We start from the raw sequence: 233,652 nt of genomic DNA, 5'->3' as shown, positions 1-233,652 counted from the left end.
ACCAAACAAATATTCACTAACATCAGTTAGCAGGCTAGGTAGCTAATTAGCTGCTCAGCTGCTGAAAAAAAACTTATTAATCACACTGCAAGCAAATAGGAATATGAATTAACATAAATGGGCTTGGTTTGAAGTTTATGGTAGTTGTACTATATGTTAATAAGATGTGTCCAAGTCCATTGTCAGTTGTTAAAATAATAGAAAAACATGATGACTCATGAATTGTGTTTTGCTAAAAATGTTGATGAGCAATCAGTTCTATGGGACAGTTTTTTTAGAGACCTCAGTAATTACCTGGAAAAATATTTATTCTTCACCACTGCTTTACTCATTTCCACATAAAAATCTTCTTGTACTTTGAATTTTTCCACAGGTATACATTTTGTGTTAGAGTGAACGTAAGAAACATTTTTTGTTTGTTTTGTTTTGTTTTGTTTTTTTAAAGCGATTAAAGAGTCTTCATTTATCTGAAGTCAGATGTCTGTCAGATCCCAGTTTCAACTCTGTCTGACTGAAGTCATTTCAGGCTACTGCTGCCCTCTGCTGACAGGCTACACTATACACACACGTAGCTGGATTCAAACACAAAGTATCTCATTATCTCCACTGTGGTCTCAGTATCACACAGTGAAGATGAACATGAGGAGGATGGTGCAGGTACAGTATTTCTTTCTCTACAAACTGTTCTGTGCCCCGCTGAGTCTTGGATAACATCTAATACAGACACCTTCTGGAGGAAAAAGACAGCACCAAGGAATACAATGTGTTCTCATGTTGCTCTGCAGCTATTCTAGACCTATTTCTAAACTTCACCTCCCACACACATCGTCATGGCGACGTCTACACCCTCTCCTTATGTCTGTATGTTATATTTTCTCTGACCCAGCATCCCTCATCTGTCCACCAGTTTTACCTCAGTGATTTTGATAGAGATGATATGAAACGTATATGAAAAGATATGTTTGATGAGTGTTCGTTTAGGTTTCATGTACATCAAGTTAGCTAACAGGACATCAAGACAATGAGGATGAGCTCAAAACAAAATCTTACAAAAGAAGAAGAAATGTTAAAAAATATGAGTTATCGTTAAAACCATATTCATACTTAATAAAATACCTATTGTGTTCTGTGATGCATATGCTATGGTATTCTCATTGCACTTATTTCAATGTAATTTGATCGTGTGGTACATTTTCTCTTTGTTTTTTCTTCTTGAAAAGGACAGCAGGTCGCTATCTTTACCATGTCTCCAGATGATGAGGAACTCTTGAGGTGATCAAATGTCAGAAGTCAGATGTGTATGTATCCCATCTTTCCTTATCTTGTGCTATTGTTGCACATAAATGCTTTCATGTCTTCCCATTCCCCAAAACAGAAATAATTTAATGAAACTTTGGCCACAAAAAATGATGTCAGACTGCGTCTGAATAACTTTTAATCCCAGCTACAGTCTCCAAAAGCTGTATATCGCCATCATTTACACAGATAATTAAAATGGCTTCCTTAAATCCTCACTGAGAACAAGGTAAACTTCTTGCAAGTATCTAATTGAGGGGAAAAATAGCAGAAACACAGAGAATGATGGAGCAAAATCTATGTTTATTTAGCTTTGGGACTGTGAGAAGACATCTCAGGTTTCAGAAGAAGGCCCCATAAAGGATCTTCATCACTTTTACTTGATATTTGACATCATAAGCCCCTTTCAGATATGCACCCTTTTGTGTGTGCCTTTTCTATAGTAATGTGACACATCATCATTGAGCCTTCAGTACTTTACCATGACACATGCCACAATAACATCTACATTGCAGCACATTATCATACAACTCACAGTCCTACTAATATGAGCATTGAAAGCTGCTTCCAGCACTTTTGTCAAAGAAAAGTTAAGACTTGTTGAGGCTGTAGTTAGTAATGTGTTAATTGGACTGCATTATATGGAACGATGTTTCTGATTATACAAAACCAAGTACAGCCTTAAAAATGGCCGTAGCCTTAAATCAACAACAACCTCTCTGACACAATACCTGAACATCACAATCTTGACAAAGTTTTACTCTGTTGCATTGAATTACATCAGACTGTACAGGTGTCATACTAAACTGAAAAATCAGTGTTTCTACTCTTACCTTCCCCCTTCTTCCCCAGTCTCTCTCACACTGCTCTAGTCCCCATAAAGACGGGGATGTGCTAGCGTGGGACTTTAGTAGCTTATTCCATAAATTAGATCAAATGAGGATTAGGATTAACCGCAATCATGGTCAGATTAACCCACTAGGGGGCGCTTAATTTACTATGTACCCACCTGAAAATGAATACATAAATACATTCATAAACCACATTTTATAGCACTCCATGTGAGAAATAGCTCAAAATGTTGCAAAATTTGGACCCTTGTTATTAGGAGGACGGGGCCACAACATATCCATAACAGATCATAAGCTGAGCTGTTCAATAAGATCCTTAGATGTATCATTACTGATGATTAGAGCAGAAATGCTCTAATCAGCCTGGTAACAGAACATGACAAGGATGTATGAACAACACACAGCATGTGCAAAAATCAGCTCCTGCCTAGATGTAACCAACCAACCACAAGAGGGCAACAGAAACTAAAGAATACAAATGTGAAGCCAGTCTGCCTAGGAGGATATAATGCTACAACAAAACATGACAAGTGAAAAACTTTAACTTTAAATGTGGGCTACAGTGTTATCTAGAAAAAGAAAGAAACACTGTATGAATTCAGCAGATGGCAGAACTTTTGTTAAACTACAATAACTGGTGTTTGGGTTGAAGTGGGCACCAAAACAATTCTTTCATTCTTATTGTTTTGGCATGAATACACGCAAATAACATTCTTGAAATACTTTTGAACTGCATCTTTATCATAAAGGTCTGATTATTGAGACCCAGAGTTTGGAGCCAGAGGGGCTTTACCCTGTTAAAGAAAAAATAATTTACTTCTTCAAAAAAAAAAAAACTTAATTTGATAGAGTAAAAAAATCCTTTCCTTGCCAAGCATTTAAATTATGATAGTATGAATAAAAGATTTACAGCAGCTTTGATTGATAAGAAGAGACCTTAGGCCGGACTGTCATAGCACCAACATAGGAGCGAAGTCCGCGTGCTAAACTGTTTACTGCTGAGTGTAAATGAGGTAAAAAAGTGATGTCTCTGCAGGTGTATGACAGCTCCTAATAATCCTCCCTATCCACAGACCAGTGCGTTGCTTTACTATCGGTGGGCGGAGTCTGGAGGGAGTGGGCCTGCCCGGCGCTTTTAATACAGATGCGCCCCTCCGTGCGCCCTGCGTTCAGCGACGAGCGTACACGGCAGAGCGGGGAGAGACGGACCAGACTGCACCATGACTGCACCCAGCAACACCTACGATGTTATAGTGGTCGGCGGAGGCATATCGGGTAGGTACAACATGAAAAAAGTTAATAATGCTCACTAGGATGTGAGGTTAGATGGAGACAAACGATGTATATGAATTGACTGTTTCCAAACCTTCGCGCACCGCCTGTAGCGGACTGATGCGCTTTGTTTAAGGTGAATAGACAACTGTTGCACAGAAGGCGCATGGATATTGTTGCCAAGAAGTGGTACAACCCTTGCTTAGGGCTGATCCTCTCATCTGATAATTATATGACGCTCATTTTGCATAATGTGGGTTTTTCTTTCTCACGGTGTTACATCCAGTTTCTCTGCTTTCACGTCTCTTCCGTGAGGCTCCCTCCTCTCCCTGTCCACCGCTGTATCACCGCAGCACTGCCTGTTAAGTAACAGCTAATCAGCCAGAGCATACTTTGTATTACATAAGAGGAAGAGGAGGAGGGGGTCTCATACATTATTATAGGTTGCATCTGTGAGGTTGATGTGTGACTTCACTTGTTTCATTTGAAATATCCTCGTCGTAAAAGCTGCCTACTTGGTTTTCATTTTGTCTGTGAGCCAATTAGAGGCGAGGAATGATGCTGAGGATGAGTCCACCTGCCTGCATGTGAGCTACATCTGCTTCAGTATCATTTTCAGCTCACAGTATATAAAGAGCTGATGTTCATTCCCACTTCCTCCAGCACTTGGTGTAATTTTGCATTGTTGCATGTTACAGGCAGATTACTAGGATTGCTGCATTTCCCCTCAGTAATAATGGTACTGTATTGGAGGAAAGAGAAAGTCCTTGCTGAAGAGGTTAACTGGTGGTTCTGCAGCTTTCTTTGAAAGCAGTCTTATTAGGTAACACTTTATTTCCTGTAACGAAAGGAGGATGTAGTTCCTGGAGTGGGAACAGGCTATTCCTGAAGAGGATGTTTTGGGTTTTTTTCAGGCGTTTTTTTGGTGGTCATTGTTTCTCTTTCTGTGAGCCTGCATTGCAGACTGTCTTTGTACTGCCAATAATGCAAAACTCTGCTGTCATCTCGTGACATTAGCAGAAAAGAACATTTCCTGTAATTTCTTGTCGACAAAAACAATTCTCTTAATAATAAGTGATTGGAAATGTAGATTGAAATATGGCTGTGTTGGATCACAGAGTTGCAGAGTGGTGTCACAAGACTAATCTCAATCACTATGTCTCTTTGTGTTTCTGTGGATACACACATAGTGTTTCCTCAGACCGCTATGACACTTTTTGCAGATTTGCAGTCGCGGCTTTTATGTGCAAAGTGCAGCGAGAGGATTTAAACGCCTGTCAAGTTCTTGTGCTGACTGACGTTGTTTTGTTCCTCCTGCCTGACCGCTGTGTCCTCTCTCTGCTAGACTGACAGTTCAATCAACTGCCTTCCTGCACGTCCGTCTGTCTATCAGACAGTGAAGAATTTAGGTCAGTGTCAGTTCAAATACCAGTCAAACAGGCAAAACAAGTGCTACAGAAAAAGTTAATTTAATAACACTGGCAGACAGCCCCCCCTGTCTTTCTCCCACTCTGCCTCTTTTCCCTTCTGTCACATTAGGGTCTTGTAATTACACCATTTGTTTATACCCCTGCCCTTTACTGGCATGCAATGAGGTCCACACATAACAATCACTGTCCAATCAAAGGACAGATGAAACGAGGGGGGAGAGGGAGTGCTATTTCCTCTTGTCGCTCTCCCTGCGTCTGTGTCACCCTCTCCCCTGAGATGTGTGTTTCTCCTCTCCCCTGCAAATGCAATTGTCATTTTCCTGCCTGCCACCCACCCACCAGCAGGAGCTGCGGCCCTCGAGGGGCAGCCAGCACTTTCTGAGACAACATTAATCACTTGTGACAGCCTGTTATCAAACCAGCAGCAGAGAGGATGCTGAGGGAGAAGGGGAGTGAAGGAAGGGGAGAGCGACGGGAGAGATAGTGGAACGAAAAGCAGAAATAATAGGGAAGTGAAGGAAGGACCTACTTCCTCTTGTTTTGTCTCAGCAGCTGTGGGAAATAAAATGCACCAAACTGAGAAACAAACACAGAAGGAAGGAGTCAGAAAGATTAAAATCTCTGATAATTTTGGAGGGGAGAAGGAGGAAATGAACAGTTGCAAGGGGAGTAAATAGGGAACTTGAGGTGGCTGTGAAAATGGAAAGAGGATGGAAGCATGGCATGAGGAGCGCAACAGTAAGCGGTCGAGGGGGGTTGTTTCTCCCTAGTCGAGTCAAAATTGCCGTCAAGTCCAGTGCAGTTATCTTCAATAAAGCGTGCAAGAGATGGTTTAAAGGACTTGGCTGCACTTGGTGTGCAGCAGGCCTATAAACTGTGCTGGATTCCTCTTCTCCACAGACCTGTACCCAGAGAAGTCAGTAGTAAAGTTAAATGACTATAAAACTACAGCATGCTCAATAGAAAATACATGTCCGTTCTCTTTCCATGTCTGCTTTGGCAAATTAATGTTAGGGTTTAGCAGAGAGAGCAGCACCACATTTTGGATCAAATGTAATAGACAGTAGTTTGCCTTAAAATGCATTGTGTAGTGTTGCATGCTTTGACATGCAGCAGATGGGATGTGCTGATATGGACAGTGAATTTTATGAAAACGCTGTTCTTCTGTTCTGTTTGAGTTCATCTGTGGGAACCAGGAGAGGGATTTCAACCCATGATGCTTATCAAGAAAGCACTGGTGGGCTCACATAGAAATTAATAGTTACTTTGACATGCATCATGCACTGCTGGGGTGTGCCACCCTTGGGTTTTGTTTATTCAGTAAAAATTCACTCTGATGACAGAGCTTTGTATGTTGAATGTGAAAACAGGTTTGACTTTAGCCACTCTGGAGTGCAGCATGTTGAGGTACTTTTGGGAGTTTTTTTCTTGTGTTTGTTGGATGTGTTGTTTAGTTTAGCTATATTTATAACAGCACGCAGTTCTTGTGGGCACGTTCTGGCACTTACTGTCATTTTTTGGTTTATTTCTGAAAGCCCCCCCTTCACTAAAATATGTGTCTTTTTTCTTGTTCCTACAGTTGGATGTTTGTGCAGAATGATTTATGTGCAGAGTTTGTTTTCACATTCAGTACTGAAAGTGGAAAGTTTCTCTGTGTTCGCCTTAAATCTGAGTTTAAGGCATGTACTTAGGAGCATGATTTGAGACATCACAACTAGTGAGTGAATGTTACACTATGGTCATCTGAGTAAATGACTTACAATAAAATGTACGCGTGTGTTTGTGTGCACACACTTGTGTGTGTCCATGTCTTAGTGCCAGTGTACCTAGTGTACTCTATTGTTCTTGTTAAAAGGTTCTGGTATTTAGAGATCTGGATAAAAGTCAAAGACAACAGTCTTCCTGATGGACACTACTGTGGTGCCAGCACACACACACACACATGCACACACAGAGACTATAATGTGTGTGAGAGCTGAGCCAGAAAGCCACATAAAAGATGACCCTTTTTGAACTGTGTCACACCTTCACTCCTCAGATCATGTGCAGTATGACCTTTCTTCTTCACTGGTGCCGAAGGTACTTTACCACCTAACCCTCCTCTTTTTAAGTCACGAATCACTGTATCACCTCAAATGTCCCTATATTGCAACACTTTTGGTAAAAAGACACAGGAGGTTTTCTGTGAATCACAGCAAAACCTCCTGTGTCTCATTTGTGTTGATGTCAACAGCAACGCAACAGCTGTGAGGGCAGCACCAAAGCTTTGTGTCCATCCTGTAGGTCCTGTGGGCTGCAACTGCTTCAGCCCTGAATGGTTTTAGATGAGCCCCACATATTTCTGGTTCTCAAAACTGGTTTATTTAATGTAACAGAGTGGAAATAATGTGGCGTTAACAAGACGCATACAGGCTATGGCGGTAAAGTTACTGTTTACAGTGAGCAGAGCAGTTTCCAGTGTTTCATGCTTTCCTCCACATTTCAGCACAGATTGGTCCATAATGAAAACTGCAGAGAGCACAAATGCCTCAAATTGCGTGGCTTTAATTAGCAGACGTGCACGCACACAGAGCTCTCCACAATCACAAACCAACGTCCATGTATTTTTCTTCTTTTACTTCTCTTGTATTTAGCATCTATAACATAATCTACTGAAATGTCTTCAGAATAGGCTGCAGCTATTAATGTGACTCAGACAGGTCTGAAACACGTCAGATTAATGTCTGAATTTTGCATTAATCAATCAGTAGTACAATCAGTACTGATGTTCTGTTTGTTTCCCACAGCTGGCTATGAGTCAGATTCTTTCCTTTGACTTTATTAAACACCTGCAGCATCACACAGCAGCTGAAACAATAGATGTCTTTAAACTGAGAGAGTGATGTGTGCACTTACGTACGAGGCCCAGCAGCGGTAACTTTACTGACACCGGATCGGTCAGGATCTGACAGTAATTAACGTTTTGTGTTGTGCTACCCATCTACACCATTGACTGTATATAAAGATGTCAGCTGTAACAGATTCCAGGTTTATATGGTGGAATTGTTTGTATTAAAGCGGCCGTTTGGATGAATCCTGAGCTCTATCAGAGCTGTCAGGACATTTTTATTTTAACTAGCTAAAAGTCCAAGATAAGCTTAAAACTCCACTACACACCTGGTTCCCCCCAATGTCTGACTGCAGATTTCACCCTTGCTGAAAACAGTTTCGTGTAAAACAGTACAAGGGGCTGTGTTGGTTTGGGCGTGTTGTTTAAAGTGCCTATGAGACAATTAAATACGATCCAGCAAGTCCAGTTGGACTAACAGGTTGTTGCGTTTAAAGGCTGATCAGAAAAACACTGCACAGCGGTTTGTAATACTCACAACTCTGGAAAGTTATCACACTGCAACTCTGTTTACTAGTGCGCACATGTGGAATGCATCTGTGTCCGCAGATCCCCAAAAAGTATGAATGGAAGCGTGTGTGCGTCCGCAGTCCACGTGCAAGTCCACAGCTGTCCGTGGACGCGGAACATGGAAAGTATGAAAAGGCCTTAACACACGGGCACACACACATACACACACACACAAACACTTTTTGGCCCCTGCACTTTTTGAAATGAATCGAGCGCCCCTGTCTTTCATCTTCTTTGAAAGTCACAAAAGTTGCAGGGTGTTGGTGCTTTAGTCTCATGAAGTCTCAAGTAGTAACAATTACTAAGCGCCCTGTGCTCAATCCCGTCTTTCAAGGACCCTCAGATGCACCTGTTGAGTCTGCACAATATACTACTGGTCTTCCACCCAGTTAAGTTGAAACCACATCATATCTAAAGGCTCCTAAAGCAACATGAACCTTTACCTTCTCTGGCAGGTCTAATTACCATCATCATAGCTGCAATCCTAGAACACCACTTTCTCCGTCCAGCTGTGCAAACAAGAGAACGTATTTTCTGAGCTGCCAGACATAATCATTAGATGGACAACTCATGTGTGTTTCCATATGTCATTTTCTGCGTGCCTGCGCCTCTGTGTTTGCCTTGTGTGTGGTAGGTAGAGCCATGAGAAATGCGCGGGTGTAATCTCAGCTGTGTTCAGTTTGTCATTGATGACAATGATTGTGCTTTTTGCACATGTAGCCAATGGATATTTGCACAACTGGTTAAGTCCTCATTTTAATCTGTGATAGTTAAAGCAAGGGATTTGAGGCAGGTGTTCTGTGGGAAATGTTCCCACTTTCCTTCTATGTTCAGTGTTTGTCTGGCTTAATTATTTTACAGCTGTTGTCAGAGTGATAGCTGTGTTCAGTGTTTGCCTGAAGGCTGGTTGCAACATCAAAATGATCCTTTACACTTAACATGCGTCTTGAGTGACCACTTGTGATTGGATCTATATGCAAATGTACATCATTTCTGTTTGCAAAGACCAAATGCGTTGTTGTTTTTAACTGTCAGGAGGCAGCAACTTCCTGTGCCTAGTCTGCCAGAAATTAAAAGAAGAAGAAGAAGAAGAAGAAGAAGAAGAAGAGGTTTGCAAAGACTTTGGCGCGTGGGCAAAACTAAACTCTTCGGCCCAAATGGAAATCAGACAGTGTGTTTCGTGTGTACTCCATCCACGAGAATCCATTTTGCTTGTTGTTGTGGCATCTTCCTGTTGTTTTGCACTTTAATATGACACCGTTGGCTCACGAATTAGTACGTACTTCCACTTACACAGAGGACATCAGTTGAGTAGGCGGTCCTTCAGTGTGGCCCAGGACACATTCACGCACGTACACACCGCTAAAAGAATGTGGCCATATGTGGCCCAGACCACCTTCGAATGTGGTCTGAGTTAATCAGATATCAATGCGTCCTCAATGCATCTTGGGTGCCCCATTTTAATACAGTTGGCTTTATAGTCAGAGAGACTTCTGGTCTCAGCCGATCAGGTGTATCGATTGGTGGCTGTTCAATCAGTGCAGCCCTAATAATTACACATCACGTTCTTGTTCCATGACAACGGACATTTGTTTCTCATATTACTCTCCTGTCTGCGCTCTCTCACATCTGTCTGTCTGAATTTCAAACCATCATGTAATTGTCTGTCAATATTGCTCCTCAGTTTGTTGCCCGTAAACAGCCAATCAGTGTCTCAGCGCTGAGAACATGAGACGGAGGAAATGTGATTGCTGCGTGTCTTGTAAATGTCTCCCCCTCTGGATCAATATGGAGCCTTTTAGGGCCCTGATTCAAGTGGCTCACTTGTCACTCAGCTGGTATTGGATTTTTTTGTTTGTGTTCCTGCGGAAAGAACACTTTACTGAGGCGCAGACAGAAACACACATCCCAGTAGGTTTTCAAAGAAAATAAAATGTCAAAATTTGACAGTGTTTAGCAGCTTGGCATCATCCTTCGAGAAAACAGAACAGCAGTTGTCAAACAGTTGGTTGAGAAAATTCTTTGTTTTTGTTAAACATTTTCCTGTCGTGGGAAGGATAATGTGACTCCTTCCCAGGAGAAATCATGTTTCATGTTTTTCATTCACATTTTCAGCGCTCAGAAGGCAGTGAACATAGTGGAAAAAAGACTGTTGATGATACTTGCATACACAAAACACATCCACAAATCCAGGCCTTTACTTCAGATCCACAATGTGATAAGCAGCCTACTCTGACTGATGATTACTGACTTAACAGTAAATGTATATTTTTTCATGCCTCCACGCCAGCGCCAGCTGTAGCTGGAGGTTATTATGTTTATGTTCATCCCATTCTCATGAACGCCTGGTGGGAATTTCATTACATTTCACACAAACATCCAATTGGACTTAAGGATGAACTGATTAGAATTTGGTGGTCAAAGGTCAAAGTTCAAGGTCACTGTGACCTCACAAAACAGGTTTTTGGCCATAACTCAAGAATTCATACACTAATTATGACAGTTTCAAACAAATGTCTAATAGGATAAAATGATGAAGTGATGACATTTTATATCCAAAAGGTCAAAGGTCAGCTTCACTGTGACATCATAATGTTCTGTAAAAACACTTTATTCAACACCATTATTCAACGCCATAACTCAGGAACAGAAGGGGAGATTGTGACCATATTTCACATTTATACTGAATTGGTGACACTAATCTTGAGTGAACACCTTGAAACTGTGGTGATTGTTTTATTAAATTCCTTCAAAGTTTTCACTCCAAATATTATATGAGTCTGGACAGACATGGATGTAAACTGCAACCTGACTGGTTGGTGGAGACATACAACCACAAGGCGGTATTTCTAGTTGACTAATTATCTAACAGCAGCCTGCCTTATTTCCTAATTTATCATCATTGTCATCATCATCATTTAATTTAAACTCTGGGCCCCTTAAATCACAATTTATTTGTGTTTTGGATACATTTTTACAGGTTTTGTAGATAGACCGCTTGAACATACACTTAAGCTCTTTGTGATAACCTCATCACAACATTGGCGGTCCAGACAGAAGGTCAGACTTGACAAACTGCAACTCTTTTGCTCCTAGATGATGTTTGATAGTAAACAAGTGTATGCTGCGTGGTGCTTGTAAAGATGGAACAGCAACATTATTGTTTTTGTCATTTTTGTTCCATCAAAGTAGAGAGAATTCAAGGAGGAACTACATTTCTGGGCCGTTTCCCAAAAGCTAAGCTAATCTTAAAGCTAAGATGATATTAGTCCTGTTGTAAGTCTATAGGCTAAGATCATCTTAGCCTTAAGATGCTTTTGGGAAACAAGTGTATTTAAGACCGGTGGGTCTGAAAGCTCCCGAAAACATGGCTTCAAATCTTAAGTTGTTCTCAATAATATTAAATATTCACGACTAAATCACAGTTAAAGTTTTGAAAAAACATCCTAAGGGATTATGTTTGAAATCTTGCCAGTCAAAAGCTCAACTAACCTGCTTCATCAGGACTGTAGCTGGCAACTTAAGCAAACAACCCCAAAATCCCCCAAAAAGTAATCAGCATAAAATCTAGTTTTGGTTTAAATCCTGTAATCTGTGTAGGAGCAGACTGACTGTTCCACTTTGGTCTCTTTGTTGTTTCAACTAAAATTACTGATTCCTTGCATGTTACTTTAAACTTAATAAGCCTTTTTCACAGCAGAAATTTTGAGTTTGAGTTGCAGAAGGAAACGCACAGGTGTTACTAATAACATTAACGACGGCTCTGTTCTATTCAAGTGTCCCAGTGAGCCATTACAGTGTGACAGTGAGCCAGCATTCACAATAGCAGGACCCTGAAACTGAAGCAGATAAATGGGATTCAGCCATCATTGACTTTGTTATTTACACCTGTGCTTTTCCTCCTTTTACAAAATGTCATAAATGAAAAGGCCTACATGAAAGGTTTAAGGTTTATCTTATGTCCACATCATCCATGGAGAACATACTCTGCAGGTGTCAGAATATGTAACTGAAGAAAAGACATAACGATATTTAGAGTCTGAGCTGAAGGTGGATGTCAGTTCTCATCTGCCATAGAGGAAGCCTGTAATGTGATTTAGGCTCATACGACTGGGAAACACTGAGGGACAAAGGATAGCAAGAACAATTGGAAGTGAAAAAACAAATGACAGCTGGTAAGCAAGAGGTGGAAGGAGGCGAGAGGTAGACAGGGAGGAGCAGCAGAGAGAGAAAGAAACAGAGGACCAGAGGACTTTTAAGGACAGCAATGTTGCAAATTTGAATTTCAGTTACATCCGGCTTACACAATTGGTACAATAGGATTCATATCAGTCCTAGATGGTGCATCTTTATCAGCCTTGATTATTTTAGTCATGAGATGTCGAGTATAAAAATCAGTAAAGAGGAAACACTTCAAAAATTACAAATGTTCTGATTAACATGTTTACAACCAGGCTGCAGCTGTAAACACTGATGACAACCATATTTCAACCATCCATCCCTGAGCATCGCTTATTCTCTGCAGGGTTGCAGGTGGTTTGTGCCTAGCCCACATCCCAGCATGCACTGGGCAAGAGGTGCTGTACATCTTGGGGCCAGATGCATGACACTCATGAGATTCACGACTAAAACTGTGTTCATGCACAAAGCCAGAAATATGCATGGTTCCGTTTTAGAAATCTCAGTCATTGTGGAATATTTCCACTCCCACAATTAGCCATAAATGTATGAAGACACACCCTTAACCAGCCATCTTCACATCAGTACGCCGCCTGCTCCGCTAGTCTTTAGACCGTCATTTAAACAAACAGGAAAGAAGACGTGACGTTTCACCGATTGTGTTGCACTGATGAGGTTCCCCAACAGCAGAACAGCTGTCATTACACGCAACCATTACGCACGGCTGTGCACCTATTTATAGCATCCATATCATTAATTCATCACATGGACCTGTAAACCATCGTCAGCAGTTACTGTACATCTCATCATCAAATGTAATCGATGATTATTAGTTTGTAGTGATTATATGGAAACAGACATTACAGGATGTGTCACAATTAAGGATAAAATAAAACGTTATTCAAAATATTAACAGAGAAATAAAATGATGCCTCATATGTAAATTAAAAGAATGATAAAACTGAAGCAACAAAAGCAATTAATCAAGTTTATAAATAGGTCTTTGATTTCATAAAAAACACACAATCACTGCAGTTGGTTATCAGCCTAAACAAACAGTGTTTTATTATATTTATACTCTGTCTTTCACCTTATTTTTCCATCTCCACCTTATCCTTATCTTACCCCGCGGCTGGCTCTGGAAAAATATTCCCACCACGCATGCATAGTTTATGTCCATACACTTTGTTTATACATCTGGCCCCTGGACAGATCACCGGTCTATCACAGCGTTAACACATCATCCACACATGTAGACAAGCAGACGCTGTCACACATACAGTTCAGTGAAGCAAACACACACATCACTCTGAATCTACTTTATTTTGCCAAGTATCTGGATTTGTATGTATACAGTAAGCATTCATCATGTCCATACTTGTGAAGAATTCCACCTCTGACTGAACTTTTGCTCTCCAGGAGTGCTGGAAGAACTGTGTCTTACTGTTATGCATTGCACTGGATAAAACACTTCACACATGTGCAAAAGAAACTTTGTCGCTTTTTATTACTTTTAATACTTTAAACAAAAGAGTTTTGTAAAATAATCACATGATATGATCACATTGTGTGCTCAAATGATTAGCCAATGAATCACTTAGTCAAACAATAGAAAATTAATTGCAACAATTATGATAATTGAGCATAAATATAAAACAATTGCTGATTGAAGCCTCTCAGAGGTGGAGATTAGCTTTTATTTTAATACATTAAGTTTTTGGACCAAACAAGCTGTCTGAGGACGTAACTTTAGGAAAGTGTGATCAGAGTATTTCAGGTCTTTCTGACTTTCTATAGACTAAACAATTGATTCATTTAAAAAAAAAATCAATATGAATAATTAATTAATATTGAAAATAACTGTACTCTCATCATCTCAATCATGTGATGCTGACAATCAGCTTTCTTCTGCCCTCAGTGTTCACTTCTCTTGTATATCAGTATCGGCAGTTTGACACACTGTACTGATGTCACTTTTGACTCCACTGTTGATCTATAGAGGAGGAGGACAGCTATGAGCTTCCTCCAATACATATTCCAAAGTATAAATAATTTTACAGTTATCAATGCAATTATTTGCATGGATATTGTTGGCGTGTATGTGTGTGTTTGGTGGAGCATGTATTTGAGTGTCTGGGCGACAGCAGAGAGAACAAAGCAAGTGAATAAGTGAGATTAAACTTTATTTTACTGATTGTTTCATGCAATTACGTTCTAAAGCAGAAATAAATAACCATCAAACATTCAGCAGATTGTCTGCTACACAAAGGCGCGTTTGAGCTCTTTGTCCTTTCCGCCTCTGCATGTCTACTCTTCATCCCATCATTACATTCAGCCTAAACATCAAGAGTCACGCAACAACAAATATGACAGAAACAGGATGACTCTGTTGTCTCCTCAGGTGCCACTGTCGTTTTTTAACGTATTGCTGGTCTAATTTGTCTTCACAGTTCTACAGGAATGCTCAAAGTTTTGTCCTGGTTTCATTTTTTTGAACCTTTTGGTCTAAAAGAGCTTTATGATTGTATTCATGTATGCATGTGTGTGTCTGAGGGGGATGGGGTCAGTGGGTGAGAACCATAGTCAACGATGGCAGAGACTCAGTCCAGGAACAGTGAGAGATTTCTAACACACACACACACACACACACACACACACACACACACACACACAGTATACAAATGCTGTTTGTTCCTGCCAAGTGGTTCCATCTTAACAATTACTGTTGTCAAGGAAACCGTGTCTGTCTGTGTCTTTTCAGCACAGAGTGCAGAGGATGAAAAGGTGTGTGTGTGTGTGTGTTTATGTGTTTGACCAGCAGGTCAAACACATAAATCACATCGTTTTTTTAAACTTACAAAATACACAGTTTACTTTTTTCCTTTCAAACGTCTGAGAGAAACCAGACAATTAGGTCAACCAGAGCCTCCAGGTGCTGTGGTGGAGGGGAACAGTGGTTGGGAGCCAGGAGACAGGAAAAGAAAAACGGATAAGAAGTAATAATAATAATAAGATAATTAATAATAATTTTTACTTGCCAAAAGGTTTGTCAAATGAATGCAGTACAAATTATTAACACACATGGAAATGAAAAATAGATGGAATGATATCAACAGACTCACAAAAGGTGCATTATTAGCAGCTCAGTGAACTTTGTGTTTAATGAGCAGTCAGCCACAACTCTATCCGCTCTTTGCTTGGGGCCATTAAATTGTCAGATTCTGTGTTCATTTAGTATCGCTGCACTTCTCTTTACTCCTTTTCTTTCTGCCTCTCTGCACTTTTTTCCATTTAGCAACCACATCTTCTATGTAATATATCTGCACCTTCTTTTTACAGGCTGAGAATCTTCATGCAAAATGTCTCGTGTACACCGCGTGAACCTGAGTAAATTCAGTTGAATGTAACATACAATCAACCTCACTTATCATATCTCCCCCCTTCTCTTGTGTGATCCCTCCTTAAATGCATACGCACAAAGGAGGGAGACGCACTGCTGAATGCACACCAGCTGCGCCTCAGATGACAGGAAAACTGCACTTCAAGGCCGTTGCGTCTGTTTGATAAATATCAAGCATGTCTTTAGGTGCAGAAAGCTGCTGAAATGAGGCGTTAACAGCATAGCAAATCTGGCTCAGAGGAGAGGACGAGATAGAAGAGGAGGAGAAATCTGTGTTATCTCTCTTTGATTCTCCACGGTTTCCACCAAAGACTACCTGACCTTTTTCCTCTGTTTGTAATCCCACAAATGGCACGGTTTTCATGGCTGGGGGGCAGACGCACCTGGAAAATTCTGCTGTGAATGGTTCTGAGTGGTATGCAGTTTCTCATTCAGCTCCCTCAGAGTGTTGCAGCAAAAGAAACGACCATAGCGAGCAAGACTGCAGATGTTTGCTCAGAGCTTAAATCTTAAAATAACATAAAAACGGATGAAGACATACAGCTGTAGTAAAAAACGGCAAACAGGATAGATTTGTTTTTGTTGTTGGGATCTTGCTTCTGCACATTTTCACATTTCCACAGCTAGAATCGCTTGAATCGATGCACATAATCTCACACTTTCCCTTATTTCTTTCTTTCTTTGGTCTTTTCGGCTCCCTGCTGCATGAGCTGAATTTTAATCTGCCTCTCAGCTGAAGTTCAGTTGAGGAACAGTTGTAGCATGTTGATTTTTCCAGCCTCACAGTCCATTCCTCTTCTTTATTTCATGATGGGGGAATGGAGGTGAACAATGGGGGAATGCTAACTCTGAATCCTTTGAAGTGATGCTTGCTTTGTATTGATCTATCAGTCATATTTATCCAAAGGCTTTCTTATTAAACAAAAACGGGGAAAAAATTATGCGCCAATTAAACCAAACAAGCTTTCCGATCAAAGCAATATCCCAACAGGAGGCTATTTTTGCAGTGATGGCTGTAGGCATAAACAAGAGATGCAGACAGATGCTCTTTGTTTTCGAAGACAGAGACTGACCTTTTGAGCTGAGCGCAGGTAATAGCATCAATTTAACGGGGAAGATTTGTGAGCCTGGTCTGGTCAGGACTAATGCTTCCTGCAAAGCCTGGCAGGGTGGGTGTGTTTGTATAGCGAGGGGAGGCTAAAGTTGGGTAATACAGGACAAACTATGTTTAAACTAATATAAACCTCGCTAGCCTCAACAGGGCTCAGCGGGATTTGGAAGGAGAGAGTTAGGGAGTTAAGATAGGAAGGTAAGAAGGGAATTTGGGGTGAAGGCCAAGAAAACATTTGCACAGATGTGGGTGTCTGCTGAGCTGTTTCATGTTGCGCTGCCTATTACAAGCCACTGCTTTTATTAATCTGGGTTTAGGAGCAGGCTTAATACACCACATTGCCAAAAGTATATGGACTTTTCTGCACTTTTGATTTGGGTTTGGCTCCTTATTTCCAATTAAGGAACGTTGTCCAATTTTGTAGCAATAGTATGTGGAAAGGCTTTTCCTGTTTCAACATGACAATACCCCGTTGCATAAAACCAGGTCCATAAAGAAATGCTTTTCCCAGTTTGGTGTGACTACAACCTCATCCAACACCTCTGGAATGAACAGCATTGCAAAATTGGAGGAGTGCCCCTGGTTTCAGAAGTAGAAGTCAGGAGTATTTTGTCTGCAGACAGTTTTAGGTTACTCACAGGTTAGTCACTTCTCTGGCTTGTGTAGACAAGTGAGTGGTTGAATCATCAGGACAAAAGATAAGAACTGTGTTAAAAAAAGATCTTCTTTGTTAAAAAGTCAAAAGTACAAGCCTGTGTACATGAAAACATAACATCAAAACTACGATTTTGAAGATTTTCTTTGGTACAAAACATCCAATCACCAAGTTTAGGATTCAGTTAAAGGCGACACAAATGGCAGGCGGTAACTAAAGATTATGATGTTGAGACAACTGATTTACAATCTCTACAGCTGCAACGATTAGTCACAACAGAAAATTAATTGGCAATATTTTAATGATTTGTTTTTCAAATTTTTAAGAAAAAATGACAAACATTTCCTGATTGCAGCTTCTCAGTTGTGAGGATTTGAAGTTTTTCTTTGTCACACATCATAGTAAACTGAATTTCTTTGGATTTTGGACCGTTGATTGGACAAAACAAGACATTTGAAGACATCATCATGAACTTTAAGAAATTAATAAATAAGTCATTTTTCACTATTTTCTGACATTTGCGGGCAAAACGGTCAATCAATTAATCGAGAAAGTAATCAGCTGATTAATTAATAATGAAAAATAATCATTAGTTGTAGCCCTAGAATCCAGATTCTGGGTCCGTTGACACTGTGTTTTGTTCACAACTGCAACAAGGAAGTGTTTTGAATTAGCTACAAGTCTCTGATTTGCACCTCTGACTGGCTTCTCCTCCATAGCAACACTAGCAGAGGCTCATAGCTATATTATGTAGTACAAGAAAGTGACAGACAGAAAACTATTTCTCAGGAACAAATGGTTTAAACATGATTAAAACATAAACCTTTAGGATCGTAACATTATCTGGGAGAGTTGCATGTTCCTGTGTTGAACAAGACTGAAGATTGTGTTAAAAGAAATGTTTGAAATGGGAATTCAGAGTATGTGAAAGTTTGAATGTTACACTGACATTGTCCAGTGCCGTTCCTCTGTCTTATTGAGTTAAAGCTATGACAGGGACTGCCTGAGGTTAGCATGTGAAAAGCTGTGTCTCTGTTTCTGTTGGTCAGTCAGTCAGTAAGTCAGTATATATTAAAGTCGTGCCTTACTCCTTGCTTTGCCCTCTCGTTCTCACATGATCAGAAGGTCAGCTGATTTGTGATTTGTTGTGAATGTTTCTCACTCCCTCATGTTCTTGTAAAGATTTCCTCTTCCCCCTATTCTCCCATCTTTCCCACAATTCTCTCAGCCTCCAGCTAATGTTCAGGTCATTCAAAAGCCAAATATTAGTCAGTTAATCCTTCATTTAATCCTCTTTCAAGGGAGACCTGTGTGCAAGAAAAAGGTTTACGGAATAAAAACATAGATAAACTCAAACACAGTTATATACACAATAGACTGACGAAAGCACAGTGCACTGTAATAACCAGAGTCAATAAGCATTAAGGTGAAATAAGAGGCGTGCACATACTGTACTGCTCATTTAAAGACAGGTGTGACTGTGAGTTAATCTATCATAATGTTGGACAGATCTCGTCCACTCCTGTCTGCCTTTACAGGAAAAAAGAAAGGAGTAGGGCCTCACCCACAGTCACACATATTGTAAATTTCAAACATGCACCATTAGATAACATTATGCAACAATCATGTAGCTGCAATAACACAAGGGTCACCTTGCCAATGTACAGTGCAGGAAGTGTATTTTATGTGCCCTTGAATCACCTCTATTGTTTCTCTGTCCGTCTGCAGGGTTGAGTGCAGCAAAGCTGTTGAAAGCCAGCGGACTGAGCCCTGTAGTCCTGGAGGCCAGAGATCGAGTTGGTGGTCGTACCTTCACTGTGCGGGTAAGACCGGGAGAGTCAACTATTGTAGACACTGCTGTTAAAGGAGAATATAAGACTACTCTGACTATAAGCTGAACTACCCTCCCCTTTCAAACACCTGCTTTTGGAAAGAGACTTGAGAGGCTTAATTTAAGAGACTTAACATACTCTCACACTCTCCTGTGGTCAGAATTATTTTCTCTGGCAGTTAATCTACTGTAGCTCTTTGAGCTCCTCATCATGACAAACTGTGACACCAGTAATTCTTGGCTGCTCGATATTTCAGCAGTAAAGACGTGAGGAGACACATCATCAGGAATTTATTTCCTCTGTGGCAGCAAAAAAGTGTTACAAGAGCCACCAAAAACACCTGCAGGTTAAACAGCTTTAGGGCTGACTAACTCTTAAAGACACACTAGAAACTAGAGCTCCAACAATTAGTCGATTAATCGTTCAACAGAAATTATTTGGCAACTATTTTTATAATCAAATAAACATATTAAGCAAAAATGCTAAATATTTACTGGTTCATTTACAGCTTGTCAAATTTGATTATTTTGTGCTTTTCTTTGTCATACATGATAACAAATATAATGTCTTTTGGTTTTGGACTGTTGGTCGGACAAAACAAGACATATGAAGACATAGTATTTGACTCTGGGAAATTATTAAGCACATTTTTCACTTTATTGTCATTTTCTAGACAAAACAATTCAGTGATTAATCAAGATAAGAATCAGCAGGTTAAGCAATAATGAAAATAATCATCAGCTGCAGCCCTACTATAAACAGGCTTGAAGAAACTTTCTAGCCAACAAACAACCCATAATGCAACACTTTCTGTAGGACCTGGTGTCAAGTCCCTGCATAAACTGTAATACAACTCCCACTTTTTCAATTTCCACAGAAAAACATCATCATACATTCAGGCCAATATTATTTTGTGTACAACTGTATTGTGCTATGATTAAGACTTTTCAGCTTTACCTGTAATGGGAATGTTCTTCCTTTTCATATTTTGTTGTGTGTGTGTTTTTTTCTCTCTTCAGAATAAGGAGACAAAGTGGGTTGATCTGGGCGGGGCTTACATTGGTCCGACTCAGAACCGCATCCTCCGATTGGCCAAAGAGTACGAAATAAAGACCTACAAAGTCAACGAGCAGGAGAACCTGGTGCATTATGTCAATGTGAGTGTCCCAGCATCTGTGTTTTCAACATACTTTTCATGTATTTATTGCAAGTAGCATTACCTAAAATAAGATTGACATGACAACATAGATTTCTAAATTTAAAATGAAAGTTTACCACAATATAACTGATGACTTTTTTAGAAATATCTTTGATGAGGCACCACATATTCATTGACTGTGGATTTGGCTTAAGTTGTACACAATCTCCCACCATCTTAACCTCCATGATAATGCAACTTCCTTGTTAGCAAAGACACATTATTGGTGAAAGTAAAGTTTACCAAACTGCGAGCATAGAAGGTTTTCTTCTGACACATGAATGATTTTAATGTCTACTGTATGTTTGCATCACTCCCAAGTGATTCCTGCAAAGCTGAATTCTAGCTGTAGCCACAACAGTTCAGACTCCTGGACTCAACCTAAGTAGGGAATTTGTCTCTTAAATCAATCTCATCTGCTAAGAGTAATGGGTTAATAAAACTCTGTACCATACTCTTTCTGATCAGCATTAGCCTCTCAGACTCTTTCCGGAGGTGCTCAGAGAAAACCAAGGTATTATTCAAAAGATAATCAAACGCTGTGTCCTTCCCGTGATTTCCTACATGTCTGCTGAGCAGCCAGCCACCCCTCTCCTCTTCAGCATTAGTGACTGGAGATGCTAATCTTTGCCTGAGGGATTTCTGTAATGCAGTTTCTCTTTTCTCTGAGTGGTTGAAAGGACAGCAAAAGCAAACAAAGAAGGAAGGAAGAAAGAGACACAGAGGCCATCTTTCTTGGTTCTTGTTATTCTTTCCTCCATATCTCATTAGTGCGGGCACACCGCTGTCCTTAACACAGTGTTCCTCCACCTGATTTGATTTGCCATTGCTGCCATGTACCCTGGTCAAACTACCCCCTCTGTAAATCACTGAACTGCCTATCAGCTGGTAGCTTCCTCTGTCTGCGTGTGTGTGTGTGTGTGTGTGTGTGTGTGTGTGTGTGTGTAGTAGTAGTAGATGGAGAGAGCTTATCTCGCTGTGTTCAAGTCAATCAATCATGACTTCAGAGACGAGACTTTGAGCTTCTAGCCAGTGAGTGAACTCAAACGCACACTTTTACACTACATTATACATAGAAAGCTGTTTCTAATGTCCGCCGCCCACACCCCATTTGCCCTCATGAAAGGGCCGGAATATTTGGAATATAATTAATATGATATAATATAATGAAATCCAATACAACTACACACAAAGTCTGTCTGACAGTGTCAGCAAAGACTGAACATTAGAATTTATTGCAGGACTAAATCATTGGTTGCATGCAGACACAAAGTATACAACTGCAGACATGAAACTTAAAATCATATGAGCATATGAGGCCAGTTTACAATAGAGGCCACTCAGGGCTTATCACAGGTATAAATACTGACCAGTGAGGCTTTACTCCCATAGAGGGGATTTCCACTGTAGGAGCAGAGTTATTGATTGTGCACCTACTATGTTTACTGAACTTCCCTGAAGTTTGCTGCACGTACAGTCAATATGCAGAATCATTAATGTTATCACAATCTGTACAGCTGCCATTGCATGCAAGTCAAACAGTGAGCATGCTCAAATTAAGCCCTTCCCTTATAATTGACAATGGCCCTGGATGTGCACCTAACATGATTGAATGAATGAATGAATGAATGAATGATTGAATGCTTTTATTTAAGTTTATTTCACATTGACTTACTGTACAAAATACTTCATACAAAAAAAACACATGGTACTGTATCCATATGTGTCTAAACATATCAGACATAAATTGATCATACAGTACAGGGGTAACAAAATATACACCTGCGTAGACTATGCAGGTTTATATCAAACAATAAATGAAACAATGTAAACACAATTACTGTAATTTAAGCATCATACAGCCTGATCAACATTGATCTAGTTTAAGAGGTTATCAACAGGTGAACTCTGACACTAAACAATGAAAACCTGTTTTCAACTCTTTGTGTCAAGTATAAACCCAGCTTAACTTGATCATGATAGAGTGATTAGTAGGATATAAAATGTATTTCATTCTCAACCTCATTCAAGTCACAAAGGTGAAGCTTTCTGCCCTCCTCGAGGACTGAATGGATTCAGCCACAGCCAAAAGCAGGATACCAGATCTTCACTGAGCACAAACAGACCTCTGTGCTCTGGTCAGGTTGAGGGTGACATATTGCTCGCAATGATAAATGTGCTTAATAACACAGTTTGCGCTCAATTTTGTGACATGTTTCTATACGGATGACAAACCGGTTTCTGCTTGGTTTCATAGTCTTCAGTGTAATGTCATCCCACCATTGTGTCCTTATCACTGATGTACTATTGACATGACCTACTTCAGCAGGGTTGTGAAATTTCACCAGCATGATATTTGGCACAGAGAACAGCTAGAAAATAAATCTGTGTTTAGTCTTGACTGGACAGCCCTGCTGCTGTGAAGCAGTGTGTCTCCGTAGCTACTATCTCTGTAAGATCCACTCAAAGACGCAGACTCACACTCGCACGCCACTCGTAGCTTCCTGGCTGGTTTCCATGGCAGTGTGCTTCATCAAAAGCTGCTCACTCCTATCAGTGTCAGACAGTGTATTTTACTGTGTATTTGTGCATTCATGCATTTGTGCATACATATGTGTGGAGGGGAGCTCTCAGCTGACTCTGCAAAAAGAACAGTTGCAAAAACTGAATCCCTACTTAGAGACAACAGCAGTTTTCATTTAAAGGTTACAGCTGGTGTTATTCTATATTTTTCTTATTGTCAACAAATCCAAATAAAAAGACCAAAACCAGCAATGAGTTGATCCTACATACAAGTGTTGTCTATTCAAAACACATTAATGAGCTGGACCGTTAGGTGACATGTTCCTTAATAACAATGAACATGGACACTGTAGTTTATTTAGCATCAGTTCCGCATAGATCCTTCTTGAGCTAAATCCACACTAGTGCTCCAAATGTGTGTTGATTCGCAGCTGAAAATAGTCCCTAGTAAACATCCTGCTTCTACTTACTCCTGTTTGAGTAACATTTGTTTCCAGATGTTTTAGGATATTTCTTAGCCTATGTATATGTGACCCCTTTTTAAATATTTATGTCTTTGGAGGGAACAAATGGGCTTGAAGCTCAGTGCCACCAACAGGATGGTGAAATAAGAAAGTATTGAGAGATGGTCAGTTTTGATCCTTATATAGAATTTGTTGATACTAAGAAAAATATCAAATAAAGTCAGTTTTATCAGGGAAATCTCAGCAGCATTGCCTTTGTTTTTAATTTAATGCCATCCCAAAATGACAAATGAAATATATAATGATAATGTGTGTTACAAGACAAGATAAAAAAAACAGCATTAGAGACATGAAGATAGTAGTGCAGAGGGACAGATAATGGAGAACATGGCAAGGCCGTACCTCACCTTTCAACCATACCATTCAAGCCTGTGTCAGCATGTCATTGAATGCCCTTTGACCCTTACCTCTACAGGGATCATTCAAACAAAATATATACAATAAAGCTTACAGTGTGACCCTCCAGATAAAAAATCAGAAATCAAAGTAGTTTAAGCAAACCAATATTTTAAAGGGGGCTTCAGCAAAATATGATGACACCACACAATCTGTAACATGACTTCAACAGTCATTTTTGTGCCTTTTTCCTTTGTTATGTTGGTCATTTGCATGATTGCGACCCATTTGGGGTCGACTCTTTTAGTTCAGTAAAGTTTTGAGATCTTTAGCGATCTTCAGCGTGCAGATACTGTCCATTTTCTCTTTCATTAAATCTTCCATCCTGCACCGGACCTGAATTTAAGACAAGATGAGAAGTGTTATTAACAGTATCACCTTTAATTAAAACCTTTGACTCCTGCATCTGTTCCACAAGGTTTTGTTTTGGTTTTTTGCCGACTATTAGCAACACATAACAAACTATTATCAATACTTCACTGCATGGAATTTCGAACGCGTATATTACTGTTGTGAGTATCACTACACTGTGTTTTGATTGTAAGTAGCTTTGGATTAGCCAAGAAGCTATTCAGACAAATAAGCTCTTAACAGTCACAGCTTGTTAAAGTTTCCTGATCACAGCACAGGTTTGAAATTAACAACAGAGGAACGCAATTGCATTCATCTAACTTTTTATGACAGTGCTTACATTACTTCACATGATAGTAGCTTGAGTAAAAGCAAACCAGCATGTGTGCCAAGATGTTGTGTAATTAGGGCTAGCTTTCAAGCAAGCCGCGTAGCTAATCAGCTTTTCTATGGAAGATTGTAATCCAAAAGGCCAGTGCTGGTTTCCCTTATCAGCAAACTACTGCCTAACAGGCAGCTGCAGCTCTCAGCACTGGATTTATTAATGAGGTATCACTATCAGAGATGGGGAAACAGACTTTTTATTAAATATTGTCTCTGGTTATCTGAGATTGAGAAAGAGCGTGAGATTGTCCCATTGCTCCTCCAGCAGCGTGGATGTTGTGCATATCATATCTGCACGTTTACAGCACCATGAAAGTAATGGCTGATGATTGTGCAAGCACAACTACCACAACTATGGTAGTTTTCAACATGTACAATGAATTAATTTTCCCTGATAAGGAAAGATGCTTGTAGTGGTGTTGTGAAATTAAGTTCCTTATCTTTTGTCATATTGCCTGCTTAGGTGCACCTAAGGTCACACTTTCTGTAGTTACTTTTGGGTGGTATTTTAAAAGTAAAGAAACAAAGCTCAGCTTTTCATATCCAATCAGAATGATAAACATGTTCAGTGTTTCCCCTATAATAGTACAGGCCATCGAGAACCCCCGCCAGGCCAAAAAATAATTTTTTAAATGTCAAAAATACCGCCAAATATCCATTCATTCACAAATCAATAGCGTTTGGGAGCCGCTGAGCAGCGCTGTCTCGAAACGTAAGTTAATGTCTGTGCCGTTGCCTGGGAAACTGCAGGTAGCATAACTCCTTTTAAGGAATAGGGCAGAGTGTAAGGAGTGGTTAGGCGAGAGAGCGAGCCTCAAAGGTGACGTGACTGTGAGCAGAGCAGAGGAAAGGTTAGCAGTAATTTGTCAGTCTGATGGTAAATGTACAGTACAGACTACAGTGTGTCAGTTAATAAATGCTGCAGCTTGTCAAAACCATGAAGAGTCATGTCTCTTGTTTCCCCAACTGCTGGAAAAGTGAAGGGGTTAGCTCCAAAGTTAGCAACAATGGGTTAGCCTAACCTGAAGACGCTAAACAGTGACATAGAAAACAGAGAAATGTGTAGCTGCCTGCTGATTTTTTTGACCAATTGGGGAAAATACAACAAGCTGTGAACACATACATACACACACGATTTATTATCACCTTATTAAATTGATGATGATTGTTAACAAATAGCTGCCTATTTACACATGATTTACAACACTACCAACTCTTGAGGAAAACACCTGGTTCATTTGCTGCTAAACACCCCCCTTTGTTCACCAGCTAGTCACTAACTTTGTCTGTCTGTAGTTTGCTGCTGGGCAGGTCACGTAGGTTGATGTGAAAGTGAAACTGAACCAAAACAGTGAAGTTGTGGGCCGTTAAACCAAAACAATGAGCTGAAAGTTGCAGAATTGCAGTATTGATGAGAGAAGCTTTTAAGGTTGCTAATATAAATATAATAAGGCAGTAAAGGTAGAAAATATAGACAATAGGTATAATAGTTTTTACAGCTCAAATAAGAGCTTATGATTTGAGTGAGTATATAAAGTAAGGATACGAGTGTTAATCCACTTCAGCTTGTTTCACTCTGCAGCACAGTGACCTGTGTCTTCATGTACTGAAGGCTGAGTCGCTGCTCACTGATGTGGAAACAGATGCTGCCTTGCATCCTCTTCTCTCCCTATCCCCCTCCCCTCCTCTGCACTGCTCCTTCTGTATTCACTTCACCAGCGTCACCATGGTGACAGACCTGTTGTTCCACGGCAACGGACTGTTCTGAGCATGGCAGCGGTTACTGTACGTTGTGAGACACTTCATTGTCTCTCTGTCCGTTTCCATCTATGAGCTGAGTTTTGTGTTACAGTGCAGCAGATATCAGACAATAAGACATAAAGGAAAGTGACTCTGCTCTGCCAAGACAGCTTAACAGATATGAGTTGTTGTTTAGAGATAATGCTGATCCAAATGTTTTTATGATCACTGAATGAACCAAGCATTGAATAGTGATGTAAGAAAATACTTTATGGGAGTCAATGTCCACTGACATATATTAGGATAAATCAATAGTAAAACTTCTCATCCTTCTAACACACATTTTATCTCACAAGAGTATCTCAGGTTATGATAGAGCACCTTTTTTATTGTTATATTGTTAACATGTTGGGTTATATGATGCTTTCCTGTCTAACCTTTCACCACTTTTCTGATTAACATATCAAAGTTGGCTGCTGAACTACTTTTAGACTTCTCAAACAAATAAAAGCAGCATAGTGATGACAGCAAATCTCTGTATCATGTTATTTTAATCTAATAAAAGTGACCGCGTAAGGTGGTTGACTTGGTCCATTTGGATTTTGTCATTTTTTTGATGTGTAATATCAAGTTCAGCAAGATGTTGAATTATTGGAAACTGGTTTTTGCACTTTAACCTCTAAAATGCTTTATTTTCCACTTAAAAATCTCCTTTTCCTTTCATTTCCACTTGGGTAAAACTTTATTAAAGTCCCAGGCTGTATGACAGAATCACATTTATGTCCTATATCTTTTAGGTCTAACATTTAAATGAAACTAAACACAACTAAACAACTGCTAGCACCACGTGAAATATTCAAACAATTATAAAAAAAACATCAGGGAATGTTCCAGTTGTTTTGACATATTTGGTTTCTTTTTAAATGCTATAATTTAAAATAAAGCTGTGTGTGCGTTTGTATAGATGGACTCACAGTTTAATCTGGCAAAGTTTAAGAGGTTAATCTATTATATTGACCAGTTTAACAAGCAAAAAAGTGGTGCAAGTGAGACTGAGTAGCTCAAGTGAAAAAGCCATCGCCAGCCGGCATGTTATAATTAAATATAATGTTATAATAATAACGGCTATGACTTGAATCTGAGGTAGGAAAGTTTCTCATTCCACAGTTCAGAATCATATCATCAGTAATTTAGCTTGTAGTGAAATAAGTGCAAATGTCACAGTAACATCAAACCTTCACCTCACCTTAATCTTTACAGACAGTAACATCTCTATTTAAACTTTCTTAGCAATGTGCATTTTGAGAAACTTAACCAGCTGCCTTTAGAGTGATGTGGTCATATAGTTATGCCTGAAAACACATACAAACACATATTTTTCACGCACACAGATAAACCAAAGGGAATTAAAACACTTATTCAACTGATAAACTTACAAACTACAACTTTCACTGCTCTATCTTCTCCATCTTCTGTTCTCTCTGCTACAGCCACTCAATTGATACATGAGGGGAAAAATGGTGAAGGTCACATGATCTAAATCTGCTATTACTTGCATAGTCTCTTGAACAAGTGGCAAGGGAAAAAAGGAAACTATTCAGTATTGAAACCAGGCATTTATACACAAGTTAGCATGTTTGTAAGGCCAGATGACATTTGGGGAAACTCTAAGTGAGCAAATGCAAAAGTTTTATATACAGCAGTTTTGTGTCTCCAATAAAATGACAGCAAATTACATGACAAGCCAAAATGAAATACTGTATATAATAAGAGGCAACTATTGGCTCAAAAACTGGTGCAACCTGAGCAAATACAACTTTATGAGAGTGAGCCCAGACAGCCTGTACTGCAGACTGTAGAATAATGATCCTCCAAACAGTAGCATCTCTATATGTAGCCAATCTTCGTTGCTTTCAGGGGAAGTTGATGTTTGACAGAGTTTGAAACAAATTTACTTGTCAAGCTAAATGTCAATAACGTTACACCAGAGAGATTATGCACAGTAACATCAACACACATGGGAATAGACAGATATTATTCCCCCACACAGCTAAGAGGTGATTGCCAGTAAGCAACAAAGTTATTTGTTGGAAAAGCCAAACACTCGTGTGACATGAGCTTAATGTATAATCTTGATGTCATTTTCAGAGAATTGACTTAAGCAACCTTGATCCCTCTGGGACCCTTCGTCCGCTTTCTCTACGTATGTGTAACTCAGTTGTGTGGTTGAGAAATTGAGCAATAGTACAGGATTCAAACAATACATGGATTTTGCACGCTCTTATCACACATGATGACTATGAATCTTTTAATCTGTTGTAAAATATTGCATAACTGGAAATATACCAAGCTGTTGCAGTACTTTTTACACAACCATTGATTACTGTTCAGTCATTGTGACTAAGCGTTTTAGAGGACAACTAGAGGTTGACTGATTTTTTAATTTACAAAGTATTCACTGGTTTTGAATATTGCTGCAGTTTGCTTATATATTTTGTCCCCAGCAGAGTGGGAGCAGCAGCTCTAAAGACACAGTTCAAAAACAGTTCACTAAACACTCAAAATTCAGAGTTCAGAACAGTCTGAATATCATGGGGTGGGGGGTTCGAATAAGGGGGAGGGTTATGAAATTAATTTTCCTTTTTTAAATCCTAGATTCATATTTTATCTAATTCCTCCCATGTGAGATTTATTGTATTTTTTAAAAATAATTAAATAGTTAAGCTATGCCAAAAACATGGATCATGGTGCACTATGACCACAACACTCCTGTCTCTGTAGCAGAGATTCTCCCCAACAAAATCAGATTGTGGGACCAATGTGTCAGGTGTAAGAAACAGAATTTACTGAGGTTAGTAATGTGTGTTTGGATATTTAACGGTGCACTCTCTGGCACAGCAGTCACATCTGGCGACACACATGCGACTCAGACATATTGTAACTGGTTTGATTAAGATGGACAGTCAGACATCTGATCTCAAACATATCCGGTTATAATATGACTTTTGATGTGATTCATATTCATTTGTATTATTCGGAACTTGTGGTGCAGTGTGGCCACAATCAGCAGCCACAGAGCTGCTGCCTGTGGTCCTTTCATTTGGTGGCTGTAAAACATGTTAATTGAGCAGTTATTAAAAAAAAAAATCATACTGTGTTGTATTATAGATATACTACTTTGACATATTTGGGGTAGTGTATTGCATTTGTGTTCTTAATCAAGGCAAAAGTCACACAAAAACATTAATAATGCTGGAGAAAGTCTTGCTTTTTATTAAATTAAATATAACATTCAGGAACTCTGGGATACATCGCAGACGTGAGAAAAAGAAAAACATTTGACCAATTAAAATGTCACATGTGTTTCATACTTTACCAACTGTTTGTAATCAGGGAGGATCTTTTTTTTTTAGTTACATCTGCCAAGAGCTAATTAAAGGCCTCAACAGGAGTTAGTGCTTTATATTCATGTGAGAAGGCAAACTTGTAAGTCATTTAAACAAGGCCATGTGTACACTGCAATTATGTAGTCAGCTAATGATCATGAGAAGGATTTTTCAATGATGATGATGATAATAATAATGATGATGATGTTGTGTGTCCAATAGGGAAAGTCTTACCCGTTCAAAGGCTCCTTCCCCCCCATGTGGAACCCCATCGTCTTGTTGGACTTCAACAACCTCTGGAGGACAATGGACGAGATGGGCAAGGAGGTAAAGCAAGACCATTGTTGTCTCTGTTCACACACACACTGAATGTGAGTTTCCTGCTTATTCCTCCTTCTGTACTTCAGATCCCCAGAGAGGCTCCCTGGAGAGCTCCCCATGCTGAGGAGTGGGACAAGATGACCATGCAACAGCTCTTTGAGAAGATCTGCTGGACCAGGTAGCACATAGCAAGAGACAGTTCCCTTTTATTTATGTCCATCTGAACCAGAGTGAGACCAACTGTGCATGTTCTTCTTCTATATCTCTAAATTTTGCCCAATTATTTGATGTATGCAGTCAGTTGCAGCTCTAACATGGAAATATATCGTCTTCAATACTGAAAGTTTAATACTTTGTGCTTGTATTGGACCAAATAAAGAAAAAAGATACATACAAAATCAAATATACATACAAAGTCTTAATTATTACAGTACTGTTTGCATGATTACTGTTTCAGCCTCTATGATCACATCAGGAAGTGGATCATACATCTTAATTAATCCACTTTCTTTAAAAATAGTCAACTTCAATAAATAAATAAATCATAATTTCTTATTTAGTTAGACCAGCCATCCATCTTGTGAGACATCCAGTAATTGAGTGTAAATTATACTAATATTATGTTTACCTACAAATGCACACAAACATGAAATTCCTGAATTATCCCTTTAACACAGAGCACCATCATTGTCAATGAAGAGTTGCTCCAAACTGGCTGAATGAATAAAAGCTTATAAGTCAAATACTTGTGTAGGATCTCATAAATATATTTACACTCATAGATGTTTTCTGTTTTTAAATATTGAGTTGTAACTGTTCCCTCAATCCTTCTATCTGTCTCCAAGTACTGTCCGCCGCTTTGCCACACTGTTTGTCAACGTGAACGTGACCTCTGAACCCCATGAGGTGTCCGCTCTCTGGTTCCTCTGGTATGTTAAACAGTGTGGGGGAACCATGAGGATCTTCTCCACCACTAACGGAGGACAGGTAGGTCTTCACAACTGTGTGCATGTCAGCTTTCTTCTCTGTTCATGTGGCCATTTAGAGAGGCTAAGTCTAGTCTGGTTCTGGTTGTCTGTACTAGAGATTAATGGGAGGTATAGCTTTTTAAAAAACTAAATAACAAATAAATCATTCTTATCTTCATCTTATCTTAATCAATAATCACTGAGCTTGGTACCCCAGTATCACGTTTAAGCTTTCCAGAAAATCTCAGCAAAAAGCTCACAGAGGGACAGAGGCCAGTGCACAAGTGGTCAGCCAAGAATTTGTGTGGGACTTGAGCTCACTGTAACCCACAGAGATGCATTCAGTCATGCAAAACAAGAGGTTGAGCATCAGTGAGAGATCCCACAGCCTCTTAAAGGAGCCCTAATACGTTTACCTTCATTTCCCACAGATCTTCCCAGCATAATTACTCGCCTGACAAAAGCTGTTTTCTTGCAGGGAGCACATTCTGCTAACGTACTTTCTAAAGCCGAGTGGCCCTGTTGCCATAGCCACCAAGAAATGGGACTTGTGTTTAGGTAAACACATGATTCTGTGGCCAGCTCTGTTGTCGTTTCCCCTTTGCCAGACCTCCCCATTTCAAATAAGCACGCTTGTTTATTGGTAAATGCATGGGTAATGCACATGCAGCCATGTTTGGTGTTCTCCAATTTCAGTGCAACTTTCCACTGAATCTGAAAAAATAAAGTCGTCTTTAATCAAAAGAGACAAATGCAGGTTCACCTTGTTTCACTGCCAGTACCAATTTTGGTTTAGCCCATAATTTCCAGAGACTGGCAGGCAAATACATTCAAATGCCACAGTGGAATGCACACAATGTGTTTCTGATCAGGGAGAACAGACAGGAGTTGACACTAACCATATGGAAAAGGTCACTGTCTATTTAATTTTCTGTATCAGAGCTTTGGGAGCACATAATCTCTCTCCACCCCCACAGTCCTCTCCATCCAGCAGTTGCTGGCCTGAGCTTTGCAAGCACATTTTCCCTCAAGGTTCAAGATGTAGAAATCGTAGTGAAGGAAAGAGGGGGGATTGGGGATAACAGGTATATAACACCAGGATAAATGAACAGATTTTGTCAGCTTGCTCCTAAATCTAGGTTTTATTATCCTGGCAGAGTCTTACTCTAAGAACAATCAGATTTATCCAGCATAAATCACAGCTGCCTTACAAGTAGAGCATATAAAATCTAGACTAGACCCCTCCAGTCCTGCTGCTGCGTTGGCACTCTATGGTTCAGCCAAAGCTCACATTGGATTTGCGACCCCTGCTCTCTCCATCCACCTCTGCAGGAGAGGAAGTTCGTAGGTGGCTCCAGTCAGATCAGTGAGTGCATGGCCAAAGAGCTGGGCGACCGCGTGAAACTGCAGTCCCCAGTCTACAGGATCGACCAGAGCGGAGACATGGTGGAGGTGGAGACGGTGGACAAACAGATCTATATGGTAAACACGTCAAAGCCATATTAGGAGTCTTACTACAGCCAATGCATGTTATTGGTATGTTGTATTAATAGTAAAAATAAAGCATTATCTTTACACTGCATAATGTGACATAATGCAATCTGGATACAGTAAGACGTGGTTGTAGATGATAAGAAATACTGTAGATGTTGAAGAATATATTTCAGCACAGAAGCTGGTAATATTGTTCTATGCTGCCATCTACTGGTTGCTTTTCAGCCATGTGATCCTGCTCACACTGTCCTCTGTCTCTCACTGCTGTGTGTATCTTTGTTTTAGGCCAAGTACGTGATCGTGGCTACCCCTCCTAGCCTGAATCTGAAGATGCACTTTAACCCTGAGCTGCCCCCGCTGAGGAACCAGCTGATCAACCGCGTCCCCATGGGCTCTGTCATCAAGTGCATGGTCTACTACAAAGAGAACTTCTGGAGGAAAAAGGGTATGCAGGAAGTGGAAAGAGAGAGAGAAAGGGATTGCTTTCTTTTATAAGATTTTAATTGCTTCTTTTTGTTGTTGTTTGTTGTGTGTGTGTGTCTCCAGGTTACTGTGGCAGCATGGTGATCGAGGAGGAAGGGGCTCCCATTGGTTTGACGCTGGATGACACAAAGCCTGATGGGACTGTACCTGCCATTATGGGGTGAATACTGAGCTGCAGCCAGTTCTCTGAAAATTACAAAGATAATATCATATCATACTGTATATAATTTAGATAAAATACACTACGTGGCCAAACATTACGCCCAAATGCTGCTATAACAGCAAACAGGCAAACATGCACACTTTTACAAATATTGTATTATATATTATTATTATTATTATTATTACAAATATAAGAATAAAATGTCACATTTTCTAAACTTTAATCTGAAACTGGAAATAACAGTAATAACAATAATTTTATTTCAACTGTGTTACATTCTGAGGGGGCTGCAGCCTTTAATATTTCTCTTACACTTTCACTTCTTTCCTCCAGATTCATCCTCGCCCGCAAATGCAGAAAGCTATCAGAGCTGACCAAAGAAGAGAGGTAGATGCACAGTAGAGACAATAGATTGATACACTCTCTCTCACCAGCTGCAACATACAGTCGATTTAATCCAAACGGTTGTCCCATTGTGTTTAGGTTGAGGAAGATCTGTGAGGTCTACTCCAGAGTGCTGGGCTCAGAGGAGGCTCTGCATGTGAGTATGGGTACAACAGACAGTATTACAAACATTTGTCACACAGCTACTGCTGCTGTAATTGCATTCCTTGCTAACTGAAACATTTATTTGTTCGCTTGTCTCTGCCAGCCGGTGCACTATGAGGAGAAGAACTGGTGTGAAGAGCAGTACTCTGGGGGCTGCTACACAGCATATTTCCCCCCAGGAATCCTTACCCAGTATGGCAAGTAAGTCACACACACATACTGTAAATACACACACAATCCTGATCATGTTCAGTGGCCAGTCATATATATAAATTCAAGAATTACAAAAAAATGTCACCAACAACAGCAGCAGTTTAGATAATTAGATAATACAATTTATAGCAAAGAAATTCACTTATGGTTTGTAGCTTTTATAGTTTCAGCTGATCATCATAACAGTTGTTCAGGTTGGAGAAACTGCTCTGTAAATTAAAGATTCATTTACACAGAACAGTATAATGCAGTAATAAAATGCTGATTCTTAGTGGCTGTTTTCATGCAGTAGCTGTGGTTAAACAGGGGTAAACGTCTATAATACTAGAGACTGACTGACTGGTTATTTTTATGTTAAAACCCGCTAACTTCTCATGCTCCCTCTCTTCTCTCCAGGGTGCTGAGGGAGCCAGTAGGCAAGTTGTACTTTGCGGGCACAGAGACGGCCACAGAATGGAGTGGCTACATGGAAGGAGCGGTGCAGGCTGGAGAGAGGGCGGCCAGAGAGGTCAGAGCACATACAACCTCAACACACTGCTCTTTCAGACACCAGAGGATCCACTGATACTTTAAATAAAAAAGAGTCGAGTTACTCCAAAAAAAGAACAGAGGCATATCTGCTGGTTCAAGCTTTACTTTAAAATTAACATCAGGAACAGGTAATGGTATTTTATTAGCTGGTATCAATTAAGCTTGTGACATCATCAGCCTAACTGGTGTATCTGAGCAATGAGCTGGCACACCTGCTTTCACCTGCTTTAAAGATGGAGGCTTTAAAGTAAAACTGGAAGCTTGAAACTGAAAATATGCCTCTGCCCTTTCTGTTTTTTTCAATAAATGTAAAATATGTTATATTATATGTTAATATATGAGTATTATATATTATATGAGCATCATGGTAAGGCAGGTACGAACGTTGTTTTATAGTCACATGTTCCACATTCGTCAAATCATTCATTCCAACATCCTACTGTTTCTTATTCGTGTAGGCAGACCATATGATGTTACCATATAACGACTTTTAAAAGTAACTTGTTACATTATAACCTTACTGCCATTAAAAATTAACCTACTGAGAAAAGTAACTCATCAGAGTACTTTTGCATTACCAAAAATGAAAACCCCTTTGCGATTCCTTGCATAATAATGCAGCTGAGCTACACACACACACTGGTGCATAAAGAGAAAAGAAACAGTGCAAATGTGTCGGGGATTTTTTTTGTGTGTGTTTTTTGTGACAACAAAAGAAACAGGGAAATAGGGTAAGCGTGTTGGGGATGGGTGGGCGGAGCTTCCCAGCATGCGCTGAGACAATGTGTTTATGGGCATAAATCATCACAGATGTTACTTGGTACATGGTCATTAGTGTTACTGTTCTTCACATTGTTTCTAAAATGTTTCTAGTAATTAACAGTTTGCTGTTGTGAAAGACAGTATTTTGTATCATGAGTGAAGTTCTGTGTGGTTAGTACCTTCCCTCCAGTATGGTTGCAAAAGGTGTTATTTTATTCCCAACTGCGTTCTGTAAAGACCTGCCCTACTCTACCTCTGATTGACTCTGGCCCTGATATTTTAGCATAACCCTAACCACCTCACTCCTCATGCCTACACCTGACCAACCTAACCAACAAAGGCAACGAATACTAGCCAATCAGAGGCAGAGTAGAGCAGTGTTGATGGTACGGCTGTCATGTCATGTGATCATCTCTCTGCTTGAGTTTTTGCCACAGCGAACCCCCAGCCTGCTACAATATTTTAACAGTAACAGATTGCTTATTTTAAAATGTAACTAAATAACTGATTACTTGCATTGTTATGTTACAGCAAAAAAGTAATCTGAGTACTCTAACACATTACCCCCAACACTGCTCCTTCCAGCCCCCTTCAGTATTAGCATTTGGTGTTTGTGTTCATCAGTGTTGGGTTTGTGAGCTCACGAGCAGTCTGCAGATCTGTCTTAGTGATCACACCTCCAAAGTGAAATCCTTTTGAAATAAAAGATTTAAATCTTGATGTGAGTGTCCTGACTGAACAAACAATGTGTTCTGTTGCAGATCATGTGTGCGATGGGTAAAATCCAACCGAATCAGATCTATCAGAATGAGCCTGAGTCTCTGGTAAGGGAAATCTTTCTGAATATTTATGTACTTGAATGCAACACAAAAGTCAAATAAATGTAACTTCTCTCCCCTTTCTGTGCCTCCGACAGGAAGTCCCAGCACTCCCCTTTGTCACCAGCTTCTGGGAGAGAAATGTGCCTTCAGTGGGTGGTCTCCTGAAACTGATGGGAGTCTCCACCTTCCTGTGTGTTGCCACCGCAGCCGGCCTGGTGGCCTGCAAGAAGGGCCTCCTGCACCGGTGTTAAACTGCCCACACCGTCATATCTCTCCTCTGCGTCTTAAGTGGGCACATCTCAATAGAGACTGTACTTGTGTACTTCTAGTGCACTACTTTATGGCCTAAACTACAAAGTAGTGAACTATATAGAGTATAGTATACTGTTTGAGACTCACCCTGCTATAAGAAAGACTGTTCAGCTCAAACTAAACACTAATGCACCATCACCCAGTGCACTGCTCGTGAAAGAGAGAGAGAAATAAATGCAGTAATGGCCTAATTAGAAGTTGAGAGAGGTTGGTTTGATAGGAATGAAGAAGACCTAACTACAGTTTAAATACTGAAGTTTTAACAGATTAAGTTTCAGATTGTAAAAATTAAAGAAAAAGATCAGAATCAATTCTTAAAAGGATATATATATATATATCAACATTATATACTGTATATGACCATTAACATTCCATTCATTGCCAATGAAATTCACAACTTTGATTACATGAGTTTCTTAACCCTCCTGTTGTATTCGTTTCATGTTAATTAATTCTGTGTTCCCGGTCCAAAATGACCGCCGCTTTAAAGCTGATTATAAATCTACAATCCATTAGATCTTTTTATCAACTGAAGGTTTTTTTTTGAACATTACAAGTTTTGAACTTCTATTTGCTATTTAAAGGCCTTATTGACCTGAGCTCATACAACTTGCTTTTTAGTTAAAAAAAAAAAAGCATGTATGGATTACTTTGACTTAGAAGGCAAGAAGGGGAGTGTCTGTGTGTGTGTGTGTGTGTGTGTGTGTGTGTGTGTGTGTGTGTGTGTGTGTGTGTGTGTGTGTGTGTGTGTGTGCTCAAACACGCATGCAGGTCTGTGAGCAGGTCCATCTGATGAATGGGCATTTGCCTGAACTCAGTTTTATACACCAGTTGTAGTCTCACCCATTCATTTCTAATGACAAGTCATTTTTGAGCGGGAACACCACTATATAAAAAAGTTAAATGAAACACCCAAAATTTAATGAAAATTATCAAACATTATTTTGTGTGTTTAGATGCCCTGTGTCATGACACCTTATGACAATCAGATTAAATTAATTACATTTTTCAGAGAGAAAACTTGTAAATCGGTCCAATTCGACCAGAACACAACAGGAGGGTTAAGTCATCATGCTTACTGTGTATGTATGAGCTTTGTTTGTATGTATGCGCACATACTTTGGTGAGCATGCATTTGTATGTGAGTGAGTGAGTGAGTGTGTGTGTGTATCCACTGTGTCTAATTACCTCTGCTGATTTTAGGTGCTGATTTATTCTGGGCAAGCAGCTGTAGCTGTTTGATGAGATCCAGTAATATCAGAAGAGAATAGTTGTGCCATTGCCCATTACAAAATTACAGAGGAGGGTGAAGGGTAAGTCTGGTGATATCTCATATTTTCTTATTGTCAACAAATCCCATGAAAAGGCTAAAAGCAATGAACTGATTCCACAACAAGTGTTGCCTGTGTAACCAAAGCCTGAAATAACTTCATTTGTGCCATAGAGCTCCTTTGTGTCACACATTGGTGAGCCACACTGGACGACATGTTCCCTCATTGTGATGAAAATGGACACTGTAGTTATTCTAAGTCAATCCCACTAAGTGATACAAGAAAATATGTATTAATCTGCAATGTAAACACTCTTGTTTTAAGACAGACTTGAAAAATTGTGAACTTGTCCTTTAAAGCAAGGTGAAATTGGTTTTTGGAATCTGTGCTTATTCGCCCCCAGCAGCCGATCCAACTGTACAGACATTAACTGTAACTAGCTAGCCAGCTAGCGAAGCACACACAAGTGTGTTTATACGACAGCCCAGACTCTTAGTGATCTCAGAACTCACCAGGAGATCCAGCTTTTTGTCTTTTCCAGGATTTTCTCATTTTCTTTCTTGTCTTGTTACATTAATGACGTATATATTTGTGACCCATTTTTAAAGATCTTCATTAGGAGAGAACAGGGTAGGGAAGTTGGAAATTATTGACAAACACACTAATTCATCGTTAGTTTTCATGGGATTTGTTGACAATAAGAAAAAATCATATAAAGAATGAGAATGATATGGCCAGCCTTATCCTTTAAGTAAAAACCTGTATTTAGGGGTAATGTTGTGCTACTAAGCTGCTCTGTATGGTTGTCATGGTAAATGTAATGAAAGCATTCGAATGTATTTTCTTCAGATGAGATAACACATAATATTTGTTGCTGTTTTATTATAATCAGAATTTTGACATCTATATTTTTTACTTTTTGTGATTCATGATTTAGATTAACACAAGGTTTAGTATTGTACTTAACCAAAAAAACATATATACAAACTTTTTTTTTTTTTTTTAAAGCCCAAAACTTGTCATCAACCACATTTGTAAACCTGTGTGAAGTGGAAAGATGTGACCAGCCTACAGTTCCTCTGTGAAGGCATCCAACAATCTATTGACTTACCAAGTAAAAGTTTTATTGTGTTATTTACTTAAAGAGAATCTAATGAGTTTCAATCACAGAAGATGTAGCTTATGTTTTAAATGAAATGTCTTATTGCTTTTTTAAATTGTTTTTCTTTGAGAAAAGAAAATTGCCTCTTTTTGAGATAAACTTTAAGAAACAGATGAATAAATGAAGGATTATACCCAGAAAGGCTCCTGACATTTGGAGAAACAAAATTCATTCTTCACGTGAAAAAACACAGCTGACTACTTGCAGTAAATGTTAATTGTTGACCGTGTTGCAAGCACTTCTACACCAATCTATAATGGTTTGTACTTTGATGTTAGCAATCATTTGTCAGGGGAAAAGTCGTGTTTTTTGCAAAACAATTAAAATAGGATTTCGGGTGGATCTCTTCAGGTGGATGTGAAGAAAACCAATCAATACATGACTTTCTTCTGTTAGTGCATCTGTTTTTCGAGGGCACTGCACTGTGTGTGCGGCTCTGTGTGCCCTCTGCCAGTCATGCTGTTCCTGTCCCAAAGACGGGTGTGTGTTGTAAGTGTAGTATCTGTCGTGCCTTAATGGAAGTCGTAGTGTTTTTGTCATTTCTCTCAAGTGCCTGTGTGACTCTGACACTCTTTGCCCTTGCTCCCCTCCCCCTCCCCTCCCCTCCCCTCCCCTCCCGCCTGCACTGGAGGTGAGAGGTCAGATGGACCAAGTCGTTGGTTTAAGGCATCTTTAGTAACTATCAGTATACAGGGACCAGCTTAACAACACCTTGTCCCTCCTAGTGTGTCCAAAACCTTTCATTTTTAAACCTTCCCTGTATTACCTGAGTTATGTCCTCACTGTAAACTCAGGTAAAGCCGGGTGTGTAAACACAGTGTCAACTGTGAATAATAGAGCTCAGACTGTTGGGTTGATCAAACTACTTATCTCCAGTGAAGCCAAGTTTGTGTGTGTTTTGTATTGTGATTGCAGTGCTTCACTGTGTCTCCCATTGTGGCGGCCTCATGTACCCCCCTCTAGCTGCTTAACTTCACCCTCTCTCCACTGACCTTTGACCTTCCAAACCTCACCCCCAAGACCTACACGCTCATCCCAGCACATGCACTGGTTTTGCACTCTCCCCAAACATGGGGGGTTCTGTATTCAACAGAGAAGGATTGGACAATGGTGTCGCTCACATTTTAACCCGTTTCTAAAAGTGTGCTTGTTTGCGGTTATCCGACTTCAGTAAACGAGAGAAGCACACTCTGTCCGTCCTTCCTAACTACAAGCACCAAACCATCAGCAGACATAATATATGGTTGTTCACTATCTGATCCTCACTGATTGTTTTCTGGAGACCTGAGACTGTTCCATCCCTCTTGTCCTTCTGTGCATATGAGCCTCCTTGACTATTCCTGTGACCCATTCTTTGATGTCTTTAATTCCTCAAACAAAGCTGGTGATATTTAAAAGAAAAAATGTGAAATAAATCTTTTACTCGTCTTAAACCGTTGTTGTGTATCATTTTGTATATTTCTGGGGTGGGGGCATAGCTACATATGTCCACTTAAAGGACTATGAGTCTACAGCCACACTATCATTGTAAAGTTCATTATAAAGAAAACCAAACTGTTACATTTTGTTTTTGATTGAGCAGTTGTGTTGAAGTAAATGTAATAACTGGTCAGGTGTCAAAATAGACTCATATAAGCAGGGTTTATCATGTTAGCAGGAAAGTGTGAATGTGTGCAGCAGTATAACATTGTTTATTTGTGAGAGTACATTGGAAGCAGAAAGGTCAACATGTTAAGTCACTTGTGAGATTTTATGACATCATATGTTGTGTTGGGTGAGCAAAGAAGTGAACAAGATCAAGTATGAACATGTCTACAGCCATGCTAGCTGCTCTGTGAGCCTGTACTAAGGCACCACAGTGCTTTCAGCCAAATGCTCATCAGTATCAGTATGTTTAGGTGTTATGTTCACCATGTTAGCATGCTAACATTTGCTAATTCACATTAAACACAAGGTACAGTTGAAGATGATGGGAATGTCAGTTGTTTTGTGAGTATCTTGGTCATAAACCAAAGTATTGGACAATTGAAATTATTGACCTAGATTAAGTCAGAGGATACAGACATAAATGTCTAAATTTAATGGTGATCCATCCAATAGCTGTCAAGATATTACTCAATATGACAAATGTGAACCTGCTAGTAGCACTTGAAGAAACGTCAAGGGATCACCAAAGTCAGTAGGACTCGTCCTTTGAGTACTATGTATGTCTGTATAGGCTTCTGTGGCACTCCAGTAGTTGTTGAGATATTTCGGTCTGGACCATACCACCTTGCTGGCATGTCTATGCAGATGTATCGCAGTGCAGGGAACAAAAAGCAGCCAATAATAAAAAAAGAGCTTTTTCAAGACAGATGGGTGATTCCTATTAAATTCACATTTAATGTAATTTTCAAAGCAAATGAGGCCCTTTACAGAATCATGTTGTGGGGGCTCTCCTCCCTCATGGGAACAAAAAGCAAGTCCCCTTAATGTAAATCATTAATTTTAGAGTGAAGGCCTAGTTTAGTTAAGGTTACTTTAGGGTTATGTTAAGGTTAGGGTTAGGCATGTGATGCTCATGGTCAAGATTAGGATAAGTCTCCAGGAAATGAATATAAGTCAATGTAATGTCCTCTGAAGTGATGGAAACACGACTATGTGTGTGTGTGTGTGTGTGTGTGTGTGTGTGTGTGTGTGTGTGTGTGCATTAACCAAAAGCCATCAAGATATCTGGCAAAAAAAGCCCAAGGGAGGTTCAGATGAGGAGTGCTGCTGGCCACACAACAGCATGAGTAAGTCACACACACAGTCCATTTCTTTTGAGAAAAGACTAAAGCCAGACCAGCAGGAGGTCAAGAGAAAGAGCGTGCCACTTTGAAGCTTATCAATACCACTTCCACTTGTCGGAAATGCCAAACTCCAAATATGTAACATTTCCAATCTACTCAGATAGTCTCTCTGAGACAAAACACAATGCTTATCTATTTCAGACAAGTCTAGTCTTCTCTATGTGCATGTGTGAGTGTGTGTGTGTGTGTGTGTGTGTGTGTGTGTGTGTGTGTGTGTGTGTGTGTGTGTGTGTGTGTTTGTGTGCGTGCATGTGGCTTCATGCCAGATGCCATCCTCTTTCATCTCTTCTGTATTTAATCTCCCCTTTGAGCTTGTCACCACAGGGTCATTCACATAAATTCAAGTATTGTATCAATCAATATAAATTATGATTGGACGCCAACATCAGGATGTCAGTATTGAGATAATATGCTCATACTGTATTGTGTGTGTGTGTGTGTGTGTGTGGCCAACAACAGTCAAACGATGAAATGTGGTCTGAGGTTTCTACTTGAAGTTATGAGCACGGCCACTGGAGGGCAGATGACTACCAGCAAATCAAACTCACTACATTTTTCTCTGCATATAACTAAATATAAATGTCAACCAGACACACGCTACTGTTGTTTTGTTGTTATAATTGCTGTTAGAATTGTTTATATTGGAGGGGCCTGTGAAGGTTTTGCTGTCACATTAATCCTGACCAGGGGTTAGTCATGTTGTCTCTGGGCTGATTTTGCTGGTTGACATATGGCACTTATGTTGCTCTCATCACTCCTGTCTGTGCTGTGATAGCCAGCGGCTTGTACAATCCCAGATTGACACACCAGGCTTAGTCACCGCAACCGCTTTCTAATACCGCACTACAAGTCTCTGACAGCATATGCTTACCAGTCTGCATAAAGGTTGTGTAACTGCAGCACAAGAGCAGCTGCATGGGCAGTGGCCGCACGGCTGGTGCTGGGGTTGCTGTTTTTCTTCATTTTATAGAGGTGTCAATACATCTGCATGTAACTACATGAGAACAAGCACACACACACACGCACACACACACACACACACACACACACACACACACACACACATAGTCGTGTTTCCATCACTTCAGAGGACATTACATTGACTTGCATTCATTTCCTGGAGACTTATCCTAATCTTAACCATGACCATCACATGCCTAACCCTAACCTTAACATAACTCTAAACTAACCTTAACTTTAAACTAGGCCTTCACTCTAAAATTAATGATTTACATTAAGGGGACTTGCTTTTTGTTCCCATGAGGGAGGCGAGTCCCCACAACATGATTCTGTAAACAGATTTATGTCCCCACAACATGAGGAATACCTGGACTACACACACACACACACACACACACACACACACACACACACACACAACCTTTAGACACACTGTCCTCTCTTTATTAGACTGCAGCCCTGCTCCTGGCCCCAGTGCAGCTTGCTGTGATATGAAATCTGACACTGTCAATTTGCTTCCCAATCCGTCAGACTGTGGATTGGATTCAGATGGCAGTGTTGTGGGGCCCGGGGACTCAGAGCTGTGGCCTAGGCAACCACTTACCACCATCCACCCACAATCATACCCCCACAAGTTCCCTCAACAGTGAAATCGTCTGCAATCTCCCGTTAAATGTGCCCATTGCCAGACTCAGTGGTAGAATATTTTCTCAGGTGTCAGGGGTGCTCAAAGTCTCTCCCCTGGTGCTGAGGTGAATTGCAGCAGTGAAATTCAACAAAAATAACAGTTTCAGATGGAAAGTGGTTTCTTTCTTTGATTCTGGCACTGCCATTGCACTGCCATTATTTATGGTTAGGCATTCCGATTAGGCTACCTCTGTCATCTTTTGCCTTCAATATCTTTGTGTATTTTGAAGTGCAAACGGTTTACAAAATACTTAGAGTCTTTGCTTTGCTGTGTGCCCTTTGGCTAAAAATGTCAAGGCTTTAAGAATAAGTTAATTGCACAAAGTAGGGTGAGGGTTTAGGGTTTGCACATCAGAATACACTAAGATATTAAGGGAAAAAAACTCCAGGGAGAATGTGTATTTTCTGAGCCTGTGGAGCAGTGGGCTTTTGTTTTCTGTATAACGGGCCATCAGACTAACAGACTTTCAGTCCAATGGGAAGTTTTTCAAACTATTTGGGTTTCAGAATAATGGGCCATCAGACCAATGGCATGGCACCCTTCTAAATTAGATGGCCACACGCTGCAATCTACTAATGTTACAGCAGCAAAATCACAAGGTAAGGTCACATTAACGTTACTCTCTTCATTGAAAATGAATGATTTCCACCAGATTGTTGTGTATGCAATTCAGTTAGTGTGATTTGAGCTTGATATAGTCAGACATAGTCAGTGCATCCAAGACTGATACATGGGTGGCTGGGCAGTCGATAGTCATAATCTTGTCATATAAAATCGATAAACAATCAGATATGTCTAAAATTAGTTCGCTATCTGTCATTGATGGATGGCCTAAAAAAAAAATTGATATACGTTAACGTTACTGTAACCACAGAGAGAGAGAGAGAGGGTTGATAATTACAAGTTGATAATGAAATTAATAATATGAGTAATAAGAAGTAGTTTCATCTGCAATTCATGTAGGGCTATAAGACATTTTCTGACATCTGTAAATATGCTTACCTCTTATATTTGAAGAATACCAGATGAACGAAAGCATCACAAATGAACCACAACCGCCTTCAATCTCACAGTTCATGGACACACATGTAGGGCAGTACAGTACATGAGTCATCCACAGCAGAAAGCTATCACCGATGTAATACCGTCCGACTTGGTTATTGATTGTAACTTGCCCCTGTGTATTGTGGAAAACAAGAGTTTTTGGCACTTTCTGACAGTAGTTGACAGTAACTACAGCCCAGTGTGTCACAGAAAATTGACATCCAAAACAGAGAACCTCGCTGCAGAGAGACGTTCAAAATTGCAAACTCAGGTGAGCAACACAGATTATGTTCCAGTCACTGTGGACATTCGGTCTGACTGAAAGATGAAGGGGTTCCTTGGTGTCACTACATAGAGAAAGACGCAGAGAGGATACAGCTTAAGTCCAGTATCTTTGCCAACCGCTTCAAAGGCCCACACACAGCCGAAAGAATCTGTGAGCAATTTGAGGCCATATGTGATGAGCACAACATTAATATAAATTTGACAATATTACAAGTGACAATGCCACCAACATGCAGAAAGCATTCATGGCCTGCTTCTCCATTGAACAAGAGGATGAAGTATATGATGAGGATCATCTGATGACCCAGAGTCTCTGGCATGACCTAACCCTGGAAGATCAGAAAACAGTGGATGCTCCTATGGCAAAAAAACAGAGCTTGCAGTGTTTTGTGCACATTCTCCAGCTGGTGGTGGGAGACTGAAAGAAACAAAAGTGACAATTCTTTCTCTTTCAAAGTTATCAAAACTCAGCTCACTGCTGCACACGAGCACAATGTTCAAAGATGTGTTTGATGCTGAATTTGGGGAACAAACAAGCATCCCTGCTGCTGTCAACAAATGACAGAACTCGACACTGAGGCAAGTGAAGGCAGTTCTCCAATGTGATCATCAGCTCTGTCATGTTCTAGCGAAGTCTGGGCACAAGGAGCTGTTGTTCACAGCACAGGAGAGGAATCTGTTGAAGAAGTTAGTGGACATCCTGAAGCTGTTTGGAGAAGCAACAGATTCGACACAGGGGGTAAAGATAGTCACAATCAGTGCTGCTGTTCCATCCGTCCTGTCCCTGAATCACCACCTTGAGAAGCTGAAGCCTCAAGTCCATTTCCTGAGCAGCCTGGTCAGAAGTCTCCAGGCATACCTGAACAAAATATTTCTTGGAATCTACATCAATATGAAAATGGCCAGGACACAAGATGGAATCACTGCCACCTTTTCAGATCCAGTCTTCCTCAAAGCAGCTGCCATGGATCCAGTATTTTCTCTGATATGGATGGAGCACCATGTGCTGGTCAATTGTGAGGTCAAGGCGGAGGTGGCACAATGAGTGAAAGGTAAATATTATTGAGTTTAATGTAACTTCTTTCCTCATAATTTCTAATCTAATTGACTGAAACAATAATACTTTTTCAGTTTAACAAACTGTGTCACTAATACTAATGGTAATAAGGGCTCTTTTGCTTCTGCTATTTATTTTTTACATGTTTTGCCAGAACTGATCCTGCAAGGTGCTGCAGAGACTGAGCAACATGTGCCTCTTGTTAATGAGGAAGAGCAAGAGGACTTTGGACAAGGGGAAGGGCTGTTTGCCGCATACCATAAGAGGCAGAAGAAGGATGTTGGGACCACTCCAGTACTACAGCTAAGTCACTACCTTGACATATCCGAAGGACAGAATGCCCTCTTGTTCTGGGCAGTGAACATGAAGGCTCTTCCTTCACTGTTCTGAGTGGCCATTAGGGTCTTGGCAGTGCCTGCCTCCAGTGCTCCGGTGGAGCGAGTTTTCAGCTATGGTGGCATCATACTGCGGCCCCATCGTGCACAAATGACCGACTGACTTCTGGCTAATTTGCTCTTTTGCAAATGCAATGCATCATAGGGCCCTGAGATAACGGAAAAAGCACAATCCTGTGGGTAAATGAAACTGTTTATGTATTTCTTATCTTTATGCAACTGTTTTGTTTCTCCCTCTCTCTCTCTCACACACACACACACACACAGACACACACAGATTATTCCTCCATAAAGTAGGTGAGTAACTCTATCCTATGCATTGTTTTCTTTCACATTTATCTTTTAATTTCATTTCAACATAAAACTTAAACCATGCAACAACATATGATATCACTTTAAAGGAAGAATAGTCTTACAGAAAATGTCTTACAAATCTGGGAGGAGAAAGTTATAGAAATTGTTCCAATATGAGATAGTTAAATACAACATGACAGGATAGAAACATACAAAACTCATTCTGTTGTGGTAATGGTTAATAGTGCTATATGCTATGAAAGTGCAATGTCAGCACTACTTTTTTATGATTAAGCTCAGTCACACTTTTTTAACAAATAAATACAAATTTTAAAAAGCATTCATTATTTGTGTAAATTAAATATAATATTATTATGTTGTTAAAATGGCATTACATTTGGTGAAGAGCACATTATGACTTGTTTAGGACTTGAAACTCAAAGTTTAGGACTTGGGGCTTGATTTGGGACTAGTCAGCCTTGACTTGGGACTTGACTTGAAATTTATTGGTGACTTGCAAAACAATGACTTGGTTCCACCCCTGATTTGTAATGTATGTTTTATTTAAATGTGCATCAAAGCTGCTGATAGATCATACACAAATGATCTCTACAACCTTACAACAATCAAACATGAAAACCACTTTTTAACCCATAAGAACCCGGACCCATTTCTCCTTAAAGGAAAATTATGGGGAATATAAAACAGACCAAATGGACCACAAGGAACACATGAGGCGTCACAGGTGGATTTTCAATAAAAACGTTTTATTTCAATGGTCCAAGTAAACTAAATGACAACAAAATGAACTACAAAATGTAAATGAGAGAGAAAACTAGGTGTTAGAGTGCAGGAGGATTACTGATATTTAAATTAGCTGCAGGTGTGGCCATCAAAGGCATCCTTACAGAAGGTTTATAAATTGTAACAAGCTGCTGTTTTAATGGATAGTAAATGGTTTACTAATCCTTTATAGGGCCTTTCTAATTTGTAAAAAACATTGTCATAACCATGTCAGTAATTAGTGATTGACACCACTCTAATATTTGTACGCTAAATATGACGCAACAGCCAGCAGACAGTGTAACTTAGCATAAAGACAGCCTTGGTCTGCAGGTAACAAAATCTTTGACACATTTTAGACAAAATCAGGTTAGCAATTTCCTGCTGTTTCCAGTCTTTATTTATCGTATTTATTATATTTATCACACAAATATTAGATCTCATCTTCTAAGCCTTGGAAAGAAAGAGAATACGCATATCCAGTCCTTGTATTCTGTCATTGTAAATGTTAATAATCTGTTAATAATCCAGATCCAATCTAGAAGCAGTCAAATGGTCAGTCAGAAGGATATTTCACAAATTGGCTTCCCAGAAGTTGTTATTAATGGCTTATAATTGATCTATAAAGCTTTAGTAAACTATCATTGACCATTAATTACAATTTATAAACCCTTTATCAATGGTGTCTTATTAGACAGTGGTGCCAAACTTTTTTATTCCCATAATGATAGGCCAGTATTTCAGTCACTGTAATTGTCTTAAAAGTACTGCGAGACCCTGCCATCATAGGCAGTATATTACAGGCAACAGTGCCATCATCGCTCCTCATCCCACCTGACTTTAACAGCAGGTCCTATATGAATCAGTGGGCCAGGATGAGAGCAATCCCAGCCTGCACTGAGCCTGAGGTGTTCAGTGCATCCCCATCTCACAGTGTTATAGGCTTTCTAACTTATTGCTCTGGGATAGAGGGACCTCTGTAAGATTTACTGCTAGATCCTCAATTGATTACAGCATCTTCTCTTGTTAGACATTTCACTTTGGTCGGAGGAGGAAAAATATGCTCTCCAGTTGTCCACCTTCATGATTTATGGAACATGTTTGCAGAGACTGCATGATGCACAGACGTAAACAAAGGAAAGCAACACAATGTTCCTGCGAGGTCTGAGATCTCAGAATCTTTCCGCTCGTCACGGAACAGCAGTCAAAAAAAGATGAATATAAATTCTGATGTAAAAGTTAAAAAAAGTTTGAGAAAATAATATTGTGTTCTGAATGTCTAGTATATTACTTATTTTTAGTCTGGTGTATCACAAAGATCCCGGTGCTGGAGCTGGACCATTAGCCTCAGAATGGCTTCTTGGTGACACTGACAGAGCACTGAGGAGGTTTTCATCTGATAGAGAGCCATCAAAGCCTAGTAATGATAAACATCGCTCACTCTGTCAAAGCACACAGACAAAAGAAAGAGAAGAAAAGTTAGAGAGAGCTAAGATCCTTGAAGGGGAGAGGATAAAGGAGGTTACAGTGCAGAAACATCAAGAGGGACTGAAGAGAAAGGTGAGAGGAAAATGTGGACAGAAGGGGCGAAATGAGGTAATTTGCTCAGATATCCTGATAACAAATAGACTCCTCTATCTATCCTGATCCTTGGGTTTTACTTCAAGAGAGTTGAGTGGCCTGTTGGAGGTTCTGACTCAAACCACCGCATGGGGGGCTTGACATCCTCCGGCAGGACATCCATAAAACCAGGATCTGCCTCTCTGAGCAGGAATGACAGAGCCACACAGAGAAGACGGGCTTTCTCTGATGGTGGATGAGAGAGTAATCAAATCAAATTACACAAGGCTGAGAGTTTTAATTCAAGTCTGGCAGTATGTCGCTCTCTCTAGCCCTGCAGACCTCTCCATCACAGCTCTAAAGTGATAAATAACTGGGGTAAATAGTAAATCCACCCTAGGCTGCAGTGGGAAGGAGGAGAGGAGGGAGGGGAGTCGAGGGAGGCTTTCTGAGTCTTAATCCCTCGAGTGAAATGACTGCAGTACAAGTCAAGCCCTGGAACCCAAAATAGTCTTTTTCTCTCTCTGTAAAATAAAGGCCATATTCTCCTGCATCCTGCCCATGTAGGTAAATGGCCCATTACAGCAAAAGCAGAGAAATAAACGCACAAGTGCAGTACTTTAGGGAATCAGCTGCCACTGTCATATTCCCTGTTGGTTAAAATGTGTTCCATTTAAATGCGTAATTCCTTAGAGGGTGGAAATAGCTAATCACAACTCATTCTAAATTAGTCTCCACAAATGGTGACCTGGCTTAATCATATTGGAAAGCTAACTGTGTGGAGTGTTATTTGATTATTCCGCATCACTGCAGACCCAGTATGAGAGCTCGCTTCTGGAGGCAAGTTTGATGTTATGTGCATGTGCTTCAAAGTGCAAAGATGCGAGTCAGTCACCTGCTCACCTGTAGAGCCAATACAGTATGTTTCACAGAAAGATCAGTTTAAGTCAAAAATCCTGAAGGAGGATTTGCTGTTACTAAATTGATATTACACAATAGCCAGAAATTGTTGTTTTGTTGAAGTTTCTAGTTTGAGGATTTAGACTGCACAAGATGTGGTGGGCCAAGCTCTGAAAATGCTGTATCCTCCATTTCCATTAGGCAACTTAATTATGTTTTTGGTCTTACCATAACTGGTAAATGCCCATGTCTAAGTCTCCAAGCCCATGCTGAGCATGTTTTCTCAGACTTTACAAAGATCCTCCAGGGTTTTCACAGTTTGCACAGGCAGAGAGGTCCTCTCCTTGACAAAAAGTGTAGAATTAGTGGAGTACCCCTTTAAAACACAGCTGTTTTGGGGATTTTACATATCTTTAAACAGGCTAAAAAATATAATTTAAGATATAATAGGTAGCTATAATAGATTATATACTTTGTTAAGAATGATTTTTGCAAAATGAGCATATGAATGTGTGTGGGTTTTTGCATGTGTGGGCTCAATGACCTTTGCTCACTAAAACCCATTAATCTCAATCAGAGCGCTGCCATCTCTACATAAACCCTGACCAGCCACCATGTTCTCTTCCCTGTTCTGCTTTACACATGTTTACTTAACTCCCCTTCATCATCTGACTCCTCTTCTCCATCCCGCCCCGCCCTTTTTAGTCACAAAAGAACAACTCAGCAGCGCTGCCTGTGCCAAACTGTCTCTTGTGTATGTGCGTCTGAGGCGTGAATGCAGCTGTGTGTGTGTGTGTGTGTGTGCGATTGCCATCCATTAGCATTTAACTTGATTCAGCAGTGAAATGATTCTGTGAGATTATGTGCTCTCATTTTCTCTGCACCATATGCAGAGGCATTGTTTATCATGATTTGATGCTTCCCTGGAGTGCTTTCAGGGCGCTGCCATCACTTGCCATCAAAATTACTAATAAACTAAATGGGACAATGGACTATTTTTGCCACACAATCTGACTGACAATCTAACTGAGATATATAGTAGCAGGTTACTTAGAGTGATTGGAAGGTATTAGTCAGCAGATTAAAAAAACAGGGAGATATGGTCTTACCGAAAAGTCCACAGAGTATAGCACTCTATTTTTGGGCACACTTGATGATAAAACATGATGAGAAATCTCAGTTTGAGTGTTACAGGCTCAGGATCATATATCTTGACTTTTCTCATCATCAAAATGGATTAAATTAAATCAGAGCCACCGAGGCAAGTGAGTGAAGAATCAAAAATGAAGAGAGAGTTTGCCTCACATGCACCACATCTCAGCTCTGGACCAACTTAAAATTGATATTTATTCAAACATTTCACATATGTTTCTATTAGGAGAAAAAGCAACAGGTTGTCATGAATATTTTTGCATCATTCTTTCTGATGTCAATCTGTTTGTCAGTAACTCCCTGAAATGCGGTACAGCAAATGGAAAACGTAGCAAAGCTTGTTAACCTGCCACATTTGCTCTATTTAGCTTTGACGAATTGTGATTCAAATAATGCAAACATTTTCAAATCTATGATTATGTGGGAAACAAACTAAAGACTTGCAGGAAGCCAAACTCCCATTAAATTAGACCAAATGAAGATTTATGCAAGAGATCAGGTTTTGAAAACCACTTTGAAGGATCTCTGCAAATATTAAGAACTCACCAATTTTCAATAATCAATTCCTAATGGAATGCAGCATTTTTTAGAGATAAAAACTTATAAAACAATATCACCAAAACTCACAATCAACATGGTCTTTAAGAAAACATTGTAATAACAGTTCGTTCAACTAATAGAGGTCAGCCAGCACAGCTCAGCGACTCTGGATGGTAATGTGACCCTGGCCTTGCTGCATCCATCAAGAGTCTCACAGACTGTAGGCCTTTTTCATGCAGGATATTTTGTGTTTTTCCAACAATTAAAGGTCGAAATGTCAGCTGTGAAAAAGGCGTTAGTGTCCATCCTTCTAATTACCTGTACCTGCCTTCCTGAACCGTTTCTGAGCCTTTACAAAGGTCATTTAGAGAACCCAAATGATGTGATGATCACAAAACATTATTGTTTAGTGAAACTGAATTTCATTAACAAATATTCTAAAGTTTGTTCTAAAAGCACAGATTTAATCCAAGGTGGACTTCAGATTAAGGAAGAAAGTGATCACATTGTAAAAATTACAATGATTTGTTCAAAAAATCTGAGGTAGACCTTAAAGAAAATGTATTTATGTAGATAGTTTGTTAGATTAGGTAAGAAGGCGACCATATAAGTAAAGAAAATTATGTGAATATATACGCAAAATATCCAGATAATGAGTGACAAGTTTGATTTGATGTGGAGAAACAGCGAGCACCGGTGGTTTTTCCTTCCTTCCTTCTGAATATGACTTATTTCATAATATACACAGTGAAGCACCAGCAGAGGAGCACACACACACACATAAAGACCCCCTGGAGGTCTGTCCTACCCCCCCCCCGAGGCTGGTAGTTTCATTATAAACCCAATTGAAATTTTAAATTCAAAACCTATGAGGAGAGGGTGAATGCATTATTACTGAATGCATTATTACACTGTTAATTGAATTCAAGTGGTGGAAAGCAGTTGAGTGAATATATGAAATTCTCTCTTCCTATCTAGTTTACAGCTCGTCTCAGCCACTGATAAGAGGCATCTATTTATATACAAACAGAGGCGAAGAAGCACTGATGATGAATTCGCTGTTCACTGAGTTATGCTTTGGGAAACCGTTACAAGAATCGAAAATATATTGAACAAGCCATCTGATCTCCCACTGGCATTTTTCCAAAAAATGTATATAAAAAGTCAGAGGGCAACATGATAACACAGAACATCTGAGCGCTTATATTGCCTTTAGTTCATTCAAAGCACACACAGTGGCAAAGAGAAGCCACTGCAGCCTTCATCTGAGCGTGTTGTCTCCCTCCATTTGGCCCCTTTAAGCATCTGAAGAAGGGACAAACAATTGAGCGGCAGACTACATTAAAGGCCTTCAGATATCACTAAGGCAGAGGAGACAGCCTCAGGAATAGTTATCCCTCTCTTCCCTATTCACGGATGGCAGCTTCACTTTCCCTCTCCCATCTCCCAGGCATGACCCCATTCACACGCTCCACTGGCTACTTGCATTGTGGGCAGCATGGCGGCTGAAAGCTGGGCTGGGGAGTCTGGTGAGAGGCTGACCTCACCTCTATCTGTGACGCACAGGTGGGGAAGCAAGAACGCAGTCTTAGGAAAGAGAGGGGAGGTTACCGCCGGAGACACAGAGGCAAAAAGAGAGGAAGAAAGACACACACAGAGACACTCAGAGGGTGTTTTTGGAAGATGCTCAGTGTTTTGACTGACTTCACAGCAGGCATTTTTACATGTGAGAGGAGGAAAATCACAGGTGTAAATGATAAAATGAGTGATGGCTGAATTCCGTTTAGCTGCTTCAGTTTCAGGGTCCTGATATTGTGCATGCTGGCTCACTGTCACACTGTCATGGCTCACTGGAACACTTCAATACTAATGTGATTAGTAACACCTCTGTTTCTCCTACTATGACTTTGTCTGTTATGAAAAAGGGTTTATTTGATATTTTAGTCATTGCTAAAAAATTGTATAAGAAGTCCAAAGCCAACAATGCCCATTTGTCCCTCCTGAAGACTTAAATCTTTAAAAACAAGTCACAAATATATAGTATCATTGTTTTTAAAAAAAGGCCTGATCATTTTCTAAAGGAAAATAAGTGTTCATACTGGATGCTGAGGAGCCAATTTTTGCAAACAAAGTCAAGAGAAAGACACAAGAGGGCAAAAGTAGATGCAATTCACTTGTGTCACAACTAAACACATCTATGTGAGTTTAAACTGTTTAAGCTTGAGTATAGGATTCATGCATATTCTGAAGCTGTATGAGTCCACTATATAACAGTACAAAGAAAAGTTTTGGCATCCATCAGTCTGAGCTGCCACATAAATACACACATTGCTAGCTAGTTACAGCTGACATCTGTTTAGTTACATTGGCTGTTGGGGTCAGACCACTTCTCACTTCAGGAACCAGGAATAGTCATAACCCCAGTTGCCAAACCAGTTCAGCAGTTGCACAGATGCTGAAAAAACTGAAGAGAATGAAGGGAAGGATGAAAAATTAAGATTTTTTTTTCAGTGGTGCAGTAATGGGGTCACTTGCATAACGTAAGTGTTTAAGAATTATTAACACATGTGGCATGAAAGTATAATTAAATCCAAAATGTGCATGAAGAAATGGCACTTATCATGATGAAAGTGTTGGTGATAAAAGGGGTGACGGTTCCCTTTCAGAGAGGAAACTTTGATCTTACACCCAGTCTGACATGATATAAAGTCACATGCATTACACCCACACAGCAACATGAAAAAAACAATACTCCTCTTAGAAGTCTTTAAATTCTTAATCCTATATTTTCTTTTAGGTTTGTCGTTTTTCCTCTTCAAAAGGAGATCAAAACAGGCGTGAGGTTGAGGTTCATTTTATCGTTTTGTTCTCAGTTTCCTTAAATGAAGCGAGGTACTTCATAATGACGCTTTAATCAATTACCTTTAGAAAATTCATGAAATTTGCATGCATTTTTGTCACTTTATCTTAAATGTTTCATACAAGAATGAAATCAAGGGGGGACTTGTATTGCACAGACCTTTCTAATGCTGATTCCTTATGTTTGAGACTACCATTAATTATCTGATAAAACGTGACCAGCTACCATTTTATACAAATATTAACCGGCCAAACATTCTGGATATTTGATTTTCATTACAGCAGTGTCTTTGATAAAATGAATAAAACAGTTTATGAGCATAACATAACATCGTGTTTATACATACTATAATCATAACTCAGGTTTTATCATGTGATACAAACACACGTCTCCACCAGAGAGCCACACTTTACAACAAAACATCAAAATCCTTCATCAACCAGTGTAATTGTAGCCAAAACATGAGTATTTGGATGCTTTTAAGACAACCCTAACTGTCTAAAATTATTTTAAGTAATGATATTTCCATATATTTGTGTTAGAAAGATCTGATACGTGCAAATGTACAGTACAGTAGTAATAAGGAACAGTCAGACTGTCTTAACCAGGCTGACTAATATGGGAAATGTCACCAAAGCTGCTTGTCTCTACAATGGAAAGTTCAGAAAGTATTTTTCAGGGTGGCTTCATCAGAAGAATTAAGGAAGAACTCAAGCTTCACACTCATTGTGACTGTGGAAAACTCACAATGACACTAGTAGTCTCGAACCATTATTTACAAGTGAAACTTCTGACACAATTGCAGAAAGAGAAGTGAATGTCTGAAATGTTAAAAATAACTCTGTTGGTGTGAACTGCCTCTAGTGCAAAGAAGAGGGGTTGGATGGTGACATAATCATCATTTTGTCCAAACAGGTTATTGTCTGGTGCTCCTGCTTTGACCTTACCATTGTTCTTTATTCTGGCAGAGAAGTATATCAACATGCAAAATCATCTACAGATATCTTGAGTTTAGTTGAAGAAGACCAGCTACAGATTTTGCCCTTGAGTTGTTCAATTGAAAGTCTTTATAGATGATAATTCTGTAGTCTCTGGAGGGCTTTCCTCTCACAACTTGCCTCTGAGCAATTAAATCTTAATTCTCTCTTAGTAACATACTTGGGGGGTGCATGGTGGGTGCAGGTAAAAGATTCAGGTTTAAATTTGATTCATAGTATTGGTTCATCTGGCATTGCCATCCAACAAACACAGTTAACCAGTTGGAAACCAGTGAGAATATATATATATATTTTTTTTTTTAATTTGCACAGTAAAAACAAAGCAGCATAAACACAACAACAAAAGAGAAGAAACAAATTGTGCAGGTGAGATTTAGAAAACCCCTTGAGGCTTATGATAGTAATCTCACCTTATTACACATTATGAGCAAATACAAAAGTCATGTGATTCACAAAAATAAACAAACAAGCAGCACAAACCAAAGCAAAGACATAAAACAGATAAAACATTGTAATGAGGGTGTGTGTGTGTTTTGGTGTAATGAGTGAGTGTGTGTGTGTGTGTGTGTGTGTGTGTGTGTGTGTGTGTGTGTGTGTGTGTGTGTGTGTGTGTGTGTGTACGTGAGTGTGTGCACACGCTTACTGAAGCACAATTGTGTTAAGTCAACTCCTTATGACAGAGAGAGAGAGAGAGAGAGAGAGAAAGAGAACGGCCAATTATCAGTTGAGATATGATCAGTTCGAATGGTTAAGTTTGGTTCATCAGACAGGTCCTGAGCTTATATTTGAAATTCTTGAGAGAAGTAGACTGAAATGCAATTTGAATATTACAGATAATATACTGGACAGAGCCCAGTACTGAATATTGGCAGGTGTAAACATTTGGCATGTCTCATATTATAGTTGTGTACATCACCATTAGGTTGGAAAAATGCTCTTCATCTTCATCCTTGTTGCTGCACCAGTGTCTTCTACTGGTTAATCGCAGCGCCTGTGTGAAAAGGCAGATGTTTATTGAGTTAAATATTTTGTGTGGATTTGTTTTGATTCTGGGTTGATTTGTGGTTTGTCTTATGTATCCCTTTGCATTTATGTTTGTGTTTGATCTGCATGTGCTCATAGTTAATTACAGATTGTCTACACCGGTGTGCACTATGATTAAACCTTGATGAACCAATCCCTGCAGAGCCTGGGAGGCAGCGGGCCTATGAGGCAGCTGTCATCGCTCACACAGCACAAAGTTTTTTAGTTTTATGTGCTACGTTGCTGCTCTTACCCCAACCGCTATCTGCAGCCATCTTCTGTTTCATCTGCATCAACATCTGCCTCCATCCTCTATTGCCTGCAGCTTCAGCCACCAACTAGCTTCGGTAAAAAGGAAAACTTTAAACTGTGCCTTGATGTGATTTTTGATGGAGCCGAACAAAAAATTATTTCAGGTTCTTATATCCAATGGATTTATTTTCCTCAGCCTGGCCAACTATGGTACATTGTACATGCTCATTTTGTAATTTTGGTTACAATGAGGTCCTAAAAGATTTTGCAGAGGTTGCATCCACCATAATGTCTTCTCCCTGTGTTGGCTGAACAGTGGAAACTATGGCTGTATTAAGAGAGCTGGACACGGCACCACCATAAACTGTAAAAAATATGGACGTAGCCACCATGACGTCACCCATTGGTTTCTGAAGAGCGGTTTTGAAGCTCAAAGTGGGCAGCTCTGTCCGTTGCCATCTTGGCAGTGCCTGACTCCACCTAACTCCCAGTTAATCCAAAATGGGCAAAGAGGTGGAGCTGAGGTGGGCCGAATGAAGCCTGGTTGCCGAAACATGCCACCCAGTGGCTAGCAACCTGTCACTCAGAGCAGCCACATTCTTAATTATGCATAACTTTACAGCTTAATAAAATTTAAACAGGTGAGTTATAAGAAAATTCACAAACCGTATAGTTGTCATGAAAGGGGAAACTAGCTATAGGGACCAAAAACGTTTTTTGTACCAGGCTGTTTATTTCTGCTGTAAAGTCGGGCATTTTAACATGGGGGTCTATGGGGATTGACTCGCTTTTGGAGCCAGCCTCAAGTGGCCATTCGAGGAACTGCAGTTTTTGGCACTTATGAGTTGGCTTCATTCTTCAGCCCCGGAGGTTGCTGCTTGGGTGCCACCAGCCAGCCTTGCAGCAAATATGCTCCAGTGGCCAACTATGGTACTACAACAAAAATCCCCTGCAGCCCTTAGACCACCATTAAAGGAGACGTCTCTAAAACTTTTGACAGGACTCCCAAATGGCAAACAAGGTCAGTTATTACTCTTTGTTATTAATCTTATAATAAATAACTTTGTTATAGCATTTTAAACCATGTTTTATATTTGTAAAACATTCCCCAAACCCTAGAAAAGATATTCTTATGTGTGACATCAGAAGCAAACCGAGGAGCAAGAGAACAGTTTTTGACTTATTCACCTGGCAAGCTATTAATATTCAAATGAATGGGGGCCATCTCAGAGTCTGGTATCCAGTTCTTTTATTACATCCATGGAGGAAAAACATTTCAGTATGATACAGTTCACGTCAGCATCACCACAGAAATGAGTCATATTCTTTTTCCATACTAAAATAGTGTTGTTACGTTCAGGTGAGAAGACTCAGCAAGTCAAACACTGTCGACGGAAATATAGAATTCTAAATTTGTGCATCTCTACTTTTAAATGTTCAAAGAAAGAAATGACGAAACTGAACACATTGTTAGTTGACAGAACCCTGTTGACAGATTTGTTAAAACCTTTAAAGTTGAATTCTGAAAGTTTCAGACTGAAGAATAAAAATGATTGAAATGTTGTGTTTGTTTTTTCCAGCATTTCTAGCATTAGCCTATATTTCCTATAGCAGCACCTGGCTCTGTTTATATGTGTGCATTTACTATATGTTGACGAATATTATCAGCAGCTGCTGTTGTGCTTTTAAAAGGTCTTTATTGAATTTCAGAACAAATAGCAATTACATATAAAATACATAAAGTGTAATCAGTGCCAAAGTGCAAAACATCCATAAAGTGCATAGAGCCCAGTGATCTTGTATAAAGTGCTGTTGGGTTAGGATGTATCCCTGTCAATTACAGTCTGTTGTATTATCATAGCACATCTTGTTTTCCATAGTTTTAAATAATATCTATAATTGTCTGTATCAGTTCTGTATGTTTGGATGGCAGTTTATCTTCCACAATACAATACATGACAGATTTATAACATAAATCAAAATGTACACCAAGTGCTTTCAGTTTATCCCAGACTTCCTGAGCTCTGTAACAATCCATTAGAAGATGCTGCTGTGTCTTGTCATCATTGCATTGCATCATTGCAGCTGCTGTTGCCTCTGGTCACCTGCTCTGTCTCCATGTCTCCCTCCACTAAACCTCCCACCACCGTCTCTACCTTCCCCATCTCTTTCTCACTCTACTCCATCTCCCCTGTTCCCCTCTTTCTCCACCTTTCCTCTATCTCTATCTCCTTTCATTTTGCTCCTCCGTCTGCCTCCCTTATGATTTCCCTCTGTGCCATCTCAGACCTGACATTTGGTTTCACGCTGCCAGCAGCAGGACAGATAGACAGTCAGATAGAGGGAGCAACATGGAGAGCAGTGGGAAGAGGAAGAAGAGAGAAAGAGTGGTGAAATTAAAGAGGCCTGGTGGAGAAGAGAGGTGATAAGGAAGGTGAAAGGTGTTAATGAAGAGACAACAAAGGATGAATGGATTGAGATAAAGAGATGAGGATGAGGTTGCAAAAGCCAGACCAAGAGCGCCTGAAGAGGAAAGAGACAGAAAGTGAGAGGGAGGGAGGGAGAGGGGGGGGCGTAGTTTCCATAGTAACCTGTAGTTGTGTGAGTCTGGGATGAGGTAGGAGGGGAGAGAAAGGTGGAGGGAGAGGCAGAGATAGAGAGTTGTGTCGTGGTTTAATTGCTGCTCTCCAGCATAATCTCCCGTAGGGCCAGTGAATCCTTAACAGCTTCCTCTGTCCGTGAGGAGGGCAAGACTCTCCCCAAAATGGTCTTCATGTGTGTGAGCTGCAGTCTGTGGAGATTGTGTATAAAGCCTATAAGCTTCTAAGCTGACAGTGGTATTTTATCGCTGGACTGATAACAGATCATGTACAGAGGAAGAAAAAGATGAATGCCAATGCACTGGATGTGTTAAGTTCTGTCATAGTCTGGTTCTATGTTCCTTCCTCCAGCTGCACTTCCACTTCTCCAGGTCCTTTTGTTGCCATTCTCCACCAGTCCACCAGATGCCCTCAGACTTTTCTCCCTGTTGAAGACTGGACTGAGTCGGAGAAGGACAGAGAAGAGAGATGACAGATTATATTAAAGGACCACTTGAGAAAGTGTTACTTGTGCACTTATTTAAGTTATATTCATGTATATTATGAGACAGTTTGATGCATGATGGTCAATTATGAGGAGGATTGTGCACTCAGTATTGAGACAAATATAATTTCGTACTTGACCTGCAAGTTAGAGACAAAAAAATAAATTTGCCCTCTGTGTTCACAGTAGCAGGCTGTAACCATCATCTGTCTCATTGGGTGCATCTCAAGTCTCTTAAATTGCATCCACGTTTCCTTCACTTGCCTCTTTTCCTTGCGTCTTAGTCCCTCTCACTGTGGATGCATGGAGAGACACAAGGAAACCAAGCAAGGAGAGAGGAAACAAGGAAATTTGTTTTTAGAGACATGAGACTTGCTTTCCTCTGAAGTGTCACGTGAAGCGACGTCCGTTTCTGATGACAGCAACAGCTGATCATAGCTGGATCAGCTGTCAGTCGCCTTTAACAGCTGTAGAAACTTCTGACAGAGTTTGTGTCTGCACACATGTGCACTTTGCTGACACTAATAAAGGTTCACAGTTATCACTGCCAGAGCAGCTGTTTCCTCTCTGCAGCCTGTTACATGTTTAACAAACACCTAAATAACAACCTGCATTCTGTATTTATACTGTGTCCTGTGTCCTGCTCAGAGGCACAGGAACCATTTCTACTCGCAGAATGCGTTTATACTATTTATTGATTATTTGCATCTGTATTTTTGATAATCCTGACAGTGAATTCATCATTCAATAACCCAGAATATGATCAGGTTAAATATGTATTTGGCTAAATGTTTCAGGGAAAATGGAAATTATGTAACTCATATCAAACCCGACGCACAGGAATTTTCAGCCTCACATGTGACCGAATGGAAATGACAATAAATGATGTAAAATATAAATGTGTTTAATTGTTATTATGGATAAAAAGAATCAGGAAGAGTCTGTCTGTCAGCAAGGAACAGTTTAATGGAGGAAACAGCTCATGAAAAGAAAAATCTTTCTAATAAATGAAGAAAGTTGTTTATGGTTCTTTTGTTGATCAGACCGACAATTAACAGATTTTTAACTATATGATGAATCAGAAACCTAATAAAATATAAAACTTAGGAGTGATACACTGAAATTTAATCTGTAATCTGTCTCAAGTGCGGTATGAAACTGCAGTGATGATGTGATGTATCAGATCAGTCAGGTCAGCTGCAGCATCCAATTAATAATTGATATCCAATAAGGGGGTGTGTCGGCCGGTAAAAGACTTTGTGAGGGCTGCTCTCGTGTTTCCTCGCTCCTCAGAGATCCCTCCTCGCTTCTCACTCCTCGTTCCTCAGAGCAGAAATAAGAGACTTGGGACGCTTGTCAAAATGGCGCACCAGAAACAACTTCCGGTTCAAGCGAGGAGCGAGGAAAGATAAAATAAGAAACTTGAGATGTACCCATCGTGTTTTCTGGGTTTTCTGTTTGCTCTGTTTTCCCTTCTGTGCTCCTGTGCTGCTTTTCTCTCCACACCTGCCCTGCATCGGCCTCGTTAACCCTGCCCTGCTCCCAGTGTTTTCATCAGCTCCTTTCCTGTTCTCCTGTTTCATCACCTCATTCCCCTCACCTGATATTCTCCACCCATCTCTCCACCTGCACCTCCTCCGCTCCAACAGGGAGGGAACTGTTGGCAAAAACCTCTGAACCCTCTCTCCACAGTTATTCCTCCACCTCCTTCAGCACAATCATAGGCCATTGTGTCCCACAATGATGTACCTTTAACCAAATATACCTTCTGGTTTGCTATTGTGAGTACAAACATGTACATACTGATGAGATGTTTTTCTCTGCTCTGCACTCAGCTACACAATGAGGAATAATAAAAGACTGATGTATTTTTTGGCACTTTTTTTCTTCCTGCCTCTACATGCATTGAGCATCCATTTGTAGTGGCTAGAAGTTAATGGTGTGGGGCCTCTGGATTTTGCCCGGAAGGCATGTTAGCAGGGATTCAGAATGAAAAGAGCCCTGTGTTACACTGTGTACTACACAGTGTTGTTTCAGGTACTGGTGAGACAGTAAAATATGAACCAGTTGCAGTTTGCCTGAGTCCTGGGTCAAACAGCAGACCTTTATTGAGTTGAATATTTTGTCTGTATTTGTTTTGTTTTAATTCTGGGTGGATTGATGGTTTGTCTTATGAATTCCTTTTCATGTATTTTTGTGTTTCATCTTCCAGTGCCCACAGTTAATTACAGATTGTCTACACCCATGTACTTGAAAACCTGTAAACCTTGAAGAACCAATCCCTGCAGGGGAGGCAGCTGGTCTACTGGGTGGCTGGGGAGGCAGAGCTGTTACCCCTGACACAGCACAACTACCTGTTAGCAGTGGCAAGATGGCAGAGATGGTGGTGTAAGACTAAAACAGGAGGGAAACAACCGAGCTGGTCCTGTTTGATTAACAGATCAATACGTTTAAAGGGGTCATATTATGCACATTTTCAGGTCTATATTTATATTCTGGAGCTCTACTGGAATATCTTTGCTTGATTTACAGTATAAAAAAAATTTAAAAAAAAAAAAGAACTTCATAATTTCTCCAATTAATTTGTAATAAAATTATAATAAAAAAAGAAAAACTCCTAATGAATCTTATATTGACCCTTTACACAGCCTCTCAGTTCAGCCTTTGTCTGAAACTGTTGTTTTAGCTCCTGTCTCTTAAAAGCCCAGTGAGGCCCATGTGTGTCATGGCTGATTTCCAGCCACTCAGAAGGCTACATAGCAAACTATGAAACAAACTATTGTAGTATGATTTCACCTCTATTTCTCATTCTTTACTTGAAATGTGAACTTCTCAAATACATCCGTATATGTTCACGCTGGAATCCAATCTGAAATATGAGAGTGGATAAGGCGAACAACACATGGAAACCTTAGCAACAACCTTAGCAACCAAGGCTATGGGATGGACGGCCAGTTATGGACATGCGTGATAATCTGATGTCAGCAAGGTAGGAAAAGCTGCCACAAACGAAGCATCAGAGCAGGTTGACTTGCTGGAAGCATTTCTGCATATGTTTATCTTAGGTTTTTGAATTTTGACCATGTCATGAATAAAAGAAAGTCACAAAAAGCATAATATGCCCCTTTAAAGGCACCAAAACACTGAACAACAGTTTGTAATACCAACTCACAGGTCTCTTGAGTAACAAGCCCTCCAAATAGGACCAATAGGAGCATAATAAGCCACTTTCCAAAACCGTTACAAATCACTGTTACAAAATTATGATGTTTTATGGTGTGACAACACTGTGTTAAGGTAGGGTAGGAGGGTTAGGGACATCATCTGAAGTGCATCAATTCCCTGGGTCATACTCTGGCAGCTAGATGGCGTCACTCAGATGTAACTATAGGTCATTTTTGGCAGCTAAATTTACAACTTATAGTGTCATTTTTCTTAGGAGGGCAGGCTCCTCCTGTCACGGCAGCCATTGTTTTATGTGGCAACACATTCTGTTGTCACATAAACAAAAAAAGGTGTTCGTCACAGTGTCAGGCCTCTCAAGTCTCTATAACATGTCTTTAACGAGCCACCGGGACTTAAAATAGAGGAACAATGTGTGAAAACAAATCAGTGACATCGTTGGTTCATTCGTGAAAGCAGTTGTGAGTTAGCCCCAGTGAGCTAGCTTCAAATATGCTGCAATCACCGCATTTTGGCAGTGGTTTTGGGTGTTTGCATTCATGCTTTGAATGAGTATGACCCCAGTATGCACGACTGTGTGTGCATGCATGTGTGTGGTTTTTAATAGCCTTATTCCCCTCAGAGGGGGGTAGAGAGGCAGTTGCCCAGGCGGTTGATGAGATAAAGCACTCAGAGATGGTTTTACTGCAGCACACACCAACAACACCCAAATCCAATCCTTACTTACTGCCTTCCTCCCCTTTGAAGCCCCAGCACAATCCGTTAGAATATTCCAGTGTGGGGAATCTCCTTAGCTGCTCTGTTTTCACTGGTGACCTGAATCCCGTTTGTTTATATTCTCACACTGTGATTGACCAGTATGCAAAATGACAACCATTTTTGTGTGTGTTTGTGTGTATACAAAGTGTGTTGTGTGGGATTTCTTTGTAGACAGGCTGTATGTATCCTGAGGGTGAGCATCACACACACATACACACACACACACACACACACATATCAACTTAACATTTTAATTGTAGGATTTATACTACAAACTACAAAAGATTGGGGTTCTACTTTAGGAGCAGCAGATGGTTTCAATATAGGGAGGTTATGTAAATGAACAGCACACACCGACAGCAGCAGAGATACCATGCACAGCGACTGGCCTAACCACTGGAGATCAGTTTAGGTTCAGTGTCTTGCTTAGGGAAACTTCAGTATGTGGACAAAAGGAGCCAGGAATCAAACTACAAACCCAATATGAGACAATCCATGCTTCCTCCTGGACCACACATGTGATTAAAACAGTTCAACACAGGCCCAAGGTTTTATTTGTGTCTTCCTGTCCATCATTATTGACCGTTAGCTCGACAGCAATGCACAGACTGCACTCTGTCTTTTTCCTCCTTCCCAGTGGGTATTGCATATCTACCTGCAACAAATGACATTCACAGCATCTGCAGATAATTTAACACAGTCAAGAGGGAAAGAAGGACATTTATTAATAAATTATGTTTGAAAATAACCAAACCCTACCCTACCCCACAGTTTATACACAACAAATTCAACCCAATACCTGACCTGTCAGGTTTGGGTCAGGGAGCAGAAGTCTAGATTAACTGCTAGTCCACTTGTCAACCAGTTTGTCTCCTTATGTGTCCATAAAATTAAAGAGGCCTCCTTTTGCTTGTTGTGGAAAACAGACCATCCCTGAGAAGTTTTTAAAAAATGACCTGAGGCTATATTTTTGTGACCATCAGCTCACCAGGTTCAAGCAACACTTTGGCTACACTCTTTCCCTCTTCCTACTGGGCATTGCATATCATCAAGAGAAAGACAGAAATTTCCCAATAAATTATATTTGAAAACCAAACCTGACTCCAGCTCAGAGCATGTCATGACTTCTACAGTGCCATTCCTTAATATTAGTTTCGTCTTTCGCCTGTCCCCTATTTGCCTAACCTGCAGGAGTGGTCCTCACCTCTTCCCAGTCACCTGATTCTCACCTGCCTCTCATTCCCCTAATCAGCACTCTCTCTATATATATGTATATATATGTACTGGCCACTTTGCCTCAGTTCACTTTTGTGCCTCCCGTCATCCTTTTCTCTGCCTGTTTCTCTGCCATTTTATCTCGCTTGCCTTGCCCTCTTTTTTTACCTCCAAACTTTGCACTTTGGACACAATAAACTTTTGTTTTCCCTGACCTGCCCACCTCTGAGTCATGCTCTCGAGTCTTTAACAATGCTCACACATAACAAGACCGCCCACACCCGACCCAGAACACAAGACTGTCCTCCCAGGAAAAATAAGAGCATCGGTATTTTCAGCAAAACCTCCAAAATGACATAAGTTTATAATCAAGTGACAAAGGCTGTAGACAACAAAATGTTGGACAGTACGAACATTGTATGGGTGGAGAGGGGGGCTGAATCTTATATTTCATTTCATGCAAAGGCAAGAACGTCCCCGGAATTATTAATATTTTCCCCTTGACTTTGAAATTTAGTACTGCATCAAAGTGTTCTCACAGACCTTGTACTATTAGAGCTTGAAGAGTTACATATTTGACTTATAGGTGTAGTAAGGGTGAGAGGTATAATGGTAGAAAAGGGGGAGAGAGAGGGGTTAGGAGGGGAGAATCTCTGAGAAGAGATGAGAGAAAAGGAGGGGGATGAAGGAGAGGAATAGTGGTTGGATGGATGATGGGAGGAGGAAAGTCTGTTTTAGGAAGTGGGGGAATAGGGGTGGAAGGCTGGAGGAGGAGAGAAAGGAGGTTATTCCTTTCTTCTATATTCTCACACTTCTTCTTTCTCTCACTTTCTTCTTTCTTCTTTTTAAAGCACGGCTGAGTTGGCTTTCATGCTTGTTGACATGGACAGTTGCTACTGCAGGTGAAGGAATGAAACAGGAACAGACGCCAGCTCTGGGCCTGTCTGAGGGCCTGGACTCTAAATAACAACACCAACAGTGAATTAGCAGCCTCATGTTCACCTACCATAACTATTAACTATTAATTACCTTCTGTAAAAGTCCACTGCTCATCCTGTGTAGGAGAGAGGGAGACAGCTGTGTGCTCAACGCCTTGTCAAGGTAACAAACTGATTTTGGTTTCAGGCACAAGGTGAGATGTATAATCAAAGCTTCAAGTGTCTTGGTAACAGTGTGGAATTAACAGATAATGAAGCGTGTGTGTGTGTGTGTGTGTGTGTGTGTGTGTGTGTGTGTGTGTGTGTTTTTTTTCAGGTCACCAATGGACGGAGGAAAACAAGCATGTATCACAGGTTCCAAACTGTTGCCAGAACAACAAAAGTCAACATGTTTCATTCATATTCTCTCATTAGAGAATAAGTGTGATGCTAAACTTCAATTATAGCTTATATTATAGGCTAACTTTATACTTGATGTTATGATGCAGAATAACAAGAAGTTGGAAGCAGCTGTAGGTGAAAATGCAGGTGAAAAATGATGAGCTCTGTTAAGGGATAATGTTAAATCACTAATAACTACATCAACCCTACTCCATTTTGTTTCTCAGTTGGTCCTACAGTCTGATTTTGATGGGAAAAGTAAAGCCCTGCTACAGAAAGGATTGCTTCCCTCTGCATATGACCAAACGCCTGGTGCACACATAAGCATAGCCTGACTATTTGATCTTTTTTTTTTTAATTACAATAAATCTCACATGGGGAGAATGAAATAAAATGTAAATCTGGGAAGAGAAAAAGTTAAAAGATTTGTGAATGAAAGGAATTTTGATAGCGTGGGAAAGCAGAAGTGACGAAGCAGTAAGTAAGAAAATTGCAGCCATTTCGAATAGAAAGAAAAGTGACAGGGATAAGAACATACTTATCGAACTTTCCCTTCATTACATCTGTCAAGCTATTGTCTCCTTGTCTGTCTATTAAGCCTACCTGCTTGTCTACCCAGGTCTCCTTTTACTTGATGTGGAAAAACTAACCATAGTTTAAAAAAAAAAATGTTTTAGGAAGGGCGCTGAGAAGACAGAGGAATTCATATGGAGAGTGTGATGGGAAGCGGTGAGAATAAAGGAAAAGAGAGGGTGGAGAGCTGCAGGAGACACATCCTTGTGGCCTGAGGCTGAGATCATGGGGGATGAAAGTGATAAGCTCATCTAAAGCAGCCTCGTCTGAAGTGTGCGCTATATGAGGAGTGTACTACTAAGGCTGTTGAGCTCAAAGTTCCCACTGGGTTAAATGTGACATCTCCACATGGTGGTGCTGGGTTTATGGAGAAGTCAGCACTAATGAGGATCCTCTTCAGCATATATCATGATGCACTGTACCATAGACATGTTCTTAAATCATGAAATCACTTTGTTTGGATCCATAGCAACCGTACCGCAGCATTATACCCACCAACTATAAAAGAGAGATTAACCTGTCACATGCACACTACACACAGGATAATAGTATATATCTCCACCCGTGGTATCTGCAGGGGGGCTGTCCTCTACAACACCACAAACTGTGAAAACATATGAGTTAATCCTGAGGTAGAGCACACAGAGCTGTAGCAAAACAGGAAGAAGCACAAAGAAGCTCCAGCAAGTCTCAAACAAATTATACTTATGTATACATTTCAGAAAGATGACAATTATAATAAAATATCAGTTGCTTTACTGACTGGTTTCAATGTTGCTTTTTGGTGATAAAATGATTGATGCAACTGTTGTAACTCCTGTTTGTCACTTATATCACATCAAGAGTAACATGGATGTGAATAGGGAGGGACAATATTCAGTACGATACCAGGGGCAGACTGGCAACAAAAAAGCACCCTGGGAATTTCCTGTCAAGCGGCCCCAGTTTGATACACCAGATTCGAACTGACACCATATGTTTGTATCAAACCTCTCCCTCTCTGACTCTGCAACTGAATTTTCCAGATGACCAGTAATTAGTTGTATTCAATCAGTAAAACCACATAAGCGTAAAAACATATCTTTGCTTCAGTTACTTTTAAACTCTATTCTCTCAGCAGCACTAGCTGGTCGTCACCATAGACTGTAGAAATATGCACGTAGCCACAGTGACGTCACCCATTGGTTTCTGAAGAGCAGTTATGAAACTCAAAGTGGGCAGCTCTGCCGCCGCCATCTTGGCATTACCTGACTCAGCCTAACTCCTGGCTAATCCAAAATAGGCAAAGAGGTGGATGAAGCCTGGCTACTGAAACAAGCTGCTGTTTTTGGCACTTCCGCATTGGCTTCATTTTTCAGCCACAGAGGTTGCTGCTTGGTCGTCACACATGCCTGTCTCCATAGAGGTCCCTGCAAAGAATTCCTTAAACCTTTACCTGTCTGATTCACGTTCATCTGTTTGTTAAAAATGCATAAAACAGACATCATTTGGACTGTCTGACATGAGCATCAAATATTGTTGTATTCATGATGTCCAACCTTGACATAGACAAATACATTTGTGGTGTATTATGCAACATACTTGCCATTAATCTTGTAATGCAACAGTAAATAACTTGAATGAAGTAGTCCAACTTGATCATATGAATGATCTATTGTGCTCTAATTTACTTCACAGTTACAACGTAACATTCATTAATGGATGCATCTCTAACTGGATCTGTGCTGGTTCCTGCTCCCTCCTCCTCCATCCTTTCCCTTTCTTGTTTAGAGCCATGTTCACATGTTTGTTTAGATTGTAGAGTGAGTATTTAACAAATCATTTTTATTGCTGGGCTGGCTATCAAATATTATATGTTTTATAGGCTGTAATGTGAAAAAGAAATGATGAGTCAACTAGAAGAAAATTATCAAATTTAATTTACATGCTTATTTTACCCATTTACAGTCAAAGTTGATGACTTTCTTAAACACTTTAGTGTAAGCAATTAAGTGTAAACTCTAAATGTTTGCATACTGAGTCTGACTAGTTAAACTTTTGAAATGGTCAAACCTGCAGCGGGACTCTAGCAACGAAACCCCAAAGTTAACAAAGACATTTTGATCTGTAGTTAGTTCATTTAGCTAGTTCACAGCACAGAGCATGTAAGCATGACAAAGCATCTGCTCCCAGTTCACTCCTCTTTGATGTCTATGCCTCTTCACCACTGTCCTCATCATCACCTGCAGACTGCTTAAATAAATCCATTATTTTATTACACTTTGCAGCATGAGCCAGCAAAACCTTTTTCTTTTTTTCTTTTTTTTTTTTTTGGCACACTTTCTCTGCACGGCCAGCCACAGGTTTTCTCTTTCTATCAATGTTTCAGCAACGAGTGCGAGATACTTTCAGTTTCAGTTGTGATGGCAGCTGCTACCTGCTATTATAGATTGCACCAGCCATGACGCTACAGCTAAGATGACCTATTGAATATCTGTATATAGTATATAGGCTATATAATGCCGGGGTTGAGAAAAAAGACCAACTCTGGCCAGTCCGTGCCTGCACAATACTCATTGTTTGCCCAGTTTGTTTTAACAGGATTGTCTCAAAAAACATATCCCATCAGTATACCTTGAAAGATGCTATAATCCCATTAGAAAAAATCTACACATAGGGCCTTTAAATAGATGTTTGACCAAAGACGAATATATTAAAATGTGGCTTTGTTGGAAGTCTTCACTTTTTCTAAGTTCAATTTCAGATTTGGTCAACTTAATTTGTTAAAATCTCAAACAACAGCTACCAAAATGTTATTATTTATGAAAATCTTTCCTCTTAATTCTGTACCTTACCCCTATACCCTACCCCTACCATACTGCTATCTCGCTACCACACATTTGGAAATGTCAAATAATCCTCATTTTTAAAGCTGTAGTTGAAATGCCATTATATAATGTGTTCATTGTTTGTGTTTATTTTAACACTATATGCATGTATGTGGGAGAAGATGGAGAAGAAATTATTGCAGTCACATTCACACACTAACCTTACTTTAACCTGCCCATGCAGCTCTCATTCACTTTCTTTATTCCTGCATCTGCACGGTGCTGTAAGTCTCTCTAAGACTTATTAGTGGAGTTAGCTGTGGACGTCTGACAGCAGTCTCTATTGGTGATTACCGCACCAGCAGTCGGTTCACTTAGTACGTTAACATACAGCACACACACACAGAACTCCCCAGAGCGTCACGGGTCAGTAGTTTCAGTTTCTTTAAAGGGGAAAAATCCACTGATACTCTTCAGCTGTTATTTTCAAACATGATGTCTGCTTTTTAAGACTAAATTTAAATAAAATGTTAGCACATTTTTGGTGTACCTACTTATATTCTACAGCCTTGTCACAACTCACAGATAAGCTGTGAGGGAAATAGTAAGAAAAATGTTGAGTTTTGCTGTTTATTCATAGTTCAACATCTTTTGTGGCTACATTGCTTTCTGTTCCAGCGTTACAAAATAGGGAGCATAGAAACAAACCTTGTGTCATTGTGTCATCATGTGGCTGTCACACTGAAAACTCTCTGTAACGCTACGCCTAGAGACTCAGCTGACTGGGATTTTAAACTCAGGTCAAGTCAGTTTGATTTATATCACCAAAATCACAAATTTGTCTCTAAAATTTGCCTTTACAACATACAACACCCTTAATGCTTAGAACATTGATTTAGATCAAGAAAAACAGATGCAATAAGTGTCATATACAGAAGAGCAGTAATAAAAAGATTTTTTTAAATGACATAAAAATCAGATAAAATTGAGACAGAATGACAATTAATAAGTTAAATAATATATACTATCAATTAGATTTCATTGTAAAAGAGTATAAGGCAAAATATGAAAGAATGTGGATTAGAGAAGAAATGTTGATAGTACCTGAATCACAAAATCTCTGCTGGACAGAGGACTGACTACACATACATACAAGAAGCAAAACCCAAGGACAGCCTTCACTCAGAGGGAGAAGAGACAAGAGATGTGAAGAGCAAATGAAGCAGTTAATAACTAGTGAAATTCATGTCATCGATTAAAAAGTGTTAACATTTTTGTTATTGTTGTTATTTTTGTTGATTTACTTTTTAACACTCAAGGCTCGGATCTGATCACAATACAAAGAGTAGATTTCAGTACAACAGTTTATACACAATAACCACAGCCTACACTTATACTAAAGGAGGAAGAATTTACATTCACCGCTTCCACAATCCTGCAAAGCAAATGAAAAACACACAAAAGGCTTCTGCAACCACAGCTCTTGTATTGTGAGAGAAATTGTCTGCATTTAAAGTTCATTTCACATAATAGATGGTTATCACAATATTACATTTTCTTGTCAGTCTGATTATGAGGCAGTTGCATCACTTAGGTACCCATGGTGCTTTGCTGCCAAGTGTAGCGCATTACTTTGCCCGTCTTAAAAATAATTTATTAATGAGAAAAACAAACAGATGTGTAAAAGCCAACAAAGAGAAATGGATATGTTCACATCCACAGGCAGGCTTGCACACACACACACACACACACACACACACACACACACACACATACACATACACACACACACACACACACACACACACATCATTAGTTTGCATCTGATGACTGTGAACCCAGAGGCACATTACCATTTCACAAGCTGAGACCCTAAGATGTAACAAGGACACATCTCAGGCTGCCGTCCTCCTCGCCTCCGCAAACTTTTATCCACGTTCTGTTCTCTGTCACCTGCTGCATGAAAAACACTTGCATTGTCTCTTTTTTTCTTTTTTTGAACACGGCTTATCTGTCAGTCCACAGTAGTGTGTAATCTTCACTCAGTTTTCTGTCTCCCTCTTGTTCCCCACATATTCTCCACTCTATTTCTCTAACTCTGTATGTATGTATGTATGTATGTATGTATGTATGTTTCGAACATGTGACAAATAAAAAAACAAAAACAAAACAAGAATAACAAATAAAATGAACAGTAAACATATACGGCAAACTCTCAATAAACAAATTCTCATAAACATAAATAAACAACATAAATAAATATTACATGTCTGAAAAGGAGTAGTAAGAAGTGTACATTTATATGATACCATCCCTTCTCCATAACTCGAACAATCAACTCAATATTCATCATATATACAACTCACAGACAACTACCCCAATGCTGTTATACACAACCAAAATATCCAGCCAGTGTCAATCAGATGTAACTTAGACAAATTACCTCAATATTCATCCTGCCAACCCTCCATTTGTCTTTCAATGATCGCTGCCATTAACTTTTCTGCATGAATCATTACACATTTGTGTGGCTATAAATAACAGCATTAAACCACTAATGTAAATCAACATTAATTCAGACTTCATGCATTACCATTAGGCCAAATTAAATGTGTGTGTACTTGTGAGCTGAGTTCTTTTGATTTTTCAAACTGGAAAAATTTACATCTTAAACTCGTTATCACAAATGGTGCAATATATTAGTAGCTGTTTTCTACAATTATCACTGCCAGGATGTAGCAGAAACTACGTAAATGGTAAAACTACAATCATTGTTAAATCTGAAATAAATTTAAATTGTTAATTGTTTCTATTCACAAGTAGTCAACATCAATATGTTCTTGTATTTGATTGTGTTATCTGTGTTTGCATTTCATTATGTTGCATATGTGTTCTTCAGTTGTTGAATGTTTTTCTTCATTTATCCGTGTTTTATTTCTTTGCAGCAGTTTTTCTAAACGCTGTTCAGTTCAATGTGTTTTTTAAAGTCCACTTCCCCTCAGAAAAGTGTTTTTCTTCTTGTTCCTGCAGTTGGATGTTTGAGCTTCACTGTGCAGAATGATGTATGTGCAGAGTTTGACACTAGAAGGCTGTTCTCACATTCATCTGCTGAAAGTGGAAAGTTTCTCTATGATCATTGAAAATCTAAGTTAAAGCGGTCTACAAGCATGATTTGTGACATCACAAATAGTTTGGAGCCAATCCTGGTCTAATATTCAACTTACACAAGTGTGATGTGGAAACTTGAAGCCTCCAGTGCACAAACACTGAGAATGGACTTTACAGTGATGTAGGAGACATCTTGTGTGAAAACTTTAGAAATCAACGTTATTTGCATATTCATTGATTCTGGAATTTTTAATGAGGGAGAAGGAGGAGATGCCAAGATAATTTAACTTTTTTTTGTGGAAAAACCATATCAGACACAAAGTCAAAGCTTAGTATTTTATATACATCTTAAAACACATCTGGTGGTGATCTTTAAGTTGTAGTGTGTTATGGAATTTTCCATCTTTAGGGGTTACAAATTGGGTTACATTGGGTCAAGCCTGGGGCCTTGAGGTCACACTGTAATTCTTAAGCAGAAAGGAGACATTTTCTCCTCTCCTTGAGACTCCAGAACCCTCTGTGTTTGTTTTGGGGAAGCAGAAGCCTCTCTGATAAAGGGTAAATCAGCATTGCCATGGTTACCAAGGTCGGAGGGGGCTTTCCTAGACAACACAGATAGGTGAATGCTTGGATTCTATTGACGCAATCAGACATTCAAACCAGAAGGTGCTGACTGTCACCTGAAGTTCCATGCAACGTGACCTGAACTAACACGGGTAAAATGCAGTTCCTTGTTTAGAAACTAGTGAACCAATTAGACTAATTTTTCATGTTGTAGGCTGATCTGTTAAGGTTAAAGACTTAGAGTCAGACCCTCAGAGGGCAGAACGGAAAGAGACAGCATCTTGGCCAGAACACCTTGATGTGCACAGTTTCACTTCTCCACTTGATCAAGTGCTTCAATAAACATTTTCAGCTTTAAGACATCAAAGGCTCGTGTCCGCTTTTTTCCACTGAGGTGCTGACCACCGCTCAAAATATCCATAACACAGTGCATTAGAGTTAGGTCTCAGGGACATTTTAATTTTACTTGTAAAATGCAAAATGCACTCAGTAAGTACAATGAGGTGAAATTAAAAAAAGAAAAGAAGAAGAAGGTGGGCTCAGTCTAAACTTGGTGAGTCTAACCAATATAGGCAGATGAACGCCATAACTTCACATAAATTAAAGAGAAGGATAAAAATTCAAAACCTGAAATTTGACTGATGTAATGTTGAAGGTCAAAAATAAGATTGGTTTCAAATCCCAGAAAGAGGGCATACATTGGATATTAGTAGGTCAAGTTAAATAATTGGGTGTATTTTTGCAGCTCTACCACTGGGTTGTTCAAGGTTTATTACCTCAAGGTCACCACAAGGTGCACTTCAACTGTAGGGAGCTTTTCTGTCAGTATGCTGGCAACACCTTGTAGTAATTAGTATCTCACGTGTCAGGGGCAATTTTTAGACTGCCTTAGGCTACATCTTCACTAATACGTTTTCGTTTAGCGTCTTCACTACTCTGGTGTTTTCAAATCCCTAAAAAGGAGACTTTTGAAAATGCTGCTGACCCGGTTTTAATTTGAAAACTCCAGGATTGTATTTTAGTCTGGACAGGCGGAAACTTTTGAAAACAATGATGCAGACACCCACATTCGCTTCCTGATTGGGTTTTATCAGTCACTAAGTGTCCTTCCTTGATTCGTCACGCCTCTATCATTTACCATAAACAAACAACATCAGCGTTGACTACCAGTGGTTAATTCAACATGGATAATGAATTACAGGCATTTCTGACTTTGTTGTCTCCTGCTAGCAGCTGTTGTGCAGTTAAATTCTGCATTTTATAATGTTACTACTGCCTACAGTAAAGATTTAGTCATCATAATCCACCACATTTTGACTAAGCCGTTTTAAGTCGCAGATAAATGAGATGCTGTTCAGACACAAGTGTAATAAAGTGCTCAGTGAGTGTATAATCAATACAAAAGTGACAACTCAAATAGTCAGAAACCTGGTATACCTGAACCAGTTAAAATATGTTTATATAAAAAATTTAAAATATACGAAATTCAATAATAAGTAAATAAAATATAATCAAACTAATAAAAGTGATAACACATAATGACAGTGTTATGTAAAGATCAACATTTTGAAAGTGTGAAAATGTGACTTTAAAGAACAAACTAATGGCTAATGAGGAAAATAACACAGTTGAAGAAGGACAGTTACATTGACTTATCACCGCTTGATCATTAAGGCAGACTGTACTTAATTTAAATGGACACAGTATTGTCATACATACTCATATTGACACACTTAGTCAAGAAAAAGCTTTTGAATAGTCCAAGTCTGTCTCATGTCCAGAGAAGACTATTTTAATTCACAAATCATAATTCTTCCATAAACCCTGTGGAAGGTTCTCAGCAAACTAAACATGCAGCAATACATTTGGTCGTCAAAATGCCTGGAAATGCTTTAAAAAAACATTCAATGAATGTATTTGGAGAAAGTATATATCGTATATTACAACTCATCACGGAAAGCAAAGCAGTTCTGCCAGACTTACTGTTATAATGCAATGCACAATTGATTAATTAAGTCAATTAATGTATGCTGCCTGTAATAAACCCTTTTCTTCCTGGAAATGCTATCATTATTTAATATGACACTTATTTGATAAATCATGAAAAGCAATGTGGCTCTTCTTGTTTCTAGACATGTAATTCAGTCACATACAGCTCTCTGTTTTCTTTATTTGATATCGATGTTTTTATTTATATCTTGTTTTTATAAATGGGACTTTTAACAATAAAGGTATTTTTAATAAACACCACTAACAACATCACCATAGAGCTGATAAGCTGTGCTGTTTGAGTTACCATGGTGATGAAACCCACTTACCAGAAAGCCATCGTCCTGAGACACAAAAGCCAAAGTTAAAGTGCATTTTGCCTTACCGACGGCTGACATGAAAATTGGCACCAAAATCATATTAAGTAGGCCACATCTGCAGATACTTACATCTACCAGACTTCTGTCAAAAACTACAACACTGTTGGACCATTATGGTGCTTTGTGACAACTAATGTCATAACACCAGAAATATTTAGCTCTTTTATACACCAACTTTCATGTCACATGACTGGAAAAAGAGGGCTGTCTTCATATTTTGTGTGTTCATTTAAAGTGTAGGAGTATGAATCTTTTAAATTTGACCTTTAAAAAGCTAAATTAATCTGCAACCTATCATTATGAAAGATTACATTTATTAATCATACATCTATTTTATGTACTTTCTCATGGTAAATTGTATTAATACTCTAATACACTAATAGTCAACTATTCTATTACCAGTAATAACAGTTACTATGACAAGTACGTCTGGACCCTGAATTATTATTCGTCTGCTTTCCACAGACGCGACTCTTCATGGACGAACAGACACAGTGAATAATTGTGTTTTCCCCTCATTCCTCTCTGCATCAATCCATTAAAAATGTGTCCATTACATTCCTTCGGCGTGTCGTTCACCTCACCTGTCTGGGGACAGAGAACTGCAGGGCAGATGAAATTGGGCAAACACCAAAAGAGCTATATTTCAAGGTAGCATATTCATTTTTAGGGAGCTGCACACCACAGCGACACTCGAAACACTCACATCGCTAAAGTGGCTTTTTACCACTTAAAGTACATTGCCAAGGTCACACCATTACTCTTATGGGAAAACTTGAAAAAAAAACACCTCCTCACCTAAACTAAGCTGCGTGCATATATCACCCCCACACTGAGATCTCTGCACTGGTTTCATGTAAGCTAATTGATTACAAAGGTGCTTCTTATCGTTTTCAGATCACTTCACGGCCTCGCTCAGATCTTTATTAGTCCTCATTGTAATTGACCTACATTACTATTAATTGTATTCATTTTTAAATCTCCTTCATTTGTCTCTCTTTTTTAAATCCTTTCCATTATGATTTTAATGTTCCAATTTCTTGCTTCTGTCTTTTTGTAGGGTTTTTTCATATTTGTGCAGGCACATTGCATTGCATCTTTTTGTTGTATATAAAACACACAGCAATCAAAACTATTTTTAATCTCAGTAATGAAGTTTTAAGAGCAATGCGAGCGTGCACAGCAGATCGAGTGCAATCAAATATAGATGCACAAACATGCATGCATGCACACGTACATGCTCAGATGCACAACACGTACAAAAAAACTAAATAGGTTGCTTCTCTTTTACTCAGGTTACTGTGATGTGTCAGAGCTCAGCAGGCAGGACTTGTGAGCATGTGGATTCCCAGTTTACGCCTCTTCCACTGGGCTTTAGTTTAGCTCACTGTCACCCCCATGAAGAAATGAGGAGCTTTGGGGAACATGTCAGCCAAAACTACTCTAAAGACACCCACTGTTTGGGAGTAGAATATATATTTATGGCAGAAAGCAGAAGATACATGCTGTAAGTACAGCCATTAAATACACACTTGTGCTGCTGTGTGACAATATTATCAGACATGTATGAAAGAAAATGTTTTACTTATGGACAACCAACACTACTAACATTATACTCTGTGTGATTGTATCCAAAGAGGCAGCTCTTCTAAACTGAGGCACACCATTTACCATTCATCTCATACCTCCTCCTCTCCCTGTCTCCTCCTTTCACCCCCTCTCTCCTCCTCCTCCTCTTCCTCCTCACTGCTCACCGTGTCTCTGATAAGCACTCTGCAGACACCACCTCTGCTGCAGTCAGCGAGACAGATGAGCTTCCTCTTTCTCTTACTCGCACACAAATATAAACACACACACACACCTTGGCTCTCATTCATTGTGTCAGCCCCACCAGTAACCAAATTATTCATCCATCCTGTGGGCTGTGAAGTCCATTGATCCAGCCCATGTTAACCAGCATTGATTTCTGCTTTGTTAATAACATTAGAAGAGCCACTAGTCAGCATGAAGACAGGTCTCTTCTTTGCTTGGTCCAGGCAGGCTTATAATGATCACTTTCTGTGTTTTTGTCTTCCCCCGGGGACAAGACAGAACACAATTAGTCTCAACTACAGAGACAAAAATTGACTTGTAGATGACCATTGACAGGATTTGAGGTCAGTGCAAGAATAACACTTGTTGACATTTGTCTGAGCACAAAACACTTGTTGACATTTGTTTGAGCACAAAAAAGAAACCCGAGTGGCTTTATCCTCATTAAGGATGTGCATGTTTTGATAAGAGAGGAAAACAAACACAATCGACACCAGATCCTCCAAACTGCAGACAGAGATTTTAAAAATCACACAGTGAGCACAGAGAATTATAAGTGTTCATATGGCTGAGTATAAACAAAAAAAGGAATAAAGGGAAAGCATGAAAAATGAGGAATGGCGCACTTGTTTTTGTGAGTGTTACTTGTGGGGACTGATGTATCAGATGGAGAGACTGAAGGGCAAAGTATTACAGGAAAGACACAAACAGTTCCTAAATGGATTCCTGCAGCAAAAGGATGATGCATTCCACACGCAATACTTTTCCTAAAGCCTCCTAGTGGGGAAGTTCAGTTTACTCTGCTCATGAAAAATTGCAATGGTACTTCAGATTCAGCCAGGGGCAAGACTCGCAGTTTTTCTCAGTTGCTTTGGCTCCGTTCTCAAATGACAGTTGAAGTCATTAAAACAATATGTGAAATTCTTCACAACACTTTGTTATTTGTGCACAACAGAGAGAGCTTTTTTATTTTTAGTTACCATTTGCAAATGTTTTAGCACATTTAGGTAAACGATTATGTACAATTGTCTACAATTTGAACAATTATTGGTTGTATATGTTTTGATCAAAATAGATTATGTTTCTTCTCAGCTTAATAGTTTTACTCTGAAAAATATGTTAGAATTCTTTCACTGTGGAAGTCATCACATGCAGAATAGTCCATGTAATTGTCAAAATCTGCTGAGCCCATGTTTCATGAATTGCACTGATATGGAGTGGTTGTAAAGTCTGCTGAACTAATAAATTTGTTGTCAGGTGAAACTCGTATTTCACTAACAAATGGGGAGTTTCTCACATCTTAGATCAGTCAATGGCACGTGCTGTCCAGTTAACTTACAGCTGTAAGGTGTCATAAGTGTAAGACAAATTTATGGAGCTTGAGGGTGACAGAGTTACTACAATTTGTGAACAATGGATGGGGGCAACAGAGGTGTAAAGTGGAGGTGTAAAGTATACAATCATCAACCACAAAATCAAATGTCTTTGCTTGCTGCAATAGATGCTGCTTGTGATGACATAACAGCAGAAGTATGCAGAGGATGGCTGCAGCATACAAGATGATTCTTCCCCCTTTGCATTGCAAGAGAGAGCATCAGGTGTGAGGTCGATGAGAATCTGTGGCCAAACAAACAGGAGACTTTGATTCCCAGCACTGTAATTTTATTTTGTTACTATACTGCTGCATATAGTAGGCCTATGTTTTGTTTCGATTTTCAGTTTTTTCTTGTGTTTATTGTATTGTGCTGTGTAGTGTGACCACTGCAGGAAAATAAAATGGTTTTTCCTCTCATTACATGCAAATCTAAGTGCTCTTTTGCTTTACAAAGTGGAATGTGAAATCTTGTTCTCGTGAAATCGGTGTCTGAAGAGTATCCACTTTCATATACAATAGCAGTCAGTTAGCTTTAGAAAAATAACAGTCTGGTACAACAGGCATTCAGTGTCAGTGAAAACATGTAGGACCAGACTGGAAATTAGGAGATGAAGTGGTCTGGTCTCACTGATCACCTTGGTTTTACATAATGTCAAAGGAATGTGTCATTTTGGTGGCAATGACTTATTTTTTGGCACAATAACTTAATTTTGAAACATTTATTAAATGTTTTGGGTGAGTTACAGCCTTTTGCAGGCTAACTATAGTGTTTTGCTGAGCCATTTTGGGAAATGTATCTTCAGTGCTGAGAACTTTAAAAATGTTTTGAGAAATGTGCCAAAGCAATTGAGAAAACTGTAATACTCCAAAACCAAAAACCAGCAGAGGATATTATGATCTGCCTCTGTGAAGTTTACCAATGTGCTTCTTGAGGCTGGATAGAGTGAAGCACAGAAATTTTACTTAAAGTTGCACTAATCAATCTTTATGTCAACAATAGATGGGATGACTATATGCAATGTGAAAGGGGTCATCATAGTGACAAACCCACAGAGAATTATCATTAAGCTCTGCAGTTCGCCGCAGCTCTATGGAGCATTTTAGCATCTTTCAGCTCATCGTTTTGGTTTTACAGTCCACAAATTTACTGTTTTGGTTCAATCTCACTTTTCTCATGAGAACATCTGATACATAAAATAAAAGAACAGAAAAGAAGAGAAAAACAGATACCACAAGCTGAAAACAACATCAAGAAAAAATATTGATAATAAAAAAATGTAGAAAATAATAATACTGTGTACTTTCAATGATTTAAAAATGTACATACAGACTTTGTGACTTTCCACCTTTGCACAGAGTACACACTCCTCTTAATTCAACTCCATGCAACCAAGATAAATGTCTTAAAGGACAAAGCTGGTGACTCCCGTATTTTTATTACTGTCAACGAATGTCATGTGCAGAGCCAAACCAATATTGAATTAATCCTACTTACAAGTATTTATACTAAAGTGGTACAAAGTCAAGAGGTTGAGATATGTACCACAACAAGCCAGTGAAGCTCTGTAAACAGAGCTGCATTCCCGTAAATGTGCAGTGGCCTCTACCTTACATGGAACTACTCTTTGGAGACAGAAGACTTTATTGCTGCTATTAGTCTAGAGCCGTTTCTAAACAAACATACCCAAACTCTTTGTGGCGAAGGAACACGTAACCCAGTGCGGCAGTGTGGCTCACTGAACTGTTTTGGACAACAGAGCACAGAGAAATAAGATATATCAGGCTTTGGATACATACACAATAGAGAAGATCAATTCATTGTTGGTTTGGCTCTGCACAAGAGATTTGTCGACAATAAGAAAAATATAGAAAATCGCCAGCCATTTCCTTTAGGACTGACAAAGGAGAGGAGAGAAAGGAACACAGTGAGAGAAAACTGGATGTCAGCTCAGTTGAATGTGATCGTGTCAGCCTTCAGCAGACGCTCTAGGGTAGCTGATGAGGAACGCCGAACACTTATACACAGTCTGTGATCATCTTTCTCCAACATCAAAGGAACTACATCATCACACGCTGGAACACACACTGTATTCTTCATACTTACCATCACTCATACTCTCGTCACTTTATTGAATCGATGCTGTTAGAAGTCAACTACTGTGATATTTTCACCCAAATTACTTGTAATATACTTTCCACAAATCCTGTTGCATTGTTACACAAAAACAGAAATGTCAGTATCTCTTGTTTGTGCAACAATGGAGTAAGATAATGTTTATGTAATTTTTCAAGAGACCACAGGTGGATGTGTAATGACTGTCTCTACCTGTTGGGGGTCTCTCCTTTTACTTTACTTTTTGAAATGTCACAGGCACTTTTATTATGCATCATAATCATAACCATCCCAGTGACATTACCAGCTCCCTGAAGCATAAGTTTATAGTTTTCCTCTCTGACCAGAATGGATTTTATTGCAGGAAACTACAGTAATGTATCCAACAATAGCACATTGCTGATTGCTAACACTAATTGAGGCTGCCGTTTGTGATGCCAAAAAACACCCCTAAAACTTAATGTTAAAGGGGCACTTCACCAATTTTACACATAAGGTTCTTATTCATCATGAGGAGTGCTGATCAGACGGGGATTGCGGTTCCCTCGAAGATACTCGTACAGGTCTACGGTGTACGCAGAGGAGCGTATTATAGATAACTATAGGTCGCAGCATGCACGTCACCGAATGACCCCTGCGCATGTTCGGTTACGTGTAGCCCACAGAAGAATGTTCCAGCCTTCAGCCTATGAAAACAGTTGTATAATTTCCTCTGTGGCTCTGGAGGAGCTTTAGAGCATGAGAAAATATTTTGACTTGGACTTGTGACTTTTTAAGCTTGAGCTTGTGACGTTTTTTAACAAAAACCTGAACTGGGGGCATGGAGTTTGAAAGACGTGGACATTTACCAAGTAGGAAAAACGCATTTAGTTGCATTATGGGGAATGTAGGATCCAGCACTTTTGGAGCATACCCATACTAGAGACTAATAATCAGGATATCTCATCCTCAGCTGCATCAAGTCTGGCCGCACATTGAACCTCATGTCTGTATTTTGTTGCTGCATAATTTAAAGTTAATCAAAGTCTGTGTGTGTGTGTGTGTGTGTGTGTGTGTGTGTGTGTGTGTGTGTGTGTACAATACTACTACAGTCCCTATTCAAAACACAAGCAATCTAGTACATCAGTTCTGGTTGAGATTTCTGAGTAGGGATAAGGGCCTAAGAGCATAAACACAAACACACACACACACACCACTCTGGCCCACCGGCTGATCTAGAATGGTGTGTTGGTTAGAGATAAGATTTTCTCTGATGTCCTGATTTCTCTTATTCCTAATCCAAATGGCCTCCTGCTCATCACCTCACAAAATCCAGACCTGCACACTCAGCCTCACATGATCAGCGAGGACCAAATGGCCCAAATAAAGATTTTTGTGCTACACAAGCAGCCATGTATCAAGGGAGAAAAGGAATACCTACAGTAGCTGCTGTGGGGCTTATTTAATGACACAGAATCCTTTTTGTTGAAAAACCATAAATAAAAGAACAAGCTCATCATCTTGGGTTTACTAACTCTGCTTAATTATTCACCCGGCATTAATTAGGCAATCAGCTGGCAATGTATTGAGCCCACCAAAGCCCATAAAATATGAACAAGACAGCACTTGCCTGTATGTTGTGCCTACATGTCTACACTAGCTCCGTGTTGAGCTGTATTTTGGGGGAATGTAGCACAGTTTGTGAAAGACAAGCACCAGTTTCAAAGAAAAGAGGCAATCCTCCACAGTCTTGAGAAACCCCTAAACAGGCTGACAGTGCAACCTGTTATTTCACCTTTGTGCTACATCATAATTCTGCAAGTACAAAAAAATAGTGAATGCGCTCAGATTCTAAGCTGTTTTATACTGGTGTTTCACCAGTTTGTACTGTAATGGAAATGTAATGGTGAAAATAGTACAAGGTGTGTCGGCTGTTGCTGCAGGCTACCACCTGCTTCTGTCTGTAAAATTGGTATTTGTGTCTTCACAATGAGGTGTGAAACATTTACACTATAATAATGTAATTTAACCCAGCATGACTGTGACTGTTAGCAGTATTTTCTAAGCTGTCTGTAGTGGTATCACAGCTGCTTGATTTCATTTTGAAAACGTATCCAATGTTATTTTCACATACAACATCTACATCCAGCACCAGTAGAATTCCTTACTTGACTGCCAGTTCAGCAGTTTCATTTGTTTTAGGCCCCTGACACACCGAGCCATCACTTGACTGTTTGGAGCCATTGGACTGTTGTTGAATGTCTGCAACCAACCATTGTCTGTAGTTTATCCAGTGTGTCCAGCAATGTTGGCACTAGTTCTTCCCATTGAGAGAGAGCTGGCTGCTCAGCTCAGGTAATCAGTGATTACACCCATTTAGTGCATTTTTTTTTTATCTCCCCTTCATTTCTTTTCTTTGTCCACAAGTGGAAGACACTAAGCTGAAAATACCAGCGCGACTCAAAGCAGAATTTTACAGTATCAGTTGAAAACTTGGTCGTATTTTCAGCTCTCATTTTGAGCATGTTAAAAAGACAGACTCACAATAGTGTGAAAATGGTTGTTTGTCTGCCAGAAAGGTTTTTTTAGTTTACAAATGCAGACTATTGACTATTTACCGTCTCTCACACAGGTAGAGAACATATGTTCATGTCAGGAGTCAGTCCGACAGCTTTTGTGGATTTTTGTGGTGTGTTCGACTGCAACGTTTAACAGAGGATGTGAGGTGACATAAGGTGATGCAAGATGATTCAAAGAGTTTCATCGGTCTTTGTTGGCGTCAGTCCTATGAAGTCACCTTGATGTGTAATGGTGCCAAAACCACATGACCATATAACATGAAATTATGGATCCCATGGGATCCATGAAATTATGGGCAGACGTACTGTGATCAGCCAGCGAAACTACACAGTTGGGTTTAGACATAAGATGAAAAATGGTTATATTTAGATATAAGCTTTGAGACTCATAGAAGTTTAAGTAAATTGAAATTAATTTTAGGTTAAAATGAGGAATGTTTGGTTTACTCTGCTTTCTATACTGGTTAAAACTGACTCACTGTCTCAGGTCTTCTGAAAGGAGACAAGCAGCCAGTGAAAGAAAGGAACTGCAACCCAAAGCAGACAAACAACTGTCAACCTTACAGTTGACACGGGAGGTGAAGGCAGCACGTACAAAAGAGAATGCAAACTCATACAACACATTGATTCATGATAGCTTCGCTGCTTGCATCTTATTGTTCACAGATTTTTCCTCCCGCGCAATTTTAGTTTGTTCCTCATCCTTGCTTCTTTGTTTATTTTTTTAGATTCTTGTCCCTAAATTTACTTCAAAGAGACAAATCTGTGTCCACGTCATTAAAAAAGGATGTCAGTAGCAGGGGCAACACGAGGACGAGTTTACATTATACAATCATCTACTGGGTTTTTAAATGCTGATATACTTTAGAGTCAGTTATGTTGAAATCTAATGAAATAAAGGGAAATCTTATGAACAGTATTTAGATCATCATACAGGAAGATAAGATTTACTGAAATGATCACTGAAAAGTTAAATGAATAAATATAATATGTTTTTGTGTGTTGAGACAGACATGTTTTTTTTTAAAGCTGCATAAAGTCAAGACTGAGATACCTGCAGTAGATTCAAGACAGGGAATATATTCACACCTAGAATCACTGTCTCTGGATCACAGTGAGCAAGGCAGGAACCTCAGAGCAGAGTTATTTTGGACTCTGATCTTAAGTTTGAAAGTCACATCAGTAACTTCATCGGGGCAGCTTTTCATTACTTGAAAATCCTATGAGAAGTTAGAGGATTCATATCTCAAGATGACACTGAGATGCTGGTTTATACGTTTATCTCAACCAGGTCAGATTTCTCCAATGCTCTCTTTGCTGAATTACCCAAACAAGGCAGAGGAAGGCTCCAGCTCATTCAGAATGCAGCAGCCAGAGTTTCTTTAGTCCTGTTGTCTGGAACAAATTGCCTGATGACCTGGGATCTGTCACAACTGCATCCACATTCAAAAGTAAACTGAAAACTTTTCTGAGGAATATTATTAGTTATTATGTGTGGTCTGTCAATGTCTTTTGGATAGGGTGACCATATTTTCAAACCCCCAAACCAGGACCCTTAAGTGTATCACACATTCATGCACACGCACGCGTATGTGCACACTATAGGCGTTTTCATCAAGATTGGGGACAATTGCATCAGTGCTTAGCACATCTACTGAGTGCACTTTTCAACACCACAGACAACGTGTCAGCAGATGAGATATTATGTTTTGACTCCCAAAATCCACCAAGGTGTTTGTCAGTGTGCACAAGCACAGGCTGCCGGCTAAATGGCCAACTGTGACACATTCTCTGCCAGCAAAACAAGGTACAAATCTCTTTGTGACCTATAAATAACTTTATAGCCTCTACATAAAAATAACTTTAACTTATCTTTACAATGCTATGCCACGAGTTGATTACAAGTTTACAAAACAAGTTTACAATTTCTACAATGCAAAATGTAAAAATGTAAAAAATGTTAAAATTTCAAAACATTAGTTGCACAGTTGCACCTTGTTAATGACATAAACTGAGGAAGAGCCTTTAAAGAAAGTTACCTTTAAGAAGATTGCCGGGTAGTTTACGCTTTGCAGTCTTTCCTCTTAGTTAGAGTTTCTTTTCTGGAGCTCTCAGCTCTCAGGGAAACCAACGCTTATGTTTGGCCATCTAAATATGATCTTTTATGTCGGCATTTCCACCGCAGTGTGTGCAGAGTGCAGCTTTTTCATTGCCAGGTACTTTGCGAAGGAAGGAGTAAGCCTCCCTGAGCTCTTTAGAAAAGACTGACTCTCTCCTCGGCGTGATAGCTAACCGTTAGCATACTGACAGGTTCTGTCAGAAAGAGTTGCAAGTGTCATAGGCTAGCAACAGCCTTGACAACAACACAGTGATTGACATGATTGACACTCAGCTTGAAATTGGGACAATCCCAGACAAACTGGAACGTCTGGTCGCCATACTTTTGGAGAGTGGTCAGTGTTGTTTGTTGTACTCTCATGTCACTTGTTGCTGTATATGTGCGTTAATGTAAAGCATGAGTTTAATATAAAACTATATAAAACTAGCCTCTGGGGATATGCTGGGGGAAAATTTGTACCTCCATATATCTCCAATTCTGGCTGCAGCCCTGCACTTAAGCTATTGAACGGAATACATCATAAAAATCTATATTAATAATACCTGAGCGCTCAAAGAAATTACTTCTTAACTTAAACTTTCCTTTGAATGAAAGCGGTGTCATTTGTAAATATTTTTGGACATTCTTCATTCATACCCACTTCTATGCACTGACAGAGTCCTGAGGAAACTACCGTTTTGGAAAAGCCTTTATGGCGCCGCTTCTCCGCCATATTGGCTCAAAAACTGTAGGCCTCAATGGAGACCTCTGGGAAACGGCTTGGCGCCAAAATGGAGGACAGCGCAGCAGTTTCATAACCGCCTCATGTAGGCGGAGCTTGGTTTTCTGGAAGCGCCGTGGAGCTGAACCAACGTCCGGGCGACAGTGATTGGAAAAAAGACACAGACCAACGGCTGGGAAGTGTCGCCAAGCTGAGGAGAAAGAGCAGAAAGAGACGGAGAGTGCAGCTCCTGAATTATACACTGAGGACTTGAACCAGCCCGTCAGTTACACGACAGGAGGACCGTGTGTGTGTGGTGCATCCCTGAAGAGAGTAACCCGGAGCTGTCCGGGATGTGAAGAGCACCGTAACCCACCTGGATCGGTGCTGTTACACCGTCCACCGGGTCTGTTCGGGCACTTCATCCTCTGTGAGCTCAACAACATTTAAAACCAGTGTAGCCAACGGGAGCAGCTACACCGGCGGAATAGTTTAGCTACTGTAATGTTTGTTTGACAACCACGTAACGTTACGGGTTGCCTGTTTGAGATACCGGGAAGCTGTGGGAAAGGCGGGGCCGAACCAGTGGACTCTCAAACTGGATTATTGAGCTCTCCCTGTGCCGATTCACCCACAGCGACGCAGCGGTTTTTTATTTTTTGGGGGGGGGAGCGGGGGGGTCGACGAAGGAGGCAACAACTGGGATTTTGAAACCTTTCTTTGTAACTCTTTTCCCGGCTACCCCGCTGCTGTTGCACACGAGGGGTGTTTGTCAGTTATTTCTGTCAAACGGTCACCTGGTCGTGGCCTTCTTCTCCCCCATTTAGGAGCATAATCAGGCTTTGGGACGCATATTTTGGGGATATTTTTCCCCCAGCCGGGGTCGGACTATGGCGGACGACGACATTCTCTTTGAAGATGTGTACGAGCTCTGCGAGGTCATTGGCAAGTAAGTGTTGCATTGCTGGTTTATTTCTCTGTTTTAACGGTTGACGTTAGTCACCGGGGCTTTCCAATTAGCTCCTCATAATGTCCTGAAGGTATGGCACGCACCCACATAAAAACGCGCACGCACGCACGAAAAAGCGTGGTAATATTTTTGTGCAGGAGCTTAATAGTGTGTCCATTATTATTGAACTTATATTCATGGTGTCTTAAATATTGCTTTGTACCACTGTATTATTTTAAATAGACTTAGTTTAGGTGTGATGTTTGTATATTGGGTAAGTCTATCCCACAATAATTTAACACAGGGGTATTGTTGCTCTTTTTTATGACTGATGAGTGCATATATACATATAGACACAAAAAACGCCATGGGCGTGATAACAGTTGTTGCATTCCTAGTTTTATTGCTTTCTTCAAACATGCAGATAAGATCCGTTTTCACTGTGGTGGTATTCTTCATCCTCTGGCATGGTATGTATGTTATGGCTGGCCCCAGACATACAGTACTTGACAAGATGCCGTGTGCTTTGACCAAGTGGCAGTTGGTAACTTGCTGCAGAGATTAAAGGGCAGGGCACAGACCATCATGAGTCATGCACACTGCACATCTGGTCATCGTTAGTGACTGAAGGTCCCATCCAGGCCACTTGGAATATTATTGACTGCGAGGGTAAGATGATAGCAGCAGGATGTATTTTCATTGAGAAGTTCCACAATTTCAACCAGGCTGTGTTCAGTAATCGCCATCCCTGTGGAATAAGACCCTACATTAACCCTATAATGCATTTTTTAGAAGGAATAATCCAAATGCAACATAAAGCTATCAAGCATACATTACATTCTACAGGAATAAAACACAGAATACTGTTTTGAGCCACAAGACCACTGTAAAGTCCCTTCAGGGAAACAGTTTTTGTCACAGAACAAAATATGACGGGTGAATTACACTGGGATCCCCCCCTTCCTGCTGCTGGGATGACTAATAACCAAAACCAGTTAAAAATTAGCAGAAGGATCTGTCCCTTCAGCCCCGGTGTTTATTTCTGATGACCCATGCTCTCCAGACATTAGCATTCATACTCTTTGCATTTAGCTTAGTTCTGCCATATGTCTGCAGTACCTGCACCACACCTGAGGCTTTTCAATTTGAGTGCTTCATAAAGGAACTGAGGAGTGAAAGAAGAGAAGTGGTAAATGTTGAGGCAGACAGACACTTTGATTTGATATTTAGATGAGACAGTTGAGTGGAGGAAAATCTGTTTGGGGAAAACTGTCTCTGCTTTGACCAACGCATGAATAAGTGACTGTGTCATCCAAACTGCTGGTCTTGAATGAAGCACTTCGTTGGGCACACAAACAGAAGGTCCATGTGAATCAGGAGCTTTGGCAGGTCTGGCAGACATAGTCAGTCAGTCATAGCAAGCTGACTGGTTATGGGGCTTCTGCATTGTCACAGAGATGGTTGACTATTTGACGGGGTGATAAGACCTGCACCTACAGTACATGTTTAGGCAAGCCTGAAAACGGTGTACACTCTTTTTTTTATCCCACACACACACAGGCTTTTTTTTTCTCTCACTCAAACACACACATACATGGACTCCAAGAAAACCTCCTCTTCTATCAGCCTCGTGTCTACATCTAAAATGTAAAAATGATTTTTGAACATGTGCTCAGCCAAGGTTCTGATGGGGCAGGAGGAACACTTTGAAGCCAAATGGTCTGAGTCAGCCGCACACAAACACAAGTCTGAGTTTCCTGAATCACAGCCTTACTCATTGTGCTCGACAGATTGTCTCTGATTTACAGTTTGCAGAAGGAGAGAGCGGCCTTTTATCAGCCGACCCACAGATTCTTTTTAAGACTGCGCTGAAACACCAATTGTGGTTTTTGATCCTGAAAGAGACTGGATTAAGCAGAGGGAAACCTAACCATATAACAACACCGCTGTCAGGGAAGGCATTACTTTAAAAGCCATACGCCCTGGATCTTGCCTGGCGTGAGTTTGCGTTGGCGTGTTCTGCAGGGATAGACCCATGTAGTCGCAGATACAAGCATACTATATATAGGTCATCCTGAACTGTGCTTGGAAAGCAGTGTTGTGATCACTGCTCTGTGTGTGTGTGTGTGTGTGTGTGTGTGTGTGTGTGTGCGTCCCCTGGGCTTTGTGAGTTGAATTTATGTAGGTGTGGGGGCCCCATGGAAAACACAATCCATCCTATAGTTGTGTGCATATTAATGCAACATTTTGACTATGCATGAACAGGATTTTAGCTCCGCACTCGTGTCACCCACACGTGCGTGAGTGTGTGTAGGTTGTGTACATCTGTCTCATTGCTGTCAGATTGATCCCGTTCGTTGTGCTTCTGCGTCCTGAGGCACAAAACAAAGGATCGGGTGAGGTTGAGAGATGGTAAATAGAGACGTTAAGACCGAGAGGACAAGAATGAGGTAAGGAAATCTGGGATGGAGGATGAGGGAGAGAGAGAGTTTGCGAAGAAGATGGGATGAGTGAGGGAGCAAGAGAGGTCAGGGGCACAGTAGAAGCAAGCAGTCCATTAGTTTGACTCACACATTAAGAGACATCCTGTGCCTTCAGGCCACGCTCTTTTCTAGTCCATCCTCGGAAAAAAGTTGTGCGTGCGTCCCCGTGTTTCTCACAGTAGGGGACGTTACACGGCACTATGCATAACAAAAGATGTGGTTCGCCTTTGTTTTTCCATAATCCTTGCAGCCTAAAAGTATTGCAGTTAATACTTGGTGACAACAGCGGATGCTAATTTCAGAGATCTGCATTCAAAAAATGCACAGGATCCTGGATTAAACCTTTTGTTTTTGGTCCAGGTTAAGCGTATGACGTCATGGTTTGAATATTGCGGTGCAGTCTACATTATGTTAACAATATTGATACTTCAGTCACAGGCCATTGAGAAGTTATGCGGCAAACCATATTGTCTGTCTCCATGTACTGTCAGCTCCTCCGTTAATGGAGCCAAAAGTGGGAGTTAATATTACCCAGCTGAATAGATCAATGGCCTCTCTGTCCTGAATATTTGGACTCACTGTGGATTTAACAATGGATATTGTCCTAACATACATTGCTGTAGAGCTGATCTGTTCCACTGTGAATAAAATGAATTACCCTCCATTTGCATACCTCGTGGCCGAGGAGGAGACTCGGGGGTGCTGTACAAAGCCTGAATGTCATTATAACTCAAGGCCCAAGGAGGTGTGTGTTGATGTGTGTGTGTGTGTGTGTGTGTGTATTGCTTGTGTTATTTTGTGCAATTGTGTGGTCTAGTGTCCCTTTCCGAGAGGTGACAGGGACTGTTAGCCCGAAGCGCAGTTCCTTCTCATGTGCATGTGTCCCATTCACCTCTTGGAGTGAACTGACATCATTCTGTAATCCACAGGGAATGAAATACCAACTAGTTCACTGTTCCTCTGCTGACTGTTTCAGCTTGGTGTGGAAGAAATAATGGTAATGAGGGAAGTTCGTAAGTGTCTTCCTCTTCCTCCTTCTTTTTCTAGAGTGCTTTCCTTTGCCAAGGTCCAACATCCCTGATTAAATAATTTTGTATTTTAAAAGCTTGTGTATTTATGTGTATGTTTAGCCACTTGGACACGTCTGTCCTTGATGAAATGTGTAATATACTGACCTAAATTAGTACGTGACAACAGGAGCTATGTCTCTAACAGCTGGCCCCAGGGCTTGGTTTGCTAATGGTGATAACGGAGACTAGCTTTTGCTAGCTAATGCTCAGCATGAATAGCAGTCAGCCACACTATACATTGATGAATTGGCCAGAGGTATTCTGATAATAACCTAGCTAGGCCACAGCACCAGCAGGCCCATGGGCTGTAGGTTAGTAGGTTAAACGCTGTTGTTGTTTACATTGTGAAGACCTAAGTGTGTTTTAAAGGGCAGTCCTGCCCAGCACTGAACCTATCTGTGTTCATTGCAGAGACTCTTTTCATTGAAAAAAATACTCTGGGGGTCAATTTGAATAAAAGCATTTGCCAAGTGGTAGTATTTCCTGTATTGTTGTCATTTTTAAGTGGCTGCTAAGATGTCTGCCTGGCAGGGATGGCCGGACTGGAGACCCCTACTATTCTTTCTCTAACAATTCCCTCTGGCTCCATCATCATAAATCAGTTTTAATGGGGAGTCTACTAGGGGTGGGTGATATAGTCCAAAAATAATATATCAATATCAGGGTATTTCTGACATAATGATATTCTTGACGATATGACAGAATACTGAAAATTATTTTATTATTAATGTCAAGAACATACAATTGCAACAAAATAAGTGTTATAGTTTTATAAGTGTCAGCATAAATATAACAATTTTCCTTCAAATATTCAGTAAAAACTTAAATTATCTCTCAGTTCTTTAGTTTGTAATCAGTGTAGTTAGTCTGCTCGGTTTAGACCTCAATCATCATACCTGGTGCTTCTGCTTGAGATTGTGAAATAAGTTTGTTGTATTGCTCTCTTTTGTTGTTACAGTCTTCTTGCACTTCTTACATATTGCTGTGGTTTGTTGTACATCTGATCTTTTATAACCAAACCACTTCCACACTAATGAAGTTGCTCCCCTTTTTGTAACTAACTCCTCCACCGTGGAGCTGGTAGCAGTGTAACTTTTGCTTTCAGCCAGTTGCTGTGCTAACGGTACAACGACATTACGTCAACAAGTCGGAACATTGCCATTACCATGATGTGCATTTTTTAAAAATCATATCAAAAATGATACCGTTATAATTGTGAATAGTAAGACATGGCACAACCCTAGAGTCTACAGTAGTTAGTGAATAATATCCAATTAAGAAATTAAAGCTCTTTAAGTCATAATCTGCCAACATTGTGATAGTGCTTGTGACTGAATGGGGTCCCAGGTCTTCTGGGAATACACACGTGTTATTGCCTCCAGGGCCTGCGCTCTGTGTGTGTGTGTGTGTGTGTGTGTGTGTGTGTGTGTGTGTGTGTGTGTGTGCGCACACAAGCAGCTTGTATCTTATGATCTTAGACACTCTGTTGGGGTTTGGAGGAGAAAATCTGCTGAAAGGCTGGTTCCGGCACGCACAATTACACATAGATGATATAGTAGAGAGATCTCACACTCAACCATTTAAAATATTTATCCATTCTCATCAAGCTGAAGAAAACACCCCCAGTAGACCATAGCAGCTCTCTATGTGCAGTGATAAGTGAGAAAGCTACATTTGGTGTGTTGTTGAGCCCTACAGATGTACAAGCTCCGTTCCAGTCGTACAATAGCTACCTGCTGAAGCACACTCTCAGTTCTTAAGATTTAAAGTTGTTGTAGCTGTTGAGCTGTCTTTTTTTTTGTTGTCATACAAAATCCCCTCTGAAGTAGCACTCATCATCATTTTGATTCTAAAGCATCTGGGACCATATTCATAAAAATTGAGAAAATACTCTCAGAGAGCTCCTGACTTAGTCTAAAAATTTGCTAGCTTAGGACTGATTTAGGAAAATTCTCAGAGCAACTCTGAGCAAGAAACAGAAACCTTTACCTTAGTGACGAGGTGTGGTTGACCCCGTTGCCACATATGACTCACTCTATAGAAAAAAAGAAAGAGCAATACACTGTTAGCGATGAGGGGCATAAAATGGACAGTAAAACTGATAAAGCCTACTCATAGAACTTTATTAGTCTCTATTAAGAGATGGTGTAATTATAAATACTATTTTATGTAATGAACATCTCTGTTGAACAAATTGTGAGCTATACTTTAAAAGTAGCCTATGAAATGTTTGAAAACAAACGCCTACTTGTGCAGTACCCTGTTCACATGCTGATAGTTGTTATATTTATTGTCTTACGTCTATTTACCATGCTGGTCATTTTAGTACTTTTAGTCTATGTAAGTAGCAGTGTTAAGCATGTCAATTTTTTTTTTTTTTTTTTACAGCTGCCAGCAAATTCCAAATTTTTCCAGTTGCTAGATATGTTAGTGTTGTGACCACTTTCATTTCTGGTGTTACAGTGTTATTGTGTTGGGTGGGAGATGTGAGCGCATCTCTACTGAGATGGACCACAAACATTATCCCTGCATGATCTAATCTGTAGTGTCTCCTTAACTCACTGTCATTCAACTTTTGGAGAATATTTCTCCTTCCTCTTTGTCTTTCCACCAGTTTCTCCTCTGCTTAAGAAACTCGTAAGCTTCTTAAACTCTTAGTCTAGTCTTAACTGTAAAGGGAAATTCTTAGAAAACGTCATAATTCAAAGAATTTTCGTAGAATTTCGTCACTTGGAGCAACTCTTTTTACCAGGAAGCTTATGAATACGGCCCTTGGTGTGTTTAGCTAACTTGAACAAGCCTGTTGTTTTCATGAACACTGCCAGTCCCAGTTGTTCTCTTGGTTCAGCTGTGTTTTTTCTACCTTCTAAGGATGTTGTGTATGCAAACCAGCATTGCAGGGAGAGCAGCATGAACAGAGCTATTATCCAGGGACCTCTTTTTGCTTTCTTCATTTCCACTTCATGTTCACACAGAGGGAAGAAAAAGCATGTGATACCTGACCTTTTTACTAACAGAGTAATCTATCACATTCTCCAGATTATGAGAGGGCACGACCTGTTAGATGCACTCTTTCACTTTTGATTGTGTTTCAGTTATCTATGCAGTAGCAACTTCATCAAGGACACTGACCTACAGAGTCCTCATCTCGGATAACTTCATCGTGAAATCATCCCTCTGGCATGACCAGGATTCGGTGTGAAAGTTTCTTCCAGTTCTGGACTGTTTGAAAGCATTACAAGTGACATAAGTCTTGTGATAGCATGCGAGGTCTGGAAACAGTCTTCATCAGGAAACTCAACAGTCTGCAGTTGCTTATTTTGCTTGGCTGCAAAAGCTTGAGAGTTCTTAGATAATTTCTTTAGAAAAGAGAAAGAGACTGTGTGGATTTATAATCTCAGAGGCTTGTATCCAGTACGCATCAATTTGGATTTTATCTTTAGAGAGATTTATAAAATGATTTCATTAAATAAAGTGCAGTTATTAAATAGGTTCTAAATAGTTAGTTGGTTAAAGTAATTTTCTTTTTTGTGACAATAATCTGTTTCGTGTAACGTGTCTGATCTTCTTGAGACCCAGCTGTCTGATGTGTGTGTATATATAGGTGCTGCTCTTACACATTATGTAAAAGACCCCGATGAAGGCCCCATGCCAAAACACATTGGTTGAAAAAAAGTACAGTCTCTTCCAGAAAGTCAGTAAGTGTTGCTGAAATATCTTTCAGGAAGCTTGATTGAGCTGGTTCTGTTATTATGCCACTGGATAATGTTTAATGTATCAAAGTCTCATAATGAACTGTTGAGTGGGCTAGGATGCACACAACGGTTACTTTCATTTTTAAATCATCTGCATATTAGTTTCTCAATTAATGGATTATGTCATTTAGTCTATAAAATGTCAGGAAATAGAAAACACCCATCGCAGCCTATCATAGTCCAACAGTGCAAAACCCAACACTTCATTTGCAATTTACTATCATATACTACTAAGAAAACCAACAAATATTGTGATTTATGAAGTGTTCCTAATATTTTGCCCCCTATAAATATTAGGAACACTTTTCAATATAATGCACTCCAGTTCACCACGACCCACTGTGATGCCAAAAATAAACATAAAGTAGAATCATCACCTTTCTGACAATGTCAACAAAAACTGAGAATGTCTAAGCTTCATAAAAGTAGAGCAGAGATGATGGGTTGCATTAGATTGCACAGGTGTTCCTAATTAACTGCTCGGTGAGCACTAAATGTTGATTAAATATGTATAAATATGACATTGAAATAACATAGCAGGAGACTGATTCATCTCAAACACTGAAGGCTTTGCATCAAACCTGTTCAGTTGATTCGTTTAAATTATTGATATGAATATGAATGACAGTTTAACTGGGAGAATGTGACTTCTGAAATTGACGTGACCTGATTTGAAATGAGATTTATCTCTCTGTCGCAGCGGTGGGAACAACAAAGACACTCGGTCCACTCGTGATTTTAGAGTAGTGTTACAGAGCGGAGTATCTTCCCTCACAAACGATCTTTGGTCGAGTCAAGTCACTGGCTTGCAAAGAGCACTCAAAACGAGACCAGCCGTTTTCTTTTGGCCTGACATCAAGTTACTCATGAAATTGAGGTTAATTAATGACAGCTGATATGACCTGCCTTCTGTGACGTGCTGGATAAAAATGAGAGGCTGCTCCCTGAATACTTTGTACACTGGTCTTTGCCAATATGGAAGAGAGAGGAGAGAGAAAAGATTTGTTGGCGTCGAAGTTTAGCAAATCCCTTTATTTGCCAATTTGGTGTCAGAATTCAGCGTCACTCTCACTGGTGCTCCCGAAAGAATTTTCACAATCACACAAGCTATTTTCATTCATATATACAGTAAAATGCTCGCACTGTAGGATTTCATAAAGGAGAGCAGCACTGCAACACAAGCAGGTTGAGAGGGATTGGATGATGATTGGGGTTATGTTAGCCAATACGTTCCATTAAAATATACCAGGATTGTCTGCATCTTTACTAAATGATGAACTGTTTCAGCTCTTCAGTCGGTGGTTTAAAAAAGGAGAGGAGCTGGAGCCTGTTAGGCCACTGGTGAGGGCCTTAGGTTTTCAGCCAGCTCTCTTTTCCCCATACCTGCTCTGAGCTGGAAGCAGCCCCTGATGAAGAGCATTGAAGCATGGCAGGCAGACTCACACGGCTTATTCACCAGTTACATGTGCACTGTTTTGTATCTGTGAGCACATGTGTGTCTAAAGCTCATTTTAAACAGAGATACTGCTGTAAAAAAGACCCCTCTTTGCTTTTTTTTACACTGAACCTTTCTTTAGATAGCATCCCGGCGTTGAAAGCAGAGGCGTGACGTGTAACACAACAGCGTCGGCCTCCAGTGTGATGTATAACATACAGGTCGGGCAGCGACATTGCTTTCTAAACTATAAAGGCGGGTGAACTAAGTGTTGAGGTGCTTTTGCTAGTTGTGCACATTTATACCACTCAAATGCAAGCAAAGTTGCTCTGCATCGTATACAACATGATTGAGCTCTGTGACTACCTCTGCTGCTGGCTTAATGGCGGAACAACATTGCCCCCCCCATTCCATGTTTGTATGTTTTCTACTGAACAGTGAGGCGGAATAACAGTGCAACATTCCCACCTTGAACAGGCCGTATAAAAGGGGCTTATGTCAAGATCAAAGTTTGTGATCACAGCAGGTTTCTGTTAGCTAACAAGATGATACTGCACTTTTATTAATGCATTAGTAATGAATTGTCTCCCAGTTGACCCCGTGGCTGTCTGAACACTCTCCCACAGAGAGATGTCACACTGTATGTGTGTATAATTAGTTTTAACAGTAGGTTCATAACACACTGAAGCACATTTAGAGGTGATGAAGATCTCAGTGAAATCATCCACATAATACACTCAAAACACAACACAGAAGTTTATATGCTTCTTGCCTCTGCTTTTATGGATAAATATGACATAACTGCTGAGCAGAATCACCATACTTCTTTTTAGGGACTTGTGGTTTTTGGCGTGTCCCGACCGAGTCAGGAATTACGCTGCCAAAAGTCACTGATGCAGGGAATGACATTTTATGCTATTTTTTACTCTCTCTTCCTTTCTCTTGTTTCCAGTTTATTTTCTTTGTCTTACTGTCCTTCAATTGGGGCCTTTTCAGTCTTAACCAATTTCCATGCTGCATGCCAAAGCACACACTGTCACCTGGGTTACAACTGGGGCCTCCTGGAAAAACAACACCCACCATGCAACACACAGGGAGAAGACGTCTCCCTTTCAAACCCTTCAAATTGCATCTCGGGAGTTTTATAGCAATGGAACATCATTCATATTGTCAACCCACGCAGAGAGTCAGACGTTCCTTACTGGCGCTCTTTCACTTGTTCCCTGCTTGTATGCAACAACCAAACGAGAGATGAATGTGTATCAGAGAAACTATTGAGCTTAATTTTGAGCATGTGCTCCCAATGATAGTCAATCCTGTTTGTACAGTGGAAGGAGGAAAGAAAAAGATAGGAAGACAGAAGGTTAGAGTTACAAGCTAAAGTAAGAACCCTCCTGTGCTAAAGATGGTTAGCAGATGTAGAGAGGCTTTGCGATGATTTCATCTGTTTTCATTGCACTAAAACCTTCATTGTGCTCTGATGCATACATTGTATAAAAACTAACCCTGTTTCAGAGTATAGCTAAAGGCCTGATTCATATTCAAGTTGGGTCAAGTTGGACTTGCGCATTATCACACTAAGGTAAAAGCCAGCGCATGCTAAAGAGGGTTATATGTTGTAGGACAGTACGATAAGGTCTGTTTGTTTGTTGGAACATAACCAGTATCAGGAGATCCTGGAGTGTGTGCTGGTTTATGAGGTGTAATGAGAGGTAATCAGGTGCTAGTCCACACAATGCTCTGCACTGTATATGAGAGTGGGTACCTTAGGGTCGCCGTTGGCAATGTATGAGTATGTGGAGGGGGCTCAGGATCACTATGATGTGTTTAAATACAAAGTTTCTGGTTAGGATTATCACAAAACTATTCTGATCAAGGTTCAGGCATTTGATGAATGAGTGAGGTAGGCAATAGTATAGAAAATTGCGATAGTGAGTCATGTCAAAAACAAATTATGTATATATAGTGTGCTTAAGTTTCAGTATTAGAGAAGAGAGATGATTCTGGCCATGTTGGTGGTGATGATTGGGTTAATGTTTGATTTAAATGACAACATAGATGAGTTGAATATAACATTTTTTTAACTGTGGAAGTACGTTTTAAGGTAAAGTTTTAGCATGAACTTTTATGTTTCGCTTGTCCAACAATAAAATAGTTTCACAGCATTCAGCCAACTAATTAACAAGACATCCAGTTTTTAAAGTCAGATGGACAAGCTTAAAAATTCAGAAGGCCAAAAGGAATCACCAGACGATTTAGCACATACAAGTAGAATATTAAAATTGTACACCATCTGTAGATGTAAACACCAAGTGGTGTTGTGGAGAAAAAGAACTGGATCTAGAATTGGTCCTTTAGGTTCACCAGACAAGTTGCTCATATGCACAAAATGCACACTGAGTCCTGCAAGATGAATAAAAGTGTATTGGTTTCCTCCCTCAAGGCCTCTTTCTCACAGCAGCAGTCCTATTGTCAACGGCAGCAGGCATGACGGCCTGCTGGTATATAGCTGGTATATAGCTGTAATAGATTATATTTTTATCACTCTATTCAGATTGTTTTCTAAAGCTGTTTGTATGGAGCTCCATCTCAGAGCACACAGAGCTCTTATTATCCATGTGAATAAAAGATCTTTTATAGCGCTGCAACGATTAATTGGTTAGTTGAATGACAGCAACGTTTTTGATAATCAAATAATCGTTTTTTGGGGGTTTTTTTTGCAAAAATGGCAAAAAATCACTGGTTCCAGCTTTCTAAATGTGAATGTTATCTGGTTTTCATACTCCTCTATGATAAACTGATTATCTTTGGGTTTTAGACTATGGTTAGAAAAAACAAGACATTTTATAGAGTAATGATGGGCTCTGGGAACTTGGGATAGACATTTTTCACAATTTACTGACACTTTATGAACCACACAAATAATCAATTAATCAAAAATAATCTGTAGATTGGTTCATAATGAAAATAGTCGTTAGCTGCAGCCCTAATCATACATAATAGGTGCTTTCTGTCTCTTGCAGCCTTCTGCCTTCCACACTCCCTCTGATGGCTGTGTGCAAAACACCTTTTTATTTAATTGACCTCTATTTAACGAGGCAGAGCAATTAAGAACTAATTTATATTTACAAAGTAAGTGTGGAAAGACAGCTGGAGGTACAGCACACACTCTCTTACGGTAAAGTGCTGTGTGTCTGGTCTGTCTTAGTCTTAGTGATCCTGATTTGTGCTTTCTGTTGCACACCACATTCTCTTGTGCTGATAATAAAGCACAGTGACATAGTTGACCTAATAATGGAAAGATCATCTCAATGTTAGTGTAGTCTCTCTCCATTTTCTACTCTGTTTTTAGAATGAATGGCCTTAAACTTTGCATGCTACCACGGATCTTCTGCAACTGTGGGATTCATAGATTCAGGCCCGTGATCTACTACATTTGCAAGAAATTACTTTGGATAAGGGCAATTGCCAGAAGACCGAATTCTTGAATTGTAAATAAAGGGTTAATATTGAGCTGCACTTCACAGTAGAGATGCCCTTTGGTGATCTGTTGGGTTGGGATTAGGGCTGATCCAGATCTCATTGGAAAAATAGAGCCAGATCAATTTTTGATCCTGTGTTTTTGTCCTGTGTTAATGTAGGCTTCCTTCAGACTAAATATGCACTCTGCATATGTAATATGTTCGAAAGAACACATCTAAACACACAAACCAAATATTGAATCAGGCTTGAAATCAGCAGATACTTCCTATTAATGGATGCAGAGACTCTTAAAAACAATCGGTATGTCAACACTAAAAAGGCATTTGTAAAGCTCATCGACTGGAGCTCTATAAATATTACGGGACTATCTGATGTGTACCTCAGGTTCTGTAGTGTGCTAGTCTGCCTGTTATTTACTAACCTATAAAAACTTCCAGGCTCTAACAAGGTATCAGTCCATTAAAACGTATTGGCTGTTACCACTACTGCTACTACTTCTCTTTGTTATTGCTACCACAGGTGTGTGTGTGTGTGTGTGTGTGTGTGTGTGTGTGTGTGTGTGTGTGTGTGTGTGTGTGTGTGTGTGTGTGTGTGTGTGTGTGTGTGTGTGTGTGTGTGTGTGTGTGTGTGTGTGTGTGTGTGTGTGTGTGTGTGGTGGTTAAACGTTGATGTTTTAGCATGTAAAAATGTATCTTTATTTTGTTGATTTCCTTCTCTTCATTTGGCTGACTGACTGTTCTTCTCTCAGTACAGTTTTATCCAGTTGTGGCTAAAGTCTTCATCCAGCTGTTCCAACTTCTGACCGTAATACACAACAATAAATGTTGTTTGCAATGTGTCTCATCGAGACCTGAATGCTTTTTGAATTAACACACAACATGGCTATAGGCTATGTTCATGATGTATGTGCAACGTGCCCACGTGCCTGTACTCTTATGCTCCATGGCCGTGTGTGTGCATTCAGATGAGTCTGATGTATTATGATGGTGGCCCCCAGTGAAAACTAGAATAGATGCATTTCATTTATTTCACTCAGTGTCTCATTATTGTTTTTGTGTTAAACATGATTTTTGTGAATTGTAATAATGGTGTAATCCTCAGTAGGAGGATGTGTTTATTTCATGTAGGAATGATAAACACTGATCACATTCTAGTCAGCCTGCCTCCTAAACAATAGTTCATATTGATTAGAAAAACGCCTGTGTGTGTGTGCTGCATAAGTTGATTTGTGAGAAATGCTCAGACTTACATACACACACACACACACACACACACAGTCATGCCCATTTTCCCATTCAACCATCCGATTGTGAGAGCAATTGCTTGTCCTTCTGTCCTTGAGCTTGATTTGTGATCATCATCTCATGGTGATTCACGTCTGTGCATGTGCAAAGCTATACTGATATATAGCAGGTCAAATACTCACACAAAACAAGCACTCATGCAGTTTGACAGACCAGGACGTCAACCTGCACCCATTCAGCTGTTTATTACTGTACAGTCTGTGGCTGCCCTGTAGCTTACAACTGGGCTTAAATAATTTATGGTGGCTGCAGTGGAGATACAGCGTGTGGTACAGAGCTAGGGTTGTGTAGGTGGGTTGGTGCATGCACATATACGGAAAGGCCAGGATCAGTAATTTTAATGAGAGTGTGCGTTCGTGTGTTCCCGTTTGACTGACATCACAAAGCTGTTTGCTGTATGTCGGGAAGATGCTTAGCAATCTGCCGCTGGATACGGCACCACCCGCAGAAAATGTGAAAAGAAAAGTGATTGGAACAAATACAAAGCAGGAGAAATAAATGGATTCGAAAGAGATGAAGGCAAAGTAAGAGAGTGTGGAGATTAGGTTGGAAGCACTAGTATTTGGAGGAGCACTGATGCGGAGGGCCTTAACGGGCCGCAGCCACATTTAGCAGGGGTATTATGGCTGTGTTGACATATTGTCTGACAGATGGGTGACACATGCTCTGTGTCCCAGCCCCATTGTAAGTGCAACTGGGGCTTGGTGACAGAGGCACAGAGCAAGACGCGTTGTGGTGAGCTGGGTGGAAAACCACATTGTCTTACTTCAAGCTGTCAAAATCTCACAGAACAATACACAATTACCACTTCAATTCCCAACTCTCCTACTCCTCACCAGTGTCTTTGCTCTGCCTCAACTCTCGCCTAAAATATCAATCTTATTTATGACTGTACTATGTGTAATGTAAAAAAAAAAAAGCATTACTTTGTTAACTACAACTGTAAAATGTCCCGCTCTGTACATATCTTGATCCCAAATATTAAAGAACAAAATTTAGGGAGCCTTATCATTTTTGTATTTTTATTTTTGTAAAGGAAAAATAGTATTGTCCAACATATCAGTATTGGATTTTTAAAACTCAAATATTGATAGCAGTATTAGTCAGTATCAGTCAGAAACTCAGGTTGAAACTCAATAGTACCTAATAATAAGTGTCATGTTGGTATCAGAATGGAAAAAAAAAAAAATCAAATAACAACAAGCACATAGTTTGAGAAGTGGTTGATAAGTCTCAGCAACTCTTTGTTCCTTTAAGAATGCAACAATGTTTAATGGATGATGAGAAAATGGTACTCTCCTCTCAAGACAAGACATGTGGTATTTCTGTGCGTGTACTGACCCACACATACACACAAACTATCCACACAATGTGGGCTTTCTGACTCTTTTGTGTTACTCTCCCACTCACGTCCTTGTACAAAGTCTCTGCTCGCATTTGTTATCTTTTTCAATCTGTTAGTCGCTTAAATGGAGCTGTCCTTACTCATCGCTTCTACGAAAATGTTGAAGGCGATGTTTGTTCTTGTAAAGGAGTTGTATGAAGTCTCTGTAGCAGTAGCAACAGGAGAGAATGAATGGAAGAGCGGTGCCACTGTCACTTTTTGGCCTTTTCTGCCCTGCCATCTGGAGCACTACGGGGAGCTGATGGCCTTCGACTGCATATGTTCTATGATGGTGTGTCTGTGTGTGTGTGAATGTGGTGAGGAAATATGCTTGAAAATATCCCACTTCTAAATCTGTCAACTGAAGACACACACACACACACAGGCAGGAGCATGACTCCGTGTCAAAAACACCCAGCTATCATGGTCATTTCACCTTCTCACACACTGGTGTGCAGTTTATGAAGTGCAAGAAGTCCCTGTTGTTAAATCACTGCTTGTTTGCTCATTTTGTGTAGTATGGATGTGTTTGTGCTTACATAGCGAATAGTCTGCTAGAGATATGATGGAATGTGTGACTGGCTGGTTGTACACACACACACACACACACACACACACACACACACACTCTCACACTCTCTCTCACACACACACACACACTCCCTGTCAAATATTTACCCTCTTCTCTTCCAGTGTGTATGGATACACCTCCCTAGCTGTTTGCTGCTGGTGCTGGATGAGAGGGGGTGATGAGCGGATGAGTTGAGATCAGGTGCACTCTGAAAGAATGAGTCATTGATGGAAGGAGGAGGAGGAGGAGCAGCAGGAGGGCTAGTAAGGCGTGATCATGCAAGCTTGTGCTCTGTTGGACTCTGTGGGCTAGGATGGCAGAAGTGTTTTTTGCTTTTGGATCACCTGCTAGGTGGTGTGGGTAAACACTAGTGGTGTAAACAAATATGAATAATCAGACATACACAAATAATGCATTTCAAACAGATAAGAAAAATATCAGAATTTTTGCAGCAATATTTGCACCATGCCCCCCTCCCAGTCCCCTTACTTCCTTGTCAGCTAACTGACATAATTTACCACAAACATAACACTCCTCAGAGTTACAGGATCTACTCATAGACTGTATAAAAATAATGGACGTAGCCACGGAGAGGTCACCCATTGATTTGTGGACTCGTGTTTGAAGCCTCGAGTGTGTCATTTCGACTGTCGCCATCTTGGATTTTTGGAGCCAGAAGTGATGAGAAGTTACCATATTTGGACGAGAGGGTGGAGCTGACCATACCGCTAGCTGCTAGCTTGGTTAACATGGTGCATTTACAGTCTATGGTTAACTGTGATAATGCTAATTTTTGCTAGCGAAAAATAGGCTTAAAACCACTAAAACAAAATGTACTTACTGAAAAAAGTTAACATCCAACTCCTTAGAGGGTCTTTTTTGATCGTACAACCAAACGCTGAACAAGACTTTTTAGGTGACCAAAATGTGACAATTAACTTTCATGAATCTGGGGTTACGCCATGTTTACGTTTTCTAACCTACGTTGTTGCAGCGGTAGTGACAATCACAATGTAGCCATGCCCTAAAGCATACCCTGCTTTATCATCAAATTAAAATTAAACGGAACCATAATTTACAAAATGAACATCATGCTTAAAACTAGCGATTGAGACCATAAACATATCAGGAAAATGTTTACTGAGGTAATAAATCAAGTGAGAAGTAGGGTCATTTTCTCAGACTTCTATACAATTGGACTTCTTTTTGGAGCCAGTGGAGTCGCCCCCTGCTGACCATTAGAGAGAATACAGGTTTAAGTTACTTCCGCATTGGCTTCACTTTTCAGACCTGGAACTACCTGCTTGGATCTACTACAGTATATCCACAAAGGACAGACGTCTGTAAATCTGTTTAGAAATCACATAAAGAGGCTCTCCTTGTAACTAAAGGTCTTGGCTCATAATCATCAGATACAGTTGTTTTCTTCATTATGAAAGTAATCCAGGTGGTTGTTGTCTGTACAGTGCAAACAAGAACTGCTAGTAGATGGGCAGCATGCCTTTTCATAAATCAGATGTGCCAGAATGTAAACGAATTGGCTTTAGGTACAAAAAGCAAGGAGATGTAGATAGTTGGATATTCATCATGGTTCATCCTCAGCAACTTTTCTTTAGCTGTGAATGTGCAGTGGAGGATAAAGCTTGACTGATGTCCCACGGGCATAATTTTGACCTCATGATCAGATATTGAAGCCTGGCACTGTGCACGACTCAACAGTAAAGGAAAACTGACAAGCATAAATTAGGGACCATCTCCAAAGTGTATGCAAATGGGCCAACAGAGCTTTTCAGATTAGCAATAGCTTCCTCTTTTTTGAACGAATTGTGATTAGATGGCTCAAAAGCATTCAATGTATGATTGATTGGTTTTCAGTTTGATTCAGGAGATTTTTTTTCATTTCAGTTAAAATATTTTTAAAGTCATGATTCAGTTAACCAACATTGTGTAGCCATTAAATAAACCTGCAATAGGCTAATGCATGTAAAGTTATCCATATCCTTCTACATTTCTAGTATAGTTTTTTTACTGACAATTTCAACAAGATAACTTCTAATAATGGTTCTGCTGACAATAACAGTAGTAGTACTAGTAACAGAAACAGTACAATCACATACAGTACACACAGACACACAACTTGGATGGTCCAGTCTTTTGAAGTGTGTGGTTTTCTGGCCCATTTGTATCTTGGGTCAAATGTCTTTATAGTAACAGTAACCTTAGCCTTTGATATGGTGACCCATAGAAAATAACTGAGCCTGCATTCCAGGATAATATGATGTCTTTAAATACAGTACAGAGTACAAAGCAATAAAATCAACTTCTTTCTTCTAGCAGGTGGTTGCAGCTGAATCTGTGCTATTTATAACCAGTGCAATGAATGAAGGGTTACACACCTGTGTGGTGAACTGCCTGCTTTTGTTGCTCACTCACAGCCTGAACAACAAACAAACGCAAAAGTGTTTTTATCCATATTTTGGAGAAGCAGACACCTTTCAAGTCTGCGGGGGGTGAGTATTTGAAACTAAAATATATTCTGGATGGAGTATCACTTAAAGTAGGCAGAGCAGCCATGATATGTTTCACTCTGCTGGAAGGAGAAAATGTGTGTCACAGCATGTCAGTATGTGTGTCTTGTTTTAGGGACAATGCTAATATTTGGGCTGAGGCTCGGTGAGTAGAGAGGAGTGTTGAAATGTGCTGGAGTCAGTGGTGTTCTCCAGCATTTACACGCTGCTATTAACTACACACACACACACGCACTCTCACACACACACACACACACACGCACACACACACGCAGCAATAACAGCACTGCTCAGCAGCTTTCCCAGGCCTTTTATGAAAGCTCTGAGCTCGTCTCTGCCAAAGCATCTGACCAAGCCAAGCTCCCAGCTCATTGTTCAGTTACGTACATGCCGCACACGCACACACACACACACACTACACGTATCCCCCTGCATGTGGGATTATTCTGTAAAGCAATCTAGTGTAGCCCTGCTCTCAGTTGGGGTCAGGTAAGCATTACAGTGACTGGTTTATGAACTGCAGGTTATTTAAACAATTTCCCTCTTTACGATTCTTCTGTTTGGTAAACAAACAACACATTCCTGAGCCCACTATCACACACACACCATGCTCACACAAACCACATATGGTGGTCCAGTAACGCAATGTCTCATTGAGCTCTCAGTGACGCCTTGCTGCCATATGTGTGTGTTTATTAAAGCACTCGAGGAGGAGGAAGTGTGTGTTTGTGTAGTCTGATATTTGCTGCTCAGGCTTGTCCCCAGCCATACCCACTCTGCAATAGCGTTTAAACATGATGAGCCAACATAATTGTATCTAAATAGCATCCAGCTATATTCTCATTTCTGGATAAATCTCTTGACGCCTCAGGCCTAAAAAACTTATGGAGAGGCCCACGCTCTTGTGTAGACTGTGACCTTTGAGGCTATGTCTAATTATGCACATTTAAATACTGTTCAGAAACACATTCTCACATCTTCACATTTACACATTCATGCACAGTCACACTGTGTTACATTACTTAACACAAATGATATATAAACCTGCTGGGGCATAAAATAATTACTAGCATTCACACGGCTTGTCTCTCTATTTCTCTCAGTTCGTCTCTCCCTCTTTCTCAGTATGATAATGATCATAATGATGCGATGAGGATGTACACGCTGAAATGAAAGTGAAAGTCCTTTACACTAGTGGTAAACACAGCATGGGCCGGGCAGCCAGAGATCAAAAGTGGGTATAATCGTTAACTTGTGTGGTAACTCAGTGGCTACACAAATAACAGAGGCGGCTGGGATGTCGAGGAGTTAAACATGCCTGCAACAGACTTTTCCATGTAAATATAACATTCTCAAGAGGATCAAAACCATTACTCATGACAAAAACCAAAACCATGACGCCGGAATCGTCTTTGATAGGACTGTGACAGTGTAAATAATATGACAAGATTAGATCTGATTTATTTATGGATCTACAAAAACACACCAAAATCAAAAACTTTAAGACCTAAAAATGTGCAAATAACCTACTGTACTGTTCAGACTTTTAATATTGATACCACGTTTGAAGCCAGTAGTAGTAGTATTTTGACCAAGTGACAGCCTTCATTTCACCCAGCAGTGTTCAAGCTGATGACCTGCAACACGAGGCATCACTGCCATGCGCCGGTCTGATTGGCTGTCAGATGCCATCGGGCAGTTTCCTGTCAAAGATTCTCGAGTGTACGATTGGCCTGTGGCAGAGGAGCCGACACCTATCTGTCATCATCGCCTTTGCACTAACACATTGAGGATAACGCTAGACCCGTGCATGTGTGACTTCTTCAAGCGTAGGTGCTTCTGTATGTCAGTGGCTGCAGAATAATATTAACACTGTCACAGTGCTGGCTTGATTCCCACTGGCACCACCCAATGTAAAAATTTACATACTTTATGTGTTAATTTGAATTGTTTTAGATACAATCTGCCCCCAAATTACGTGTTGATTAGATGTTTCTTTCATCACTTATTTAAATGGTCATCTATATTATAGTGTCCTTTTTTTCAGGCTAAGTGTAGTTGATTACTAGAGAAGACGTCTTGACTGAGCTCAGTGTGATACAGCAGGATAGGATGTACGATTTGGATCAGTAGTAGCTGTCACAACTGTGTGCCAATTAAACTTTTAGTCAGTTAATGGAGTTAAATGGAAGTTAATTAGTTCTCATTAACATTAAAAAGCATTGTCCTTTTAGATTCTGAAACCGCAATATGCTGTCTACATCTGAAAACATTGTTTATGTCGCTCTTCTTCTTTGTCCTATTTTTGTCAGCTAATAACGCAACTGCATCACAGGCTTCATATCCAAGAAGGGTTAGATACAGCCCAGTAGGTCTCAGCTACTTAAACCTCAGTTCTGTCCCTTTCCTCTATCACCACCTATACTTTATATCAGTCTAGACAATCTCACGCCGTGATCAGATCGAACTAAGTCCTGCGTGCAAAAGCGCAGCCCTCCTCATTAATTTGTAGCGGATGTGCCAACAGAGAGGGCTCTGGCAAAAAAGTTAAACCCGGCTCAAAATTAATCAAATACAGCCAATCAAATACGTGCAAGCATACATTCCTGCAAGTATTACAAACTTCTGCACAGTGTTTTGTTGTGTGATAAACATTGAAACTCATGGATCCCTTTCTCAAACTGGACTGAGTGCCAGCTTAGAGCTGACTCACACACACTTACTGTCAATTTTGAGAAGCTGAGAAGTAACTAAACAATTAATCGATTATCAGAATTGTTGCATATTAATTTCCTGTTGTCTGACTAACCGATTAATTGACTAATAGTTTCAGCTTTAGCGGAATTTGCTATTTAGTTGTTGTCATTTATATGATTTTCTGTTCCTGCTATCAGACTGAATGAGCATGAAATAGCTCATAAACACTCCCTGTTAATCAAGGTTGGACATTGAACAAATTACTGTTTTCGTCTGACGATCCATTCTGAATAGCATTTTGTGAAAAGAGATAGACGTGTTTTTTAGATTGAATGTGAAAAAGAGCGGATAGAGCAGAGGCTAATGCAAAAACAACATTCCTTACAGAGGACTGAAAGAAGAGAATTTGCTTTGTATTTAAATCCCTCTCAGACTCTTCACATGGTTGTTGGGTGCGTTTGCTGACTGAGCAGTGCATGTGTAAGATGCAGCGCTGCCCTGTCCCACTGACTCAGTGTTCACACCACAGGATGTCAGCGACTCTCTTTCACTCAGTAGCAATGTAGCTAAAGAAAAGACAGTAAGTGCTAGTGTTTGTGTGCATGTGTCCATGTGTAATCATGTGTGTGTAAGTTGGTGTCGCCCTGTTTATCCAGGGTGTATGTGATCTCTTAGTTTGTATCAGCGTGTGCAAGGGGGTGTGAGTGACCCCTCGGTGTGTGTGTGTGTGTGTGTGTGTGTGTGTGTGTGTGTGTGTGTGTGTGTGTGTGTGTGCATATGTGGGCTAATCTTAGCTTTAGCGCTGGCTTCAGCCAACGATGAGGATTAAGAGAAATAAGCACATGACGAGTGCTACTGGACAGAGCTCAGTAGTAACAACAGACTACACAGCAAAGTGGTAGACCCCTGTAAGATATGTCATAAGATGTGAAAAACTAATTTAAGACATGCATAGGCAATGCATGAATATGAATGATTTGAATGTAAATGTAGAAAACATATTGCATAATACCTTGTGTTTTATAACATGTAGTTCCATGAAAGCTCCCCTGTAAGATGCTAGACAGCTCTTTGGTTGTTTTAAGACGTCATTTAGGTTGTTTCTAGGATTCAGTCTTTAGTCATTTAGTCATGATTTTTTGATATATGTTGTGTTATTTTTAATGTTGTTTGTTTGTATCTCATTGTTATTGCTGTGTATCTTTGCCAAAAAAAAGAGATATTTATATATCTATGAGATAAGCAGGTAAATAATGGTTAAGTAAATGTCAAAAAAAGAGGGGGAAAGAGTTTCAGAAATGCCCAGGAAGTCTGATATTAAAATAGGTCTGTAATTGTCATAGTTACTATTATTATACGTTTAGGCTTCTAGGCAGTATAGCAGATGGTATACAATAACAGCAGTGTAATTTTCACCATCCCTACTGTCATTAAATTGTTTTCTGAAAAGCAGAGCACTCAGTGAGCCTCACCGCTGACACACACCGCCATGTGTGATTAATGACAGAACGAAAACAAAAGGGCTATCCGCACAAATAAACGGCAGCTTCAAGCTGGAGAGATCTGTGTTAACATATGACTATACGTTCACACTGGCAATGAAAACAAGAGACAAAGCCACTGATAATCATTTGTTTCAAATGAGCGCTGAGAGACGAGGAGCGACATTTAGGAGACAAAGAAAAAAAGACAGATGGCAGGTTCGCGCTCAAAGCCAACAAACAATATGTGAAGCTTTTTCCAGAAGTACAATAAACTAGCAGACCATCCAAGGTACAGAGGATTGCATCTATGCAAAAAGATTGTCACTTCACTTCACAATATATCAATAAATAAAGATTTGGCCTCAAGCTTAAAGGAAAAGGTTAAATTTGAAAATCTAAATAATTGAATTCATGAATCAATCAAATGTTCTTTGTATAGCACCGCTCATACAGGTTAAATTCAAAGTGCTTTACAGGTGACTGACATGCTGATAATAAGACAGTACAAATATAAACAGTAGGACAATTTGAGACTATAGCGGAAAAAAAAAGAAATGATACCAATGTTCAGAGGTTCCATCTTCTCAGATGTGAATATAGCTGGTTTTTGTGTGTGAAAACAATGTGAAGAAGTCACCTTGAGCTCTTTTATAGACAAATCAATCGATGAATCTTGAAAATAAATGGCAAACTAATCGGTAATGACAGTTTTGAAAAATGTTATCTTCATGTTAGTCAACAGAACATGGCATTCAGTCGGGCTATAAACTGCAATTCTTCAACTTCCTACAGTAGAGTAGATTGCTTGAGAAGGCTTTCTGCTGCGCATTGAGCATGTCATCTTGTCATTACTACCTTGCCCTTTGACCCCGCCATAGCTTAGTGGGCTCAAGGCCGTACTGGAGCTTTCAGACACCCACAGATGCTGAAGTGAGAGTGGACGAGGTAAAGGTCAGAGCTTTGTCTTCACTCAAAGGTCCTGCTGAGATGGTCAGAGGCTCAAGAACTGGAGTCAGTTTATAGCGCGAAGTGACTTGTTCATGCATATGGGGGCTGTAACCGCAGTGCATCAGAGATGGCCTTTACAAGCATACAGGAACTTATTGTGGGGCAGAGAAAGGCTTTGATCAGAGCCTTCTGCTGAGTATTGAGTTCCTCTCATCTGACACACTCGTACCGACATACACACACGCAGTTTCTCTCAGGCTGTGCTCCCAGACAATTGACTATGTAGCATAGATTTTAGTGTATTCTGTGTGGAGTGCTGATTGGGGCTTGGGCCCCAGAGAAGCATCACTGGCATGTAGATCAATGCGGACTTGCACAAGAAATCCGATACACTGCTCTGCTGTGTGGCTTTGCCTTTGACTGCGAGAAGGAGATCAGCACTGTCAGTGAACACACTGAATCCTCCTGTAAGGTTAGGTTGTGTGGTGATCCTAATATATATATATATATATATATATATATATATATATATATATATGTATATATTTTTTTTACACAAACACATAACATGAACATTTTTGATACAGATAATTTACATTTAGTTCTTGTAGAGTTCTAAGCAAAAAATTTACCGAGCAGGACATTATGCAGTTGAAAAATAAACTTTTTATTCTCAAAAACAGCAACTACAACAATTCACATCCCTGGAATAATAATAGTAATAATAATAACAATAATAATAATAATAATAATAATAATAATCATTATTATTATTATTATATATGGGGGCTGCACTGCGGTTACAGCCCCCATATGCATGAACAAGTCACTTGTTATTATTATTATTATTATTATTATTATTATTATTATAATTATAATAATAATAATAATAATAATAATTATCATTATTATTATAATTATTATAATAATAATTATCATTATTATTACAATTATAATTATAATAATAATTATTATTATAATAATTATAATAATAATAATAATAATAATAATAATAATAATAATAATTATTATTATTATTATTATTATTATTATTATTATTATTATTATTATTATTATTATTATTATTATTATTATTATTATTGTTGTTGTTGTTTGTTGATTATAATTGGCCAAGAGTTTTCCTTTATGGACAAAATTACACTACAGGTATTGGGATGAATTGATTTTTCATCGTTACAATAGCCTGCCACTAATTTTCATGTGTTCATTTATCCAGTTTATTCATTACTAGTGGTCTTTTATTTCTGTCTGTACAATGAAAGCTACAGGAGAGCTTTTTCCAACCAGTCAACAGATTGATTTAAAAAACGCAGTTTAAAAAATGCCATCTTTAATGATGCAATAAACTGATTGAGTGACTGAGAGTAAACACTGCTGCAGAAGCAAGACAAACAACAAGAGGGAGGGGGGCATGGAGAGAGTCTAAATTAGCTTTCACTTTTCTCAATATGCACACTTTTATTTCCAGTGTTTTTCTTGCAGGCCGATCTACTGGTTTACTGGTTCTGCTGTATGGAAATGTGAGTCATGGATATATTTACCATTAGGTCGGGTAGGCTTAAGAATGTAGGATTATAACACTACAAATTAACCACTCATTAGCTATCGTCACCCTACTGCTGTGACATTAACCACATCCATGAGTATGTTACCCACATGCTACAGCTAAATGATGCTCTGCCACTAGAATTATTGTTCTGTACGTTGGTGTAAGTTGATTATCGGTAATGCAGTAACAAAAATTTAAAAGAGCAAAGAGAAGCAGATCAGAAAACAAGGAGACTTTGTACTAAAATATGAGCAAATATACTTATCAAACAGAGGGAATTAGAAATAAAGGCGTCTCTCTGATATAAGCCTGCTTCCAATAAAGGCCTTGTGCCCTCTGCAGTTGAAGTAAATAAAGGCCCCGGCCACTATTTGAGGAAATACAGTTAGTGTTAGAAAGTGATGTGACTATCACTCACAAACAATCTTTTCTCTTCTTTTCTTTTGTAAAAACAAAAATGTTTCTGATGAAGCGTTAATTTTAGCTTTGCGTTGCTTGTCCAGTAGGTTTTCGAGTGTGTTGTCATCACCTCATTCTGGTGTGCCAAGCTGTGATGGCCTCATTATGCCCCCTGAAGTGGGAGGGTGGAAAGCACCCACTCGCAGGTCACGGTTGACGAGAACCACAGACGCAGAGGGGGTTTTCCACCCAATGGCCACAAGGGGCAACAATGCGCCCTTTTCTCATGTGAAAACAAACGTCAATGAGCGACACAATGTATAGGTCGGACTGTTGTTGTGTGTAAGGATACAGATTCACCAGAGAGCTGATGGTGTAAGAATAGCACAAGTGAGCAAGAAAGAACAGTGTAAAAGGAGGAAGGTAGTGACCAGGAGAAGACGGCAAGCGCAGCCTGTCAGTATGTCTTTCTTTACATTGGAGCTATTTATTCATACGGACAAGACACAAGGAGTTGACCCTTGTGGCCCTTGACAAGGAAACAGGTGACTGGAGAAGAGAGGTGGGAGGCAAGCATTAGCAGATAAAAAACAATATGTTTAACCTTCATACCATTTTATTTACATCTCCACAAGGTTAACTTACTTTAGCTCCACCAATCCACAAAATATATTCTCTAATCTACTTTAATTTACTTTCACTCTCTATCCCTCTCTCTCTCTGTCACTGATTATTTCTCCTTCTCAGTGTTTCTTTCTCTGTCCGTCTTGGAGGCCACTACACTTCCTCTCTTTGGTAGAAGAAGAGAACCGAGTAGCAGCTCAGTTTCCTTTTGAAGTCATTGTGAGAACTTGGCAGAACCTGGCAGACTTGCTCTTTGGCATCCCTGCTGAGTCCTGGAGAACTGGCAGAAAGCTGGTCCCAGGAAACGCTGATGCTGTTCTTAGTATAATGAAAATAGGGATGACTCAAACCGGTACTGAAAATGTAGCCAAAGCTTTAATTTTCATCATATACTGAAGCTACTTTCATCATATACTGAAGCTACTGTATCACTGACTAGCACAGTGGGAATGTTTCCATGAACAAAATGCTTTTATTATTATTTTTTTTTATTTCTTATTTTGGTTACGGTTTTACTGCAGCATTTATGTGGTTCAGAGAAATGTGAACATGCTGGAAAATGGGGTCATCATAGTTTTGTTGGATAGTCAGGTCCGGTTACTCAGAGAAGGATGTGGTTTAATGAGATCCAGTCTGCAGCCAACTTGATCAGATGTTGAATGTTTAACCGTTTTGCCAGATGTTTTTGTGGTTTGTTGTTTGCACATACCAACAATTCTCTATGTAACACTCATAAGACTTATCGTTGGCCGATTTGAGCTGATCACAGTCGTCACATGTTGGTATGGTCGTATATTTTGGCTGATGAGTAAGAAGAACTTGACAAAGATATGTGTGGCGTGGTCATAAATGACGGGACCAGACACAGAGCAAAATTCTCTTCGCGGGTCTGTTTATTCCCCGACTGCACTCAATGAAGAACAGCACTGATTCCTTCATTTTGAAGGTTTAAGATAACAGCAGTGGTAACAAAACAAGTTATTTCTCTTGTTTTGTACTCAGTTCACATCAATGAAACCAATAAGGAAGCAGGAATGTCTCCTATAAACAACCTTTCCTGAAACACCTTCCTTAGTGAAAGCTTGATATTGACTTTTAGCTCTAACTGTCTACTATAGTGCTAATAAACAACAGAGCAGATAAGCTACCCAAGGTATCACAGTACATTAATGATTACAGTAGACAGACTCTAGCTCAATGTCTCTTACAGAAAACTCAATCTAATGACTAGACATCTATAGACAACAGTAGTGGCTTGTTTTTCTAAATAAAAAATAGAAATACAACACAAATAAATACATGTGTTCAGGCACACAACTTGTATAGTGACCTTACTGTAAATTACATTAGTTCACGGGTAAATATATATATATTCATGAGCAAAATATATTTTTACAAACACTCTTACATGAGCTCAAAATAAATTTTCAGAAGAAGATCACTTACTCACTCCATCATGAAATTAGGCAGAAGCATACAAAATGGTCTCAAAGTGACAGCATTACTTCAACACAAAGAAACAGCAAATAGCCCCAAAACACTCTCTACTCATTGTTCACCTGGCTACATATGGTTGAAGTCATTTAGAGAATGTTGGGTTTATGTAATCTGTCCATTTAAGAGCACTGACAAGTTTATTTTTCAACAGTAAAATGTCCTGATCAGTGCATATTGACCTTTTCTAACCAAACTGAAGGAATCCTTTATATTATCTGATATTTTTTGAATTATTATTATTTTTATTGTTGATATTGGCCTCAAAAGCCCAGGTTCAGTCAGCCAAACAAATGGTCTTTAAAAGTTAGCAAGCAAGTTAGCTGTAAGTGGCTCTTAAAACCTATATTGCAGTTTGCAACATAACCGATCAGAAAATCTAAATCTGTTCAACTTACAGTAACAAAAGTTACTGTAAACATCAGCAAATGTCACTTGTAAAGCTGAAACCAAAGATGTTTAGTCTTGTCTAGTCTTGATAAATTATTTCAAAGGGTAATAGATCAAAGTTATTCTCTTTATCATGTGTTTGACAGTCTTGTGCGTTACCTTTATTTATAAGAGCAAAACCTTTTTAAAAAAAAAAAAAAAAAAAAGCCAGTATTGGATGATAAAATGTAATTTGTCTTTATGACTATTTTTTGAATTTGACTACAATATCCAAGCCCTCACTGTGAACACTGTGTTGCCATGATACTGCAGAACAAATATGAATCTGTTTTTTCCTGAACAGTAACAATACACATCAGCTTAACAATGGTGACTTGTTTGTTTGGTTTGAGAACATGTTCGCTGTGAGAATGATGTATCCATCTAGTAAGAGTCACAGTAGATGCGTCACAGCTTGTGCACATACGTGTGCATGCATTTGTCTTTGTGAGCATGTGTGTGTTCTGTATATGCATAGCTTTTTATGCCCCCAAGGCCACTCTCACCCTGTAGAGATCTAGCAAAGGCCTTGCATTAGCACAGCCCATCAGAGAAATAAAGGAGAGAGAGAGGGAGATGTAGAGAGACACTGGGATGAAGATAGACTGAACGTTGTTGGGAGATATAAACTGGAAAAGAGGGATTAACATATAACAGGGGGGACGACGGCTAATTAAGATAGATTAAAGGAAATCTTTTGTAGTGCATGTATCCATGTGCAGAGCAATAAAAAATGCCACCTCGTGACAGTATCTTCCTCTGCTCCTCTGTCTCTGTCTTTTGCTTACATGCAAGCAGGCCAAATCACATCAATGTCATACAGTAATGTGACATCTGTTAGCAATGCTGCTTTTTGCCTCTCCCCGAGAGAGCACTCTCTGTGCAACAGTTCTTCACAATACAGAATGACAAGACCCATTTTCCCCAATTTAATGTGTCTGTACAGGCCCACAACACGTCTCTGTCCACCTCTGTCCAGTCTTTGCCCTCTGTTTCTCAGTTTTCAGTATTCTTGTCTCTTAGGGCTGTCATCAAAAGCGCAAGTATGACATTGTGCAGAGCATGGCCATCATTTCCAATAAAGAGAGGGCGCTGCACTGTCTTGGGCAGCTGAACATTGACCTCTAATCTGCAGGCCTCCACAGCACACATTCAAGCGGAAGTTATGACGGTGACAATTTTACTGCGGAGAAGAATAGATTAGATTGATTGTTTTTGGAAGAAAATCTTAATCACAGCAGAGAATATCTATCAGGTTATAAAGTAAATATTGTGATTGTTTACATTCTGATGTAGTGTGTAGCATCCTAGACAACTAATTTGTTGGATTATGTTCTGCTTTTTATTCTAAGCTCTTCTTTGTACAAACTATTCTGTCTTGTTTGTTTGGTGTGAAACTGGCACATGATGAAGCTCATCTAGCTGTTAAAATTTCTGGATTTGTATTCACTGTAGGTCCGATTACTGTTGGAAGCATAAAACAACATTCATCAAAAAGATTTTTTTTTTTCACATCTGAAGCTGTATCATGGATAATATTGCAGTCAGGGAGAGGACGTGAGTCTGCTGTCATTCAGCTGTAAACAATTTAATTAAATATTTAATTAAATATATATAGACTATATTTTGACATGAGATATATTCACATATTTCCACTTTCCCTACAACAGATACTAGCCTAAATTATTCCTACAGATTATGAGACATTCTCATCATAATGTGGATTATTAAATAATCAACAGACATAATGTCAATAAATGTAGAGGCAAATAATTGATGAAAAAAAGTCCAGATGTTTGTCAAACAGTTTAAATTAGGAGAAACACGTCGAGGCTGATATTTCACATTCTCTTTTGTCATTTTGAAGGACATCACTACATCAGTGCTCTGGCAGTGCTAACTGTGTGCCCTTATTATTATTTAAACAGTACTTCACATTATCTTTGCAAGTGACAAACTCCAAGACTTCAAAAGACACTGAAGAGCTGTTAACACCTGCAGACTGACAGCTGATCCTGCTGTGCCGCCATCTCCAGAAACTGACATCACTTCAGATGACGCCTGAGAGGAAAGGACGTCTCATTTCATTAAAACCGTGGGTTTTTTTTTTTCGATTCCGCTTCCATCACATCTTTTCCTTAAATCTCTACCTCACATCTTACATGGGAGGGACTAAAATGCAAAGATAAGACACAAGTGAGGGACACAATGAGACATTTAAGAAGAAACGAGAAGCTCTCCTCTCCTCTCAACAAACAAAAAACGGGAATAATCAAATCAGTATAAATCAAGAGTAGTTCAAAACATTGAGAAGGATACTGTTAGGTTTAGAGCCAGAGTAATGCGTCTTACGTAAGGGAAATAAATGTTATGACAGATAGTTCTGCATATGTGTGCATGTTTAACAAACATTGTGTTAACATGTGTGGATCCGAAGTATGTAGGCGTATTTTCGCCACCATCCATTCTCACTCGTTCTCATTACATCCTTTCATGTCTCCTTGTTTTTTCTTCTGGGCAGCGCAGAGAATTAGAAGTTCAGAACAGCGGCCATTGCTTAGAACAGTGATTACTGACCAGTGAAATGATCCTCATGGCCCAATGAATCACACACACACACACATACACACACACACACATAGAAATCTCTGGCAGAGCAACGGAGGTTTGGGAGCAGCGTTATGTAAGGAGGCTTACAACTGAAGTGTGTGTGAAATTTGAGGAGACAGGGAGGAAACTTCCTACCCCCAACTCATGTGAACCTTAAAAGACAGGACTGCGAGGCATTTTGAAGAGCGTGTTTAATGTGGGAGGAGGATTAATGATACATGCATGCTCATTTACATGTCTCCGCATTCACATAAACATTCTGATGCGTGTAGGTGCGTTTTCACATGCCAGATCTCAGCTCAGTGGGCTCATTAACTTTTATAGACTGCAGCCTGAGCTAGGAGGAAATGACCAGGCCAATATGCTGACCACTGTGCGGATTCACTTCGCAGAGGACACAAAGTACACACACACACACACACACACACACACACACACACACACACACACACACACACGCCTTTTTTTTCTCTTGCACTCTCTCCTGTCTGTCTCGGTCCAGGACATGATTAATTGCTCCGAGAAACAAGATTGGACTCTTCATCAGCGAAAAGACAAATTCATGGTTCTTTTGTTGGTAGGAATCCAGCAGCTTTTCTGTTACACTTACCTCACCCTTTCATCATTTAAATGCACTGCAGTGTTAATCAAAAGTTCGATTGATTTCATCGATTTCTCCGTGCCCAAAGCCCTGCAGTGTGAGCTATGCTTTGGAGCCGCGTTTGGTACAGGAAGGAAGCCAGGGATTTAGTGTCAAAGTTTCCACTCCTTATTTCTGAGGATCATGACGGTTTGTGGTCAGCTGAGTGCATCTGAGCGGTGGAGGCTGATGGCTGCGGTCGGATTCCCAGTAGGGAACCTACTGGCTTGGGGAGGTCTGTCTTAGTGTAATAACCCTTCAGAGAGGCATATTTGCACTGACCACTTTTCTGTGGCTGTTTGAATAGAGACCGATCTGACACAGGATGCGGTGTTCAGTACTGTCCTAAATCTGAACCTAGAATATCAGCTTCTCCTGCTTTACCGATGACCTCATGCAGCAGTGACCACACAACTCATTTAGAAACCAGTGTTTTCGCCCTGTATCATGGAAAGTACAGATGGCTAGTTTTTTTTGGAAGTGAATCATTGTGATTTGAACTGTGATGACGGCTTTATAGCCCTCTTGAGCTGTTTATTATTGGCATAATTTATTATTTCCCTCCTCTTCGCTTTTGATGCAAAACTAGTCTGCACTGGGAATCAAGCCTGAGAGCTCCCAAATTAGACCAAATGAAAAACGCAAAGCAGATAATCAGGCCTTCTGTTTGTAATTTCACAGCACTTTATTAATGAGAAAATCCTACATTGCATCAGCACAGTTGATTAAATAAATAATGGGATCATTTTAATTCTGTGCTCTTAAAAACTGTTATGTATAACAATTTTAAACCCCATCATATTACTTAGAATTCTGATTAGTTTTAATTAGTGTGATTACCATAAACAAATGACAACATGGGAGAGACAACAGTTACTGGTGCCGCGTTTATCTCATGCCTGTGGTTTTGTTTGGGCTGGTCTTATTAAGCTTAAGGGCATGTTTCCCATAAATTCCTCTGCTTCCTGTAATTAAGATGTGTCTTCATCTGGATTTTCCGTTTCGCTCTGTTAAAGAGGGCAAATATTTCCGAAATTATATTATCATCAGTTTTTCACTCCTTCTACAGTCTGCTGTACAAAAAGTATCTGAAAGCTTTAGCTCTGTTTGCACTAGAAGAACAGTGAGCACATCCATTTTCTATCCATTTATAATTTACACATGTCTGTATGTACTTTGATAGAGTTATTCGTTACTGTAATTGTAATAAATTTGGGTTTAGGACTGTTGGTCACACAAAACAAGCAATCTGAAGACCCCAGTTTAGGCTCTGGATCATTGTGATAGGCATCTTCCACAATTTTATCAGCTTTACAAAAAACTGATTGAAGGTGACTGTATGCTTTTTGAGATTTTCCATTATTTTTATACTGTTATGATGTCTACATTAAACATGGTCAAAGTTCCAAAACTGTGTAAAGGGTCAGTATTAGATATATATAGGAAGTTGTACTGTAAATCATGCAAAGATATTCCAGTAGAGTCCCCTTTCATTTAAACGAAATCAACAGATCAATTGATATTGACAGTACAATTAATTAATTAATGATGCTACACATACAATAGAACACTTCTTTTGTGAAACGGTAAAACAAAAACGCTGCCAAACTGTTTCCGTAGTTACTGGCAATTTCTCTGTGATTTTGTTAAGCAACCGTTTATTTTCTTTATCGCTGACTCTTCACCCCTGATCTGTCACCTTTATCGCCTTAGCTCGATGCTGTGTTTCCATTGGCTGATTGGCAGACTTGGGCAGCTCTCCGATTCTTTGTCTGCGATTGAGCTAAATCCTGCTTCGGAGGTTACATCATGTTATGCTGTCCTGTAAATACCGGTTCCAGTATCCTCTCTCGAAGCTGTAATCCATCACATTGCTAGAAGGCAAGCCAAGACACCTGAGGGCAGGAACCTCACTGTCAGATTGTGTTTGTGTATTTCTAAGGGACTTTATGCGAGAAATAGTTGTGATTCTATAGATTAATTGCGGTTTTGATACTACAAGACATCTTTATACATCATGAGAGAGAGGAGTTTGTTTAGTGTTGCTGGCAGTTTCGGCTTCTACTGCACTACACATGCACATCCATATGCTTGTGGGCCTTTGGAGGCTTCTGTGGATGCTAGATCATAGTGGGCTGCAGGCTGCTACCATGAACATGTTGTCTTCTCGTGGGGAGAATGCCCTTAAATGCTTTCTTAATGGGCCAACTCTGATCCAGCAATGGCCCTGCAGCTTATGAATGATTTAGCAGTGGGATGATGGCATGGACCTAATGGTCCATCCGCCCCATTAATGTTGCAGCAGATTACAGATACACACATGCACAGTAGGATCATGACATCAGGCAGCATTTGGGACTTTCATTATCTGGGGCCAACTAGTGTAATAATTTCAGAGATCATCTGTAATTTGTATCTCATGTAAAACTGCAGTTAAGAAATAATAAGAAAACAGAGATCCCTGATTATAACAATCCTGTACAATTTGAGTTCTCAGTAATTGTCTGCACAATTTGTCTTTATCATGTCTCATTCATACCTAGCTCTCACATGGTATAGCAAAGGATTGTTGTTATTATGATGTCTGTAAGGGTTGCAGTTTCTGAAAGTGCTACAAAGATCTAGATGGAAAGTTCAATTTGGCTTTGTGACTCTTAATGAACTTCAATGGACAAAAGTCTTGTTGCTTGAATTTGAGGAATCTCTCATTAATTACTTTCAGTATACTGTAAAGAGAAGGTATTTCTCACTTAACTGATTGGATACTTTCTCAAAGTTAGGCAACAAATCAGCCAGTTAATCTGGAGAGTGCTTCCTCTCTGTCTGCAGACAGTCCCGAAACAGCATCTGGCAGCAAATCTCACACTTGGCTCACGACCCAAAACACTCAGGGGATTGGACAGGAGGATTTTCTTTCCTCTGGCTTTTCTTGCTTCACTCCATGTTTTTTTTTCTCCCTCCTGTGTCCTGTCCATCTCCTCTTACTTGGCCTCGTCTCACTTTTCTGCCCTGCTGTTAATTCTCTTGCTCCCCTGACGCGTGTTTTCCTGAGGCTTCATTAAGACCTGTTAGTGTTCATTTAAACAGAAAATATGTTTCCCCTCTAACTTCCGTGCACAAAGGAGCGCAAAAGCTTTTGATATTTATGCAGCTTCATCAGTGGTTGCCGTAAGCTGTACCTGGCCTTGCTATCCACATAACAAGGCTAAGCCTCAAATTAGATGGAAATGGATAATACACTGTTGGCACCGGGGATTCAAAAGATACATACATGCAGAGTTAAATGATGAAATTTCACATTGTACCTAATCACGACAAACGCAAACCACGCACACTTTCTCCGCTTTGAGCAGCTGACTGAAGCTAGATGGGAGAGAATGGAAACTGGTATCAAGTACGGCCTCTCCTCTCTGTCTTCCACATACACACACACACACACACACACACACACAAAGCGGACAGCAGAGCAAAGAGGCCGCGGTGGAGACGGTGAACACGGTGAAATGAAAGAATTGACGACTTCTACACTCATTACTGTAAGTGCAGTAAAACCTTCGCAAGTAAAAAGCCAATAAGTACTGTATCAAACCACCACTATCAACACGCATAAACACGTAGAAAAGCGATATTTTCAACTGCTTTGGCCATAGTCTCCCATCCACCGCCGGAGTGTTTGAAACAACCACAGCACGCTGGTTAGGCTAATAGCGATTGTTATGGACAAGCTAAAAAAAAAAGCTGTCTGTAGCTGCTGTAAATGTTTAGTTTAGTTTGCCATTTATATTAAAACTCAAAATCTTGTAAACTTAGCTACTGGCTGAGACGGCAGCCCTCCCTCCCTCTGCCAGCGGTACCTGCAGGCAATGAATCACATCAACAGCAGAGGGAGGAGGGCGGGAGAAGACTGATAGTGACTGATGTCTGTGTTTGTTCATTCTTTCTAAACTTCACTCAGTATTTTGATGTCAGGGATTTTACATGGATATAAGAATAAATATATAGGGATTATATATACACACACAGTAATGTCAACAATCACGTATACAAGTATTAATTTAAAAATGTACAGAAAGGTATGGATATAAGGCGTAGAGTAAAAAGTAGTCGTATTATTAGCAGCATATTCTGTATGATGAATAGACTTGAGAAATATCAGAAACACAAACAGCATAGTCTCTGCGATATATAAAAATGCACATGGTTTCAGTACATGATTATATTTGCTTGCGAACAGGTCTGCTGGGGACCACATGCTCAGATCACTTTAGATTATACAGATTCATTCAGATAATTCAGGCTTAATGAATCTGGGTTAATTTATCCAGACTTCACAATATTCCTGACATTCGTCTTTGTCATCCTGTCAGTTAGCTTCAGAGTTTGGGGCCAGAGCTCAGGGAAAGGTGACGAGGTCCAGGGCCATCTATCCATAGCTTTGTGGGAAAAGGCAGGAAACTCAGAGCCGGACTCGGAGCTGTCACTCTTTATGCCTTCCCTCCTCATCAACTGACAACTGTAAATGTCCCGGACACATCCACACACTCTCCTTACCAGAAACACAACGGGAATGGGTTTTCTTTTCTCACATGGATTCAGTCATTGGTTTTCCTTCATCGGCCATCAATCAGAGCTGAAGTACACTCATGCAGTAAACATGTTGAAGAGGAAGCCAGTGTTTATTCACTATTCCGACATTTAACAGTTTAGATGAGTAAACAGCTGAAAAAGTAATCATGAGATTAATCGATAATGAAAATAATTATTATCTGCAGACCTAGATATACAGCTTCTTATCCAAGTTGATGTGTACATTCCCTTGAGGGAGGCCCCAGTGCTTCACCACTCACCTGAGACCAACTGGTAGAACAAAGGGGTCTAAGGGGAGGTTGAAAGGAAGGGTAAGGAGGAATCTGTGATCGGAGACCGCGGTGGGACTTCCTGTCACAACTAATCATTCTCAACCACCTCCCCCTTGTCCTCCCTCGTCCCCTCTCCGTCTCTGTGGTCCTCCCTTCCAGTCCTCCTCCTATCTGGCCTCCCTTTTTCCTCTTCTCTGGGTCAGGGAGCATGAAATATGTGCACGTTTGACTGTGTGTTTATCTGCAAGCATGCGCTCTCAGTTAGAACATAGTTGTTTTTGACAGGGCACCCAGTATGTGGTCCTGTTTCTTCCTAATTGTGTGCATTTGTTGCTGGCTTGGCACCATTCCACAGGCCAGCACAGCCACAACCCCAGTGGGCGGCAGACGGGGCCAGACCAGACCCGATTAGGACGCGCTGGGGGAAAAAAAGTCTTGGTTCAGAATCACAAGTCAATATTGTGGTGCAGCATGGGGCTTAGCTGGGGTGGTTAGAGGGCTGCGTACGTGGGTGGCGGGGTGGAGTTTGAATCTCAGTCAACACAACATGTGGACGAAACGAGCACTGACTTTTTCCTCTTACATCAGATGTCTTTTCTGTGTTGGTGTCTGTCTCATTTTCTGTTTCTCTGGCTTATTGTTACTCAAGTTATTTGCAGTGACATTGATGCTTAAAACCTCCATTGTGTGTATGTGGATGTAAAGGGGCACGATGAGAAGATGAGGGGAAAAAAATCTTATAACTGTTCTGTGCTCAGTAGATTATGTCTTGACTCACCATTGCCTCTGCAAAGCAGCTCTATTTGGGAAAAACAACTGGAATGAACCACCATCTTATAAACACCTCAGGACAGGAGGATAAAAACTGTGAGCACGTACATATAAGAGCAGCAGAGCAGTTACACTGCAAGCTCCTATATTCTGCGTGTCTGTGTGATGACTCAGACAGAATTCTAATATATGTTTTCATCCTCTCCCCCTTTCCTTCATTTATCTGCCATTCTCTGTGATCCCATATTAACACATCAGAGCCGAAAGGTTTCATAAACTGCTCCATCTTAATCCACTGGAGGACATGGGCTCTTTTGGAAAATGTACAATGTACAACGTCCTTACTAGTACCAAAAAAGAAGGAGAATCTCATCAAGTCGAGGTCAGTGGCAAGGGAATAATGACGATGAACTCATTTTATTGGCAGCCAGTGATAATGATGACATCATTGGTGTAGAGGGGGCTCTAATTAGGGCTGTACAGTGTGACATATATGTCTCACATGCTATGAAAACCCAGTACCACAGTAGCATCGGTGCGATACAGTTTTGCATGTGTGAGACAAAGCTGCTTATTTGTGTGCTAGTTTGTGTGTGAGGTGAATCGATGGCACATCACTATTCTACTTGGTAGTTGTGGTCTAGCGTGCGGAAAAATCATGTCCCCAGCTGCGCAGAGTCCATACATCCATTACCAATTCCCACAATTCCTAGGGAACAATCCCATAATTCCTATGCAGTTGCCTCTACGCTGTTTCCTCAGCGAGTTGAGCTAGCTAGATGACAAAAGAAAATGAAGCGGTATTTTCAAGTACTCAACCAAAACCCCAAACAAGCCCGTGAGGAAGAAAAGAAAGAACAAACAAAAGAAAAAACATTGCCAAATAAAATTAAAGGGAAACTTCGGGTTTTTCAACCTGGAGTCTATTTTCCCATCTTTTTGTGTCTAAGTGACTAATGGGGACAACAATTTTTGAAACTGGTCCAGTATTGAGTGAGAGCGCTTCAGCTGGCAGCCGCTAAACACGCTGCAATGTAATCCAGTGGGGCAACAGCGTTCAGATTGTCATTATAAGTGTCTGACAACAGTATGGAAAGGACCACACAGAGAAATAAAACTTTTATCTTTGCCTTTCGCTTGATCCCATCTGTTTGTTATTGTGTCTCACCAAGTCTCGCTCAAGGAGAAGTCTTGTTCTGAAATCTCGCGAGAGTTGAGTTGTTGTCGAAATCAGCTAAATATTCAGCCATGACTTTGAAAATCTTTTAGATAAACTAAGCTATGCTTTCTGTACTCCAACACAACAAACACTCCTCTCTTCAACTCTGTCATGAATGAATATTTAGCTCATTTCTACAACAGCTCAACTCTCGCGAGGGGGATGGACAAAGAGGCTAAAGAGAGAAGAAAGAGACTATATTGCTGTTCAGAGAAATTATTTTGTCTTACAGTAATTTGTTCCCATTTATTCATCTTTTTGTTAACCAAGTTAATCTTCCATTTCTTTTCCTTCAGCAGAAATCAGGAGTCTTTTGTTCGATTCAAATCTCCCTACTAAGTCATTGTCACTGATCTCATTGTTGACGTCCTTAGTATGTGCCTTAAAAGGAAACCAAACTGCGATTACGATAAATTTGCAGATATTGCACTGCTGTGTAACATTTACATAACACCAGCAACCTGATTAATATGCCCCCTAGCCTCTATGAAATCCATCTGTTGCTCATGAGCGGACCAAAAATGGCTAAAAATGGCTGAAATATTAAAGCAGTCTTTGATCATATTGCCCGGACTGAAGTATGTGGCTTGGCCCCTTGTCTCAAATACAATTGATCTGTCTAAGCCTGGTAGCCTACTCTTGCTCCCACTGCATGAGTACATCAAAGTACATCTTACACCCTGACTTGCTTCTCTGCGAAGGGGGTTTTAGGGAAAGCCTGTCAACTCTGCTGCAATGCCTTCTGTGCGTGCGTGCGTGTGTGTGTGTGCGCGCGTGTGTGTGTGTATTTGCGTACCGTCAGTGAGCATTGCAGGTGCTGGCATGTCCAGGCTTCTGCCTAATCCCCATGGGAGCGTAAATAAGCTGCCTAGTTCTGCCTCCTTACATAACCACTCTGCCAGAGAGAGGAGGGAGAGATGACGGCATGGATACAGAGACATGAGGAGGTAGAATAAGCAATTGATGAATATGTAAGAAAAAAGGAAGCTGCAGGAGAATATAGGAATGAGAGAGGTAGATGTAAACATTCAAAGGAAGGTGCGGATATATAGGTGCTATTTTTCGATATATATCGTTTTCTTTTCCTGTTCGGTGTTGCTGATGAAAACATTTAATTTCCTGTCTTTCACAAACTGCCACACTCCTCTAAGCTAGCTACACTTTCCACTAACTAGTGTCTGGTACTGAAGTTTTTCCTTTCCTCTTGCTTACACTCACTCCCACACTCTCCGAATTGTTCTTTTTCCCATTTTCTGCTTGTCTCGTGTCTCTCGTGAAGCCCCTCGGCGGATGCTGGGAAATGTCAGACATTTAATTGAATTTGTGGCACTGCTGGATCCACTTAAAGTGATCATTGCCAGCATACAGCACTACACACTTATACAAACACATCTAAAGGACTGCACTTGTTGAGATATTGGTAGTTGCTCTCACATCCCCACAGAAGGAGCCCCTGCTATGATCTGAAACTGTTTTTGGAGCGTGTGTGTGTGTGTGTGTGTGTGCATGTGTGTGTGTGTGTCAGAGAACGTGAAGCTGGGTTGTGATTTTCCCCAACTATTCATTAGGTTTCTTGTCTCACTCAGCTGCTCTTGCCTAACAGAAGTCTGCATCACATCCAATGTAGGATATCACCAGTGTGTGTCTTTATTTTGTGCAAGAACATGGAGACAAAGTGTAATAGAGTCAGAAAAACTATGTATTTTTCTTGGTGTCTTGTTATATTCTCCAACCTGAACCTTTGTGCTGCAGTACTGAACTTTAACTGTGTCTGTTGCTTTCCTCTTGTCAGTCATCAACTCAAGAAGTAAGACAGATCAGATAATATGCTGAAAGGAATATGGAAATATTCCTATAAAGAGGCCTTATCAAGGTCAGCATGACATAAAACACTTCAGTTACCTCAACTAAAAAATGTATGTTTATGCAGAGTAGAGTCAACTTTTTTAAGTGTGCTGCATTCCAACTTGCGCCACAAAAATCCAGATGATCTGTTAATACTCACAAAGTCCAGTTCTAATAAACACACACACACGCACGCACATGCTTTTCCAAGCCAAGGGAGTGGTTAAAAAAAGACTTCTGTTGTAATGGTCATGTCATGACCACTTCGAAATGGTGAAATACATATAATGCAGAACTCAGCCACAGCGGCCTGTGGTCAGCAATACAAAGTCTGGTTTTTAGTCTGCGAGGTACTTTTAGATCACGATAATCCAACCTTTCACATACAGTACATGCTTTAGACAAGTGAGGGAGAACATCCAGGACAGCCTTGTCCGTAGCAATGCATGATGAATCATTACTATTCTCATTATTGCTCAGTTGGTCTCCATTAAACACAAGATCATTTTTGTTGTGTCCACCTTCAGGTTATGTCTCTCTCTCTCTCTCTCTCTCTCTCTCTCTCTCTCTCTCTCTCTCTCTCTCTCTCTCTCTCTCTCTCTCTCTCTCTCTCTCTCTCTCTCTCTCTCTCTCTCTCTCTCTCTCTCTCTCTCTCTCTCTCTCTCTCTCTCTCTCTCTCTCTCTCTCTCTCTCTCTATCTCTGTCTTTCTCTTTCTGTATATTTGTATTCCCTAATTTGCTGTTTCTCCGCTCTTTTTGTGTTTCTATCTTCCTTACTTGGGGGCAGGTAGAGCCTCGTATTTTTTATCTCTGCACCGTCTCTGCTTTGTTCACTTCATAAACTGCTGACTCATGAATTCTCAGTGCACGCGACTACAGCCTGTGTTCTCTGTATCTATGTCTCTAACGTACCGAGCTGTGTTTGTGTCAGATGTACACCATTTTTGCTCCTTTTTTTTTTTTTTCCGTAACGTTACCAAAGCTAATTTTATCTCAGACTCAAACAGCAGTACAGCAGCAGAGTGAAGGATGATTGAAGCTTTACTGTCAGCAGCTGAATCAATGTGTGTGTACGTGAGTGAGAAACACTCACTCACGTACACACACAGGAGGGAGAAGCAGAGAAAAAAAGAGCATAGCTTTGTCAGTCAAAGATGTCTAAAACCTTTAAATTCAATGGTGTTCAACAATCCCCCCCTGAGTAAGGGTTGACATAGGGAGGATTTTCCGAGGCTTAAGGATGGCAGTATCAGTTGGTCGGTTGGTCAATCTCCACTGTTATCCAGAGCAGCAGCAGGATATCTTGACACCTGCTGGCCAGATTGCCATAAAATGTGGTGTGGATATTTATGGTCCTCTCCTCAGAAGATTACTATTGATTTTAAACCTCTGAACATTTGTTCCATCACAATCTCTAAGTCAAATGTTTCTCTTTCATTCATGAAAAGGTCTTTCAAAAACTAAGTGCCAACTTTGCATTGGATATTCCTGAACTGTAATACCATTGTTGACCCACTGGCACCACCAGACAAATATCTTCTTATACAACGAAATGATCGTTGAAGTTTACAGGCCGCATTCACAACTCCCAGAAGAGAGGATGAAACTTTCACATTTTGAGTTTTGATGAATAAAATTAGCCGAGCTCATTCATGCACCCATTTGATTTCAATGTCTCCATGACCTTTCACCTAGAACCACGCACAGGAAATAAGTTTGCATTTGGCTTCAAAAGTAGTAAAATCTGTAAATAAAATAAAGAGTAACAGTAAAACATCATCGTTATTTTACACTGTCACTGACAGATGTTATGTTGCATTTTCACATCTATCAAACACAAAGAATTGCATGGTCACATTTTCTGCAAAACGTGGTGTACGTGCTACAGACACTTTTTTTGTTCCATTGTTGGACAATTCTGAAGCACTTTAAATGTAGAAATTTTACGCTCAGAATTCAAACAGTGGAATAAATTGGCAGAAAGTAAATCTAGTCTACTGGGTAGAAGGGGTGTAATAGTACACAAAATTCATGGTTCGTTATGTAGCTGGGTTTTTAATGTCATGGTTCAGTATGAATTCGGTACAGCAGAAAAAATGAAAGGTAGAAAATAACATTTTGGTCTTCAGTTTTGAAAAATGCAACATCCAACAATGGCTCATTGACTAAAACTATTAATGAAACAGTTTAGTTGTGCTGCATTGGAAAAGGAAAATAACCTTTCTGTTCCTTGCAAGGACAACTGCTGACAGGTGTTTTTTATTTGAACCAAGTGGTGCCAAAATATTCCAGGTGGAACTTGCACTCTAGAATTATTGTTCCGTAAAGTCGACTATTAAACTATTTTTACAGTAATTGTTTGGGTCACGGTGAATACCGAACCGAGGAAAGTCTCATACGGAACTGAACGTCCTGTACCGACTGGTTCAGAATGAATACACGTATCGTTAGATCCCTACTAGGTAGCGAATAGGGAGGGATTTCGGACACAGCATCTGTTTGTCTCATTTTATTATTCCCGTGTGTCTTCCTCTGCACCTCCCTCTCACTTATCTCTCTCTGACTCCTCTCTCTCCTCAGGCTCCCCAGGAGGTGTAAACATGTTAATGACATTCATTTAGTGTCGATTCTCTTTAATGTTTCCTCCGGGCTGAAGTTTCATTATGCCTTCTGATAGCATTCAGTCTGTTACAGTCCTGAGCTTTTCACTTCCTATTCATTTGCATCATATCAGTCTGATTGTGTTCTGCTTTCACTGGTGAGAGTAAAGGTGTGATTATTTCTACATTATCTTATGTTTTCTCGATTTTATCTTTGTACAGTCCACAGAACACATTAATGTTTGCTTGCTTTGAAGATAGCATTGTTAAAGTGTTTTGTATTGTTTATGCTGTTAGAGAATTGAACAGATCACTCAACTGCAACATGAACTGACACTAGAAGTAGCAGTCTAATCTAATAACTGAAAAAACGGGACTGTGATCTCCATCAGACACTGTTGACTCAGTCGAGTAGACTCGCTTGGTGTAAAGCTGCTTAGTGAAATTTCGTCTTTCGTGTTACCTGACTGACTGACTGACATACGTGTGTACAAGTAGGTCTGTCCAGGTTTGCCCATCAGGGGTATTCTGTGTGTGAGTGATGCTACAAACTTGTGTGTGTCGTAAAACCGGTGACATTTAGGGAATGAGACGCAGGGTGATTGATGCACAATGGAGTTGGGAAAGGAGTGCAGCCTGCAAATCACCTTTTACTACAGCAATACACACACAAAGATGCAGATAGATGGCACGCAATACTGGGCACCCTATCTTTTTGATGCTGTTGTAAATTCCCAGTGGTTACCCTGACATGAAATACAGCGAACGCTCCTCTCTCTGCCAAGCCGTTTTCCACATTCCTTCACACGTTCAGTTATAGTATCAACAAATGAAGGTCCCAGGTTACCGCAACCCCTCCTACCTGTGAGGTCAGCTGAAGTGCAGAGAGTAAAGGTCAGGAGTTGTAGAATAGTCATTAAGTGCTTATTGCCATGAACTGGGAGACTAAAGGTCACGCATGTTTACCTTTCACACTGCTCAACTCTCTTGGCTTACGCACTTATCTGGTTAACACACATTTTTACAGACTTCAACTCAGTGCTGCTGCGGCTGCATTCCACACGATCTACACGCAGATATTCACATCAAATTAACCCCGATACGTCGTGCACGTGTCATAAAACTATGTACTATCACTACCACTGCTGGGAACAATGGAAGAAATGAGGAAAGGATTAGTGAATGAGGAGAGATGGATCAGGAACGGGACAAAAAACACCTTATTACTGTTACCAAAGTTGACAGCAGTTAGTGGAGAAGTGGCTACATCACAATGAATTAATTATAGAGCAGTGCTTATTCATGACTGCCCCATTTAAGGCTCCATAGGCTTGTCAGGTTTTGTTTTACATTAAATATGAAATTTATCTATCATGGCTTGTGCATTCATGTCACGATTTCATCTTCTTAAGATCAACCCATGTTTCTCAAATAATCAAAAGCCTGGTAACCATATGATCTCCCATGTGTAATGATGAGCATTTAATGTTTTAACACAGTAATCCACACTATAACTGTACTGTATTTGTAGTAGAGTTAACTGTCTTATCTTCAAGATCTCACATGAATGGTTTTTGCAGGCCAGTCTGTTGAAAGGTTAAAACAGTCTTGATAGAAGAGATCACAACAATGATTAACACTTTCATTTGATAAATGCACGGCACACAAGAAATTATAAAAGATAATCAACATGTTGTGACCTTGAGAACTCCATTTTGTGTAATTACTAGACGATAATTGGGCAATAAATTATAATCCCAAGAAAAAAGGGTTCTAAATCAAAATCTTGATATAATGAGATAAACAAATTTTTAAGTAACCTTGGTCAACACGGACTCCATAATTCACCCACAAGTAGTATTTCTGGTTACTTTCATTCATCAAGGCACTACAGTACCGTGCATGTACACTTGTTCACTGTGGGGATATTCTATAAAATACTGAAATCTGTGTGCTGAAGGAATAGAGGAGGCGTGTTTGCACATATGGAACTCACCCTGCTTCTATTCTGTCTTTCACTGTCACTTTTTTCTCTTCCTATCCATGTTTCTCCTCTTCTTTCTGTCTCCCCTCCACCTCTTTCCTTTCTCTCACCCTCTTCCTGTTATTTTAGCAAGGGTGGCTAAAGTGCAGGAATCATCAGAACAGCCCATGTGCAGCTGACTTCTATTCAGAGCTGTAATGGCTGACGCTGTGTGCAGCTGAGCTCCATTCAAAGCCATAAATGCTCCTCCATGTACAGTTGATTTCTGCCAAGACGCCCAGTTCCGCCACTTGAGCCGTCTGCGGTTCAAAGCAGTTTTTTTTTCCCCCCTCATCATGCTCTCCCTCCGTCTGCCTTTCTTTACCTCCTCTTTACTGACACATTTCTAAAGTTAGTCTTTCCTACTTCGCAGTGTTGTGAGACTGATGTGTATGTGGGAGATTGTGCCCCTTTTTATTAATGCTTGCCCCAACTGCTGTGTATAAGCAGCTCATCTCATCCAGAGCATCTTCATACATACACACACATATACCCCTAATATTATATACATATATAATGGTACACCAAATTCATGGTTCAGTATGTACCTCAGTTTTGGGGTCACGGTTCAGTATGATTTTGGTACAGCAGGGGAAAAAAAAGAAAGGTAGAAAATAACATTTTGGTCTTTCATTTTGAAAAAATGCAAACATCCAACAATGGCTCATTGGCCAAAACTATTACTGAAACAGTTTAGTGGAAAAAGGAAAACAACCTTTCTGTTTCTTGCAAGGAGTCAGGACACCTGCTGACAGCTGTTTATGCTGATTTATGGTCTAACTATATATAAAGTAGTTGAAACTAGCTCCACTTCCAGCAGCTACGACAGTAACATGCTGCTCTAACGCTGATGCTTCAGTATTAATAATCTAATGATGTCATATATAATAAATCATCAGGCAGAGGGACCAAAACACTACTTTTACTTTCATACTTTTTAACTACATTTTTCTTTCTCAGAACTGCTTCTTATGACATGCTGTCTGACCATGTCAGAAATCAAATGTTTTTATCGTTGTTCTGAGCGGCTTCACTCAAAGCCAACCATCACAGAGAGGGGAGGGGGACGGGGAGACACGGTATCATTTCACTATGGAGATAAGGAAGCATATTGTCGGCATTTTTTCTATAAATAAAGAAAAAAACAGCAACGTGTACCGGTCAGTGCAACTTGTTGACAATTTGTCTCTTTTTATTAGGGGCTGTTCGTCAAATGAACGATATTTTTTAGCTTAGTTTTGGTAAAAACCAGCTCACAGAGGGATGGGTACAACAGGGGGAAGCCATATTTGTATGTATCCTATTTTACAGCACATAATCACGTTCTCTGCGGTATGTTGCTTCATGCTGTTGAGCGTAAGGTGGATGGATAAGTGAATGCACTGATGGATGTGCCAGGTTAATGTGGAATTTACCGTCTGACTGAGTGTGAGTAACTTGGCTAATTGCACTCAAAAGCAGCCTAAAATGCCTGTCATGTGATGATGAAGCAGGGAAACCAAGGAATGTTTGTGCTGACTAAACTGGTGACCCAGTAGCCTTTGTGTCTGTGTGTGAGAGAGCAAGAGAGGGCTGCATGCATGTGTACACCATAGAAAAACTGTACTCAGCAACATTGCTCAGTGTTTATTTCAGTCTAGGTTTGATCTATGTTTAAACTGCCTGTGTGTGCCCAAGTGTGTGTGTGTGTGTGTGTGTGTGTGTGTGTGTGTGTGTGTGTGTGTCTCCTCATTGGGCACGGTGCCGTCCTACCTCACCCTTCTGACGCTAAGCAGCTTTAGCTTGATCACCATCTGTTCAACCAGTCTGTGTTTGTGCGCAAAGACTGCTTCACACTCCTCACCCACTCACACACACACATACACACTCGCACACACACACACACGCTAGAGCATCACTGCGTGTGTTCAAACCCCAGCCAGGCAGTATCTGCTGCAGCCAGGGGTGGTGTTTTTGTTTTTGTGAAATGGGTGCTTTCTCATTACTGCTGAGGTTGTGCTGAGTGTAATTTGCTGTGGGATGGGTAATTCACAGAAGGCTGCAGGTAGTGTCTGTGTCTGTGGTGTGTGGGTTGTTGTGTCTCTCTCTCCGCTAGTTAAAAGATGACACGCTGGTGAACCTAGCTAACTGCTGTGTTTCCCAGTTCACCCACAGGACAGGGACAGAGTGTGAAAGAGATGAAAAGCCCCAGAAACACAGGGAGGTTAGAGAGCAAAACTCTCTCACTGGAACATAATTGTTTTTATTCAGTGTAGTTCACATGCCTGGTGAAACTGTGACCATGATCTTTGAATCTCTATGTGTTCTTGATATATGTCTGGATAGCAGCGTTGAAACCAAGGTAACAGACAGCAGGCCTGAACCTTTTGTCTTGTAAACCTGTCTGTAACAATGAGATCAAAAACTGTCAAGTACCAAAAGCTTGCATTGAATGTCTGCTCAGATCCGTAACATTCATTATTCATCATTCTTGTTTTATTATTCTTTGGTTGTTCCTGATTTAAATCATTTTTTTCTTTGGCAAAGTTCTTTGGTGTTAACAGAACATTTAACATTTGACTTTCGGTTCTTCTGTTAAATGGAAAAAAAAGGTTTTTACCACAGTAGTGTGTGAAACTACGCACAGCCCATAATATCTCAAAACAGCAAATATTAAATTTCTGACCTTGTATTGCCCTTTCTCTGTCTTATTTTCTACCATACTTGGAAATTTTCACCCTGGTAGCCCTGGTAGATTGGGAGTGTAGAGTTGCATAACTCCAGCAGTTCAGACACCAAATGAACTTTTCCTGAATTCTTCACTACTATGAAATTGGTGCATTCATAACTTTTTCCTCCTTTCATTATCATTCATTCATTTTTGCTTGTATTGTGGAGGTCATTGTATTTTGTGATCAAACTTCAATTTAGTTGATGTTTGGCTGTGAAACCTGGTGAAAAATCAGTGTAGTGCACGTCTTGTTTATGGCTAGACACTCTGTAATTGGACATTATGGCCTTGCTTTGTGTACTGTCAAACATTTGCATTTGGCGTGAAATCTCAGTAAAGTATTGATTGAAATAAATACTGTTTCAGTATTATTAGAATCAGGTATCAATATAGTACAGTATAGTGTCAGGTGTTAAAATATTTCAAATGTTACTCCACCCTGTGCCTGTGCTGTGTTAAGGACACACACACACACACACACACACACACACACACACACACACACACACACACACACACACACACACACCGCTATGATTATCTATTGTCTTAATAATCCATATTATTAAAGTTTATTCTCCATGTCCACACATGACTTCATGACAGCTAAGCAGGGAGCTAAAGTGTGCTTCCCTACCTGTAAATCAGTCATATTACTGTATGTGCCTGCTGACCTGTACAGGGTGTTTCCCTGCCTTTCACCCAGTGCTTGCTGGGAAAGGTTACAGGAATAAGCAGGTACTGAAAAGAGACAGATGAGATTATGTGCCTACCTCTGCCAAAGTGTCTGTCTGCATCTCTACTCTTACACAAGATCCATTGCTTCGTTTATCTGTATCTTCTCATCTTCCCAACACTAATTCACTCCCTCATACACATTATTCCACAGTGTGTACAGGTCAGTTCAAGCTCATAACCTCAGAGTTGTGAGTGCGGTTGTAGCTAGGAGCTTTATTTAGGTGGTATCTTCTTGCACTGTAACCCTGACCTGCTGGCTTGTTAATTCCAACCCGCAGCCCTTTAGTGGTAGACCTCTGTTTATCCCATCCACTGATGGGATGATACACTGCCTCCACAGGAGGGATGATTCAGTGTGTGAACCTCAGCAATAAGAACAGAAGTGCAGCTCTGACTTCTCCGTGTGCTATACACAGTGATATGCAGGAAACAAGCATAACCCCCGTTCAGCCTCAAACAAACATGTAGTATACATGTTTGTTTTTTATGCTTCTCGGGTTGGGGGTTGGGGATAACTTTGATGCACCAAGTAGTAAGAGGAGGAGTTGTAGTAAGTGCAGCAGAGAGTGGTAATAGTATTTTGACTTTATTTACTTTCAGCCATCAATGTGCAAAGATTCTAAATTATTATGTATCGGCCAAAATTCACAAACTTTGTTTTTGTTTTATGAAAAGTTGGGGCTCATAACAATATGATACAACCTCCAGTTTACTGCTTTGAACACCATAGTGATTATTTATGTGATTTTTCATACATTTGCTATATTTGTTATGTATCAATATTGGAGAATAGCAATATAATAATAATAATACATTGCTTAGGCCCAGCTTCATCCTTTCTTCTCACTTAAGATAGTTAACAGAACTTTAATAAAATGTTTAATGTCTTTTTTTCTTTCTTTTGTCTTGTGCAGGGGTCCCTTCAGTGTGGTGAGGAGATGCATCAACAGAGAGACGGGGCAGCAATTTGCTGTCAAAATCGTGGATGTGGCCCAGTTCACCTCCAGCCCTGGACTCAGCACAGAGGGTAAGAGATTACAATTCCTCACAATGTCTCCGCTGTCTCCAGTTGCTCATAAATATGACTAAAGATAATTACTGTTTTATTCATCCTACTGTGCAACGGTGGGGTCAGATGCTTGTCCTTGTTTATGTGAGTGTGAAGTCTTCTTGTTTTAAAGTTCCTTTCCACTCAAAAGGAAGGCAACTAGAAGGCTGTTTTCACATGAATCAGCTGAAGATGGAAAGTTTCTCTGTGCTCATTGAAAATCCAAAATCAAAACTGGTCCAATATTCAACTTACACAAGTGTAATGTGGAGACTTGAAGCCTCCAGTGCACAAACACTGAGAATGGACTGAACAGTGAAGAATCTGGAATTTTTTAATGAGGGAGAAGGAGGCAATGTGATCTGAAGGATTTTAACATAGTAATTATACTTTTTTGTTGAAAAACCATATCAGACACACATTATTGTTTGTCTTAATACCTGTCTGAAGGGGATCTTTAAACAAGTCCACTGTGCACACTTGCCCTTTTATACACTCTCCTACTGGGAGATTCCCAGTTCAGTCAGTCTTCTGCTGTTGTCTTTGGGCTGTTACGCTGAAGCTGTTGCTGAGGGCACCTTTAGAGTAATTGTTAAGGAAGGAAGTAGACTATAAAAGTATGCTTGAGATTTGTGCTGCACACAAATATCCTTTTTCTTTCTCACTTGGAATAAAATCAACTTTTGTGGTGAAAGATCCACCAAACGTACATGTCTTACACTGTTCAACACTTCACTAAAGTTGAGAAGCCACCTAAAATTATTACCAAAAAAATATTCTTCTGTAAATTGATTAAAAACGTATAAGATAAAGATGGAGATCAGTTTTTTTCACCCACCTTTAAACCACAGTGAAATGTAAAAATAGCAAGAACATATGTCTTTTAAAATAGGGCAGCATGGTCATCTCAGAGGAGACAGAGTGAGCCCAGTTACTCTGATTGTTTTTTTTGCATGTAAAAGTTTTATTGCCTCCTACTTTTCTCCGTCACTTATTTGGCGACTCAACATAATTTAACACATGGTTTAGTCATTCTCATTGCCCTCGGTCCTTTTCTTCAGTCTGCAGAATCTTTCAGCGAGTGTGGGAGCGGAGAATCTCGATTTAATGTTCCTTCCTTAGAAACCTTCTCTCATCTCTCCTCTCATAAAAAAGTAGAGATGAAAAGTTGGCTGGAAGGATCACAGCAAACTCCCAAATGAAAATTTTTCATTGTAGCTTGTCTAACACTGTAGTGGTACCATTTCTCTTCATTGCCAGTGTTTATGTTTCACGTGTGCACTAGTCTGTAAGTGTGTGTGTGCATGTACGTGCACATACTGTACGGTACATGGTCATCACGTTCTCCAGTCATTTATATCCAATCACATTCACTTCTCTGGAGCACTCAGGAATCCATCAAGCCATAGGCTCCCTCCAGACGCCAGCTGACTGTTCTCATTGTTGATTTGGGGTTTTTTTTTTCTCCCTCTCTCCTATTTTTTGTTGCCTGTAGAAAGCAGAGCAGTTTCACTTGAGTGGGCAGCTGTAACACAGCACCACAGTAATCAAGCAGGCGCGCACACACACACACACACACACACACACACACACACATGCAAACACACTGTGCAGAGCTCAGACCAAGGGAAGTGGGTCAAATGGTTCGTGTCTTGGCAATGGATTGGCCAGCAGGGGCCTGACACAAAGGCACACACACACACACACACACACCAGTCTGTTTCTCTGCAGCCTGTCCGGAGGTCTGTCTGACGAATAGGTCATCCCTCTGAGGGGATGAGAGAGAAAAGCTAGGCAGAGAATGAGCAAAATTCATCATGTGCCATCGCCTACTCACTTCCCTCCGCCTCTTCCATTCTCCAATCTCCCTGATTCCTTCACTCTCTCCTTTTCTCCTCTGTCTTTCTCCGTATGGCTCTGCTTTTCATTCCCTTTTTTCTGCCTTCTCTCAGCCGTGTCTTCTTACCTTCCTCATCTTTCACTCCTGTCCCCCCCCCTGCACCAGTGTTTGTGTGGTTTGTGACTGTTCCCAGTAGTTTATTCTAACATCTTATCCCAACTGTCTGCAAAAGCTCTGTCAGGTCTCGCACATACAGTAGCACTCACACTCTCACAGTCTCACAGTTGCACAGCTCTCTGTGATGACGCTGTGGTAGCAGGGCCTCCTTCCACTGCAGGCTTTGACTCCCAGCAGGAGGAACAGGGATCACTGTAGAGATCGCATCTGTTGAAAACCTCCTCCCTCCCTCTCTCTCTCTCTCTCTCTCCACGTCTGTATCTCCCTCTCTTTGCTCTTTTTATCTCTCTCATTTGCCATTTCTTTCATTTTTTTCCCCCTTTTCTGCACTAATATTTTTGTAAAGATCCACCACAAGCAAACATGAACAGAATGTGGATTTCAGGGAAATGATTTCTTATTCTTTATTAAAGAAAGATTATAAATGTCAAAAATATGCAGATTTAGGTATGATTACAATTGATGGACTTTATTTGAACACCATTTTTGTGTTTTTCTCAGAAAACTGCTTTTACTTTTAAGCATTTACAGCAGTATACACACATTTCATAAATGGTTTATAGCACACTATAATGTAGTTGTTAGCAGATATACAGTAAGTGCTCATTAATGTATTTGTTAACAACTATACAGTAACTCCTCCTGTGGGCATCCATAAGTGGAGGCTGGTATATAAACAGATAATGGATGACAATATAGTAAAACACAGTTGTAATAATATAAAATATGTCTTCATAGAAGTTATATGTATTTGTTAACTACATAATTACATTAGTGTGTTATTACTCATGTTTATATACTGCGTATAAATGCTTAATAGGGGGACTTAAAAGTAAAGTGATTACAATATTTTGAAAGCATGGAAGGGGAGGAGAAAAATAACTCCATATGTGTATGGATTAGCATATAAATACACTATTTATGTATAAAGTGGGTCAGATGCATATGTAGATTTAGTTTTGTTTGGGTTGTGTTTGTTTAAATTAGTATATTATGTTTGTGCTTGCGGGGCTGTGTGTGTTTGTTTGTTCAGTTTCTATTGTTGGATATCTCCTGGGACATTATGTGTAGGCTATTCATGTGTGCATGAGGTCAGTGCGTTGTGCTGCTGGTGGGTTTACAAGCCATAACGTTTGGTTTGTTGTTGATAAATGTGTTTGAATAATCACTTTAGGGATGAGTCATGTAAATGGACAGACAGATAAAACCATTTGTTTATGTATTGATTCATTCATTCATGATAGTGCTCACAGCTGTGGAAGTGACTCCCTTTAAAACACGATGGTATAAATAAACATGGATCCATAGATAACTCTAGATACCTTACTCTCCAAGCTGTTGATTTACTGAACAAAAACATCCCAAAATAATGAGCATATGCTACAAAAATAAACTGCACACTCTTTTAAATTGATGAGTGCATATAATATATGTTAATTAGTACAAGTCAAGTGAATGTTTCAATTTTTTTCCCTTTAATTTAACATCTCTACATATTCTATGATTTTGTCTAAACCCATCATGAAAAAAGGTTTCTGTGCAAACCAAAATAACAGACTGCAACACCAGTGCACGCCTGCTGCTGGAGGGTTTAAGTGTTTCCGCCACAGTCATTAAATCCATTATATGTATAGATTTAGATATTTAGTGACACTTTTTGTCAGAAAGTCGTTGAATGAAATAATTCAAATTATTCCAACACAGAACAAGCACAATAAAGGAGTAAAGAACAATGTATCAGGACATAACGAGAACTGACGTCACATGTCATGGACAATGAACTTTTACAAACTGGGGAAAAAAACCCTACAAAGTGCTTCTTATATTCATTATACAAGAATTTCTGCCTGCAGGTCACAATATGGTAAAAAATGTATGAAATTTTATGCGTTGTCGGTCTCCATCAGCATAATTGTTAAAAATGTTAAATTAAATAGATGGTGTTTGGTACACAGAGATACTATCTTTTAAGTTGAGTTTGTTATTTTCACTTATTTGTTTATATTATCTAGAGTCAAAATAAGGAGAAGCAAAGGAAAAATTACTATTTTATTTTTTGATTTTAACTATAGGTTATTTTCTTCCATGAAATAGATTTAAAAAAGCCCCATCACAACATCCCAGAGGCTAATGCAGTGTCATCAAATTCATTGTTTGGTCACACCAACAGTCAAAAACTCAAAGATATTCAATTCACAATAATATAAAACAAAGAAAAACAGCAATTCCTACCATTGGAGTAACTGGAAAGAATTGGAAAGTGTTTTTGCTTCAAAAATTACAGAGCAACTTAACTCTAAATCACCTTTTTGAGTCAGTAAATTATATGTAGTTCAATAATTACACCATCAGTCGAACTGGTCCTAATCTTAAGTGTTCATCACAACAGATGTTCATCTTTTCTTTTTTCTAGTGAAAATACAATAATTCTGTCCTCAAGACCCCCAAAAAATCAGCAAAAACACCTGACGTTCCCTGGTAAACCACACGTCCCACCACCACCAGGCATGTTCAAACTAAAACACAGTGTTAAGTTTCTCTTTTAAGTTATTAATAATTTAATCAAAATAGTTGCCGATTTATTTTCTGTCGATTGACCAGAAGATTCATCGACTGAACGTTTCAGCTCTACTAAAGAGAAAGTACACTGACTTTGAGATGGGTGTACATAGCAGCAGAAGTATGATGGGAAAAGGTTTGACTGACCATACTGGTTGATGAGAGATTCATATTGTCACTTTTAGTCAGACTATCATCTGTACGTGCATGCACACAGACTAAAAAAGCCCTCCCTGCAGCAGTTTTTCCTTAGCTCAATAAAACCGGTGCGGTGATTTGCTTCTCATGTGATGAAGTATCTTTTGTAATCTCCAGCAGCAGTTATGGTGACGGACATAAGCAGCCAGCTCACCAGATGACATTAAATGTGGAAGGCTGCAATGCCCTTAAGGTAGCCACTTATCCCAGCTTTAGCAGCATTAGCATCATGTTAGAGCGAGCCTACGCCTTGTGCTTGTCCTCCGAGGATTAGCTTAATGTTAGCACTGAGGCTCGCAGCGGCACAAGTGGCTCGTGGCTTCAACTTAGAGCTTAATTGAATGTCACTGCATACATAGCAGAACAATGCAGTTTCATTATAGTTCACGGGCGTGTGTGTGTGTGTGCTGCCCTATCACATCCTTGCAGAAACATCCACATATAGTCCCATCTTTTCCCCACTCAGCATTCTCGTCCATAAATCACTTCCAGCGGCAGCGGCAGCAGCAGCCAGGGGGAATACCTCATTGGGATATTAAGCTGCCATATATATTGAGCATGTTTATTTTGGCACAGTATGGCTATTTCAGTTGAAGAGAGGGATATTAAAAGTTAATACATCTACATAATTTTCAGCAAATGAGTGTTTGCAGAAGTAGACAGGTTATGTATATAAATTCATATTTCACCAGTTGCCTTCAACCTTCCAAACCTCCCCTCCCAGAACAACAGCTGCCAGGAAGACGAGGAGCGAGGAAGCACTCGGTGGAAAGTATTAATGAATGGATCAAAGGATTGAGAGGTTGGATGGTAGGATGAAAGATACATTGGATAGGCCATGTTGACATGTTCAGACTGCAGGCAAATGCTTTTTATTTATCAAATCCAGTCTTTAAAGTCACAGTGAAACAAAAGATAGAGCGTCTTTATCTGGTGAGTCGAATATGTGTGCAGTGTACAATTACAGGAGGGATTTAAAGCAAATCCCCCAGATTTGATTGGACCGTTAAAAGGTAGGTGTGGCTTAGTGAATACAGTGCGATACGGAGCTGTTGAGGACGGTCGGCTTCCACACACACACCTCCCTCACCTGTTGTTAGATCAGGAGGGAGGAATGAATAAATCAGACCTCAGCCAGGAGAAAATGAAAAGGTTTTTGCCCACCAACAGTCGAACACACACCTCGCTCTATCATACTGCTCTGCTGCCTACTACTCTTGACACGTATTTGGCATATTACAAGAAATAAAAATTCACCATATTTCAGTTTGTTAAATAGGAAGGTGTACATATGTATATATGTTGGCTAGTGGTACCTTTTTTCAAAATGCAAAACACTGTTGAAGATGGATGTATAAGATATATAACAGTTTCACAGTCTGCAGCCCCTGCATTTGTCTGTCCACAAGTTACAGCTTCTACCTTATGTGTCGCTTCACAACTGAAGTAAAGGATTTGTTTTCATGTGTTCTTTTGGGCTAATCAGACTAAAATGCTAATAAAGTAATTCAGGCTGCCAGTCTGAATATAGAGAGCCATTCTGGAGGGAGGAAGGGAGGCTTGAAGTGAATAAATGGCAGACAAGTGAGAAGGAGAAATAGCATATGGTTGTAAGTGGTGGAAATAGTGATGATGAGGGGGGAAAGGATGCGTAAAGGAAGAGTAGACATCCAGACAAAATGTATATATGTGCACGCATGTGTGGATGCGGTTTTAATGAAATTGTCATAGGTTGTTAAAGCTTCACTACAACACTTTTCAACACCATGAGGGTGTAGGTTTAAAGGATTTTCATCATCATCATTAGTCAATCAATATAATCCATAAAATGCTTCTAAATGTGTGTAATTTGTTGCCCCTAAAATGTTCACATTTTCTTTTATTTCATATCTTTTGAACAAGTAATCGGAAAAAAAAGTGTGTGTGTTTGTGCTGGAGACAGCACACACTCGTATTTTAAAGTTTGTTTAAATTCCTTTCCAAGTTTAAATGTTTGTAAAGCATTTTGACACAGTTTCCTGTATGAATTGTGCTATATAAATACGTCTGCTTTGCCTAAAATGTCTGCAAACTGTGCTGAATTCCCATCACCATTTCCCAAATCCCAAGTTGACGTCTTCAAATGGATCATTTTCTCCAAACATCAGTCTGAAGATTCAGTTTATAATTATATAAACCTGAGACATGCAGCAGATTCTCACATTTCAGAGGCAGGAAACAGCAAATGTTTGGCATTATGACTTGAAAATGTACCTAAATGTTGACTCAATTTCCAGTATTTTTTGTCAATCAGCTTTCATTTAAAGGCTTTGTGATCCAGTGGTATGCTCCAGTTTTCACCAAATCGTCCAACCCTTCCAACCATCCATCCCGTTTTACATGACAGACAATTTTCCATTTGCATCAGAGAGACGGTGTCAGAATATTGATTGTCTAAGCTCTTTCTTTCTTGTCACTGTGCACATCAGTCTTGTCAACACTCTGGTTCCTTCAAATGATATCTTCTGTTTTATCTTATAAAAACAGAAATTGAAATGTACAGTTGCTTCCTGCCATTTGTTTCATGCAGGGTGCTGTATGTTTTTCCCTAATGTGGTTAGCTATGTCTGTCATCTCTCCCCAGCGATTCTTCCAAACAACCAGCCCGCATTGTTCTTTCAGCTTCAGTAACCCCCTGCATTAACCCTCTCCTTCATTAGCAACCAATTAAAGTGGTAGATGCTTATTTCCAGGCAGCAGTAAGAGGATCTAAAATAATGGGATAGATGCAAACAAACATCATTTGAACCAAAGGAGAGTGGAGACTTGTTGCCAATTTGCATAGAAGACACAGGATGAGTCATCATCAATCACAGTTTGTCAGGAGTCTGACCCTTACCTTTTTCCATTTTCTCCTTTGCTAACAGCGGGGGCTAAACTACACAGAGTCCTAAGGTAGGCAGGATCATCTGAAATGACGAAGTATAAAGCTGAGAAAGCTGCAGCAACACGGTTTCTTTCAACATCATGTCACTGATGCCTGAGAGAATGTTTGCTAAATAAGGAAGGAAGGTGCTCGCCAGTTTTATGACATGATGAGTGAAATGACAGTAAAAAGGCAAAGTCTGACAGGGTCACGGATCATAGACTTTATAAAAAAGCAGAGGAGCACAAAAGACTTAATAGTAGAGAAGAAACGGTTAGTAGACTAGGTGATCAAGAAGAAAGGTGATCAAAAGTCAGTTTTCAGGCAAAAAAGCTAAATATTCCCATTTTTCAGTTGTGAGGATTTTTTAAAAAACCTTTTATTGAAAATTGTATGTGGACAAATATTTGCAATAAAAGGAAACAATAAAAATACTAAAAAATTTATATTTAAAAATATATATCCTAACAAAAACTCAATACAAAAAATAAGTAAATAGATATAATGCTTTCTTTTTTCTTATGTGATAGTAAACAGAATATTTGGAGGTTTTGGAGTGTTGGTCATAACTCCTCACTCTATTTTAAAGAGAGTCTCTGGTGTTCAGTGTAAATGTTGATAATTGACTAAGTTACCCCTGGGTGCTTTGGTTTCCTCCCTCAGTCCAAAGAACTGCATGCTCATCCTGCTGCTACGTGTACTCATCCTCCTTTCTCTCCGTCTCTCTCTTTCTCTCTCTCTCTGTGTTTTCAGATCTGAAGAGGGAGGCCAGTATCTGCCATATGCTGAAGCACCCCCACATCGTGGAGCTGCTGGAGACGTACAGTTCAGATGGGATGCTCTACATGGTTTTCGAGTTGTAAGTCTCATGCAGTGTCTGAAATTAACTTTTTGACTCACCTGCCAAGGGGACTGTTAGATGAAATAATCCACTGGCCAAACATATTTTTTACCGGCCAAAATAATAAATTGTCTTTTTGTGTCACATATACATTTGTTTCAGTACATTTTATTGAGATAATGAGGTAGTATGTTGAATATAAACTTAAAGAAGAGGCCCTAGCAAAATGTCCATAAAATAACCCAATAAACACACATTATCAAAGCATGTTGGTACAGTCCAATATTTCATATTTATCAATGTTATACACAATGTTGTACAAAGAGATTTTGTTTTTGGTATTTTAAAAAAAAAAGATTTCATAATGCCAAATTGAGCAACATCTGCCGATCCAGATGTTCATTTTGCCTTTCTGTATAGTTACAAAAAACTCAATCTGCAAGACAGTTTTGTAAATCTTACAGGTAAAGTAAACCAACAAAAACAAACATCTGCAGGGATTAAACTTCTCCGTCACTACGATGGATTTCTGTCATTTGGGTTGAGAGAGAGACAGAGAGAGAGATGTAACTTCTCATTCATTCTCTGTCTCGTTTGTGGACTTCACAAACGTGACCTCAAGTGACAGATCGAACATCAGAATTCCACATGATAGTATAACAACAGTAAGATTTGTATTACTGTTGTTGAAGACGTGTGTAAAAATGACATATGTAGACACACGTGTTTCTACACTGTATAGAAACAAACATGAGTCATTTCATCTGAGCCATCATGCCAGATATTTTATTACGTGACTATTTTAATACAAATATTTACCCGCCAGTGTAGCCTTCCAAGATTTACTGGCCAAATGGAAAATCTACACAAATGTGGCGCTTGGTTGGCGGGTGTTCATTTCAGACCCTGGTCTTATGGCGTAAGGTTTCCACTCAACACCAGAGAGCATGCAGCACAGGCCGTCGTATCTGCAGGAGAGTGTGAAGATGGGTTGGTGCTGGAAAAAGGGACATACAGTAGGGCGCGAGAAAACAGGGAGACAGAGAAAAGGATGACAGCGTGAGGAGGGAGGGTGCGGCAATAGCAGGACAGAGAAAGCAAACCCTGCGGTGGTTTTATATAATCAGTGCTGATAGGAGAAAGCTTGTTAGCTGAGGATGGGGGTGGAGTAAGAAAAAAGGAACGGAGAGACGGTGTGCAGAGGGTGAGTGCAGCACTATATACTGTATTATGAAGGGAAAGAGATGAGATTAAGATTTCACACTTGCTGCTACCTCAAGCTTTTCTCAAAGCTGCGCCTTCTCCGGGCTCCTCCCAGCCTGCTCTGTATCTTCATCTTTCCCCCTCACCCAGAACTAATTCCTTTATCATTTAATTCTGTTATCGCTGAACAGGCAAGTGCTGGGGTTTTGCACATAGGGGTGAAAACTTTCAAGGAAATGCAAGTGAGCTCCATTTTAAAAGATTTTCAAGGTTTTTGGTGTTCATTTATGCATACACGTCTTGTTTATAATGCACAAGCATACACAGACACACACACTAAGGCACGCATGGGACTGCAGGTAGATCTGAGACCGTCTATGAGCGGTGCGGCCCTTTGAGAGCAGAGCAGATAACTGAGTAAACATGAAAGATAAATGCAGACAGCTTCATATATCTGCCTTTCCCCCCAGGTATCCCTCCTGGCTAATCAAACTGGCTAAAATGTGACGGTAGTTGTGTGGAGGAAATATGGATGTGCTGCAGCCATCTCCTACATAACAGCCTTGTTAAATTGGTGCAGAGGCTTAGTGACAATAAAGAAAAGTTTCAGTAATTGGGGGAAGAATGGGAACAGAGCAATTATGAGAGACAGAATCAGTTGTAGCTGAAAGACTAGGTCACAATAGAGTGCAAGTCTGTGTGAGTATGTAAGGGTGTGATTGTCATTCTGTATACTAGTATGTGTGTGTCTACGCAAGAAAAGAGCCAGCTAAACAGTACCGAGGCAGTGTGCAAGGGTCTGATGTCCATATCTTAAAAGTCCATCCCAAGCATTTTATTGATTTAGAGGTGCAACGTTTTTCTGTGCATTAAGATGCGCTTTCACCTCTGGCTAACAGCTGGTTTTAACTGGGCTGAGAAGCTGTCATTGTTAAAGCCATATTTGTACTGTAAATTACTCCAGATGGATTTTATAAGTGCAAAAGCATTAAATCTGGCCATTAAAGCAACACTCCCCCCTGCTGAAGACTCGGTTAATGTGGTGGAGCTGCATGATTGTGTACAAATATTCTCGTCTTTCTGAAAGTCTTCCATGTGTCTTATCTTACAAGAATGTGTTTGCAAATTGAAAATTGAAGTTGGTTTGACACATACACTTCTTGGATTTATAAAAAGATTGACTTGTTTTATTCAGTAATTTATAAAATTATAGAGATTAATTCAAGAAGAGGAGTATGCAAATATATTGCTGTACTTTGTGCCACTATTTTCCTTCCATAAATTAAAGACAAATCATTAAAGGAGCCACATGATCTGACAGTGCAAAAGATTTAATTTGGTATCTGATGACACATGGATGTTGGTTCTCCACCTAACCATTTGTTTAGTGTGGATTTAAAATGGATGAAGTTTATATTTGCTTAGAGTATTTGCAGATTACACAAATCATTCTCTCCTGGTGCTGTATTCAAATATAGTGGTAACAACATAAGCTCCCTCTAGTGGAGTGTCTGTGGAAATACACTGACATCCTTTAAAACAAACCTGACATGGGCCTTTCCATCTGTGTATCTTGCTGATCGGACAAAGATTTCCAGGTAATTATTTTCTGGAAACATCAAAATCCCGCTCTGATGTCTGTTTGAAGGTACACACAAACATTACAAACCCCCTGAACTTATTTAATTTACTGAACCTGAAGTTATTCTTAATGCTTTTTGAGTTATTCTTAAAGAATAACTTAAGGAAGGAAGTTGACAGAAACATTTAGAGCATCATATCAGCTGCATTCTCGCGATAAAGCTGTTTCTACCTCGACCCACCGAGACCAGACATAATTACAGCTTCTCCTCTACTGACCTACGTCTCCCATTTCACCCTCACAACCAATCACACAGAAGCACAGTGTTGAAGTTTTAATAAGAGTGACCTTTCCTTCGTACCCAGATTTCTGCCCTGACCTTTATGCCACACTGATCCTCTGTCTGTGTCTCTCCCTCTCCTTCAACCTCTGTCTGTGTCTTTATTAGTATGGATGGAGCGGACCTCTGCTTTGAGATTGTGAAGAGGGCAGATGCTGGCTTTGTCTACAGCGAAGCAGTGGCCAGGTGAGCTCCTTTTGATTTTTCTTCCTTAAGAGGATCTGTCATGCTGCTTAGTTTTTTTTTTGTGCTTGATATTGATTCTTGCAACCATTTCTTAAATGAAAACAAACACTTGGTGCACAGTGTATAGCACCCGTATTATTTATTGTTGCTTGATGCTTATTTATGATGATACAACTGTACAATGTCTTTTCCTCAGTCACTACATGAGACAGATCCTCGAGGCGCTACGCTATTGCCACGACAACAATGTCATCCATCGAGACGTCAAGGTATTTGTGACTTTTAGCTTCTTGCTTCACGCAAAACAGAGGACAGCGAATATCATCGCATTCTGGTGCTGCAAGTGCAATCTGTAACACTTCCAGTCAAGAAAAGTAGAAACACCAACAGTTGAGAATTGCAGATATAGTCCTGTCAATGTCCACCAAATACAGAAAAGGAACCTAACACCTCCTGACAATTTACATTAGCATCACAAGCAGGCAGTTGTGTTACAAGTGTTGTTTTTTAAATTTTATGCATTTCAAACCTGCAAAAGTTTTGGAGAATATTTTTTATTACAACACTGGGAATAGAGCAGAGAGAGCCATCATGTTTCCTTTGTTCTGCAGACTTTGAAGAGAAAAGGAGGTCGTAACCACATTTATCTTCTGAATATTCACAAGAGTTTTTGAACTTATCAGTTAACACATGGACTCCTCAAAGCAAGTTTTGGGGGGTTTTACAGCCACCTGCTGGATTGTATTTTCATTTGAGTGTTCAATATGTACTGAAGGTTAGTGTGACATAATACTGATTCATTTGTATGCCATTATTATTATTGTTAGAATTTCTAGCTAGTGGCTGGTGCGAGTGTAAAAAGTAAAACCTCAAAAAGGGGTTAGGGTGCAACACTAACTGCCTGCTGTGGTGCAAATGTTGAATTTGTAGCAGCTGTTACTTTCTTTGTTTGGAGGTCATATCATCGTCATGTCTACATCTGCAGGTCTAAACTGCTGCTACTGTTACTGCTACTTTCCTTTTCTAGAGGTGCCACGAGTTGGCATGTGTAAAACTGGCCTGACAGTGACTGCAAAGAATCTGGAGCCTGCCAGACATGAATAAGAGAGCACAATTCCAACTACAGGTGTTTTGCATATGAAAATGCTCTCTGCCAGAATATCCTCCTAGAATAGATTGCAGCATGCCTCAGTCTTATGTTTGACACGTTTCCTAAAAAATCAGTCACCTTTCAACTGAGCTGTTTAGATCACTCTTTCATTTCTCTGTCCTTCTGAGCTCTGCATAGGATCCAAAACTATTCAGTTCCCAGTAGCGTTTGCAGTTCAACCTGCCGTGACATCACACTGGTTGAAATACTCTTCATGTGTCGATGTTAGAGGAAAAACGTGAGAGATGGTTTGGCCTCCATCATCTTAACACATAATGGTGCTGATCAGTTACAAATCAGCAGACGAGCCTCTCAGGTGTGACCCTGGTCTCAGTTAAGCTCGCTGGTGAATATAAAACACTTTCAAATCAGGTTTCATTCATACAAAGTAAGGCAAATAATTGCTTTAATTGTTTTGAATTGAACTATGGCTGCAGCCTGCTCTGTGGTAGATGGTGGAAAAAGTGTACTGACAGCAAGCATATCGTTTGCACAATGTGAAATTCAGGTGTCAAATACAGGATTTGCACTTATTTCCACTGTAGAATTAACATGCAATGCTTTTTACCACTTTACTGTTTTTCCCTATTAATGGAGTTTGTCTATAGATATTTAATTATGTGTGCATATGTGGGAAGAGGTCAATGCATTGTCGATTGCACATGAAGGTTTGCAGGTAGCTTTTGTATCAGCCAGCTTTAACCAAATCTTATAATAAGCAGAGCCAGCCGGATTTCAGGAAAAAACCAACACCTCAAATAAGGCTTTGCATTCAAAATGGTGCATCTTTCACCTCCTCTGTCACTCTCCGCACTCACAAACAAGCAGTGCAAAACACACTTCGTCCAACAGCTCCACCAGTTGTGAGTTTAATGGTTTTTATGTGATATTCGCAGAGCTCAGGTGCAGTACTGCCTTTTATATGTATTTTATTGCCTTTTCTGTGAGACTAACGCATATTATATGGCCACAGTCATCTCCCAGCTTGTGGATTACTATCAGTCTTTTCAGCATTGTTCTGAGGTATTAGTCATTGCAGCATATACAGTCCTATCTCTCTGTCTTAAGCCAGCTGCTCTCCCATACAGGATCTCTACTGAATTACTGGCTTAGGCTTAGGTTCATTGTCTCACTGTGTGATACCCAGCCTGTAAGTTCAAAGGGTCATGAGGTGATACAGCTGGCAGTTTACAGATTTAGCGTGTGTGTGTGCATGTGTGTTTCAGTCTAACAGTGATGTTAGGTGTCATATCTACACGCACTGACTAGAGTTTTTCTCCCCGCATGCCTTCCTGCCACAAAGTCACAGCAACAGTCTCGATATGTCAACCAATTCTTTCCCGCATGGGCAGTATGTTCAATTGAGTACACTTGCTGTCAGCGTGTTGATTAATAATGTGACATACTATGCAGGGAGTGGCATTGGATGGCCTGTTATACCTTTATTAGAGGGACAGTGGAGAGATGACAGGAATCGAGGGGGGGGAGTGATGGAGGGGTGACATGCAACAAAGTTCTGCAGACGGGTTTGAACCCCAGACGTTGCGGTTATATGGCTTGACAAGCAGAGTAGCAGGGAATTCTTGTAAATGTTAAATGTGGTTTCCGCTCTCAGGTTGCACGTGAATCTGAATCATCAGTCAAAGACTAAGTTTCAGTATTGTGTGTGTGTGTGTGTGTGTGTGTGTGTGTGTATCTGCATCATTGTGCTAATGTGTGGCCAACAGAGAACACTTCTCACACTGGAGACACCCTCAAAATGAAAAAACACACTTCCTTGTTTTTGTTTAGATTGTTTTTGTTTTTCCCCCAACAACTTACCAGACTTACAGAGATGTACATTAGAACGCATTTCAGCTAGACGTACAGTACCACTCAAAAGTTTGGACACATTTCTCATTCAAGTGAATGGGAAGGTGTGTCTAAACTTTCGACTGGTACTGTACACTGATATATCCTCCCCTTCTTGACGTCTCAGCAAGAAGGGGAGGATTAACTGGAACTCAGAATGAAGCTGTAAACCTTCAGTTAACCATTTCATTCATTCACTTTTTCTAGCAAAAATGCCAAACATGATCTGGTTGCAGCTTCTCATGACTGAAGATTTTCTAATTTTCTTTGTCTTATGTGACAGTAAACTGAATATTGTTCGTTTTAGACTGCAGTGTTTCCCCTATAGTCATTCAGCAGCGGTGCACCAAATTCTGAGCGCCGCTATTAAAATTTCACTTTCATTATTAATATCAATGGGCTACTAATGATTTTCACTCGCACATTGTACGAGCACAATAACACCCTGCATTAATGTGGAATTGTTTGAGTCATCCTCTCTCTCTTCATTCTTCAAAGGACATCTACGTGAAAGGTACTGTTATAAGAGTAGCATAGCTCCATTAAGGAATAGGGTAGTCCGTAATGTGTGCGTATGTGTAGTGAATGTGTAAATGAGCGTGTGTAGATGAGCAAGTGCAGAGAGTGAGTGGCAGAAAAATGACACTGAATGTGAGCGGAGCAGAGGAGAAGGTTAGCAGTAAGTTGTCAGTCAGGCAGTAAATGTACAGTACAGATTATAAATACTGCAGTACAGATTATAAATACTGCAGCTCCTCAAGACCAAGAAAATACTCGTCTACTGAAGGGGGTTGGCCCCAAAGTTATCAACAACATCTTATCCTAACCTGACCAGGCTCACTTAAGGTGGACTGACCTTTAAGGTGGACCAGCAATTCTCATTTTAGTGTCAATCTAACAGAGAACGGAGAAATGTGTGGCTGATGAGTGTCTTGCGTTTTTGATAAGCCTCACCCTGGGCTTTTGGAAATTGTGAAAGGCATTTTCACTATGTTATGCCATTTATAGACCAGATGAATAATTTATTAATTGAGAAAATATTCGGCAGACTAATCTGTAATGAAAATGATAGTTTGTTGCAGCCCCAAACAAAGCTGTATTTATCACACCAACCTCTCTGAAGTGTCATCACAGATATTGATGAAATAACCAAACTAAAGGATTATACATACAGTACCAGTCAAAAGTTTGGACACACCCTCCCATTCACTTGTTTGAGAAAGTGTGTCCAAATGTTTGGTACTGTATGTGATGAATAGAACCGGGATATTTGTGAAAGGTGCCTGTTTGATCACTGAGGTACAAATGCAGCTTTGACATTGGCCCAGGGTGGTGTTCACTTCTATTATCACCATTTAACAGTGACTCTGTGAGCTCCTGTCTCAGGCTTATCAGATGTACTGCCCTGGATTTATGCCCTTTACAGGGGACACACACAAAACACTACTTACACATACACATGCAGTGCATTAACAACAAAGCTTGTCCTTGTTGAATATGGATCAGCTTGAGTGTGCCGCATCTTTCCATGCATGAAAGTCACTGAATTCATTTAAATCCCGATGTCCATAAATCACCCTGATGTCTCAGTATTTATCTTCCTCCACACGTCACCACAGACCTCCACCGGAGACAGCAGCTCCGGTTTGTTTGTGTGTCTATTTCTGTGGATCGGTGTGTTTGCCTTTGGCCCTCTCATTGCTACAGACAGTGTGCATGCAGCCGCCCTGCAAACTAATAGAGTTGGTTTATCTGGCTCAGTTTTGAATACACAAGTCTGAGAGCTGAAAGCCAGCGCCAATGCACAGTCTGAAGATGAACTTTCTTTTCTGGGAATGTTTGTGCTATGGCATACTTTTCTGAAGTTGAAGTGAGGCTGAAGGTTTGATCTGCAAAGCACAGATCCTGACGTTGCGCTGAGCAATCAGAGGAATCCATAAACACGGCAAAACTTTTGATGCAAACATAAATGAATAGAAAGTCATGCTGGTGTAGACTATACCTTACAACGATAGTAGGCTATTGCTTTTATCCCCAGGTACGCTAAGGTGAGGGGATCTCCTGTCAGATGCTCCGAACAGAAGAAACAGCTTTCCATCTGTGAATTTTATAGCTTGCCTTCCCAGAATAAAACCTAGTGTTTCTGCAGGAAACAAGATTGAAAGTTTGCACAAACTTCAGCATTCATGCCTTCATGATTTAGCTTGTTGTGTTAAACTTGACATCTTTTTACACCGTGGTTAAATTTGTGTGTGAGCTTCTGTGTTGCAGTGTTGGTTTTAGAAGCTGGTGTTGGTCAGTGGACAATAAAGATAATCATAGCTCTTCTGTTTACAGACTCACAGTTGCTTCTAAGCGCATATCTTTCTGAGAAGTGACATCAATGCAACTTGGTTGTTTTCATGTTTTATTCTTATTTTTAGTCTTTTTAGATTATTAGAATAGCAAATAACTACTTCCTTTAGCTTACTGTGTGTGTGCATACAGCATGTAGTCCTAGGCTTTTGTTCTTTCTGAACCCTGATCATCATCTAAGGGAGTAGAGCTTGAGTTTGAGCCGCTGCACCGTATTTGATTTTCTGCGTGTATGTCTCAGTCCCTCTTCCTTGACTTTATCTGACCTGGCTGCCTAACAAATGCCACATTCTACATATGAATAGGTACAAGTGAGATAAATGGAAAGGAGACTCTTTTCCCTGCTGAATACTTGAATGCCAGTTGTTTTTACCAGGTGAAATGGCCCCAAGTTCACTCGAACCTCCTTGTGATACACAATCAGCAGCATTGTTAGTGCTGTTTGTGTGGCGGTGGGTGACTGTATGGCAGAGTTAAAGGGCCAGTGTACTCTGTCAGAACCGCTCCATGGTCAAACATGTTGTATGAAATATCTCTGATCAAGCATAAACCGATCTTTAATGTTTTTTTAAATGGCATCCAATGGGCCTTGAGGTGTCAACCATTAGATTCTGACATTTAGATATCATATTCACACACACACACAAATGCACACAGACACACAAATATGGATGTTACACACTCATGCACAAATATCTGCATACACTACATCTATACACATACTGTTTACTCTTTTAGTTGTCTAGGTTTGATGGCAAAATTACACCTTTGTGTACCACAGCGCTTGTCAAATACATGTCCATTTTGTTACGTCTTGGCAGCTGTGTTTGTTTCCTGTGAGTCTGATCTATCCAGAGTTGTCTAACTGTTCAGGATCTGCCTTCAAGAGCTAAAGAGAGAGACACAGCTTCTTCTGTCTCTGTTTTAATATCGTCTGTGTGTCATCGTCTGAGATTGCCAACACCCACTCCAGTTATTACACATATGTATGTGATTTCTGTGCTGTGTATATGTTGTGTCTCCAGTGTTTTCCCTAGGTTGACTGCTTTGGGGCTGGGGGGGGGGGGGGGGGGGTGTCATATGTGAGGGGCTTATGAAAAACTCAAGACAGAGACTTATCAGCCAGACATTTCTCCGTTCTCTGTTAAAGAGCGGCTGAGATTGACACTAAAATGAGAATTGCTGGTCCACCTTAAGTGAGCCCGGTCAAGTTAAGCTAACGCGTTGTTGCTAACGTCGGGGCTAACCCCCTTCTATCGGTGAGTATTTTCTTTCTCTTGAGGAGCTGCAGCGTTTATGAACTGACACACAGCCTGTACTGTACATTTACTGCCACATTGACAACTTACTGCTAAACTTTTCAACTGCTCCGCTCGCATTCACGTCATGTTTCTGCCGCTCGCCCTCGGCGCCCGCGCAACTACACACGCACATTTATACACACACACACGCGCGCGCGCGCGCGCGCACGTACTGCCTTATTCCTTAACGGAGCTACGCTACTCTTGTACCTTTCACGTAGATGTCCTTTGAAGAACGAAGAGAGGGGGGATGTTGTGCTCTGTCTCCATAGGAGACAGAGCACAACACATCATAATACAAGTAGGTCATCATTTAACCTAAATGTCAGATTAACATCGCATTGTGAGTAGATAGAGATGCACATATTTTACTGTCAAGGAAACACTTATTTATTTACACAGCACCAGGCAGAAGTCTGACGCAATAAACCTGCAGCCTGCAAGCTGAACATGTGTATAAATTGTAGAATGACCAAGGAAATTATACTCTATGTTAATCCTCTCATTGCAAACCCAGTTTCAAAATCATTTTCACCAAACTCATTTCAAGATAATTTACCTTTTACTTGGGTTTGTCTCTGAGAAATGTTTCTGTACAGTGACAGTGGGTTAAATCCAGGACTGTAGTGTGTGTGTGTCTGTATGTGTGTGAAAACTGACATTTGGATATTTGACTTGCCAGTGACAAAATGCTTGCTGCACATGTAGGCTTACTGAGTGTCAAGATCACAGTTTTCCCATTGTTCCTGCTGATTCCTCTCATCTTATTGCCTGTATCCATGTCATGTGTGAACCAGCTAACATATAATACAATCTGTATGTCTGTTTAAAAAAAAAACTTAACAGTCTGTTGCTTCTATTGTAGTTTGAAGTGTTTACTAAGGGGAGGATGTGTAGTATCACTGTATGGTCATAAACAGGAAAAGCATCAGCAAAAGTCCCATCAAAAGGGGAACAAATCACCATGGTAACAATTATTAAGTTGTGACTGATTTATATCATGTAAGTTACAGTGTCATTCCCACACTACGTTCAAACTAAGCAACATTTTAACCTCTTAACATCCAGCGGGTCGCCACCGACCTGCTTAAGCCAGTTGTAAGCGGCTTAGCATCATGCAGTAATGAGTAAAAGCAACTGGCACAATTTGGCCTCTTGGAGATGTTTTAATGAGGTTCAGGGACACCAGTGACACCACAAACTAAAAACTCCATAAGGTTAGGACTAGAAGTCTGGAATTTTATACAGGTGTGGTTGACAAGATGTAGAAGGTATGTGGTGATTTGCATAGTTCTGGCATAAAGCACGTCCTAGTTATTGTTATTCAAATATGACTCATTATAGAAGAGGACCAAAAACACTTTTTCACATATTTGAACTGATGTAATTTTGGTTGTGTTTTGGCCACATGCTAAACAAATGTCAACATTTCCAGAAACTAGGAGACGTTACTTTTCAAATGAAGCCTAATAAACACATTTTGGCCTTACGGTTCTACTGTTATAAGCTTTTCCATGTGGGTATGCCAAATGGGCGAAAATTTTAAAAAAAGGGTCGATGTTAAAAGGCTACACTTACACTGAGCTTAACAGGCTGCCGCTTATGAAAGTGTGAGAAACGAGGCGTAGTATGGATGATAATCAGTATGTACAGGGCAGCCCTGGTTAGGTTTGGTCAATAGAGCTTATTTTCTATTACATTTTAGTCTTAACAGTTTCATAAAAGATGTCCCTCTGCGCTTTTGTGTGCAAGTCTTGAGGAACAAGTGGGCGTTACAAAAACCACCAAAGGACAAACAATGTCATTTTATTGATGGACTGATAACTTTTAAACAGCCTTGCATCTCCTGAGAGTGCTGGTAGCGATGATCTTTTGTGTCTGAGAAGATTTTGCCTGAACAATCAAACACAATAATCAGTCACCGTGGACAACCACTGAAACTAATGCTATCTCTGGGGAGACTCTTGCCTATCTCACACAAACAAATGAATGCAAGAATGCACACAGACACTCTCTCGTATATACATGCCCCAAACACACAGAGGTTTAAGTAACACTCTTTGATACGGGCTGTATCATCTGTAATGAAGCTGAACAATTGGGAAAATTATGTGAATAACAGTAGCAATAATTCAGTAAGAAATTGGTCACAGCAAATGAGCGAAAAATGCCTTCAATTAAGCTACCACAGGTTACATTTATTGAGGTAAGCAAGTGTGACTTAGTTAATTTTCTTGTTGCCCAAATTAAACCTGCCCCTCCTGACGATGCACATTTTATACAATGTTTTTACTTTTTAAGGCAGCAATTTCCACAGAGGTGCATGTCCCTCCCAACCCCCCTTACTTATCTATATTCACTTGAGTGAATTTAGAAGTTCCCCTCATCAAGTTCCCCTCATCAAGTTCCCCTCGCTTTTAACATCATATCAAAGACCTTGTAAGTAATAGTATATCACAGGCAGTTCAGCACATTATTTCTCCTCTCCTCTTTCTTCCATCCCCCCTACTCAGTGTGAATTCTTTTTTCCTGGCACTATTTCTTTAGGTGTGCTGTGTATTTTCCCCCCGGTCTGTGTCTATGTGTGTCTGTCTGCTTCAGTCTGAAAAGCCCAGGCCCCTTAGGAGACACACATCTGCAGGGGCCACACTTCGCAGAACATTGTCTTCTTGAAAACTCTCCCAATACGGTCTCACACACCTTGTGCACAAACACCAGTGTGTACTTCTTGCTTAATAATTTATACCCAATTACTGAACAAGGTTTATGACACATGGATATCAAATATGTATAGCCTGAGATTGCACATGAGGTTTGCTCTACAAACATTTCCGTGTACACTTGAAAAATGACATTATGTCACGTTGAAAGTCTTTCAAGATACTTTTATTTTTGACATGGTGAAAGAGAGAAGAGTAATGCGCAACAGAAGTCCCCAATCATCAAACAACAGGAAAATACAGTGCTGGCTACAAAACACTGTCGTGGCTTGAATTCGCAGTAGCTACATTTCCATCTCCCAACTGTCCAACCTTCTGACTGACACTTCCTGTAACTGACCAGCATTGTTGTTTACTTTGAGCTTTGTTCCTCTTACACCTTAAAAGACTGAGGGTTTTATGGCGAAAGGTCTTGTCTAACAGGAAGTACATCACGGGGTCAGTTGAACCTCTCAGTGCAGCCAGAAGTAACAGGCAGTTCTTCAACTAGACGAAGAGGAGAAGAAAACAATCTTCATCATCATTATATATATTTTTTTATGATTAACTAGTCTGGATACGATGGCGCACTATTGAAAAAATGTAGCAACATTTTAACTCGTACTTGTCTACTTTGGTATATGCTTGACTTAAGAAGGTGAAATGTTGTCACCTCGATGAGGATGGAGAGTGGATGACAGTGGTTGCCGATCTCGGGGCCGGGTGAATGCTTCGGCTGATCATGGGCCAGAGAAATGAAGATGGGTCTGAAGATGTGGTATGGCAGCAGGCACACTGAAAGAACAACCTGGATAGAGTTGTAAAAAAACACTTTAAGTCCTGGTTATCATTATGGAAACCAAAGTGAAATATAGATGATGTTAGTTTTAATATTAATATTATATTCTATGTTTTATTATTAATTCTGTTTGCTAATGCAATAAACTAACTTCAGATTTGACAAAACAATGTTGTTATAGAATATAACTCATAGCCACCTGGATGACCACAATGTTTCGGAACACCCTACCCAGCAGGCTCTGGGAGGTGGTGACGTTTGTGCTGCAGCGTGAGCGTCTGATATGCCTCAGCAATGCCATGTAGGACAGCAGCACCAGTAGGTAACATAAAAAGAACACGGTTATGGCAGCCACATGGAAAGCTGCAGACCGACTGCCCCCCATTTCCATCGCAGGGCTGTAACACACCTCCACAAGTCCTCCTGGCTCAGTTTTTCCACTGCCTTGCATAGCTTCTTTCACTGAGTAGTAAATTGATACTGGCACAGTCCAGCCTACTGCCAGCACCCACACTGTGATACACACCCTGCTGGCAAAGGAGGCCCTTGTGAGACGGGTGAAGAAACCGTGTGGCAGCAGCCTTGTACAGGCGCTCGGCCTGGAAGCGTGGGTGTGCTGGATGAGAGCTGCAAAGCGGCTAAGGGCCACCCATGTTAGAATCATGAGGCTTATGTAGATGTTAATGTAGAGCACTGGGGTGATGCCGTGTAGGACTAGCTGACACAGGGCGCCATGCATTGTCCAGGCAGAGCCCCTGGCATAGTAGGCTGCAAGGAAGGGCGCGGTGAGGGACAGCAGCAGGTTGGAGATACTCAGGTGGGACAGATAAATGTGAGTGGGGGATGTGATGGAGATGCACCGCAGGAACACCCACAAAGACAGTGCATTGCCTGGGAGAGCGGTGAGGAAGAGGAGTGCATAAACAAAGGGAAGGAAGAAGAGTGAAGCAGAGGTGGTGCAGAGGACGAGAACAGAGGAGGGGAGAGAAGACGGTACAGAAGACCAGAAAGAAGCATTATGTGGTGAAGATGTGTGAGATGTATGCTCCATTTGATCTGTAAGAGAACAAAAGCGGGAGGGAATGGGAGAAGTGAAAAGTTAGAGAAGACCAAATCAGCCATCCTACAAGATGGTTGAAATTATCAGGCACCTTCCTTCCAACAACTGAAAAGTTCTTGCTTGATTGTTGTCATTGTGTTGTCATTTCCTTTGTGGGTTACAAGAGTTATTTTTGGTGGATTACTTGTTTTGTGTGTGTGTGGGTTTGAGTTATGATCTAATCGTTTATAAGTGTAATAGATGGTAGATGTACAGCATAAGCTTTTTATTTTCAAAATTCCTCAAAATGTATTAATCAAAATTCATTCTTGTTTTACACCGCACATAAACATAATGAGAATGAGAAGAAAGTGTTAGTGTTTTACCTCAGTTTGAGTTTTTACACATTTTTACTAATTTTTTATTTTATTTTCAAAATATTAATTTAAATAAAATAAAAGCTCTGGTAGCAGAATTGACTCAATCCCAGACTCCTCCTAATCATATGTCCGTCTCCTTGAGCAAGACACCCGACCCCACATTTCTCCCCATTCTGATTACATGGTGATAATAAATATAACTCTCTTTAGACTTTTAACGTTTTAACTCCTAGTTTTCATTTAAGTCAGTATTAAAGATTAGACACAATAAAAGGTGCTTATTTCAGTGATATTATATGTAAAAAATGAATAGATAGATTTGCTTTATACATACCACTGGCAGGAGCTCTGACAAGATCATCCAAAAACCACACAGGAATCAAAAACAGCTACACTTGAGATTAAATATTCACAAGTGAAGGTAACAGCAGGTTCAGTATGAAGTTTTTCTGTGACTTCCTCCTGCTTTGTAAGAACAAGAGATATATAGCAGAGCTGACCTCTATGGGTGTGTTCTGACATATTCTATATGTGTTCAGCTTCCTCATCATGCATGTGCTGCATTCAAGGTTAGATATGGATTTTTTTGTAAATCTAATGCATATTGAGTAATGTATTCAAATGTTATGCAGGGCTTCTTCCAAACTTAACTGACTCTTCTTATTCTTAATTTCCTCACATATAGCATTTAGAGTTTCCATTTTTCTCTTTCTAATTTAAGACTGTGTTCTCCGTTTCAGTTTCTCTTTGCTTCACAACCAAAGTCCTTGTCTTCCCCTGAGGTCTTGTCTACACAGAAATGATATCTAGATCTACAGTTGTGCCCAAAAGTTTACGTACCCAGGCAGAATCTGTAAGATGTGTACCGTTCACAAGTGTCTACAGTTGTGACCATAAAGTTCAACTGTGGTCTCATCACTCCAAATAACTTTATTCCAGAAGTTTTGAGGCTTGTCTAGGTGCTGTTTGGCATATTGTAAGCAGGCTGTTTTGTGGCATTGGAACAGTAACGGCTTTATTCTGGCAACTTGACCGTGCAGCCCTTTTTTGTTCAAGTACTTCCTTATTGTGCATCTTGAAACAGCCACATGCAACTTTCAGCTGAGGCGTGTTGGTTTTTCTTTGCAACCTGAACAATTTTCCTGGCAGCTGTGGCTGAAAATCTTTGTTGGTCTACCTGACCGTGGCTTGGTATCAGCAGAACCCTTAATTTTCCACTTCTTTATCAGAGCTTGAACACTACTGATTGGCATTTTCAAATCTTTGGATATCTTTTTATATCCTTTTCCTGATTTATAAAGTTCAGCTCCCATTTCTTGCAGGTCCTTTGACAGTTCTTTTGCTTTCCTCATGGCTCAGTATCTAGTAAAGTCAGAGCAGCCCTGGATGAAATGTGCAGGGGTCTCTCAAGAGCTGAGAAACACATTGACTATTTATACACAGACACTAATTACAATCAAACAAGTCACAGGTGTGGAAACTTACCCTTCATAGCCATTTAAACCTGTGTGTGTCAACTTGTGTGTATATTATCAAATCAAACATTCAAGGGTATGTAAACTTTTGATCAGGGCCATTTTGGTGATTTCAGTCATCATTATGATTTAAAAAGGGCACACACAATTATGTAAAAATAAATGGCTTCACTTGACCTCTATCCCTAAATAAAACAAACGTTTTCAGCATGATCAGTCATACTTTCCAAAAAATGGCCAATATTTCACAAATTCTACCAGGGTATGTAAACTCAGACCTGCCAACCTGTACGCATTTTGCATAGCAGGTACACATTTTGACATCAAAGTACGCTGGTACGATTTGTCACTCTAAACCACGCAAAAACTGGTGATGCCTGTAAGTTCAATTCATAAATCTGTGGTTCAATTGTGCACGTGCAGTACTCAAGTCCCAACAGCAAGAGGCAGCAGCTTGTAGCCTGCTGATAAGCAATAAAAGAAGAAGAGTTCGACCAATCATAGCACTGGATTCATTCCTCCAGCCTCCAGCGAGGATATGGTCCATACATCCATGATATGGTCACACTTGACAAGTACGTAATGACATTACAAGAGACTGCAAATCGAAAGCAACATGTCACTGATTGTAACCGTCCAACTTCTGGAAAATATTTAACATTAATAATGTTAGTCTAACGTTACATAATTTGCAAGCTAGCTTGCTTGTTCACCAGGCATTTAAGGTGGTAAAGTAAAGTTAGGATATATTGTCCGTATGTCGCAGATTGTAAAACATGACTTTTTCATAGTGTGTATTCCTAATTATTGTTGCAGCCAAATCCGTAACCATAATGAGAGGAGCAGTGGCATGATGGAGAAAATGTGAGTTAATGTGCCAGAAATAATGTTAACTTTACCTAGAAAGTTACCAGTAAAAGGCAGAATGGGCCTGTGGCCTGCTAGGTGTGTGTGATTTTTTTTTTTTTCAAGGAAACAACCCCTCACTGCAAATTAAGTACAATATTTAAGGAGGGATGTGATTGCTTCTACAGTTTGAACAGCCATGTTCATATTCAGCCTGTATTGTCATTAGGTCATCATTACCATTAAGTAATAGCCTTCCTATAATGAGAACTGTTGTATTAACCAGTTCTAAAATATTTATTTAATTGTAGACACAAAACAGTCTGTTTAGGCTGGTTTGAGTTTTACAGCTACATTGTCATCATCTTTTCAGATTAGCTGAAAATCATGTTTTCAAAAATCAAATTGGCTTAAATTTTGATTATTGTGGAGGTGTAAACAATATAAACTATATAAATGCAGCAGTAGTGGTAGGATAGTTTGTAGGCTGAGTGAAATTGTGTTCTTTGGTCATCTGTGTTTAGGCAGGTGAAAAACAAATGGACAGACAGGCATAAATGACCAACCAACAGTAGTGGCATCTGCACATATTTTTGTAAACAATCTGTTGTTGGTATCAAGAATTTTCATATCAGTGCATCCCTCACATTTTTGTTAGTTTGCTGCATGTGTGTGCATGATGTACACATGTTATGTGTATGTTTGCAAATTATGTACAATAACTCATTGTTCAAACAGCAGTGATTTGCATCTGATGCATCTAGGTCATGGAAGTGGTACTCAAAAAATTCATCTGGTAAACCTATGAGCACAACTGTTTTTATCTAGACGGAGTGCCTTAGTTTTTCTCCATGGTTGTCTGCGCCACTTGCGGACAAATATTCAGCAAGACTTCCTGGATTTTTTTTGTGTGTGTGTGTGTGTGTGTGTGTTTTCACCTGCCCTACTAAAGAGCATCTGTCGCATGAGCTATCAGAACCATGCAGCGCTTCCTCCTCCTGTTGTGATATGTGATATCTAGATCAGTTGGATATTCTTAACACTGTGTTTATTCTGCCTTGAGGTGGTGCTGCTGTTCTAGTTATAGTTGAGCAAAGAGTTGAGTGTGTTGTCAAAGGCTTACATTTCTCTGTTCTTATACTATGGAATCTGTATTCATTGACACACAACTATTTAAATTCTAAATTAAAAAACAAAACAAACTATGACTCAGCACTCTGTTATATGCTGAATACAATTCAATGTGCTTGAAAACAAGTAAATGACATCAAAATGTTAAGTCCAGAGACACAGAACTTAATAGGAAAGAAAAAAAAAAAAACTTAACACACCAAAAAAAGCTCTGACATTTGCATGGAGCAGCATTTTATCAGTAAAGCCTCATGCTTTCATCTCTGTGAAAGGTCCTCTGTAAGCTTGTGATCACCATCACAATTTGTAATGAAAGAACAAGCTTTAATGTAGTCTGCAAAGTTGTCATTTTCTCTCCTTTAGTTTTGACTGAATGGCTCACATTGTGTTTGTTTAATGAGTTATGGCGCGTTTATTGTCTGTAGGTTTTCACATCGGCCCATTGTTTTTTTTTTTTTATATTTCAGCAGTACTTTACCACAGATTTAAATAATATAGCTAAAATTAAGTTTAAAAAAAGACCTGATTAATACAGTGAGAACTCTTGCTTGACCATACAAAACATCCCTGGTCAAGTTCAGGATTTCTTGCCCTGAAATGATGATTTGATCAATCAATTATTGATTAATCAATCAAATAGTCAACATTTTGTATTAATAGTTAAAGTCATGCAAAAACACTAAACTTTCTTTGGCTCCAGTTTCTCCAATGTGATAATTTGCAGCTTTTCTCTATTTTACATCAACATCATGTTGGTTGGACAAAACAAGCTATGTGAAGACATCACCTTGAGCTCTGGATAACTGAAGTGAACATTTTTAGCCAAGCTAGCGGCCTGGCTCTAATGTTGGTCTGTCTGTCTGTCCGTTGGTCCAACACTTTGGTCCAGACTCAAATATCTCCACAAAAATTGGATGGATTTCATTGACATTTGGTACAGACAGACAGTGTTCCCTTCAGATGAAATTTAATCACTTTAAGTCCTAAAATGTTTATCTATTGCTCAGGTCAAAATTTCAATATGTGCAGTACTTTGGTTTATGACCAAATACCTGCAAAACTAATGGACATTCCCACCAGCATCAGCTGTAGTTTGTGTTTAGTGCTAATTACAAAATGCTAGCATGCTAACATCATCAACATTGTACCTGCTAAACATTTCATTGTAAGCGTTAATTGATTCATCAAAACAAAGTTTAATTTATAATGAAAATAATTGTTATAGTTTTTTATTTGTGTACAAAATCTCAGCATCAGTTTCTCTGTCCATACAGAGTGTTATACATGTTGTGTTGTTGCTCAATATGGTAAAACAGAATATATCCATTTGCGACATCATAAACTCACCATCATAGCACTTTATTGTTCACAAATGTTGGCTTGTCCATGGATACATTAATATCAGCACAATACTGTATTATTAAGTTGTGTACTTGAAAGGACGTCACACTTTTCCCCATTCATCTGAGACTGATCCATTGGGTCAGAAATGCTGTATCGTGCTATTCCAGAGTCTACCACAGGTTTCTGTTTGTATCTTGTCCAGTTGCTGAGATCTCGAGCAGACTTGGATCATGCTTTTTACATCACTGCGTGACCACTGGTGCCCTCATGGCAACAGCCTACATTAGGGCTGGGCAATTAATCGAATTTAGTTTTGATTACATATTTATGATTTTGGCTTCCAATGATTATGAAAACAAGATAATGAGATAAAACGATTATTGTGCCCCATTCCATTTTGCAATGATGATCTTGTTTTGTCTGTGTTATAAATTCAGTGCACCCCTTTCCTTTACAGTGGTGCGCTTTCACCCCTCTAAAAGCCCAAACTCACTCTCACTGGGAATCCACATATAAAGTGAGACATGAGCATTTTAACTGTTTAATCCACATCGACTCCGACCTGCATTCAGCGTCTCTGTAAGATGCACGTCACTCATACTCACTGTCTCGGACTTCGTATGGATTATACATCTAATAAAATGGAAGCATATCTGTTCTGTGAGTTAATGAGTAATCGTCATCTCAGTATTGACCAAAATAATCATGATTGTGATTTTTGCCATAATAGAGCAGCCCTAGCCTACATCCAATCCTACCATTGTTACCACTTGTACCATAAGCTGCAGGTTGCCCCTAATCTCACCACATAGCTACAAAGAGTGGGTTGTACTGTATCTCAAAATGGGGGTAATGGTAAGCAGTTGACAATTAATATGACAAGTTTTAACAAAATGACACAATTAGTATACAAGTTTAGCTAATATGATAAAACATTGTTTACTGGCCTAGACTGGATAATCAAACTTTGATGATGCTGCTCCAAAAAGTTTGTTTACTGCTGGTTGGCTGCTCGTGGCGGGAAGTTGAACAATTTCAGCCATTGGGGTGGCATTGGCAAATAGTCAGAAGATAGGCAGCGGTGGCAGCCATGATGTTAACACTGAAGATGTCAACTGCTAGCTATTGCTGCAGCCCAGTTAGACAGTTAGGATTCATTAACTGTCTTCTCTTTCGAATTGCTGACGTTTGTCAGCCCTTTGTCAATCCTCCCAGTCCTACCTTCCATCTCAGCAGTGGAGCTGCTCCCGCTGACTCCAGCAACATCTCGCAAGCAAAACAGATTGCTTACCAAGCGCACCACCTCCTTCCTCACCGAAGAGGACAACAAAAAGTACATGACAGGATCCAGGCAGCTGTTTAGGGCGGAAAACAGCAGAACCACCTCGTTGGCTTTGTCAGCCACACCCCTCCAGAAACACGAAGTGTCTGTTATCTGTGTTGTTATATAGAATACCCTGACCATGTGATAGGGGACAAAACAGACAGTGAAGAGAAAGAGGATGAAGAAGGATTTCCTGGCCGTTCGAGTGTAGCGCGAAGCATTGGGCAGGTCTGGTTGCTCTTGTGATGTTCTCAGAAGCTTGAGGGCGATCTTCCCATAGGACACTACCAGAGAGATGAATACAAGCCAAAAGACAACCAGCAAAAAGATGTTGATGTATGCTTTCCACTTTGCCTCATGGAGTTCCTTGTAGTGGAAACACCTGTAAACACCAAACAAGTAATATCAACTCATGCTGCTAATATCACACATGTTGGGATTTTTGACCAAAATGTAAAGACTCTATAAATAGATAAGAAAGTTTGATATTTTGTCACCAACCTTTCCGTCTGTGAGTGATTCTTTGACATCAGTAATACCAAAGTCAAAGCAAAGGCCACAATCCAGATGACTATGCAGATGGCATTGCTCCGCCTTGTAGACCGCAGTCTGTGCTGCATCCCTGCTACACGATGGATCTTCAGGTAGCGATCCACGCTGATCAGCCCTAGCAGCGTGATACTAATATACATGTTCATGTAGAAGAGGTTGCCCACTACTTTACAAATGGTGGGACCCAGGGTCCAAATGTTACCTTGGCTGTGATAGAGTATCCTGAATGGCAGACATACCACCAACAGCAGGTCTGCAAAAGCTACGTTGATGAGGAACACCCGCACAGAGTTCTTTTTTGAGTGAACAGAGAAGAAAACCCACAGAGCCACCAGGTTTCCAACTAGTCCCAGGATGAAGATTATAGAGTAGAGCACCGCCAACGGGATTTGCAATGCGCCATAATCCACACAAGTTTGTTGTGGGGCTGGGGTCATGGTCATCCTGCTAGTCTTCGCGGTGACAAGAAAAGGGGAGATGGAAGGCAAAGTCTGGAAGGCAGTTGTGGCCGAGGTGTTTTCTGTCATGGTGGTGATCCTCGGCCCTGCCAAAGAGAAGAAAAAATAATATCTCAAAAGGTGAAATATGTTGACTTAACTCTAATGTGGTTTGGAAGTTTTTTGATCCTCTCTGGAAAGTTTTGGACTCTCCTTAGTGCAGGTCTGTGGGATGGCAGGGCTCCAACTATATGGCTAAACCCTAATCGGCATTAATCCTTCCCTCAGTAATCACATATAACACCAGCTGACCACCATACCACCAGGCATTGGAAAGCCCCAGAAGGAGCAACAGTGATAACTCTTTGCAAGTTAACAGATCTTAATTTTCTCCTCAGTATGAGTCATCTGATAGAGATGTTAGCGAAAAACCCACATTTTGCCGTACTTTTTACAATGCACCAAACAGTTAAACAGCCAAAGGTACACATTCAGTCAGATGGTGTCAAAAGATCAGTAACTGAAATAGGAGTAAAAGTCACAGGAACTTGCTTTGCTCACAGCACACAACCCTTATCTGCACTCAATGTAACAAACTAAAGGATGTTAATATTTCAAAGAGGAACTTGTGAAAGTACTCACCTAGTCATTAAAGTTCATAAAAAATCCTTTCCGGTCTGCTTTCTTTGCATATATGCCAGTGTGGCAGAAAAGTATAAACCCCCACAAACGTACACGCACTCAGTGGTGAGGAGTAGTGGCTCACGTGTGGTTTCTGCACTCCTTTTCTATTCCACTCAGACTCAGTTACTCCAGCATATTTCCTTGAGTTGAATCTGTAGGTAAGAACATACTGCTTTCTTGAATAAACACATATAGTTCAAGATCAGTTCCTTAAGTTATTTTGGATCCAACTCTCCACTGCCGCCCATCTTTCAGTGACTAAATATTAGAAGTTCAAATGAAAACAAATGCTGCATAGAGTCTGCTTCTTTCTTTTGTTCCCTTTCTGTCCATTATCTCTGCAGTTATGAGAAGCTTGCCCTCCCCAGCTGTGCTGTACACACAGAGAAACGCTGAAGTGCAGAATGTGGGGATGTTGTACAGAGAAAACGTCAAGCTGTGGTCAACCCCTTTTTCCTTCCAACCACTATGCAGAAGTTAGGCTGAGATAGAGAGAAAGACGGGGCTGGGCTCAGTGCACTACTTCTGAGTACACACATGAGGGCAAGCGTGGGATCACATATCATGCTCAACTTGTATATACAATATGCTTTCCACTATGGGTTCTAATTATAATATAGAGGTATCTGCTGAGTGTAGCCAACTGTGAATGAAAAAAGGCTCCCAAAATACCACTGTATGCCCTCACAATAATTAAAGCAATGCCTTCATAGTAAAGCAAAGTCAGGTTTAAATTGCCACCCAAGAGACATTAGCTGCTGTCAACCTCTATAGCCAAATCTGTAGGCGCAGGTCAGAGGAATCATATACCTGCTCTTGAATGTTAATCATGCCATCACATTATGACAGCTTGGGTCAGAGCAGAGGTATTATTAACAGTCAGTGCTGTGTGTGCCATATACAGAATATGATTTAAACATGGAGTTAATTATGCAGCCTAGAAAATACATCTTCTCTTAAGTGAAGGTCTCAAAACTGAGTATTATTTTGTGAAACCCAAAAAATAATACTCAGTCATGGCCATTTATACTCTTTTCATTCAACATATGAGTGAAAAAAATAAGACAGATGACGCTTGTGTCATATTATTGAAAGTTCATTCTTGACCTTGGAAAAAGCAGTTTTAGGTCAATTTGGACAAGAAGTCGTTGAAGTGCTCAGAAAAATGTGATAACATCACGACAGCTGGCTGTTGAAGATCATGTGATACAATCAGAATCTCCAGAACAGCTACTGAGGGGACTTGAGATGTTATATATAAATTCATGTACATGCATACAGCTGCATATGCAACCATGCATGTACTCATGATGAGGCATGAGAAACTGCACGTAACTGCAAATACTGTCTATGAAATGAGTTTCGAGGGAGTCCAAAGCAGTGAAGAGGATGTGAGATGCTATGTGATCTGAAACTTTAAGCAAAGCAGAGCAGTCATGGTTCAGTTATTTGATCCAGAAAGTAAATATTGATCCATCCTTCAAGATAATGTGACACTGCAACTTTTTAGCACCTTCTCCTCTCATCAGCGTGTCTGACATGATTTAATTTGCAAGTTGATTCATTTCTCCTGAAGCAGTTTCTGTATTTCTGAGTGTGTCAAGCTGGAGACATCTCGGGTAGAAACACAACATAAAGAAATTGTATGAACTTACTTAATTGTGACTAAAAAAAACATTCTATTGAAAATACTGAAGCAAAACCTGCAATGTATATCACTCGCTCCTCCCCTGTGATCTTCCTACGCTGGTGGTTAATTGTGTGCGGCTGTGGTGGGTGATGGTTTGGGTGTGTCTTGCAATTTCTCTTTTTTTTATTTATAGGAGGGTGTCACTCTTTAATTAGCAGAATGCCACCATCAAATCATGAGTCTCTCTTCTCTCTTCTCTCTCTCTCAGCCTCACTGTGTGCTGCTGGCGTCCAAAGAGAACTCGGCTCCAGTGAAGTTAGGGGGGTTTGGAGTAGCCATCCAGCTCGGAGAGTCAGGACTGGTGGCAGGAGGTACAGTAAACACCACCGTAACCACTCCCATCCCAGACACATGAACTGGAACTGAAATTTGAATTCTCCTTACTGTTTTTCTAAGTGAATATAACTATAATAATACTGCAGCCATTGTGCACTTTTTTTCAATTATTTAAAAGAGAATAATTTCTGGGGGAAAAGTGTCTAAGCTTCACTGCTGTAGGTGGGCTGTTACCATGGCAATGCTTGACTGACACATGAAGGCTGAAGTTGCCAGGAAAGCACAGTCAACTTTTGTGGTGCACTACTGGCTGAGAACAATATACTGTATATCCTACAAATGTTGAAACTTTCATTCCTGTTTTTCAGCTAGCCCACATACCGTTAGCTTTTTTTAGTGATTTAAGCTGTTCCTTTACCACATTCAACATTTGGGAGGATCTAAAGTGTGGTTCAGTTTGTATTTCACTTGGAAAGTGGAAGCCAGCTATCCTAGCTTGCCAACTTTAGCACTGATTTCCACCAGGCTTAACTTTTCATGCATGTTTTTTCCTGCACACTCACTATTGTGTTTGTCACACATTACACAAAGGAGAGGGTCTAGATAGAGTTGTCTGTCTCTCTTTAATGGGTCCAGTTGTGGTGATGACAAATGACCAAACTGTCAAAATTCACAGCAGCAGGGAGTCCTGTAAGCACAGCCCTGCATATGTTACCCTGTGATTTAAATCACAACACGGAGCAACATAGAGGCTGTTGAGGTATAACTATTTTAGTGCATGCCAACGCAGATATCTAATTACAGTACTAACATCAGCAGCCAGTGCCAAAACTTCACTCTCACTAGAGAATTTCCTCTTTTTGGAAATTAAGATTTTGACCAAACGAGTACATAAGTCAATCAACAGGATATATATAGAGAGAGATTTCTTAGCAAAAATGTATTTTAGTGTCAGTTTGACTTTAATGTCAGGATTATAAATAACAACTGAGAACTCCAAACTGACTCAAAATTCAAAAACAGGAATACCTTTCATCAAGAAAGTAGGAAACAAGCCCACAGAGAAGGTGTGTTTCCTCTTTCCATAAACCATATATTCTTAATAGGAAACAATTAGCCAATCAATCATTAAGTGCATTTTATCTGCAGGGGAGAACTGTACAGTAAGTGGAAATAGAAAGGCACAAGAGTATTGTTGCGTGTCTCAAATGGGGAAGTAAAATCTGAGAACAGTTCCGTTTTCTAGTTTAGAGAGCATAAAAAAAGAAATTAAGGAAGAATGTAGAAGTCCCATTAAGAACAATTACATGTGTGGTTTTGCATGTGTTTGCAAACTTTCATGTCCACATGCACGTGTCTCAGCTGTGATCCATCTTAATTTTAATTATACACTTTCATTAACTAACTTCATAAGTGATGCACTCACACCACTCTTTCTTTCTAACCTTAGGTCGGGTAGGAACTCCCCACTTCATGGCCCCCGAAGTGGTGAAGAGAGAGCCGTACGGTAAGCCTGTGGACGTGTGGGGCTGTGGAGTCATCCTCTTCATCCTCCTCTCAGGATGTCTGCCTTTCTACGGCACCAAAGAGCGTCTGTTTGAAGCCATCTGCAAGGGCAAATACAAGGTCAGGAGCATATTGAAAGCACCTTCTTCACTCTTCAGAGTGCAGAAAAAGTTTCAAATGTGTGGTTTCATACACCCATCAAAGACAAGACTACCAAACCCAAATGACACACATTGTTTTCATGTTATTTTTGTACAGCTCAGTTTCTAATTTGAATTAGACTCTTGTTAAGCTGAACAGCAGACACAAAGACTGAAGTGATGATGTAATTTAGAGGCAAATGCTAGAGCTCCCCCACAAACATGAATTACTGCAAGCGCTTGCGGTTGTTTTCTGTGATATGAGCACGTTTTATGACAAAACGAAAGGTTATTTGGGGGCAAGTCTCAAACGAGAGGTCTTCAAGCCTACGCATTCAGTGAATAATTCACAATGAATAGCCCACCTCCAAAGTGTTTGTACAACCTGATGGCACCGTGTTTTACTGTGTTTTAGATAATAACTTGTCTACCATCTCTTACTTTAATTAGAGCAGTTTAGATTCTGTTTCACAGTGCATCATATAATCAGAGAAAAAAAGACACTTCAGAACTTGCCTGAGAATCATCAGTATCAAGTGATAGTTGTCAGTATACCCGCAGGTACATTGTAAACATGAACTGCTAATAGTTGAATAGCCAGGCATATCTCTAATGACACAAATATAGGCTAAAAACGGTACCAGCACCTACCTGTAGCTGACATTACAACAGCCCTTTTGATGAACATTTATGGGGTCTTGCTTTCCTGATGATTTTATCATATTGATTCCTAAGTAGGCTTTTATGTTGGTGTTAGCATGTTTCCATATCAGATGAGCAAACACTTTCTTATTTTTTGATGAAAAACAGTAGGTAATTGCATCTGTAATTATTACTAGAGTGGAATGGGGTTAGACTGGATTAAAGTCACTGCAGGTAATGTGGAAATCACCCTTTTTCCCCTAGAGAAATAAATCTGCTTCGAATGGGGTTTCAGAGTACAATATTATTGTTATTACCAATAAGAACAAATAGGCAAGATGGCAAAAACTACAGAAATTTGACCCAAGTTGTAGTAAACTGTTTAATGCACATACTCTCCTGTTCCTCTGCAGAAACTTGGTGCATTCTTGTAAAGTCTGTGTATTTTTAACTTATTTTTGTGTGTGTGTGTGTGTGTGTGCGCGTGTGTGTGTGTGCGCGTGTGTGTGTGTGCGCGTGTGTAGATGAATCCGCGTCAGTGGAGTCAAATTTCAGAGAGTGCTAAGGATCTGGTGAGACGCATGCTGATGCTGGACCCTGCTGAGAGGATCACCGTGTACGAGGCACTTAACCACCCTTGGCTCAAGGTACAGCAGAGCAGTCAGAAACACTTTAATGTCACGGTCATGTTGTTCAGTCTTTTTTATTTTCTCTGCCAGATCTGATTTCACAAGCCAGTATGACAATTTCATGACTATTGGGAGGTCTCACAAGCTAAAAAGACTCTGGGTTTTTATTATGAGCGCCTCAAGACACCATCACCAAAGAGTTGTCAAAATACTAACTGATTTGAGCTGCATTACCACACAACTGAAACAAAATGGAAAAAGACTACGCACTTGCTGTTTACTATGTGGGATTACTGACTGTTTACAGCACAGCAAAAATACACTCAAATCCCTAAAAATGTATTTCCTGCTTTGGACAGTGGTAAGATCTGCATCCAAAGTTTTGATTTATGTGAAGCTTAAAGGCTGTTTGAGACAAGACTAGAATAGTAAAACCATGTAGCCAAGAGCCATCATGTAATGATCAGTTGCTTTGTTGGAACAACTCTTCACACAGGAAAACCAACAGTGAGTGCCAGCACAGTGATGTTACTGCTCGTCATGGGTTGTCAGCAGGAGCTTTTATTGTGTATTCTTCTATGGACAGTGATGGAGGGATGCCAAAAAAATAACTTAACAATTCAGCTGTGAGACTGACAATTCAATTCATCTGAGGGGCTGTCTAACACATCATTCAAAGCATCGACTTTTAGAGGGCATCCCTGGTTAGAATCCCATATATTAGTCGTTTGCTAATCTTACAACTACTAGTTTGTCTCCATTGTGATTGTAGGAAAAGTAGGTTTAGAAGGGGATTTCTTGCTTCTGATTATATACCACAAATATTTGAGTGTGGCGCCACAGAACGTACATTACACACACTTACAGAATCACACACACCCTTGCACCCATGCACAATACATTCTTAACTCTTGTTCATATTTTCTTCTTAATATATTTATATGTATGTCCCATCAACTGCTGTGCTTTGTTTGCATCTGCAAATGTTTTTTATCTGTTTTTGGCCATGCTTTTTGCAACATCACCATGTCGCAAACCTGCCGCAGCAGCTTCTTGATACACTGACAACACCACAGGTTTTTTGTTTTTTGTTTGTACTGGTCAAATGAAATCTTAACACCAGTGTTGGTTTGTATAAATTATTGTTCTAATAAAAAAACTTTGTAAACCTTTGTAAAACTATGTATTAATGTCATGTTTTAGATATAACTCTCAGGTTTAGTGCATTAATCTTGTTGTATTGAGCTGGAATAGAGCGTAAATAAACACACAGGAGGCGTTGGCCTGGACTGGTTTCATGCTTGTAACAACCGGAAGCCAATTTCCCAATACATATCAGCTTAAAAACCACAGTCACAGGATGTATCAGAAAACACCTAGTGGTTTAAAAAAAAAAACCCCAAAAAACTGTGTTAGTGTTCCAGTATTACATCACAATGAAGTTTAATTTCCTTGTTATTAAGAGTGTTTTCTTGTTTGGTTTTCCAAGGAGAGAGACCGCTATGCCTACAAAATCCACCTGCCAGAGACTGTTGAACAGCTGAGAAAATTCAACGCCAGGAGAAAGCTCAAGGTTTGCATCTATATGCATACTGACATGCATGCATCTTCTCAGTTTTACAACATATAAGGCTCGCAAGATACACCATCATTATGTGCCTGATGATGAGATAAATGTGGTTGTGGTGCTGCGGTTGTGTTTCAGGGGGCTGTGCTGGCTGCAGTGTCCAGTCACAAGTTTAACTCCTTCTATGGAGACCCCCCTGAGGAACTCCATGACTTCTCTGATGACCCCACCTCCTCAGGTACACACAAGGACACACACTCACAGGATCACATTTGTTACTATGTCATCTTCAACGGACTTCCTTCCGCAAATTTACTTATTCTAGGTTGATCTCCGGTTGTGTTTTGAAGTTCTGCTTTCTATGTAAGGCCCTGTACTTTCTGTTATTACCTAAATGCAACAATATTCTAGCGGTTCATAAGTTTACGAAGTCCAGAAACAGGATGCACAAACTGCACACAAACCTGCTGACGGTTTGAGCACATTTACTATAAAAATAAGGAAATACAGCCCTATGTTTGCCTCTCAAATTTTATATTTTATCTCATTATGCAGGTTAATAGATGCTGTAAAGGCAGAACCTCAAAGATTTAAGATGTACTTATCCCTTTGTGTGGACGTTTTGCATGCAAAGAGAGTGCTAACACCAGTACACTGAACTGAAAGCACTACCAGCACATTTCTGTTTCCATCAGTCCAGCAATGTGTGTACTATTAAGAACTATCCACTCGTGATATACTTGCTTTTAACTGCTTTTAACATTGATGTTAACAACTGTGTTCATTTGCAAAGTGTCAATCTGTTTACTTGTTTGTCTTTTTCTATTAATGCTTCCCACCTGCTAGGACTACTAGCAGCAGAACGTAGGTATCTGTTGGTCATTTGTGTGTTGTGGTGAAAGTTACTTTACTCTTAACAGTCTGTAGCTGTTAAGTCAGTTTGCAACATCCAAACATTGTCTCTGCTTTTTGTAGTTTGACTTATTGCTCAAATCAATTAAAGGAAGTACAAACAGGTTAAATAATTCCAAACATGTTTTAAGTGCATGCTCATCGCAAAGACATCCAGTGAACCTTGAGGTGACTGATGGTCGATTGTGTTTGTGTGTGTGTGTGTTGCAGGGGCGGTGTCTCAGGTGTTGGACAGTTTAGAAGAGATCCATGCTTTGACAGACTGCAGTGAAAAGGATCTAGATTTCCTCCACAGTGTTTTCCAGGACCAACATCTACACACACTACTCGATGTAAGTGTCACACACAAACACCAACACAAGTAAGCACACCAGAAAATATATTCCTTTTTACGAATCATTAGTAGTACTGGCTTGTTAGAATCAGCAGAGACCGCAAAAAGGAAAAAAACAACCAAATAAACACCCTTTGCACAGACTACACAGAGACTACTTCCTCAAAATGCTTTTCACTCTTCCGTTTGGTATTTTTGTGACCAATGCATGTGGTACAGCAGCTGGAGGATGAAGCAGTGAGGCAAGGTGTTGTGGTTTAAGCTGGGCCTTTGCAAGCACAAATGTGTGAACAGATGTACTTCTTATCTGTATCTGTGTGTCACCGATTTGACTGCAGTCTTTCTGCGCACATTGAACTGCTGTGTCACAACTCTTTTTTATCTTATCTTATTTCGCTGGTTTATATGTGACATTCTGGGAACATGTTGGATAATCACATAAATATGGTGTTGTCGTTGCATGTAAACATAACCGGATCTAACTAAATGTAGTCTTATTAATCCCTCAGATCAGACTCTGATTGGTCCACATCAGGTCACCATAAAATAAACATGTTGATTAGAAACCACAGAGGATCATCAAAGATAAAACACAACCAAAATATTGCTTCATCTCTTCTTCCTGAGCTCAAATAGCACACAAGGAGCACTAATATTCACATTAAAACCATGTAGTTTTTAGTCTATTTCATTGATTGTGTGAGGGTTTTTTTTCCAGTCTACTTATAGAACTTTGTAATGTCAATCCAATGTGCATATAAATCATAATTTATATTAATTACTTTTGTGTGATCATTCTTTCTATTTACATTGGAGGTATTGTTTATTTGCCTATGTTAATGTTCTTTTTAATTCATGCTTTGTTGATGCTATAAACTAAATCAGTGATTATCTTTCTGCTATTTAATGATGGTGATTGAGATATCAGTGGTACAGACATATGGGATGAATTAATGATACGGGCATTATGAATAACGAGCTGTGTGTAATGGTAGCAGGAGGCTGCTCTGGCGTTGGAGAGAAGCTTGCAGATGTCACACAATTGGTGAAATTGTATTTTTCTTCTTTGTCATTCTTTTTAGTGACTAGTGGAGATATCAGAAGTTCTCATATGCAAACAGATGATTAAGGGAGTTTCCACAAGCATTTATGGCTAACTGTTGGAGTGGAAATCAGGCTTGGGCACAGGCACCTATTTTTGTGTAAAAAAAAATATAAAAAATCATACGTACACACAGCTTTATGTTCTTGTGTATGTGCGTAGACAGAGTTTTAAACAACTTTCACTTTTACAGAAGTCTCAACTGAAATCTTATTAAGAGGAACATAGTAACATTTCTGTATCACTTTCAAAACTGCGCAAGTCTGAAGTGAAAACATAAAGGCCACAGCAGAGAGAAATGCGCCCCTTGTTCCATCTTCTATAATTAGTGTGATTATTGATTATCTCCATCTTCATCTCTTATGCACAAAAAAATTAAACCACTATGAAACGATGTGAAAGAGACACTTTTAAGTCATTGAGGAGATTCTTCTCATATCATATAGGTCTGGTAAACTAGACGTCTTGTTTCACTTCCCCCATTGTCCTGTTCATAGCTGACTCTGTAATTTCAACTCATGATCTTGCAAACGCAAGTTCATCTCACTGTTGATAAGCTGCTGCAAGACAGAGGCTTGAATCACTGTTCTCTACTTCAATGAAAAGGCCAATCGTTTTGTCAACAATCTATTTTTCTTTCTAAGAAGCAAATTGGCTGTAGGAGGCTGGAATTAAAACGTTTGAGGGAGCCACTTTTTCATGGGTAGAGCTAGTGAGGGAAAGGGATTACTAAAAAAAAAGATGAGAAGGAAGTTTGCGTGTGTGTGTGTGTGTGTGTGTGTGTGTGTTGTGTTAAAAGGCTGTCCCTATTGCTGGAGGCCAAATAGGATGAAGTAGGTTGCAGGAGTTTAGAGGATCTGCCAAGTGTTTGTGTGCAGCAGTGTCAGTGCGAGCCTGGGGCTGCAGATATCTCCCTTTCAGCCTCAGTTTCACACCCCTGCCCTGCTTTGCTCTGCTCTTAGAGGAGGGGGAGGCAGAAAAGGACAGAGGAGAGTAGCTCAGCCTCAGACCGTGAAGAAACAATGGCTTCTATTGTGAAGCCTTAGTGCCATTCATAACAAGCACAGCCTCCATCAATATCTGTGCAAGTGAAAATCACTTCCACTCCACTGAAATACACAGAGGCCGGAGGAAACCAGAAATCCAGTAGACACTGAAAGGATGGAGCTGTCTGGCTAAGATAATTTGCGTAACGTTTGCACTCTGTTGGCTGCGTTTCTCTGACAAACCACTTACCTTCTCATGGGTGAGTGTGTTTTCTTCCTGTTTTCCCTTCTGATGTGTTTGCAGGAAGAGTGTTTCATCAAGAGATGCCTCAAGCTAATTTGAAGTCAGCCAGGGAACCCCCCCGCATGTGTTCTTGGCATTTGACAAGTATAATGAGGTGTTTGAGTCAACTGAATTTTTTTTTCTTATATGCTAGTTTCTGAAGCTCCTTTGACTTCGTAGTCATTGGAGGCAGGGTAATACGTTGGCCTCAAGGAAATGATGTCTGTGTTTACTTGTCACTAATATAAATTAAGATGTCATGCTGTTTTCTCTGTCTTCTCCACAAAGGCATGATGTCATCATGCATGTGCCTGCAAATTTTAAACGTTGTAATCTGTGTTTGTCCACACGACACAGTGCGTTGTTCTAACCCGCTTCTCAGCACGAGGTATGTATTTCCTAACAGCAAACATTTTCATTTTTTTGAAGTCTGCTCAGTTGTGGGCTGCAGAATCTTTGTAAATGTGAAATTCCAGGTAATTTTCAAATAAAACCCCTCAGAGGTCAGTTCAAGTTTGTTCAGCACTCAGTAAAGAGAAAAAAGATGTCGACAACTCTCCACTTGTAAGCACAAGGACAAGAGTGCAGCAAGTATGTATGCTCAGTGGCTGCAGACAGCATGTGGGACAGCATGACCCAGGCCTCAAGCTTTGTTGTTTATTTTGGTATTCTTATAAGGATTTCCTGAGGAGTGTGTTGTAAGTAAATAATGTGAATATGGCAATCATGCATGCTTAACACCATGGTTGGCAACGTGTTTAGAGGTGAGAAAATAGGTGTCATTTTTTTTTCATTCTTGAGTGCAAAACCACAAACACTTTAAAAGACTTTCTGTCTGCATTTGTACAATGTATTACATCTCACCTCTCTATATGATGCTGTTTCCTTTGAGTGTGGCTTTTTGGAGCAGCTATAAACACTTTTATCTTCAGTTGTGGTCGATCAGCACATCATAGAACATAGTTTCTTTGAAACAAACTTAAGTGAGGAAAATGATCTTTGCTATTACATATAACACTCCAATTCACAAAATGAATGATGATCATAAAGTATTTTTGAGATTAATGTTGCTGTTGTTGTGTGTGCTGTTTGTGATGATGTCCATCATCACATGTCTGGTGCTGCTGCTGCTGTTGTTGCTGCAGTGAGAGGGAAAACAGAAGAGTGTTGGGTCTCATGGTTGCATTGAACTGTCTGGTACAAAAGCACTGTTTGTCTGTGACCCTCTGTGTCTGTCTCTTCGTGTGTTATGCAAGGTCCCCTGCGTTTGTACTGTACAGCAGGTTGAATTAAAAGTATACCAGACAACTTGCTCATCAAACATCACATGGTTGTTTTTAAAAAAATATGACAATAGTTGTTTTAGATAACCGCGTTCATCTGTCTTTTGTTTAAAAAAGCCACCCTCTGCTTTGAATTCAGCATACAGCTGGTGCCTTTGTTTAGACTGTGTTTCACAGCCATTTTGTCTACAAACATACAATCTCTTAAATACACACATTGGTCTCTGACTAGGCCCATACAAGCCGGTCTTGTCAGTGCACTTTATTAGTCAGCTGGGCTTTTTATAAACAGAGGTCTTGTGTCTGTTGTCCTTCAGTCAGAGAGATGAGAAAACGGTTCCTTTTTTGTTAACATTTAGATGTTGAGAAAAAAAGAAGTAAACAGAAAACGTGGTATTTACAGTGTAGAGCTAAACTAAACCAAATAGAGATCTGGAGCAGAGGACAAGTGGGGATAAATAAGCCTACTTGTTCTGTAGTGTTTTTTTTAACCAATTTTGGTTACAAATAAAAGCAGTTAAAGAAAACTAGCTGCTGATTAAAACAAACTGTTTAACAAGTATTTACACTGCAAAAGATATAGCACCATATTTTCAAATGATTGACTCATACCAGTTTTTTAATAATGAAAAGAAACACTAGTAACTTTGCAGATTTAGTTTTTGGGTGAAAAGAACCATAGAATAAATTATTCACTTATCTGCTAAATGTACCTTTGTATTGATAGCCTTGCTTGGTTATTCACTGGGACCAGTTTGATTCAAGGGTGTGAGAAAGTGTGATTTTATCATTTTTTGGCTTCATACAGCTACAAAGCTCTGCTCCCTTTTTTTTAAAAGAGTAAATTTTGTAACTTTGTGTTTCTTCAGCATCGTCTTTCATGACATTTCATCACATCTTCATGACATTAGAGTCATAACGTACCTCCAGTTTTGGACTTTTTTACTTTTGGTAAAGATCTTTTCCGGCAGCTTATGTAAAAGCTGTCATAGAAAAAGTTTTTAAAAAGTTAATTTGTCAAAGTAAAGTATCAAAAAAGTATCTTGGTATCCATTTTCAAACTCAGACAAAAAACAATCAAAAGCAAATGTGACCAGCTTCATCTCATCTGACATAATTCTTGATCTCGGCTCTTTAATATATGTTGTCTGTGTTGTTCTGCTCATAGTTTCACTGACTGATTAACTGATTGACTGATTTGTATCTGTTGTTGCAGCTCTACGATAAGATCAACACCAAGTCATCCCCACAGATCAGAAATCCCCCCAGTGATGCTGTGCAGAGAGCCAAAGAGGTGAATGCACACACACACACACACACACACACACAAGCTAACACACCACATTTCCTACACACTCTTTATGCACTCATACAGCAAAAAGACATACAGCCGCATTAACGTAAGCACATATCCACTCAATGTCTGTCCCGTTTGTCTTCATGTGTGATCTGTGTGACGATAATCAATTTAATATGTCGTAAAGATGACAGGCTCAGTAGCTGCTGCCTCTTCTCTTGAACACTTTAACCTCACAGTTCTGTCGGTGCTTCGGCTTTATTAATCCTTCTGACCTCTTGCTCACTAAAGCTCTAACTCAACACTGCTGTGGATCATTCTGCTCTCCTGCTCTGTTCGTTTAAAGAAGCGTCTCTCACAACCACGCACAACCAGAGGTCCTCGAAGTGTCTGTAGGGCGGCCTCAGCAAAATGAGAAATACTTTACCATAGTTCATATTTATGAGAAAATGTTGAGAAAATGATCGTAATAATCAAAATGTTCATCAAAAGTAAGGGCAGGCAGTGGAGTCTTTGGCCTAATATTTGTATCTCAGGGATATTCCTGAGCTGAAGAAACAAGAAAACCTCATTTATTTGTTTCAAAGGTTTATAAAGTCAGTTTACAAGGCAAGTTTTACAAGCCTCGGGACTGTGAGTACAATTTAATAAGCAAGTTTCCTGTTTTAAAGTTGATGGGAGTCACTGATTAAATAATTTATTTTTTTTCACTTTCTGTACTGACTTTAGATACGAAAGCTGAAGAGTGCTAAGTTTTTACGTGTTTGGCTTCAAAGGGGCTGATAGTTTGGCCACACTGAAGCTACCCAAGGTGTAAGGTTGATTTATAGTTCAGTGTCAGTTTTCACACATTGACAGCACTATAACAGCACTTAATTTTTTGTCATTCACTGTGTGATATAGAGCGACAATGTCAAGGTCGGCCTTGTCTCATTATTGAATAGGAGACTACTCCTGTGTGTCCGTTCTTTCACTCAGTGTCAAGTATAGAGAGTGGTGATCACAGCGAGCAGTGGAGATGGCTTTGATAGATGTGTCTTACTGAAAAGAAGAAGACTACTAATTAAGTCTTTCTGCAACTTGTTTCATGTTGTCCTCACTACCAACAATCTCCACCGGCATCAGAAACTTGTAGGAGAAAACAAAAGCTGACCAATCACAGCACCTCCGGTCTCCAAGTGGCATCTCTATAGCTGCTGTAGCGTACAGCATTCATACAGCGGCTACATGCATGGTGTTCATTACTACACATAATCCCTTAATGCACAATTGTAAATCCACTATTGCTGTTATTTTGTTCAGAACGTTAGTCTTACATCCATCCATCCATCTTCCATATCTGCTTGTTTTTATGGGGATGACGTGGAGCTCTTAGTGGAAGGTGGTGAAACATCCCGGACAGTTTTCCAGTCTGTGGAAAGACTGACACTCAAACAGATAAACACATTCAAAGGAGTGAAACTTGAGCATGTGGAAAAAGCACACACCAACACGGACAGAACATGTCCATGAACCCCACAAAGGAACAGTCCAGACCTAATTGCTTTGAGTCAACAGACTAACCACTAAGACACTGTGCTGGCAACGTTGGTTTAACAGCTGCAATGAAATTAAACTGACTAAAAAAACAAAGAGACTGGATTATTTAATTATGTATTTTCAGTTATTGCGTCTTCTGTGGGCTTGTTTTAAACTTCAGTGACCTCTTGAGGTTTATTTGTTCTTTATCCAACTCCCTGTGACTCAGGCCCATTGTCAGAGCAGCTGTACTAGAGCCCAGTGGCCTGTTTACAGAGAGCTGTTTTAATAAAGATCTCTGGCTTCTGAGCTTGACCTTCCTCATTAGAAATGCTGTGGGGTGTAGCAGACACACACACACACACACACACACACACCCCAACAGTGTGTTTGTGGGCTATTAGTATGGCTTCATTTTCTTACAGAGAGTTGCATTATGGTCTCCAGGGTTTCACCCTGGTTATGCTGAATTCACATCGACACTGTTGGACTGGGTTTATGTGTTTGCCTCTCAGTGTACTCAAACACTCAAGCAGGCTGCAGACTGGAATTGGTGCTTAACAAGGAGTGTGAAAGAAGAGGGAGTGCGTGAGGGAAAAACATGGATCAGTGGTGTGCATTGTGAGTGTATTTGCGTTCGCTTGTGCATGCCGGCGAGTATACAAAATGTTGCTGTGTTTACGTTGTGTGCTTTGTTGAGTGAGCAATTAAAAAGTCTGAACAGCGAGGGAGTGGGTGAGGGCTGGCGTCTTAAATCCCAGCACTGTTAAGACAGGGAAAGCCATTTAGGGGAGCCGAGCTCTGTTTTATGTGGCTTCAGTTGATGTCAAAGAGATCTGGTTAATTAACACTGTTCTGGTACACTATGTCCTAGAAGTTGGAGTCTGCTTATAGAGCAAAAGTGTGGTTCACATTTTCCTACTTAAATCAGTCTAGATGGATCAAGAGTTGTGGATGGAGCCACAACAGTTGCAACACTGTCTGTGTGGGTGTGATGAGTGAAACAGCATTTTAGTCCTATAGTGGAAGACTTTCATCTCTTCCGCGTCGTTTATTAAATTTATTGCTGTCTCTATGGAGAACCAAACCTCACAGACACTTCAGTATTAGAAGCACACCAAACTCTGCTTTTAGCCAGACTGGGGCCTTACTGTATTTTTCAAGCATCTCAGAGTACAAAGTTTGTCCTGAGCGGCCCAAAATTCTTGGAGTGATGCATATTTGGTGCTGTTTTCAAACGCGAGAGTAGAAACAGTCTGTCAGCTTTCCTCACTTAAGAAACTAATTATAGTTTCCAGCGTGTAGGAGAGCTCAGGGTTGTCCTCACTTGTCAGAGAGTTCCCACAAAGAGTTCCCAGCAGATGGCAAACACTTGGAAAAATGTGCTCACACTCTGAGAGATGAGGGAAAATAGAGAGTAAAACATTTTATGTAAGTATCAAGAAGCTTCTTCAAAGTTATTGATTGGATTGACAGATTTTTACTCCATATACTGTTTCACTAAAACAAGGAGTGAATTTATTGTTTGTTTGGATCCCCATTTGTTGTAACGTTGGCAGAAGCTACTTCCTAGTTCTTTAACTGGCAAAAAGGAAGCACAGCAGCAAAGTTCAGGATTTCTTATAACTGTGATTGCTTTCATTGTACTTTCATGCTCCAATTCCTGTTCAATAATTTCCATCATGTGATTTAAGTGTTTGATGCAAATAGATAATTTCCATGTATCTGGGTCAGTACAGCTCATATAAAATAATTTCTCCAAGTATAGACGAGGACCCGTTACAATTACAATTAATAATACAGTATCTGTATATATATTTGGTTATAGATCTATGATCCATAATATTGTGTCTAAATGGCCCAGATGCACCATTCAAATAACTTGGACCATGATATTAGAAGAACAGCAACACAGAATTAATGATTGTAGCCAAAGCATGCTCACATTTAATCCATAGTCCTAATTTATAAGAAATTTAAAATGAAGGTGAACTCAGGAAGCAGCGTAATTACAGAGGAACCAAACAGAAGTCATCATTTGACTATAGCTGCTCAGAGTGCAGGAGGCTTCAGCTCTTAAGTATACAGTAAATATTTTGAGTCCTCCAATAAAAAAAAAAGAAAGTGATCTTGAAAAGTTCACTCTTCCACTTTCGCCGATCACCTGACTGTGTTGTATACTGCTGTGCAGCTCTGATTCTTATTTTTAGTCCCGGTCAACTTTTAGCACGAGTGATTCTGAGATATTTGACAAATATCGGACTAGGACTGCTTCAGTACAGTTTCACCTCAAATGAACTCATTTAATCTTGGTTGTGTCTTTAGGGGTTACCCCCCTCCTCCTCCTCCTCCTCCTCCTCTTCCTCATCAGCTTTACCTCTGTCTCCACTGATTCACTCCGGCTGACACTGAAATGCTTTGAACCAATCAAACTGCAGCTTCCAGTGGATTCTGACCCAACAGAGCAGTGATAAGGGGCTTCAAACTTCAACAAAACTTTCCTCTGACTGCACTAATACACTTTTTTCACCTCTACACTGTTATATCTTATCAGTTGAATGAGTTCTGTTAGTGTTGTGTTAGAACTAATCTTTCTTACGAGTGAAGCTACCTGCTTTGGCTATAGATACTAATCTCACCTCCCCCCCTAATTCACAGCCCATTTCCAATTGGCTGGCATTGATTAAAGGCAGGGGTAGAGTTTTGCTCTCCCCTCACCTCTGTCATCACTGACTCTCTCTAATAAAGACAGTCAACAGCCTGTGTAACCCGTCTTCCTGTGTCTTCCTCCACTTAAGAGTTCCTCCCAAGATGAAGCAAGTGGCGCTTTGAAACATCTGGAATATGTAAGCCCCAAGACCTCATCACACTACTGCCATGTTCACAAGACTAATGACAGCGTAAGCCAGAATTAGCTGGCATGGCTTTTAACCCGTTTTATTGGAGTTGGCTTGGACTGAGGGGGAGTAAAAAATAAAGATAACACCCATGAAGGTCACTGATGTGTAGCAGCTTCCTTTTCCTGTTTGATCAAACATTGTGTTTACTGGTGTGAATCAAAGAAGAGTGTGTGTGTGTGTGTGTGTGTGTGTGTGTGTGTCAGCTGCAGACGTATTGTAACATGGTTTTGATTTGCTCTTGAGTATTTCAAGTAAATGGGATTATTACAGTTTAGAGATAATGAATACCTGGATGTACACAGAGGAAAAACACACCACACACCCCTCTGATTGACCAGCATACTCGAGGAAGAGAGTCCATGATAACCTTACAATGCAGGTTTCAGGCCTGTATTCACACACACACACACACACCCCTCCCTTCATGGAGACCTCACCTCTACAATGCCACATTCACCAGTCAGGCGCAACATAACTGGAGCTGACATCAAACTAAGTCACGCCAAAAGAGAGGAGGAGGAGGAGGGGCAAAGCCTTGACCAGATTCCTTGACTGGTTGACTGGTGTCCAAAGTTGGTCTCAGGTTGGCAGTGATGATGATGTGGGAGGCGGTGTCAGGGAAACTTTGAGAGGGTCTGTGAGGTTGTTGGGTTACTCTTCATAAGCTGTCCGAGGTGCAGCAGGTAGGGTGCTGTGGCGTGAATGTGTCAGTGAGACGTTTTGGATTCGGGCACAAAGAAGGCAGACTGTGGCTTAAACCAAACTCTTGCCTTTTCTCTCTCTGCGTCAGGTACTGGAAGAGATCTCCTGCTACCCAGAGAACCACGAAGCTAAAGAACTCAGACGGATACTGACCCAGCCGCATTTCATGGTGAGTCAAAAAACACACATACATTCACACACAACTAGGGCGCTCATATCCGTCATACCGCTCAGACGAGGCCCCTTAACAAACATTCAGGACTGCTGACGACGCTGCTAGATGTAGCACAGCTGAATCTCCGTATCTTCATTCAACAGACACCGCCTGAGCAATTTTAATAGGAAGTGTTGTGCATACCTCTACTTTGAATACCATACTTGTACAGGCTTCTGACTGTCTTTTAGATGCTCTAACTGCCTCTGCCTTCACCCAGCGTGACATTAGAAAGAGCTAAAAAGAGAGACATAGGTATGTGACAGAGACAGCGTTATTTTCTACATCATGTTTTGTTTTGAAGCTTGATATTTGAATGTACATTTTGAATTTAAGTGCCTCTGAACACACTTGAAACATCATTTAAACTGGGTCTAAGGATCTGAGCAGCAGGAGTTCATCTATTTAGGGGAAAGTCATTCAACTGTCAGCAGCCTCCCGTGCTAATCCTATCACATTAATGCATCTGATTTCCGACTCTGATCAATGGCCTGCTCAATATCAGATAGACAGACCAACAGAGAAGGGGAGGGAGGGAGTGTGATGCAGGGGAGAGGAGACACAAAAAGGAAGAGGACTAAAATAATGATAAGCAGTGCAAAGATGGAAGGAGAGGGTGCAGATTGTGATGCGAGGAAGGAGGGGAGGTGTGGATGGAGGTCAGTAAGGCGTGTCTGATGCGATGTGCTGTGTCGGGTCAGAGGCCGGGATCCTTCATAGCGCTAGAGGAGCGTAAACTGACGGAGGGAGGGAGAAGAGAGAGGCACCTTCATGTTTCACATTCCAACGGGTTCAAGCGAGAGCGAAGTTTAGACAAAACCAGTTGAGCCATTTGAGGATTTTGTGTTCTGTTTATAAATGTGTGCATTAGGGAACAGATGACCTCAGAGAAATAGAAATCATAGTATATACTTGAGGATTTTCTTCAGTCCCTACTTCTTTAAGGAATGACTTTAGGATTAGAAATAGTGCTTGAGTTTTCAACAATAAGTCTGGAAATATTACATTTTTTTAATACAGTCAACAAATCCTATGAAAAGACCAAAACCAACAATGCATAAGTCCGTCCCCCTACACTTTCTGACTTCCCTACTCTGTCTGTGACACTCAGCCCCAAGCCCACTGGTTCATACTGAAGATGTGGGTGTATATACATATATATATACAGTTTCATTCTTTAAAAAAGAAAGGTTATGCAATTTATTTTTAAGCAAACATTCAAACAGGAGTAATAATATGCTGTAGTGAGTATTTAAAGCAACAGTGTATCTGGGATTGGCTCAAAATGAACTACAATGCCCGTGTTCATTGTAATGAAGGAACACGTCATGGTTCATTTATCTGGTTTTTGGTAGTTTTTGGACAACAGTAGAGGAGGAATAAGCTACCGTACATAAGGTTTTGGCTATGCCAGAAACTTAGTAGGATCAATTAGTTGCTGGTTTTGTTTTTTTAATGGATTTTGTTGACAATAAGAAAAATCACCAACCTCATCCTTAAAGATAATGGTTGACATTAGGATAATGTAAACCTAATAGTCATCCAAAGTATTGTGGGATTGTCCCTGGGTTTAACTTTTGCTCCACCGTTAAAGGAAAACTATGGTTTATTACAACTAGTGGTGTAGCGGAACGTAGTTGATCCGTACTGATCGCCCCCCATGGTTTGGCACACATGTGACTCAGGGATTACTGGCAAAATTTAATGTCTCATTGGAGACAAAGTAAACAAATTGCTGTAGCCACAAGTTATGGACAGTCAGCGTGTCGCTTACAGGGATTTTGAGAACCAAACCAGCATCTAATGTGTCTGAAGTGACATCTGCAGGTGTGTTTACATGCTGTTCAACTATCTACCTGCTAACTGACGTTAACGGTGCACTTTTCCTCGGTGAATGTTTGTTTGGTGGCTCGTTCAAAAAGCTCAGCTGCAGGACGAGACATGTGTTCATGTTTGTAAGTTATCATCAAGTTTTGATGATGGACACAGGCTATTGTTTCATTCACTACCATGTTTAAAGGAAGAGAGTATCATGCCTCATATTGCAATTTAATTTAACAACAGAGTGTTGAATATTTTACAGATTTTTTTTAAACATTGGACATGTTGAATGTTGTTTTCATTTAAGACCAAAAGTTCTTTGCTGTAAGTATTTTACAGAATAAATGGAAAGCAAAGTTATATCTTGTCTCTTTTTGGCTGATCCAAAAAAAATGATCCGATGCATGACTCATCCGTGACTGACCAGTACGAACTGAACCTATGATTTATGATAACATTTTATTTGCTGAGCTCTTGGAACAAACAAGCGATCATACAGGTTGTAGAAGATAGTTTAAGAAATGACTTTAGTGATTATGACACTGTTGTCATAGTCAAAAGAACTGATGGAGCTTCAAAATAGAAACACAAGTTGTAATAAACTAGTTTTCCTTTAAGGGAAACTGAAATTCTACCTGCAGGTGATGGCACTGTATGTCCTCTGTTTCTTTTTTTTGTCTGAAGTACTGCTGCACTGTAAAATACCTTCACCTTGGAAACTATTGAGCTGCTCTGGAGTGACCTTTTCTTTTGTCCAACTATATTATTGCCTTTCATTTGAATGTGTCTCATGTACCAGGCCAGAAGGCTCAGGCATCTGCTGGTTTTCTCTGAAATTCATTGCAGTGTTAAATGCTGCTCTGAAAAGCTTTTCTTTATTCTTTTCAGAGTATTCAACAGGGGCATCAGTTAAAATCTCTACCCTGCCCCTTTCTTAACTCCGTGTTTATTATCTCTTGCGCTCTTTCTCACTTATCTGCTCTTGTGCTGCTTTGCTGTTTCGCTTTTTCACTCTTACTCAAGCACACCCACATTGCATGGAAGGATTAGTTAACCCCTTAACCTTGTCCTCATTAGGGTACAGTCTCTCTCTCACACATACACACACACACACACAAACTCACACAACCTTAACTTCCTCTGTGTCTTAGAACATGAAATTTCTTTTGTGTGATGTAGTGTGACACAGGAGTTAGAGACACTGCCATTGCCTTCATGTTTCTGCCTCTCTGATTTGCTCTCCTTCCGTGTGTGTGTGTGTGTGTGTGTGTGTGTGTGTGTGTGTGTGTGTGTGTGTGTGAGACACTGAGGGAAGACAGTGACATGTTTCCCCTTTGTTAAGGTTTGATTGCAGTCTTTTTAAGTTCAGACTGGTTTGTTAAAGTGCCACTCAAGGGCTTCTGTGGCTGTCAGAGGAGTAGAGTCGAACACTCTGTGGGTGTGAGGCACCAGCGGGCTCTGCAGCAACATAAGACATGCTGCTTTAACTCAAACAGACAAAGGGGCTTCAGACTAAAGGCTCCTGTGGAAAAGGGGGAATACCTTTAACTATGGCAGAGTAGAGGTTCAGACAAAGTCCATTCTAGCAGGAATGGTTCTTAGTCGATGAGCCCATTGAGCAAGAACTGGCTGAACATCTCCTGTGGCAGACCATACTTCCTCTTCTTCTTCAGTTGCTAGAAGAAAGTACATCCTCTGCTGGACCTTTTTGAGGATGGAGTTGATGTTGGTCCCCTACTTCAGGTCTTGAGAAATGATAGTTCCCAGAAACTTGAAGATCTCCACAGTTGACACAGGGCTGTTGGATCTTGTGAGTAGGAACACTGCTGAGGGGTGTCTCCTAAAGTCCACTGTCATCTCCACAGTCTTGAGCGTGTTCAGCTCCAAGTTATTCTGACTGCCTCAGAGCACCAGCCATTCAATCTCCTGCCGATATGCTGACTCGTTGCCATCTTGGATGAGTTGATGACTGCAGTGTCGTCTGTGAACTTCAGGAGTTTAACAGCTGGATCCTTGGAGGTGCAGTCGTCAGTGTAGAGGGAGAAGAGCAGTGGGGAGAGGACACATCCCTGGAGAGCACCAGTGCTGACTGTCCGATTACCAGAAGTGACTTCCCCCGGCATCACCTGCTGTTTCCTGCCTGTCAGGAAGCTGGTGATCCGCTGATAGACGGCAGGGGGTACAGTGAGCTGCGAGAGTTTACAAGAGAGGATTTCTGGAGTGATGGTGTTGAACACCGAATTGAAGTCCGCAAACATGAAAACTGTAGGGGGTCCAGCAGATGTCCTGTGACGTTCTTCAGGTGGGCCAACACCAGTTGTTCAAAGGACTTCATGATAACAGACGTTGTCATGGCAACAGGCCTGTAGTCATGCAGTGCTGTGATGGAGGATTTCTTGGGGATCAGGAGGATGATGGAGTGTTTGAAGCAGGAGGGGACTTCACACAGCTCCAGGGATCTGTTGAAGGTCTGCATGAAGATTAGAGCCAGTTGGTCAGCACAGGCTTTAAGACAGGAGGGGGAGACATTGTCTGGACCCGGTGCTTTCCTGGTTTTCTGTCTCTGGAAGAGACAGCTCACATCCTCTACACATGTCTTGAGTATCGGGGGGTTGCCTGAGGTGTGATGATTTGCCTCAGCAGGAGGGGATGTTCTTCTGTAGTTTGTGATGTCTTGCAGGCCTTTGCAAGGTCGTTGGCTGAATAAGGTAATGAGTGTTCTTGCAGTGTCCTAGCATTTTGTCATTAAGTTACATAAATAAGGATATTAACAGTATTTTCTGAATGAGAGGTCAGTCCTACCTCCTCTCTCAAACTGGCTGGACTTTGGAGACCCTTGCCATTTCACATTCAATTAGTTTATACTGTGCGTAAAACAAACAAGGCAAATGAAGATGACTCTACGTTCTTCCTTGAGATGAATGACGAGGAAAACTGCACCTTAACCTGTCGTAACTGCACCTTAACATAACATCTGCCCAGTAATTTTTAATATCATTTTAATCAGAGCCCCACCAATAAATCGACTGTGCCGATATATATTGGGTGATAATAGTTCATAGACAGATAGCGGGACAAAAAAACACATTTTGCCAGCACAGTTGGAGGATGCAGGTTCTGATGACCCCAAATAAAAAAAGGAAAGGCTGTCAGTGTCTCTGGCTTGACTTTATTCTGTCAATTCTGGTCATACCCAACCATAACTGCACTGTCTTGCATTTCTGTGCCACTCGACCCTGAACTGTAGCCAGCGTGCCTCATCATTCCAGACACCACTGTAGTCACGCACATTGTTCTGTATTTGTTTCCAGTCTAACTCTGTGTTTGCATGTGTGACCACAGGCCTTGTTGCAGGCCCACGACGTGGTGGCCCACGAAGTTTACAGCGACGAGGCTCTGAGGGTGACACCTCCACCCACCTCGCCCTACCTGAACGGGGACTCCCCTGAGAGCACCAACGGAGATATGGACCTGGAGAACGTCACCAGAGTCCGCCTGGTCCAGTTCCAGAAGAACACAGACGAGCCCATGGTACACAGTTTCACACGTTTACTGTACGGCTTTGTTAAGACCTGTTGTGTTTGTTTCATCCACTGACTCCAGATTTGCCTGTGTTCATGGATGTAGGGTATCACGCTGAAGATGAATGACTCAAACCACTGCATCGTGGCAAGGATAATGCACGGGGGAATGATACATAGACAAGGTACACTTTTTCTCTCTCACAACTGACATTTACTGCACACTCTACATCTTGATAAAGGGCACTGTATAAGTTTTGACCAGAGAACAACATCCTGTAATATAGTCAAATTTGCCACAGCAGAAGAAGAGAAGTTTAGTGGCATTTATTAAAACACAGCCTCAGTTTGACTATTTCCTGTATACTGATGCACCACTTGTGCCTGGTCGGTTCAATAATTTATTTAATTTAAATAATAGGTTATAGTTTGCAGTAAAGTATTATATTATTATTCATGTAAATCTACAGGAAGCAGAAATAGAACAGAGTTTTTTCAGTTCCTCTTCAAGTCTTCTGAAAGGACGGTCAGGATACACAAAAGAAACACCAACTTTTCTTAAAGAGGAGACAAACACGTTGATAAGCCTTTGTATATGCATCCATTTTTCCAGACATTTCAGCAGCTGAATTGTCTCTGCTGTTGTGGTTGAAACACTTGGTCTCTATTGTGACTATAGCATAATTAATCTCCAGTTGTGCTTATTGGAAAGCCACCACAATTACAAAGACTCCCTGTACTGTTCTTTCAACAGGGAAAAGAACAACAAAGGCTAATGAAATATACTGTGGCTCTGTAACGAGGAGGAAAGTTGGATTACACATTTCTCTTCTCATTTCTCCCTACTTATTCTCTGCTTCCCTATCAGGAACGTTGCATGTAGGAGATGAGATTAGAGAGATCAACGGCATCAGTGTGGCCAACCAGACTGTTGAGCAGCTGCAGAAGATGCTGGTGAGTGTGTGTGTGTGTGTGTGTTTGTGTGTGTTTGCTTATGACTGTAAGCACATACTTAAGTGTATCTCTACATTACTCTTTATCTGCAAAATGTCACAAGCTGAAGTGAAGATAAGATAATATTTGCTTGTTTCTCCACAGAGGGAGATGCGAGGCAGCATCACCTTTAAAATAGTGCCAAGTTATCGGACACAGGGCTCCTCGTGTGAGGTAACACCGCCTCCTCTTCCTCTTCCTCTTCCTCTTTACTGCGAATCATGAGCCCTTGATCTGGTTACTAACCGCTCGCCTGGTCACTGAGCGTGTGTATGCGTGTAACCTAATTATATTGTGTGTGTGTGTGTGTGTGGGGTGTACTGTGTGTGTTCTGCGTATGTGTGTGTGTGTGTGTGTGTGTGTGTTTTGCTGTGTTTTGCTGGGGCTGGGTCAGATATTCAGCACACCAATTTCACAACCAAGATACCGGAACTCCTCCTCTCCCCCCTCTGGTCCAGGAATGAGCAACACCTCTCTGTGTGATCCCACCCACCTGTAGACACACTCACACACTACAGGTGTGGACAAAATAACAGAAACACCTTAAAATTCAATGGCTCTGCTGTCAGTACCAAAGCTCATAATGTCTGGCTTTTGTTGAGATTGGTGCATCAGTTATAATATCAACAATGCTAATGTATATATAAAGAGAAAGTCTTACAAATCCTAAACTACAGCCTCAGAAACACTCATCAATATTAATATTGTATATTTGAATAATATTTATATTAATACTGGATAAAATGAATCTGACTATGCAGCTTTCCTGAGCTTCATGGAGCTTTAGGGGGCATTCAGACTGACATCAGCTCTGCATGAAAAAACGCAGCCCTCCTGTTCATTTGAACGAGATCAGTACGTTGACACAGTGGGGGCGCCACCACTGAGGGCTCAGCTAAATAACGCGGCGGTCATCCAGCAAAAAACTTGAACCTTCAACCTTTTTTAGTGTGTCTTTCAGCTCAATATTTTGGTTTTACGACCAGCAGCATGACTCTGTTTGTTCACTTTCACTGGTCTCATCAACATTTTTTCAGTGGGAAAGCTTTGATAAATCCACTGTCACCACCTGCTCAGCACCAAACAGCAGACAGACAATGTTAATGATTAGCTGGTGAACAAAACTAAGCTAAAGCTGGCAAATAAATAGACAGATATTTCTTTCAGGAGTTGCTGGAGACATAAACACAATCATTATTGAACATTTGTCAGGTGGCTAGAGACTCAACTCCAAGTGAGTGCTAATATTGCTCCGTTTCTGCTGAAAGTTTACATAAGCAACCGTTTTCATTCAATATGTTATAAGGTGAATTGTCAATTTTGTGTTTACTGCCCAACCAGGCAAAACAAATCAATCATTACTGCTTTAAATCAGCACCTAATTCACTCTTGACAAAAAAACAAACACTATGAGCTTCACCAAATGAATATGCACTGCAGAGCTATTGTTTTGTACAGCGGTTCTGTTATGTTGTCTACCCCTTATATAAACAGCTGCTGATATACCCTCACTTACACACAGAGACTTAAAGATACAAACATATCACAGAAACTCACTGATGCCTTCTGCCCCTAAACACGTGGATAAAAATGGACGACCAAAAGACTTGAAATGAATGTGATCATGAGCTGGCACACACATTTAATGACTGACAGGAGGACCAGCTGTCCTTATTCACATACTGCATGCAGTTTGAAAAGGAAAATGGCAAAACTGAGAAAAGGCCTGTAGGAGAACAAAGATGAGTATGTGTGTAATCAGTGAGTGATCAATAATTGATCACACAAACATCCACTGATGAAGAGGAGATAGGATAATTTTATGAATGGTAATGTTCAGTTTCCTTCCTCTTTCTTCATTAAAAGAAGGAAGAGGGAACATGTGTGTAAATAGCGTGCAATTACAGAGTAAGAGCTCTGTTGTGTCCCTCAGCTTCTAAAATAATCCAATAGCTAATAGTTAATTTAATAGAACTTTCTCAAAATAAGGTCCATTTAGTGGCTTTTCTGGAGCTTTTAATCGTATCACATGATTGAAAGCTTCAAGATTATTTCCAAGGTCAAGAATGAACTTTGAACTGCAATATTTAATTTGATTAAAGAAAGACTTTTTAAATGATCATGTAATGTCTTTGATCACTATTTGTAATGGGCCACACAGTACGTGCACAACAATTGTCTTATGATCAGTTATACTATATGTATTTACCCACTGTTGGCTGCTCAGTGGATTATTGATTGATATTCATTGATTTATTGTAAATATAGAGGTCATTGTCTTCCTCCTGATGGTAGGCGGCTCTGTCGATCTTTGTGGTTTCATGATGTTTTGTAATTAAGGTAGACCAACCGTGCTATGTGCCCATGTGGAGTTTCTCTTGTATTATAACTCATATAGGAACCCATGCAGAGTTTTGCAGGGGAAAGCATGTTCCAAAAACATGATATGTAATGTACTATAAGTACCACCGCATACAAGGACTAAAAAGCAGAAATTAGGACACAAAGACAGTGGCAGCAGACCAAAACAAACTGGAAGACGTTATAAAGCTGTAGTGCCTGTAAATCAAAAGCTTTATTGTCTGTTGTCATGGCTGAAAAGCCTGATCCAGTGATGTAAAAGGTTTTTTGAGTCAGTATGAAGTTAAAAGTGCACTGATGTAATCAAATGCCTGACCATGTAAAGGCTTATATATAATTAGATGGATTCGAACAGACACTGGGAACCAGTGCAAACATGCTAACATTAGGACAACGTGGTTATTGTGGTTGTCTTTATTTAGGCTAAAACTCTGTGAATGACAGCTAACTGCTGTTGCAACACAAGAGAGCATTTTTGACATAATGCACACAAACCACAGCCAAGCTTTGAGTTTTGCATTTTTTTCATGGTACAGAGAAATGCCAACCAACTGTAACTCTATTATTCACAAACTTAAGTTCTTCATCAAATGAATTTTGAATGATCATTTTATACACAGTCATTTCACTTGAAGTATTATTTTGCTAAGATGCTCAATAATTACTCAATATTACTTTTATACTTATAATTTAAATAGTGCCTGTATAACCTATGTAGAAATTTCATATTTCAGTTTTCTACGTTTTCACTTGATTTTCACTTTCACAGATAAAAATCTTTATCAGATCATTATATTCACAATCACATTATTCCACAAACACATTTAGCACATATTGTTTTCTAATTTCATCTCTTTTGGTCATCCAGCACACAGAAGCTGCTCTGTGAGCACAAACATCTTTATTCCAGGCTTTGAGCTGTGAAAGTCTCTGTTAGCGATGCTCGAGACGAGTGTTAGTCTACCGCCCCCCTGTGGTGATGTCAGGACGTGCAGGCTAGAGGGCTGATGATGATGTTGTCTCTCATGTCTTGATGACGCATTTCATTACGTCAGCACTGTGGTGGGTCTCTATTGTGTTTTACAAATTTACCCTCTCCATCACCTACGGTCACTGCCCAGAAATGTGAATGTGTGTGTGTGTGTATATGTGTTTCCTTGCACCCACCTGGCCACCTGAGCTCATGAATGTTTGTGTGAGATTTGTGTATGTGTGTCTGTGTGTGTGGTGGCTGTGCGCTGCTGACTTGTGTGTCTTATTTCAGAAAGAGTCCCCCAACACCTCCAGGCAGTCCCCTGCCAATGGCCACTCCAGCATTAACAGTTCTATCTTGGTAAGGACCCCTTCCCCCAGAAAAACCCCTCCGCCCTCCCCACAGACAGACCCACAACCATTTCTCTCTCCTCTCTCCCCTTCGGTGCGTCTCATTTATCACGCTGATTTGTCATGGTATATTTACATGTTCGTGTCACTTGAACCGTTTGTCCGTTCAGATGTCCATTTATCATGGGTTGTGTTTATTTCTGTTTAATTTTGAGTCGTGTATTGTGGTAGAAGTAGAAACAGCAGTAGGCGGGTTGTACTGCAGATCTCCCGCGTCGATCCCGTGTCATTCTCCCTGTTCATCTGTTTGAGCCAAAGGCCCCCGTGTCCGATATCTCAGTTAACAAATTGGTGTGCCTCATAAAACCTGCTGCGTGCTGTGCCTCGTTGCTGACACAACACACTAGGCCTCCTGTGGTCACAATGGTGCAGGGGACACACTCTGTGCTCCGTTTCGCACACACTAAACCTGATCGGGTTCTGCAGTTCTCTGCCGAGGCTCCAGACAGACACTGTGGTCGTGCTGATGCTGCAGCTGCTTTGCTTGCTCTGTGCTTGCTTGGTTGCTCCACAGCCAGATCTGCTTTAACAGATGAGAATTACTCTGTTCTCCTATCCTCTCTTGTCTTTTTGCATTTCTCATGTTCTTAACAAGATGTATCAATTCTTTATTTGTTTGTTTTGTTTTAGCCTAACTATTGTATCTCACTGAACCATGTCTCTCTGTCATCAATGGCTTACTTCCACAGGACCTGCCATCCACCATTCAGCCCAAAGGTCGACAGGTGAATAAAAGCACTCACTCTCTCACTCGTAATCACTAGCTCCTTACACGACGCTTTGCATCCTTCCCCTGATTGAGAAGTGTATGTGTCTCGATTTTCTAACACTCCCTTCTTTTTCACTTCACAAAGCCCATTCTCTAATTCAAAGTGGAGGTCAGTCCCTCGGTATAATTTAGATTCATTTACAAGACCTCACTGCTCACTGGTCCCCAAGCTGTCACTCATGATGTGAATGGCTGAGGTCTGACCTCATTTAGTAAAGAAATTTTTGGATTTTGGGCCCACTCCAAAATACATTACATTCTGTAATTTACACCAAAACAGGCTGCAGCTGTCCAGCTTTTAGCACAGTTCAGCTGGATTCAAACTAAGCGTTGTTTTGGGAAATTACTTTTTATTGATTTGGAGAACATAATGCTTCCCTTCAAAGTCCAAGAGGAAAAGATCCAGAATGTCAATAATGCAAAAAACACATCTGTCTGTCTGTGTAAATCCAATTGGAGGAAGGAAAAGGTAAAGGAAACTAGAGATCCTGACATCTTCATGACTCTCCTTCTCCTCTGCTCTCCCTAACAACCACACCTGCTCCTCACAGACAAAAACAATATTTCAAAACAGACATTACAAGTCACTGCAGTGGTGGACATCTGCAGAGTGGATGATGACATCCAGCACCTACACACAGATTACACTCCTGCAGTTAATAATTTGTTTGTAGAAGTCTCCACAAGTCCTAAATTGTGGATCCAATCCGAAACTGACCCGTGGAAAACCCAAAGAGCCTACCAGTAAATTAATCTTCCAAAAGGGACCCAAGCACAGTCAGAGGCCAAAATAAATCCATATAAATAATAATCAGAACCAAACCAAAATAGAGAACAATGAGAGCAGCATGATGCTCCAACAGTAGACAATCAGCTGCTGTTGAAAACAGTTGCAATTCATGTTATTTTTTCTTCACAGTTCACACCCTCTGTCTCGCCTACAATAATTATGGTGGGTACAGCTGCAACTGCAAATTATTTTCACAGACAGGAAGATTAATCGATTGCTTGGTCTATAAAATATCAGAAAATCACAAGTTGCCTCACAAGTTCCCAGATCCAAATAACATACTTTCAGATTTCTTCTTTTGTCCAAAACCCAAACATATTTAATTTACATTTGTATAAAACTGAGTAAATCCCCCTCACATTTGAGACTTTAACAATGACTGACTATGCCCCAGTACCAGACATATATTGACAACCGTTGCCCAAGAACTGCAGCAATAGAACAACACCTTACTTGGTCCGGGTCGAGTCATGGTTACTAGAAGTTTAGAGGACTTGTGAAGACCTCTACCTGGTTGTTCTCCCAGTAATGTTAAACTAACACTCTGTAGATTTAATCAATATAAGTGACCACTATTGTGTCATCAGCCTGTCAGTGTAGCGCATAACTACCCTCACTTAAAGTGTATGTATGGTACTAATGGCACAGGCATTGTTAAACACTGCAGAGCCTACAGATCACCCCTAACCACTGATCCTCACTCAGATATGCATTCATGGCTGCTGCAGTACCATTTGGGGGTGAGAACAGGAGTTAAGGGCAACCTCACCAATGTTCACCAATAGTCATCTCATCCTATCACACTCTTGAAGGATTTATTTCTATCTTCATGTGTGTGCACCTTCCAAACACCACTGATTTCCTTGGAGACAACCTGACATGGCACACCCGAAATCATTATTTCACACCCTTTTTAATGTTTTGAAAAGAGCTGCCAGCAGAGGACAAGTAGCATCTAAGGATCTTGTGATTGTAGCAACAACAGATCCAACCAGCAGAGGGCAGTAGAGTCCACAACACACTGTTGTGCATCAAAAGCTTGGCAGCCTCTCTGTCGCAGAGCCTGATCTCAGTGCCATTGAATGATCTCATAGTTTACTATGCCAGGAAGTAAATATTTAAAAAGTGTAAGCACACTTCCTGTCTGTCTAGAAGAGTCTATAACACCTCAGCCTTGTCCTGTCTCATCCCTATCACCCTCCCGCCCCCAACCTTTCTCCCCTCCACCAACCTTGGTAAGCATACTGCTGTTAAGACATTGCATAGCCATTTTTGCTGCATGATGTGTGTGATGCTTTCAAATCCTAGATTGTATCCAGACCTCCAATCAAGGACATAATGTCTGTTAAGGTAAGATACAGCCTCTCCCACCCCCCAAAAAAGAGCTAAAAGCACAGTAATTACATCTGCACGTCTATCTACCGGCTCACTTTCACATAGTGTTAGATAGGAAAACAGCAACAAACGTCTGTGTGGTCAAAAACGGTGTAAAGCAGGATAATTACTGTTGTTTTCAACTAATGGACACATAAACAATGCCTGTGCCATAATTACCAGTGTGTTGAGAGGCTCATTAATAGCCCAGCAGTGTCTGGGTTCATCTCACTGGAGAAAGTTCTTCCGTGGAAACCAGTTTCCAACCTGGCAACCATAACACCACCGTGCCCTCACCCCCCTGAGAGCCCACTGTTCATTACTTCAGTAAAGCTGTCACGATATGTACATCGCCTGGCCTCTCTTCTCTTCCTGCCTGCCACATTTCTCTTCTTTGTACTTCTCTCTTTATTCCAGTCACTGTTTCAAACATGCCACAGCCTTTTTTCGGAAAATCCCACCACATCCACCCCAACCCATCCATCAGCTAGCTCACCCAGCTCACCCCCTGGGACCTCTCTGCTTTTCCCCACAGATCTACGTGAGGGCTCAGTTTGAATACGACCCCTCCAAAGACGAGCTTATTCCCTGCAAGGAGGCTGGCATTCGCTTCCGTGTGGGCGACATCATCCAGATCATCTCCAAGGATGACCACAACTGGTGGCAGGGCAAGCTGGAGAACACAAAAAATGGCACAGCAGGCCTCATCCCGTCACCAGAGCTGCAGGAGTGGTGAGAAAAAGGAGAAGCACACTTGCAGGAAGACACATTTATCACACATAAAACTCCCAACAAATTGCAGAAGTTACAGAGACACAGATTCCCCACAACTACAACAGCCCAATACTTGAGCCAAATCAACCACTAAACTCAATATCGGTGTGTGTTTGTTTGTGTGTGTGTGTGTGGCAGGCGTGTGGCGTGTATAGCCATGGAGAAGACCAAGCAGGAGCAACAGGCCAGCTGTACCTGGTTTGGCAAGAAGAAAAAGCAGTACAAAGACAAGTATTTGGCAAAGCACAATGCAGGTACACCATGCACCGACACACACTTTCATAACCAAATGCATGTGCACACGAACAACATGCTGCAGATGTCTGAACGTTGGTCAATCCCATCACGCCCCCCTACATGCATGCACTTTTCATTCACACGAGTCTGAGCATGTGGGCTTGTACATGTCTGCGTGTCTGTGCGTCCATCTGTTTGTGTAGGTGGAACTTGTACGTAACAGGATCTTGTAGCGTTCATCTCCAGTAGCAGAACCACAGCCAGGAACGACAGGAAAAGCTGCCAGTGTGGCAGAAATCTTATATGAGCGCAGGGGGCAATTCAGGGCAATGTGGGCAGCTCACTGGTACAGACACCAGTCTACCATAGTTTTAAATAACATGTTTGTGTGTTGCAAAGTATCTCAACAGCCCAGGGGTAGCATAAACAGAAGATATGTTTAGTGGTGTGTGGACATACAGTAGATGCAGCACACTGCTCAAATATCACTGCCATGTGTCTGGCTGTGTAACTAGGTTGGGTTGTTGTGGGGTAAAACTCATCACGTGTATCGGCCACCAGAGCTGTGACTGTTGAGTTAACACAGGAGGCAGAGGGAGAGGAGATTGGTGTGTGTGTGTGTGTGTGTGTGTGTGTGTGTGTGTGTGTGTGTGTGTGTGTGTGTTAGTGTGTGTGTGTGTGTGTCTTTAGTGTTGGGATAGAGGGAGGTGGTAGGAAGGGTTTTTGTATGCTGTTAGGTTTGACGCCAAATAGATTTTTTTTATTGTAAGAACAGTAAGCTGCGGCTTCAACCTTTTTGATCTGTAGAATATTTTATGTTGTATTGTTTTCTACTCTGCTGTTTTGTTGCCTTTTCTCTGGTTGGCCTAATTATTTGTGTAAGTACTTGTCGACATATATCAATTTCAAGAACAGTAGGCGTGAGACAAGCCATAAAAGAGAAATGTAAGGGTTGGGAATCACTGAAATAAGGTTTTAGGGTCATCAAGTTTAGAGCAAAGACAAGTGCAAAGGGTGAAGGGTGCGGATAAAACATACAGACAGACTTTGAGGTGTCAGATATCTGTAGCTCATGTACACGTAGTTTTACAGCTTCAGTACAAAATGTGCACCATTGTGTATCACCACACTGTGTCTGTATCAGGAGTCTATAGTCTATATGTTACATGTCCCTCCAAATTAGCACTGTGAACAGCAGCAGAGGTGATTACGGTCACATTGCAGTAATGTGCATAGCTGTAGTTTATAAACAGCAACACGCTAAGACTTCATTCTTTTTAGTGGGTCTTTTACACAGAAGTCACATCTGTACATGCAGGTGTTCTCACAGCATTATGAGATGAAAAGGATGAGAGACATTTCATAATACTGTGAGACATTCTGCCCTGATGATGTGACAGAGAGGACACTGAATACTGAACATTATGTCTGTCCATGTGCATGTGTTTACATGTGTACAGTATGTTTGGGGGTGTGTGCATCCAAATCTCAGGTTGTCTATCCAGCTGTGTACCCTGACACCCCAGCTGACACATCTGTTAATGTCCAGTTAAACTATTAGTCTTAATTCAACAGCATGCAACACAGAACATGATAGTCATGTCTTTATAGGAGCATGAATGCATGTGATACAGACAGAGTCATCTGGTATTTTAACAGAAATGGTAAATACCATGTCTTCACCATGATGTCACTCATCACTCACATGTAATGTTATTAGATTCATAATCTCAAGAGTTTATCCTATTTCCTCACTCAGTGTCCATTAGTACCGAGGGTTGAATGTGGTGTATTGAGATCCTGATTATTTTCCAGGGATTCTTATGAAAATGTTCTTCCTTTTTCTGGAAAAAAATACCTGCGTGAATCCAGGATTTTTAGCATGTGTGGTTGGGTGTTCATGTACTGAAGACTATTTATGCTTATTAATGCTAACACATGTTGTAGCTAAATACAAAAACCCAATCTTAAATAGATGATATAACTGGATCAAATCTGCAATGGTTTCTTCCCATTTCCTTTCCTGCTAAAATGGCAGCTTACAGTCCAGCTGTGTCGCAAAAATATTTATATTAAGTGGGACTGAAATGGAAAAATCTGTAAATAAAAACTTCAACAAATCAAAGAGCGGAGTGGCATTCAACAGGTGGAGCATGGTCGACATTGTTTTTTCTGCCTCAACGATACTAAGAGGAGTTGTTCTACTGAAACATAGTACTAAATTTAAAAATAGTCAAACTTCACTTCCAACAAAAGACCTTGGTTTTCCCAGGATGTTATAGTAAAACCTTCAACCCTCGTACTAACTGATCACAGTCTGTCTCTGGCTCTGTGGTGCTGCTGGTGACAGCGCATGTTACCACCATCACCAGCAGCTCCGCAGCGTGCACACAGTGACGTACCACCAGCTGGTGTGAACAGCAACAACAACAGTATACAGTGTGTTTCCATCTCCATTGTCGGCACTGTGCAGTGCAGCACATCTGCCCAGCTGTTGTATCTTGCTGTTTGTGTGTAACGTTTTGTAATTCTGCTGTTGTAACCGAACCATGTTATGACCCCTCCTGTTCATCTCTCTCGCTTTCTCCTACTGAACGGCCTCTCTGCATGTAAGTAACAACAGTGACAGCGCTCAGCTCCTCTTCTGTCTTTTACTCTCTCTCTCTCTCACTCACTCTCTCCTCGCTATTTATTTTATCAATCCCTGTAGATTAAATCAGCTGTCACTGCCAGTGTTTCAGTTTTGTTTCTGTTGATAATGTAAAAAACAACAGAAGGCTGAGACAAAATTGAAACCGTGTAGCTTTGTGTGTGTGTGTGTGTGTGTGTGTATGTGTGTGTGTGTGTGTGTGTTTCAGACACTGTGTGCTGTGATGTTCATCCTAACCCAAGTTTGGTCTAGTTGTGCTCATTAGCAGAGACGGACAGTAATGTAAATAGCAACCTAACACTCAAGTCTTTGATATTTACTGACATATTCAGTCCATACAGTTTCTGCCCTTCACTCTGTGCAGTCCATAACTTCAAACAATCATTCACCGCCAGTCTGAGTAGCAGCTGGTCTGCAGCCGCCTGTCGCACAAGACAACCCAGTGACTTGTGGGTATTGTATTTCACTTGTCAGCTCCCTGAGATGGTCGCTGCATGGAGGCTCATGTTGCAGAGGTTAAGAACACATTGTACAGTCAACATGTGATATGCTCCGAGCCACAGACGTCACACAACCTGCAATTTACCTGATTTATTCCCTTCTGTGTTTAGTCACACAGAGAAATGTTTGGAAAGTCTTACTCAGCATTGACTTAAAGTCTGTTTATATAGACAACATGACACTGAAGTGAAACTGTATCCTTTGTGCTGTTACTTAAGTTAGGACACAACATAAATCATCTGTGACCAGTTGCATAAAGTCACTTGAGACAATAAGTTTCAAAGTTACCTTTGAGTTAATTTAGAAGTCAACAATTGCACAAACGTAACTTAAGTCACCTCATCCTTAAGAAGTACGTTAATGAATAAGGTAACAGTCAACAGTAAATTAATCAGGAACTATTTTAGTCATTTTTAAATAAAAATATCAAACTCTTGCTGGGCCGTGATTCTCTAGTGTGAAGATTTATTTATCACAGTAAACTGAATATTTTGGGGCTTAATAGCATTTGCCACTCGCCCTTCTCATAGAACAGATATGCAAATTTATCAAATGTATCAATCCACACCGACGCTCCAATTCTTGTCTATGCTGTGAACTTATTCAGGGTATCTGTAATGATTGATCAACGCCCCAAGTTTTGCTATGGCCTTTCCAGTTTCATTATAGGTGTAATAAAATAAATGAATCAGTTTCATGGATTCCTGATCATGGAGGCTGTCCTCTCAGCTGCTCAGGAGCTGCTGCTGACACACAGCTGGTTCTGGCAACAGCGACGGCCGACCAGAGATTTGGAGTCGATGAGGACTGAATGGACTGAACGCTTTAGTAGTGCTTGCCTGCCACTCATGTCTCATTTGATGTGGATTCTTTAATTACACTGATTGTTGGATTCAACAAGCAATTTGAATATGTGAGAAAATATTTGGCAGATTAATTGATAATGAAAATAATTGTTAGTCGTAGTCCTCAAATGTTTTACTCACAAATTCATCCTGATAATCTAACAAAATTCACAAACATTTTTAGCAGAAAGGTGGCATTAACAAACCAAATTCAAGTCAGACAAGCAGCTGCTGAGAAATTCGATGGGTAATCTGTCTAAATTTTGGGAGAAAGTGGATTTAGATAATCCAGCATAACCCCATAAAGCTGCACAAGCTGCTCAGCACACAGAGCTAGTCAAGTAAACTTTTCATGTCCTTGTTTGAATTAGTAATCTCTCTTGTTCTTGTTTTTTTGTTTTTCTTTGTAAGATTTCTTTAGTTCATTTTGTCATCTCCCCACATTCATTGCCTTAAACGAGGGCTCGACTAACTATTATTTTCATTATCGATCACACTGCCTGTTATTTTCTCAATTAACTGTTTGTGTTATAAAATGTCAGGATATAGTGAAAAGTGCTCATTATAATTTCCCAAAGCCCTAATTGAAATTGCTTGATTAGTCTGATCCACAGTCCAAAATACTAATAAAGACTAAATAGTTTTCTGTCATAGAAGAATAAAACGCAGAAAATATGCATAATTGTGAAGCTTGTAAAAGTTTATTTTGGCATTTTACCGTCAAAAAAAAAAAAAAAAAGACTCACTGTCACTTGGAAAATCAAAATTGTTCATTTATTTTCTGTCAAATAATCAATTATTCAACTAATGTTTCAGCACTACTTTACACTGGATGATACTTTTTAATTACATTAATTCAGAAGGTTTTCTTTTGGAATATTATATCAACAGTCAAGGTTTCTTCCTTTCAGTCCAATTTGACTCATTCTTCTCTCGTTTAGTTTTAATAACTAAATCTATGAACACATTAACAACAATGACAGTGAACTGCAAGAAGACTGGATTCATCTAAGCAGAAATGTCCCTGCCAGATGTGGTGGGTCATATCAGCACATGAGCCTGTATTCAGTTGTTCATCTCATCTCACTGGATGAATTACTGCTTACTCAGGTCCACTTCGTCTGAAAGCACAGAGGTCATTTTAAAGGAAACTTAGTTTCATAGTCATCATCTCAGCTCTCTAGGTTCTCATTTCCAGTCACTGTTTTGGCATCAGGCCTGTTGCCATGAGATATTTCAATCTGCTTTGATTTGACAAGTGACCCAACTTCCTCTTCTCTTCACCGCAAACCGTAGTTACCAAATGTGTTTCAGACTCTTTAGTACGCACTGTTCCCCTCACACTGTTTAGAGCTCTCTGCCTTTTGTTTGTCCCAGCACACTACTCTCCACATCCTCTTACTCTTTCTCTCTCTCACTTCCAGTGTTTGACCAACTAGATCTTGTCACATATGAAGAGGTTGTGAAGCTTCCTGCTTTCAAGAGGAAAACACTAGTTTTGTTAGGTGAGTACAACAGCACAAACGTGGACGTCTGCCTTCAAACTGTAACTGACCTCATTGGCTGACTGTGTGTGTCTTTGTCAGGTGCTCATGGAGTGGGCAGAAGACACATCAAGAACACACTCATAACCAAACACCCCGACAGATTTGCCTACCCCATCCCACGTAAGATGCATCAAAACTCAAAAGTCTCCGCAGAATTACAATGACTGTTTGTTGGAAATGTTAATTCTCTCTTTTTGTCCCCCAGACACAACCAGACCTCCAAAGAAGGATGAGGAGAACGGGAAGAACTACTACTTTGTTTCCCACGACCAGATGATGCAGGACATCAGCAACAATGAGTACCTGGAGTACGGCAGCCATGAGGACGCCATGTACGGGACACGACTGGAGACCATTCGGAAGATCCACCAACAGGGACTTATAGCTATACTTGATGTGGAACCTCAGGTGTGTATTTTTAGGCTTGAATGTGCATGCAGGCATATTTAGGTACATGTTGACCACTAACAGCTGTTCTCCATCAGGCCCTGAAGGTCCTGCGGACAGCAGAGTTCGCACCATACGTCGTCTTTATTGCTGCACCAACGATCACACCAGGCATCAATGAGGTAGGAATATACCAAACACTCACATTTATCAAACATTTTAAAGGATAACGCCGTCAATATTCTACAATATATTTTTCTTGGTGTCAACAAATACCATGAAAAGACCAAACGATGAACTCATCCTACTAACAAATATCACCTGTGTTGCCATAGAGCTCCATCGTACAACAACACATCAATGAGCCACAGTGTTGCACTGCACAACATGTTCAACATACAGTGCTAACTAGGACAAAAAATAGTCCTTAACAAATGCACCATTTCCTCCTGTTCACATTGGCTAAAAACTACAGAGGCCAGCTGCTGCCTTTTTAAAAAAAATATATATATATATGAAACTATACATTTGTGATTAAAGAGTTTCATCTTCAGAAGGAACAGATGGGCTCGGTGCTGAGTGTCACAGACAGACAGAGTAGGGAAGACAGAAACTATTGTGAAACTTGGTTTCTTCATGGGATGTGTTGACAAGAAAAATATAGACTAACACCATCCTTATCCTTAAACTCAGACAGTGTTTCTTTGAAAGCTGTAAAAACATAATAAAACCTGCTAATGTAATATTGATGCCTAACAGGATAGTGAAATACCAAATCACAATAAATGACATCTCTGACTCAGCAAAGTCATTACATGAAGCACATCCATCACTAAGCATGCATGTGGCCCGGCGGCCGCTCTTTCTGTCTCTTCTTCTCTCATGTTCGCCTCTCATTCCTCTCTGCACTCGTTTATTTTTGCACGCTGCATGCATTTGTTTCTTTGGCACTCCCCTCAGATGCCCAGGTGGTGTCGAACGCTGCCAGTAAGTACAACCTGACAGGATAGCGACTATGTAGTGTTAGTTTTAATTATGTGTGTGTATGCCTTGTCATATGTTTTAGGGAGCATTTATATCCATAGTTTCTGTGGTTCTAGTGGTTAGTTTTTTCTCTTTTCTCGGACACTTCTCTTCTGCATAGTAAAGGTCCTTACACACTGTGAGATCACTGGTGCCCAGCAGGTGCACTGCATGTCATACACATGATGAGTCTACAAAAATCTGTTGCCACAATGTAAATAGAAAAAAAATATACACATGCTTTGACAATGCAGCAAAACCATGAATGTAGAATAAAATAACAGTAACAACAAAATATTGGCTGCAGGACTCGCACACCTTTGTTTCAAATATTAAAAAATGGCACATCGGCCCAAATGTTCCACATCATTTTATGCCATATTTCTAGAGCTGCAACGACTAGCGGAGTGTCAGAAAATGAATCAAGAACTATTTTGACATTCGAATAACTGTTTTAGACTTTTTTTAAAGTAAAAATACCAAATATTTGCTGGTTCCAGCTTCTCAAATCGTCTTTGTCTTACAGTAACGTAACGTCAACTGAATATCTTTGGGTTTTTGGACTGATGGCCGGACAAAAGACATTTGAAGACGTTGCCATTTTTTAATATTTACTGATTACTTGTTTAATTTTATAGACGAAATGATGGATCAATAGGTAGCAGATCATTGTGAGAATTAGTGCTGCAACAATAATTCATTATCAATCAATATGTAAATATTTATTTCTATTTTTAAACTATTTCTCTATAAAAAAAAAAAAAAAGTCAGAAAACAGTAAGAAATGTTTTTTGCACAATTTTCCAGAGTCCAAGCTGTTTGTCCATCCAACCGTCTAAAAACCTCAAAGTATCTATTTTTTATGATAAAAAACAGACAAGTGGCACATCCTCACTTTTAAAAAGCTGCAACTAGAGAGTTTTAATCAAAGTTAGTGTGAATACAGTGTGTAGGGACCTTAAGAGGTTCTCTTCCAGTCCTGCATGCGCTTTCATCCCTCCGTCTCTGTTCCTTCATCAGTGTCTAACACCCTTTGTTTCTCCTCCTCCTCCTGCAGGACGAGTCTCTCCAGCGGCTGCAGAAGGAGTCCGAGATCCTGCAGAAGACTTACGCCCACTACTTTGACCAGACCATCATCAACAATGAGATCGATGAGACCATCAGGCACCTGGAGGAGGCCATTGATCTGGTGTGCACCACCAGCCAGTGGGTGCCTGTGTCCTGGGTCTACTGACCTGCAGCCCTGAACTACACCTCCTCCTTCCTTCTTTTCTCCTCCGCCTCCATTACTCTCTCTCTCTCTCTCTCTCTCTCTCTTTCTCTGCTCTTCCTTCTCCCTTCCCAGCAACAACATGTCGGCCAAACTCCCATCATTCCCTCTTCAAAATAATAAAGAAACAAAAAAACAATTAACAAAAAACAATGGGAAACCTCTCTCTACACTGCACTTGATCGAAAACACCCTCAGCGTACTGTGAAAGCGACCACAGCATTCAACCGAAATCCTCTTGAACACTGCACAAACACCTGCAGCGGCCATTCGGACTCTTGCCCTTACAGACAACCTAGTCATAGTGTTGTATAAAAACAGAGTAAAAATGAATATTGTCATGTCTGTACTAGCTAGGAGGCAACATTTTTGTAGATGTTTGTTTTAAAGAGACAGTACTGTGTCCCGTCCTCCCATGTTGGTGCACTGCTAGCTTCCCACGTCTCCGCCACCATCCCTCCATTGCATCGTAGTCCTGTTGGGTGTTGTACTAAACCATCTCTAGACGGACACTGACTGTAGGTGTTCTGTCTATCAGCAGACTGAAGTAAAAGCACACAAACACACTGCTGTCTTCCCATCTATAGATCACGTCACCGGTCCTCATTATTTATTCATTCCTGTTCTTTTAAAAGCCGTAACGCTGGTTTACATCCTCTCACGACTCTATCCTGTTGTTAATCCCGGTACAGTAACAGTATCACCATGCACACACATGCACCTTTCTACCTACCAGGTACTGTCTCTTCTAAATAAATCCATAAGTGTTTTAGAGATTTGAATGAGGTAAATCATGCATGTGGACATTTTGCAAGCTTCCATGCTGTCAGTCAGTCAGTGTTCCTTGTGTCCCTCTGTAAACCTCCGAGAAAGAAAAGAATAAAACAAAAACATGTTAAAAAAAAACAAACAAAAAAACATTCCAGCTGTTTGGAAGAACTCAGCCAAGGGAAGCAAGAGGGGCCAAGAAAAAAAAAAAAAAACAGCGACGGAGCCAGATGTTGACTTGACACCTATGCACATCCCTTGCATTTCAGGTGACATTTCTAAACCACAGATTTATAAAAGATCAACCATGTAGTGAGATGTGTTTGTAAAAAAAAAATCAAATAAAAGTCTTGATTTTTCTCTTTTTGATTTGTCATACTGCACACAAAAAAAGGAAGAATTTCACCTTATTCCTCATTTGCCATTTCAGAAATGTGATGTCCAAGACTACTGGTGTTTCAATCAAGTTTAAAATTGACGAGAGATGAAATGCTGATTTTTATTCTGCAACTGTGTAACTGTCTGCAAAGGATGTGTACACCATTCATTCTGCAAGGTGACGACTTTGCTAGGGAAGAGGAAGCAGTGTGTGCATCAGAATAACCATGTATATGAATATGACAGACTGACATACAGCTGCCCTTGTGTAAATGACTCTGCAATGATAACAGTACTTCAGTTTGAACAATTTTTTAAATATATTTCCTTTTATGTGTTGGAAAAATTAACATCCGAGTGGCTTTTTCTTTTTTTTTCCACTGCACATTTGCATGCAAACTGACATTAACAACCTAAAGTCCAGGAACCACAAAGCAAACCTGCTTTCATCAAAGCTGGTTATTAACTGATGACTGGGTTGAAGCAGGAAGTGTTTCCACAGTGACGTTTTGGTGCTTTCTTGTCTCGTGATAAACAAACTACTGTGAAGAAGCAGTGGTGGGATGTAACTAAATTTAGGCTGCAGCCTTTATTATAATGATTATTTTCATTATTGATTAGTCTGTTGATGATTTTCTCAATTCAAGGTTTAGTCAATATTATTTGAATTGCTTGATTTGTCCGACAGCCCCAAATAATGAGTCATTTCATTCAGATATTCAGTTTAATATGATCAAAGTTAAAGAAACCCAGCAAACATTCACACTTGCTGAACTTTTCGGGATTAATAGATTATTATAATTGTGGCTGGTAAATTTTCTGTCCATCAATTAATGAAGTAATTGTTTCTGCTCGAAACTAAATACACTTAACTCAAGTCCTGTACTTGAGTACAATTTTGAGGTATTCATATTTTCTTGAGTATTTTCATTTTATGCTACATAAATTACTTCTGAGATTAAGATTTTAGATACAAAACATGATTGGTTTATAAAATATGATGCATGTAATAGGTTAAACTACCCAAAATATATATATATAAAGCAGTTAAAATCAGCTCCACATCAACCAGCTACAACATTAAAGTACTGCTTACATGTTAATGTTTAGTTATATTAATATTATATATATATTATTATATATAATATTATATAATATTTTGTAGATCAGTTACAATAAACGAAAATACTTTACAATTATTATCTCATTGAGTCTAAAAAGATTTAATACTCACAAAGCTGCCTCATGTTATGCTGAGCTGCAAGGAAGGAATAAGAGTGTAAAATCTAAATCTGAAATCAAAGAAACATATTGCAGTTCAATATGCACCTACTTCAATCACTGTTCATTATTCTGTTAGTGTGATAACTTCTATCTGTTTTGATCCCAGAGTCTACAAGAGGTTGTGTTAAACATTCCTTCTATTTCTGACATAAGTACGGTTGCTACGAATATTTTTTCATATTGTCAATGATTAATCTGCCAATTTTTTTTATTAATATGAGATATACAACAGTGTTGCATACAGCTGCAATCAACACAAGTACAATATATAACAAACAGTACAGTGGTATGTCAAAGACACAATAATAATTTACATACAACAAAATAAAAATGTGGTTAATTGTTTGATCTGTAAACTGTCAGAATACAGTTGACAAAATGCTTGTTTTCTCTTGATTAAAAGTGAGGAAGACAACCAGCAAATACTGAGACTTGAGAAGTTGGGACCAGTTAATTTTTGCTTTAAGAATTACTTTGATTAACCAGTCGTCTAAATAGTTGCTGATTAATTTTCTGTCAATCTAATCATTTCAGTCCTAAAGCAAATTAATTCTACTGATTTACAAAAATATTGTTTTGTGCTCTTTAATACCTACAGTAGCCATGCAACATCGGTTACCATGGTGACATAACCCAATTAAAATGAGCCATTTTCTTGATAGCTGAAAAGGTTGTTAGTAAGGAAATCACACACACACACACACACAGTGTGAGGCTGAACAGGAAGCGAGGGCATGGAGGGACGTGGTGAGAGCAGTCTGGGCAAACAGAGTGGAAACATTCACATGGATTATTCAGGACTAACAGGGTCATTAACTGAATCATCAACAACACACAAACACCCCGCCAAAAAGAGACAAAACATCACAACACAACAACCTACAACAAACAAACACGTGGGGTCAGCTAAACAGACCATAATATAACTGAACACCAAAGAGTTCAACTTACCATCATATACAGTTTTATAGAAACATGACTGTGCTGCAGCAGAATGTTGGAGTATAAAACTGAACCGATAAGACGATTGACAGAAAATTAATTGGCAAAATTAAATAAAAAAATTTTAAAAGCACAAAAACAAAATCCTTTGTTTCCATCCACTGATGTGAATATTTGCTGTTTTTCTTGGTTTAATAAGATAGTAAATTGAATATCTTTGGATTTTAGACTGTTGGTCAGACAATATGACATCAGTCTGGACTATTTTCTGACATTTTATACACTCAATAATCATCAATTTATTAAGAAAATCATCAAAATATTCAGTTATTAAAATAATTGTTAGTTGCAGCCCTAAAACTGACCTTTAAATGAATTAGTAGATGAAGTCATGCTGTCCAGCCCGCAAACACAGTCCTGAGGCTTAGAAAGTTCAGGTGAATGTGCACTCAGCTGACCTCTGTCCAGTGCTGCATTTTGTGATTTCAATCAATCCAAGTGAGTGATTAGAATGAACCAGAGCCCGAGCACAGACTTTCACTGTTGCATAATCTCATAGCATTAACATCTGAAAAAAGAGGTGCTGTTGACTAAGGACAGCTGTGTTTTTGTTTTGCTTTTTTTTTTTTTTTTTTTTATCATATATGGATTTTAAATCTCAGAATGAAAATGGATGCACCGCCTCAGCAGGAGGCGCCGGGCTAATGTAGCTGTTACTGTGAAGCACAGAGGTCGTTTCAATGTGCAGCTGGCTGGTTCATAATTCTCATTTTATTATCTGTGGAGTACTGCTTTGAGGATGACAACAAAACATTAAAAAGATACAAAGATACAGGCCTGAGCAACTGGATATTGTGATAGTCATTTAAAAGTAGAGTTCATATCTATGTTATAAAGTACAGCTGCAAAGATTAGTTGATTAATTGATCAGTCAATTGACAGAAAATTCACCAGCAACTATTTTCATGTCGATTTTGAGTCATTCCTTAAGAAATGTCCACATTTTCTGATTCCAACTTCTAAAATGTGAATATTTTTTGGTTTCTTAAGTCCTCTCTGACAGTAAACTGAATATTTTTGGGTTGTGGACTGTTGGTCAGGTCAAATGTTTACTCTGTAGATAATTAATATTCCTGTCTTTTTGCATAGTATATTTGCTTCATAGCTCATTTTTTCACCAGTTTGGTAGTTGAACAGACTGTAATATGTTCATTTCAGCTCAGCACTTTATTGTCTCACAAGAGGAATTTATTTTTTGCATCAAAGGAAGCATAAAACATTAAGTATAAAGACAATAAAAATACATGATCAGATCCTGTTTACTGAGAAAGTCTCAGATTGAGTAATGTACATTATGAACCTGCATGTAAACTCATACCAACAGTATAATGTTATTAAGAAGTCTCAGTTTCTACCTGTTGTGTAAATAAAAACAAACAACTATTTTTTTTTATGACGCCACCACTTTACAAGAACAGAAGATAATGACTTACAGTAAAACGCCTGTTACCCCACTATAGGCCGTTCGCGAACTACATGAAGTTTGGTCGCTCTCGGCTTCCGTAGTTGTATAAATAAGTATCGACCTTCTCTGACCGACGTCAGGACTTCTGGGAAAACGGTGAAAAGGTGAGTTGAGTCTGTAAACAATATGTGGCTTCATAACAGTTGTATTTTAGTGACGCAGGGCCACGTCTTACTCATAAAAATCTAGTTTTGTATATTTCAAAACTTAAGTGCTTAGACTGAAAACCTGAACTTGACCGAGCAAATCTCTAATTCTGTGTAAATTGATTGATTTGATTTATTGATTGGGACAGTGTGCAGTTTTAAACATTAAAGATGCACTGCAGCGGAGTTGTATATTTTTGTAAAATTAATACCTGTTTAGATTACCGTAATGTTTCTATTGAGTGTTGTTTTTTTATTATTAGTTTCCAGCTTTAGTGCAACTTTTATCATAGGGTAACTTCAGCAACAGGCCTTGTTCACAAAGGCACCGCGATTTAAGATTAATTACGTTTCAGGTTTAACAAAGACTTAATCCCTATCCCATTACACTGGCCGATTCTTACTGTTAGTTTAACTGTATAATACCAGTATAATAAGTAGCTAAACTGTATATACTACCTTTGGTATAATTTATGGTATAAATTATTTAAACTGTCTTTTCGTATGGATAAATGTTTACAGAATTGTCTAAATGGAGGAAAAACAAAAATAACCACTGTCAAACTGGGAAATAAACCTCCTGCTGTTGCATCCTGGAGAGACCTGGTTTATTATCAGTTATCCATCTCATACTGACAGCGTGTCAAGCTAAAGTTACAAGATAATAATAATAATAATAATATAATACTTATAGTACTTATTCAAAAAACAAAGATAAAAAGTGCTTTACATGGTTGAAAAAAATAAAAAGAATAATAGTAATAAAACAGCAGATATAAAGTGGCTGCAACTAACTTATTTTCATGATCAATTACTCTAAAATATGATCATTTGGTTCATAAAATATCTGGTAATAGCAAAAAATTATGCCATCATTGCTTTAAAATTACTTAAAAGATGAATTAACTATCAAAACAACTCAGATTATTACGTAATAGATCTAAAAGGTTCCACACTGACATCAATTTAATACACAAACTTACAAGTTAATGTGGTCATATAATATCAGACAAGAAGTGTTTGAATATTCACCAGAAATATTCCCAAAAACAACCAACTTAATATGATTTTTATTGTTTAATAATAATGTTTCACAGTTGTTAGAGGACAAAAGGAGGCAGGCCTAAGCAAGTTTTAAAATCTGTAGACACATATCTTAAGAATTACTTATATAAATTGATGTCTTATATACAGATGTGGCTTTCAGCTGTGTCTCATGGATACCAAATGCTAATGGACCCATGGACCATGATCTTTGGTATGTTAAATGGTCTGAATTGTCATGGTTTGTATTAAAGCACTTAAAAAATCTCCCCTGTCTAATAATGCATCACTATTGTACATACAGGTACATACACAGCGGGAAGATGCAAGGCTTTACCCTCTTGAGGACTGTTGATTTCAGAGTCTGAACAGCACTGCAATCCAGAGAATGGTAACTGGTTGTAACTGGACATATTGGGGGGGGGGGTTAATATTGCCCCTTGAGACTCAACTCTGGCTCATGTGTCTTTGTTGTGCAATGAGTGGGCAGAAAGAAACTGGCTCTCGATAACTCAATTTCCACTGTTCAGTGGGCTTTGGGCATGGAACCGAGTCAGATACATTCACTTCATCACAGCGCTGTGAATTTACAGTCAGCTGTAATGTTTATTTTATTTTATGTAGATTCTGTTAAGCCTGTGTTATAAGGTGACAGAAAGTAACAGGTCTATATCATCATCTGCAATGAACTCCTACATAGTGGGGGTTTGGAGCAATGTATTTTATTTACCAAATTCATTATTTGTTATTCATTATTCATCAGATATAAATTCATTATTGAGAACTGTTAAAGGGGACATATCATGCTTTATGTGATTTTCTGTTATTTTTATAGTTATGATGACGACTGTCTATGTTAAACTCAGTCAAAGGTCCAAAACATGAGGTGAACATATGTAAAAATGCTCCCTGAGCTCTGAATGCTCAGTTTGCAATGTTATCTCTACTTCGTCCTCATGATGACATCACATTGTTACACGCATGACCACAAATGGCCATCCATTTCGTAGCCTTTGCTCAAACATATACAGATGTATTTGAAAAGTTTGCATTTCGAGTAAAAAAATTAGAAAAATAAGTGAAATCTACTACAGTGTAAACTGCTTATAATGATCACAGTTACAGTGATTGACCGCTTATATGGATCAAAAAGCTCGGGACAGAATCATTCCTATACAAATGCTGTTTAAATATTCACCTATAGTAATCAAGTAGTCTGCTTACAGTGTTCATTTTGGGTCTTTTCATACATGACAACATATGGAAAAAAATGTAAAACTGTGGTAATTCTTTTTTTCTTTTTTTTTTACTTTACTCCCATGATACACGTATGATATGTATATGTGCAGCTGTAACCGCAGTAACCCGTCTGCTTCGCGCTGGTTACCTGAGGCTGGTGCTGCATGCACACTGGAATCATGACAGGAAAATAAAAGTCATTTTGTCGCAATGAAAAACGTGGTCTCCTTGAAGTTTATGACAAACTGCCATAAACGAGCCAATGAGATGCAGCAGCGAAACAAGTGTTTGAAACAGCATTCATGTAATATTTATTTATTTAAATATTTATTGGGACCATGTACAGTGTTAAACATAAATGTTACCATTTGATGTACTGTACCAGAGTTAGCTTATAGCCAATTTTCATCTGCAGTCCCTTTGGCAGGTCACAATTAAAACATATAACGGAACAATAACAAACATTACAAAGCAAAAAACACACAGGACACATAATGCAAAATACAAAGCTACACACAATAGCACATCACATACAGCCACAATGTCAACTAGAAATCAATAATGTAAGCTTGTCAAATTAAAAGCAAGATTATTTGTGCATAAATATACAAATGTCAGTTAGATGGTAATCTGCATGAGAAATAAAGAAAAACTGACACAGACATGATGATTATATGTGGTTTCAACTGTACTACTTAGCTGGAGCTAACCAATCAGAACAGAGCAGGCTCATCGGGGAGGGGGTCTTAAAGAGACAGGAGCTAAAACAGCCTGTTTCAGACAGGGGATGAGCTGACAAGCATAAAGTGTTTTTTGAACTGTTGAACCCCAAAATATAATTCTAGACCTGGAAATGTACATGATGCATTCCCTTTAACAGATTAAATGATTGTTGAAACTGGAAACTAACGAAACCAACCATCTAATACTGATTTGTTTTCACAGGATTTGTCCTCACAGCTGTACTATAGAGCTCAACGTGCCCAAACATCATCCTGCTTAAATGTTTGGGGAAAACATTTGAAGCCGTCTGCAGATAGGTACAGTACGCCTTGGAAGACATGGTTGAAAGTGAGCATTTTTCAACAACATGAAACAAATGCTTCAAGACATGCCTAAAAAGCATTCGAGCATAAATGTAGAAAGCAATTTTATACAATTTTGTGATATTTTGTGTAAAGTATTCAATAGAAGGTCAAATATAATTACTCATACATTAGTAAAAGATTAATTCATATTTGCTGACAGTGCAATAACAGCTCAAACAATGCTTCAATCCCAGTCTTTCCTCTGCTTAATGGAAGCTTAATGGCTTATATCAATAAAATACTTTAAATTAATTGTGCAGTTGTCATGTGTCATTCTTCCTGTCTGTTGCCTCAACACACATTGAACGCTCAACTAAGAGTTTTCCTCAAATTTGAAACATATAACACAATCAAGGAACAGCATGTCTGTTATTAATCAGCAACAACAAATGTGTTGAAATAGTGTGAGTGCTACAAGACAACATTACCGTTTCTTCTTAATTGTACCAATATTTATTTATTTTTAAATCTAGTTATTTGCAACAGAACTCTGAGTGTTTGATTTTACCTCTGAAGATGGTACTCATGAAGAAGCACAATCCAGGCACAACGGAAGCTTACATAGTTTGAAATCTTTACAACAATAGATGTACACAATAAATAACAGTGAATATATATTTCTTGTATTTATATGCCTTTACACAGAATTCAACTGTAAAAGTATGATTGTCTTTAATTGAACCAGTGATGTTTTGACTGCAAAAGATAAAATAATAATTGAAAGCAGATGTGAAATTTTAATTTTTTATTGAATGATTTTTATTGCATTTTTGTAATCATGAACCAGTTAAGCTTTGGGGGTAATTTAGAGTGTCCAATTAATGAAAAATGGTAGGAAACCAGAGTCCCCAGAGTAAACCCACACCACCACAGCAGACAGCGCACAAACTAGAAGAGACTCAGGCTCGGGGCTCGAACCCTCATCTCCTAGCTATAAGGTGTCACTGAAGTGGCCCTCAGTCCTGCCCTACATCAAGGTAACCCTAAGCCTAACCTTAACCCCCTCAGTGAGGTAACTAACCTGCTCCACTGGTCTCTGCCCCTCGATGTTTTAGGACAGAGACCAGTGGTGCAGGAGGAAAAAGGAGGCAGGTAGATGTGAGTCAGTAATAATGTAGGACGGTGGCCAGTGGAGGAGGAGGTGGGTAGATGTGAATCCGTAATAATGAGGAGATAGGTAGATGTGAATCCGTAATAATGAGGAGATAGGTAGATGTGAATCCGTGATAATGAGGAGATAGGTAGATGTGAGTCCGTGATAATGAGGAGATAGGTAGATGTGAGGCGGGACTTCTTGCGTTCATCTTGAAGGAAAAAAGAAACCTCCATTATTCTTTTTTCCTTCAAGATGAAGGCTACAGTTGTCGGTCGTCACCATCCCATCTCTGATGTGACTGTAGATAAGATCGCTGAGTTCTTTTGTGAAAACCAGATGTTTCCCACTGGAAATTATCTCTAACTGCCGAAACACAGAAACCTCTAGGTTATAGGTAGATGTGAGTCCGTAATAATGTAGGACAGAAGCCAGTGGAGGAGGAGGTGGGTAGATGGGAATCAGTAATAATGTAGGACAGAAGCCAGTGGAGGAGGAGGTGGGTAGATGTGAGTCTGTGATAATGTAGGATGGTGGCCAGTGGAGGAGGAGGTGGGTAGATGGGAATCAGTAATAATGTAGGACGGAGGCCAGTGGAGGAGGAGGTTGGTAGATGTGAGTCTGTGATAATGTAGGATGGAGGCCAGTGGAGGAGGAGGTTGGTAGATGTGAGTTTGTGATAATGTAGGATGGAGGCCAGTGGAGGAGGAGGTGGGTAGATGGGAATCAGTAATAATGTAGGACGGAGGCCAGTGGAGGAGGAGGTGGGTAGATGTGAGTCTCTGATAGTGTAGGATGGAGGCCAGTGGAGGAGGAGGTTGGTAGATGTGAGTCCGTGATAATGTAGGATGGAGGCCAGTGGAGGAGGAGGTTGGTAGATGTGAATCCGTAATAATGAGGAGATAGGTAGATGTGAGGTGGGACTTAACTTCTTGCGTTCATCTTGAAGGAAAAAAGAGAAACCTCCATTATTCTTTTTTCCTTCAAGATGAAGGCAGTTGTTATTATACAAAAATTCTCAGAAAAGGCTCGGCCAAAACCCTGCGTACACAGGAGAAGAAACGGTGGATGGTGCTGGGCTTTTTCAGCGTCAGGTGAGATTTAAAAGACACGGCTATGTATTTTTCTATTAGCGGATCCCCTGATTTCATTAATATCACCACCATGTCTGCACTCTTCCAGACCTTGCACAAATCCTTGAAAATGGCCTTGTCGATGTTTTTTATAGTTTTTTCCGTTACCTTAAAATCTAGAGTCTTAACTTCCGCCCACGTCTTCTTGATGATGTGGCGAGTCAGGGCCTCTGCGTTCATAATAGTGTTCTTTGTTTTGGTGAGGACACGACACACCAGCTTCTCAACGAGCACGCTAACAGCTATGTACCTTATCTTGAGCGTTGCATCCTCTTCAGATTCAGTGTCTCGCTCCTCGGACCTTGTTGCATCCTCCTCTGCTGTGACTTCTGGTAGCGGCATTCGTGAGAATATCTTGGTGTTCATAAGAGCAAGTACAATCCTATTGCAGTAGCTGCCAACCTTCATTTTAAGCCACCAATTCATCAGGCTGAGAAAACACTTCACTCTATTGCCTACATCGTTGTACAGGGCGTCATAGTGCTCTTTAAGAGTCTTTCTTATGGACTTCTTCCTCACTGACTCAGGGACAATCTTGGTCGTCACCATCCCATCTTTGATGTGATTGTAGATAAGATCGCTGAGTTCTTTTGTGAAAACCAGATGTTTCCCACTGGAGATTATCTCTAACTGCCGAAACACAGAAACCTCATTTCCACCCTCTGTAATGTCGTACTCATCCAGAAGCAGAGACTCAACACTAGACCTGAGGGACTGCGCTGAGTGTCTGCCTTTACCTTTGAAGATTTTGTAGTATTTGGACTTCAGCTGTGCCACCATACGATGAATCAATGATTTAGCAAACAGCTTAGCAAAAAGTGTCTTGATCTTGCTCTTCAGATTATTTTCACAAAGCTTGTCTTCACATTCTTCTCTCGGACTCTCAGTTTCAGAATGTTGTAGACTCTTTGCCTCTTCCGTAAGAATCTGAGATATGTCGTCCCCTATAACCTCAATCTCTAAAGAGAAATCAGATTGCAGGAGTTCATATTCAGACTCCTCCACTGTATGTAGTACAGGTTCTGTTAACTCGTAAAGCTCTTGTCTGATTATCTCTTGGACAGCTTTACTGGTTTGAGCCAGAAAGCTGTCTTCCGATGCCATCTTCTCCGGTGTGTCCTGCCTTTCACTTTTCACTGGTGACTCTAGGCGGTCACCAGTGTCGGGCCTCTCTACTTCATCCTCCTCCATTTCTTCATCTGAAGTCTCCAGATCTTCTATTTCTGCATCCTCATGCTCTGGAGACTCCATTGGTGGTACCATATCCTCTTTGTCTGTGTTTTCTACATCGGTGACCCTATATGACCTTGACCGACGTGGCTGAGGTGGGCACAGACTTTTCACTTTGGTCATGAAGTCACGAAGCACAGCGCTTGCATGACCAACCATTGTGTTCAGTCTGCGGGATGGTGTGACACGAAAGCCACCGACTTTGTCATGAGGAACCACAAAATCTCTACTTTCAGAGTCAGTAGAAGCAGAGAGGGCTGAGTTGACGCTCTCAGCAACCTCTTTTGCTATTAGTTTTGTTAAGCTCTCTGAACTGACTGACTGCATTTCCTCCGTAAACTCCAGAGCCTGAACGAAACTCTGATGGAGAGTTTCGTTCAGGCTATTGAGAAGCTTCTCCTTACAGACGTCCGCATCTTTGCTCCGTAGATTCGCCAATATTGTATTTGTAATGAATATGATGAATTCTGTGATCATTTCTGCCAACAGGTACATTGTGGCATCATCAGGAGTTCCTTCCTTCAACAGTATCCATTGCTCCTCTGTGATCTTCTCCAAAAAGGAATGGATCACTGAGCGCACATCATCAACTGTAACGACTGCCATTTTCTTCTCTTGTCTTCGATGCTCTGTTACTGTAATCAAACTGTAAGCTTGATTACCTTCGATGCTCTGTTACTGTAATCAAACTGTAAGCGCGATTAGCTTCGATGCTCTGTTACTGTAATCAAACTGTAAGCTCGATTACCTTCGATGCTTATTAACTGTAGCTATCAGGATTGATTATCTTCGATGTTTATCGTATTGGTCTTGAATATTCTGGTGCCCTATATACATAAATGTTTCCACTTTCATAGCTTTTATCTGTGACTAGATCAAAGAATCAAAGCACAAATCAAAGGGTGACGATACAGATAAAAGTGTGACTACAGAGATCAAAGTGTGACTACAGAGATCAAAGAGAGACTACACGTTGATCACTGCTCACATATCTATGACTACACGTCACAAATCAAAGTGTAACTAGGCTACACGTTGATCACTCGTCATGATTACGTCACAGAATAAAGTAACTGACTATTTACTAAACCCGCGACTCTGTCATAGCAACCGTTGCTAGGCACCGGCGGCACCGTTTGACAGATTTCTCGTTTTCAGACAAGTCGGCGCTAAAGTCATACAGCTGCTCAAAAAACAACTAGTAAACCGAGGCTGATAATATGATGTGAACAGTGGCTGTTAAATGGTCAAGAAATGAATTTTATCTTTTTATTAAAATGACAATGATAGCTAGTTTGAAAAACGGGGAAGCCCTGGCTTCAGGTGAAAACGCCTTCACACATTAGGACGTCCTTGCTTTTTGTCACAGGGGTATTATAGCCCCTTAAAACTGGACCCACTCCAGAACCATCCGTGATTCAATGAATAAACTCGTTTTCTGGTAAGTAATGGAGTCTCATAGAGCTACAGACTTGATGTCTTATTCACAGAATGAGAGACAAAACGACACAAAATCACATCATCAGACAAAGGAATAGCGCCAAAAATGCTGCTTAGACGATGGGAGTCCATTGCAAACTCCATTTCCAAGGATGCTTTGCGATTTTCACACCTCAGCAGGGAGCAGTCAACATACAGTCTCATTGGCGGAGACGCTCCTGCACAGCGGAGCGTCCTGATGACGCAGCCATGACATCACCACCTCTTTAAAAACTGAATGTGCCCCGACGCACACGCCTTTCCCATGTCACTGAGCAAGGGGTAACTCCGGTTCCTCTGTGAGTCAGCTGACTAAAGGGGGTACCCCACGCACGTGTTTTCCCCTCATCGAAGACTCCCCTCGCCGGACGAGACGAGACGAGACTTCGCCCGTGTTCACCCGAACACATTCCCGGATCCGAAAGAGACCGCTGCTGCAACCAGCGTCCTCAATTTCCTCGAGACGGAAGAAACGCTTCTTCACCGAGTCGACTCTGCTGTTCTCTCCGCCACGCCGCCGAGAGCCAGCTGCCGTGTTTTTCGCCGACCGTGCGAGAACGGCCACCGTCTGCATCCGAGCCCAGGACAAAGCCGGACATAAAGACGGATTACACACACACCCTGCTAGCTATCTGAAGCGACCAAGTAATAGGCATAAGTCGGGGCAGAGGCAGTGTTAATTGTGTGTTCTTATCAGCATCAGTTGCTGTTGCTTAGCATTTAGCTCTTAGCTTTTGCTATTGTTTGTTGTGTTGTTTACGGCCGCCGAGTCCATTTTTTCCTGCTTTACTCTTAGGAGTGTTTTAAGTTTGCTGCCTGTTTAGTTGTGTTCACCACGCTAGACTGTTTTGTGTTTGTCCCGCTCGGGACTACTGCTGTGTTGGTGCCATCGTGAGAGAGAAAGTAAGTTGCTTTGTCGATCAGAAACCAGACAACGTGCGTTACAGACTGCCGTCCGTACACACGCTGTCTGTGAACAAAGCTTCTCTTCCGCCAGGCGGCGCCGTCTTGCTTCTGTCTAACCAAGACACCGCCACATTTCTGCCATCCGGTTCTCGCGCGACGTGACTTCCTCCCATAGTCACGTCCGGCGATGTCATCACGTCAGGCCCCGTTGCCATCTTGTGTCACACGCACGCACGCACACACACACACACACACACACACACACACACACACACACACACACACACACGCATTCCCCTGCATGTGTCCAACCCTGTACATAGCTGTTTGTGTTTTGTTTGGTAGGATTAGATCTTAGGATAGTTGTTTATTGAATGAAGCATTTGTTAACTTTGTTAATTTTGCTAAGTTTAATAAACACTGTTATATCTTTAAAGAGAAGTTCTTCTGTCATTATTGTGTGTAATATTGTGAAAAGTGGTTGATTGAAGGAGTCAGAGCTCGAATTCAACCCTTCTTTGTTCATCCTTGAATGTCAGATATCTCAGAATCTCAGATATTAACATTCTAGGTGAACTCCCATTTATGAGACTACCTTGTTTGGTTATTGGTCCCGGTTTCCGGGTGGTGCCCCGTATTTGTTAATTCATATTAATAATTCTATTAATTGTCATAATTGGTTTATTATCCTTGATAATTGATAATTATTGCAAATAATCAACTGTGTTCCTCATAGATCCAACAGTTGGTGCCCGAATTATTGATTAAGGTTAACAATATCTTATTTTCATAATAATTATCTATGATAATTATGAATTATTGCTAATAACCAAACGCACTACTGCCCGTCCCAACAGGGCCATCAGGCCAATGTGCAGATTAACTGGTGTTCATCGCTGAATGGTCGACTCCTCAACTGAGGCTTAAAGGAGTCACCGAGCAGGCATGTCAAAGTTCAACAGTTTTAAAATCTGTAGATGCATATCTTAAGAATTACTTATATAAATTGATGTCTTATATACAGATGTGGCTTTCAGCTGTGTCTCTTGGATACCAAATGCTAATGGACCCATGGACCATGATCTTTGGTATGTTAAATGGTCTGAATTGTCATGGTTTGTATTAAAATACTTAAAAAAAATCTCCCCTGTCTAATAATGCATCACTATTGTACATACAGGTACATACACAGCGGGAAGATGCAAGGCTTTACCCTCTTGAGGACTGTTGATTTCAGACTCTGAACAGCACTGCAATCCAGAGAATGGTAACTGGTTGTAACTGGACATATTGGGGGGGGGGGGGGGGGTTAATATTGCCCCTTGAGACTCAACTCTGGCTCACGTGTCTTTGTTGTGCAATGAGTGGGCAGAAAGAAACTGGCTCTGGCATGGAACCGAGTCAGATACATTCACTTCATCACAGCGCTGTGAATTTACAGTCAGCTGTAATGTTTATTTTATTTTATGTAGATTCTGTTAAGCCTGTGTTATAAAGTGACAGAAAGTAACAGGTCTATATCATCATCTGCATTGAACTCCTACATAGTGGGGGTTTGGAGCAATGTATTTTATTTACCAAATTCATTATTTGTTATTCATTATTCATCAGATATAAATTCATTATTGAGAACTGTTAAAGGGGACATGTCATGCTTTATGTGATTTTCTGTTATTTTTATACTGTTATGATGACGACTGTCTATGTTAAACTCAGTCAAAGGTCCAAAACATGAGGTGAACATATGTAAAAATGCTCCCTGAGCTCTGAATGCTCAGTTTGCAATGTTATCTCTACTTCGTCCTCATGATGACATCACATTGTTACACACATGACCACAAATGGCCATCCATTTCGTAGCCTTTGCTCAAACATATACGGATGTATTTGAAAAGTTTGCATTTCGAGTAAAAAAATTAGAAAAATAAGTGAAATCTACTACAGTGTAAACTGCTTATAATGATCACAGTTACAGTGATTGACCGCTTATATGGATCAAAAAGCTCGGGACAGAATCATTCCTATACAAATGCTGTTTAAATAATTCACCTATAGTAATTAAGTAGTCTGCTTACAGTGTTCATTTTGGGTCCTTTCATACATGACAACATATGGAAAAAAAAATGTAAAACTGTGGTAATTCTTTTTTTTTTTTTTTTTTACTTTACTCCCATGATACACGTATGATATGTATATGTGCAGCTGTAACCGCAGTAACCCGTCTGCTTCGCGCTGGTTACCTGAGGCTGGTGCTGCATGCACACTGGAATCATGACAGGAAAATAAAAGTCATTTTGTCGCAATGAAAAACGTGGTCTCCTTGAAGTTTATGACAAACTGCCATAAACGAGCCAATGAGATGCAGCAGCGAAACAAGTGTTTGAAACAGCATTCATGTAATATTTATTTATTTAAATATTTATTGGGACCATGTACAGTGTTAAACATAAATGTTACCATTTGATGTACTGTATCAGAGTTAGCTTATAGCCAATTTTCATCTGCAGTCCCTTTGGCAGGTCACAATTAAAACATATAACGGAACAATAACAAACATTACAAAGCAAAAAACACACAGGACACATAATGCAAAATACAAAGCTACACACAATAGCACATCACATACAGCCACAATGTCAACTAGAAATCAATAATGTAAGCTTGTCAAATTAAAAGCAAGATTATTTGTGCATAAATATACAAATGTCAGTTAGATGGTAATCTGCATAAGAAATAAAGAAAAACTGACACAGACATGATGATTATATGTGGTTTCAACTGTACTACTTAGCTGGAGCTAACCAATCAGAACAGAGCAGGCTCATCGGGGAGGGGGTCTTAAAGAGACAGGAGCTAAAACAGCCTGTTTCAAACAGGGGATGAGCTGACAAGCATTAAGTGTTTTTTGAACTGTTGAACCCCAAAATATAATTCTAGACCTGGAAATGTACATGATGCATTCCCTTTAACAGATTAAATGATTGTTGAAACTGGAAACTAACGAAACCAACCATCTAATATTGATTTGTTTTCACAGGATTTGTCCTCACAGCTGTACTATAGAGCTCAACGTGCCCAAACATCATCCTGCTTAAATGTTTGGGGAAAACATTTGAAGCCGTCTGCAGATAGGTACAGTACGCCTTGGAAGACATGGTTGAAAGTGAGCATTTTTCAACAACAAGAAACAAATGCTTCAAGACATGCCTAAAAAGCATTCGGGCATAAATGTAGAAAGCAATTTTATATAATTTTGTGATATTTTGTGTAAAGTATTCAATAGAAGGTAAAATATAATTACTCATACATTAGTAAAAGATTAATTCATATTTGCTGACAGTGCAATAACAGCTCAAACAATGCTTCAATCCCAGTCTTTCCTCTGCTTAATGGAAGCTTAATGGCTTATATCAATAAAATACTTTAAATTAATTGTGCAGTTGTCATGTGTCATTCTTCCTGTCTGTTGCCTCAACACACATTGAACGCTCAACTAAGAGTTTTCCTCAAATTTGAAACATATAACACAATCAAGGAACAGCATGTCTGTTATTAATCAGCAACAACAAATGTTGACATAGTGTGAGTGCTACAAGACAACATTACCGTTTCTTCTTAATTGTACCAATATTTATTTATTTTTAAATCTAGTTATTTGCAACAGAACTCTGAGTGTTTGATTTTACCTCTGAAGATGGTACTCATGAAGAAGCACAATCCAGGCACAACGGAAGCTTACATAGTTTGAAATCTTTACAACAATAGATGTACACAATAAATAACAGTGAATATATATTTCTTGTATTTATATGCCTTTACACAGAATTCAACTGTAAAAGTATGATTGTCTTTAATTGAACCAGTGATGTTTTGACTGCAAAAGATAAAATAATAATTGAAAGCAGATGTGAAATTTTAATTTTTTATTGAATGATTTTTATTGCATTTTTGTAATCATGAACCAGTTAAGCTTTGGGGGTAATTTAGAGTGTCCAATTAATGAAAAATGGTAGGAAACCAGAGTCCCCAGAGTAAACCCACACCACCACAGCAGACAGCGCACAAACTAGAAGAGACTCAGGCTCGGGGCTCGAACCCTCATCTCCTAGCTATAAGGTGTCACTGAAGTGGCCCTCAGTCCTGCCCTACATCAAGGTAACCCTAAGCCTAACCTTAACCCCCTCAGTGAGGTAACTAACCTGCTCCACTGGTCTCTGCCCCTCGATGTTTTAGGACAGAGACCAGTGGTGCAGGAGGAAAAAGGAGGCAGGTAGATGTGAGTCAGTAATAATGAGGAGATAGGTAGATGTGAATCCGTAATTATGAGGAGATAGGTAGATGTGAATGCGTAATAATGAGGAGACAGGTAGATGTGAGGCGGGACTTCTTGCGTTCATCTTGAAGGAAAAAAGAGAAACCTCCATTATTCTTTTTTCCTTCAAGATGAAGGCTACAGTTGTCGGTCGTCACCATCCCATCTCTGATGTGACTGTAGATAAGATCGCTGAGTTCTTTTGTGAAAACCAGATGTTTCCCACTGGAAATTATCTCTAACTGCCGAAACACAGAAACCTCTAGGTTATAGGTAGATGTGAGTCCGTAATAATGTAGGACAGAAGCCAGTGGAGGAGGAGGTGGGTAGATGGGAATCAGTAATAATGTAGGACGGAGGCCAGTGGAGGAGGAGGTGGGTAGATGTGAGTCTGTGATAATGTAGGACGGTGGCCAGTGGAGGAGGAGGTGGGTAGATGGGAATCAGTACTAATGTAGGACGGAGGCCAGTGGAGGAGGAGGTGGGTAGATGGGAATCAGTAATAATGTAGGACGGAGGCCAGTGGAGGAGGAGGTTGGTAGATGTGAGTCTGTGATAATGTAGGATGGAGGCCAGTGGAGGAGGAGGTGGGTAGATGTGAGTCCGTGATAATGTAGGATGGAGGCCAGTGGAGGAGGAGGTGGGTAGATGTGAGTCTGTGATAATGTAGGATGGAGGCCAGTGGAGGAGGAGGTGGGTAGATGTGAGTCCGTGATAGTGTAGGATGGAGGCCAGTGGAGGAGGAGGTGGGTAGATGTGAGTCTGTGATAATGTAGGATGGAGGCCAGTGGAGGAGGAGGTGGGTAGATGTGAGTCCGTGATAGTGTAGGATGGAGGCCAGTGGAGGAGGAGGTTGGTAGATGTGAGTCTGTGATAATGTAGGATGGAGGCCAGTGGAGGAGGAGGTGGGTAGATGTGAGTCCGTGATAGTGTAGGATGGAGGCCAGTGGAGGAGGAGGTTGGTAGATGTGAGTCCGTGATAATGTAGGATGGAGGCCAGTGGAGGAGGAGGTTGGTAGATGTGAATCCGTAATAATGAGGAGATAGGTAGATGTGAGGTGGGACTTAACTTCTTGCGTTCATCTTGAAGGAAAAAAGAGAAACCTCCATTATTCTTTTTTCCTTCAAGATGAAGGCAGTTGTTATTATACAAAAATTCTCAGAAAAGGCTCGGCCAAAACCCTGCGTACACAGGAGAAGAAACGGTGGATGGTGCTGGGCTTTTTCAGCGTCAGGTGAGATTTAAAAGACACGGCTATGTATTTTTCTATTAGCGGATCCCCTGATTTCATTAATATCACCACCATGTCTGCACTCTTCCAGACCTTGCACAAATCCTTGAAAATGGCCTTGTCGATGTTTTTTATAGTTTTTTCCGTTACCTTAAAATCTAGAGTCTCAACTTCCGCCCACGTCTTCTTGATGATGTGGCGAGTCAGGGCCTCTGCGTTCATAATAGTGTTCTTTGTTTTGGTGAGGACACGACACACCAGCTTCTCAACGAGCACGCTAACAGCTATGTACCTTTTCTTGAGCGCTGCATCCTCTTCAGATTCAGTGTCTCGCTCCTCGGACCTTGTTGCATCCTCCTCGGACCTTGTTGCATCCTCCTTGGACCTTGTTGCATCCTCCTCTGACCTTGTTGGATCCTCCTTGGACCTTGTTGCATCCTCCTCGGACCTTGTTGCATCCTCCTCTGCTGTGACTTCTGTTGGGGGCATTCGTGAGAATATCTTGGTGTTTTTAAGAGCAAGTACAACCCTATTGCAGTAGCTGCCAACTTTCATTTTAAGCCACCAATTCATCAGGCTGAGAAAACACTTCACTCTATTGCCTACATCGTTGTACAGGGCGTCATAGTGCTCTTTAAGAGTCTTTCTTATGGACTTCTTCCTCACTGACTCAGGGACAATCTCGGTCGTCACCATCCCATCTTTGATGTGATTGTAAACAAGATCGCTGAGTTCTTTTGTGAAAACCAGATGTTTCCCACTGGAGATTATCTCTAACTGCCGAAACACAGAAACCTCATTTCCACCCTCTGTAATGTCGTACTCATCCAGAAGCAGAGACTCAACACTAGACCTGAGGGACTGCGCTGAGTGTCTGCCTTTACCTTTGAAGATTTTGTGGTATTTGGACTTCAGCTGTGCCACCATACGATGAATCAATGATTTGGCAAACAGCTTAGCAAAAAGTGTCTTGATCTTGCTCTTCAGATTATTTTCTTCTCTCGGACTCTCAGTTTCAGAATGTTGTAGACTCTTTGCCTCTTCCGTAAGAATCTGAGATATGTCGTCCCCTATAACCTCAATCTCTAAAGAGAAATCAGATTGCAGGAGTTCATATTCAGACTCCTCCACTGTATGTAGTACAGGTTCTGTTAACTCGTAAAGCTCTTGTCTGATTATCTCTTGGACAGCTTTACTGGTTTGAGCCAGAAAGCTGTCTTCCGATGCCATCTTCTCCGGTGTGTCCTGCCTTTCACTTTTCACTGGTGACTCTAGGCGGTCACCAGTGTCGGGCCTCTCTACTTCATCCTCCTCCTTTTCTTCATCTGAAGTCTCCAGATCTTCTATTTCTGCATCCTCATGCTCTGGAGACTCCATTGGTGGTACCATATCCTCTTTGTCTGTGTTTTCTACATCGGTGGCCCTACATGACCTTGACCGACGTGGCTGAGGTGGGCACAGACTTTTCACTTTGGTCATGAAGTCACGAAGCACAGCGCTTGCATGACCAACCATTGTGTTCAGTCTGCGGGATGGTGTGACACGAAAGCCACCGACTTTGTCATGAGGAACCACAAAATCTCTACTTTCAGAGTCAGTAGAAGCAGAGAGGGCTGAGTTGACGCTCTCAGCAACCTCTTTTGCTATTAGTTTTGTTAAGCTCTCTGAACTGACTGACTGCATATCCTCCGTAAACTCCAGAGCCTGAACGAAACTCTGATGGAGAGTTTCGTTCAGGCTATTGAGAAGCTCCTCCTTACAGACGTCCGCATCTTTGCTCCGTAGATTCGCCAATATTGTATTTGTAATGGATATGATGAATTCTGTGATCATTTCTGCCAACAGGTACATTGTGGCATCATCAGGAGTTCCTTCCTTCAACAGTATCCATTGCTCCTCTGTGATCTTCTCCAAAAAGGAATGGATCACTGAGCGCACATCATCAACTGTAACGACTGCCATTTTCTTCTCTTGTTTTCGATGCTCTGTTACTGTAATCCGACTGTAAGCGCGATTAGCTTCGATGCTCTGTTACTGTAATCAAACTGTAAGCTCGATTACCTTCGATGCTTATTAACTGTAGCTATCAGGATTGATTATCTTCAATGTTTATCGTATTGGTCTTGAATATTCTGGTGCCCTATATACATAAATGTTTCCACTTTCATAGCTTTTATCTGTGACTAGATCAAAGAATCAAAGCACAAATCAAAGGGTGACGATACAGATAAAAGTGTGACTACAGAGATCAAAGTGTGACTACAGAGATCAAAGTGTGACTACAGAGATCAAAGAGAGACTACACGTTGATCACTGCTCATGACCACGTCACATATCTATGACTACACGTCACAAATCAAAGTGTAACTAGGCTACACGTTGATCACTCGTCATGATTACGTCACAGAATAAAGTAACTGACTATTTTCAAAACCCGCGACTCTGTCATAGCAACCGTTGCTAGGCACCGGCGGCACCGTTTGACAGATTTCTCGTTTTCAGACAAGTCGGCGCTAAAGTCATACAGCTGCTCAAAAAACAACTAGTAAACCGAGGCTGATAATATGATGTGAACAGTGGCTGTTAAATGGTCAAGAAATGAATTTTATCTTTTTATTAAAATGACAATGATAGCTAGTTTGAAAAACGGGGAAGCCCTGGCTTCAGGAGAAAACGCCTTCACACATTAGGACGTCCTTGCTTTTTGTCACAGGGGTATTATAGCCCCTTAAAACTGGACCCACTCCAGAACCATCCGTGATTCAATGAATAAACTCGTTTTCTGGTAAGTAATGGAGTCTCACAGAGCTACAGACTTGATGTCTTATTCACAGAATGAGAGACAAAACGACACAAAATCACATGTTCATATTGGTTACATATGGGTGGTTGACTTGAACTCAAATCCAAAGTGGAAAAAAATATATTTTTAAAATTTATGTCAAATGACACATAATTGTATTGCTTTATATGTAAGTAACTCAAAATTGATTGTGTTCATTACCAATTCCTCATTTATTTTAGATTTTTTTCACTTTTTTGTGTGGTACTCCTAAAAATTGTCCACCGGTGTGACAACATTTTTAATATTAATATTTAATTCAGAGATTGTTTGCCAGATAAGACAAATATGCATAATCCTTATCAATTTGTTCTAATTATATTTCCACATCAAAAGTAACCAATAAAAATTTGCAATCATGTCATTACCCTACTATAAGATGTCCACATAGGGACTTCACCCAAACGGTTGGGTTATATTCATTATAATTAGTATAAAACCTAATGAAGCTTCAATTCATCCTTATATGTGCATAGTGATGATATCATTATTATGCTATTCAACACTTTTTACATGAATTTGTGCATTAAAATGCCTTTTCCACTCATAATTCAGTTTGTCACACCACAGGACATTCCGTCACACCATTGGACAATAAATACCTTATGCCCATGTTTTGTTACAAAGTCACATTTATTTTTTCCTGTTCGAATTTATTTTAAAATTCATTACCTTCAAAATCATTAACAATTTATTAAAATAAAGTTATAACCTGAAGTTCAAATGTTTTTTGTACAATTAAGATAGCCAGACTAGTAACATTTAGCAACACAACATGAACATGTAAACAAAATTGTCCTGGCTTATTATTACTTTTCTTTTTCAAATTTATCTTAAAATTCATTACATTTTTGTTCAAGTCAAAACTAGACAGGATAAAGAATTAAAATTAGAGTTCTCTGTATTAAATTCAGTCACATTTTTAGTGCTCAAGTAAAATCATTTTTCAAATAGCCATACTTGTCACAATTCATAACCACTGGAACTGACCTAAAAACTACTGTTTGGGTAAAATTCATTAAACAACCCAGCACAAGAGTACAGCTTGAAATACAAACAAAATAAAAAAAAGCTGTAGTGTTTAAGGACTCATCCTCCTCCTTTCACACCTCATTGAACAGCAGCCAGTCATATTTGGTGAGTTGGACTCCACGCTGGTGGGGCTCTGGCTCAGAGATGACACTGACAAGTTCGTCCTTGCTGTACATAATGCAGTCTCGCTTAGCAGGCCATTTGAAGATGTTTTTCCCACAAATTTGCACCATGCAATTGACCTCAATGTGCTCAGCATTTAGTTGTGTGATCTGGCCCACAAATGGCTTCTGGTCATAGCGGACAATGACGAATTTCCCTACAGTGTACTTGTCGTCAAGCTCTTCCTCAGCTTCCTCTCCACTATTGGGATTCTCAGGCTGGGTCGCTTGGACTTCAGAGGTGAGTGGTTCCTCCAAATCTTTTGATTTGTCTGGCCTCATCTTGCTTGGAGAGAAGCAGTGGCACATCTCTGGGAACCGGCAGAAACAGCTGAGTGCCCTATAGAAGATCTCTCCGACAGAGAAGGAAAGTATTTGGTGCGTGTTTAATATGCCGGGTACTTTTGGGACAGACGGTGGCAACATCTCGTCAAACACCTGGATATCTGCCTCATCGATCCACTTGAATCTTATGTTTGTGACCTCTTTTTGGACTAGGAACTCATAGACATCCTTTGGGCTTTTAAGGTCTTGCCCCCCATGGATATGGTTGTCTGCCATTCGTTTCACTGCTCCCCCAACTCCATCAGGAGCACCTTTCCCATGAGCTCAGGTAACAGTTAGCCTTGTTCCTGTATTGAGTGACTATTGAGTGGTTAGGAGAGAGAGAGTGATGGGTTTGTACTCCTTCATAGAACCTACATCCACTGGTGTGACAGCCATGTCCACCAGTGTGACGTTCAGTTCATGTCACACTATAGGACAGTGCTGTCACACCAGTGGACGTTTTCAAGGTCAAGGTCAGTTTGCGGCCTAGCTAAATGAGAGACAGTCTTCAATCCTGGCTAGCGGTGTAAAGGTTTACATTATTTTCAATAGTCAATCAGTATAAATTGATGAAAATTTTCAGATCAGTGCTTAAATTACGTCACACAAAAGGACTGCACAATGGATCCCATTTCTAACAATGCACAGAAATAGCAAAATTATGAAAAGATTTGAGACAGAACTCACCTTGTGTGCAGTGCATCTGCTCCAGTGATGTCTACTGTACTTCCTGGATGAAGAAGGACCCCTCTCAGTAATAGGGTACCCAAATTAATGCCTGTTTTATATCTACAGAGTGGCGTCACACCAGGTGGACACCAGTTTTGCTGACAAAATGTAACGTTTCATAATTATTCTAAATGGTGACCTTAAGACTTATAACCTTAGTTTCTGTAAGTTAACACTACTATAATATATATTCAAGTATTTTAATGTATTTTGACTTATTATTAATTTAAATACAGTAGTTTTGAGATGAGCAATGCTACTCCGGACAGTCACGCCAGTGGACAAATGTCATGTTTAAAACAAAATATTTACATATTTGAATTGTAATGCTCATTAATTACAGATGTATTAGTTCTGGAAGATTATACTGTATAAAAAAACAGAGATTTTAATGAAATATTATATATTATTATTTACATTTGTCACCAAGAACACAAAAATGGAGCGTCACATCAACCACCCATATACATGTGACATGACAGATTATGAGGCAGACTATTTCATTTGTAAATTCTTAGGAAGCACAATGTAATATAGAGTTTTTAGTCAGTGTGCAGCAGGTTAAATGAACATGCATGAATGTCACATTTGTCAAACAAATATGGAAAAAAAAAACGTTTCCAATAATAAATGAATACTTACTTGGATTTTCCAGTAATTACCTCTGAAAATGAAAACTTATAAACTCAAAACAACTAACTAAACTCAGGTAGCTGTCTCATAACATTGTCTCTATTTTCCCTATAATTAGTATCAAATTACAGGACTTTTCATGGAAACTTTCAAGGAAATTATTAGCACATTACAGGACATAAAATAAAGTGTTACTAGATTTTACTAGTGCAGCTGTAAGATTTACACTAATGAGAGAGTAAAATAGTGAGCTTACTACAGGGGCTCAACACTGTCATTTCAACTTTGGCCCAGATAAATTAAAGATGTTGTGAACATACTACATTTCTGCAGTGGTCCACAATTAAAACAGTTGCATGAGAGGGATGAGTTGCAGCATCCAGCCTCCCCAGTTTTCTTATTTGCAGCCTAATTCCACATCAAAGGGCTGTTGGGCCTCAAACCATGAGGTCACACAAAGAAGGCCTACATGTAACCTGTGAGGCCTGACCACGAGGTGCTTTATTCCTTTGTTTTCCCCGAGACAAAGGAATAGCGACAAAAATACTGCTTAGACGATGGGAGTCCATTGCAAACTCCATTTCCGAGGATGCTTTGCGATTTTCACACCTCAGCAGGGAGCAGTCAACATACAGTCTCATTGGCGGAGACGCTCCTGCACAGCGGAGCGTCCTGATGACGCAACCATGACATCACCACCCCTTTAAAAACTGAACGTGCCCCGACGCACACGCCTTTCCCATGTCACTGAGCAAGGGGTAACTCCGGTTCCTCTGTGA

General features: G+C 40.1%; 5 protein-coding genes and 2 long non-coding RNA genes across 18 annotated transcripts; 4 read left to right on the top strand and 3 right to left on the bottom strand.

Annotated features, from left to right (window-relative positions):
* Positions 1-3,256: 3,256 nt before the first annotated feature.
* On the top strand, positions 3,257-40,408 carry mao (monoamine oxidase). The gene is made up of 15 exons (XM_067604130.1): positions 3,257-3,422; positions 19,320-19,414; positions 20,443-20,580; positions 30,148-30,252; positions 30,333-30,424; positions 31,092-31,233; positions 32,547-32,696; positions 32,994-33,153; positions 33,255-33,351; positions 33,688-33,741; positions 33,838-33,895; positions 34,007-34,104; positions 34,513-34,624; positions 36,171-36,233; positions 36,326-40,408. The coding sequence occupies exons 1-15, from the start codon at positions 3,368-3,370 to the stop codon at positions 36,479-36,481; spliced, it is 1,575 nt and encodes a 524-aa protein (XP_067460231.1). The 5' UTR covers positions 3,257-3,367; the 3' UTR covers positions 36,482-40,408.
* A 45,962-nt stretch (positions 40,409-86,370) lies between these two features.
* Positions 86,371-208,846, top strand: caska (calcium/calmodulin-dependent serine protein kinase a). Of its 11 annotated transcripts, XM_067604114.1 has the most exons (29): positions 86,371-87,204; positions 135,792-135,904; positions 144,358-144,463; positions 147,679-147,756; positions 147,953-148,025; positions 169,022-169,124; positions 170,540-170,715; positions 171,902-172,024; positions 173,496-173,579; positions 173,712-173,811; positions 174,420-174,437; positions 174,696-174,817; positions 179,690-179,767; positions 184,087-184,134; positions 184,979-185,059; positions 190,268-190,456; positions 190,553-190,631; positions 191,315-191,400; positions 191,545-191,613; positions 195,065-195,133; positions 195,873-195,908; positions 198,051-198,092; positions 198,652-198,848; positions 199,029-199,144; positions 204,548-204,628; positions 204,710-204,790; positions 204,876-205,078; positions 205,156-205,239; positions 207,138-208,846. In XM_067604114.1, exons 1-29 carry the CDS (start codon positions 87,146-87,148, stop codon positions 207,312-207,314), a joined length of 2,871 nt encoding a protein of 956 aa, XP_067460215.1. In that variant the 5' UTR covers positions 86,371-87,145; the 3' UTR covers positions 207,315-208,846. The 11 variants fall into 11 exon arrangements, with proteins under 11 accessions (XP_067460215.1, XP_067460219.1, XP_067460221.1 ...); XM_067604118.1 differs by lacking the exon at positions 184,087-184,134; XM_067604120.1 differs by lacking the exon at positions 195,065-195,133.
* On the bottom strand, positions 156,779-159,816 carry LOC137192989 (probable G-protein coupled receptor 82). The gene is made up of 4 exons (XM_067604126.1): positions 159,665-159,816; positions 158,111-158,967; positions 157,786-157,920; positions 156,779-157,619 (listed from the first exon to the last, which is right to left on the bottom strand). The coding sequence occupies exons 2-4, from the start codon at positions 158,960-158,962 to the stop codon at positions 157,383-157,385; spliced, it is 1,224 nt and encodes a 407-aa protein (XP_067460227.1). The 5' UTR covers positions 158,963-158,967; positions 159,665-159,816; the 3' UTR covers positions 156,779-157,382.
* Positions 164,126-170,670, bottom strand: LOC137192990 (probable G-protein coupled receptor 34). Of its 2 annotated transcripts, XM_067604127.1 has the most exons (4): positions 170,535-170,670; positions 167,082-167,292; positions 165,952-166,546; positions 164,126-165,832 (listed from the first exon to the last, which is right to left on the bottom strand). In XM_067604127.1, exons 3-4 carry the CDS (start codon positions 166,527-166,529, stop codon positions 165,274-165,276), a joined length of 1,137 nt encoding a protein of 378 aa, XP_067460228.1. In that variant the 5' UTR covers positions 166,530-166,546; positions 167,082-167,292; positions 170,535-170,670; the 3' UTR covers positions 164,126-165,273. The 2 variants fall into 2 exon arrangements, with proteins under 2 accessions (XP_067460228.1, XP_067460229.1); XM_067604128.1 differs by lacking the exon at positions 167,082-167,292 and having other exon boundaries at positions 170,535-170,665.
* Positions 208,847-212,277: 3,431 nt separating the features above from the next.
* LOC137192985 (uncharacterized) lies at positions 212,278-216,012 on the top strand. The gene is made up of 4 exons (XR_010930659.1): positions 212,278-212,351; positions 213,588-213,651; positions 213,742-213,828; positions 215,622-216,012. It is a non-coding gene; the product is annotated as an uncharacterized lncRNA (long non-coding RNA).
* A 6,361-nt stretch (positions 216,013-222,373) lies between these two features.
* On the top strand, positions 222,374-225,153 carry LOC137192984 (uncharacterized). Its single transcript, XR_010930658.1, has 3 exons — positions 222,374-222,693; positions 222,786-222,872; positions 224,643-225,153. It is a non-coding gene; the product is annotated as an uncharacterized lncRNA (long non-coding RNA).
* A 1,517-nt stretch (positions 225,154-226,670) lies between these two features.
* Positions 226,671-231,802, bottom strand: LOC137192982 (uncharacterized). The gene is made up of 2 exons (XM_067604112.1): positions 229,211-231,802; positions 226,671-229,167 (listed from the first exon to the last, which is right to left on the bottom strand). The coding sequence occupies exon 2, from the start codon at positions 229,109-229,111 to the stop codon at positions 227,063-227,065; it is 2,049 nt and encodes a 682-aa protein (XP_067460213.1). The 5' UTR covers positions 229,112-229,167; positions 229,211-231,802; the 3' UTR covers positions 226,671-227,062.
* Between the last annotated feature and the right edge of the window lie 1,850 nt (positions 231,803-233,652).

The sequence above is a fragment of the Thunnus thynnus genome, chromosome 11 (assembly GCF_963924715.1).
Source record: "Thunnus thynnus chromosome 11, fThuThy2.1, whole genome shotgun sequence".
NCBI classification, from domain to species: domain Eukaryota; kingdom Metazoa; phylum Chordata; class Actinopteri; order Scombriformes; family Scombridae; genus Thunnus; species Thunnus thynnus.
Note: the sequence above shows the minus strand (reverse complement) of the source record. Positions and strands in the feature narration are given on the sequence as shown.

What these genes read in the sequence shown, in the direction of transcription:
- caska (XM_067604114.1), top strand. Translation starts at nt 87,146, where the DNA reads ATGGCGGACGACGACATTCTCTTTGAAGATGTGTACGAGCTCTGCGAG. An exon ending in GGGAATGATACATAGACAAG is followed by an intron (nt 190,632 to 191,314) that starts GTACACTTTTTC and finishes CTTCCCTATCAG; the next exon opens with GAACGTTGCATGTAGGAGAT. An exon ending in GCATTAACAGTTCTATCTTG is followed by an intron (nt 195,134 to 195,872) that starts GTAAGGACCCCT and finishes TTACTTCCACAG; the next exon opens with GACCTGCCATCCACCATTCA.
- LOC137192989 (XM_067604126.1), bottom strand. Translation starts at nt 158,962, where the DNA reads ATGGAGCATACATCTCACACATCTTCACCACATAATGCTTCTTTCTGG. An exon ending in GAAACATTGTGGTCATCCAG is followed by an intron (nt 157,921 to 158,110) that starts GTGGCTATGAGT and finishes AACTCTATCCAG; the next exon opens with GTTGTTCTTTCAGTGTGCCT. An exon ending in CACTCTCCATCCTCATCGAG is followed by an intron (nt 157,620 to 157,785) that starts GTGACAACATTT and finishes CTCTTCGTCTAG; the next exon opens with TTGAAGAACTGCCTGTTACT.
- LOC137192990 (XM_067604127.1), bottom strand. Translation starts at nt 166,529, where the DNA reads ATGACAGAAAACACCTCGGCCACAACTGCCTTCCAGACTTTGCCTTCC. An exon ending in AATCACTCACAGACGGAAAG is followed by an intron (nt 165,833 to 165,951) that starts GTTGGTGACAAA and finishes TGGTGTTTACAG; the next exon opens with GTGTTTCCACTACAAGGAAC.
- mao (XM_067604130.1), top strand. Translation starts at nt 3,368, where the DNA reads ATGACTGCACCCAGCAACACCTACGATGTTATAGTGGTCGGCGGAGGC. An exon ending in GAGAAGATCTGCTGGACCAG is followed by an intron (nt 30,425 to 31,091) that starts GTAGCACATAGC and finishes TCTGTCTCCAAG; the next exon opens with TACTGTCCGCCGCTTTGCCA. An exon ending in CCACCACTAACGGAGGACAG is followed by an intron (nt 31,234 to 32,546) that starts GTAGGTCTTCAC and finishes CCACCTCTGCAG; the next exon opens with GAGAGGAAGTTCGTAGGTGG.
- LOC137192982 (XM_067604112.1), bottom strand. Translation starts at nt 229,111, where the DNA reads ATGGCAGTCGTTACAGTTGATGATGTGCGCTCAGTGATCCATTCCTTT.